General features: G+C 44.0%; 6 protein-coding genes across 18 annotated transcripts; 3 read left to right on the top strand and 3 right to left on the bottom strand.

Annotated features, from left to right (window-relative positions):
- Positions 1 to 13,267: 13,267 nt before the first annotated feature.
- On the top strand, positions 13,268 to 41,755 carry SYNRG (synergin gamma). 9 transcript variants are annotated; one of them, XM_078857631.1, is made up of 26 exons: positions 13,269 to 13,380; positions 16,743 to 16,780; positions 17,484 to 17,641; positions 18,216 to 18,325; positions 19,152 to 19,278; positions 20,047 to 20,149; positions 20,876 to 21,295; positions 21,525 to 21,617; positions 25,746 to 25,942; positions 26,536 to 26,847; positions 27,187 to 27,299; positions 28,348 to 28,481; positions 29,336 to 29,398; positions 31,056 to 31,067; positions 31,666 to 32,088; positions 32,226 to 32,386; positions 32,492 to 32,930; positions 34,198 to 34,340; positions 35,103 to 35,288; positions 35,844 to 36,012; positions 36,644 to 36,810; positions 36,927 to 36,980; positions 37,357 to 37,453; positions 38,663 to 38,811; positions 39,827 to 39,937; positions 40,339 to 41,755. In XM_078857631.1, exons 1-26 carry the CDS (start codon positions 13,313 to 13,315, stop codon positions 40,468 to 40,470), a joined length of 4,179 nt encoding a protein of 1,392 aa, XP_078713757.1. In that variant the 5' UTR covers positions 13,269 to 13,312; the 3' UTR covers positions 40,471 to 41,755. The 9 variants fall into 9 exon arrangements, 8 of the variants coding, with proteins under 8 accessions (XP_078713757.1, XP_078713755.1, XP_078713763.1 ...); XM_078857629.1 differs by having other exon boundaries at positions 38,663 to 38,823; XR_013636980.1 differs by lacking the exon at positions 40,339 to 41,755 and having other exon boundaries at positions 13,268 to 13,380; positions 38,663 to 39,366; positions 39,827 to 39,911.
- Positions 41,756 to 53,631: 11,876 nt separating this feature from the next.
- Positions 53,632 to 70,134, bottom strand: LOC144933100 (dual specificity protein phosphatase 14-like). Its single transcript, XM_078857628.1, has 3 exons — positions 69,710 to 70,134; positions 60,957 to 61,131; positions 53,632 to 57,026 (listed from the first exon to the last, which is right to left on the bottom strand). The coding sequence occupies exons 2-3, from the start codon at positions 61,079 to 61,081 to the stop codon at positions 56,540 to 56,542; spliced, it is 612 nt and encodes a 203-aa protein (XP_078713754.1). The 5' UTR covers positions 61,082 to 61,131; positions 69,710 to 70,134; the 3' UTR covers positions 53,632 to 56,539.
- A 5,457-nt stretch (positions 70,135 to 75,591) lies between these two features.
- Positions 75,592 to 131,576, bottom strand: LOC144933102 (ankyrin repeat domain-containing protein 13B-like). The gene is made up of 15 exons (XM_078857638.1): positions 131,332 to 131,576; positions 116,242 to 116,377; positions 115,226 to 115,350; positions 112,718 to 112,763; positions 107,964 to 108,107; positions 104,584 to 104,773; positions 102,501 to 102,567; positions 99,516 to 99,597; positions 97,383 to 97,450; positions 94,104 to 94,234; positions 89,802 to 89,959; positions 88,122 to 88,280; positions 85,671 to 85,834; positions 80,462 to 80,538; positions 75,592 to 79,737 (listed from the first exon to the last, which is right to left on the bottom strand). Exons 1-15 carry the CDS (start codon positions 131,434 to 131,436, stop codon positions 79,161 to 79,163), a joined length of 2,229 nt encoding a protein of 742 aa, XP_078713764.1. The 5' UTR covers positions 131,437 to 131,576; the 3' UTR covers positions 75,592 to 79,160.
- A 727-nt stretch (positions 131,577 to 132,303) lies between these two features.
- LOC144933099 (ARF GTPase-activating protein GIT2-like) lies at positions 132,304 to 205,269 on the top strand. Of its 5 annotated transcripts, none has more exons than XM_078857624.1 (23): positions 132,304 to 132,551; positions 133,599 to 133,698; positions 149,542 to 149,675; positions 166,517 to 166,629; positions 171,055 to 171,160; positions 171,798 to 171,884; positions 175,250 to 175,380; positions 179,682 to 179,776; positions 180,338 to 180,383; positions 180,862 to 180,873; positions 181,839 to 181,887; positions 181,995 to 182,067; positions 187,443 to 187,540; positions 188,064 to 188,175; positions 188,680 to 188,807; positions 190,946 to 191,098; positions 194,193 to 194,444; positions 195,735 to 195,896; positions 196,773 to 196,855; positions 198,184 to 198,396; positions 199,664 to 199,798; positions 200,306 to 200,369; positions 201,113 to 205,269. In XM_078857624.1, the coding sequence occupies exons 2-23, from the start codon at positions 133,647 to 133,649 to the stop codon at positions 201,329 to 201,331; spliced, it is 2,517 nt and encodes an 838-aa protein (XP_078713750.1). In that variant the 5' UTR covers positions 132,304 to 132,551; positions 133,599 to 133,646; the 3' UTR covers positions 201,332 to 205,269. The 5 variants fall into 5 exon arrangements, with proteins under 5 accessions (XP_078713750.1, XP_078713749.1, XP_078713751.1 ...); XM_078857623.1 differs by having other exon boundaries at positions 198,181 to 198,396; XM_078857625.1 differs by lacking the exon at positions 180,862 to 180,873 and having other exon boundaries at positions 198,181 to 198,396.
- Positions 205,270 to 210,861: 5,592 nt separating this feature from the next.
- Positions 210,862 to 222,673, bottom strand: DGCR2 (DiGeorge syndrome critical region gene 2). The gene is made up of 12 exons (XM_078857621.1): positions 222,423 to 222,673; positions 219,630 to 219,662; positions 219,359 to 219,481; positions 216,985 to 217,098; positions 216,347 to 216,557; positions 216,148 to 216,230; positions 215,741 to 215,781; positions 215,442 to 215,592; positions 214,489 to 214,692; positions 214,067 to 214,219; positions 212,144 to 212,386; positions 210,862 to 211,253 (listed from the first exon to the last, which is right to left on the bottom strand). The coding sequence occupies exons 1-12, from the start codon at positions 222,484 to 222,486 to the stop codon at positions 210,979 to 210,981; spliced, it is 1,695 nt and encodes a 564-aa protein (XP_078713747.1). The 5' UTR covers positions 222,487 to 222,673; the 3' UTR covers positions 210,862 to 210,978.
- Positions 222,674 to 228,603: 5,930 nt separating this feature from the next.
- Positions 228,604 to 285,089, top strand: LOC144933097 (MLX-interacting protein-like). Its single transcript, XM_078857620.1, has 18 exons — positions 228,604 to 229,667; positions 245,718 to 245,827; positions 249,255 to 249,337; positions 250,544 to 250,633; positions 253,175 to 253,210; positions 254,503 to 254,668; positions 259,924 to 260,016; positions 262,273 to 262,484; positions 265,791 to 265,904; positions 267,134 to 268,514; positions 269,656 to 269,753; positions 272,094 to 272,253; positions 272,760 to 272,860; positions 274,296 to 274,412; positions 275,858 to 275,985; positions 277,541 to 277,664; positions 278,017 to 278,146; positions 281,234 to 285,089. The coding sequence occupies exons 1-18, from the start codon at positions 229,177 to 229,179 to the stop codon at positions 281,767 to 281,769; spliced, it is 4,170 nt and encodes a 1,389-aa protein (XP_078713746.1). The 5' UTR covers positions 228,604 to 229,176; the 3' UTR covers positions 281,770 to 285,089.
- The last annotated feature ends 3,269 nt before the right edge of the window (positions 285,090 to 288,358 follow it).

Here is a 288,358-nt window from a genome sequence, read left to right as displayed (position 1 = left end):
ACACCGAGTTTAAACAGTTTATGACACGCCCGTTGAAAAATACGACTGTCACTAAAGAAAGATGTCTCTGCGAGCATGGTGCAGAAACTGTCAATTTAATTTTGTATTTTTTACTGCCAGTACGCTCACTCAGGTTGAGAACCATTGCTACAGTCTACATTATAGACTGCCAGTACGCTCACTCAGTTTAATAACCATTGCTACAGTCCACATTATAGACTGCGAATGCGCTCACCAAGCTTAAAAACCAGGCTACAGTCTACATTATAGAGTGCCAATACGCTCACCCAGCTTAATAACCAGGCTACAGTCTACTCTACATTATAGACTGCCTGTACACTCACCAAGGTTAAGAACCAGGCTACAGTCTACATTATAGACTGCCAGTGCACTCATTTAGCTTAATAACCATTGCTACAGTCTACATTATAGACTGCCAGTACACTCACCAAATTTAATAACCAGGCTACAGTCTACATTATAGACTGCATGTACACTCACCAAGGTTAAGAACCAGGTCTACATTAGTGTTTTTTTGTTTATTATTATTTTATTTTTTATTCACTTTATTTTTATTTATCTACGTGACTTTACCGAAAGAACCAAAGAATATAATGTCAAGTTCAACGAGGATATGACCTTCGCGGCTCCTTCAGAGCTCTCGAGTTTTAATGTGGTCAGAAAGTGAGATTGTGGGTGAGTTTCGCCCTCTGAGAAATGGTGGGAAGGATAGTGGGGTGAGCACAAAAAAGTGAAAGCTAAAGATTTGGCGATATCGATTAGCATTGTTTTTTAGATTCTGTGTAAATATTGTATGCAATATCTCGACAATTTTCCTTGACCCTGCAACGTTCTCATCAAGTTACAGAGAGACGTAATACTTCATTACTTATTCTAAGGTTTTCGGTAAAGTCACGTAGGTAAATTTTTTTAATTAAAATTATTTTATTTTTATTTCACTTTTATAAATTTTCATTTAAATTTTTTACCTACGTGACTTTACCGAAAACCTTAGAATATGAATCATTGTAGTCACGAAAGCTTCAAATCTACGACTTCATTACTTCCCAAGGCCGGTCTGGATGATTGTTATATTTCTGCCCTGCAAGTTCAGTGGTGGTGGCAGTGTGGCACAGCAAGGCCGGTCTGGACGATTGTTATATTTCTGCCCTGCAAGTTCAGTGGTGGTGGCAGTATGGCACAGCAAGGCCGGTCTGGATGATTGTAATATTTCTGCTCTGCAAGTTCAGTGTAGCTGTGCCACAGTGCCACCACGTGGCAGAGACGCTGAACAGGATGTGCTTTAAAAAAAGACTTGTCAGGCCAACAAGGCACCTGATTGCGGTGCACGCAGGGAAGTGGCTCAGATTATTACGACTCTACGGTGTCGCGTACAGTCGTAATCATCTGGAAACGGCTCTGTATATGGATAGCTTATGTTTATATTCTTGGTTCTTTCGGTAAAGTCACGTAGAATGGAAATAATAAAATAATAAAAATAAAACATTATAAAATTATTCTCACGTTTCGGCCACAACGCAAGCAGCCGTCCTCAGGTGAAGAACAGGTCTGTCGAGAAGACAGAGTCAGAGCTGTTCTTCACCTGAGGACGGCTGCTTGCGTTGTGGCCGAAACGTCGTGAGAATTATTTAATTATGTTTTATTTTTATTATTTTATTATTTCCATTCTACGTCTCTTTACCGAAAGACCCAAGAAGATGAATCCCTGCAGTCACGAAAGCTTTAAATCGAAGCTTATGTTTAGTTCGTTGTCCATCCCCCACACCTCCGATTAGTGCGGTTGGCTACGTACGGTGCGGCAAAAAAGTTCAACATGTGTGCATCCAAAAGAGATTTAGCATCATCTCCCATCCAACTGGCATGATGGCACGCACCTCAATAGACAACCAGGAGGTGATGTTGGAGACATGATGAACATAGGAGTCAATATAACCTTGTCAGACAAAGTCCAGACAAGGAGACTGCAGTGGTTCAGACACAGTAGGGGATGATACCGGGTGGGAATCCACACTTTGGCGTGGAAGGAAACAGGAGGTAGGGGATGACAAGAACCCGGGCGAATTGGCGCGGTGGTAAGACACCCAGGAGAGAACAGGTTGAGATTGAGCAAAGCCGCGATAATCGCTGAAGAATTGCACACATTCGTTGCTCCCAATTCGTCGTTAATTAGCTTACGGAAATGACAGACGATGATGATCATGAAACATTCAATAAAAGCATAGGCCGATGCGCGTATGGCAATGCTGCGATGAGTACCCACCGAGCTCATCGAATGAGTTTGCATTGGTCCCTGGCCCACACCACAAAGTGCCTGGGTAAATAAATCTCTTGGCACGGCGACGAACTTGTGGCGATGTTGGCGACTGTTTGCTCAATGCCTTTTGACTGCTGGCCAGTGCCTTCACGTGGCGCAAGCGGCGATGGGGCTTCTGCCAATTCTCGTCGGGCATCAGTGGTTCGGGCACAGGCGGGCGACGGGAGCTTACGCCTTGTGCCTGTCGCTCATACAACGGGCACGCTCGATTGAACGCTTCCAAGTTTGCCCGCTCGGTCCTGTGGCCGTGCCGTCGGCTTGTTTCCGAAGCCCTAAATCTCTTTTTTCGGGGGGGGGTCGGGTCGGGTGGGGTGGGGGCGAAACAAATGAAGCAGAATATTTAATTACGTGGCAAATACAACGACACTTTAACGTCCTAATCTTTGGTTCTTTCGGTAAGGTCACGTAGATATAAAATGTATGGATTCCTGCAGTCACGAAAGCTTCAAATCAAGATTGACACTTCACGTCTTTCTCGCTCCATTTAATCACAACTAGCATCATCAGGCGACAGCGATCTAATTCAAAAAAACCCTCTATTATGGATAATATTGGTCGCGAACGCCTACTACGTGTTAAACATTTTTTTTTTTCACTATGGGAACCTCATTTGCCAGTAAAAAAATGATAATTGTTTTTTACCCTTCTATCTGGCAACAAAACTGACACCTTTTTACAAGGAGTCATGTTTGCATAGACCGCAATACCTGCAGTCATAATACAAACAAAAGAACATAACTCTGATAATGTGCACTGTCCTTGAAGTTGACTAGGCTCTAAGGAAAGCTGTCTCGGGTGTGGACCAATCAACTTCAAGGACAGTGCACATTATCAGAGTTGTGTCTTTTGTTTGTATTATGACTGCAGGTATTGCGGTCTATGCAAACATGACTCCTTGTAAAAAGGTGTCAGTTTTGTTGCCAGATAGAAGGGTAAAAAAAACAATTATCATTTTTTTTTTGTTACCAGGCAAGGTCCACTGAGCTATGTAACTTTCTTTTTTTCAGAAGCGACATGGCCATCAAAAATGATAGCGCAGCAAACGAAGTGTGTGGCGTGTTCACGTGAAAATTAATAGCAGCCAAATAAATACTCGAAACGCATGTTGATTCTAAATGTGGAGAGAAAAATAACAACCAGAGGACCCGGAGAAACATCGACACGACCACGAAGAGAGACACGCAAACTCCAAATATATACAGCAGCAGGCGTGAGGGTCGGGATCGAACCCACGTCATCCTGCGTACCAGGCGAGGTAGTTAACATCTCATAGCCAACGTGATGATGAGAGAGAGAGACACGCAAACTCCAAATATACAGCAGCAGGCGTCAGGGTCGGGATCGAACCCACGCCCCCCTGTGTACCAGGCGAGGTAGTTAACATCTCATAGCCAACGTGATGATGATGAGAGAGAGAGAGACACGCAAACTCCAAATATACAGCAGCAGGCGTCAGGGTCGGGATCGAACCCACGCCCCCCTGTGTACCAGGCGAGGTAGTTAACATCTCATAGCCAACGTGATGATCATGAGAGAGACACGCAAACTCCAAATATACAGCAGCAGGCGTCAGGGTCGGGATCGAACCCACGCCCTCCTGTGTACCAGGCGAGGTAGTTAATATCTCATAGCCAACGTGATGATGATGAGAGAGACACGCAAACTCCAAATATACAGCAGCAGGCGTCAGGATCGGGATCGAACCCACGCCCTCCTGTGTACCAGGCGAGGTAGTTAACATCTCCTAGCCAACGTGATGATCATGAGAGAGAGACACACACAAACTCCAAATGTACAGCAGCAGGCGTCAGGGTCGGGATCGAACCCACGCCCTCCTGTGTACAGGCGAGGTAGTTAACATCTCATAGCCAACGTGATGATGATGAGAGAGAAACACACGCAAACTCCAAATATATAGCAGCAGGCGTCAGGGTCGGGATCGAACCCACGCCCTCCTGTGTACCAGGCGAGGTAGTTAACATCTCCTAGCCAACGTGATGATGATGAGAGAGAAACACACGCAAACTCCAAATATACAGCAGCAGGCGTCAGGGTCGGGATCGAACCGACGCCCTCCTGTGTACCAGGCGAGATAGTTAACATCTCCTAGCCAACGTGATGATGATGAGAGAGAAACACACGCAAACTCCAAATATTCAGCAGCAGGCGTCAGGGTCGGGATCGAACCCACGCCCTCCTGTGTACCAGGCGAGGTAGTTAACATATCATAGCCAACGTGATGATGATGAGAGAGAGAGAGACACGCAAACTCCAAATATACAGCAGCAGGCGTCAGGGTCGGGATCGAACCCACGCCCTCCTGTGTGCCAGGCGAGGTAGTTAACATATCCTAGCCAACGTGATGATGATGAGAGAGAAACACACGCAAACTCCAAATATATAGCAGCAGGCGTCAGGGTCGGGATCGAACCCACGCCCTCCTGTGTATCAGGCGAGGTAGTTAACATCTCCTAGCCAACGTGATGATGATGAGAGAGAAACACACGCAAACTCCAAATATACAGCAGCAGGCGTCAGGGTCGGGATCGAACCGACGCCCTCCTGTGTACCAGGCGAGATAGTTAACATCTCCTAGCCAACGTAATGATGATGAGAGAGAAACACACGCAAACTCCAAATATACAGCAGCAGGCGTCAGGGTCGGGATCGAACCCACGCCCTCCTGTGTACCAGGCGAGGTAGTTAACATATCATAGCCAACGTGATGATGATGAGAGAGAGAGAGACACGCAAACTCCAAATATACAGCAGCAGGCGTCAGGGTCGGGATCGAACCCACGCCCTCCTGTGTGTCAGGCGACGTAGTTAACATCTCCTAGCCAACGTGATCATGATGAGAGAGAAACACACGCAAACTCCAAATATATAGCAGCAGGCGTCAGGGTCGGGATCGAACCCACGCCCTCCTGTGTTCCAGACGAGGTAGTTAACATCTCCTAGCCAACGTGATGATGATGAGAGAGAAACACACGCAAACTTCAAATATACAGCAGCAGGCGTCAGGGTCGGGATCGAACCGACGCCCTCCTGTGTACCAGGCGAGATAGTTAACATCTCCTAGCCAACGTGATGATGATGAGAGAGAAACACACGCAAACTCCAAATATACAGCAGCAGGCGTCAGGGTCGGGATCGAACCCACGCCCTCCTGTGTACCAGGCGAGGTAGTTAACATCTCATAGCCAACGTGATGATGATGAGAGAGAGAGCGACACGCAAACTCCAAATATACAGCAGCAGGCGTCAGGGTCGGGATCGAATTCACGCCCTCCTGTGTACCAGGCGAGGTAGTTAACATCTCAGAGCCCACCGTTGCAGGTTGTACGCTCACCTCCAATGCGCAGGCACCGTGGCCCATGGCGAAGGAGCCTTCGGCGTCTTCAGGAGCCTTCGGCAAGAGCTCCTGCGTCTGCACACCCAACCCAGGGAGGACCTTGGCAGGGACGCCCACTTGAGGGCTGGTGTGTGCCCTCCGGCTGCTCATGCCGATGCTGAGGCATATGAGCGACAGGAGGACCGCCGAAATGAACAACGTGCACATCATGGACGTTGACTTTCGTCAAGGCCGACGGCCGCAGCGTGGTTGCTGTGAAATTTGGGCTGCGGAACATTGGCAGCCTTTTTGTGCAGGAGCCCAAAGAGCCAGGAGCGCTCTTATAGCAGCAGCGCCTTTCCAGGGCGACGATTATAATAGTCGTGAGGAATCATTTTGCGGTCACGCTCGAAACATGTGCACGTTAATTACAGTTTCTTTGGCGGGGTGGTGGGGGGGGGAGTAAATTGCAGATTTGCATGCGAATTTACACTTGTATGGAATCCGTTAAGGCTAGCTTCCTATGATATTTGCTCGCCACGTGCAGACGATATAAGCAAATTATTACAGTAATTTGATATCGTAAATCCCAAACTAAGCTGAAAAACCGTATGGGGTTTTTATTGTTGTTGTCACCTCCATTATCATGAACAGATGCGGTCAAGCCACTGCTGGACAAAGGCCACACCGCTTTGTCGTCATCCTTGACGTGCTGGTAATGCCATGATCCCATCTTGTTCCGGCGCATGCGATGATTTCATCGCTCCACTTTCGCTGTGGTCATCCTCTCTCAGACGTGTTCCCAATCTTTTTCATTGGCCACCATCCCTTCGGACAAAATGTCCTACTCTAAAATTTTGACTTAAAACTTTCGTGACTGCGGGAATTCATATTATTGGTTCTTTCTGTGCGTAGATAAAAAATAAAATTAATGAAGTGCTTTTATTTGTAATTTATTTTATTTTTATTTTCTATCTACGTGACTTTACCGAAAGAACCAATAATGTGTCCTACCCTAGCCCAATTACTTTTACGCACATTCAACATGTCTAAAATTAGCATTTATTCTCTGATAGAGTTACGTGTGTTACTTTCTGTCTCGGTGTAATTTCCAGTGTGTATCTCTCCACGCTTCTTCGAGAGGGAGGAAAGTTTGTGTGAAGAGGAGTAGAGTTAGATCAGAGGAGAGTGTGTGGAGGGGAGTAAAGTGAGAGGAGAATGTGGAGGGGGATAGAGTTAGATCAGAGGAGAATGGGAGGTAGGGGCGGGTCCCAGAAGGATTTTGAAGATGGTGATTGAGGTTATCCAAACTTTAGATTACGTAACATAGCTACGAATATGTAATGCATCGTATGTGGTTCAATGTCTTCTACGTGTATGTACAGTATGTGAATATGTGTGTATAACGTGTTTTGCATTTGAACACTGCGCATAGTGCAAATAAATAAACATTGATTGGCCATTAGCAAACCTATTTCCTCATAGTTTATCATCTTAAAATAGCAATCATAAATTACTTCAGTTTTTTGTTTTGTTGCCGCTTACTAACAATGACACTCTAAAATTGCAAAACTATAATATCAAGCTAAATAAGTCTGAATTAGTTATCTCGTATCATTTTTGCAAATAATATTTCTGGGCTTTGTAATTGAGGCACTAAAAGGGCAAGGTGAGGGCAGATCCGCGTGTAAGTTAACACAATCCACCGCATTGCTGCCCACATAAGCCAGAGCCCTCATGGGCCACGATGAGGTGGTGGGGGAGCTTTCTTGTGGATTTTTCCACCACCCAAGGCCCTCAAAGACCTGACCACACCTCTGAATGCAATTATGGGCAGACGTGACTTCAACAAAATTAGGCAAGGAAAGAAACAAACGGAGGATATTTTGGCTTTTGAGGTTTTAGGAATTCTCTATTCGTGGCCACAAGAATGCAGGTCATGATACGGATGGCTGCGCTTACATGTTCCCTGCTTGGAGGTAGCAATTAAGAATTTTAGTTGCCATTTGTGGTTGTAGACTTTGCGTCCACCCTGCTTTCGCTGTCTGCAAGATAACCCTCTGGCACCAAAGCTGGCACAGTCTCTACGTGGAAACACGTAATTATCCAATGATTTTCCTGCGTCATAGTAATTAGAAGCGCTTTAAGGTAAATTATTTCCTAAAATGCGTGCCTGTACAGCAAGGTCAATGAACTTTTAAAAGCAACCCAATTTAAAAGCAAGGTTTAATTAAACAAATATACATTTCGATTTAAAGCTTTCGTGACTTGCAGAGATTCATCTTCTTGGTTCTTTCGGTAAAGTCACGTAGAAGGGAAGTAATAAAATAATAAAAATAAAACATAATAAAATAATTCTCACGACGTTTCGGCCACAACGCAAACAGCCGTCTTCAGGTGAAGAATGGATATATATATTTGTCTCTCCACATAAAACATTCTGTATATGTTTAGTCCTTCAGCCCACTGACATGTTTAGCTTATTTTATCCAGCAGAATGTTTAAGTGAGCAAACTCTGGACCGGTTTTCACCTTTTGGGTCTTATCAGCAGTAATGTTTGTTCATGAAATACATCTGGGTTTTCAGATGTTATTGGCAAGAGCACCCCTTTTTGAAAACACGGCCCCTGTTCAGCACCAAAAACATAATTTCGTAAGAACTTATTGCACGTTATTGAAGAACAAAATGGGTATATAATTAATTAAACATACTTCCATTCATCTGTCCACGTACACATGTCTTTTGTCGATTGGCTGATTGATCTTACAGACATAGGGCATCCAACAGCATCTTATTGAGCAATTATAGATTTCACTCAATTGTTACAGAAATAGGGTGTACATATTTGATACATTTTTTAAAAATCAGAAAAAATTTTATCTTGCAAATTATAAGGGCTGGCAAATGCACGTATTTATCGGGATAATAATTTAACACTATCACCTGTGAACAAAATTTACCACAATATGGACATCTCTCAATTATGTTATTTAGGTGCAACTTTAAGAACGTTTAGAGTATTTGGCTGCTATAAATCTTCCCATAATACGTTACTTCATTGGGATATCATTTGTGGCCAGGTTGCTTTTGCAAAACTTTCTATAGTATAGCTGAGTGGACCTTACCTGGTGAAATATACATTGTTTAGTTTAAGTACACCTCTTTATTAAATGTGGGTTGAAGTAACAATACTAATATCCTTGGATAGTTATTCATTTCCTGCTGTTTTTTTAAATAGAAAATGTCAGTAAAGACACAACCTTTGGGTAACCCTTATATACGACTCCAACCATCGGCAGCTGCCGATTCACTACAAGAAATCGGGTTTAGTGCATTGTATTCAGGTACACAACAACAAAAAAGTGAGATTCCTTTGCACAGCCGTGAAACGCTCAAAACTGTGTAAAACCAGGGGCAATCGTTGAGACTTGGCATGTATGTTTATATGTATTTGAACTTCCTTTGCACTATGCGTAAGCAACAATGCTAATCGAAGGTTTGCATACTGCCAATGCAGTACTGTATCACCGAATATTTGTTTACTATTGAAATTAGCAGGGCTTATGGAAGAAAGGGCCTGTCACCTCACCAGAAATTGGGGTAGTTTTAGATTATGAATTTATTGGGGTCTTGCCTGGTTAAACAACGCACATTTACACAGATTTACCTATAACCAAATCACTCGCAATGTGTCTGATCTCAGAAGCTAAGCAGGGTTCAAGCTTGGCCATGGTGATTGCACGGGTTAGCACCATGTGAAACAATAAACAGCCTTCTCCATTTCCAAAAAGTTGCAATGACGACTGACACACGCTCTTCGCTTTAGTAAGAGCCTTTATTGGTGGACACGAACACTCTATCTTCTTGGTTCTTTCGGTAAAGTCACGTAGAATGGAAATAATAAAATAATAAAAATAAAACATTATAAAATAATTCTCACGACGTTTCGGCCACAACGCAAGCAGCCGTCCTCAGGTGGAGAGCAGGTCTGTCGAGTAGACAGAGTCGGCTGCTTGCGTTGTGACCGAAACGTCGTGAGAATTATTTTATTATGTTTCATTTTTATTATTTTATTATTTCCATTCTACGTGACTTTACCGAAAGAATCAAGAAGATGAATCCCTGCAGTCACGAAAGCTTTAAAACGAACACTCTTCTTTAATCCCGAACTTCTTCTTCTCTCCAAACGTTCCTTCCCCTTGTGCTATCTCCTTTTACGTCCCTCAAGCCCCCTTTCTCGAAGGTTCGATCACCCTATTTCCCTCAGCCAATCCCCGCCCTCCTTCTTCAACAGTTGTTAACTCTTCCCCCCGTCATTCAACCCTCATTTCTTTCCTTCTACGTTTGTATGTCTCCTCCGATCACTTCAATTTCTGCCTCCAGCCAACCCTCTTTCAGGCCTTCCCGCACCAATCAGAGGCCTCAAGTTGCTTCCTGGCTGTCCGCGTCTGCACGCGCACCATGTCAGGTAAGTTGTTTGTTGTTTTTGGTCTTTACATCACCCCCAACCCCCTTAGAAAAAGAACTGTCCCGGCTAACACCAGGGGAGAGAATGACAATCAAACAAACCACGGGAAGCCGAGCGGAACGCCACCAACATTAAGTGATGACGTCACAATGGCCTCATGTTTCCGTGTTCTCACGTGAGCCCCTTGTGGTTTGGCCCAACAATGTGCTTATGTGTCCAACTATGGAAATATACATTAACATGAACAAACCTGACCTTTTGTCCGTGTATGTGTAAATAAATTATAATGCGATGTGAGTGTATTTTCGGTGCACGGATTATGCACATCCTACAGTCAAACATCAACAACAAGGCTGAGTTTCGATTTAAAGCTTTCGTGACTGCAGGGATTCATCTTCTTGGTTCTTTCGGTAAAGTCACGTAGAAGGGAAATAATAAAATAATAAAAATACTACATAATTAAAAAATTCTCACGACGTTTCGGCCACAACGCAAGCAGCCGTCCTCAGGTGGAGAGCAGGTCTGTCGAGAAGACTCTGCAAAGCCTCACTTAGCCTCCAAGACAATGTTTCAGGAGAGTCCCGTGCGTGGGCTGTTCGACCGTGTTTGACTACTTACCCGAATCTGAATGACGCTGTCTTTCCGACAGACCTGTTCTTCACCTGAGGGCGGCTGCTTGCGTTGTGGCCGAAACGTCGTGAGAATTATTTTATTATGTTTTATTTTTATTTTTTTATTATTTCCATTCTACGTGACTTTAGCGAAAGAACCAAGAAAAAACAAGACTGAGAACAACAAGTTGCAACAACTCCCTGCTCCATCCAGGAGCAGCGTTTAGTGCAACCGCGCACATCTTGCACGGGTCCTCATTGCTGGACCAGCGTATGCATGCACAGGTGACATAGGTGCTCCGGGCGGCTGCTGTGGCTTGTCCGACACCCCAGACTCCAGCAGAACAGGGCATGGAGTGGAGATGAGGTGCATGGATGATGATGATGATGAAGTTAAGATTTGAGGCTCGACGGGTGAACATACCAATGCCAACGTCCCAACTGTAAACGCACACATTGTGGCCGATTCACCTCGATAATATTAAATGGGCCCTGCCACAGCCGATTCAATTTGGGAGAGGTACATGATGGGACCTGCATGCAATTAATTCTAGATTTGAAGCTTTCGTGACTGCAGTGATTCATATTCTTAGGTTTTTTCGGTAAAGTCACGTAAAACATTAAAAAGTAAAATAAAATAAAAATCACGACGTTTCGGAGGCAACACAAGCTTCCGTCTTCAGGTGGTACCGTCACAGCCACGACAGCTGTATCAAGTAAATGAGAGATTGCAGAAGCTACCATTCGCTTTCTGCCCAGGGAAGTGTGTGAACTCATCGCAGTGTATTTCGCTCCTTAGTGGCATGTGCTTTTGCGGTGCTCGCCATTGCCGCCGTCCACGCTTCGAGAAATCGGTCGAGCGTGGCTTGCAAAGACGCGGGCCGATCAGACACACCTGTAGGGGGCTCAACCACTATACAAGGTACAGATATTTTGCTGTGACGGTTTCACCTGAAGACGGAAGCTTGTGTTGCCTCCGAAATGTCATGATTTTCATTGTTTTATTTTTATTAATTTTAATTTCATTTTTGTACCTACGTGACTTCTACCGAAAGAACTAAGAGTATGAATCCTTGCAGTCACGAAAGCTTCAAATCTAGAATCTCTATGGGAGGTTCATGACCGTACATGAAATAAATGGGAGAAAACCCCGTGGAGGCATTTGGCGCCAGTCTATATGGTGCCAAGACCCCCAGGACTTGGAGATCCCAGTTGGTTTGCGTCGTATCCACGAATGGGCAGAGCACAGCTAAACTCCCCCCCCCCCCCTCCCGTGCCTATATAAAGCCACAACAGCAGATCATTTTTTCTCACCTGAAGACGGACGCTTGTGTTGCGACCGAAACGTTGTGTTTTCTTTTATTATTTTTCTTCTATCTACGTGGCTTTACCGAAAGAGCCAGAGAGTATAGTCTGCTAAGGCTACATGGGTGATATTTGTCTTTGAGGCCGTCCATAAATGACGTGACGCACCTAGGGGGGGGGGGGGGGGGTCAGACATTTGTGACGTTGTGTGACGAGGGGGGGGGGGTTTGAGAAATGTGACGTCACATAAAAATGCGCAACTTTAAAGAAATATAGAATTGTTATAACAACACTAATTGTTATAACAACACTCCTACAACATCAGAGTGCAGCGCCACATAAAATACGCACTACAATGACAATAGTTTAAAGCGATTTGAAACATGTTTTATTTGGGGGGGGGGGGGCAGAGCTTTGTGACGTCATATTTGAGGGGGGGTCTGACTTTTTGTGACGCCGTGTGACAAGGGGGGGGGGGTCAAAAATCGTCCAAAATCGCGTGACGTCATTTATGGACGACCCCTTTGTGTCAATTGCCACCCCCGTCAATTGTAAACTTGGCACACAGGGTACTGGACACACATGAAAATACTGGATATCTGTTATAAAAAAGAGCTTTATAGCTCATCGGATTCCTCCAGTATAAATACATATTCTGATGATTGCAAACGTTGATGCGTTCGTTCCATCTCAAGGGAGTGTGTCTTCTAGTGACATTTTTTTTTAGCTAAATAAAAAATTTATGTATTTTATTTATTTTATTTATTTGTCTGCATGTTCACCATAAGTATATGTGGTTAATGCAGACTTGATTCCTTGCAAAAGGTTTTCGTTACGTGTTTTAACATCTTAAAGCCTGTTTTATTGGCAGAAAAATGTTAAAACCTTGGCAAGGGAGGTCCCATGAGGTAGGTCCCACTTCCTGATGACGAAACGTCGTAATTTTTTATTATTATTATTTTCTTTGAACCTATCTACGCGACTTTACCGAAAGACCCAAAGAATAGGTCCCATTATATTTTGTTTCTTTAAAAATAAAATATTCACGCGTGACATGGCATCTTCCCGAAGGGGAAGACCCCCCACCACCCCCCTGCCGCGTGACGTCACTCCCCGCCCCGCCCCTCCCATTATAACTCCCACTACGGATAAGCGCGCGCACACGAGCTGCCCCCCCCTCCACCCACCGCTCCCTGCAACGAAACGGCCGCGCCTATCCGCACTAGGTAATCTGATCGCACGGGGGGCCGGCGAAAACATGGCGTATCAAGGCGGCTCGGGCGGCGTTGGTGGCGGCGGCGGCGCCGGAGGAGGCGGAGGAGGAAAGTAAGAGACGGAGACACACGGAGAGAGAGAGACGGACACGAGAGCGAGTGAACTTGTGAATGGCCGAGGCTAGAAACGTCGTCGTCGTCGTATAAACCCGCCTCGCTGCGTGGCCTTTTCTTCCCCCCCCCTCGCGCCGCCGGTGCCTGCGCGGATTTCCTCCGTCCACGTGAATTATTCATCGAGGGAGGAGGAGGAGGATGATGATGTTTTAGATGTATATAAGATGTCGCAATTGTGGGCCCCGTTGGGCCGTGAGGAGGGGGAGGAGGAGACCCCTCGCCAACTCAAAGCGGCGTTCGCTTCCGCCGATTTGTTGTGCGGAGTGTCAGCGAACGATTTCCGCAATCTCACGCCTCTAGTAGATGAGGTGGTGGTCTCACGCCTCTAGTAGATGAGGTGGTGGTCTCACGCCTCTAGTAGATGAGGTGGTGGTCTCACGCCTCTAGTAGATGAGGTGGTGGTCTCACGCCTCTAGTAGATGAGGTGGTGGTCTCACGCCTCTAGTAGATGAGGTGGTGGTCTCACGCCTCTAGTAGATGAGGTGGTGGTCTCACGCCTCTAGTAGATGAGGTGGTGGTCTCACTCCTCTAGTAGATGAGGTGGTGGTCTCACTCCTCTGGTGTGATGAGGTGGTGGTCTCACTCCTGTAGTAGATGAGGTGGTGGTCTCACTCCTCTAGTAGATGAGGTGGTGGTCTCACACCTCTAGTAGATGAGGTGGTGGTCTCACTCCTCTAGTAGATGAGGTGGTGGTCTCACTCCTCTAGTAGATGAGGTGGTGGTCTCACACCTCTAGTAGATGAGGTGGTGGTCTCACTCCTCTAGTAGATGAGGTGGTGGTCTCACTCCTTTAGTAGATGAGGTGGTGGTCTCACTCCTCTAGTAGATGAGGTGGTGGTCTCACGCCTCTAGTAGATGAGGTGGTGGTCTCACTCCTCTAGTAGATGAGGTGGTGGTCTCACGCCTCTAGTAGAAGAGGTGGTGGTCTCACTCCTCTAGTAGATGAGGTGGTGGTCTCACTCCTCTAGTAGATGAGGTGGTGGTCTCACGCCTCTAGTAGATGAGGTGGTGGTCTCACTCCTCTAGTAGATGAGGTGGTGGTCTCACTCCTCTAGTAGATGAGGTGGTGGTCTCACTCCTCTAGTAGATGAGGTGGTCTCACGCCTCTAGTAGATGAGGTGGTGGTCTCACTCCTCTAGTAGATGAGGTGGTGGTCTCACTCCTGTAGTAGATGAGGTGGTGGTCTCACTCCTGTAGTAGATGAGGTGGTGGTCTCACTCCTCTAGTAGATGAGGTGGTGGTCTCACACCTAGTAGATGAGGTGGTGGTCTCACTCCTCTAGTAGATGAGGTGGTGGTCTCACGCCTCTAGTAGATGAGGTGGTGGTCTCACGCCTCTAGTAGATGAGGTGGTGGTCTCACTCCTCTAGTAGATGAGGTGGTGGTCTCGTGCCTCTAGTAGATGAGGTGGTGGTCTCACTCCTCTAGTAGATGAGGTGGTGGTCTCACACCTTTAGTAGATGAGGTGGTGGTCTCACTCCTCTAGTAGATGAGGTGGTGGTCTCCTCTAGTAGATGTGGTAGTGGTCTCACACCTCTAGTAGATGAGGTGGTGGTCTCACGCCTCTAGTAGATGAGGTGGTGGTCCCACACCTCTAGTAGATGAGGTGGTGGTCTCACACCTCTAGTAGATGAGGTGGCGGTCTCACGCCTCTAGTAGATGAGGTGGTGGTCTCACTCCTCCACTAGGCAGCAGACTCACGCCTCTGGTATGATGAGGTGGTCTCATGCCTGATGCCAGAGGCAATCTCATGCCACCCCTAGACGATCTGATGCTTGACTGAAGAGTCGATGTCACCCCGTAACGAGGCCATTGTAAGTGTGGTAATAAGAGTTGATGCTGTATTTATTAACGCTGGCAGTTCTGAAAATGAGGCAACCTCAGTCAACTATGGCTTTTTCTTGGAATATGTTAATGATTTAACATTTGAAACAGAATGCTCTGTCACGACCGCAGCTTGACCTAAAACAGGAGACCGCCTGAGTGCATCCACAACATGATATTTTATAAATAACAAATAAGCAGACTCTTTCCTTGATATAGCCATCGCCACGTAAACACGGATTGGACGCACGGCCTTGTGGGAGTGCATAATTTCAAAATAATTGAGTCAAGAAAGGCAAACTCTGGACAGATTTTGCTATTCAGTGTCCCATCAGCAGAGTTAGGCTTGCTTGAATGTGTGCTGGTGAACTGCCGATGTTACAGGCAAGGACCGTCTGTTTTTGATACGCGTCCTAATTTGACTTAAAATTACATAATATTTAACATAATCACGAGCGTCATTGTGGAGAAAGGTAAACAAATTATATCCGCAGGCCTAACTGGGTGAAATTCTTAACCAAGTAAGAAGCCACTTCCTAATTTTACTTGTGATTGGCCACATCTTTAAAAGTGTCTGACATGTACTGTACTTCCAAAATCATGGAACTGTGAAATCATGGAACTCAATGTCATGTCGCCACTCGGACATTACCAAACTTAGAGTGAGACGTCTATGTTGCACATGTTTTGCGTCTTGACAATGGTGGCGAGAGAGTTGTTACATTACCCATTAATGGTCATTAAAATAAAAACTCAATACAATTAACGTGAAGTAAGCTTTAATTAATTTAAATGAAAATCATATTAATGGTTCTTGGAATTACATTTTAAGAACATTGTAAAATAGATGTCTTTGGACATTCGCAGATGGGAATGTTAAAGTGCATTTATTTCAGTTTTTACAGCTGCCCATCCCATTGCTGGCCATTTCGTATTAAACTTAATGGGGATTTTGTTTTGTGCATTTTCATTTAATTCCGTATAACATTAGGCTTTTGCTGAATCCCCACTACCTAATCAGCTCGACTTGAAATTTCATCGTTTGTGTTCCTACAATACTTGGAGTCAAATACAATTGCAATTGGGTACTTCGTAATAAATTAAAATCACACTGTAAAATTGTAAATGTAATTTCAGCTACTATTGTAATTATAATTGAGCCATGGTCTGATTCCTACCCCTCCAACCCTAACCTCCCCATACTTGGAAATCCTGCACCTTGTGTGGGTACGTGTCAACTTGGCTGTCGTTTATCCAGGAAATTGTTACATTTCACTCACAAGGTCACTCTCTTTGACTGAGTGAAAAGTTATTGAGATTGATGAGTAACGTGTAGCATGTTATAAAATACGTTTGCAACTAATATTGGGAGTACAGTTCTCTCGAATTATAATAAATGTACATCGACTGCTGTGTTCAGTACATGCTGTATGTGTGTGATAGATTGCTAATGAAAATTTAATGTGTTTTATTTTAGCTTCATGTTTCCTGTTGGAGGAATGGGATCAACACAAGGTATGTTGTTTGATGCTTTAATTGACATGTACCACCTTGAACAATATATACATATATAACATAATAAAGTGTGAAATTTGCTATTTAAGCACCACTGGTAATAAATGCAGAAAAGCAAAAAAATAGGCAATAACTTTAAAACCTAACTCTGACACCTATAAAAATGTAATACAGTGATCCCTCGTTTATCGCGGTTAATGGGGAAGTAGTATTGGCCCCCTAGGAATTTCCGTATATGTGTGTGTGGGTACCAGAATGTTTAAAATATGTATATTTATACTTTATATATATATTTTACTTAAATATATTTAATTATAAAACCTTAATATTATACATTCACTCTCTCTCTCATACGATACGTATTATGGTGTTCTACACTCACCAATGACAGTAGTATCTTGAGACTTGACTCCAGTAATGACGACGACGACGATGACAATGACGATGAAAATGACGACGATGACAGACCTGTGCAGTTCGATGAATGTGATGATGAATGATGATGATGATGGTGTTACTGCACAGGTATAATGAGGCCTTTAAATCAGTTCGAAAAATCCGCGATGCACTGAGGCCGCGAAACTTGAACCGCGAAGTGGCGAGGGATTACTGTATTACTGCTTGCCAGTCATCTCACTCTTATTGTTACTGCTGTGTTGTTCCAATTTAACCCCCTCTCTCACAAACACCCTGCTCATCCAAGCCCCAGGTGTAGGGCCTGGCTTGCAGCCATCACAAGGAGGAGGCTATATGATGCCTCCAGGTGTGCAGATGCAGGCAGGCATGATGGGAGGAATGGGAATGGCCTACGGGGGACAAATGGCTCCGCATATGTCCCCGCAAGGAGCTGTATGCATGCAGGTACCAACGGCTGCACTGTCAGATTAAAGACGGCGAAAATCGTGCTAGCATTCATGTTACGTTGTAATTGAACTGTTATATAAGCATGAATATCAAATCCATTGCAATACATTTTGATTGCGTGTTTATTTAAAATACAGTTAAATTATAATCGTCAGATTGCACTGTGAGTAACAGATTGGTTTGTGAAATGCTTTATACGTTTTGTCTATTCACAGGAGCAATTGTTATTTACGATGGTAAAAATGGGATGTACTGTATTATGTCTCCCGGCCATCTGTCTGCCTGTCATTTCATCTCTACTCTTTCATGCTTCTGATGGTTGAAAGCGCTTGTTAAAATTCTCCAAAACTTTGTGGTTGTAAACGAATTCATTACTTAGCTACTTTTTTACACTAACGAAAATAATTTGTTGTGCTAAGCATGTGACTTTTAATTGTAACCTTTTCGTCTGAAGATATATTTGAAAAGCACAATAGCATGTAAATAAATTAAACAATACTGACTGGAAGAAACTGTTATTTTATTAACTAGTGTCTGTGATGTCATGTCCTTGTGTGCTCTATGGAATCAGGGTGGGATTCCCATGGGCATGGTCCAGTCAGGAGGCATGCAGTTCCTTACCCAGCAGCAACCCTTTTATCAAATCCGGTCGTCTCAGCCCACTTATGCCGTGAGCCAACAGTAAGTGCTGTACGGACACTTAGCCATAAGTTCTAGATTTGAAGCTTTCGTGACTGCAAGGATTCATACTCTTAGTTTTTTCGGTAAAGTCACGTAGGTAAAACAATTAAATTAAAATTAATAAAAATAAAATAATGAAACTCACGACGTTTTGGAGGCAACACAAGTCTCCGTCATCAGGTGGGACCGTCACAGCCAGATTTGCTGTATCAAGTGAGGCAGGGATTCCAGGATGCAAGTTCTTAAATACAAGTTTATCAGAATGTGGTAGCCACATTCTGATAAGTGTGGTAGCCACATTCTGATAAGCTCCCCCCCCCTCCCCCTTAACTTGTATTTAAGAACTTGCATCTTGAAATCTCTGCCTCACTTGATACAGCAAATCTGGCTGTGACGGTCCCACCTGATGACGGAGACTTGTGTTGCCTCCGAAACGTCGTGATTTTTATTATTTTATTTTTATTTATTTTTATTTCATTTTTTTACCTACGTGACTTTACCGAAAAAACTAAGAGTACTTAGCCATAAGCTTTATTTTCTCCAAATACATTCCAATACCATGCTTGAGAAAATATGTAACTTGTTTTTAAAGTTCTTGTAATTCCATTTTGTCAAGGCAAGCCCATCGAACGTGATGAAATCTCTTTGCATGATTTTTTTGTTCTCATTATTGAAATCGGCGTCCTTTTGAAAATTCAACTGGCTTGCCAAAATATCACTGCTTGGCACAAAAATATCACTTCTTGAAAAATAAATTCTGATTGATGTGATGCCGTTAATTTCTTGTGGTTGTTTACAATTTCACGTTTCTTTCACTGGGTGAAAGGAAGCTGGCAGAGGAGCAGCAACGGATGATGAAAGAACAAAGAAAGAGGGAAGAACAGGATAGGAAGAGAAGACAGTTTGAAGAGCAGAAACACAAATTGCGGCTGATGAGCAGCTCCAAGCTCAAGGTATTCAGAGATTTTAGCTTCATGTATCACACATGGCTGGGCCATTCTATGTATCATGGTATAGATAATTATGTCAGTGGAGAATGTTTAATCTTGGAATTTTGTGTCAATTGGTGTCTATTTCAGTTCAGAGTTGTGTTCCATCTTTTATTTTTGTGGTTGCTTTATTTCATGTTATGCTAATTTGTAGGTCAGAGGCCTAAAATAGCTATTTGAATACTCACATGCCAAAGGTAATCGAAGGCACTCGTTGCTGTTGTTGGTATACAATAATACAATTGATCATAATGTCCTCGTGAGTTTCATGAAAATATTGGACAATTGTTTTTATCCTGTTTGGAATCTGCCTCATGACCGAAACATTACCGATGCGTTGCCGGAATAATTTGAGCAAGTTTTCCATGCAGAAGGAATAGATTCTAGATTTGAAGTTTTCGTGACTGCAAGGATTGTTTTTTTCCTTTAAAGTCACATAGGTAAAAAAAAAACTAAATTAAATCACAAATTAAATCAATAAAAAATTTAAAATAAAAATCTTTAGTTCTCATAATTGTATTTATTTAATTAGTGGTTGTATTTAGTTGTTTTCATTTTTATTATTTTTACCTACGTGACTTTCCCGAAAAAAAAAAGAGTTATGAATAGATTCATTTGTCCACACATGGATACACTACTATTGAAGTACTTGTATATGTTGGTTCTCTAAGAGCACCCTTGCTGAATAATTGCACCTTTGTGAAACGTTTTTTGTATTTAATGCAATGATAGGCAGTTGACAAGCGTGATGATGCCTTGGAGGCCATAATGGGCAACATTGCCGGCTTCACGCGGCAGGCAAAAATCCAGCACCCTTCTACTCCTCACAAGACCGGTGTGAACGCATTACCCCTCTCCCTTATTGATGTTTGACTTTTGTACATGTGCACCACCATAAACGGTGACCTTTTTAAAGGTAATTTGATCACTGCAAAAAGCTTAATGTCACTCCAAAACATAATTACAAACCATGTAACGTTAAGAGTTTTCGAAGTCATCTGATAATAGTTTTGTTAGATATTTGAGAACCTTTACAGTATTATGTATGAATAGGATTCTTTGTAAAAAAAAGATAGTTGAGCTATATTGCAGTGGTTTTATATTTTTATTTGGGTCACAAGGTCAGTATTCCAGTCTGTTTGCTGTGGCTCAATGCGCACAAGTTATATTCTGTCATTTATAAATACATACCTAGTTCACCAGAATTGCCAGTGAAATAATACGTAAATAAAAGTGTAGAAATTGCTTACTAAGTTTTACCAACCTTCAGGACATCTTAGTATTTTGTATAAGCAGAATTATACCACGTGTGCGCATTCTGTTGATATGTTGTTACAGTGAAATCTGTTGGCACCTTTATATACCCATATTTCAACTGTATTTTTCATTTTCTATATATTATGAAAATGTCTTGTTAATATGCGTATAAAAAGATGTTGATAAATGTTCAACTTGTGATGATTTCCAGCAGTTATTGCACGCAGGTTTCACTGTCATTTGTTTTTTTTTGTTGCAGTGTGGTTTTCCTTGTTTGTCATTTTGGTATTGTGTTTGCCTCCAGATGTTCCCAAGCAGCCTCAACCCTCACACCCTCCAGCCTCCAGCCCTGGTCGCCCATCCCAGATTCTTATCCCCTCCCAGAACCCTACCCCGTCCTCAGCATTTGGTGGTGGCACTTCTATGCATGGTTCTTTCCCTTCTCACTTTTCCACCTCATTACCGCCTCCTAAGGCAGTTTCTCTGGCACCAGCTGCTACAGGGGATTTCGCAGATTTCTCACCGGGCCCTATCGCTTCCATCCCGACCATCTCTGCCGAGACTTCCATCCATTATCCCAACCACGGTGTCCCTGCGGTCTCTGACGCTTCTTTGCCACCTCCCTCCTCAACCCAATCCTATAGTCTCAGTGCTTCTTCACATTCCTTTAACGATTCCAATCGCCCAATATCAGCACCACCTTCTATACACCCCACTGCCCAAGGTAAATCTTGAGCAGCTTAGATTTCATATTTTTGCATGCCAAATTAACGTACAGGCATACACATCACCCGGCATGTGTTTCAGTATGAAAATGGAGCATGTTTTAAACATTGTCTTTTGCTGGAATGGTGACGCTACAGAATCAACATATTCCGTTTTTATTTTGTCATCGCATTTGTTAAGTGCTGTGAAGGTTATTCATAAGTGTGAGTATCTGTCTTCTATTTTAGCAGTGCCAACATCAGTAGCTCCAAGCTTTTCAACGCAGGACACCCTACAACCTTTGCTACCTGCCTGGCTGTTCAGTGACAGCCTAGTTCCCGGTATGTCTACATTTTGCAATGCATTTTTGTGCCCCGAATGTCGGTATGTAGCAGTCGTAAATGTCAGTGCGGTAAGTCGTCACTTATCGCTTGTTCGTACAATGCGTTTTCACTATTAGGGAACATGTTCGCACAACGCAAAACACACGTCGTTATAACACAGAACGTGCTCCATAATAATGTGGACCGTGTGCCCCGTTATAACGCGGAGCGTGACCTGTTATAACATGGTTTCTGAGCGGTCGACGATGAACTACTTAAGCTGTGCGGCTGAATGGTATTATACAGTACGCGGAAATGGTAGAGTAACCATCTTATTGTGTGTGCGTACATCGTATCTCGCCAAAATGTATCGTTCTATTTATGGGGAAATTGTTTTCGGCCAGCGAGTTTTTTGCTTAATGCGGTACTTTTCAGGAGCGCATCTACCGCGTTAAGAGAGGACTTACTGTAGTGTGAACAACACTCTTTAATCTGTGAAATTTAACAATAAATATTGTACAAAACAACATGTCGGTAACTCCCTGGCTGCTTATATTAGCACACTGCCATTTTCTGCATCGTAATACTTGGCCAGTGTGAAAATACATCGGAACTTCGATATGCTTAAAACATTAGGTAGAATGTTTGTGCTGTATGCTCAAATGTCCATTTTATTATGGCAAATAGCAATATGTTAGGTACACTATCGATATGCACTAGAATATATGACCAAATCACCGGGAATACAACTGATCTGGTTAGTTCTAAGAAGCTCAGTAGAATTTAGCCTGGATAGTGCTTGGATGGTTATTCACCATAAACAACAAATCGTTCAAGTTTCAAGTTTCATTTATTAGGTATAGCCCTGTGAGCCATTCGGTTCTTGAATCGGGTGCAACCGCAACAACAAAAAACAAAAACATGAAATAAAAAACATCTTAAAGTGAATAGGATGCAGGGCTTGTTGTATGTGTCGGGTTATGAAATTTTGATGAAAATAATAAAAATTAATAATTTTCCGAAAAATGCGCAAATCGCATTAATTATGTTAATGTGTGTATTAACATGCATAAATTATGATGGTGTGAGTAATTATATGCATAAATTATGATAATCGCTGAGATAATCGTAGTAATTTATGCGATGATGTTAATGTGAGCAGTTGTGATAATTAGGCTTAGCTTCGTTTATCCAGAGTTATATCAATCAGGATAACACGATTATCATCGATTAGACGTTTACCGATTATCTTAGTGTGTTTATATTATTTTAAGGTCACCAGTGTCAGATCTCATCACAGGCAACAGCTCTTATGAATAAGATAGTTTTGCATGGACTTGGAAAGAAGCACTCGAACAGTTGGTGTTAAGCAATTTTATTCTAACAAGCATGTGACATTCTATCATGCAGGTCAAACATGCGTCAATAATTCATGAATAACCAAACTCATATGCATTTGCGATACTATGCATTCGATTAATATGAATAACTAAAATCCTTATGCAATTACGAGGTTATGCAATTACCTAATATGAATGACTCAACATTTTTATTCATTGGCGAAATTATGCAGTTAACGAAAATGAATGACTAAAACATTTCTTATTCATGTAACTCGACGGCAGCAACTGCTTTGCACGATCAGTTGATATTGAACGCACCACCTCGAAATGGCAACCCTTTCTGAAACGCAATAACAATTTTTCTTATTCGTGTGCGTGCTGTGTGTGCGTTGTCCCCTCGTAATATGAATTGTGTCGTTAGCTTGTGTGGTGTGGGAGGATACGAACAGCGGCCAGAAGTTTCCGCTGGCTTGGGCGTGGCCGCCGCGAGCACCTGCTGCTCCCTCGCTCAGCGTGTCGCTCGGCTTGTGCGCTCTCTCTCTCTCTACCGCTGGATGACGAGTTGGCACGATGCTGTCCTTGAAGATGCTCGGTCGCTCGTGTCGCTCGGTGGCGCTGGGTGTCGCTTGTTGGCGCACAGTGGCGCACGGTGGCGCACGGTGGCGCACGGTGGCGCACGGTGGCGCTCGGTGGCGCAGCTCTGCTGGCGCTGGGTGGCGCTCGGTGGCGCGCGTTCAGCGATCTCCGCCTTTCCTGCGGGTTGTTCGCTGGTCGTCACTCTGACGAGGAGCGATGCTTCGTTCGTGGCAGGGTGGACGTTGGCGTCTTTGTTGGCTTCACTCGCAGCTCGGCGACTCAGGGTAGCGATTCTTCTCAGTTGGTGCAGACCTCGGCTTGTAGCGGCACGTCGCTAACCCGCGAACCTCGTCATTCTGGATGACGAAAAACTTCTTGACGATCTGTGGTGGAGTCGAAGCCCTGGCGACGAGATGGGGCTCAGAGCCCTGGCGATCTGTGGTGGGGCCCGTGGCCCGGATGATCTTTGTTGAAGCCGGAGCCCTTGACGAGGTGGGCTCAGAGCCCCTGGCGATATACTTTGGATGGATTTTCCTTCGGTTTATATTGAGAAAATCCACTCAGTTTCCCGAGTTGTTCAAAGTCTGTCATAAAACCTTCCTGTGGGTGGGACCATCTGCATCCGTGTGTGTGTGTGTGTGCGTGTCCGTCCGTGTGTTTCGCGTGCGTGTTTGTCCGTGTGTTTATTAGCTTTGAAGACACAGCTGTGTGTCGTTCTGGAAGGGGGGGGGTGGGGGCCTCGTGACGGCGCCACCGAAGTTATCCATTAGCCAGACCGATGATTCGCGTCGAGTTATATATATATAAAAGAAATATTCGAATCCATGTTTTTGTTACTGAATAATATTTGTCGCGAAAACCTACGCGTTAAGCGAGCTTAATTATTCCCTCCCTTGCTCGGGATCATATCTTTTGTCTCACACAGCTTAAGTTGTTTTGGTTTGGAAGTTGAAATGCGACTTATTTCCATTATGCCCCAGTTATGCCGAAACCGTGTTCCCGATGTTTCATCGTGACCCGATCTCTCATGGAAATGTTATTTCCTTGCGTGTGCAATTTTTGCTGTCCGTGTTGTTGGAAGACAAAGATGGTTGTTTCCACGGTGGAAGCACCCGGCGCATGCGCTTATTTATTTATTTCCGAGAGCGTGTTAATTTCCTTTGAGCCATTGCCCCCTTTATGGGTGTCATTTCCTCGCTTTTGTGCCTGTGTGTGGAGATCCTCTCGGAAAGACAAAGACGGTCGTGTTGCTCGCTTCCCATGGGTGTTGTGTTTGGTTAATTTTGAGAGCCTTATCCGCCCTTGATTCCTCTTCTTCTTTAATTCCGTACTTATTATTTGACTTCGTGATTATTTAATTTGGTATCCCGTCTAGGAATTTTGTTTTGGGGTGACTCAAGTCATAATTATTCTTTGGTGCTTCGGCCCGGCCGCGTAGAAATTATTTAAGGTAAGTAATGTCCGTATTTAATTAACAATTGATGAATCGCGACTCTGGTGTAGACTGTAGTCTGTTTTCCAATTTGAGTAAGGATGGATACTGTTTGCTTACTCTTCATGGCTAAGTTGGTAATTGTTTATCTAACATGGTTCAAAACCCGTCTGTGTTTTTTTATCGTCAATGTTGTTTCCTTTGTTAAGAATATAATTATATATTCCTCCGTGGTGCCCGGCCCTGCAAGGTTTTTTTTCGAGAGGGTGTCATTCCAACCCCCCGCCTGCCATTCCCCCCTCCCTTGTTCCTTTTGTGTGAAATTCGGGGAGTTTTTATGACCTTGATTGACCTCTTTCATGCCCTCTTTCCTTTGAAATGAGGTATGCGCGCATCTGTGGAAGTGTGGGGGCGTGTTCGTTCCACGTTGCCCCGTGTCTATTAAAAACGATATAATATATCTGTTGGCAGAATAATTCTTAAAAATAATAATATTAAAAAAATTAAAAAGGGGGTACATACACAACAGGCTATATTGTGGGCAGCAGAGTGCAGTGCAGACAATCCATCGTATTATATTTATGCTCCCCACCTTCAAACTGCAATGACCTGCACAGTAAACTTTGGTAAAATAACACCCATGACCCACATGGCAGAGGCAGGCCCTCATCCATCAGTGGATTGACAAAAGAGCCATACATCTACTCTCTAATGTGCTGAATGCTATTCAAGGTTTAAAGATACTCATGAATATTCCCTACATGTTTACTTAGGGAATGTGCCTTTTTGTTACAGACGTGTACAGAAAAGTGCTGGAGAGCAGTATGTGTCCAGCGGGAATCGACACATCGAAGCTGTACCCAATCCTGTTGTCGTCTGGGCTTCCTCGTGAAACGCTGGGTCACATATGGGCCCTGGCCAACCGTACTTTGCCTGGGCAGCTTTCCAAAGAAGAGCTGTACATGGTGCTAGCCCTCGTCGCGATTTCTCAGGTACACAATTTTTTTTCTGGCAATTTATATTCCAGTTGTGCTGTCGGTGACATGAGACAAGTAACTTTCCAATCAGAACTCTGCCTACAAGCTGAGTGCACCACCATGTGACGGAGAATGGGCCCAAACGATGACATCACAGAAGTCACATCTTTTATATTAGATATATTTATTTATTAGCTGAAAAGAGTGTCGCATATCAAACCGAATTTAATGACAAACCAAAATGTTAAATTATTTTTGTGCCATCATTGGTGACTTGGCTGAGACCGTCAACTTGATGTGTGGGAGAAATCAAGTTAACCACTAGTAGTTGAAATCAGAGATTGAACCCAGTCCTCGGTGAAGCAGGCTCGGTAGGAGCTACCTGTCACTTCAGCATGCATGTTGTTTATGTACTTTTTGGTTCTTTCGGTAAAGGCAAGTAGGTATAAAAATATAAAATAAAATATTTTATACCCACGTGACTTTACAGAAAGAGCCAAAGAGTATGGATTTCTGCAGTCACGAAAGCTTCAAATCAAGATTGTTGTTTGTGTTACACAATGCAAATACTTAATGTTCTTGTTTTTGTTTTGTGCATTTGTTGGAAGAGAGGGGCATCTATGGTCAGTTTGGAGAGTCTGGGCCAATTCCCAACACCTCCTGTCCCAACGCTCAACATCCCAGCCTCCACAGGAATGCAGGCCACTCCCAGCCCAGCTCACGCGAGTGTCTCCTCTACACAAGGCTTGACTCCACAGCTGGTCCCCATCACTGGCCGGTCAACGAGTGGAGGGACCGCCTTGCCCCTCTCGGACACACACAGCCCCGCTCACATGTCCGTCGGTGCCAGCGGTCCCCTTCCCAACTCCTCAACAATGTCTTCTGCCCCTTCAGTCATTGGTTCCTTTGCTGGAATGCAGGTACGACTCGGTGAACATACGGTTGATTAATCTCAGCTGTGCATCCTTGAGTTTCTATACCTTTAAACTGTTGAGCGCTCGCAGAGTATGATGCACTTGTGTCATTAAGTCACTTGCATGATAATTGTTAAACTTTTTAGTTTAAATGTTTTCCTGCAACAAAAATGAGAATATAAGATTTCATACTTGAAGAGGCTAATTTCATTACATATTTCCCAGCCGGGCGCATCTTACACAACAGCACTAACATAAATGTCTACTAATATCGCTGGTGCTGGCAACTGACCCAGCCTTGTCATCTTGTTGTTGCAAGAATGAATGAATGCTCTTCCCTTGCAGGTTACTTCCACTGAGATTGATGATTTCCAGGATTTCCAGTCTGCTTCAGCTTCATCCCCTGAAGGATTCGGAGACTTCCAGGCAGCTGGACCCCAGATACCAGCAGATACTCGGTAAGCTTCTCATAATATGATTACCTCTTCTTGGTTCTTTCGGTAAAGTCACGTAGAATGGAAATAATAAAATAATACAAATAAACAATAAAATAATTCTCACGACGTTTCTGCCACAACGCAAGCAGCCGTCCTCAGGTGAAGAACAGGTATGTCAGAAAGACAGCAAGCAGCCATCCTCAGGTGAAGAACAGGTCTGTCAGAAAGACAGCGTCTGATTTCAGACGCTGCCTTTCTGACAGACCTGTTCTTCACCTGAGGACGGCTGCTTGCGTTGTGGCCGAAACGTCGTGAGAATTATTTTATTATGTTTTATTTTTATTATTTTATTATTTCCCTTCTACGTGAATTTACCGAAAGAACTAAGAAGATGAATCCCTGCAGTCACGAAAGCTTTAAATCGAAATATGATTACCATTTGGTAATTTGATTTGCAAATGATAAACACTCATCGTTTTAAACATCAATGATGATACAATGATTATTTACAGCGCTTTGTCAATCCACTGTTGGATGAAGGCTTTCCTCCTCACACAATGTCAGTCATGGCTGTTCTTGGACCATACTTTACCATGCTGATCAGTGCAGGTTGGTGAAGGGGGGAGCCCAGATCCTGTTTAGATATCACTTGCCACTGATGTTAGCCGTGACTGGGAATAAAACTGTGGTCGGTAGGTTCACAAAAAACAGTGTGTCAACCACTACGTCGTCGCTCTACCACCATTTTTGTTTAAATATGGTTTATTTTATTTCAATCCATTTGTATGAAAGACATGACGGTGGTGTACTCTGAATGACTGAGAGAATGTACTCCAAAGTAAACAATGTTTAAACGCTGCTCAGCTTTGGATGAGGAGCCAGACGGTTGACTGTGTCCTTGCAGGGCACCATTTTTGTTTAAATCTGGTTGAATTTATTTCAATCCATTTGTATGAAATACATGATGGTGGTGTACTCTGACTGAGAGAATGTACTCCAAAGTTAAACAATGTTTTAACGCTGCTCAGCTTTGGATGAGGAGCCAAGACGGTTGACTGTGTCCTTGCAGGGCATCCTGGGCCACGCCGATGGTACCCAGCTCAGTGCCTGCGTCAGCAGTCCCCGTGCTGTCAGGCTCTGACAAGTACGCCGTGTTCCGCGAGATAGAAGACAGCCCCAAAGAGGTGCCTGAACCCCCTCCAGGTACCGAGTCAAAGACACCGATCTTCTCATATTCCCTCCAGCCTGCCTATTTCTCCTTTGGGTAGAACTGTGCTACGTTTCCATGACCACTGGTAAATGGGTTCATTGGCCCAGGAATGGTCCAATTGTGTTCCAAGAGAAGAGAAAGCATGGTTGAACCATGGGCAGGGGGAAGCAATAATATTGTTTTCTTCAATTTGAACAAGTGTTAACATATACTTGGGCAAGCTACATCATCTTAAGCTAATATCTGTAAATATTTTGTGTAAAAAATCAAACATATCCTTGACATTTGTGAAAAAGAGCTTCATATCTCATCGGATTCCTCCAGTATAAATAAATATTCTGTGCCTGATTCTAAGTGAGAGACACCAAATCATGGCTCGCATCTCTTATCTGTTGACCCCGGTACTCCACAGCGTTTTCCAAGAGCGTTGTGGCTGAAAGCACGTGACATATTTGGTAAAGCCACTTAACTCAACCCAGTAGGAGAGGACCATGTGGCCATGTTACTGCTCTCTTGGCTGGGTAAGGCTGCACTTGGAATCCGGGCTTGTATGTAGGTACGTTGAACTTCTTTCGCACCGTACGTAGCCAACTGTGCGAATCGGAGGTGTGGGAGAAGGACAACAAACTAAACACAAAAAGCAGTTTTGTGAGCTTGGCCCACTTGCTTATTTCGTGAACAGTGCCGGCCCAATATTAAGTGGTCATGGGAACGCAGCATCAGCGGTTGTGGTAATGCTGCTTTTACGCTTAAAACGTACAGGTAATTGCTGTATTTTAAATTAAATTGCCGCAATGCAGCTGCGCCTGTAAATGCTAAGTGATTTGCCTGCAATTGTGCGTTGCAGACCCGTCAGATAAATACAGCGTTTTCCGCTCCCTGGAGGCTTCAGCAGCTGCAGCGAATGCAAGTGTGTACTGGTGAATCGCTCAAGAGTAGGGGTGTACAAATTTATGGAAGTGCTGTCCAGAACATTCAGTACAGTTTTAATGAGATGCAAACATTGAAAACATAGTTGGAGAAAACAGAAATGTTTTTTTCTTGCAAGGCACGGGAATGAATAAATAGGATTACCAAGTGAACAAAGTTTACCGAAACAAAAAGTAAAGAGAAAAAAAACCAGCACACGCTATAATGAATAAAACAAACTTCGCCGAAAGTATTCGGTGAAGCATTCTCAGTGCTTTGATTTTTCTGGATACAGCCAAGTGTTTGTTCTCCCCTGCTTTTGAGTCGTCTATTTAAAGCTACGACACTTCTGCCTTTGCGTATAAAACCACTGATGTGTCACAACAAGTCAAAAAAAAAACAGTTTGCAGAAATTGAATATTGCCATTAAGCATCTAAGTAGTCCCTTTTGAAAAAAACCCAACGCTTATTGTTTTGAGTTATTTCATAGGCCACTCTTCGGTTTTGTTACAAACAAAACTCTGTTGCTAATGGATGTAGCATGCCTGATAATTCTGAAGTGCTCAACGCAATCCTGCACCACAGCTTATTTAAATAATATTTTGCTAGATGAAGGAATAAACACGCAGGCTGTCCTATACTTCACACGGACTAACATCGTCTTGTTTTGACAATTTCATTGGCTTAATATATCAATTTCAGACTTTTTGTTGTGAATGGCCAATGCATATCACTGCGAATTCGTGTCGGTTATATACTATCATATTTATGTTTAACCCTATAGGTCTGTTATCGTTTGTGTTTTTGTGCTTTGACTTACTGTTTACACTGTTGATTTAATATTAGTTGTCACTAACTTATTCTGTATCAAAATGCATTGTTGAAGTAAATAAACTGATCTTTATCCAATCAAAATCTTGCTGAATGAAATAACAGTCATGCTGATTTATTTTGTTTTATTGTATTTTCATTTCTTTCTGGCTTTGGTGGTTGGGATACTAACGGCATTCCTAACGCATGCGGTGGACATATACACATGAGATGCATTCAAAGGACCTTTTTTGTACTTCATTTTTTAATTATTTACTTTCTAAGTGCCATTTAAGTACAGCTACTGGTAATATTGCTTGTTCGTTTAGTTATCCTCTGTGCTTCTTTGCTTTTGAAGTCTTAATTTATTTACTAAAAGCGTTTCGAGCAATGGTTAATACACAGCACCTGTCCATAGTTTATGAAACCCTGAACATGTACCTTCCAGTCACATTTAAACTGCTCATATACAACACTCTAACTGTGAGAATACAACAACCATTCTTACTAAACATCAAGGGGAGTTGAAAACATCTGATGTGCTTCAGTGATGTGTTTCCATGAAATGTGCTGCAGAGACCAAATTTAGATGCTAGGTATTCCGTAATGCGTAAGCACCAACCAAGTTTTTAAAAGAACTATATCACGAACATTATCTAGACGTGTAAACTCTGAAAGCGCCAACACACGACACAAGGTGCTTGCACACTTTTGGACAATTCAGCAGCAGAGGGCAGCTCAATGCAGGCTTGGGCAGTAACCCGGGAATGCGTCTACACTTCGATTGGATTAACAAACTCTCTGTTTCTGCCGACATAAATGCGAACATAAACTGGCACTGAATGCAGTTGTAGCGTCAGGTCAGTAACAACTTCTAAACTTTTGCATGCCTTTATCTGTTTTCCTTGCACGTGACTTTTGCCGTTCTGCATGGTTTACTCAATGCATTTTGATCATATGATCATTGCAGATGTTTTGATTCAATATATAGTCCAATTCCTGTCTTGTTGATGGACGTTATCTGGAATGATTTATTTTTTGGTGAAAAGTTGTTCCGTTTGTGGAATCGGCATGGCTTATTTCTGAAAAATGTCTTTCAGCAAGCTGGCAATTGAGTCTATAATATTTAAACTTTAATTCATATTATAATTGTCCAGTTTCATGTAATGTTACAATGATATTACTTCATACGGTAATATGTTCCTGCTTTTTCAACTATATACAGGTTAAAGAAAGCCTATTAAATATAAAGGCTCATTTTTATTAATAATGGTAAACATGATTATTGTCGTAACATTTTTCAGAATTAAAATTCTGAAAAAAAAAGTTATTTATCCTGAAAGGTCAATTTCATTATTGTATTGGCATATATTCAATACCTACAATTTGTGCTTGCATATCACTAGCTGGCAGTAATACGTCGTCACCGCAGTGATATTTTGTCATTTTGCTGTGAAGGTGAAGACCCGGTTGTGACAGCAGTGCCCACTGCCAATTCAGAAGACTTTGCCGATTTCCATGGCGTTGTAGATGCCCCTCCTTCATCCATCAATCCTCCACCATCGAGGATAACGCCAGCCGCGGTCTCAGCTGCGAAGGGTGGCAGCCTGACCGCTGACTGCTTCCAAGAGTCACCGCCCACAAGACCAGTGTGGGATGCACCACAAATGTCAGGTTTTTCCACTTTTCCCCCAAGTCAGGTGTCACATTCTGCTAGTGGTGTTGGACATCGTTCGGACACTGCCACGCCCCCTCTTATATCCGAAGTGAAAGACGGTTCCACCAAGGCGTCGAGCGATGGTTTTGCCGACTTCACGTCTTTTTCTGCCTTTCGCGGCAATGAACAAATTCAGGAGGAAAGTTCGTTCGCAGCTTTTAAAGGTAATTATGTAGCTTTTGTCCATTGCACTATCCATTTTTTGCTTTGTATGGCTCATTGCACTATATATATCTTTTCAGTGTTTCTATGATGAGTATATGCTACAAGTCATGTTTGTTTTTATATTACAACAATTAAGATTTCCGGGAGGTGCTTCCCAGGCAGGGTGAAGCTGAAGACAAGTATAGCATTTTCAGGCAGCTCGCCCAGGACACACCTCAATCTGTGGAGGACCCAACTAAAGAGTCACTCGGCATTGCCATGGTGGGCAGTGAAGAATACGAATTTTCAGACATGCAGGCAAGTATTTTCAAGTGCGTCGGCCATCGCAACAACTTTGTTTCGTAGTTTCAATTTGTTCTGTATTTAAAAGCGAAACTGTGTTACAATTACTCACTTGCTTAGGGTCCACTGCCTGATGCCACACAGTCCAGCAAGCCGTTCGGAACTCCGGTGGCATTGCGTTTCAACATGCGGGAGGACACCGGCTCCGTGAAGTCTCTGGAGCTGCCGTCGGTGGGACGTGACGACTCTGACGACGCTTTGTCCGTCTCGTCGGCGGCCGCGGTGCCACCTGCCACGTCCTCTGCCCCCGCGCTGGTTGGAGGCGGCAGCATGGCGCGTCTGTGCCTGCGGGAGGACAGCGGTTCGGTGAAGTCGCTGGAGCTGCCGCCATTGGCGGGTGTCCTGGCCGGGCGCGACGACTCGGATGACGTGGCCTCCCTGTCGTCTTCCGAGCCCCGTGCGTCAGGCTCGCTGGCTGACCTGCGCCACGTGACGTCGGACAGCTCGCTCGACCTGCCAGCCACGGTTAACCCCGGCCAGCAGATGCAGAGCTCAACGGGTAACGGGGGATCACTCTGTGCGCCAAATTATACTGTTGATATGACATCGGAAACTAAAATTAAACCACCGTTCTGTGGCTCATTACAGGTTGTGGCTCATTACAGCCTGCCGAGAGTACATGGACATTTGGTAACAGCTTTTATTTGACCATATTTTTCAGCTTGAATTTCAATTAACAGATTATGGTGTTGGCACATTTTTACTCTATTAGCGTTTAGTTTGTTTGTGCAAGACTTAGGAGGTAAAACTATTTTAATTTGAGCAGCCAGGTGACATTTTTACGTGATTTATTTACATTTGAATGCACTTTGTGTACAGAATGTTGAAAAATAACTTGTGTTTTCAGCATACACCATCAATATATGAACGTAATACAGTACAAATTACTTTCTCCCCAATTTTTTCCAAATTGTGATGTCAGTGTAATGTCAAGAAGTGCAATGCATGTTAGAGAAGTGCCCACAGAACCAGATATTGGATGATTACCTCTGAAATCCCTTAAAGTGACCTGATCTACACAATAGAGGGCAGCACTTCTCCATTCACTTTTGTCATGTGAGAGTAATTTCCATCACAAGACAATCAAACTAATATTTGAATTCTCCAAACTTGGAATTTATCCAGATTAAGTTGCAGAACCAAATTAAATTTGATGTCTTTTTGTCTAATTGATGGCGAGGCAGAGACTATGAACTGACGACACTTCAGTCCAGTTTCATGGGCGGCTCCCTGGATTCGAACCCAGCATCTCAGCGGCGGCGGCTCGGCACTCTGACCTGACCCACCTGGTCAAATCTAATGTCTAGATTTGAAGCTTTCGTGACTGCAAGGATTCATACTCTTAGGTTTTTTCGGTAAAGTCACGTAGGTAAAAAATTAAATTAAAATTAATAAAAGTAAAATAAAAATAACGACGTTTCGGAGGCAACACAAGCTTCTGTCTTCAGGTGGAACAGTCACAGCACGATTGCTGTATCAAGTAATCGTGCTGTGAGTGTTCCACCTGAAGAAGGAAGCTTGTGTTGCCTCCGAAACGTCGTGATTTTTATTTTACTTTTATTAATTTTATTTTTTACCTACGTGACTTTACCGAAAAAAAACTAAGAGTACAAATCTAATGTGTTATGCACTTAGCAGTATAAATATTGTGAGGATTCCTTTGCTAAATATACAATAACAGCAAAGATGTTGCTATTTTTAACCATTATACTGTATCTCTGTAGACTCCGGATCTAAATGATCTGACGTGTGAACATTGTACACAGATCTGGAGGAGATGCGGTTTGATCCGTTTGGGAGCTTTGGCGGTGAATCGTCTGGGACCAGCAGCCTGACTGGCTATGACTGGTCTGAGCACCAGGATGTGACCACACACAGCCGGCACAAGACGCACGCACAAAAAATTGAGGTAGGGTTGGTGGGTGCTCGCGTAAAAAACACTGATCGTCAAGAAACATTTTTATCGATTACTGAAGCGTGTTTTTGTTTTTTAAACGTCAGCAGAAAATGCAATATCACGTGTTGTTTACTCATCACAAATTCCCCAACTTAAAAAAGGCAATCTGTTCTTTGCTATTTCTGGCCTTGCAGCTATCTTTAACCATCCTCCAAATGCCACTCACAGCCCAGTGCCCATTAATAACGATTGATTTCCAACATTTTAACAGCCAAACTATGTGGTTGTAGAATATCATGTCTCTACTCAGGATTTACATCCAGCTGCTGTCACAAGACCTTACACAGACTTTACATCCATTATTATCTGCCCATTTAATTTCATAAAAGGATGGTGCCAATTTTCCATTTGCCAGGGTCAACAGCAATCCACGGATAGTGACTTAAAACAAACCTAAAAGCCTGCTATTTTATAATTTCAACACAAAGGCTCAGAATATTGGCAGTCTTCTTGGTTCTTTCGGTAAAGTCATGTAGAATGGAAATAATCAAATAATCAAATAACAAATAAAATAATATTATATTCTACGTGACTTTACCGAAAGAACCAAGAAGATGAATCCCTGCAGTCACGAAAGCTTTAAATCGAAAACCTTGTCAGTGTTTTATTTTATCTATAGCTATTGGTGACATGTGCACGACATGTTCACATGCATGTTGAACATCTTTCGCACCATACGTAGCCAAACACGCTAATCGTGTTGTTCCTTTTCAGCGACCCGAGGGGCGGAAGGCTCAGCCCCAGTTTTTTATGGGGGCAGAGAAGCCCACGCGCACTGGCGTGGCGCTGCATACCGCCAGCAGCAATGAGAGCCTCCCATCAGCGTGTGGCGCTGGAGAGACGGTGACCGTCACGGAGCCAGTCGGTGCTGAGGACGAGTTTGGGGACTTTGCGAGCACGGTGTGTTTACGCAACGCTCCAAAGCTGTCACTTGCACCGAATAGGCTCACTTATCCCAGGCCCAGTGCTCTGTCTGGAGGTGATCAGCTACATCGGGTCATTCTTTCCTGCATCAGTTTTTTTTTTTTTCAAGAACAATATACCTCACATTGATCAGCAAAGTAAAAAAATACATGACTGATATGCCGTGGGGAGACCTTCAACCATTGGTGGGTTGAGATGGCTGGAATTTATTTTATTTATATATACTTGTTTACACGTGTAAAATATGCTGAAGATGTCCTTACCATTTTGTAGACTCACTAGTATCATGTATTTAGGCCTTTTACCTCTGCTCCCTTATAATCAGCCATACCTCCCAATGTTATAAAATTGTTCTGCCTCAAATAGAAATATTTCCTGAAAGCTATGTTTCTTATCTCTTAGCTTTCGATAACTTTATTAATCATCATTGTTGCCTACTACCATAGTATTCAATTTTACATTTGGTTGCATATCGCTGATGCTTTTGAGGCTCTTAACTGAACATGTTTTTTGCTGATAATGATGAAGCAGGAAGGCAAGAAGGCAGGTGCCCCTACTACTCAGCTGGAGGATGGCGTGAAGGAGGAAGGCCGCCGCGCCAGCAGATTTGACTTCCTGGCTGTTGCCGGTCAGTCCCGCGTGCGGTCAAGCGAGGAGATGATCCGTAGCGAGCTGGAGACCTTCGACCTGGCTGTGCAAGGTAGGCGGTGAAGTTCCCCTACAGCTCAAATGCCTCGCTCTGACTTGCCAGGGTGGCCTCGATGCCCCGTTTTTTTTGTTGTATTTCAGAGATGAGCAAGTGATTAATTGTTATAAACATGTGACTGGTAAAGCCCAAACCATATAACACATCACCGATGAGTGCGACATCCATGCACATCCTGGCGGTATCGCTGCAATCCATACAGCATCCACTGGATTGGTTGAAGGACCTTAACATTTAATCTGTACAAACTGTTGCTTACATGCCAAATGAAAGAAGAAGCCTGTTATAAAGAATAGATGCAAATTTTAGTTTTAAATACATATAGGAATGGTACCATATGCAGACTCATCACTAAAATCGGTTCATTATATAGATGCCACTTTCAAGAGTTTCTGCTGCTGACAATATAATTTTAAAGCTGATGTCTAAGTTTGCCCAACAAGTTATTTCTACCCAGCTATTAAACAAAAATAATTGTGAAAGTTCCTCATGGCTCTCTGTCTGCCAGATATCTTTTTTTTTTAAGCTTCAGCGACTTACTGTTCAGCAGCGTTCAAAGCACCGTTTACGTTTTAGTACCCTCACGTTCTTAATTTTTGTGTCATTTGGCAAAATACTACGACAGCTGGTGCCACACACAAGCGCAGCCTGAGTCTGGATGAGAAGGAAGGGCATATCCCAGCTGCCCCTGAGCCACAGCCGATGCCACGCGAACGCTCCAACACGCTCAGTGAAAAACCAGCGTTTCCCATCATCCGCGACAAATACAAGGACCTCACAGGGGAGGTGGAGGTAAAAGTGACCTCTCTGTCCCTGCACCGCCAACGTATTTGTTCAATGTTCAACAGGAACGTCACTGTTTTTGAAAAGCTGACGCGGTTTTTTTTTGCCGTTGCACCTCTTCGCAGGAGAGTGAACGTTACGCATACGAGTGGCGGCGGTGCCTTAAGAGTGCGAAAGAGGTAGGGCTGCTTTGTGTTTATCATCATCGGCCACGGTTGTCACGATGCTGAATGTGAAGGCTTCGCCAAGCTGGAATCTGCTGACATTGCTGCTTAAAACCTAAATGCTTTAGTATGATTATAGTCATTGAAGAAATTGTCATTTTCAAGCACATTACTTTCTTAAGTGAAACTAAAATATAAACGAAGAATATTACTGTTCAAATTGTCTCAGTCAGATCTTCCTCACTTCAAAAACTCAAAAGAAAATGTCGTTTAATGTGGGCACTTTCAGAAGTCTATTTAAATACGATGTGTTGGCACAAAATGTTCCGAAGTACTGTTTTAAGTTGCAGCTGTTGCATCTTACCCAGCTGCCTTGCTGTGTATTTGGCAGGTGATTAAGAAAGCCAACACTGTGCTGAATGGCATCAGCAGTTCTGCAGTGTGCACGGAAGTCATCCAGTCTGAGCAAGGCATGGAGTATCTGACAGGTCAGCTTCGAGCACCTACAACCGTAGCAGTGGTTCACAATTAACAAACATAAATTCTAGATTTGAAGCTTTCGTGACTACAAGGATTCATACTCTTTAGTTCTTTCGGTAAAGTCACGTAGGTGAAAAATGAAATGAAAATTAATAAAAAAATAAAAACAATAAGGTCGTACCACTTGGGACTTCTCTCCACTTGATACAGATTTTTTGCTGTGACAGTTTCACCTGAAGACGGAAGCTTGTGTTGCCTCCGAAACGTCGTGATTTTATTGTTTTTATTTTTTATTAATTTTAATTTCATTTTTTACCTACGTGACTTTAACGAAAGAACTAAGAGTATCCAAACACATTCATCAATAACGGTGGCCTTAAAAGGAAAACAAAATGGTGACGTTTCAGGCAATGGTATGAAGGGTCATTGTCCAAAATAAAGCCAATTATATTTGTTCCTGACGAATGTAGTGTTATTGACAACCGAGTTTTTTGTTATAGCAAGCACTCGGTGCACTCAGTGCTTGCTATAACAAAACACTGCATTTATTGTTTTGCATCCAGCCAGAAAAGTGCGTATTGTAGCATCTGAGTGCTCGCACACAACTATGATATTGGAAGGATTTATTAACAAGATATGATCTGTCAGTTTGCTTTTAAATGTAATGATTATTAACATTTCTAAATAGAGAGTAAAAACAAGTCAATTCGAATTTTATGCAGTTCAGATTGTGAGAAGTTGGGATGTTTGGAGCATACAGCATTTATCTCAACGCATTTATGCACATTTAGGCACTTTTAATTAAAGAAGTAAAACTAAAACATACGAATATACTTACATTATGAATATTTTTAAAATGTCTTTTCTCTTCCTCGGAGACATTTTTAATGCTCATTTTGAATCCTTCCTGTTCTGAATTTTATACATTTGGTGTGCAATCTCAAACCATCAGCACCAACCATCCCCATCCTCCCTCGCCGTTGCACCACCCCACTCTGGGATGCTGTACGATAACCGCTAGTCCATTTTTACACTTCCCCCTTTCTGGCCATCTGCCATTTCAACCACAGTACGTAGGACACAACAATTTCCTCCCGTGCATTTCTCAATGATTCGGATGATTTTTGTATTGTCTACTTTTTTTCGGAATATTAAACAACTGTAATGAGAGAGCCAGCAGAGTTGAATGTGTTTTGCCGCGCACGTCGCTTTGCCAGGCGTTGTGGAAGTTTACCGCGTCGCCAAGCGGGTCGAGCTCGGCATCAAGGCGGCGGCGGTGTGCAGCGGGGAGCTGCAGGGCCTTCTCAAGGAGATCGAGCTGGTGTGGCACAACCTCATGGCTTTTCTGTCCTTGAGTACCGCCACGGTGAGTCTCCTGGTAAGCCACACAAACCCGCCCCTCATCTGCATGCGGGTATCACGCGCACACTCCTGTCCCGACGCATGCCCTGTGGACACGGTTATGCGTGCAAACAGCGGCCGGCAATTGACTGCTCGGGCGACGGTGACGTAACCACAGGACGTTGTCGCAGGCTAGATGCAAGTTGAGGCCACGTGACGTGTCGAATGCTTGCTGGCAACAGGTCAAGGGTTGACCAATGTGTTATTGGTTAACTGACTTTTGACACGTACACGCACACAAATGGGCAAGGATGAGCGTTACGCATTAGCTATGTTGGCCAGTAGCATCGGTGAGTGTGTGCTCGATCAACATCGCTCAATCTTTAAACATTTTGTAATGTCACTCATTGGGGGCAGAATATTTTTAACGAGCATACTACTCAGTAATGAAAACTCATATCCAGCAATGAATTAGATTTTATCAAGTATATCAATTGCAAACCACGCAACAGTATTATATTGTAGTATATGCTTTGTTTTTCCACTGCACACATGGGATTTGATCGTCAATAAAAAGAAGGTAAGGAATAATTATCTACCCATCGTTTTGGTCGCTCTCTAGTTTCTGCTCCTCACTCAAAGCTCCCTTATTTTCCCGATCTCACCCCACGGCCCCTTAATCTCCTCTCACCACCACCGTTACTGTTCCCTCTTCATATTACCATCATATGGTTATTACTCATTCCCCATTCATTCAATCCATTCATCATATATACTGTAATCAATTTCGTCTTCACCGAATTCACGCATCACAGATTCGCCCTGTTGCTTCCTCTCATCTATTTTCTCCACGTCATCTCCACCATGACATTCATACGTGTACCGTTCTTAATTCTCCGGAATAAAATGTTTGCGAGCCTATTGAGATGCGGCACGCAACGCACATTTGTTTGTCCAAATGAAATCGCTGCCCTGGACTTTGTGTGTGTGTGTGTGTGTCCCCGAAAACGGTGCGTGTTTCATTCTCACTCTCTCAACAGCCAGACGAAAGCGCGTTGGACTTCTCATCCTGCGTTCTGAGGACGGGGACGAGGAATGCCAAGCAACTGGCATGTGGCGTGTGCCTGCTCAATGTAGAGGCTCGCAGCAAGGTCAGTCAGCCTTGTTTTCAATCACTTGTCTTAGGACATTATATCTTGCAGTCAATATTCCCACTGCTTTTAAATGCAGCATGACATCGCTCCTGTCAACTTGACCCCACGTACTTGTCAAGTTTCTGCACATAGCGTGGGCCTGTTTTATTTTCTTGCATTTTCCTTACGAGTGAGAATTTATGGCCGATGAGATGGTTGCATTTATTATATTCCTATCAACGTTTCTGCTGATGGGCCTTCACATTTGTTAGAAAAACGTATGAATTGAGAGTTATTCACGTCCTCATATATTTCTGTATACAATATTGCTATTAATTAAATTAAATAAAAAGTGGTGTTGGTGATAATGCCAGGTGTGCAGATGACGCTCTATCTTGATTTTTGTATTTAACAAACAGGCATTTGATGCCGAGTTGGACAGCTACAAGCTGGTGTACGGGGGCCACCAGTACCACGCCAGCTGCGCCAACTTCTGGATCAACTGCGTGGAGCCCAAACCACCCGGACTGAGCCTTCCCGAGTTGCTGTGACAGCAGCAGCGGTGGCGGCCGCCTTCGGTCAAATCGGCAACTGTGCAGGCGCTGCTGGTGCCCTGCAAGGTCTTGTTACGAAGGTCACTTGTACATCCGTGCGATTGGTGCAATAGCAATAATTGGGAATAGAGCACATAACTGTGTATACGCGCACACACACAGATACTAATCGGTATGAAATGCTGTTTTCACGCATTTTAAACGGCGTAATACAAAACGTAAAAATGTATGATATATAGCAGTGTGCAAGCACACGATAAGTAATCTGCTGTGTTTGCACCCAGCGACGAGTACACAGAAACAAACACAGATGTTCATAAGTCTCGTGTTACCCACTGAAATGCAGGAATTGTTTTTGATCTTTTGCATTTTATTCCCGTCGCTGGCAATCTCTGCTTAAATTGCGATGTATTTGTGTTTGGTTTTTTTGGTCATGGCAAAATTGTTGGTTTTGCTTATTATGGTTATCCCAATCATGAGGTTGTGCTTTTTCTCCAGCCATGTGTGCACTATTGAAGGTACAATGTAAAATATGCCTTCTCTCTGACTGAATATGGAGTGTTACGCGTCATTGTTCTTAATATTTGCCATCAAAGATATTTTTAGACATTTCACAAGAGCATTGTATCGTGTGCTACATCAATGATACTGTCCACATTTTTTTAAGGATCAAACTAGCCTTTACAGACAATCGTTGGCTTTAAGTAGCTACGCTGGATGAATGTTTTGAGAGAAAAAACATTCAGGAAAGCCAAATTAACGATATAAAAAAAATGAATTGCACCCATCTTGGTTCACTGTGCGTATTTGTATATCTGTAAAATTATAATATACTTGCATTATTTTTCTGAGAATTTAGTCCAGTAGTGTGTATTCTGACGTCTGATGTATTGTGTTTCTCGATATTTTAAGCTTTATATTTTGGCCTCTTTAAATATAGACCAAATTTTATCGACACCGCGCACCACACTGCATTATCAGTTGCATCTTTATAAGAGCGACCATATTTATGTAAATATTGGTATGTTATAAATAGTTATGCATTAACATCAGCACATTGCGGCAGTAAGGTTGGTTGATATGTTTATTTGTAAGGTGTGTGCTTACTTGAACGTGTATGTATAGTCCTTGACTGCCGTATATTACGGTTTTCATTTTATGACATTCCGTGAATTGTACTGTGATACGTTTTCATCTCTCTAAAATAATTTGTTTTGGTCCACAGCTGTGAATGTGTTACCTCTGCTTTAGGAATCTTCAAATAAATGGGTGTTTGATGGTATGATTTGTAATAGTATTTTCTTTCCTGCATAAATGCCATGTGCGTTCTTGTACCTCGGTGTAGGCTGCTTTCAAATACTTTTAACATTGACTTGTTTCCTGCAGACAAGGCTGTACTTCTCTCGAGTATTAGTTACTGTAAATTCAACCACGTACCCACGTGGAGTGTGCACTTAATCAAATGCACATCAACACCATGCAAGAACCTTGCTTCCATTCCTGTGTGTTCACGTGCGCTTGAACGTTGAACATTTTAAACACTGGTGTTACCGTGTACTGTATTGTGATAATTTAAAATAGTTTTTCAACTCGTCTAACGTGTGTGCAAATCGGGTTAATCGGGTTATACAATGGCATGCATGTGTCCATCTCTGGGACCTCCGGTTTTCCCCTCCACATTTAGAAACATGCTTTTAAATTTCCACATAACCCACTTCGTAGAGCTATAATTTGTGGCCAGGTCACTTCTGAAAATTAGCTATATAGTTCAATGGGCCTTATCTTGTAAAATAAAAAAAAAACATGTTGAATTGTATAGTTTAAAGTGCTTAAACCACACTTTACCCCACCAAATGCGACCGTCAAATTGACTAAACTGGCGCACCCATTTTTTACTGCTGTGTGGACAGAGGCGAGGGGGGTTTAACAAACTTGCCCATTGTTTCAGCCGGTCACCCTGGTATATCGAATCAAAGACTAGCGACCTCTGGAGTGCAAGTCCAGTTGCACTCACCATGACACCATCCGCACAGGAATGAACACGCTCGCAAGTAAATGATGGCGCACATCCATTAAGGTCGCATATACCGTTGATGAGAACAAATGCAATAAAACATTAATGGGTTGAATGCCTTGATACTAGAATATTATTGCAATGTCACCTTTCACTCGATGGTAATGCATTATTAATCCGTGGGTGTTGGCTTACAAGGCCACCTAATGGCGAATGAATGTGGATACCAAACAAACCTGCTTTGTATTGCGAAACAAGCTTGCATTTAGTCCAATGATGGTATCTGCATTGTTAGGAGATTATGCTGTACCGAGACATGTACACACAAACAAGTAAGCACATGGGCGTAATTACACATTTGTCCACAAACTTAATACTAGTAATTGGTAAGCTGTTGTAAGTTACAAAGGATTTGCTTTGGGGGTTTGGAGTTTCTGTGAACAGCTGTGTTCTGCAAGCGACATACGGATGTAATATATCCCAGGGAGAGCAATAAGCAGGCGACGAGCTTCCTTGATTGAATTGGTCATGAGATATATAGTACTATGCGGAATTGTTTGCTCTTATGTTGAAAGTACCAGTTGTACTAAGGATATACAAGAGGAACTGTCGGCATGCTTTGTTTTCTATTGGCTTCAGTGTCAGTCCAGAGTGGACATCTGTATATATGTTTGTAAATACTTGATACGGTACTTAAAACTATTTAGAATCTTAATTTGTCCAGAGTAAAAAAAAATACATACCGAGGCGCTGTAATTTTTCGTTAAATCAAATGTGTAAATGTGTTTCCTCCAGCCCTTCTCGATCATTAGAGGTTTTATAATTAATTCGATTACAAGTGTTGTATCATAACCAAATGTTGGCACAATGGAAAACCTTTTGAACATGCGTGATGTGAACAATACCCTGCCACACAACACGTGCATGGGTAAGCAAACTATCTTACTGGTAGGAACTACGTGGTTCCACCAGTCAACAGGGGATTATTGTGTCCGTCCGTCGTGCATCCAAAAATGGGAGGGGTGGGGCTGGGTAGGGAGGGGGGGAGGGAGGGGCTGGGTGGGAGGCGTGGGGCTGGCTGGGGAGGGGCTGGTCACCCCGTGGTGCCCTTATAAAACTCAACGTTTAACCTACTCACGCCGGCTTGTGCCCGCTCTCACAGTCGGGCATATTTGCGGAATACACCACGCCGCCGTTGACCCTGGCCATTGACCGAGCAACCCAACGTTCCTACCAGCTCCCTCCGCAGGAATGTGTTTGTCTGCTCCGATTTGTTAATCCTTGTCATGGGCCCACGCAAACGTCAACCCCCCACGCGTTTTGTAAATGAGCAAGCCATCTGTTGAATAGCATCACACTGTCACAGCAGCATTCAACTCATTGCAATATTGACATTCATGTGGCGACAAGCCTTCGCAAGTCACTGTTGCCTATGTGTACAAATCTAATGTTCGGCCGAGAATTTGACATTTGCTACCGAGAAGCTGAATGACTGCACTTTAGAATTGTCTCGACTTACATCCAGTGGGCAGTAATCGGCGCTTAATTTCAGCCGAACCTTTCCGCTGAGTCAGTGATCCGGGAAATAATTATGCACCCGGCACACCACATCCAGTATATATCAATATTGGTCATCATGGATGGAACAAATGGGTATACACTACTCAAAGGTTTTTGGGTTAGATCGCGTAAGTATACATGTGTCGTAACCCTCCACCACCCAACAGCCAATTGGTCAGGGATTTGTCACGTCAACAAAACGCCAGTTAGTGACTACTTCAGCCCACCGGTGTGTTGGAGAGTAAATCCACAACATTTACAATTTGAATAGTACGACGTTTCGCTGGTAATTACATCCAGCATCATCAGGCAATTTGCGAGAATCGTGAAGCAATCCACCTGCTTCTGGTCTTAAATAGAGCAGCAGCAGGACGACGGTCATCACTGAACCCAATCAGGTGCAGAGATCCGTTGGCGGGGGAGGGGTATTGTCATTATATAATCGATTAGTCATCAGTTCATTAGTGTGTATCTCCTCTATACAAAATTGTAAGATGTATTAATAATATAAAGCCCAACTTTATCTGTGATGAACGCTTGAGAGAGAGTGAACGAGGCGATGTGGTTTTGATTCACAGAATCCATTCCCAGAATCGACTTGGCCACCACCGGACACGACTTTACCATTTGTTTTGCGACGACGACAATTTCCCATTATCCCCGCATATGCTACTATCACAATCAACAAGTCGCAGGGACAGACGTTCGATTACGTTGGCATAGATCTGCAGACGACGGTCTTTTCGCACGGCCAGCAGCTCTGTGTCGCCTTATCTCGATCCCGCAATCCCAACCAGGTGAAAGTCCGCATCGAACCGAACCTCCAGCAAGGCCATCTTACTTAACGACGAGAGACAATTCACACGAAATGTCATTTTCAATGAAGTCTTCCAGATGTAAAATGATATAAGCTTTTAATGAAGAAATAACATTCTCGAATTCAAAACATTAAATTCAAAGATGCTTCATTTCAAAACTTCAAAACGGAGCATCGGGTGCTTGCGTGAATGCGTCGTTCATGTGCAAATGTTGTGACTTTCCTGGCCGAAGGCCGTAAATGGGTTTGAGGGGCACCACAGGCACCCCCAAACAACCTAGTTACTTAATACGCTTCCAGGGTATACAGTACGTTTAAATTGCCTACTACAATCTACCAGCAACCCATAATATATTCTGAAAAATGTAGCTCTGGCAGCAACCAACTAATAACAAACCAAATGGCAAATAATCGTTATTAGTGTAATGTAACTAATGGGTTGGTATACGTTTAAACTACGGTACATACATTTTTCCAAATCCAGAAAGCCATGGAAGCTAATGTGAGTTACATGCATACAATTGAACAATGATGTGCCAAGGACATCCAAACGATCACATTGATCAATGCCGGCCGTGAGATTAACGGCCTCACCTTGAACTGCCAGCAAAACATGCTAACTGATGCGAACACTAGTAAATTGGGGTTGAACATTTTCAAAGATGTGTTGCTCTAAAAAAAAAAGAAGAAAAAATCTATATTTTGTTGAGATTTTCAAAGTAAAATATCAATGTGTGGGATGCCACAATTATATGGACCACAGCGAATTATTTCGGGACAAAAGTTGCATTGCAATGTCAAATGCGGCTTAAGAGTCGTGCACGCTTATGAGCTTATACGTTAACGTGGGACGTGGGGTTGACGGATCACGCAGAGATGGAACCAACAACGTGTGTGGCTGCAGAGCAACGAATAGGCCACAGGTGGTGGAGTGGGGTCGGGTGGCTGGCCCTTAACTGTTCATGAGTTTGAATCTCTCCTGCGTCGGTACATGAATGACACGGGTGTTCTTCATCAACAGCCACGCTCAATCCATCGCCAATGCATCGCCATCTCCCACGGTTCTGCCATGCCACAATCTATATACCCGCCACGTGTACACGAGCTGGATTCCATCGCTCCATCTCCGCGATTCACACGTGCTCACGGACGCGTTCATTGTTGACGCATCATCACCATCATCATTGTTATTGTTGTTACTCGTGACAACGCAATCGCGCTCGCCGTCGGGAGGCAAAATGAATTTGCGCGAGCCGTGGCGTGATCTGTGCTGCAGTGCGGCGTGTAGACGTGATTGCCATGTGAATGCGGGCGATGGGAATGCAGGGAACGATGGGTGGATGAAACGCGTCCGAGAAAACGTGCCACCGAGGGAGATAAAGCGATGGAACGAGCTCGTGTCCAGCTGCTTCTCGGTGGATTGTTGCATCGCAAAAACCCGTGACGGGTGGCGACGGCTTGGGGGGGGGGAGGATGATGATGGCTGATAATGATGACTGATGAATGGATGTGGATCCAACCTTGCTGGGCTCAGCGGCAGTCACGCGGCCTCGTGTGCACTCAGCTGTGCGAGTTGTGAGCTCTGTGCAATGGTCAACAAACAGTCAAACACCGTATATTATCGGGAGACAAAGGCAACCGGGCATGGTGCTGGCAAACCCTCGTGTGCCGTGCCGCTAACAGAACGTGCCCCAACAGTCTGTTCAAATTTCACGGGGGACCTTTGTCTTTGTAACTCCGAGATTAAGTGCCCGTGGCTGAGCGGTGCCCCTCGAGACCCCAACATCTCCCCCCTCCCACCCCGGATTGTGCCCCTCTCCTGTGCCCCCCCCCCACCTAGTCACCCCCCCCACGCACCCATTTCTTGACCCCCCCCCATCCTCTAATCGCCCCCCACCCCATCACCCCCCCGCCCACGTTGCTATTTACAACTGTGCATCGTGATCATAATAATCAATATTTATCGATTGATTACTTCATTCATTGTTGTTACTCCCTCCGAATTGGAGTGGCTATACAAGTCTAGCAGCTGGAGTCTGGTATTAAACTAAACTATGTTTTATTTTTATCATACCGAGTAAAGCCCCACTGAGCTGTGTAAGTTTACATTTTTTTCCACAAGGGGAGCTAGACACAACTGATAGCTCAACGAAGTGGCTTATCGCGTGGAAATATAAAACGGCCAAATACTAAATGTGGAGGCAAAAAAAATCCACACGACCACGAGGAGAGAGACACGCGAACTCCAAATAAACAGGCAGCAGGCGTCAGGGTTGGGATCTAACCCACGACCTCCTTCATACCAGGCGAGGGAGGTAACATCTCCTAGCCACCGTGGCGTATTAAATGCGACCACGGCTGGGGTACACCCTTGCTTGATAGTGGGTCAATTAATCCACCCTATTGTCACAATTATATATTTTTTTAAATCGTTACCATTGCCCCCGTAGGCACTCACACCTGTACGTTGAATAACAACGTATTCCGTAAAGTAAGAAGTTAATTAAAAAAATACAAAATCATTTCCTCTGAGTGACAGTAATTAAACCCTGCTACATTTAATTATCCTGTTAATTGATGTATATACGTTCACTTCACTGATGAAGCAGCGGCAACTGGATCACATAATAAGGTAGCCTGCAGGACACGGCAGGTAAATTACATCGCAATGCCGTCTAAAGTGAATCCAATTACTATAATTACGTTTAGTAATCTAATAAGCATACCATAATATTCAGTAATCATACTCGTACGTCCGTCATGTTCAGTAGTACTCAATCCACCGGATTATATAACGCACTCCCCGTATTCTAAAACAAAAGTTGGGTAGGGTGGGGGGGGCTGCGTCTTATAATGCGGTAGTTATGTGTGTGTGTGTGACTGCTGCGATATGAACCTGACGACCCGGGTTCGACTCCCGCTCACAGCCAACGCCAGTGACGATTATCTGAACCGGCCCTGGGCCTCCCCTAGGTCGACTCGGCCTCAAACTGAATACCTGGGGGTGTACATCGTCAGCATTGGGGAGACAAAGGCGGCCGGGCGTGGTTGCTGGCCATCACCCCCTCGTGTACCATGCCGGCCTTCTTAGGTGCTCGCTAGCAGCACTTTACCCACAACAGCCTGTCCAGGCCAGGGCCGGATTAAGAGTTTGTAGGTCCCTGGGCTCCAGGCACTGTGAGGCCCCCAGTAATATTTTCAAAAGGAAAACAAAGTTAAAGAAACATTTAATGTATTTTTACAAGGCTAGCAACAAATAAAATTCAGCGTTCACAAATGAAATAACTTTTCACTTAATCTCTGGAAGCCCTCCAGCTGACAAAGGACCCTGGGCTACAGCTCCTAAAGCCCCCACGCCTTAATCCAGCCCTGGTCCAGACTTCTTACACATAGTACGTAGCCAACCGTGATAACACTGGTCAACAAAAAAAACATTTCTTTCTGGCCTGGACTTTTGCAGCTGTGTTAAACTATTTTCAGTGTGCTGATTCCAAATCTGATCTCAGATTTGCTATCGGCATACCCCATTTTCATTGATTTTACCCGAAATTAACTCTGTCACTTATGATTGCAAGTTGTTGCGAGTCAGTGACTGCTTTAGTGTTAAAATATGGTGCTGTATTTATAGGATAGTGTGTTTATAATATGATTTTATGTAGATATCCACATTTATTTAATATCTTTTCTTCTGCAGTTTTTATTGAAAATGCAATATTTGATATCTCAAAAACCTGATGTGATAGACAAAAACTGATGCCAGATTTGGAATCAGGTGCAAATGCAGCCTTATTTCGAGATCGTGGGTGTACGCGTGGGTCCTGGACGATGAAGGCAGCGCTGATTCATGTTATGTAAATTGTGACAGGTGACTCGATTTTAATCAGTGCTCCCTTGGGCCACTGCACGTGAAACGCGTTTCACAACAATCAGGCGCGGGCAGCGCGTAACGACTTTCCCTAATGTGTATTTAAATCGAAAATTGGTGAACTTGGCGAGACTGGAGTTTGGGAACGCCTGGGCAACGAGTCAGCGAGGAGAAAATGTTAATTTTATTTGTTGTTAGCCTTGTAAAAAATACATTTTATTTTTTATTTAACTTTGTGTTACTTTTGAAAATATTACCGGGGGCCTCACAGTGCCTGGAACCCAGGGACCTACAAACGCTTAATCCGGCCCTGGCCTGAAGAGGCTGTTGTGGGTAAAGTGCTGCTAGCGAGTACCTAAAAAGGCCGGGATGCTACACGAGGGGGATGATGGCCAGCAACCACGCCCGGCCGCCTTTGTCTCCCCAATGCTGACGATGTACACCCCGCGCCAGGTATTCAGTTTGAGGCCGAGTCGCGCTATGGGGAGGAACTGGACTGGTTGAGATAATCGTCACTGGCATTGGCCGTGACCGGGAATCGACATCGCGTGGTTCGTATCGTAAATGCGCGAACCACTGTGCCACCGCTCCCCACGCGCTCAAACCGATGTATTGATACGTCACTATGTAACACGAGTTTTGTTCCTGGGTAGTGTTATTTTCTAATTGCTCATGCCTCAAAAGTATAGAAAATGGCTATGATTCCCCACAAACTTTGTTTTTGTGACCAGGACTTTATGTGAAGGAATGACACAAATGCACACCGCGTTTTCTCATTGAAAATAGGTAAATTTCAAAATATCACTGTCCTGGTCACAAAAGGAAAGTTCGTGGGCAATAATAGGCATTTCTGTACTTTTGAGGCATATGTAATTAGAAAATAACACTTACTACCCAGGGACAATTTTTTTTTAATTACACAGTGTTATTAATGGAGTGCATTATTAACTGTGCTTTTATGTCCTGGTCATAAAAGCAACGTTTGTGGGGAATAATAGCCATTTTCTGTACTTTTGAGGCATATGCAATTATAAAATAACACTTACTACCCAGGAACAAAAAATCTATTTTTTGTTACACAGTGTACTCATCGGCTCTCGTGCATCACGTGGCGTGTTTACCAATAACCGTGACGATAAAGTAGTAGGTTTTTACCCTTTTAAACTGGTACAAAACTGACACCTTTATTCAAGGCATCATGTTTGCAATAACCACAACACAAGTAGTCAAAAAAGCAAACAAAAAAGAAGCAACTCTGATAATGATAATAATATGCACTGTCCTTGAAGTTGATTGGTCCACACCCGAGACGGCTTTCTTTAGAGCCTAGTCCCCATTGGTGTTGGACCAGATGACACCAGAAGGCGTCCAACTCAAACACAGTGCAATATCAGAGTATTGAGAGCTCGGGGTAAGCATTTACACTATGAGATCTCATAGTGTAAACCATGACGATGTTTCGTTTGTTACTTGGGAACGGAGATCTGTTGCTGTGTACTGTACCGTATGTTGAGCTTCTTTCGCACCGTACGTAGCCAACCGTGCTGTTGACTTTGGGAGAACGCGGGCAGTGGAGTTCGTGAAGCCCTCCTGTCGTTTCCCATCGTAATCCCCGGGGGTATGGTGATGGCGATATTGTTGGTGGTGAGTGTTATTATGGTACAATATAGGGCCAGTCATGGTGGAGGGTGGGGGGGGGTGTTTGACAATACTTCACCAAAGTAAGGCATAATCCCATATATATACTAGCAGTAGTACCCGGCGTTGCCTGGGTGAAAAATATATTTCTTAATAACCTTACATATATATACACACCATCACCACTCTCCCTCACCACTCTCCCTCACCACTCTCCCTCACCACTCTCCCTCACCAATCACACCCTCACCAATCACCACTCACCCTCACCACTCACCCTCACCACTCACCCTCACTACTCAACCTCCCCTCACCACTCACTAATCACCACTCACAATCGCCACTCACAACCGCCCTCACCATTATATTTTTGCCCCAGTCAACGCCGGATATTTCCCATTCGTAGCAGTTTATATCAAATCTATAAGCAACTTATATTAAACAGGAAGCGCGATCCTAAAGTAATTTACAACCTTCGATTAGTCCTTTGTGCGATTCAAAGAATCGATTCCTGGCATGTTGGGGGTTTACATTTTGAATGATAGAGTTTCATTTTCATTGTTATTTTATTTTTTTATTTTTTCAGGAGTTTTTAATTAAATTTTTGCCCCGGTCAACGCCGGATATTTCCCGTTCGTAGTAGTTTATATCGACTTTAACCAACTTATAGTAAACGGGAATCGTCCGAATCTAAAGGAATCTACAACCTTCGATTCCTTTGCGCGATTCAGAGAATCGATTCTTGGCGCGTCGGGTTTAAAAATAATTACACAGTTGTTTTTTCATTGGTATGTAATGTTTGAAAGTTTTCATAAGATTTTAAATGTATTTTCCCCCCGGGCAACGCTGGGTATATCGAGTTTATACCACAAAGTCGTCGCTTGACACGGGTGGGGTGTCGAGGCCTAGTACCGTGCAGAGCCTCCGGCCTCGCCTAAATAGCCCACTCGGCTGAGGCTGGGTACGGGTGCCGTTCCCCCCTCCCCCCTGCGCTACAATAATACTGTGTAATCGCTAACAGGACCCTGCGGGGTGGGCTGGTAGGAACGAATAACCAAATAATATAAACATAATGTATTATTACACTTGTTAAGCCAGGAAAGCCCCACTGAGTCAAAAGGTTTTTGTAGGGTCCTGCCAAGTGTTTGCAGTAGGGGTCGATGTTGATGGACGGACGGACGGACGGACGATATAATCTATTGGTGGTCTGGTCCACTTCGTTCCTACCAGTATAATTTTATTATCTACCGACCCTATAATAGTAATTGCACACATTGGGGTGGGAGGGGAGTGAAGAGGACGTGAAACTTTGATGAATTTACCTCAGAGTCGCGTGTTAATGCGTGCGCATATTTTTAACGGGAATTAAAAATGGCGTTCACCCCGCAGCGAATGCGTCACTACCCGTTGCCAGGGGCAACCGCCGTCCAATGAAACTGCGTATGGTCCGGCGACACACAGACACACACACAGACAGACAGACAGATTTGCGATTTTATATATAAAGATGGAACGTTGATTCAACGTTGTTCCAACGAATCCAATCCACATGTCAACGTTGAGCCCAGCATTGCTTGCCTACTGTGATGGAGTTGTCAGTAATTATAACCGCGCTTTGGTGTGATTTAAGGTCAAATGTTAATTCGCTCATTAATTACGTATCATACGGTGCGATTCCAATGTAATCACTGCGCTTCTCATCCCGCACCTCCACGATTGGTGCTGTTGGCCACGTGCGGTGCGAAAGAAGTTCAACAAACGTGGTGCATACGTCAGTTTAACGCGTAGGCTTTCGCGACCAACATCCATAATACAGGTGGTTTTTTTGGGGTTAGATCGCGTAAATATATAAATGTGTCGTTAAACCCGCCACCACCCGACACAGCCAACTAGTAAGGCTTGTCACGTAAACAGAACGTGACAATTCGTCACCAGTACAACACACCAGTGTGTTGGAGAGCCAAGCCACAACATTTACAATCTGAGTATGACGTTTCGCAAGTAATTACAACTAGCTTCATCAGGCGACAGCCATATTTGTGGAGAAATCCTCCTTTCTTCAAAAGAATACAGATTTAATCATTTAACGTTGTATTTGAGATATGGTGGTGGTGGTTGGGGTGGTGATGTACAGAGTGTGGGGAGCGGTAGTGTAGCGGTTAGCGCGCTGCGCTACGCTACGAACCTGGCGACCTGGGTTCGATTCCCGCTCACGGCCAACACCCGGTGACATTTATTTGAACCGGTCCCGGGCCCCCCCTAGGTCGACTCAGCCTCGTGTGCCATGCCGTTCTTCATAGATACTCGCTAATAGCACTTGCCCCTACAGCCTCTATAGGCTATACGGGGCATCTTTGTCTTTGATGTACAGAGTGGTGCAATTGTCTTCTCACCCCCAATTAATTGCCCCTAAAATATTTTTTCCTTTGATAATTAATTTATGTTTCAAATTATCCTTACTTTAAAAAATTATTAAGTTTTACAGCATTAAATGGGAGTCGCAAGACATCTGGACCATCCTGTACAATACAGTACTGTGTAAAATAACTGATTTCTCTTTTAAGGAAGTGATCACTGATATCGTATCAATCTGTATCTTGCCTTTGTCGAGGCGCCTCCTTATCAGGCGCTTTTATTAATACGACCTCGTCTTTTGTAGCCGTCAGCGTCAACATCTTTATACTTCCACCCGTGTCCCAAAAAAGCCCCTTTTTTCAACGGTTTTACTGAACTTGACTCCTCTGTTAGTCTGGGTAAAATCTTGTCATCAAAATCTCGTCCACTTCCCTTTGTCCAATCAATTCCACATTTTGCACACTTACTCAGATCCGGTGACAAATCATGTCTGTATTAAAAAAAATCGGCATCAATTAATCAATTAATTCGCTACTTTAAAGCAATTAACATTTTGTATGGACGCCTTATTATTTATATATATTTGTGTGTAGGTCAAAAACACTCTGGTCCCTAAACTCTCGAATCGCCTCGCCCAAGAAGCAGGCGCCACGTGTCTCAGACGCGCTTGCTCTGTGTGAACGAGTTCCAGGCACCATCCACGTTAAACAAAGTTGTGAATAAAAAGCGTTGTTTAAAAGAAAAAACTTTTTTTAAGGAGTTTATTTCTAACGAGACGTTTTCTCTCAGCCACACTTTGTCCAACCACCACATTTGCAAGACAACCAATCTTGTCTTATTTTTTGGTTCTTTCGGTAGAGTCACGTTGATAGAAAAATAAAATATATAAATAATAATGTAGTCTGGTTCTTAGTCGGAGTGAGTGTACTGGCAGTTTATAATGTAGACTGTAGCCTGAAAAATAAATTATGTTTTTTTTCAGGCACTTTGCATATGAGAATAATGTAATTTTTCAGGCTACAGGCTACATTATAGACTGTCAGTACACTCACCCAGCTTAATAGCCATTGCTACAGTCTACATTATAGACTGCCAGTACACTCATTCCGATTAAGAACCAGGCTACAGTATTTCTTTTATTCACTTTATTTTTTATTATTTTTCTATCTACGTGACTTTACCGAAAGAACCAAAGAATATGAATTCCTGCAGTCACGAAAGTTTTAAGTCACAAGTTTGTTTTCCTTTTTTCCAAGCATCAAGACCGTCCATGGGGGGGGGGGCGGCCGTGCCCAGCGCTGCTCGGCTTTGAAACTTCATCAAATTATCTTCTTGGTTCTTTCGGTAAAGTCACGTAGAATGGAAATAATAAAATAATAAAAAAATTAACTTAATAAAATACGTGACTTTACCGTAAGAACCAAGAAGATGAATCCCTGCAGTCACGAAAGCTTTAAATCGAAATTCATCAAATTAATTATCCATTACCCCCCCCCCCCCCCCCCAAGTTCCTCCCATGCTAAGCTTGCTCTCGGCTCAAGAAACGCGTGTGTAACCGCTATGCCACGATCATTGCACGCTCTCTGTTGCTGACCGCCGCTCTGGTTGGAGGGCTTTGGGGGCCGACGTTTTGAAAACTTTCACGAAAAGCAATTCTGCCGTTTTCCGCCGTAGCCTCGCATCCGTGTGTGATATACGTACAAGAGACGTGTTTGTGGGGGGCGGGGGGTGCTTTATTTATTGCTCATATCGATTGTTCAATGAAGCAGGGATAACCTTAAAATGCGTATTATAAATAAATTCGGCTAATTTGGCTGTGACACCCAAGTACACTACTGCTAAGTGTCCTGTATGCTGATTGTACAATCGGCACCCATGTCATGAGATTGAAGCCACTTGGATCTCGTGCGGAGCAGAGAATGGACCACGAAAGCGGATATCACAAAGTTCCCTCTGAAATCCCTTTCACCCACTGTGCATATGACAGTAATGTTTGTCGCAAGACCGTCGGGATCAATAATCGACATTCTCGACAAGAAGTCGGCCAAATTAAGTGCGAAAATAAAATTCAATACGTTGTGCAAAAAAAGTCATCAGCTCGGCACGCTGACCATCTTCGATGTCTGAGCAACTCCACTGCGTTTTGTTTTTACTCGAATAATAATAATTGCAGCAGCATTCTGTTATGGGTAGTCTCAGGGAAATATGCAACATTGAAGGGGTGTTTTATGTACCTTGGCTGATTTGGGGTTGTGGATCATTGACTAAAAAAAAGAGTAAAATTCATGCCCCCTTAGAGTTTCTGAGATCTTTGAGCATCATGCTTATCAGTTCGTGACTCGGTGTTGATTAAAAATGCTATTTCAAACGTTGAGATCCACTCCACCAATGTTTAAACACTCAACTTATCACAAAGGATTGTTTCAATATATGTACTGTATATTATCTTGGAATAATTTAGCAAAAAAATCAAAGTAACGATACTTCAAATCTAAATATTGTACCTGTACTGTATTGTTGTTTCTAATACTGTTATAATAATTGATAAAGTGTCATTATTTTATTCTTGAATAACACTCAGTAATCCGTATATGCTTTACAATGAAGCATTTATTTGTAGGTTGTAAGTTATTCCGTAAAAGTGTGTCGTTACATTTTATGCAGCTATAAATTGATACACAATATGTTATACATGCCACCTTGGTGGAGTGTGGGGTAGTAAAATAATAAACACACATGGGTCTTTTTCGCGGGCAAGAAAAATAAACTTGCATTTCGTTTCGCCATTTCTACGACGACCTCCCAACGAATGTTTTTCAGCAGGCAAACTCTTGCGTAACAGACCACGGTTCTACGAGTGGGGCTCTGAAAGTCCAAACCTGGTCCAGAGTTTGACTGGTGGAAAACATTCCATCTCGAAAAATATTTAATCCCGAAGACCAATAGGCCGATGAACCAAATGGTGACTGGCGCTAAGTTTTTCGCCGTTGTTGCCGCCTAGCCCCGAGATGCGTGTTCGGGTCGGAACGTGCGCTGTCCGGCGTTACGCACGACGTTTTCGCTCCACGTGCTGCGAGCTTCTTTCACGAACGAGAATTCGTTTTAGAGAGTTCCTTGAAAACAGCGCGCGGTACAACCCAAATATACATCAGAGGACCAAGACGTCGTCATTTTTTTATTATTGACGGGCGACAGAGACCCTTTTCTGTTTATAATTGTATGTACTGTTGACTCTCAAGTGGGCATCGACTTCAGTGGAGAGCCCCCACCCTCTCTCCAGACTCCCAAAAGCAATCGTCTCGCCAGCCATGCAGATCAAACAACGCCTCTGACTTGCAGTTTTACGTGACTTTGTTTTTTAAAAACTGTCAGAATGTATTTCAATTCCGAAATCCTGTTGGAAGGCGTGAGAACTCGGTATATGAGTACACCTACACCTCACCCTGAATCCAAAATTATGATCAGCGGGGTGGGTGGGGGGGGGACATCAGACTCACCGAAACTTATTCTCCATTGTTGGAGGGTAGCATCTCTATTGGGCCCCCACACAGTCTCAGTCTAATCTTGAACACAACCTCTGGAAGGGTCTAGACCCATAAATCAAAAATTAAACCTCGGCCAACACAGGGCCACGTACGGTGCGTGTGCGTGCGCGCACGATCAGTGACGGCACTCACGTCTCTACGCTATATAAGGCTAACCAGCGGCGGAGAGGCTGCGACCTCGCAACCCTCGCAAGCCTCTTCTGCCTGCGCGCCTCCAGCCACGCAACGGCAAACGAACCGCGCGACCCGACCGGCTGAACGCACGGACCGCTTCAGATCTCCTGCAGGCGAATGACTTGCTGGACGCCCCTGCCGCACAGGTCTGCCGCCTCGCAGCCCGCGGGCAGGTGCACGAGCCGCACGCTGCAGCGGCCGAACAGTTCGCGCTCGTAGCGGATGAGCTGCCGCCAGAAGCCCGAGTTGGGGCACACGGCGGGCCGGCGCGCCCGCACCCAGCGGAACGCGTCTCGCAGCACGAGGCCCTCGCCGCGCATCAGGTAGGCGATGCAGAGCGACGCGGAGCGGCTCACGCCGGCCGCGCAGTGCACGAGCGTGCGGCCGCCGCGCCTCGCCTCGCCCGCGATGCGCTCTGCCACCGGGTCGAAGTAGCGGCTGATGGGCGCGTGCGGGCAGTCGGGCACGGGCACGCGCACGTAGCGCACGCCCGGCAGGCGTGCGTCCGCCACCTCGAGCGACGCGTTCACCACGCACGTGATGCCCCGCGCGCGCAGTAGGCTCGCGTTGGACGCGCAGCGCCCACTGATTGTTTAGTTTTGTTTGGGTGGTGGTGGTGGTGGTGGTTGTGGTAGAGAGGAAGCGCATTGTGGCAGGGAATAGGTTGTGGTGGTGGTGGTGCGTGATGGGTGTCAGGCAGTGGTGGTGGTCATGCCAGCCGTGGTGACAGGAAGTGGATGATGGTGGTAAGCAGTGGTTGGTGACGGCACGGTGGTATTAATGTCAGGGAGGAGATGGTGGTGGCCGGGTCATGACGGTGATGGAAGCAGGGAGGAAATGGTGGCGATGGCAGGGAGTGGGTGGTGGTGGTGGTGGTGATGATGGCAGGGAGTGGCGGAGATGATGGCAGGGAGGATCCAGTGTTGAAGTGAGTGATCGTGGGCCATGCGCGCGTGCAAGCAAATGTCGGTGCAACACAGGGATTGGGGAGAGAGGAGGCGATGGAGGGAAACAATTAATTCACAGCAACACTTGTGCCAGACGTTGGCCATAGACAAATAACATGACTGCGATTATGTAAGTGAATTATACAGCACATTTAAGCAATATAAAAAAATCTGAGTGCACACTCATAGCATTAATCAAGGCAATTAATGTGTGTGTCTTATATATAATCCATATGTGCTGCATACACATTTCAACTCAATTTGCATTTCATAAAATGACATAAAAAAAATCAGCACGCTCTACACCAGTGCAAGCACATGCGATATGTATTTAAAGCGCACCGATCTCGTTACCTCGGCAATCGCCACTCCACTCCTCCGCCGCTAATCGTATTCTGAGTGGGAGTTAACACTGATGCGATGTTGTCGTGCAGTTGTAGCCTGAGAGCGTGAACGTTATTTATAGTGAAATGGCAGCATTACCGAGTGCGTAATGAGTAATGACGCCACATTGGACGTGTAGCCTACTCTTGAAAGCTATTTTAATGAGTTTGGTGTTGTCAGTGTAATTGCCTTAACGGCCCCTCTCGTAGGAATACGCTTTATCCAGAACATGCTGTGTTTTTTTTTATTCTCATTTAAAAAAACAAAATCCGGCAACACCCCTATGAAACAATTTTTATTTTCTTAACCCCAAAACAAATCCCCTTCTAAAAAAAAAGAATTCAAATAAGACAGCTCATAAATCACCGGCCATGGAATCTCTGGGATAATGTAAAACAAAAACCATAAAGATTTCATCGAGAGAAATTGACGCAATTATGAAGAGTGCTGCTGCTGCTGTAATTGCGTCTGGGCGATCTGTCACGTGGGGCGGAATGTGTGGATTCGGGCGGTCGATGCCCGGTCGCGTGTTAAGGGAGCGGCCACTCCCTTCGCGAGAGGCCGGCAGGCCGCAGACCGTGGCCCTCGCCGTCCTCTCACTTGCGGCTGCTTTCCAGCAGCAGTGGGAATGTTCCGAAGTGACTCGTGCATCTCCGCGCTCTGCAAACTCCTTTTCCGCAAAACTCCAGGCGCGGGCGTGAGACCGCGGCCGGCCCTAATACAGTACTGCGATGCTCAGCTGCTTAGTTTTATATTTTTTGGCTTTGAGCTGCCTGAACAATGATAATACGCTAACGCAGGGTTCTTCATTGCAAGGCCCTCGGGCCACTGGCAGGGCCCTGGTGGCCTTTAGTGCGGGCCCTGACGTGTGGCTCCCGACAATGCACGAATGTGCAAACCACTCCATCGTGCTGTCAAACTCCAATGGTTTAAAATGTGTAGCGGTCCTCACACTGCTGACGTCTTATCGTCAAAAGTGCCCCCCCCCATCCCATCTGAAAATTAATGAAGAACACTTACATTTATTTTATTTGGCCCATTCTATTTGGCCAGTTCCTTTTTTTAAGGTAAATTTTTTTCTCTTGTTAGAGGACATCAAACTAAAGTATCTGGAAAGAATGAAAGCGAGACATGAGAGTCTGATGAATTATAATTCTTGCTTGCTGTACGGTGCCGCCATCTCGCCATTGCCACGTTTTAGATTTGAAGCTTTCGTGACTGCAATGATTCATATTCTTAGGTTTTTTCGGTAAAGTCACGTAGGTAAAACATTAAAATTAATGAAAGTAAAATAAAACAAAATAAAAATAAAAATCACGACGTTTCGGAGGCAACACAAGTCTCCGTCATCAGGTGAAGGGGAAGGAGGAAGGAGGAGCCATGGAGCTGAGCAAGGGAATGGGGACGAGCATGGAAGGGGGGGGGGGGGTAGAAAGGGCAGGAGAAGACGGCAGAGAACGAGGCGATGAAAGGGAAGATCGAGGCGACGGTGGTGAAGTGAGACGTGCCCTCGTAATGTGGGGGGGGGGGGGGTGGAAATTAATTAACCCACCAGCGGGTTAATTACAGCGGTGGTTCTCAACCTTTTGTTGGCTACTGTACCCCCTTCGTTAAATTTTGTTTCAACCGAGTAAACCTCCTTGCCTGACCCAGCATGGTTCTGAGAAATAAATGTGCAATCGATGATCATCAACATTTTAACCAGTTGTCCATTTTGTGAGGGATCCTGACTTGCTAGTAACTGCAAGCGAATAAAACAACATTCAACGGACGCTGTGCATGCGTGATGTGATGTGTTCACGCTCACTAGTTACTCTACGAAACCAAAATGGTTTACTATCAATTAGTCTGTTAGAGGTATTTTATATTGTGCTAGGTTAACATATGGATTAAAATGTTATCGTAGTCATTTCATGTTGGCAGATTCATCCAGGATTATTCACCGATGACTCTCACGTATCGTATCATTTCACACGTTTAGAAAATCACCTCACGCACCCGCTGGGATTATTGCCACGTTTCTACCAGGGGGTCCGTGTAAACCCCCCCCCCCCCCTGGTTGAAGAACCACTGAGTAAACAGGGGACCAATCTCTCCGTCGACACTGACAACAAGCAAACGTTTTGGGGTTTTCCAAATAAACCTAAAACCCCATCGACGTTCTTCGTCACTTTTTCCCAAAACGCTGAATTGCAGGCCAGTGCCACCACGCCCGGCCCAACCGCCCCCACCGCTCCCCGGCTCGCTGACGGGAAATGCAAAATGTGCACGACGCCAAGCCACGATTGATCGGAGTCCTGATTTAAACGCGGACTTGGCAAGGACATGAAGGCTCTTCCGAGAGCGAGTTGTGAACGCCCGGGGTCCATTCCTCGCGGAATGCGCAAAAAATCCAGCGGATCCACCCAAGTGCCGTCCCCCCCATCCCCCAAATGCGTTAGAGATCGGGATGTACTGATCTCTTCCACACTGACCGCAGTCGGTGATGTTTCCGTCTTTAGATCAAGTAAGCGTACAACCTGGTGATCATGCGTTCGTTAAATCGTCCCCGAAGTCGGCCCCTTCGCTTCGGTGGGGGGGGGGGGTTGAAGCTACCACTCCCCCCCCCAACCCACCCCCCCCCCAACTGCCAAAAGCTCAGCTCCAATGCTAAATTGTGATCGTCGAGTCAATAAATTGTTGGTACAAAATGTTAAAATGTCGAACAATTTAAGCGATGGGCACGCAGCCTTTCAGCAAATACACTGGGGAGATTGGTGGGGGTGAGCTGGGGCAGAATCCACAAGAGTCAAAGGCAGATTTTAGCGTCACCCATTCTGTTCAGCGTTACACGAAGTCTGTTTAACATCGTGTCAAACCCCCTTGAGTGTTTGTACCCCTCCCCCCGCACCCCTTAAACAAGGTCATCTTACAGGGTTGCCCGAGCGGCGTGTGTGGGGAGCGGGAGCGCAACTGTCCTGCCTCCAACCACCCCCTCGGTCAACTCGGTCTCAAACGAGTATCTGGTTGCGATGTGTAAACATCGCCACTGGGAAGACAAAGGCGGCCGGGCGTGGTGCTGGCCCACCCACCCCGTCGCGTGCCGTGCTCGCTAAACAGCACTTGCCCCAACAGTCTGTTAAGCCTATATGGGTTAGGGGGGGTGGGGGGTCTTGGGTCTTTGTGCAACACACCAACAACTTACTTGCTCAGGTAGAGGTTCGGTGTGATCTGTGCAATGCTCGGTAGGCTCGCCATGCTGTGTCGTTGCCGAAGCTTCACTTCTCTTTCCCGATGCGATGCCGAGCCGCCGAGGCGCCAATGTAACATCGGCAGGAGCCGGCTGTTTCACTCCACTCCCCCGCAGAGCATTGTGTGACCTGTCGGCGAATACATATTTATTCATCTACATCTATTCTCATCCGTACGCCATAAAGCGGTCAGCTGTTGTCCAAGCTCCTAGGTGCGCGCGTCAACAACAAAAAAGGGTGCAGGGATGTTTAATGCCTCGCGTGATTTAAACGCGGGTGGGCCACACCATGAGATGGGCTGCCGGATGATATTCGGTCCGCGTGCCCTTGGGAGGCTTGCAATTGAGCTGCGGGGCGCACCGGGTTTCGAGGATCCAGGTCGGCTGAGTGGCTGGACGGCACGGGACCCCCCCCTCCCCCCTCCTCTTTGCAGGAGATTTACGGATGACGCCCCCGGTTTAAAATGCTCCTGTGGATCTGCCGTTTCAATTAAACCAATGGCGTTTGCCATTTTGAGTTACGAGGCATCGCAGCTGTTTCGAGGTCATATTCTCAACAAATGACATCAGAGGCATCACTCGGGAAGGGAGTGTGGGGGTGGACAATTGTCCCCCGCCCCGCCCCTCCCCTCGCATTTTTTAGATGACCATTGTCCGTCATGCACCACTTTTTGAGATGTTCGTATCATATTCTTAGGTTTTTTTTGCGGTAAAGTCGCATACGTGAAGCTTTCGTGACTGCAAGGATTCATATTGTTAGGTTTTTTTTGCGGTAAAGTCACATACGTGAAGCTTTCGTGACTGCAAGGATTCATATTGTTAGGTTTTTTTTTTCCGGTAAAGTCGCATACGTGAAGCTTTCGTGACTGCAAGGATTCATATTCTAAGGTTTTTTTTCGGTAAAGTCACATACGTGAAGCTTTCGTGACTGCAAGGATTCATATTTTTAGGTTTTTTTTTTTTTCGGTAAAGTCGCATACGTGAAGCTTTCGTGACTGCAAGGATTCATATTCTAAGGTTTTTTTGCGGTAAAGTCACATACGTGAAGCTTTCGTGACTGCAAGGATTCATATTCTAAGGTTTTTTTTTTTCGGTAAAGTCACATACGTGAAGCTTTCGTGACTGCATGGATTCATATGCTTAGGTTTTTTTTTTCGGTAAAGTCACATACGTGAAGCTTTCGTGACTGCAAGGATTCATATTCTAAGGTTTTTTTGCGGTAAAGTCACATACGTGAAGCTTTCGTGACTGCAAGGATTCATATTTTTAGGTTTTTTTTTTTTTCGGTAAAGTCGCATACGTGAAGCTTTCGTGACTGCAAGGATTCATATTCTAAGGTTTTTTTGCGGTAAAGTCACATACGTGAAGCTTTCGTGACTGCAAGGATTCATATTCTAAGGTTTTTTTTTTTCGGTAAAGTCACATACGTGAAGCTTTCGTGACTGCATGGATTCATATGCTTAGGTTTTTTTTTTCGGTAAAGTCACATACGTGAAGCTTTCGTGACTGCAAGGATTCATATTCTAAGGTTTTTTTTTGCGGTAAAGTCACATACGTGAAGCTTTCGTGACTGCAAGGATTCATATTCAAAGGTTTTTTTTTTTCGGTAAAGTCACATACGTGAAGCTTTCGTGACTGCAAGGATTCATATTGTTAGGTTTTTTTTCGGTAAAGTCACATACGTGAAGCTTTCGTGACTGCAAGGATTCATATTCTAAGGTTTTTTTTCGGTAGTCACATACGTGAAGCTTTCGTGACTGCAAGGATTCATATTGTTAGGTTTCTTTTTCGGTAAAGTCACATACGTGAAGCTTTCGTGACTGCAAGGATTCATATTCTTAGGTTTCTTTTTCGGTAAAGTCACATACGTGAAGCTTTCGTGACTGCAAGGATTCATATTCTAAGGTTTTTTTTGCGGTAAAGTCACATACGTGAAGCTTTCGTGACTGCAAGGATTCATATTCTTAGGTTTTTTTTTTCGGTAAAGTCACATACGTGAAGCTTTCGTTACTGCAAGGATTCATATTCTAAGGTTTTTTTTTTTTGCGGTAAAGTCACATACGTCAAGCTTTCGTGACTGCAAGGATTCATATTCTAAGGTTTTTTTTTTTTTGCGGTAAAGTCACATACGTGAAGCTTTCGTGACTGCAAGGATTCATATTCTTAGGTTTTTTTTTTCGGTAAAGTCACATACGTGAAGCTTTCGTGACTGCAAGGATTCATATGCTTAGGTTTTTTTTCCGGTAAAGTCACATACGTGAAGCTTTCGTGACTGCAAGGATTCATATTCTAAGGTTTTTTTTGCGGTAAAGTCACATACGTGAAGCTTTCGTGACTGCAAGGATTCATATTCTAAGGTTTTTTTTTCGGTAAAGTCACATACGTGACGTCACATACGTGACTTTACCGAAAAAAAAACCTAAGAATATGAATCCTTGCAGTCACGAAAGCTTCAAATCCAGATTGTTCGTATTACATAGACACACACCTATGAATTATTACTGTTGGGGTATACGTATTTATCTGGGTGTGCCGGTGAATGACGTCACTGGGTGCAGGCTCGCTGTTGAGATGAGGTCATCATCGTAAATATTTGCTTCTCTTCTGTCACGTGGCTGGGTCTGGGTGGAGTGTCACCAGTCGGTGGGAGCGCGCGTCTGGAGGGTTTTAAGCACGTTCATGGCGCCGAAAGGTTCACGCACTTTGCTATGTGAACTCTAAGTTCGATTCCAGGCCAACTTTAGTGGGCGAGTGGTCTCTGAACTGGTACCTGGGCTACGCCTGACCTACAAAACCTAAATTATGTTGATGTATTATAACGTTATTGTATTTTACGTTGTAATATACAACACGATATGTTTATTAAATAATTATTATTGCAGGTGTAGCCAAGCCTCCCTTGCTCCCACTTCTATGCTGCCTGCCTCCACCAACCCACACTGACCAGTGTGGTGAAGTATGGTCAAACAGCCCACATGATTGTGGATTGACTAAGTGACTGTTCCTTATTTTTATAATTCACATTTAGTAAACGCCCAAAGGCCAGCCATGAAAATTGGGAATGATGCAGGCTCGTAAGAGGCAGCCTCATCCGTACATGCTACATTAAACTATTTTTTATTTTATTAATAAGGCCCACTGAGCTATATAGCTATATAGCTATTTTCAGAAGCGATTAGGCCACAAATGATAGCTCGACTAAGTGGCTTATCAGGTGGACATTTTTTCAACCAAATACTCCAAACGCATGTTTTTAAATGTGGAGGGAAAACCCGGGGGACCCGGAGAAAAATCCACGCGACCACGGGGAGAACATGCAAATTTCAAATATACAGACGTCAGGGGTCAGGGGTCGGGATCGAACCCACAACCTCTTGTGTACCAGGCGAGGTAGTTAACATCTCGCCACCGCGGCGCCGCGGCGCCCCCATGCAGTGCTCACGGTCCCAGAAAGTGAGCGTCAGCAAACCGCACTCTAGCACACACCTATAAATAATCGCGAGGCAGCTGCATGCACACCCGGCATGTGTCATGATGCAGAGCTCCGCGTTAAATCGCACCGCAGCAGAACAATATCGATGACCATAGTGAATGCCGTCGGTGGGAGCAACAATGAAAGTCGCTGCCCGTTTTTAGCTGCACGTCGTGTTTTAAATACGTTTCGGCTGTTATCCGATCTCAGTAGACGCACCCGCCATTTCGACGGTGGTGCCAGGATATGATTTTGACAGTCGATTGCGTCAAAAAGTGGGTGGAAGAGTTAGCCAAAATATCCCACACAGGGGGTCCCTCTCGAGCTCCTCGTAGTGGAGGGGCCTACCATCGGCAGTGGCGTCAGCAAGATATTTCAGGGCGGTATACCTTCATATAGCACTAGCATAGGCCGACACGTCCTTGAACGTGACTCGTTTGGCATCGGCAGGCATTGTTTATCAGGACGTCAATGTCAGCTAACACAGAGGATGTGTGTTCTGCACTTCCGTCCGTCTACGTTTGTGTGGCCCCTTGCTTTGTGCGAGAGAACTTGGAAAGCTACTGCACGTCCACAGTCGGTTTGTTTTCGGTTGATCCTGCAGCACTGAATCAACAACGGGCATACTTAACGAATACACACACAAGCTGGCTCATTCTACACATTGTATCCCATGGCTACGATGGGCCATTGAGTTTGACAATTCCATGACCCAACCTCGAAGGTGTGGTTCTACAAAACAAAAAATCAGTTAAAAATGTAAGTAAATGTTTTTATTCATTATTTATATTTTTCTCACATCAGAAGCAAGTACATCGACAATTCCGAACAAAATGCTCTGTTTCTACCCCCCCCCCTCCACTTATGCATGGGAATTATTGATTTAATTACCAAATTTAACATCGATATATTATACAATTGTCATTAATTTAGAGGTTTTGACTTAACTTTCGTGACTGCAGGAATTCATATTCTTGGTTCTTTCGGTAAAGTCACGGAAATAGGAAATTTTAAAAAATGAAAATAATAAATGTATTTTTACTTTATTTTATTAGGTGTTTAAAAACGTAATTTAGTTTTTATGGGAACTGAAATGTGGAGGGGAAAAAAGCTTGCATAGAAATCTGGATCGGAAAATAATAAAATAACTCCTGACAACTCATTATTTCTTGTGGCAATGAAAGCCTTTGAACATCAACGGACCGAGTGCACTGCACTTCAAGGGAATTATGTCGAGATACGTGGGCTGGTTTTTTTTTCTCCCATCAAGGTCAGTCATTGCTTTCTACACCGGGCGTACGGATTGTTCAACCACCCATTGTACAAGGTCCATATGGTTATTTCGGCCAGAGAGACCCAGACACCTCCATCACGCGGTCGCGTGGCATAGCCTCGGAGGCCACAGAGCGGCGGGCTGCAGTTATTAACGTTCCGCTCTAGCGCTCCTCAGCCACGCTGATTTATAATTGGGGCTGCGCGCGAGAGCGCTGGTGCCTATGGCGTCAGCACCTTTGCAACATGTCACGTTTTGTGTGGGCGGAACTGCCACTCTTCACCGCGAGGCTGCAATCGGAGGCAAATTATGTTATTCGTCAATTTCACTCTGCAAGGCGCTAGAGCCGTGCCGGACCACAGGGGAAGGTTTGGTTGAAACTAAGCGTGGTGGCACACTTATTTTTGGATGTGGCCAAACATCCCCAATATAGGACCACACAGTTCGGACAATAGTTGGTGCCGGGTCTTGGCTACCTTTGCCGCTCGTCTGTGATTTATTTTTTTCCACGACTCATTTCTCCCTCTCTCTGAGAGTGATTAGCGCTTTGGAGGCAAGGATTGGTGGATCACCGTTGAAAATCTGGAAACCCTTGCAAGTAAAATATTTTTAGAAATAAAAAGGTCAAGTATAATGTTGAGACTCCCATAACCGTCGAGTTGAAAGGGTGGGTTGCCAACTCCTGAGGTGCAAAAAAATAAGAGACCCAGGGAAATTAATGGGGAGATTGAAAGCTCACGTTACCAGAAGAGGGGAGAACTAAATGTTGATGCGTTGTCATGAGTGGCGCATTATATTATTTCACAACTGACAGAAATCGGGCCTTGTAATGTCGCAGGCACACTTTTGCATATGACCCAGGACATCCGCCTAAAAAGACGATTTATTGAAAATCAAGACCTGTAGCAACCGCACTGAGAGGTGGAAGGGAGATGGCAGCATAGCAAATGGTTTTGTGAATCCGTATGCGTGGGCCTTTGAGTCGTTACTCCCTCGTATGCGTGAGTTTTCATGGCGGATGTTATTTTCCTCCGACATACAAAACGCTCGTTGAGTGGCATTTGCCAAACAACCCAATGCAGGACTCCTGAAAAGAGCCTTGAGACTCTGTGATCATTTTAAGAAGGAAAAACATTCTTTTATTGCAAAAGGGAATACAGTACCAGCAATCCTGGAAGATAAATGACGAAATAAACATTGGTATCAAATAGGCAGGAGCGCTTATCATATTGCGAGCATGGCACGCGCAATGAACGAAATCTCGTATCTAAAAATGTCTCTAATGTTTACAAAAATATAAAATGCACATGCCCTGTATATATGTTATATATTTTTCAGATGTCCCTAAATGAAAGACCTTTGAATGAATAAGTTGGTGTCATCTATGTATATAAATAAATAACTTCATCTGTATGTCTCAAAAACCTCTACGGTACTTCCCGACAATGTAGAAAGCTGAAATTTGGTACATAGGCAGCTTTTAGGACACAAAGAACAGGAATAATCTGAAAATCAGAGATTTTTCATTTGAAGGCCCCCAAATCTCGATTTTAAGTTCCCCATAAACATGTTTGTGCATGTCATTCAGAAACCGTTCAAAATATAATATTGCGGGTTTTGTAGTTTGATAGAGCATTAAACAGCAAATACAATTAAAGCGAGAAACATTGTTCCATCTTTTTTTATATTTAGGATTTAAGCGGATTTTAACAAAAAAAATACACATTTTACCATGTTCAAATCTGAATAATTCGAAAGCGGTAAAATATAGGAGCTTCCCCCCATAGACTATTAAGCTAATTGATGTTTGTTCTTTCTCATAAAAAAAGAATGGAATCTGAGCGGTTTCCGGTGGATACGTCTTTAAATATAACAAGTTGAATCAAGTCGTCAACAATTATTTTTTATGGGAAAAATACACATTAGTGTCCGATCGTCGATAACATTTTAAAAACATCATAGGTTCATTACTATATGCATTGCAAACGTTTGCCTGGCAAAAAGACAGGCTTCATGAACTAGTTTGAAATAAAACCAAAACACAAATAAGCTGGAAACCTGATAACCGCGTACGATCCGTTCACCTTTGTGAATAATTTATGTGTAAAGCTAGAAGGTTTTTAGGGACACGGTGAGCGTCTGGGATGAACACAAAAGCGATTTCAGAGACAGCGATGACACTTGGGAGCGAGTGTCCATCGATGCGGTGGTGGAGTGGTGGTCAGTGTGCTGCGCTACGTACTCGACTACCTGCATTTCTTTCTTGTGTTTCCTAGTCGCGGCTAACATCAGTTGTCAGTGAAATCTGGCTCAGGGTCCACCCCCCGTCACCAACCCCCATCACCAACCCACACAGACCAGTATGGTGAAGTATGGCCAAACACCCCCTCCCCCCACCAAGACCACAAGTTTTTCGGTGGCCAACATTCAGGAGGGTTATTGACAAAGGGGCCCCGTGAAATACTCTTGGTCGCTCCGGTTTCCGATTGCACCGTCCAAGGATTGTTCAGTTGTCGTGCCAGGAAAATTCACGGTGGGTGTCGGGGACGGGCAAATAACTGGGGTGGTGGTCCATCTCCTCGTTTACGTCCCTGAGCTAAGCGGTGTAAATCCCATATTTCTAAGAACCCGGGGGAATATTGTCAGATGGGACACCACTACCGAGATGTAGCTCCCCATGTGTAGGTGCTGGAGCAGCGAGTTGTCTGGACACACACACACACTGTATTATCGACCGCCGGGCCACATCACGGCGTGCGTGTGAGCAAAAGAAGAAACGGCACACGAACAGAAATGGAGCTGATTGCGCCAAACCCGAAACTGTGGAGTCCAGCGTAAAATGCGTAATAACATGCGCGCTTTGTCTCCACGCCAGAATGTATGTATTGTATTACAAGGCACGTTCACACGCCTATCTAGATTTGCATTCCCTGTCCGAAGCTGGACTAATGCTAATACCACGCCTGCATGTATTCATAGGCCTACATTTTGTGTGAGCGTACCCCATGACTTGTTAAGAAATGTACATTTTATTGCAGTTTCTTATACTCAAAAAGGCGTATTGGTAATTTTTTAAAAGTGTATATATACGGTATAAAAAAAAAACCTGTCAATCCACTGTTGGATGAAGGGCCTCGCCAAAGTGCCAGTCATGATGGTTTTTGACCATTCTTCACCACGCTGATTCTAGATTTGAAGCTTTCGTGACTGCAAGGATTCATATTCTTAGGTTTTTTTCGGTAAAGTCACGTAGGTAAAACATTAAAATTAATAAAAGTAAAATAAAATAAAAATCACGACGTTTCGGAGGCAACACAAGCTTCCGTCTTCAGGTGGAACCGTCACAGCCACGACAGCTGTATATGATACATGATACAGATATATGATACAGCTGTCGTGGCTGTGACGGTTCCACCTGAAGACGGAAGCTTGTGTTGCCTCCCAAACGTCGTGATTTTTATTTTATTTTTATTAATTTTAATGTTTTACCTACGTGACTTTACCGAAAAAACCTAAGAATATATTCACCACGCTGATCGGCGTGAGTTGCTGAAGGAGATTATCACGGTTGGCTCCGTACGGTGCGAAAGAAGTTCAACACACACGGGGTGGAGGCCAGGACCGGTTCAGATATCACCTCCCGCTCGTGATGGGCACAGACAGGCACGGCCAATCTCACCGTTCCATTCAACAATAATAATAATAACAACAATAACATTAAATTTCGATTTAAAGCTTTCGTGACTGCAGGGATTCATCTTCTTGGTTCTTTCGGTAAAGTCACGTAGAAGGGAAATAATAAAATAAATAAAATAAAACATAATAAAATAATTCTCACGACGTTTACGGCCACAACGCAAGCAGCCGTCCTCAGGTCTGTCGGAAAGACCCTTCTACGTGACTTTACCGAAAGGAACCAAGAAGAACAATAACCTTGTACACAACGCCGCAAAATCTTCTTACCTGAATCACTGCGCTTGCCCGGGCCACTTGACGGTTACGCAGCCACCACAGTTCGCCTGCAGCCGAGGCTGGGTTGACGAGTGCGGTGGGTGGGTGGATGAATGGGGGGAGGAGGAGAGGCGAACCAAGCGACACGGATGACAATCCCAGCGCGCGGCTCTGTTGACTGCCGTGTCCCTGGTGACGGGCGCACGGACGCACGCGTCTCACGCACGCCGGGCGAATGCGCCGTTCCGCCGGATGGAGAGTGATGGGCGATGGGATATGGAGGATGGAGATGATGGTATTTAGTGGTGGTGGTGGTTTGTGGTGATGTTTGCCCGACGGCGGCTATGCCCTCTAATCGTGGCGCGCGCCCCACCCCGTGTGCCTTGACGCGGTTGTGCGTGCGTGCGTCCGTGCGTCTGTTTTGCGTTCTCAGCGATCGTCCCCTCTCCCTCTCTCTCTCTCGATCTCCCTCCCCCCCCGAGCCCGCCACTTGCACTCCCCCCCCTTGGCAACACACGTCGGCTCATTCACGCCGTCTTCTTAGCAACACACGTACACACGCAAGCTACACGCTGGCCAAATGGAAATTCACTACCAAGTTGCAATTTGCCCACCCACCTGGTTGCCAACCGGTCGAGCGTGTGCCAGTATCAGGGGATAGACACCGACACCCCCCCCCCGATTCCATTTGGCTAAACGTCGGCAATGATAGGTGGGGCGAGTTCAGATATAATAGCACACGGCTCGGTGTGTAGAATACTTAACACGGTTTGTTTGGTCCAGTTAGCTACGAGTGTCTCGGAATGGAAATGTAAGCGAAACCCACTGGTAGCTCTCGGCGGGCTTGCCTCGTCACGGTTTAAGCCGAGGGTCTTAAGTCCCTGGACCACTAAAAAAATATACTTTTACAAAAATTGCTCGTTTGCCTGTCTACACAGAAACAAGGGCTAATGACGTGGTGCAATTATTTATGACTTCCCATGCAGTTGAAGTGATGAGCAAGTTTCTTAAATCCACCGCCACTCCAGCCTGTCCCGTCCAGATGTGTAAATCCACGGGTATGCTAGTTGTTCGATCGACACACGGTTTGGTAATTTATGTTTAACATTTAACAGCCAATTATGTGTGCTGTGCAGTAATTTTGAAAGTGTCTCCTCTATGCTGACTTGTAGTTATGCAATACGATTGTTAGTGCGGTGCTTATTCTTAGGTTTTTTCGGTAAAGTCACGTAGGTAAAAACATTAAAAAGTAAAATAAAATAAAAATAAAAATCACGACGTTTCGGAGGCCACACAAGCTTCCGTCTTCAGGTGGTACCGTCACAGCCACGACAGCTGTTCTTGATACGTCGTGATTTTTATTTTTATTTAATTTTACTTTTTAATGTTTTTACCTACGTGACTTTACTGAAAAAACCTAAGAATATGAATCATTGCAGTCACGAAAGCTTCAAATCTAGAATTAAGTGCAGTGCTTGTTTGAACTTGGTGTATATTTTAGTCAATGTTTAATGTAAACGTTTGTTTATATTTACAGATAGTCTGCCCGTTTTAATAATGGATTCACTTTCTTTCGTATGGGATTTGGAAAAAAACACCAGGCTACAATTGTATGTTGGATGTTGTGAGCCATTCCATTGCATCCGAGGTAGCTGAGCGGAGTCGGCTTGTTCCACCAGAGTACGCGTTGAGTCTTGTGATAGCTGAGTGGAATAGACTGCTCGTTTTATCAGAATATTGTATTTATTAGGAAGCCACTGGAACCTATGAATTGAAAACGAATTTCTTGTGTTTAGTTTGTTGCCATTCCCCCACACCTCCCGGTTACCACGGTAGGCTACGTACGGTGCGAAAGAAGTTCAACATACATGCATACATAGCTCAGTGGAGTCCGCTTGTTACGTCAGAATCAGAACCGGCCCTAGACCTTTGGGGGCCCTTAGCAAAATTTGGTTGGAGGCTTCTTTGGTGTATGATTTTTTTCACCCACTAGCTAGCAGTGACTCTAGGGGGCCCTCTGCTGGCCATGAGGCCCTTTGCAATTGCAAGGGTCGCTTAGTGGCTGGGCCGGCTCTGGTCAGAATACATGCGTTTGTATTAGGGCAGTCATCGGTGATATACGCCTTATGGTTTGTACCTCACAGCATTCGTAGTTTGACGAGTCCCCCCGATCATTCCATCTCTGGAGGGAATATCCACACCGCCTTGCGCGTGGTGGTGTTGTTGTTGTTGTTGGGACGTGGTTGTTGAGAGCGGTCCCCACTGTCGTGGGGGCAGCAGAGGGAACCCGGGGCTGTTCCTTCGTTTGGTCTCCAAACAAGAATCTCACACTGGTGACGGTGATCTGCGGTTCTCTCAAAGTCTTCAATAAAGTTCTTGTTTGGGACACCACGGTTTTCCCCTACCCCCACGGATTGAAGAATCTCTCGTGTGTGTGTGTGTGATGGACCGTAGTGGCCCAAACGTGTGCAGGTTCACACTGGACAGTCACACAATTCAAATTGACAGCAGAGGCCCAGACGGAAACTGAAATCGCATTGCAAAAATGTTTATTTTCCAAAGTGAAACGTGATTATAAACATAGCACTCACACATTTACTTCAAGTGTGCCACACTTTATTGTGAAGTGGTTGGATTTTAAATAAAAAAAAGTATATTCTTTGGTTCGTTCGGTAAAGTCACGTAGATAGAAAAAAATCATAAAAACCACGACGTTGCGATTGCAACACAAGCGGGTCGTCATCAGGAAAAGGGGGTTATAGCCTCTAAAGGCAAACTGTTTATAAAGGTTTAAAATGGGCGTAGCCCAAGTGTGTCAGCAGCATGGTTGGGGCAGCTGATGTTAATGTGAGTAATGGTCAACGACGGCGTTGGTGGTGGGTTTCCACCAATTAAAGGACTGCCAGGTAAACATTTTAACCTGTTAACCTGTTCAATTTCTCACACCAACACAGCCACCTCCGCACGCAGACCTCGACGTGGCGGCGGCTCTGCGATCTCACATTAACATTCTCATCTCTCACATTAACATGCTAATCTCTCACATTAACATGCTAATCTCTCACATTAACATGCTAATCTCTCACATTAACATGCTCATCTCTCACATTAACATGCTCATCTCTCACATTAACATGCTCAACTCTCACATTAACATGCTCATCTCTCACATTAACATGCTCATCTCTCACATTAACATGCTCATCTCTCACATTAACATGCTCATCTCTCACATTAACATGCTCATCTCTCACATTAACATGCTCATCTCTCACATTAACATAGCCACCTCAGCACGCTCGCCGTGGAGGCTGCTCTCCAATCCTACATTAACATGCAAATTTTTACCTGGCAGCCCTTTTTAATTTGTGGAAACCCACCACCAGTGCCGTCGTTGACCATCACTCACATTAACATGAGCTGCCCCCCATGCTGCTGACACTTGAGCTATGCCCATTTTAAACCTTTATAAACAGTTTGCCTTTGGAGGCTATAACCCCCTTTTCCTGATGACGACCGCTTGTGTTGCGATCGAAACGTCGTGGTTTTTATTATTATTTTTTATCTACTTGACTTTACCTAAAGAACCAAAGAATATAAATTCCTGCAGTCACGAACGTTTTAAGTAAAAAATAAATTGGCTTAAGCACTGGCCAATGTTTGAAATGTGTACATCAAAATTCACTTAAGCTAAGATTCGGCTCGGGCAGCTAACAAAATATTTCGCGTGACGGATGAACGCAAAACGGATAGTCATAAAGCCAAATAACAGTCATGTCCCTGGTGCAAGTGTGCTTTAATAACCACAGTGCAAAAAAGTACAAAACCGGTGGTGGCCGCAGAATTATGTCAGAGGGCGTGAAATTGAAGTGAGGCGTTGCTTGTCATGCAATTGTTTTACGCATCGATATTTACTGAAGTGTAAAATTAATTCAGTGTTTTAAAACACTGGCTTTTATCGAAACCGAAACAATTGTATTCGTTATACTTTATGCTGTTTCATTTTTGACATCTACCACTGGTTTTGTTGTCCAACGATCATGTCCAAATTTGTCACTGGAATATCGAAGGCGAAATGGTGGGGACATTGCTTTATGGAAATTGCCACATGTGCTATGAAGAAGGGCCATTGCCTGAAACGTTGCCGAACATATATATTATTTTTAAGGCAGTGTTGTTGACGAGTGCGAGTTATTTTTTTCCACTATATAACAGTTGCTTGTGTTGTTTAGGGTCAGTTTGTGGTATTCATTGTAATACTTTGGCAGTCTTACTACCCTAGATTTTAGGATCTTCTTTGTTACCCCATATACCAAATATTTGTAAGTGTAACTGTTAATGTTACGAAAAAATGTTTGAATATACGTCGAACTCTACAATCATTCATTATTGTGGTGTATTAACTATTCCACGAATAGTACTAATGTAGATTTGCTCATTAAGCGAAATTGATGTTGTGCGGAGAACTTTTTTTTCTCACACAAAACATTGTGTAGAAATGCCATTGCAGGTCGTACATAAATTCTGCCAGACACAATTTATGTCTTTAGTATTTTCGACTGGTTATTATGCAACAGTTACCACCAAATAGCATTCAGCCACGTTTAACGAAAAACAAAACGGTTTACCAAAGCCGCCACATCCAACTCAAAGTTGTGCAATATTTTAGAATCTCGAAACTAATTTGATGCAACAATTTCACTTTTTGACTTAATCTTACAGATCGAGCAGCATTAAAAAGGCATTGTGGGTCAGCTTCGTATGCTCCGAGTAAGAGATTTTACTCCGATATTATTTTCGGCCCTACCAATATTTACATTTATTTATCACCCCACAGTCCTGTAGCATGGATCTTGCCTGGTTATGTGACGGTAACCCAAGAGGCGTGAGTGGGAGAGAAACATTTTAGGATCGGACCATACGGTCTTACCCAAAACGTAAACGCTCTCCAGCTATAAAAACGTGGCAGTGTGCGGGCGCACGTAGTCGAGGTGGAACGATTATGAATCGAATCATCCATATAATATAGATTCCTTGGGCTCACATTATGTGCACTGAATTATCTGTAAGAATCAAAGCTTTTATTTAGTGGAGTTTATTTCACTCCTGCAGCCACTTAGTGGTGCTATTATTCTTAACGTTAAACAAAACTTAGTCTTTTTCTTTAAGAAATAAATTTGGTGTTTTTAATTTCTTTACAATTTGTTCCAAAGTGCTATCGGTACCCTGTGATGAGACGAACAGTCCCATTTGAAACCTCGCACAGTTGTTCTCTCTCGGATCAGAAATCGTGTGCAGAAAATATTTTAGCAGGACACATTCCAAAACAAATCTATTAAGTGTCCTGAAAATTAAGTGATTCTTTAATCGAATCGTGACCATTCACAAATTTGCCAGGGGGATTGAAATATCCGACCTCTTCTATGTGGCACAGCAGATGTCTGTACAGCATAGGGCTGTGTACATGCTATTTGTAAATGTCTCTGTCAATAACTTTGATATAATCATGCCTCTCTCGGACTTAGCTTCAGATGTTTTTTTTGTTGCTTTCTTAATTATATCTCCGTGAAATGCTTTAATTATTCATAATCAACGTTTTTGGGTTTAGATCGCGTTATTTATAAATGTGTCGTAACCCTCCACCACCCGACACGGCCAATCAGTAAAAAAGTGTCACGTTGACAAAAGACAAATAGTTCACTGCTTTAGCCCACCGGTGTGTTGAAGCGTGAAACCACAACATTTACAATTTGCATCCAGCATGCAATTACCAGCGAAACGTCGTGCTACTCAAATTGTAAATGTTGTGGTTTCACGCTTCAACACACCGGTGGGCTAACGCAGTGAACTATTTGTCTTTTGTCAACGTGACACTTTTTTACTGATTGGCCGTGTCAGGTGGTGGAGGGTTACGACACATTTATAAATAACGCGATCTAAACCCAAAAACGTTGATTATGAATAATATTGGTCGCGAAAGCCTACGTGTTAAACTGACTAACCTCTATGGGGAGGATACTTTGCTTTAATTTTTATAACTGCTTTATATTTTTTTTAGGCCTCTGTTTGTGAGAGCTTGGATGACTGCATCTATTTCCACCAAGTCAGATTCCTCTCCATAGTCGGGAAGGACCAGAGCACAAGGCACCTCCTGAGTTTCATTTGAACGTTAACTTGTCAATATTGTGAAATTTGTTATTATATCCAATTAAGTCTTTTGCAGGATCTATTTGATAATGCAACCCTTCATCCGGCAGTAGATATATCATGATGTACACGATGTTCTACGAGACCCACGATGGGGTAGTTAGGTTATAGGCATAGGGTTAAAGAAAAGCAGTGGCTTGTTAATTGGAGCAGTTGATGTGGATCCGATGTTTATGAACAGAATATTCTGATTTAGACATAATTAGAGACGCCCACATATGATCAAACACTGGTAAAGATGGGTGGTTGTTATTATTGTAGGTGATCATAGGCCGTGCTCATGAAGCTGCCATTGAAGGCGTAACAATTCTAATAATTGTCAGGATGACTGCGCACATTGTCATAATTCTGGAGATTCTTGGATGCATTGTGATGAATGTAGCGGCTATGAGTCACTGCAGGGGGCTACATGAACTCATTACATACAACATATACACATGGGGGGGGGGGGGAACATTCTTGTACACGTGATTCGATGGATGTTTTGTCAACTTAAGAAGCTATATAAATTGATGATGCAATGCATCGTCGCATCGCTGTTTGAGAACACGGCAAGTGTTTGTGAAGATCGTTCCATTGTGGCTTTAAAAAAACACACGCAAGTGCATAACCCCAACGGCGTTTAACGAGGCATAAATGTGGTAATGGTAGGAGTAAGTGCACGTAAACTACACATTTAAAACAGACATTTCTTCGTTTTAACCTGAAATAGATTTTTACACGTAAAACAAATCTGGTGACAGCTAAGGACACAACGGAGCTCTGTAAATAATCGGCAGTACCCCTGTCAGTTGGTTTTATGGGACGCTTACCAGGAATTATTGTATGAATGTCTTACAAATTGCTTAATTAGCTCATTAAATTGTAGGCTACTGAAATTGCCGCTGGCTATGGGATGAAGCCAAAATGTCAAGTGAACAAAAAGGAATATTTTATGTGCAATGTTATTGATGTCATAACAAAATACGGAAATTACTTACAAGTGTCAGCCTTATAGGTGCATTGTATAAAGGGTATTACGAGCATGGTAAATATGTACATGTTATAAAGCATCGGGCAGATTCCACAAATTTGACCTCGGTCAAAATAATCCTCGTGTAACACGTGGGGGTGTCACTTTGAAGGTAATTGTAGTTTTAGAAAATATGGCTTATTTGTGGATTTAATTAATGGGTTGACACGTACACAAAAAACGTAATGCACCATCAGTATCATCCCAGCATGGATGAAAGAGTTGGATCGTCTCGGCACGTCCGACACTGCGGTAGTTGGAGCATATCTTTCTTATCGGTAATAGGGTTTATCTGAATTACAATCCCAACTGGTTAAAATACTGTACATCTGAAGTTTGTGGGACTGCCCTGCAAAGTCCCTCGCTGAATCAGCACTGTAAATGTAACGTAACTTTTTCATGGTAACATTACAATAATTCATAACAAAAAATGCTTATAGTCACAACAAATAATACTAATCCACTATGTACTACTACTAACTACGCAATAATGCCTTAAATTGAACGGTTTTTTTACGATTACATAAGTGCAAATCTAATTACGTAATTTCAGCTCAAAAGAGGTGGCTGCCACGTTGCTTAGAGTTCCAGTGTACAGTACTGTATATCGCAAACGCGAGGTGATTTGCAGCGGACTATGTTAGGTGGTTTGAGCAGTGGTCAAAGTCAAGGCATTGATTTTTTGCTCAGCTTCCTGTTAACAGCCTAGAGCCAGTTGTGGAAATTCCTCATTATTATGGCAAGGGCAATTCTGTACATAGAAGAAGCCTACCGTTAACTTCCCCCCCATAAAGTGGTACTCCTTTTATCGATGCCGGAGGGATGATGGGATCGAGTCAACCTCCAACCAGGATCTGAACTATACTCTTTGTTTTTTTCGGTAAATTCACGTAGGTAAAAAAATAAAATAAATGAAAACAACCGCTTAGGTTGTGCATTCGCTACGTTGTCCCCACCTGAAGGAGGACGCTTGTGTTGCGCCCGAAACGTCGTGATTTAATCGTTGTTTTCCTTTAATTTTTTTACCTACGTGACTTTACCGAAAAAAACAGAGTATGAATCCTTGCAGTCACGAAAACTTCAAATCTTGGATCTGAACTCAAACCTTCTGATTGCGAGCCTCACGCTCTGCAGCTGAGGCACCTGGCTGGTTGTGGCCAGTGGTACTGCTGAGGATTCCCTAAGGCTGCAGACACTGAGGTCCAGGACTCGTGGCTAAACAGTCCCAATGCACCACACGGGATTTAACTACAGTGGGTCTAGAACATTTAGACACCGGTGGATTTGAAATTAAGATACAAAATTCCTGGAGATGGGGACTTGAGAATTGAATAGGGTTGTCACCCTCCCGAGGTACAAAACACAGGACGTCGCACGGAGGATGATACATCTCACAATGTCGCATCACAAGAGTGCACAACTGTAATTCTCTGGACTATAGGACGCTCCGGGAAGAAAGCCTCGCCCAAAAAACGTGTGCCCGTTGTCCAAAAAGGTCAGATGAATCTGGTCACACAGATAAGCGCACAAAGACTCAAATACATAGCGCACGCCACCCCGCCCCCCCCCCCCAAATTTTGCTTTTAAATACAAAAGGGGGGGGGGGGGGTAAGTGCATGTTATAATCCAGAGAATCTGGGACATGGGTAGTGTCTTTCTTTTTAGTGGTGTGTGTATGTCATCCTTCTTGTCCGTCGACGATCAGGCAACTGACAATAGCCATGACGACTCTTGATGTCCCGGGTGTGTAGGCTTAAAAGATTTCCCAGGATCCGGTACCTCAAAAAGAGGCACAATCGTGGGAAAGTCAGGAAAAGGTGGCAGCCAATGTGAATGTTTATGACGGTGGTCACTCTACTGGTGGTTACTTACACAGCCACACTGGGGGTGTCAACGCACCTGCATTTCACCTCTATCAAGAATTATTTTAATTTTTTTACACAGCAACGAGTGCAAACTACAACAAACGGTTCGAGAAGTGCTGGCTAAAAGTGCCGTAAGAAACGAAACAGCATTTAAAAAGCCACTTTGTTGTTGTTACATTATTCTGAAAATGTGAACGTGATTGTCAACAACAACAACAACAAAAAAAACCACCGAGACAATAACCAGAGCTGCAGCATAAAACGCAGAGCGCGATATCAGTGAAGGCCAACCACGGGCAGTGTGAGTGAGCACATTTCTTTACACGGTACACCTGGTGGCCACCAGGCCCTCAAATCCCACAACGGCTGCCCCCCTCCTTTACTCCGCGTCAGCTGCCCTCCGCTGCCCGGCGTGCCCCGGGTCCCGTGCGCCGCTGCCGCTGCCACCGCCACCCCGCGGCAGGCTCTCTGCGCCGCTGCCCTCCACGGACACCCTGCGCGAGCTGCCCGCGCTGCCCGGCATGGGCAGCTCTTGAACGCTGCTGCTGCTGTTGCTGCTGCTGCAGCTGCGGGCCTCGATCGATGCTCGACGGGGGCCACCGTCCCTCGTGCCGCCCTCTGCCGACACACGTCGAGGGCTGCTCTGAGCGCTGCCCCCTGCAGTCAGAACGCGGGCGCAGCTGCTGTTGGCCACGATGGATATTTTACGTCCGCCGCTGCCGCCGCCGCTTCGAAAGTGCAGCTTGCAGGGGCTGTAGTTGCTGACCCACGAGGAGATGCGGCAAGGGCTGTTGCTGCCACCTGCAGACAGGATTCGGCTGCGGCTGGTTTTCGGGAGAGGACTGCTGCTGCTTGTACCGCTGCTGATGCTATTGCTGCTGCTGCTCCTGCTCCTGCCGCTGCCATCCGCCGTACAAGCCGCGCTGTTCTTGACCTGCTGAGCCTTTGTTCGGAGCCTGTGCACAGGTGTCGCGGGCACGGTTATGAAGGGTGAATGAAGGTGCAGCCCCTGCGATTCGTCTTGCTCTCACGCCGCTGGATGGAACTCGGAGAGAGAGAGAGGTCAAACATCCCCCCAGAAAGAGTTAATCTCTCTCTGGGGGATGTTTGACCTGGTGGTCTTCCACACTGGAAATAACGTCTCGAAGAGGGGCGAGGACCCACACTCTAGTCCAAATCTGTCGATGGACTCTGTTCGTACAGTACCTTTTGCCTGTATGTTGCTGGGTGGATGGAGGGGGATTTAGGTTGTGTGCCCACCCTTCCTCCTGCTCCACTAACCTGCGCTGAACAGCGCGTGGTGAAGTATGGCCAAACAACCCCCGACGTGGAGAGGCCTTCATCCAGCAGTGGATCCCCCCCCCCCCCTTTATTGTAAACGCAGTTGCTTGCGTGCAGACTTCAAAGGCCCCCAAAAAACCGTCAGGTGGTCAACAACACAACGGCGCTGTCAAATTTGTGATAAGAGAAAAAAAAACACGCTCCTTGACTTGAGCAAAGGTTATAAAGTGCTGGGGGGGGGGGGGGGGACCCGTAGGATGGATTTCAAAAAGCTTTGGGCAATGTGGGGGACGAAGCAGAAAGAAAAGTGTTTTGACCCTCAGTTGTGGTGGTTGAGCACAGGGTGGAAGAGATGAGCGGAGCTGTACAAGGTCAGAGGTCACACAAATGACAAAATACCTTTCATGGTTTCCCTCGTTGCAAGACAGTGGGTGGGTGCCGGGCTTGCTGTTTGTGAGCGCCTCCCAAATGGTAACCTGGAACGACAGAATATTTCTACAGAATGTAATTTCAATGTAGCATCAGGTGATCCTAGTGTCCCGGAGTTCTTTCCCAGCCTTCCACGTCGCACTGCGCTTGCATATCATGTCTTTGTGTGAACTGTGCCAGCTAGCATGGCAACTGTAGAGCAAGCAGATCTCAATTGGACGGTAGCCGATTAAAATCCTGGTTGGAGGTTGACTTGGCCCATCATCCCTCTGGGGTCGATTTGCAATGAATACCACTTCGTTGTGGGGAAATCAACAGTGGTTTTTATTTTATGTAAGGATACTCGACCCCGCCATGGGAAAGTGGAATTTCTACCACGGGTTCAGGGCTGTACATTGGAGATGACCACCATCTTGATAATCATTTGAGCAGGAAAAAAAATCGCTGACTTTGTTCGGTGCCACATTCTTTCCCCACTCTTACGCAATGCACTGCTCTTATGTAACGACGTGATGTCTGCTAGTCCTGAAAGTTTATTTTTAAATTACATAATGCCATCCAACGTGATTACCACCTACACTTGTCAAGCAGAGACTACCTGTGCACTGGCAGCATTCTGATTTAATAACCAGTTCTGAAATTGACAGCCAGTCCTTTGGATTTCAAAAAGTCAGCGATGTAAATTATTTGGTTTACATCAAACTAAAAGTTCTCCACGACATTAACATTTTTGGGGATTCTTCAGAAGAGGTTTAACAAACGCACTGCAAGAAACATGCACTGGAAAAACAAGAGAGAGAGAGAAAAAAAAGATACGATCATTATTTGTTGAAAGGTTACATAATTACACACCCATTATTTTTCATTTCTGACAATTATCGGTCACAGTTGCAGTAATTCTGTTTAGAAGAGAAGCTGAAATTAACGTCGACTGTAATATTGATTTAATTTGGAGACCAGAACAATACACTTTTTAAGGTAGAGCATGACAGAAGATGTTACTTTTGTACTGTTGGATCTAATGGACTCGCATCCAGTTACTGTTTTGTATGCAGATCACTCGCAATTGCAACACATCAGAGATGTGTCTTCAGTGAAGGATACAGGGTGTTGTCCCCTGGGCATGAAGTCTACAGTCTTCCTTTTACCATTGGATATGAAGTCTAAGTTTTCCTTAATTGTATAATGACAGGCGTGATACAAAGGCAAACAAATAATAAAAAAGTGTAGGCACCTTTTTAACAAATTAAAATACTAATTGCATTTCAAATATGTTACAGAGGAATGGAAAAAAAGACTAAGCTGGTGTGATGAGAATAAGAATTAAGACGTGCTGAGACAGAATGGCTACAAGCAGGAAATATTGAAGGATGCAAAGTGGCTTATACGGGACGTATCCTAAGAGGGTCATAGCTGGTGATATCAATAAGATGATTCTGTAAGGGACAATAGAAGGGAAGAGGATGGATATGGACCAGTTAACAGGACAATGTGAGCAGTTGGACAGAACTTTCCCCGAGAGAAATGACAATCACAAAATATGGAAAGAATCTGTCATGGACATCAACCCTCAATTATGAGGATGACGCCAGACAGATAAACTACAACCCTTAGTATCGCATTGCTCAAACATATTTGTCTACTAGTTTAACGATGAGTGTAACGCGGATGGACAGGAGTTCTATAAACGTAAGCTTAGCCAAACACGCTGATGTTGACTCGGAAAGACAACAACGAATAAATCAACAGTATTGCATTGCTCAAAAATATTCAAACACCAAATAGATCACCTTTTTGCAAGGCATCAAGTCTGCATTAGCCACACGTACTTGTGGCAAAACATGCAAACAGACATGCTCTGCTAATTATAATATGCATTGTCTTTGACCGCTCTACCCAGCTATTAATGCTCCAATACTTGCATTGTCTTTGTACTGTTCACTCTGGTCTAACACTGGTAAGACTAGGCCTAGTCTTACCAGTGTTAGACCAGAGACTAGGCCTAGTCTTACCAGTGTTAGACCAGAGTCTAGGCCTAGTCTTACCAGTGTTAGACCAGAGTCTAGGCCTAGTCTTACCAGTGTTAGACCAGAGACTAGGCCTAGTCTTACCAGTGTTAGACCAGAGTCTAGGCCTCGTCTTACCAGTGTTAGACCAGAGTCTAGGCCTCGTCTTACCAGTGTTAGACCAGAGTCTAGGCCTAGTCTTACCAGTGTTAGACCAGAGTCTAGGCCTCGTCTTACCAGTGTTAGACCAGAGTCTAGGCCTAGTCTTACCAGTGTTAGACCAGAGTCTAGGCCTCGTCTTACCAGTGTTAGACCAGAGTCTAGGCCTCGTCTTACCAGTGTTAGACCAGAGTCTAGGCCTAGTCTTACCAGTGTTAGACCAGAGTCTAGGCCTCGTCTTACCAGTGTTAGACCAGAGACTAGGCCTCGTCTTACCAGTGTTAGACCAGAGACTAGGCCTAGTCTTACCAGTGTTAGACCAGAGACTAGGCCTAGTCTTACCAGTGTTAGACCAGAGACTAGGCCTAGTCTTACCAGTGTTAGACCAGAGTCTAGGCCTCGTCTTACCAGTGTTAGACCAGAGTCTAGGCCTCGTCTTACCAGTGTTAGACCAGAGTCTAGGCCTAGTCTTACCAGTGTTAGACCAGAGTCTAGGCCTAGTCTTACCAGTGTTAGACCAGAGTCTAGGCCTAGTCTTACCAGTGTTAGACCAGAGTCTAGGCCTCGTCTTACCAGTGTTAGACCAGAGACTAGGCCTAGTCTTACCAGTGTTAGACCAGAGTCTAGGCCTAGTCTTACCAGTGTTAGACCAGAGTCTAGGCCTCGTCTTACCAGTGTTAGACCAGAGTCTAGGCCTCGTCTTACCAGTGTTAGACCAGAGTCTAGGCCTAGTCTTACCAGTGTTAGACCAGAGTCTAGGCCTAGTCTTACCAGTGTTAGACCAGAGTCTAGGCCTCGTCTTACCAGTGTTAGACCAGAGACTAGGCCTCGTCTTACCAGTGTTAGACCAGAGTCTAGGCCTCGTCTTATCAGTGTTAGACCAGAGTCTAGGCCTCGTCTTACCAGTGTTAGACCAGAGTCTAGGCCTCGTCTTACCAGTGTTAGACCAGAGTCTAGGCCTAGTCTTACCAGTGTTAGACCAGAGACTAGGCCTCGTCTTACCAGTGTTAGACCAGAGTCTAGGCCTCGTCTTACCAGTGTTAGACCAGAGTCTAGGCCTAGTCTTACCAGTGTTAGACCAGAGTCTAGGCTTAGTCTTACCAGTGTTAGACCAGAGACTAGGCCTCGTCTTACCAGTGTTAGACCAGAGACTAGGCCTCGTCTTACCAGTGTTAGACCAGAGTCTAGGCCTCGTCTTACCAGTGTTAGACCAGAGTCTAGGCCTCGTCTTACCAGTGTTAGACCAGAGTCTAGGCCTCGTCTTACCAGTGTTAGACCAGAGTCTAGGCTTAGTCTTACCAGTGTTAGACCAGAGACTAGGCCTCGTCTTACCAGTGTTAGACCAGAGACTAGGCCTCGTCTTACCAGTGTTAGACCAGAGTCTAGGCCTCGTCTTACCAGTGTTAGACCAGAGTCTAGGCCTAGTCTTACCAGTGTTAGACCAGAGTCTAGGCTTAGTCTTACCAGTGTTAGACCAGAGACTAGGCCTCGTCTTACCAGTGTTAGACCAGAGACTAGGCCTCGTCTTACCAGTGTTAGACCAGAGTCTAGGCCTAGTCTTACCAGTGTTAGACCAGAGTCTAGGCTTAGTCTTACCAGTGTTAGACCAGAGACTAGGCCTAGTCTTACCAGTGTTAGACCAGAGTCTAGGCTTAGTCTTACCAGTGTTAGACCAGAGTCTAGGCCTCGTCTTACCAGTGTTAGACCAGAGTCTAGGCCTCGTCTTACCAGTGTTAGACCAGAGTCTAGGCCTAGTCTTACCAGTGTTAGACCAGAGTCTAGGCCTAGTCTTACCAGTGTTAGACCAGAGTCTAGGCCTAGTCTTACCAGTGTTAGACCAGAGTCTAGGCCTAGTCTTACCAGTGTTAGACCAGAGTCTAGGCCTAGTCTTACCAGTGTTAGACCAGAGACTAGGCCTAGTCTTACCAGTGTTAGACCAGAGTCTAGGCTTAGTCTTACCAGTGTTAGACCAGAGTCTAGGCCTCGTCTTACCAGTGTTAGACCAGAGTCTAGGCCTAGTCTTACCAGTGTTAGACCAGAGACTAGGCCTCGTCTTACCAGTGTTAGACCAGAGTCTAGGCCTAGTCTTACCAGTGTTAGACCAGAGACTAGGCCTCGTCTTACCAGTGTTAGACCAGAGTCTAGGCCTAGTCTTACCAGTGTTAGACCAGAGACTAGGCCTCGTCTTACCAGTGTTAGACCAGAGACTAGGCCTCGTCTTACCAGTGTTAGACCAGAGACTAGGCCTCGTCTTACCAGTGTTAGACCAGAGTCTAGGCCTCGTCTTACCAGTGTTAGACCAGAGTCTAGGCCTCGTCTTACCAGTGTTAGACCAGAGACTAGGCCTCGTCTTACCAGTGTTAGACCAGAGTCTAGGCCTCGTCTTACCAGTGTTAGACCAGAGTCTAGGCCTAGTCTTACCAGTGTTAGACCAGAGACTAGGCCTCGTCTTACCAGTGTTAGACCAGAGACTAGGCCTCGTCTTACCAGTGTTAGACCAGAGACTAGGCCTCGTCTTACCAGTGTTAGACCAGAGACTAGGCCTCGTCTTACCAGTGTTAGACCAGAGTCTAGGCCTCGTCTTACCAGTGTTAGACCAGAGTCTAGGCCTCGTCTTACCAGTGTTAGACCAGAGACTAGGCCTAGTCTTACCAGTGTTCTCTGGTCTAACACTGCATATAATTATCAGAGCATGTCTGTTTGCATGTTTTGCCACAAGTACGTGTCGTTAATGCAGACTTGATTCCTTGCAAAAAGTATCTATTTGGTGTATGAACATCTTAATACCTGCTTTATTGCCAGAAAATGGTAAAACCTATTACCATTTTTCATAATTGTTGATACGGGCAAAAAGGTCCCATAGATATTAAAAATATTCGTCCCGCAGTTAGCGATGAGAGTAACTCGGATGGACAGGAGTTCTATAAACGTGTAAACTTAGCCAAGCACGTTGCGGTTGATTCGGGAAAGATAAAAAAAACCATCAACAGCGCGATCCATGGCGAACGGCGTGCCTGGTCAGACTCGGTGCCAGCTTCCAGCAGGCTCTGGCGGATCGCAAACTGAAGCAGCGCGTCGTCCTCGTCACGCATGGGCTGCCTCTTGGCCTGACCGGCCACCGTGTAGCCCTTGGGCACCTCGAACACGGAGTCGTCCATCACCCAAGCCGACACCGGCGCTGCAAATACACCAACAAATGTGAGCAGCGGTGGAGGCTGTGGGCAGAGCAAGTGCGATTTGCGTCCCATTCCCACAGCCGGAGCACTCGCAGATGTTTGTTTTTTTCGTGCCCCGGAGGGATGGCGATAGATCTGGGAGAACGGCAATAATTTTGAACAAGCACCCGATTGCTGACGCCCTCTAAAGAACGTTCAGGATTTAATTTACCGGCAAAACAATGGTCTGCATTAAATCGGATCTACGCATCTCACAGCAGCTAAGCCCACCACCGCTTCCATCGCAAGTGACTATTCATAGAGTGCCCAGAGTGCGATTGTGGAAACGCCGACCAGACCATCGACCACACAGCAACGGACCAATGCGAACTCCATTCATCCGAAGCATTGAAACAATCCATTGCACTTCAACTGAAGCCATTCTCCGGTCAACTAATCTGGACAGACATACGAGCCGCTTTCCATCCAGCCATGAGCAAGACGACTCAGAGATTATCCCCTGCTCCTGTTTGTTGTTGTTTATCCAGCAGGGCAGTTTTGAACATACGAATCCTAACTCGGTCCGCTCTAGTCTCTGGTTATGTATCACAGTTTGTGCACACAAAAATCAAGTGCCTTAAGCTAAAGCATGCACGTGTCAACGTTTCAAATGCAACATTATTGTAAATATTTATAACTTTACATTAAACCCTACATTATTACATCAGTTTAAGGTGCCAAGGAAGTTCTACAGAGGGGCTCTCTTTCCCAATACCATCCGAAATGCACTTCAGAGAGATGGGTGTTTTTGTCTTTCTGGAGCTCCCTCTCGTAGAGGCTCTTCTGCCAGCAGTGGGCTGCACCTTCACCACCTTCGACAGGCGAGTTCTGATGATGAAAGTGGAAAGTATTCTCAGTCTGTGTTCATGCTCAATGCATCCCCCGCTTAAGTATTTTGTTTACCCCAGGAAACCCTCAAGCAGAGTCTCAAGACTGTAATAATCATCGCTTTAAGCCAGTGGTTGTTAACCTGGGGTGCACGCACCCCCTGGGGGTGCAAGACGTGCCAGATTTGTTTTAGAAGTTAATTCATCGAAACAAAAACGAAGCACGGGCGTGTAAGCATAACTACTTTCATTCACCAAACCTATGTTTTTATTCACATTTAATTTTTTTTTACGATTGAGATACCAAAGGGGTGCAAGGATGCAGTAAAGGTCAAGAACCACTGCTTTAATAACAGGACAACAGAACCCAGACTGTCGAGTATTTTTTTTACCCCAGAATTTTTTATATCCCGTTCCTCGGGGGAACCATGGCAGTCGACATGAGTGGCGGAACGATGCACAAGGCAAACTCACAACAAGCTTGGGCCTCCCATGAGGCTCACGTGGCCCCCCAGGTTCAAGAAAAAATAAGAGGGGTATGCCAAAAACCAAGCTCAAATTCGGAGAAATAAACAAAAAGATAATCATCCCGACAACACCATGAAAATAAATGTAGTGAAATATAAGTGGATTATGTCTATTGTAATAAGTCTTATAATAGAGGTCCTATTCCCTAATTTCTCTTCACTCATTACACCTCTCTGCCGTGCATGTCTCTTCTGTAATCTTATGAGGGGTTCATGAATGTGGGGGGCACCCAAATATATTGGTTTTGGTTGGTGGGGGGGTGAGGGGGGGGGTGCAATGTGCTAGCACCACCACTGATACTTCACTCCAGTGGAAGTGCTGTACAGAGTACATAACGTGTCAATCGTATTTAACGTCACTAGACCTGAGCTGGGTGGGTGGCTCGGAGGTCAGTGGCACTGCTGAGATCCTGGGTTGGTTTTAATCCTTCTAGCTGACAGTGATTAAACCAAGTTCTCAAGCGAGTTGCTGGTCTCAGCCAGGTCAACGGTGACTGCACAAAACGCAAGTTAAATTAGTTATTCATTTGGCTAAAGTCCAGCTCAGAAATTAAATATCTCTTTGAATGGCATGCAGTTAACGTGACTGCCATATGCCGAATGAGTAAGAAAGTGAGGCATTATACTCTGTGAACCAGAGTTTACTTGCAGGGATCTCCGATATCCACAGAGAACAACACAACGGGTTGAACTGCTCTGCCAGAGATCAGAATTGACTCTTCAATTCGTGACATGATACCGACAGCATAATCGTGATAAAATTGAGGAGAGAAAAACAATTAAATAAAAAAAAGTTGCTCGGTCTGAGCAAGGCAGAAGGACAGAAGGTGAGAAAGACCTGGCTGGCTTCGACTGCCACGTGTTTGATGCCATGTGGGGCTTGTGCCAACTCTCACTCCCTGAGCTGTTGATGCTGCCCAGGCTGGAATTGTCGCTGCTGGGTGACGACTGGCTGTCGCTGTCGGGGCTGCCGCATGCCGACAGCGCCTCGTCGCCGCTGCCGTTGAGGTTCCCAAAGGTGATGCGGGCGTTCAGAATGTGAAAAAGTGGAATCTCTGCGGGGAGAGCGCAAGCCGCGGCGCTCCGGTTAGGACTCTGCGTAGCTTCGTCCCGGCGTCGGCAGTTCGAGAGAAGCACGTTGTCGCACGCTTGTCACCGAGAGCAAGACCACGATAACCTTTTTGCTGGCAACGCCAATTTAAACGCGTGCACGGTTCATTGTCGCGAAAGGCCATGCCGACACCACGGAGGGATGAGTTTCCACGCGGTGGCAGCAGATTAAAAGATAAAGTTGTTTAAAACAAGAAGAAGAACACGTCTGTAAAGCTGTCCTCTGCTTGTTGCACAATTGTCCTTGTGTGCTTCTCAAATTAAATTCCGTGTTCTTACGAAATATTTAACGTCTGTTAAGTTTTAATTGGTTTTCTAGTCTATATTATTTGTTTGGCACGTAGGCACAATTCTGGCAAAATCGCAGCGATGATGCTGGATGTAATTACCAGCGAAATGTCGTACTCAAAATATAAATATTGCGGATTTACTCTCCAACACACCAGTGGGCTGAAGTAGTAATTAATTGACATGTTTTGTCTACATGATGAACCTTACTAAATGGCTGTGTCGGGTGGTGGGCGGGTTAATGACAAATTTATATTTGTGCGATCTAACCCAAAAAAACTTGATTACGAATAATTTGTGCTCTTTACCGCTACATTTTGCTTGGGGTTAAACCTCGTGAGTGACAAGCAAATTGTGGGTGACAGTGCATGTGAGTGATGCTTTTTAATGTACGTATAATGGGGCTGATAACAGACAGTAATGTGTTTTTTATTGTTTCCTAAATTAATCATGTTACAAGTAAGAAACAGCTAATAATCAGCAGCAAAATAAAAAAGCCATGAATTTAGATGCAATACTTCATACTTCTGTTCCTATTTTCCCGAAGAATTGTTTAACTGCAACCCAGTTAATCCGTCCATGGATAACCAAGACTTTACATAAAAGTAAACATACTGGATATCTTTCGATTTAAAGCTTTCGTGACTGCAGGGATTCATCTTCTTGGTTCTTTCGGCAAAGTCACGTAGAATGGAAATAATAAAATAATAAAAATAAAACATAATAAAATAATTCTCACGACGTTTCGGCCACAATGCGACAGACCTGTTCTCCACCTGAGGACGGCTGCTTGCGTTGTGGCCGAAACATCGTGAGAATTATTTTATGATGTTTTATTTTTATTATTTTATTATTTCCCTTCTACGTGACTTTACCGAAAGAACCAAGAAGATATTGGATATCTACACACTGCAGAGGTTTTCGTCGTTGAGCTTTGTGGTCCTTTCGCTGCGCTCTCTCGGGTTGCCCTGCGTTGTTGTTCGGTACGACATCCAACGTTTCGCTCCACGTGTCGATAGCTTCTTCAAGAACTGGACTACCGAAGCTCCCGGCACGTGGAACGAAACGTCGGATAGCGTGCTGAAACAACGCACGTTGCAACCCAACATCACATCGGAAGAGCTATATACGCGCGTACAATGCGTGTGTGTGTGTATGCGTATATACGAACAGCGCACCAATCTTCACGGGAAAGCCGGAGGGAAGTTTTAAGGTGATGAAATCCCTCAGCTTGGCGAAGTGAGTGTAGCTGATGGCCATTAGGTCGACAATGGGCATCACTTGCTCCACCAAGGACAGCGGGTGGTCCTCGCACAGCCACAGGTTGGCCTTGAACCTGACGAGAGGCACGAGGGGACGCGTCCGCACACACGTGCACGGTTACACAACGGGGAAGGGGGAAAACCGTGCACACGCGTGGATTCCGTGACGCTTCCCTCGGACACATTTACGAGCGGTTCGGAAGCCGACGACGGGTAACCATCAAGGCAAAATGCATTCGTGATTTTACAAGTAGTTCTTCTCGCTCTGGACGTGTTCCAAAACCACACAAGGGGGACGGACGATTACAGAAATAAAGACAAAGATCCCCCTGATAGCCTTTGCACCGTTGCGGCAAGTGCTGTTAGCGAGCGCCTAATGAAGGCTGGCATGGCACACGAGGGGGTGAGTGGCCAGTACCACGCTAGATATATACTGACACACAAATAACCCATGTGTAGCCCTCAGATCGTCGGGACAAGTACTCTTAGCGAAGTGCAATGATGGACAAACATCTTCCAATAAATGAATAGCAGCGTGAGAATGATATGGATCTGCAACCCCGCTCACGCGCGTGTGTACGCGCCGAGTCGGATGCGCACTCTCTACATGGATTCACAATTACACCTTAACGCGAGCAGATGAGCACACGCACCAGGAGGCATGGGCATCAAATGTTGCCATTCATGTGAGCGTCTCAGAATTAATGTCAGCATGCAGATGAATGTCTTGACACACCGAGATGTACATAACAATTATGGGCCTTGACCAGGAAATTTCTTTACAGGTGCCAGAAACTTAAATGTGCAACCACACATCCTTAAATACATATACAGGCAGTCCCCGGGTTACAGAAGATCCGACTTACGGAAACCCGACTTACGGAACTCAAACTTTACGGGAATGCTCCTATAAATCGTGTTTAAAAAAAAATCTATACGAGGAAATGTTTGCTTTAGTTACGTAAGCGCAAATAGTGCAGCGCGGTGAGGTTGCGGATGAATAATGGCGGAGCGAGGTGTAAGGCGGCTGCCCCAAAATGCTGCCTTTAACGAGCCCGAGATTCACGAGGATTTAAAGTAATTCGAATAGTTTCTCACCTTACGTAATTATTTTCCTTTTGTAACATTACGTAATTGTTTGTTTTCTGTACAGTATGTACTATGTGTGTGTCTGTGTCTGTGGGGAGCTGTAGTGTAGCGGTTAGCACGCAGCGACCCGAGTTCGATTCCTGCTGACGGCCAACACCAGTGACGATTATCTGAACCGGTCCTGGGACTCCCCTAGGTCGAATCAGCCTTAAATAAGTACCTGGTGCGGTGTGTAAACATCGCCACTGGGGAGACAAAGGTGGCCGGGCGTGGTGCTGGCCACCCACTCCCTCTTGTGCCGTGCCGACCTTCATAGGTGCTCGCTAACAGCACTTGCCCCAACAGTCCGTACAGGTTATACGGGGGATCTGTCTTTGTTTGAAGTCTAGGCCTAGCCTAATGCACGGAAAACATTGGGAATTGACTGCTTTCTGTTAACAATGAATGTTAAAATCAAACAGTTGGATACAGCGTATGTTCCATTAGTTTAATAATGGGTAGTGTTAGGGTAGATATTCGATTAAATGAAACAATCATGCCAAGTGCAGAGCGATACGATACAGGAAGCGATAGACATCGCAACACAACCAGTTGTATGCTAAGCTTTTAAAAACGTATATATCTGCAGCGTAGTAATTTTAACCGAGACTCGAGAATTGCCCTACAGACTGCGGTCTCGATCAGGAGATCCCAATGAAGCGGTAACATTCGATTCCAACTACCAACTCTGAATTTCAACATCACCGTAAACCGGTGGCCACCTTGAAAGGGCTGCAGTTCCTGAAAAAGATCTTAGCACGTGGAGCGAAACGTCGGACATCGTGGCAAACAGCACTCGGTACTACCGAAAAATACAGAGGAGAGCTGTACAACAGTGACTGTAAAAAAGTACAAAGTAGTCACTTGGAAGTGATTTTGGGCGAAGATTAACGTCAGACAGAAGGCCTGCTCTGAATGAGGATCTATTGCCTGCCCTGCAGGAGGTTTATGTGTGATGCTTCTGATCTGTCCACCATTGGATTAATTGGTCTCAAGACCAGCACCAGATTTTCACACTTTGCGCCCCCCTCATGCACTATTGCACCGGCACATGTCCCACCGCAGCACAGAGTCTTTTCGTTTTCTGTCCTGGGTCCTTGGCGCAAGGGTCTATGAACTGCCGACTGCCAGAAGACCATCCGGCATCGTTATCATTACTGGAAGGCACCAGGCCGACCTTGGGGGAAACATGTGTGACAAAACGCCACCGAGAGGATTCTGCCTTGGTGTGCACTGGACTTGCATTCCAGAGATCGTCTGTTCGATCCCTCAATGCGGAAGCTTAAAGTTTTCAAGTTTCATTTATTAGGTAGAACCCTGTGAGCCATGCGGCTCTTAAGTCGGGTGCAACCGCAACAAACAAAATATGAACACAGAACATCTTAAAGCGACGACGCGTAACAGAAACATCCTGGAATAAACCAGCAAATATTCCCAAAAAAAAATATTAAAACGCTGTGCAAAAATCTCAATGTGGTGCAAGTCAACAATGGCACAAGATTCTTAAACCCCCCCCCCCCCTCTGTCCACCAAAGCAGACGATCAATCGGCAAGTCACATGCGGTAGCTTGTAAATTGCGGGTGTTCCAAACTCTTCCAAGGCGTCTGACCAGCATGGAAGAGTAGGCCAAAAATACCCTCCAGAGGGACTTTTAAGTTCCCTCTAGTGAAGGCCCTTCTGCCAGGAGTGGTGTGAGCAGGCAATTGCAGGGCTGCACCTTTACCTTTTTACCATCCATTACTGCCAGCTACAACCGTGAGTTTTGCTGAATCTAAATTGTGACGAAACACGAGCCTGGTACCATGTGCCGATGGACATTAGAGGTTGGGAACAGAAAATCCACGCGAATTCCAATTTGGCACGTAGGTCCCTCAGCCCCAGCCAACTGGGGGTCCCCGCGTGGGGGGGGGGGGTGAAGATTTATATGAGGGGGGAAGAGTCGGGGGAGGGGAGAGAAATAACTAACATTAAGTCGTGCGGTAACGTCACGAGTGCAGTTTCATAATTTTTGTTGTAAAACAGATGTCGACATCCTGGTAAATGTTTGGCTGGAATGCGTTACACGATTCGCATCGCTTATCTAGAATTTGTTTAATTTACGATCCTGTACGCACATACGAGATGTTAGACATAGAATCATAAACTTTAATAACATCCTACACACAAGATTGGCACCACATGTTAGCACATTGACAACTTGTAAATGCGTGCAAATGTACTGCGTGTCATACTACACATCTGCCAGTGCACTTAAATGATAATTTCCAGAAAATTGGAAAAATCTATTCGAACAGCATTGGAAAACTTCGTGGAAAAAAAAAAGAAAACTTAAATAAAGTGAGATGCAGTGGAAAGAGGAGCAACGCTTTTACTGCAATCCCATTCAATGATTAATGGGTGAAACATGGTAGGTGCCATGCGATATATGAACCCGAGTTTGATTCCCTGCCATGGCTAACATCGGTGGTGAATATCTAAACTGGTCCTCAGGCTCCTCTTCACAAAAATAACCTGCATTCGCCACCAAGTGGCGGTGATGTCACCACAGCAAATGAGCCAGGCTAGGGACACCATGCTGGCGAGATGTTAACTACCTCGCCTGGTATACAGGAGGTTGTGGGTTCGATGCCGACCCTGACTGACGCCTGCTGTAGATTAGGAGTTTGCACGTTCTCCGCGTGGTTGCGTGGATTTTTCTCCGGGCCCGCCGGGTTTTCCCTCCACATTTAAAAACAATGCGTTTAGATGATTTGGCTGCTATTAATTTCCACACGATAAGCCACTTTGTTGAGCCATGATTTGTGGCCAGGTCACTTCTAAAAAAGAGCTACATCGCTCAGTAAGCCTTACCTGGCAAAATAAAAATAGATAGACCATGAACCCACGTGAAGTTTTGAAATGTCGCTGGCAGGTCACGGGACAGGCCCAGATGCTACGGGTTCAGGAAAGCATCCTGACCAGCACGGCGAGGTGATGGTCAAAACTATCCCATTTACTCACACACAGCAGTGGATTGATGGAGTGCTGAACATTATCATCATCATTAATAATACATAATAACAACATGAATGATATCGTGCCAGGCTCACCGCTGCGTCTTCACGGTGAGCTCCACTGGGCGTCCGATGTCGCGTCCCCCGAGCGCGAAGCGGGGGTTGAAGTACTCGGTGGCCGTGATCGCCGTGGGATTGGTGGGGCTCGCCATCTGCGTGATCTGTGCCTGGGTGGTGGAGGTGGAGAGAGAAGGCCACGGATCGCAGCGCTATAACGATGGGCTGCCGATGTTGTTGCGGGTTTCATCTCCCAACACAAGCGGTGGTGCTGAAGTAGTAACTAATCAGTGCGCGTTGTTGACGTGACAAACCTTACTGATTGGCTGTGTCGGGTGTTGGTGTGTTAACCACACATATTATGATCTTGATTTGAAGCTTTCGTGACTGCAGGAACCCATACTCTTTGGTTCTTTCGGTAAAGTCACGTAGGTAGAAAAATAAAACCAAATCGCCTTGGCCTTGGCTCAAAATAATTATTTTTATTTTTTTTATTTTTATACCTCCGTGACTTTACCGAAAGAACCAAAGAGTATGGACACATTTTATGTTTACGCGGTTTAACCCACAGACCTTGATTATGAATATTGGTCGTGAAAGCCTACGTTGTTGCGTTCGATTCAAAACTGCTTCTCGTTCTCTCTCTGTCTGCTTCTTCCTAAGCGCCGCTCCACTTGGGGCAACTCTCCCCGCCGTCTCATTTCCGAAGTTCTTAGAATCCCCTTGGCTCAATTAATAAGTTCTTACAACCGCCTTGGCTAAATTGAGGACGTTCTTACAAGCGCCTTGGCTCAATTAAGATGTGATAACTGCAATTGGGCCGCCGCCTTTGTGCCCGTGCTCAGCAACCGTTATTAAAGTATATTTCTCAGTGGAGTCGATAGCAAACCATGGGAAGTTAGGCAAGTCTTAGTCTGCAGACTTCGTTAAGTTGTCTTAGCCTCTGGCCTAGTTGACTAATTTCGTCTACTATTAGTTATTAAATGTAGCTGAAATGTACAATATCAACCCCTCCCCCCACCACCACCGTTTTACACAAATGTAAAATGTGTTAGTAAATCATCTCGGTTTGTGCCATCATTCAGAATATTATCTTTTCATCTCGTCAGTCACAGTCGTGCTTATGTTGGTGGACAGCCAGTCGTCGCTGTGACCCTATGGTTTTATTCAACTCGCAGTCATTTTCCGACTAAATCACGCAAACCACTTTGCTGACGAATATATTTTCATCGGTAATTTTCCTAAACAAAATCAACGGTGGAGGTGCGCAAACAACACCGCTTCTAAAATGATCTCCGCGCCGCAGATATCGCCACTTTCCTTCCCGAGAGGGTCAGAACGTTGAGTCACCGTGCCACAGACGCCCGTGTTTTGTTTACAGTCTAGTAGATTTACTGACCTTTTCCTTAATACCGTCATGTTTGCCATCAGTTTATAACAAAAAGGGCTTAATCCTGAAAGGACAGTTGTAATCGCTTTAGTTCCACTGGATACACATCATCGAGACCAATTATTTGGTTTAAAGCAATTGCCTTGCACCCCCGTTGCTGATAATTGGAAAAGCATTCCTGCAACAATCTTTCACGGTTTGGGAATAATTCTTCACTCTCGAGCCATTTGCAAAATCCCAGTTCCCTAACCTTGAGCGACAATCTGTAAAAGCAATAAATGTGGCCCGTCTCATGTTACGGCGTGATGTTTAAAACGAACCTCGGACTGCGAAATGCACTTGTGTTTAAAGCAAAGCTGCTATTAATCAGGAAACGAAATGTTTTTAATTGCAATACATTTTGTACAACACTTTGGTGGCCAATAGGTTGTAAATTATTTTTAGAGCTGCAGTAAAGCTACTTCAGCCGTGGAGTATTGAACACAAACATGTAATTCCTCACCCTAAATTGCGGGTGCTTTTGCCTATGACCATATAACCCTGAATGCACCCAGTCTGATCAGACTTAGGAAGCTTATGCAGAGTTGAGCCTGGTCAGTGCTTGCATGGTGAACTGTTTTAGACTAAACTATTTTAAACTATAAACTATTTTTTTTATTTCATCAGGTAAGGCCCATTGAGCTATATAGCTCTTTTTCAGAAGTGACCTGGCCACCAACGATAGCTCAACGAAGTGGATTATCACGTGGAAATGTATCACAGGCAAATACTCGAAACGCGTCTTTCTAAATGTCGGGTGAAAAACCGAAGGCGTCAGAGAACCACACGACCACGGCGCGAGAGAGAGAGACACTCAAACTCCAAATATGAAGGCGTCAGTGTCGGGATAGTACCCACGACCTCATGTATACCAGGCGAGGTAGTTAACATCTCGTCACCGTGGCGTAGCTATCCGTGGTTGTGCCGTATTGCTCTTTTGTTGTGCGTGTGTTGGGAGCTCCTCCGGGAATTGAAACCGCCTCTTTGACCTCCAATGTACCTGTTACTAAGCTTGACACTTTCAGTGACAAAACGACTCTCAGCTAATCCAAAACTCCACAAGAATAAAGACGATGGCGCTCAGTGCAGGAGTCAATGACAGTAATACATTACATGTGTAGAGCGCCTTTCTGCAAGGCACTCCAGGCGCTGTACATCAAAAGTAATGAATACATGAATGCAATGTTGGCCAAAGGGAGTGAAAACTACATTTACAGAAAATAATTACCTGCTAAACATTTTTCACAAGCGTGCTCAACAGCCGAATAAATTTGATTTATTTCTTGGCCGTGATGACGTTTCTACCAAATCCAACACTAATTTTCACTTAGCAGTAACCTTTATGCGATTGAGAAATGCTCAAAATAAGCCTTTATAAACCGAGTCTCACTCCTCAAAGTAGCGCCAATGTGTTGTTTTCCCCCTGAACGCCAGTCATTATGCCATATACAGCTCATTGACCAGCTGTAATCAGACATACAAACTGCAACGCCTTCTTGGTTCTTTCGGTAAAGTCACGTAGAAGGGAAGTAATAAAATAATAAAAATAAAACATAATAAAATAATTCTCACGTTTCGGCCACAACGCAAGGCCGAAACATTGTGAGAATTATTTTATTATGTTTTATTTTTATAATTTTATTACTTCCCTTCTACGTGACTTTACCGAAAGAACCAAGAAGATGAATCCCTGCAGTCACGAAAGCTTTAAATCGAAATTTAAACTGCAACGCGTTTCACCCTGTCAATTTGACAGACTTGGCTTCAAACATTCCGCAACTGTCATTGTGAGCGGACCGCGCGTACGTGAGTTTGTGTGCGACGTTTAAAAAAAATTGCATTTTTGAAGCGAATGAAAGAGGTGAATGAAAGCGCACACACACACACACCACATTGTTCGAGCCGACATGCTGCTCGGCGATCCCGAGGAACGACTGCAGGGGGGTGGTTTTCACTCCTGCAGGTAAACAAACAAAATATCTCGTTTTAATGATTACACTCGCTGACAAGGTGCTACGCAGCAGCGTTTCTCAAAACTTCAGTCCTCGCAAATCTCGCCTATGTTCGTCGCATGCACCTGATAAATCCATCGATCTTCATATCGTGTCGCTGGATCTAAGATACCTGGCAGGGACATGATTCTTGGGAAATTCAGAGAGGTACAGCAGGACTGGTGCCCTTTGCAGCCCTGTTTGTAAGGCAAGGATTTAAAAAACATAACCTCGACTGGTAGCCAATGGAGATCCCTGGGCAGTGGAAGAGAGATGTGTTCTCGATCAGGCCTCGCTGTGTTGGTAATTGTCATTGCTTCACCCTGGAGGGTGTGGCGGGGTGGTCATGCCTGGAGCTCAATGAGACACTCGTATACAGTACCACGTGCCATAAATATCACGGCGTGGTGAATAGATGATGAGGTGTGTAAATTATTGAGTACATTTACAGCCAATTTTTGTCAGTCCACTGCTGGATGAAGGCCTCTCCACTCTTTGCAAGTCATGGTGGTTGTTTTAAATCACGCTTCAAGGTTGGTGAAGGCAAGGAGCATAAATGCGGGGGGCATAGAAGTAGAGTACAACAATGGATTTTAGTGAACTGCCCACAACGTAGCCCCGCATATAGACAGTACATTAAATCAAGAAGAGCACAGATTGAACGCATTCACACGCACGGTATGTTGAACTTCTTTCACGACGTACGAAACCACCCGTGCTAATCGGAGGTGCAGAAATAGACACATAGCTTATTGCTGTGTATATATTTAGGGAATTATGAAATTGAAGGAAAAGTACAAATCACATTGCTGTTTTTTTTTAAAGACCCTCACAAATTACGTTTTTAGCCAAGGGAAAATCATATTGCACAATGTGGTAACCAATATTAAATGCTAACAGAAAACTGCTTTTGTGGTTAGCTTTGAAAATGTAGAAAGTAAGAATTACTTAATATATTTACAAAAAGATGTTCACTTCAACTGGGAAGTTGGCAGATTAATTCCGCACCATCTACACGAATATTTATTGACAGACAGAAAACTAATTTGGAGACTTTTATTGCAGATAATCTTACAAAAAAAGAGTGAAAAAACTTCTTGATATGATGTATTCTTCCTCAATTTTCCTAAATGTTACGTCTATTTTTTTAAGTCCTCCAAAACTCCCCGCTGACAACGTTAGTCAGTGTTCCAGGTTTTAACGTTTCGTGGATGTGACATTCAATTTGGCTTGTCCTCCAAAAAACATTATTGACGTTTCCATAATTTTAGGAGCACATCAGGCAATGTGATCTATTAAATGCAATCATCGTCATAATTAGCCATGATCACTTCACTGCTGGATGAAGGCTACCCTAAGCCTCCATCACCTCTCATGATCCACCCAAAATAACTGATTTCATAGCCCCACCTCCTTGGAGGACATCCTTTCAGTTGCGTTCCATTTTTCCCTGTCACTCCGTTTTTGTTCTTGACCGTTGGCCATCATCCCCTCTCGCCCTGACCGTGACCTGCTCTACCCAGGCCTACTTGCTTATCTCACCCGTTTGAACGATGTCGTGAACCCCAGTGTATATACTCGCATATCACCAACATCTTCCTCTTACTGTCTCTCGGTGTACATTTTAGCCTACACATCACTCTATTAAAAAGGAAGTCGAGGCTTAGACAAGAGCAACTGCATCTGCCCACGTTGTTCCGTTAAACTTTGAAGAGGGCCAGAGTCAAAAATGAAACGATCAATTTGTTAAAATAAAGTCTGATCGCGCACCAATGCACACCACATTCACACAAAGCAGCTGCGGAGTAGCACAATTTCATTGTTTACACTAATGCTCTCAAATGTGCATGGGCAGTCCATAAACCGCTTAAGTGCAGCTACGTTAAATAATACAGCAAGGGCATAAATCGAAAGTAAAAAAAAATGCACGCAACACACACACACACACGCAGGGCCTGCATTTGCATTTTTAGTTACTGGCGTCGTAATTGACAAGCTGAAGTGTGTGTATTTTGGAGACGGAGGAGCAACCTTTGGTTTTGTTTTTATCCTGGTCAGAGAGGTGCTCCGTCCGAGTGCACGTCACCAGCTCCACATGGGAGGCGCTGTACACCTGCAACACAACGATCAGCCGCGCCGTGCGCGGATCGTTATTCTTAAACAAAACATTTCTCACCTCCCCCCCCGCCCCACCATAGTCCCACACTTACACTGGCGGAGCCAGTGGTGGGTGGGGTGGCACGTACCCCTCCAATGGTCCGATCGAAATCCCTAATTTCGATCGGACATTTTGCGACCCCCACTGCCACTGTGTCGCATATTATTATGTGCCAGGGACTCTATGAGATGATAGAACAATAGTCTGAGTCCATAATTGGCACTCAGAATTGTGCACAGTTGCATATACAGTACACGACTTCCCAAAAGGCATTCACCTTCAGCGAGCGCGATGCCGATCACACAACGCGGTTCGAATTCGACCCTTGATCGATGGCTGTGCCATCGCCGCACACGCGTCGAATAAAAAGCAAGGGACAAGTCCTTACTTACTAACAACTCCTCTATCATTTTTCATTGCTGGAGGGGTTTCCCCCCCTACCTGAAAATCCTGGCTCCGCCACTGCACACTGTCCAGTCAGCTTAATATACCATGAGACCAAGTGTCTCGTTCTGAACGCTCGCCGGGCTATGCATCACCCCGTGTGAGAGAACGGCTCGCGGAAGCGGACTTCACAGAACTACTTCTGAGAAACCTCAAGTGCTCTGCTTTTCCCATACACCTCGCTACAGGGAAAAAAATGTTGTGACATGCCAATAAAACTGAAATGGATTTCGCAGAGTTAAAATGTTGCAATCTGAAGTGCAAATCCAAATAGAATCAACAACAACAACATATTGCCACACTTGAAAACCTGGTTTAATAATGAGCGGTTGAAGTCCAGATTTAAACTCGGCGATGCTGGATCATGAGCCACCCCCATGCCGTGATAGTTGATGCTGAGGCTGGGTGCCATTACTAGGATAAATATTAACCCAGCATGAAGGTGTTAAGGCATTCTATAATGTACTGGATAATAATATCTGATATACACATCTTCAGCCGTTCTGTGGATATTGCGATCATCTTTTTCACCTGCAGTAATATCCGTACTGTAACTTATAAGAATATATGTTTCAATTGGTAATTCAATGCAAGCAAGCCTTGGGGATGATTTATGGTGGGGCACTTTTTTTAAACTAAAGCCATGCCTCTGTTTTTACGGTTAATCTAATTGGAGAGAGTTTTACATTTCTACTGGGAAGGGTTGCCAGTGCTGCATTGTCAGCGTCTGAGGTCACCACTGCTGAACAACAAGTTATTGGTGCAAAATTAGCAACATCCTTTGCATATGCCGCCCAAGGAAAACAGGCAAGATGTGTGCGAATCTATTTCCGTCGAGGCAAAGACATCGTTGTTGATATTTTTCAAATATATATATAGCTGCACACACATGCAAATGTTGAAGTGCTACCTTTGTGGCAGCTACTCTAATGGAATTGTGCTGACAGCAAGACGTTGGTTGCTTAGTTTCACCCGAAGTTTGTCATCCTGTGACCATGGGACTGGAGCAGAGGTCGCAAACGGGTTTTGGTTCCTTACCCGTACCCGGCCGCACCAGGGTCGCAAACGGGTACCTGTTCCCTACCCGTACCCGTACCCTACCCGAAATGAGTGACAAACGGTGACTCGCCAGTGACTCACGGCCTACCCGTACCCGGCCGCACCAGGGTCGCAAACGGGTACCCGTACCTGGCTGGGTTACGGGTAGCCGGGTATCGGGTAGGGTACGGGTATCGGGTACCCGGTTGCGACCTCTGGACTGGAGCGGTGGTCCTCAAGAGTGCGGTCCCCGGTACCACCAGGAGGGCCGTGACGGCCCTCCAGGTGCTTCGTGGGGCCGCGATGCAAATGCGGGTTGAACCGTAAATCATGACAACGTTTCTACCTTTTGTTTCGTATGTTCATATGTTATTGTAGATTTGAAGCTTTTGTGACTGCAAGGATTCATACTCTTAGTTTTTTCGGTAAAGTCACGTAGGTAAAAAATGAAATTAAAATTAATAAAAAATAAAATAATAAAAATCACGACGTTTCGGAGGCAACACAAGTCTCCGTCATCAGGTGAGACCGTCACAGCCAGATTTGCTGTATCAAGTGAGGCCCTCACTTGATACAGCAATTAATTTTAATGAAATTAATTTTAATTTAATTGACTTTACCGAAAAAACTAAGAGTATGTTAATATTTTACTTAGGATATTTGATAAAAAATTTAGTTCGGTAAAACTACCCTGATTAAACTACCCGAACCGCTAAGATCTAAATGCCCCCCCCCCCGCCCTCAAAAACAAATATTTCAGTTCCTGTATTGTGAATAATTTAGCATTACTGGTATTTAGAGAGAAAAGTGAATGCATTTTGTCACCAGGGGTGGGCGGGCTGGGTGGCCCTTGGAAATATTTGCATTGGCCAGGTGGTCCGCAAGCCAAAAAGAAACACTGAAGGTACATAAACAAACTCTTTGGTTCTTTCGGTGAAGTCACGTAGGTATAAAATAAAATAAACATGTTCACGTAGCCTCGATTTCCCTACTTCAGGTTCACCGCTTAGGGCAGTGGGGAAGCATTATTGATGTTTTATTCCGTCAAGGGAAATGTTTTACTTGATGTCGTATTTGTCTAATTTCACACACAATTTCACAGGCTGTGCACTCAAATCTTATTTCTGCGGCGATAATGGTGTATTGACTTTCATAGCAACATCTTGCCACCTTGCAAGGAATTGACGCGTTAATCATTTCCTTGGTGCGAATCTAAAAATGAGGAGCCTTCGGGAGAGCGATAATTATTTTAAAGATTCGTACGCTTAACAAGCTCTTGCAATGTGTGAAATCGACGTGTATAATGTAACAAAGCGAGTCACGGAGCTGGTGGGGGCCGGTAATGGAGGAAATTAAAATGCGCTGTGTCGTCTCACCTTCGTTTCATAACCGTTAATTGTTTCACTTTTTTCGCTTCTCCACCCCCAGATTCCGGACTTGTTCCTGGGGAATCAAATACAACTTTAGCAGCACATACAGTAGCAGCAGCAATCTCATTCCGCACCTTCACTTCTCTTGCCTTAAGGGTGTAGGTCCCTGGCTCAGGTTTACTCCATCTAATCCCCACTTGCTCCCTCTCGCCCTCCCCTTCCCTCACTCAAACACTGCACCTCCACAAGAAGTTTCTTGAGCCACGATTCGTGGAGGCAGGGTTACGGTAGTTTCCTGTTGCCTTCTGCATGCTGTTACACCTTTTGGGCATCAGGGTGGCGGAGTGGTAACACTTGTTGCCTCACAGGAAGAAGGGCCTGGGTTCGATTCCCGACTTTCTGATTGGAGTTTGTATGCTCTCTAGCGTTTCTACATGTATCAGCTGACATTCGTTAAACATCCGAATACTAAAAACATTACTCAATTGAGTTTATACATGTAAAAAATCATCCCTTGCTGCGAAACTTGCCGGGACTCTCCTGAATAAGAGAATTGAGACTCAGTGAGGCTTCACTGGGTAAACTAACATAATAATTAATCTAACCTTGTATTAAGACACACATTTGATTCATCATCATCAGCCTTGATCTATCTACTGCTGTATGGAGGCCTCCCCAAGCCATCACCCTCCCTCAGACATCGTTATCCCTCATGGCATTGTGATGCAAAAGTCCATCTAGCTTCTGCACATGAGCTCATTTCATCGCTTTGCCTATGCTGTGAATGTCCTCTGGGACATGTTCTACCCTCTGCTTACCGGACACAATTGTGACTTCTTAATTGACGCAATCAAACGGCATGGAGCGAACGAGAGCCATCTGGCTCGGTGGGCCTGCAGTGTGGCAAGGTTGCCACCCTGGGATTTGCTTCACGAGATAAACTGACCTACACGATTTCCTAATAACTTATTAACGCACGTTTAAGAGGCGCTTAAACTTGAAACGCAGAGAGGACAAGTTGTGCAAAATGCACTTAACAAGAGAGAACCCCATCCCGACCCAGCAGCACCATTAGGGCTTTGCTGGCTATTATGAGGCCTCACCAAACTCAGGTTAGTAAAATAATATGCATCTACACACAGGGTGTGTGTACCACTATGCAGGCGTGGTAGCTCCCCTGCGCTCATTGCGAATTGCACCCAGAAGGATACAGTTCCTGTGTGCAGTTTTTGGTCCGGCTACTGCTGGATGGGGCACCCTCCCCCCATGCCATGCGGATTTGACCATACTTCACTACACCAGTCAGTGTGGACTGGCGAAGGCGGGGAGTACAGAGATGTGCAGTATAGAGCACAGTTCAACAATGGATTTAGCTGCACTGCCCTCTGGTGCCATCCACCACGTAGGCTCGCAGCAGCCTATAATAAACCTGCTGTGCACGGTGGTCACCCATCCAAGAACTATCCAGACTCGGCGCTGCTTAGCTTCCGAGATCTGACAACATTTGGCACATTCTGATTGATGTGGTCACAAGCGCCAACGGCGATACGGTGTGCGGGCGGTCTGAAGAGGAGCAGTGGAACTCCGACCGCTTCAACTCGAAGGTTATGACCGTGCGCTCCCACATCCCGTTATCATCGACAGCCATGATCAGTCCACTGCTGGATGATGGCCTCCCCCACCACGTCCACCCCCATCACCGTCCCCCTCCACCAGAGGTCGCAAACGGGTTTTGATTCCTTACCCATACCCGGCCACACCAGGGTCGCAAATGGGTACCCGTACCCTACCCGAAATGAGTGACAAACGGTGACTCACCAGTGACTCACGGCCTACCCGTACCCGGCCGCACCAGGGTCGCAAACGGGTATCCGGCCGGGTACGGGTAGCCGGGTATCGGGTAGGGTACGGGTATCGGGTACCCGGTTGCGACCTCTGCCGTGCGCTCCCACATCCCGTTATCATCGACAGCCATGATCAGTCCACTGCTGGATGATGGCCTCCCCCCACCACGTCCACCCCCATCACCGTCCCCCTCCACCAAGTCGCAAACCTGTTGAGTCCAAATCTCGCGCGCGGGGCCCCGCACCTCTCAAACTGGATGTTCTTGGTGTTGACGTGCGTGGACACGACGGGCGACGAGAGGCGCAGCAGGATCTGGGCCTCGGAGGGGCGCACGGCCTGCAGCAGCGCGTCCGTCTCGGGGGCGGCCAGAGACAGTGTCTCCACGTACACCAGGCAGCGGTCGTGGTCCACCTCCAGCACCACCGCCCCGTTGTCTTGAAAGAGTTTGGCGCGGTGCGCATGTTACGCGCCGTCCCGTAAAGGGTGACTTGCAGGCAGAGGTCGCAACCAGGTACCCGATACCCGTACCCTGGTGCGGCCGGGTACGGGTACGGGTAGGCCGTGAGTACACTGGTGAGTCACCGTTTGTCACTCATTTCGGGTAGGGTACGGGAATCAAAACCCGTTTGCGACCTCTGCTTGCAGGACGAAGCAAAACCATTCCGTTTTTGTGGAGTTTGTTTTTATAAATTATTATCGTCATCATCATACGTTTACTTTATGTGCTACATTTTGGCATACGGAGGATATATGGCATTTTCTGTGCACGAAATAGTGCCTCTGGAACGAGGCCAGTTTGGCTCGTGATGTTGTTTGGCTTGGTAAGAAATGGGTCTCATCTTGGCAAGACTCTCGTGTTGTTGCCCACAGCTCTGGGAACTCCCATGCAGCCTCCCCTCTTCCTGTACGCGTTTACCAGACTCCACCCCTGATTAGCCTCCAGTTCAAACACGACCGCAGCCTCGTTCAAGACAACGGACCATGCGGCATCACAGTCGACTCCCGCACCTTGACACTGTGTCTGCATATACAGATAGCCAGCCGTGTTAATCTACTTGCTACCCATTTCCAGATTGTGGCATTTTATTTAACGAGAGTGTCTGTTTGCAGAGTGGGGCTTTTAAGATATTCTGGCCATGCATTGCATATTCACCCAAATGTAACGCTTATATAATGGAACCCCCCAACGATGATTACAAATATTTTTTCCGCACCCTGGAAACACAACATTGTGCAATATCATATAAAGATGGGCAGCTGTTCCCCACGTCAACTTCACCAAATTTAACTTTCCAGTGTGGTGAAGTATGGTCAAACACGCACCCCCCCCCCCCCCTCCGTTATGACTGAAATGACATGGAGAGACCTTCATCCAGCCGTTGATTGAAAAAAAATGGCAGTACGTTATGTTTTACAAATTATATCTGTCGATGGCTCTCTCTGATGTGTTTTCAGGATGTGCCGCGTTCTTGTCCGGACGTGACGTTCGACGTTTCGCTCCACGTTCTGGGACCTTCTTTGTCACAATTGCAAAAAACCCGACGTTAACTGTTAGACAGTCCTGTTTTTTCTGCAATATTTTGCTGTCTTTTCTTGGATTTTCTGTTTGCACATAGTAAGTTTAAGATGTTTTCTTGTTCATGTTTTTTTTGTTTGTTGCGGTTGCACCCGATTCAAGAGCCGAATGGCTCACAGGGCTATACCTAATAAATGAAACTTGAAACTTGAAAAACTTGAAACTTGAGGCACAGTCAATCAAATATACATGTAAATACCGCAGAGCAAACATAACATCAATAAAGGCGTTTCGGGGTGCTTTGCATAAAATAAAAGTTCACATGACTGTCCAACACTTAGCATGTATAAAATACAAGACGTTTAGTTTAACATTTTTAAGCAATGTATACCCAAGGCAATACAATTTAATACCATTAAACACTTGCATCACGAGGAATAACACGGTTGCTGCTGGAAGTGGCGGTATTGTAAAGGGCCGTTGTGTTTCCATCGGTGTCCCTTTCTTGAGTGGAGGAATGCCTCTCATTTAGGGGCAGGCTCGAGCACATACTCTCAACAGGGGACGGGGACGCACACCACCCTTTGGGAATGGCATGCAGGCCGCATTCTGCAACAAGCAAGAAGCATCCGATCTTCCGAGAGCGGGCTAGTGGCCACGTGACCAGTTGCAGTAAATGGCAGGGCCATGCACACGACAAGACTCGCTCGCTCGCTCGTGGTGGACGCGAGGTGCGAGGGGACATTTGGAGGTCTGTTACGTTGCCTTACTGGCTGGGCTATCTTCTTGTATCACAAGGGAAATTCTAAATCGACCTTCATCTCCGCATTCATTGCAACGTGAGCTCTTTTAAAATCCTTTATATTAAGTTCACTTGCTTGCTTGCGCGCTTACGACCGTGCAAATCTTTCGGTCGTTATTTAACCCACTTCCCGTGATCCAATCGAGCTGACATTTTGCACACAGACTCGTTGTGCGTGACAATTTATTTTCGTGAAATTTTTTTAGGGATTTTTTTTTTATATTTATTTACCAATTGCTTAATGGTGGCAGGCAATCATCTGACCCATAGGTGGCAGCCATCTCAAGCCAGAGGACGAGAGGACTCTAGCCGCCACGCATATAAAGGATTTATAGTGAAAAACTTTGTTTGTACGGGTTAATTTTTAGTGTTTTACATCATATTGCGTAGGATACATTGCTTTGACGTTTTTAAATTAAACGTCTTGTATTTTTTTATATATATGTTATGTGTGTTTATTTTCTGTGTGGGGGGTAATCATATGCTCGTATTTGAGAAGATGTCGGTAATTATCATCGAGTGGAGAAAATGAGCGGGATGAAAAGAAAGAGTAATCGGGGGGAGTTCTCTGATGTGTGTTCAGTTGTATCGCCTGTTGTTTTGGAATGATGTCCAACGTTTCACTCTCAGCACGTGGAGTGCCAAACAACGCGCCGTACAAAACTGAGCACACTTCAGAATCACAATTAGAACCTCCATTTATCCTGGAGGAATCCGATGAGCTACGAAGCACAGGTGTCCAGTAGGGGTGGGTCAGAAAGTTACAGCAACAAACAATACAAAAACACGATAGGAGTGCAAAGTATAGGAAAGGTAAGCAAAATGACAGCTATGCGGTACAACCGTGAACATCTACATGCAGCAGTAGCAATGAGCAAGGTCTAGGGCAGGCCCGGGAGGGAGAGGAGTCCGTTTGGAATAATCCCAGGAAAGGAAAAATAAGTGGATCGGGCACGTGCTCCAAGGAGGAGGCAGCTTGATGAAAAAAGAAGTTCTTGAGGGGCGGATGTCAGAAAAGAGGCCAAGAGGCCGAAAAATAAAAATGCTGCTCGATGCCTGAAGGAGGGAGGCTGTGTGTGTGTCGGAGAAGGTGGAAAGAAAGGACTCGACCCCTTACCTGTCTCCGCGTGTTGGTGAGGAGAGCATTTCGCAGTGAATTGAAGAAAACAGGATGGGAGAGAGTTTTTACGGTGAACTTCTTTCACACCCTACGTAGCCAACCTTGCTAATCAGAGGTGTGGGGGGAAGGACAACAAACTAAGGACAACTTTTTGGCATAGGACTACGTTTCTGTGAACACGCTCACCTTGCCCTTTGAATATGAAGCTTCGTTTCCCTCGCTGCCAGGTCATGTGATCGAAGCCCAGGAGGGTGGTGTCGACACGGAGGTTTGAGCCGCACTTCCACACCTTGTAGACGTCGCTTGGACACACGCGGGACACCAAAGGCACTGGGCGGCACACACGCACAGGCAGGAACGCCGGTGAGCGCCAGCGCTGCAACCATCAAAATGTTCATCATATAATATGATGGAATGCTTTCACAATGTGACGGTTATCACGTTATCAGTTTCTTATTGCAGTGTAGCACGGTTGAGTACGTACGGTGCGAAAGAATTTCAACAAACACGTCAGAATCACAATCCGAACCTCTATTTATCTTGGAGGAATCCAATGAGCTATGAAGCACCTGTGTCCAGTAGGGGTGGGTCAGAAAGTTACAGCAACAAACAATACAAAAACACACTAGGAGTGCAAAGTATAGGAAAGGTAAGCAAAAAGAGAGCTAGGCGGTACAACCGCGAACACTACACGCAGCAGTAGCAATGTACATGTATGTATATATATGTATATATATTTAATTTATTTTGCACCGTATGGCTACGTACGGTGCATAGCCAACCATGGTTCATCGGAGGTGCGACGAAAAGACAACAAACTAAACACATCATGGGACCTTCCTTTGCCAGTACTAAAATAAATAAGAAAACTGTCTCTGGTGTGGACCAATCAGTTTCAAATTATTCCTTGTAAAAGGTTTCAGTTTGGTGTTTTAACAAATTAACACCTGTTTTGTTGCCAAATAAAAGGGGAAAAACGTATTCTCAAATTAAACACAAATAGCAGTTTTAAAAATATGAGTTTTCAGTCTATATTTAAAAGTGCAAAGCTCCAGTGGCTTCCTAATATCGGTAATGTCTAATTGTATTTAACATTGGTATTGTATTGATTGTGAGTCTTTTCTGTACTTCCAGTACAAATGAAGATGACTTAAAAGTTCATCAATAGCAGTTCACTCACCACAAGCCTGCTACGAGTCTTCTAATCGTTAAGATCTCTCTCGCTTATAACGCACATGCGGTCAGTCACACAAAACGTAATTAAACAACAAACTACCTACGAAAATGATGACATCGTATAATCGTCATGCCTTCAATTTATCCGGACCACATTTAGCAAAGCACTCATTTAATGGATAGTAGCTAACCGTTTACAACTTCATTATTGGGTTCGTCGCTTGATAAATATTTGATCAGGGAATAAAATACTTTAGAAAAATCTATTGAGCAATGATACTTATGATACAATTATTTAATGCAAAACGGATGGTAAGTGTATGATGTATCATTGTATTGCTAGATCTTGGCTACCCTGATGAGCAGAAAGAATAAAGAGGAACTCTGTCCTGTTTAAACGTAGGGTTTTATACTGGTAGGAACCACCTGGTTCCACCAGCCCACAGGGGATTATTGTGTCTGTCCGTCCGTCGTGCATCCAAAAATGGGAGGGGTGGGGCTGTGTGGAGAGGGGAGGGTGGGAAGGGGCTGGGTTGCGAGGGTGGGGAGGGGCTGGGTGGGGAGGGGCTGGGTGGGGAGGGGAGGGTGGGGCTGGTCACCCCGTGGTGCCCTTATAAAACTCAACGTTTAACCTACTCACACCGGCTTGTGCCCGCCCTCACAGTCGGCCATATTTGCGGAATACACCACGCCGCAGGTGACCCTGGCCATTGACCGAGTAACCTAACGTTCCTACCAGCTCCCTCCGCAGGAATGTGTTAACCGATATTTTTTTTATAATCTGAATGGAAAATGTAACTTGCGTACCACACCGATAGACGGTGCTCAAGTACAGTACCTCACTTAAACTGCGACTTATTTCCTCTCGAATTTCAGTTGGTTCTGTCAGTGTTTTCAACAAAATTAATTGATTAAAATGTCAAGTTAATTTTTTTTGTTTCAATTCTTCTTCATTGCATATTTATCATTTGATTTAAAAATTGTGCGTCCTTAAATATATGTAATTGTTGTTATCGCGATAAGCCACGACATATCTTAAGTCTGGTCTCTCCGGTTGCCTGGGTGAAAAGCGGGCCTGTTAATGCCCTTTGCCCAATCCAATAAACCCGTATGGACACACCGCCACGTGCACAAGCTGCATAGTGACCTTGCCGTGCTTCACCGTGCAACCATTCACATCTTGCAGGATTATAACCAAGAGCTTCACGCACACCGAGGATTCGCGATATCTCTCGCGGGGTTGGGAGGGTTTGAGAGGTAGCATGCCAGCCAGACCTGGGTGACGAGCACCTAAACGTGCCGCTTCGTGGAGACGATTACGATAAATCACTGTCGAGACATCTCCCCTTTCATCCACATTTATTACACAACGATTAATGGTAACTGACTAAGTGCAAAAAAACTAAAAAACGATATATATATAAAGGCTTGGAAGTTCTTATGACCTATGTAGCCTTAAAATATATTAGTGTGAGCCACAACGTTAAAACGTAATAATATTACAAGGTGCGTATTGAGGAAGATGATAAAAAGTTTGCTTTTGAAAATGAGATCGCGTTTGGAAGCGTTATAAATCTACCTTGTTATTTTAGTGCACATTTCCCCGTACGAAATAAAACATTGCAGGTCAGTGACGACTTCCGCCGTTCTTTTAAATGCTGACGAGCCATAATAACCACGACGAGGCCCCCTTGTCCTCAGGGATCTCATTAATCGGGAGGTACTCCGAACACGACCGCCGCAAAAGGACGACCCTGCAAAGAGCACCTAATGGATTTGGGTTGCCAAGAAGAGACCGGTACAGCAAACAAACCCGAGGGCAACGCACGCAATGCAATCTGCATGGATTGGATGGCAAGACTCTTTTTTGATAGGGCTTCAGATGATATTTGTTATAAAAAAAAACCCAATGCAGACTCTGGAAGATGCTTCATGTGACTAAGAATGACATAAGAATAAGATTAGAATTTTACTTCTCATTCACTTCAAATGGATTATTTATTTGCTGACCAGAATAGATAACCTTTGCCTGCATTGTAAATGCATGTATTGTGTTACATATTTAAGGGCATTTTCATCTTGTTTTTTGGAAAGATGTGTTTTTTTTATCTCCTGTCAATTTTTCAATTCTATAACCTTGCTTTTGAGTAGCACGAAACAAAGGGCTGTAACATGGCTCAGACCCAGTGCTCGCGCATGCACCACTTGTTGTAGAGTTTCACGGTTCGAACCCAGCGGCTGCCCTTGTTAATACTACAGTGTGTATCAAGCGTAAAAATACCGGCCGTATGCTTGACAATGGGGGGGGGGGGGGACGTTAAAGAACCCGTGACATCATTCGCAAAGAGTAGAGCATTGTGTGCTGGCGTGGTCCAACTTTGAAAACTACCTGCAAATTATTCAATGGGAGTATACATCAGAAAAAATTTCCCCCCCGAGTAGTGTGAAATCTTGGCAGGACTCTCCTGAAAACAAGTCATGAGACTCAGTGAGGGTTCAACGGGTAAACAAGTGTAGTAGTAGTAATAATACACGAGCATGAATGTGACACGCACTAGTCATATTGCTGCACAGGAGCAGGGGATGTTTGGTGTAGCATTTGCGGTTAGCAACTCTGTGTTTACTACCTTGAAGCTCGAAAAGAAATATGGGGCAAACATACAGTGTGGTGCGCAGACTCGATCACAACTGAATTTTTAATCGCGATAAAGCTCATTTTGAATGCATCCGTAAAAATTACTCAAATCAAGCATCGCCACACTCTTACAACATTGCTATGTCTGGTTTCAATAATTGTACAAATGCATGCATTTTCTCGCTTTCATACGTGTGCATCCATACAATTACTCCAATAAGACATCACACACATAGTGAGCGCATTTTATAAACTGCTCTGACACATTTGTGTCAATTATTTGAGTATGCTGCATTGGCCAGTGTTGCACAAGCACAATAAACAAAGCAATAAACAAAACAACTCACACTTAACTGTCTTGAAAGAAAAAAAAATGTAAAATTGGTGATGTTTCTTCACGTCACATGTCGAGTGTGTTGAGTTTTTTTGACACGTTGTGTTCTCAATGCCATTTTTTACGCTGAAAGTTTAAAGTTAAACGATCGAAAACGCAGCGTGGTGAAGTATGGTCAAATAACCCCCACAACCCACATGGCATGGCGAGGCCCTAATCCAGCAGCGGATCGTGTACAGTAGATGACCAATGTTAATATGGCCAAAAAGTATTGCTTTTTCGCATATTGTTGAGTTGTGTAGCATTAACTGTACCCTTGCTCTATGGCGAATTGCTCTGTTGTTGGGGTGCCCCAGTGGCGGGATGTCTGCTCCCTCGCCTGGTATGCAGGAGGTCGTGGATTTGATCCCGACCCTAACACCTGTATATTTGGCATTTGCATGTTCTCCCTGTATTCGCATGTATTTTTCTCCGGGTCCTCCAATTTTTCCCTCCACATTTAGAATCAACACGCGTTTCGAGTATTTGGCTGCTATAAATTACCACGTGACAAGCTACTTTGTTGAGCTATCATTTGTGGCCAGGTTGCTTCTGAAAAATAGCTATATAGGTCAGTGGGCCTTACTTGGTAAAATAAATAAAAACACTGAATACACATGGTATGAGAGAGATTGCCACTTTGAAGTAAAACTACTTTTGAGCTACAAATGAGTGTGGGAATTGAGGCAAAACTGTTTGATTCCGGTATATACTGGCATGTGTATAGTTGTGTAAATAGATTATGTCCATACTCACCCCAGCTTGTAAATTCCCATTTCATCTCCACGTAGAAATCTGTTGCCTGGTTGCAAAGAAGGGAAAATTAGTCAGAAGTGAGCTATTATTGTCTTGAATCAAATTTATCCCTGCAGCTATTCATCACAGATTTGTGCACTGCTGTTTATTGAACACACATATCCGAATAATTACAGATACGCTTTTGAAATCACATTTCAGAGGGAAAGTTAATAACATTGCTTAAAGCTTCCTCCAATTATTTTATAATTTTTGCCAATGACAGAGATTGGCAAACAAACTGATTACCCTCAACCTATTTTCTTGATTCCTCAATATTGCAAAACTTCTCCCCTTTTGCTTGCTTACAGGTCGGTGCATGGATACCGTGCAGGAAACAAAAAATCCACTGTGCGTGGGAAACATCAGCACCACTTCGCCGCGACAAAACTTACTCGTACACAACGCGAAATGAACGCATTACTGAGACAGCGTTGACTGAACAGCAGCCGTCGGTTTCAACAACTCACGCAAATAGAGATTTTTAAGTGCCGTGAGTGGGGCAGGGAAGAGGAGAGGGGGCCCCGAGAGACCAGTGGCCTTCATTGGGGTGGGGTGGGGGAGGCGCCATACCAAAGAGGTTGAGAACAACCACCCCCAGTGCACGGTTAGTAATGTGAAGCCACAAGATCATATTTGTCTTAAAACTATTCTCTGCGTTTCCAAATTGGCCGTGTAGAATGTGCTCTTTGATACCACTCCGATTGCATCAAGGTAAGCCTGGCGGAACCATAGCGGGCTTCAGATATACTTTAAATATACTTACAAATCGTTAAATTGGTTGAAATATCGCAGTGCTCGTTTGTGCTTTGGTATGTAATAAACTGTAAAAAAAGTTAACTTTTGATAAGGTAAGAAACACATTCATTTTATACGACAATCAAATTGCCTTATTCGTGGAATTACAGTTTTTACGAAGGTGCATATTTAAAGCAGACATTGACATTAACACTAAAATTATGTTATGAAGGCAAATTTCTTTAATGCACAAGAAGGAAGAGTAGTTTAACCACAGCTTAATGGCTCGTGTAGTTAATTACGTTTTTTTTTAACACACTCTATATATAAAGACACCGAGCTAACTTATAGAAAGATCATCACATATCGCTTAAGAAATCTGATTAGGTCATCGAGTTCATGTTGGTGATTTAACTTCAAACTTGGCAACAGTATGGGTCTCACTTAAAAATAATGATAATTTTAAAGTGTATATAAGCAGAATGAACCACATTGTCTCCACATATAAATTCAAATATAATGTTTAAGTCCATCGGCCTTGTGGCTTTGTAGACTAATATTTACCAGCAACATTTGTTAAAAACAAGCACATTCTCGACCGATTTTTACCTCATGTGCATAACCAGCAGGTTCAGGCTAGCTAAACAAATACTGCTGTATCATCACATGTTATTGGCACGATCACCTCCATCTGAACGATTTGGCCCTGTTCAATGCCAAAACTGTCGTCATGTCATCTCGAACAAGGATCCGCCAGCGCACGGTCTATTGCCTGTAAATCAGGTGGCCCATTACGACGTCTTGGTCATTCAACGAGACTTTGCTCCCTTTACACAGCCTTTTACACGATCCAGCGACTGACAAGACTGCATTTGTTTCCCTCATAATTCATCAGTGTGGCCACTCGCTCCCTGCTGAGCGGACAGAAAACGACCCCGAGTCACTTCCTGTTCATCACAATAAAGCAGGAAAGGATATTGTTTTCATATCATGGGTCAAATGTGCACTTATAAGACACCGCTGAAAGAGAACATTATATATAAAAAAAGGAGATTATTTTCTCAAAGTCGGTCATCTCAAGGTTAGGGTTGGGCATATTGGACTAAAATCAACGGTAAATTACGTGAGCATAATACAGACGTGTATACGGGTGCTGAAGCAGCAATTTTGAGGGGCAGGGTGACAAATTAATGTTGCTGGTTAGTGCTTGAAGAGGGCTTATACTTGGTTTGCTGCTCATTTCCTAAACTCAAGCTTTGCAGCCCACCGCTACCCACCACAGCCGGGTGAAGCTTGGAGCTGTTTGCTGTGTGGCCATGTAATGATGCAGAATCAAACATTTTAATGATTCAAATGTTGAGGATAAATACATAAAATTTTGCACATGAGAAATAGATGTTTTTACGATTTCACCAAACTACGATGTTACAGTTAATAAAATGGACCGAACAAAAATTTATAAAAAAAAAAAAGACATAAAGAACAAGAAATATAAAAAAGACAGTACATTTTTTTCATGAAAAAATGGAATCTCCAATGAAATCACGACCCAATTCGTGACAATTTACAGACTTTCTGGGAAAGACGTGGCTACGGTGAGGGTGAGATTGTGTAACGTTCAACACCCAATTATTACTGTGTGCATCAGCATTTCTTTCCCCGGTGATATAAAAGAGTTCAAGGGTCTTCTCCTCCATCATCTCAAGTGCCCTCCCTCCCTCCCTCGCCCACCTTGCGGAGCTTGGCCATGAGTTCGGGGATGCCGGCGAGGCGGCGCGTCACCCTACGGTAGTCGCGGTGCTGGAGGATCAGCTGCACCATGTCAGGGTCACCCGTGCTCACGGCCTCTTGCAGCACTGAGCCCCGCAGACAGAGGTGGGGGGGGGGCACACACCACCACATGAGCAACTGCACCCACCACGGCCTGAAACTACCACCGCCACCGCCCCGCTTCCAGCGAGGGCCTTCAACTATTCTCATTGTGTGTGTCTCGGGCAAAGCTGTCGCAAAATGCGAACGCTAGCAGAAGCTGAGTTTTGCAAGCCCTCGAATGAGAAGTGACGAATTCAGTTTTTGCTGGTTTGCTCTCCATATAGGTTCCCTGGCTCTTACTCTTGCCTTAAAATCAAACTGTAATATGGAGTGTGCCACAGGATGTGTTGCACACCATTGTGAGTGCAAAACATGCCGCTGCACTGCTGGGGGAGGTACGTGGCCTGAACTGGCAAAACACCGCAGTGAATGGATGAGCAACCGAGGATTTCTATTGATCATTTTCCTCAGCTGTCCCTGTGGTCAAAAACTCCCAGCCATCCGTACTATCCACTCCCTGATCAAATCCAGGTTACAGCACCTTTATTTTTTCCTCTTCCTACGACTGTATTTCTCACTAAAACAAGGCCACTGTTTCTGTACATCACCGTGAGATGAGGGGTTGCATTGAGCTTGATATATAAATCCAATTTGTATTTGTACTGTGATGTTGAGAAGACGCTCGTACAGACGCGTTCACTCGCTCAACACAAGTGAACCCCTTCACTTTTGTGAGCTCGGAGGCATGGAAAAATATCTGAAACCACACTCCAACCGCGTCAACCAGCAAACACAAATATCCTTCAAGACACACCCACCGGTTCCAAAAATGGAGCGGCAACAGCAACCTTTGGCCGGGAGGGGGGGGGGGTGCCAGTGGGGGTTAGCTAATTACCAGCGAGGTGCTGCCAGGGTAACGACTCGGGGAGCCTTACCGGACCATCCTTGCCGGTTTTCCACGGCCACATTGGCCCCGTGTTTGAGCAGAAGGCGTGCGCACCCGATGTGCCCGAGGGTGACGGCCAGGTGCAGAGGCGTGCGCCCGCGAGGGTCCACCTCCTCCACGTCATGCTGCGGGAGGCACGAAGACAAAGATCTCCTCCCCCTGTAGCCTGAACTGACTGTTGGGGCAAACGCTGTTCGCGAGTAGCACCTGTGATGGTCGGCACGGCACACGAGGGGGTGGGTGTCCAACACCAAGCCCGGCTGCCTTTCTCTCCAGTGGCGATGTTTAACTACACACCACCACCAGGTACTCATTTGAGGCTGAGTCGACCTAGGGAAGACCCAGAACTGATTCAGATCGCTAATTGGAGGTGCGGGAAAAGGGGCAACAAACTTAAACACAAAAAGCAGTTCGAAAGAAATTAGTTTTGATTCTTGATCTGAAAGCGCATAGCTCCATTGGTTTCATAATGTCGGGAGGAAGAGCGTTCCAGACGGTCGCAGAAGCGCATCTGAAAGCGCGCGACGGTGGCCATGATCGGGAATCGCTCCCCACTGCGGGAGACGCGCACACACGCAAGCGCACACACGTACACGCGCACCCACACACGCGCACCCACACACGCGCACACACGTACACGCGCACACACACACGCACACACGCGCACCCACACACGCGCACACACGTACACGCGCACACACACACGTGCACACACACACGCGCACCCACACACGCGTGCACACGCGCACCCACACACGCGCACACACACAAGCGCAAACACGCGCACCCACACAAGCGCACACACGCGCACCCACACAAGCGCACACACGTACACGCACACCCACACTTGAGTGCCCACGAGGACAGGCGAGCTCCGAGCGCGCAAGGGAATTCACTGTCAGTCTGCAAAATCACGGGAGCTCACGCGTATTTCTCAGTGCCATGAATCATCCTCACCGAGGGGCTTCTGTGAGGCTACCAAGTAGGATTGCCACTATTATTGTTCACGATATAAGCTGTTATACTGGTAGGAACCACCTGGTTCCACCAGCCCACAGGGGATTATTGTGTCCGTCCGTCCGTCGTGCATCCAAAAATGGGAGGGGTGGGGCTGGGTGGAGAAGGGAGGGTGGGAAGGGGCTGGGTGGGGAGGGGCTGGGTGGGTGGGGAGGGGCTGGGTGGGGAGGGTGGGGAGGGGAGGGTGGGGAGGGGCTGGGTGGGGAGGGTGGGGCTGAGTGGGGAGGGGAGGGTGGGGAGGGGCTGGTCACCCCGTGGTGCCCTTATAAAACTCAACGTTTAACCTACTCACGCCAACTTGTGCCCGCCCTCACAGTCGGGCATATTTGCGGAATACACCACGCCGCCGTTGACCCTGGCCATTGACCGAGCAACCCAACGTTCCTACCAGCTCCCTCCGCAGGAGGAATGTGTTATTTCACAATACGTTGATGATCGTGATGTTGTTTTCCCTTAACTTTCACATTTTTACGATATGATTATTGTGCGTTGATGTACAAGTATGCATATAAATGACTTATCATGTATTCAAACTGCAGTTTACGGAGTAAAACCTGCTCAAAGTATTGTGATCATTGCACATTTAAAAACTCTTCATGCTTATCATGCACATGTTGTCATTAAATTACGAAGATGATGTTATATAATAACCACCACGCGGCCAATTTTTCCAGGAAATGCATTAGAAAGGACTTATTTAATGAGTAATAAATATTTATTTGCAACTCTAATTATTCTTGTGAACTTTCATTGTTATTTTATGCATTGTTCGTCAGGAAATAAAATCTATACGTAAAAAGCGAATGGAACGAACAACAATCACGATACGTAACGATGCTCTGCAAGAATGATCGTTGATCTTGTTACCCCTACGCTACTACATCGCATTTCCGTCGCTGTATTGCGGCAACGCTGGTATTCCCGCTGGCCAAAGGAGCCCCACTCGTATTCCTCAGGTGCGATATGAGTCACTCTCTCCGTGGGCCCTCCGTACGAATGCCGTGAACACCCTTGCCAACGCACCCAAATGCGCAGTGGTCGTACAGCAGCGAAGGGCGCGGATGATTCATGGTGGCAGCGAGACACGCGCGCGCGCGCGTGTGTTGTGTTGTGTGGGCGCGCACATGCAAAGCGGCTCCCCGTGTGCGTTTTCACAATCATTTGGGATGTTTGTAATTCACACACACACACGAAAGAATAAAAATAACACACTGTAGATGTTTATTCAAACACACAATGCGCATTGTCCTGCGTGGGTCCTGCGTGGGACCCCCAAGTCATAAAACACCATTGTGTCAAGGGCAAAAACGATGTGACTACACTTTTTAGTGGACGCTGCCAAAAATGTGATTTTGGACAAGCTAAATTCGATGGGCAGTTGCTGTTCTCCCAAATCGACGCATTTCGAAATCGCCTTGGGTTTGCAATGATTTATGGCTCGATGAATTATTAATCAATCCTTATAAAACATGCATCCAGTGTAAACCGCAGTGGGTCCTGATTAAAGTAATGACGCTTATGGAAATGTCTGCTTTGGAAAAATTAATTGGGATGGCAAAAAATTTAATTTCTGATTTGATTATCCAAGGGATTTTATTTTAAACAAAATGCCAATGTCATTGTCTCTGGTATCCTATTGGAAAAATTATTGAATTAACAGGATTTCACACATTTATCTTTCTCAAACGTGACCTAAAGCAGTTGTATCTGACGTGTAGTGATTATGATAATAATGGAGTCGTTGGTAATTAAGACATTATCTCTGAATGATTATGCAAGAATGTAACTTTAACAGCCACACAATATTGCAGCCACCTCATCCAAGCAGTAAAATATACGGTTGTAAACATTTCTGGATCTAGGACATACGCACAATCGCTAGCCTTTGCACGCATATGCAAATTAACTGGCTTTTTTCTATTTCTCTGGACGTTTATTATAATTTCGGGCCAGCTAAGGAACCCCACATTCTAAAAGCATCGTGCATTACTTTCACGATACAGTGATCGCAGGTTCAAGGTAATGCTGCGTGGAAACGGATGCGGTTGATAACTGTTTTTTTGGGTTAGATCGCGTAAATATAAATGTGTCATTAAACCCGCCACCACCCGACACAGCCAACTAGTAAGGTTTGTCACGTAAACAGAATATGCCAATTCGTTACTAGTACAGCACACTGGTGTGTTGGAGAATAAATCCACAACTTTATAATCTGAGTACGACGTTTCGCCAGTAATTACAACTAGCATCAGGCAACAATCAGATTTGTGGAAAATATATTTACCCGATCTAACCCAAAAAAACCTGTATTATGGATAATATTGGTCGCGAAAGCCTGTGTTAATGGATGCGGTTGACTAAACTATGATACAGTGTGCTCACATTACACTGTATTTATAAAGTGTATTTATTCCATTGTAATTGTGCTGTGTCGTGCAGCGACGGCAAAAAGGTACAAGGTTGAAGCAGTATGAGTGAAAAGGTAATTTATTCTCAAATATATATTAATCTTCTTGCATATAAATGGATAATCACTGCATATATGATGAAGAAAAGGCACATTCCATTTCGCTATTTTGGAAATATGATAAGGAGACAAACATTAAATCCAAATGAGTTTTATTTCTACTAAATGCAGTGTTATTGATTAACATGTAGAATCTTTACTAAATATATAGTTTGACAATGTATCTACGTATATGAACAACCCTATAGGTTTGTATACTTCGGGATAAAAATATATATTTAAACTTATGTTGATAGTATTCTTGACAGTATTAAACACCCACCACAAACGCTGGTAGGCCGTTCAAGATGTGCGGACAGTTTAATCTTCATAAAAAGGATGAAAGGAAAAATGATGCATTACAAATTTTAAGAAATAATTTCTTTGTAAATCCAGTTTGGGTTCATATGGCTGTACTGTATTGTATTTTTTAATTATAGCCAAACACATTTGATCCAATTTGATATGGGGAGTGCTATGGGTTGATCGTTTTATCGACATTTATCCTTTTATCCAAGTGACAAAGCGTAAATAAACGTGGATTTTTTTGGTGCCACTTCTGGGTTCCTTGCTGTTATCCGCACAATGTCTTGGAAATAGAAGAAGAATGTATCTCACAAATAGGAAAGACCTTGTGAGTGCAAAGGCTAAGTGGATAGACGAGTTTTACTGTAAATGTTAAACATGCCCGTGTGGGTAAATGTTACCGACATTGGCACGATCATGGCTAATTTCCAGCCTGCTTTCAAGGACCCTTTTTTCTGACATTAACGTAACCAAGATGTCGATAGCACTTCTAAAGCGTCGCGTCGAGGGTTCTAAGTGGCTGAGCATTAATTACAAAGGAGGAAACCCATTAACAACAGCACTTACAGTGCATTAGAATTTGGATTTATGTCGCTTCTAAATGCGGCGGCGTCTCAAGACGCTGCACATAAGTGGGACACGGGCATCTGGGGAAACCGCCAGACGTATACGTCCACTGGACGCGTTTATATTATAGTGATCAGTCATGGGCGGAAGCGAACAGTCTTCAATTGTAACCCTTAGATTTATTGTGCAAAAGGAATAACTGGCCAGTGTATGCCTGAAAAATTGAAAGACTCTGTGACATACTCTTTGGTTCTTTCCAGGGGCGGTTTCTTCATTAGGGCGATACACCACCAATGTCATTCAACCACAGAGTCACGCTAGCCGTCACTGTGCCTCTGGATATAGTCCAATCAGCGTCATGTCACGTTCTGTGGAGTACCGCCTCTTTTTGGGCGATTTCACTCCGGCTGAGAATCGCCCCGAGTGGTCCCATAGACTTACATTCAAAGATGTTTTTTTTCGAACGGGGGGCGCTGCAATGCATTCTCTATGGCTTCCGGGAGGGCTCGCACTAACGTGCTTACGTCATCATACGTAAGCACGTTTCATCCAACAATATAATTTGTCGCCACCTAGTGGAATCTTTAATAAAAGAAACTTGAGTGGATTGTATTAATAGTGAGTATAGAAACAAACAAGATGTATTGTAAGAGTCACTTTATTTTTCATTAATATTAAAGAAGTGAAGTTGCCTTTACATGCTTAAGCTGTTAATTTATCCTTTGCATGGGTGGACCTTATCCTTATCAATCATCCAGACATTTGCCCCCCCTGAGAGATTTTGCAGGAGCCGCCACTGGTTCTTTCGTAAAGTCACGTATAAAGATAAAATAATAAATTAAATACTGTCAAATGTTCTACTACTGTGAAATGCCCTACGAGGATGAGGCTGATAGGGGAAGAGATGCAATGCAGGCGAGAGTCTCTCAACTCCAGTCCTTGCTACTCCTCACGGTGCGGAGTTCTGCAATTACCGTGATGATTACCAACCATCCGGTGCATGCAGTGTGTGTGGTGGCTTTAAATATTCACGTGCATTTTTTTTTATATTAGTGACGGTGAATTAGCAGGTCACATGCGGTGGGGTAAATGTGGGTTACCACCGCCTCTTCCAAGACACCTAGTGTGGAAGAGGAAGCCAGATACCCTCTAGAAGGGCTCTCCATTCATTCAGCTTGTGCATAATCGCCAAGCCGCGCTCTCTAGACCGTCCTCTGGTGGAGGTCCTTCCACCAAGTGGCATGAGCAATCCCTGCAGTCACGAAAGCTTTAAATCGAAATTTAACCGCCACTACGGGGTGGGATTCCACAAAACTTTAAGATCCTTCAACAAACTCCGGGATAAGAAGGCTCAGCTAATCGAGTCTCTCACCTTTCTGAAGAGATGCCGCGACTCTCCTCTTGATATGCAAATTCCTTTGTCAAGGCGCTCTTCCCCCTCCAACCCAGCTTAAATATACGCTGCCAAGCATGGTGGTGCTCATTCAGACGCTGTCTTTCCGACAGACCTGTTCTTCACCTGAGGACGGCTGCTTGCGTTCTGGCCGAAACGTCGTGAGAATTATTTTATTATGTTTTATTTTTATTATTTTATTATTTCCCTTCTACGTGACTTTACCGAAAGAACCAAGAAGATGAATCCCTGCAGTCACGAAAGCTTTAAATCGAAATTTTGGCATGAGCAAGTAATTGCAGGGCTGCACCTTTATCTACAAAAGACTGGTACCGTAATCACGAAGAGGTGGGCCGTGGGGGATGGCTCGCAAGGTCTGGAGTTGAAAGACACTACTCTAGACCACGCTGAATGTATTCCGGTGCACGCGATGATTCCTGAATGGCTCTCTCATCTTGCAATCACTATCACTGGTTACCACCAATGCCGAGAATGCGTCTGTCCTGCCTATTGGCATTATTGCTTTTTTTTGTCCGTATAGGTAATCGTTACGGTTGCCACCTCCGGAGGTAAAACAAAAATAGGATATACTCTTTGGTTCTTTCGGTAAGTCACGTAGGTAGAAATAAAACAAAAATAAATCACGACGTTTCGATAGCAACACAAGCCATCGTCTTCAGGTGAAAATCGCGACAGCCGCGATGTCTGCTGCGAGCAGCACGATGTAGGATATGTCATTGGTAGAATAATATATGACAATAGCAGGTCAGGGGAGAACTCCATGTAAATGCATTGTCTTGAATGGTAGATTATAATGAAACTGACAAAACCAGGACCTTTAATATTCCGGGATAACTTACAGATTTCCCAGGACAGTGAGCTCAAAAACACGGCACAATCCGGGGAAAGCCAGGACAGGTGGCAACTAGAGCAATGGTTAATGAAAAGATAGATTAATCTTTGGGATGGTTTCCTGAGTCATTGCGTGCGATCTGTTGTGCATGATGGTCACCAATACACTATTAAGGCTCAACTCTGTTTCGCATCGGAAATCTGGTGATATTGGGTGCATGCTGGGTGATTTGTCATATACTGCACATATATTAATACGGTACAGTATGGTATAAAATACCCAGCCTTAACCACTCCCACCTGTCCTCCGAACTGTCGCCATAATTACACCACCACTTTTAATAACCCCACTCTTTATTTAAAGCACTATTATTTCATCTACAATTTGTTTTATTGTTGTAAAGTGCCTTGGCTTAAGCCGCTATATAAATCTAGAAATATAAGACCCAACCGACCATTACACATTACTTCCATACATTTGCCTTTACTTAAACAAAAACAAATTAAAGGCATAATTTTACAATGTTTGTTTAAAAATCTCAGATTACACAAAATGACCACATAGTACAGTGCAATGAAAACTGATAACTCCTTTTTAGAAAGAAAAAAAAGAATCCATAGCAACACAGGTCCATCCGAAAAGGGAGACGCATCATCACAATAATGATGACGACAGAAAATCGGTAAATCACACACACCGCACACAGTGAAAATGGAGACCTAATGAAAACAGACAGGGCATTTGCTTGTCCTGTACATTCATATTATGACAACAGTGCCTCTATACGAGCATCGCTTATGACCAAATCGTCCTTAAATAAACCACGCCACGGCAGATATCAAAACGCTGTTCGGGAGTTGAGCCCGGTTGCTTACTCAGTCGGGTTGACTTGCCAGGGATTGCAGACGAGCGAGCCGTTCAAATGTGAGAGAAGACCGTGCTTGAGGAGTGCCACCCACGCCTTGCGCGTGGGGTTGCTGCCTCTGGGCTGGTCCTGGTTTCCACGCAAATTAAGCCAAACGCTCATTTGAAATGGGACCGGCAAGGAAAAAAACCCACTGGTTTCCACGCAAATTAAGCCAAACGCTCATTTGAAATGGGACCGGCAAGGAAAAAAACCCACTGGTTTCCATGCAAATTAAGCCAAACGCTCATTTGAAAATGGGACCGGCAAGGAAAAAAACCCACTGGTTTCCACGCAAATTAAGCCAAACGCTCATTTGAAATGGGACCGGCAAGGAAAAATACCCACTGGTTTCCACGAAAATTAAGCCAAACTCTCATTTGAAATGGGACCGGCAAGGAAAGAAAACCCACTGGTTTCCACGCAAATTAAGCCAAACGCTCGTTTGAAATGGGACCTGCAAGAGGCCCTCCAAGAAAAAAAAAAACATGCCTGGGACTCGATGAGGCTTTCCCGGGCAATTGGAAAAAAATCATTTTCATTACGGTACGAAATTAATTACTGATGCAATACTCGGATTTATATGAAAAATTTGCATCAGTTGTAATACATTCACACTTCTTAATGCACAAAAGGGTGTAAATATAAACTACAGAATAAGGATGATATTGTACATACTGTTTCAAGAATTATATTCTAAATAATAAAATATACTTCACTTCCCATCGTACGTTGTTCAAAGAATGGCCCGAGCTGTATTTGCACCGTCTCGATTTTATTGCTTTCTAATGTAGTGACCAATTTAGCCTCGCTGTATTATGACACTGCACTTCTCTCCTATCAGACAATGTGGCCGGAGTGCTGGTAACAGCTGCTTCACCATGCCTTCAATCTGACAGGACAGCAGTATTGAGTACACGGTGGCTCGGGACAAGATCGCACAGCTGTGCTGCTGTCTGAAGATTGCACGCACTCAGCGTAAGACTTACGTCCTTTAATTTTACTTTCAACGAGGAGTGAGGTATTATCCAGCTTCTGTGTGCGAGAGACACAGTATAATTATCACTCCCGCTCGAATTCCTGCCCTGCCCTGTATTTATACACATGCATATTCGTGGATTGTTAAGCCCATTCTGTGAGAGTAAATTCAGAACGTTAGTTATGCATGGGGCATCCATAAAGCTACTGTCCGTTATGAAAGAATGATCACTTGGCAGCACTTTAAAATAGGTCGTTACAATAATATACAAAGATCCAAACAAAGATCCCCCATATAGCCTTAACAGACTGTAGGGGCAAGTGCTGTTAGCGAGCACCTATTAAGGCCGGAACGGTACACGAGGGGGTGGGTGGCCAGCACCACGCCCGACCGCCTTTGTCTCCCTAGTGGCTATGTTTACACACCGCACCAGGTACTCATTTGAGGCTGAGTCGACCTAGGGGAGGCCCGGGACCGGTTCAGATAATCGTCACTGATGTTGGCCGTGAGCGGGAATCGAACCCGGATCGCCGGGTTCATAGCGCAGCGCGCTAACCGCTACACTACCACTCCCCACACAATATACACACACACGAGCACACACACGAGCACACACTTGGTCGTGAGAAAGTTAACATGCATCGTATGACTCTCATCCTTATAATCCTCCACATCGTATCGAGGTTTATGCGCCCTAGGTGTTCGCCAACACCTTGCGTGTCATTCTTTAGAATGCTTCTGTTATGTGCTTGATAAAATCGCACAAGCATCATGCAAGTATAATACTATGAAAAAATAATCGATGCCTCGGGTTTCCTGGCTGGCTGCTGACTGACCTCCTCTCCATCCCATAATAACTCTGTTGTCAGTAGGTGCAGGAAGTTGCCACCCAAACTAGCTGGGTAACTGGCTAAACGGAATTTGCCGTGCAATAAATTAACATTCAATCGCATTGAAACGGCAGAAGCAGAAGTTCATAAGACGTAAATAGACAGTGACACCGAAGAGGTGGGGGTAACGAATACAGACGGCTCTCACACGGTCCATTTGAAATTGCCAAAATATTCTTTAAATCCTCGAGAACATAAAAAACCTCAGTATGTAAAAACAATTTACATTTTAAGGTGCTAATTATTACATTGGCATTTTGATACGTAAAAAGCAGGCTACTTTTAGTGCTCCGAATGCAGCTCATGAGAAGAGTATGAAAATGACAGCTGTCTCTTATTTTTCATTGCAGAGCAAACAGGTTCTCTGCTAGTATTACATTTTTTAAAAACAAGTTTCCTCGATGGATTCCTGGCTGGCTGGCTGGCTCTGCGTGATGACGTCACCGGCATTCCAGTGCTCGTGTTTTCAGTCGTACAAGAAAGAAAACACCCAAGTATGTATGCAAGGAATGCATTGCCAACATTTCAACCACGGTGAAAAGCATCTTCCAATTACGAAGATTTAACGATGGATGGTACTTTTGCGGATACCTTGTACCGTATACTAACATGTTCAAATGCTTTAATAAAAATGGTATGGAACGCTGGAAACACAAACATACAAATTAATTATTCAGGTGGAGAAATGAATATGGTTAATGTTCATAAATTGCTGCAGAAATGTGTATATATATAACCTGGGGGTAAGGTCTAACAGAAAAAGTTACTATTAAAAACGCATTGCGCCTAAATTGGATTCACGAATTGGTCTTACATGCAAGTGAGGCTTGCACAATAAATCTGAAAAACAATCAAGCTATCGAGTGAACTAATTTGGCAGCAGACGGGGCGCGCTTAGAATGTTATGCCCATTGGGGCCGGCTGACAACACAAGAGTTATAAGTTGTTGGGACATATTTCTACCAATGAGTGTTTTTTATTACTGCCCCAGTGGAAACACCGCATGTGAGATAGGGAAGGTGAGAATGACTTGCATGAGGCAGGCAGGCAGGCACACTTGGATCCCGTTTTCAAAAGGCAATAATACTGTATGGTGTAGCGACATTCTACACATACTCATTCGTCTTATCTTGTACTTTAATTCCACCAAGGCCCAACACACAGGAGCGTTGTATTCGACATTTTAATATCTCTCCACATCGCCACCCCCTGTGATGTCGAAAATGCCAATTGTTTGAAATGTTGTGATTTTTTTTAAAAGCTTCCCCTGATTCTCACATTCTTAGGTGCTGTGTGTAGGTGGAGATAAGCAACACTTCATAGTATATGGAAGATTTTATAGACTAAAACAAAACGACACATTTGTATATTTACACGATCTAACCCCCAAAAAAGATGTATTATTTAAAATACTTATTTGCATCTTTATCTTCCAAATCTACGATGGAAAATGCAAAATTTGACCTTTAAAATAAATGGCATGCTCTCATAAAAACTCAACAAATGCCAATATTTCGATGCTACTCACACTAAAGTGATTACTTTCTTATCCCTCATGCCACAGGGGTTGAGATATTAACTACCTCGCCTTGTATACAGGAGGGCTTGGTTTTGATCCCGACCCTGATTCCTGTATATTTGGAGATGGCGTGTTCTTCCCGTGGTCGTGTAGATTTTTCTCTGGGTTCCTCCGGTTTTTTCCTCCACATTTAGAAACATTACGTTTAGAGTATTTGGCTATGATAAATTTCCACATGATAAGCCACTTCGTTGAGCGATCATTTGTGGCCAGGTCACTTCGGAAAAAATATCTATGTAGCTCAGTGGGCTTTGCCTGTTAATATAAAAATTGTAAAAAAATAATTGTTTCGACATTTCAATTGTTATAATTATCAGATTTGCTTTATATGTAATTATTATGGTACTTTAACCAGGGAAATTTAGATATTGCATTACCTTTTACTAGGAAGTGTAACGATTGGCGAAATGCTACATGGATTTTGAGAGATGGTGCCTTCAGGAAGGCCTTCATTCAACAGTAGATTGATCCTGGCTGCTGCTGATGATGATGATAAAACGAATTACCTCTACTGTCACAGAAATTCAATGCATTGTGATTCATCGTTGTGATTCAATTAAAAAAGAGATTCTGTTTTCTTTGTATCGTTTGTGCCATGTAATTTGTATTGTCTCTCATTTATATTGTCTCTCATGTGCATGTGATACATACCCTGTCTTTCCAGGAGAAGGCAGTACCAGCAAGTGGACTAATCACCATCTATTTGCACCTGCATGGAGATTTAGTGTTGTCCACTCACGTGCATGGGGTTTCTCTAGGTGCTCTGGTTTCCTCCCACTTATTATTATACACGCTCATTAATTGTGGATAAGTAAATTATTATTACCACAAATATACACAGCATTTCTGTAATTACATACTATATTTTCAAGGACAATGCATAACACTGTGTTGTGGTATGATGGATGTTATCACATGTTTTCCCAGTGATTCACGGATAGTATCATAAAACAGTTACAGGGCATTTTAAAAGCGCTGATCACTGAAAGATTAATGCTGGTGCTTGGAAATCATTTATGTATTGTATCTCAAAATTAACAGAAGCGTCCCTAAAATCATGGCTGATGATGAGGAAATTACTCCATCAACAAACTGTGATCTATCTGCCGCTGAATGAAAGCCTCTCCAAGCTGTTGCCATCCCTCCCTGTCAAACGATGCCACAATCAATCTCGCTCCTGAACACGAGCCGATTTCATCTTCAGTGTTTTGCCGCCAGTGGTTGCCATTCCATCGGTAGCCTCAACCTATTATCCATATGTATCTTATTTAGAATTAAATTTAATATTTATTATGGTTTATTTAATAAGTTCATAACGTTAAGTGGTGTATGTAAACACTGTCTTTATTTTAATACATATTTATATTTTACCATGGTTCTGTTTTAAATTACAGGACATCATTTGAACAATTTTTAATATTATTTGAGCTTTTTTTTATTTCAAATTAAACAATGAGATACATTATTAACCAAGCCAAAGGCTATTTTATTTAATAAGATAATTGCTACAAAAACGCCATAGCACACTCTGTACTGCCGAATGGCTTAATATAAACTAAGCGTGTATTTCCACCCCACAATCGTCACTGAAAGTACAGTACTTTCGACCAAACGAGAAAGACAAGCCACATTATAACTTGCAATTTGCATAAAGGTCTTAGAGGGTGTGGATAAGCTAACAATTCAATCGCTCGCAGTAGTAAATCCATCAAATGTGCTGAGTTCTGAGTTATAGTGCACATACACATATCCGATTGCTTTAGTTCATGGTATCTTTTTCACCAAATTAGATATGAAGTGAGCAATCTCATTGCCATTCAAATCTGTAAATGACACGAAAAACCCAACATAAAATGCAAATTGCCATTTACAGATTTCGATATTTTTGGCACGAGTCAAGTTAATGGGCCTCATGCTACCGAAGTGGGAACTCCACATATCTGGCTCCCAATGGGAGACAGAATAATTCAGTGCTTGACATCTCTACTGTACCGACAAGTCCTAACAAGGACGGAACCTATCTAAAGGTGTATATCTCTGTATATCTTTGATGGTGACCTAAGGCAGGAGAAAACAACGCAATTCTTCAAAAACTTCTGAAAGCGTATTTGCATAATGCAAAAGTACTGAGTGCTTTTTATACGTGTTTGTGTGTTGTGTGAAATCTCACAGCGATCAGCACCTGGCTTGTACAGACCTTCAGTAGGTTCCCTGTCCTTTATACACTGGGATGGTACATCATGCATCTGCCCGCTCACAAGGCCAGTCCACTTTGTTCACAAGTGGAACTGCCACATTCTTTCAGGATATTTCAGGCTGACCTGGCATGCTCCATGTTGGATTCCATCATCAAAACAAGGTTTTTCTTTCGCCTTTTAATTCCACCCCTCAAATGTATCCCGATTGTGCCGAATTCAGATCTCACGCACAGCAGCAGAGTTAGAGAACGGCCCACAGTAGCAGATATTACAGAGTTACTTCTGAGATCCATTCAAGTGACCTCTGGTGTACACAATAGAAATGAGCACTTTCCCACTCATTCTGCATTTTGAAGTAATGTTAATTGCATGACGACCAATTAAAACCAATATTTGTAATTATCAGAGCTGGAATTTAGCTAGATAAAGTGCAGAGCAAGATTTTATTTATTTATTTTACACTAGAACACAATCTCATACTTGTCCAAAACTAGATTTGTAGATGCACGTTTAACTCAGTAAACCAAAACTATGTGTCAAATGCTGCATGATGTCACTTAAAACTGGGTGTTCAATATAGTTAAATTCAAGAAACTATAACTCAAAAGTATAGGTCCCACCCCGACCTGTATATGCAATTCTGAACATTATGCATCATCTAGTGCTCTGGAAAAATAGTTCATCTTCAAAAGGTGAGGAAAGGAGTGAGAATAATGTTTCATTTATAGTTTACCCATGATGTTAACACCAGCCATCTGTACTTGCAACCCACGCTTACGTTACATTGACCATATGGGTGCTATTCTCTTAGATGAGATGGAGCAGGAGGCACAATGGTTAGCGCACGGCGCTATTAACTGTAACCCGAGTTCAATTCCCGTTCACGGCCAACATCAGTGGCAAGTGATATCTGCTAAACCGGTCCTGCCGGCTCATCATTACACTCTACTTCAACAACCCGCATTGACCAGCGTGGTGAAGTATGATCAAACAGGACAGAGACAGCACGGCGAGGTCTTGATCCAGCAGTGGATGGACAAAGGAGTGTAATTTTTCTTTGAAATATATATTAGATATACAGTACTGCAGACATACATCGCTTTACAGTAACAAAGAGGAAAACGGAATGCATACCGATGTGACAGCTTCATACACACCCAGAGGATCGTAATGAACAGAATGTGAAGGGCGAAATTTCAACAAAACAATTGAAACTGCAGTGTAGTAATGCGTAGCGAATTGATCATGTTAACGTTTTATTAAGTATTTAATTCTAGAACCGCAGAGCGTGTTTAACACGATTGGCTGATCACGCACTGAAGACAAATTCTGCTTGCTCCATTTCAGAAACCCAACACCCTGGGAAATCACACACCTTTTAAATGTATTTACTACTGGTGCAATATGCATTACAGCATGCAATAAAGGGTAATGCAATACCAATCCACGTTCCAATGATATTATTTACAGAAATATGTTATGCTTTAATCGGCGTTTATTTGTTTTTATCACCAATGTAAATTAAACTAATAATACGCTCGTTATATATCAAAGTTCGCCATTGTACAAAACATTCAATTAGCTCAACCCCCACAGCGTGTTAAATCAGAATGAGTAACTGTGTGTGTTATTACACATTTGCTTCGCAAGCACAAACACGCGTGCCGACAATTCACCCTCGTAAAACTGAACTCCAAAAGTACTGTCGCCCTGACGTTAATCGAACCCCATTATCACCATCATTCCCAATCAAGCCCAATGATTGAGTTGCTCAGCTGGATAAGGGGACCATGTGAGAGAGAGGGGCAGCGTGCGGGGTGATGGCAGTGCAACCGAACGGCACCACCAGAGCGCGGCGGCTGTCACCAAAGAATCCGTCTGGATTACCCGACTGCTGTTCAGCTCCTTCTCCAGGGCGGACGTCCTGTCGTCCCACACCAAGCGATGCAGCCGGCAGCTTTCGGCGGCAGACGCTCGGAGCGGTGATGACATCCTCCTGCACGGGCTCTCATAGCCCCCGAGCGAGCACCACCTCCGCGGAGAGCCGCCGCGTTCCAATATGCATGGCCAAGGCAGTGTCTGTCAAACCCACAGCCCTATGTATGGAGAGGTGAGTTTTATTGTTTATTTTATTGTCTTTTTTTACCACCCCCCCCCCACCACCCCCGCCATGCGAGTACCCACCCCTCGGGGCCGGTCGCCCCTCCCTGTGTAACGCGTGTCAAAGGTAGGGCGCTATCCCAGGCGTAGCCCGAGGAGGGAGCCTCCACGCCGCTTGTCCGCCACCTGTCACCACCACCATTACCATCGTCGTCGCACGTGGGCGGCACGCACGGCGTGGTCGCTTTCCCGCGACGGGCGCGACCAACGGCACGCAGATCGGGGGGGTGGGAGGCGGCAACGCGCCCAGGATTTTGCTCTCGTCACTGGGGATCAGTAACTTTAACCACTCCCCCCCCCCCCCCGTCGATATCAACCAGCTTGGTAGCGTCCAAGATACGTAGGGCGTGGCCCTGCCGGCCGGCGATTTGATTGACAGGAACACACCCCACCCCTCCACAACAATTGCCACCGCCCCGTATCCACATTACGTACAGCGCTTAAGTGCCAAGCTTCCACCGCGTCATTGCATAGACGAGGCGGGGCTCGGAGTTGCCGCGAGCCAATCACACCCCCCCTCTCCCCGCCGCCCCACCCACCCGTTGTCCAGCGACCAATGGGAAGGCTCGAGCGATGCGTATGCGTGGTGGGAAATGCAAATGTAGGGCGGGGACATGCCCTTATTTGGAGTGTCGGCCACGCCCCCCCCCCACTGTGGGTTTGGCTGCACTCGGCTCAGCTGCTACGGCTGCTACTCACTGCCCGAGCTGCCGCTGCTGTTGCTGCTTAACGTGGTGGGGGGGAGTAGGAGGAGGAGGGTCTACAACTCCGAACAACTTAATCTCTCGCTTGCTTAAACTACGTAGCAGTAACTTTGTAAGAGCGACAGCGGGCCAATGAGTTGGGTGGACGAGCTACAGCACCTGCAGTGATTTTTTATTATTTCGTTTGTGCGTACAGCGGGCGTCGTCTTTGCGTTCGCGATTTAACTGCGGTTGTTATAAGTGGTAGGTGAAGCGTCGTGAGTGTGCTGCTGCTGTTGTTGTTGTGTGAGTATGCGTGGTTGTAGTTGGTGCTGTTTAGTGTGTGTTGTGGTCGTGTGTTGTGAGGGTTCATTATTGAGGGTGCTGTTGGTGAGTTTTGAGTATCGGCCGTAATGAAAGTGCGAGTTTGTATGCTGATTGTGCGTTGTGAGTAGTGTGTTTGTAGTGGCTGTGTGTGTGTAGTGTGTTGTGAATGGTTATATTATATTGTCATAGTCTGTCAAGTGTAACGTGAGCGTGTGGTGAGTGCATTGTAAATGAGTGTATTGTAAGAGAGTGTATTTAGAGTGTTGTGAGTGTATTTGAACTGTGAATGAGTGCAGAGTGAGTATTGTGAATGTTTATTTTTAGTGCGTTGTCATTATTAGGAATGTGCATATTGTGATTGTCTGGTGAGTTTGTTGTTAACGTGCGTTATGTGTAGAGCCTTTATTATACATGTGTGTGTTGGTGTCATGTGTGTGTGGTGGATTTATTGTGAATGTGTGCGCTGTGAGTGTAGTGTTTGTATTGTGAATGTGCAATGCATCGTGATGTGTATTGTGAATGTGTGCATTGTGAGTGGGTGTGTAGTGAACGTAGTGTGAGTGTATGGTGAGTGTATGGTGTGTTAGTGTGTGGTGAGTGAGTGTGTGTATGGTGTGCGAGTGTGTGGTGAGTGAGTGTATGGTGCGTGAGTGTGGGGAGTATGGTGAGTGTATTGTGTGGTGAACGTAGTGTGAGTGTATGGCGAGTTTGTGGTGAGTGTAGTGTGTGTGGGTGTATGGTGAGTGAGTGTAGTGTGTGAGTGTATTGGGTGAGTGGGTGTATGGTGTGTGGGTGTATGGTAAGTGTGTGGTGAGTGTATGGTGAGTGAGTGGTGAGTAAGTGTATTGTGTGTGCGGTGTGTAGTGAACGTAGTGTGTGAATGCATGTATCGTAGTCCACTTGTGAGTGAGTGAGTGCTTTGTAAATGTGTGTATTGTGAGTGAGTGCATTGTGAATGCGTGTCTTCTCTGTGTGTGTGTGCAGTGCTGGTGTGTGTCTGTGCCCTTTGGACCACGACACCCGAAGCTTTCAATGTCGCGAAAGTTGCGGGCTCCTGACGTGTGCGCAGACTGCAGCACAAGCGGTAAGAACCACACAACCTCGTTCTGTCTCTCTCCCTGTGTGTGTGTGCTTGTGGCCACATTGCTCTGGTCTCTCAGTGGCCAGGCACACACGCACACAGCACCATAGCAGGATACATCCGTCAGAAGTTGCGCTGTCAAACGCGTGCGAACCTGTGTTAGTTTCCACTCCTTCCTCCCAATGCCGCAGTTTTTGTGCGGGTGTCATCACGACGCTGGGGTCAACTTCGGCCTCAAACTAGTGGCTGGCCTAAACACCGCCACTTAGAGAGACAAAGGCGGCCGGGCGTGGTGCTGGCCACCCACCTCGTGTGCCGTGCCGGCCTGAATGGGTCCTCGCTCACGGCACTTGACCCAAAATTCTACACAGCTGTCAACCCATACGGTTTACCCCGTATTCTTGTACAGGGAAATTGAGTTTTCAAGGTCCATGCGGGCGTACAGCCGTTTCATAAAGGGCAATAAAATGGTCTATTTGTTTGTGTTTCTCCATTGTGATGGGACTTTTGTAGGATTAACGGTGAGATTTATAAAGGGGCACGGGATGACCAATAAGGTCTGAATTGGTCTGTAATAAGGTAGGGGCACTGATAAGGGGTTGGCAGGAGTCTGTGAAGGCTACACGGGGGGTATTTGTTCATGGAAGTGGCTTCTTCCCAGTGAGTGGTGGTCGTAAGTTCACGGTGAGACCATGAATTCTTCTGCTGCTCTGTGACATTGTCCCGTTTCCAAAAAAAACACGCAACAACTTCGCATCGTTTTGAACTATCTTCGCACAACTGTACCTTGTAGATATATAATAACGTACTGTATATATGTGCACTGAAGGCTTTTGTCGTGAACGGATGTAGTGGAAAGGAAAATGTGTTTTTAAAATTTACAATCTAAATGTAAATACAATGCGTGTACATTATATCATACAGGAGAACTATTGCATGTGTCAAATTATGTATTTTTCTGGTGTACATATTGATAAATATCATAAACATCCGACATCAGCATTGTATGACGGTGTGTCTTGTATTTAAAACCCAAAAAACGATGATACACAGATCCTTAATTAAGATGTCGAATGTCAGTTTGGTTAATGATGGTAATCCGTATGGGCGAACCACTGTGCATAACAGGTGCTATATGCTGTGGGGTAGTGGAGCAAAATCAATTTTGACACCGCACTTGAATGCTCCTAGTATTGAACTAAACCCGAACGAACCAACGGGGTGAAGTATGGTCAGAATTACCAGTACTGCATGTGGAGGGAGTTTCCATCATCCAGCAGTGGATTGATAAAGTGGATCGTGTCTAAAGTAGAAAGTGTTTTAATTCGGTGCGACCTGCCTGCTATATGCCATGGTTCAGAGAAACACGGTCGTAAAGAACAACAACAACATATTGAGAAAAACAAATCTGGAAAGTGCTCAATAAAGCATGGAGCGATCTGTGCGTGGAATCACCCTGAAACACAAAGAGGAACACATGTCGATTTAAAGCTTTCGTGACTGCAGGGATTCATATTCTTGGTTCTTTCGGTAAAGTCACGTAGAAGGGAAACAAAAAATATATATAAAACAATTTTTTTTTATTGTTTCCCTTCTACGTGACTTTACCGAAAGAACCAAGAATAGGAACACATGTATTAGATAACGTACGCAGGTCAATGGCAGTATGTTAAACTACTGTACAGTTGAAGGAAAAGTGCGTATGGGAAAGATTAGCACGGTTAGCTACGTACGGTGGGAAAGAAGTTCAACATACATACAGGACACATTGCTTGAAGGAGGATGATGGCCCAATATTCAAAAATAGTGACGCAATAGCAGCCAAGGAATGGAGGAACCCGTCCCAGACAACAGTATATGTATGTTCAACTTCTTTCGCACCGTACGTAGCCAATCGTGCTAATCGGAGGTGTGGATACACGTGTACCGAGGAGATGGAACGATTAAATCGGCGTGTGTGCATGAGCTAACATGGATCGATGGTTAAAAAAGTTGGATGGATCATGGCTTTTGTTGATACTTTTTTCATAGCATGTTGCATGCGTACCATGTGTACTGTACTGTGCGTCTTTTGTATTGGTGAATATGCCCACAATGCAGATTATCCAACAAAGGACAATTTCCTTTGTTGAGAAAATCCTCACCGTCTCCAGAGTTTGCATAGGGTTTGTGCGGCCAATTCCCAAGCGAGTATTTTCCATGCGGGAGGAAACCGGAGTATCCGGGAACAATCTATATGTACAAGGGGATATCGCCACAGCTCCACACAGATGAATTCAATAATCCAGTGCTGTACCGCCAAATCCTGGTCAGCTCACAGCTTTTTCTCCCATAAAGAAACTAACCAGGCTCCACCCAGCAAAGCCATTGAGACTTCATCAGCTCAAGTGCATTCAGAAGTTTTTTTCCCCATAGGGATATTAGGTCGCCTACAAAACCCAGAGAAAACACACGTGGTGATGACGTTAAATATCCGCACACAAAGGTCAGAGTCATTTTCTGTACGGTAGTCTCTCAGTTAACGTTTTAATCCGTTACACGAAAACTACTGTCAACCAAAATAACTGTTAATCGAATATAGGAATTACAAGTTAAACGCATTAATCAGTTCCAAGGCGATTGGAACTTGACATTTTTCAGCCCAAATACGAGCGCTCGGATTGGCCGAAACTGGCGCCCGCGTACATGATGTACACATACCGTTAATCAAAATGTAAACATTTGAAACCATGGGGTCCTATGGAAGGCGAAACGTTAACCGAAAAACCGTTAATCGATGTCACTGTTAACCGAGGGACTACTGTACAGTCCTCCCATGGCCACCAGGTTTTGGGTATCACATGTGAATGTCTGTGTGATCCACAAACTCTGCATGCAAAGCTGTGGATCACAGGCAGTGGCCAACTTGCCATGAACACATGTAATCCGGTCAAACTTAAGCTGAGGTCTTTCATCTGTATTTTACTTCCTCTTATCTGTGTAACTGTGGACACGAAATACATTTACAGCGACATAAATGTCCCTTTGAACCCAGAAACCTGACATTGGTTCCCAACCATGGCCCTCTCCAACCAGCACTGACCAGCATGCTCAAGTACGGTCAGACAGCTCTCCCATGACCGGCTCAGCAATGGGAAGGCCTTCATCTATGTAGCGGATGGACATGGATATATATTATCTTATTAAATGCCCCTATTTACATTTCCTTGGGTAGAAATCTGGATTTTCCTTTTTACATCACTATTTTGTAGTAACAAAAAAAAGATTAAGCCATACAATGGCATTTAATTGCTTAGTTTTTTGGGAAGTCTATGTAAAATGTCACCGGGGCAGAGGTCGTGCACGTAAAGACAGTCAAGTTCATTGTCTTTTTTATTATGCTTTGTTAAATGACCCTCTGCATTATCTTGCTTCCATTGCCTTTGTTAATGGTGTGGGCAAATGCCACTCGCTGCAGTAAATTGACAATCATTGTTGTGGAATGAGAACTCGTTTGCTGTAATGCAATAATGTCTAGCATTGTTGTGTAAATCTCGCTGTGGCAGGGTTGTAACCTTTTCTCGTTATTAATGGTGTATAAAGAAGCATGCTGTGGGTATTTGTGTTGCACAGTTAAAATTGGCTCCATAAATGCAATATAGGATGTGGCAGCAGCCTGCGTCTCATTTGTGATGCACGAAAATGTCCCGTATAAATATCTCCCTTATTGTTAACAATGGTGGATAATGATCAGGTTTAGATAATTGTCAGCGGCGTCACTATCGTTTGCTTGAATACACGCTTATTCATTTCTGCAGGCTTGTGCCAGCGAATGCGAAGTCTACGTGGAGTTGAATGGAAAATTACTGCAGGACTTGAAAATTTAAATAACAATGTACGGTAATTGAAACGCTGAGTTTACAACAATGACGAGAAATAGTGCAGCGTACTGGAATAGAAACTTTATCGGCAGGTCATGTGTAGCGGGGTTAAGTGTGGGTACTCCCCGCCTCTTCCAAGGCGTCTGGCCAATGGAAAAGGGGAGCCCAAAATACCTTCCAGAGGGGCTCTTTAGAGCTCAGTCCAGTGGAGGCCCTTCTGCCAGAAGTGGCATGAGCAATTGCAGAACTGCATCTTTACCTATGGGAATGTAAATGTAATTGTGCAAGTTGATTAACCATTTTCTGAAACGCGGTTGTTTCCTTTAATGGCTACCACTGGTGCTGTGTGATAGAAATGTATGCATTGCTTTAGAGTGTGTTCCTCATCGTCACTGTATTTTGATGCTATATTATCATTTGTAGCATCTAATACGTTTATAATAATACAAAGGATGTAAACAAGTACGTTTTTTGGAAAAAGTTATTCGATGATACAAATACATTTATTTTATCAGGTAAGGGGCCGTCCATAAATGACGTCACGCGATTTTGGACGATTTTTGACCCCGCACCCCCTCTAGTCACACGGCATCACAAAAAGTCAGACCCCCCTCAAATATGACGTCACAAAGCTCTGCCCCCCCAAAAAATATTAAAACATGCTTAAAATCGCTTTAAAGTATTGTCATTCTAGTGCGTATTTAATGTGCCGCTGCACTCTGATGTTGTAGGAGAAAACATGTATTACAAAGTCTATTTAATTAAGTAGAACGTATTGTCTATATTTAAAGTTGCGCATTTTGATGTGACGTCACATTTCTCAAACCCCCCCCCCCTCGTCACACATGGTCTTAAATGGTTGACCCCCCCCCCCCAGGTGCGTGACGTCATTTATCGACGGCCCCTAAGGCCCACTGACCTATGTAGCTCTTTTTCCGAAGTGGCCTAGGCCACAACTGTTAGCTCAACGAAGTGGCTTATCACGTGGCAATGTAGAGCAGTCAAATACTCTCAATGCATGTTTCTTAATGTGGAAGGAAAAACCTGAGGACCTGGATAAAAATCCATGTGACCATGGGGAGAATATACAAACTCCAAATATACAGGCGTCAGGGCCGGGATCAAAACCTACGACCTCCTGTATACTGTGTAGTTATTTATTTATTATAAATTAGGTACCAGATTTTAAACAGGTGTATCGGCTGGGTTGCCATTCCTGGGCCCAGGCATGGCATTTAGGCTTGAGAGGACAGGGTCCAACACTAGGTTTCCAAAGTGCCCAGTTATTCATACTTGCAACAGTCATGATGAGGATGCTAACATTACTGTATTGTCAATGTTGGTTTAATACATAGTATAATACACAATGAATCTGGGCATCTGGAAAAAAGAGCTTTATAGCTCAAAGGGTTCCTCCAGAATAAATCAATATTCTGATTCTAAATATATAAGGGGTAGCCATATACACCAGTTGGTGTGAAAGGCCATGATACCAGTCTCATATCCCAAATTCATAAACACATAAAACAGCCGCACATTAATTTATTTAACTTTCTGTACGTAAATATTGGTTCCCAAGTGTAATAATGTGTGACTTTACATGAGGTTAAATAAGTGAAATCGATTTGAATGGCATTCCAAACTGTAATTTTCCTATCCGACAATGTCTTCCTAATCACTGCCTGGGCCATTCAATGGTGATCTCTATCCCTGGCATAAGTCACGAATAACCATATTTCATCAAGTTGTTTGGTCAACGATGCACATGAGTTTTTGGATGATTATAATTAGCAAACGCATGGCGTTGCACCACAGTGATTAGGGTGGAAATATCCATTGTATTTCCCTGCCTTGCCGTTAGATATAAGTGCAGCTGCATTGGGCGTGACGACGTGCCTGCTGATTTGATTGTCTTTTTCGCCCAAGGCTTGGCACAGTTTCTTTTTTAAACCTAACAGTCAAGGTTTTATTTAGCACAAAGGAAGTCCCGGGGTTTTTGTACTGAGTATTGTGCCCATCTAGCCACTTCTCGCTCTAGCACTGAGTCCTGAGTCCGTGCGTTTCCCTTTCATTGCTCTGAGTTGCCCAAATCCATATATAAAATGTAACCAGCCACTTCTTCTGTAAACTTTATACCGAGCGAACACGAACATCGCCGTATATTTTCTGTGTTTTTTTTGTTTCTTTCATCCGTCGCAGATAAGCTTTAGCGATAAAGCGTGCAAGCGTTGTATGTGTTTTCATACTTGTGTTCATCTGTGACCCGATTACTGCCACAGCGCCGAGTGCGGGCAGCGCGTGCAAAGCCCGTGTCAAGATGCGTGTGAGATTGGAGAGGAGAGGGGAAACGTCTCTCATGCGTGCACGCGGTTGTCATGAGGTTTTTCCTTTTACTGCTGGGGATTACTTATCGCAAACAGAGATGTTGTCTTTCTGTGTACCTATGTGTGTGTCTCTCTCTCTGCTTGTGTCTGTCTGTGTGTCTCCATGTCTATGTTACGTCTCTCTCAAATTTAGCAATCTTTGGAAGAACGTAATCAACCAGGTGGGGTGTTGACTTGATATGAAGCTTTCATTGACTGCAGGAATCCATACTCTTTCGTTCTTTCGGTAAAGTTACGTAGGTAGAAAATAAAATAGAATAAATCACGACGTTTCGGGTGCAACACAAGCGTCCGTCATCAGGTGGGAAAGCATGGTCTGCTGCTGATGCAGTCTGCCCATCTAGCTAATGTCGTGATTTATTTTATTTTATACCTATGTGACTTTACTGAAAGAACCAAAGAGAATGGGGTGTTGACTGTTTTGTTGGCCGACTGTGTTGTATTGCATTATATTTCCAAGTTTACTATGTTGTTTTCTCATTCATTTGTACCTGATGATGGTTGCTTGCATTGCAATCGAAATGTCGTATTCTATTATTTTATTTTATTTCTTTCTACGTGACTTACTGACTTTACCGAAAGAACCAAAGAGTAATTCCTGCAGTCACGAAAGCTTCGAATCTAGTTTAAGAGTTTAGATGTTTGATAAAAAAAATTATACATAATTTTTTTCTAAACTTTGGTAGTCCATTTCTGAATGAAGGCCCCCACCGTGCCATGCCAGTCATGGGGGTTGTTTGACTTCACGCTGGTCAGGGTTGAGGTTTGACGGTGGGGTGGGGGAAAGGGTGGAGGGGTGGGGGGGCTGCCAGGACCGGTTCAGATATCACTCACCGCTGATGTTGAATGTTGTCTGTGGCCAGCAAATCAAACACAGGTCGCCGAGTTCCTAGTGCACTGGGCCAACCACTGGGCTAACCACTGGGCTAACCCACTGGGCTAACCACTGGGCTAACCACTGGGCCACCCCCCACCCTACCCCCCACCCCATTATTTTTTTTATTGTTACAGTATTTTAATTGTCATCGATTAAGACACGCACTCACAATGGCTGTGTCTGCGTTGATACATTTGGCATGAGTGCTTTCCTGTTTGCTGGCGTGATTTAAAATGGAACCGCTAACCCAGTTCTGTGCAATCTCCAGGCTGGACAAGTTGCAGAGAACACTCCCTTGAGAATAGAGACCCTGACAATGAGAACAATCAGACATTGATTGATAACTCAGTTGGTGGCCTTGGGCAGCTTTTGGTCTAAAAAGATAAAATCGTATACGTCAGTCTATAAAGCTGACTGCGTTTAAATATTGGTTTAACATTACACATACAGTATTAAACAATGGTAATTATTTGTACTGTCTTAATTACAATGTCTAAAAGAGAAAAAAACCGTGTGCCCTCTGTTTACAGTTTACCTTGAACCCAAATTCGATATTTTTTGTGCTAGTCTGCCCTTACCAAACTGAATCTGAATGTTATATTTCCACACACGATTCATAACGTGATGTATAGCATTGGGTGTACCATATTTGACATGCATACCATATTTATGGCTCTCTGACTGTGTGTGTGTGACATTAGACGAGCCGGCTGTAAAGTAATATTCCCCATTGACATCGTTATTGAATTCGTAATTCATCTTTGGGCAAAATGTCGGTGTCCTTTATAGACCTGTGGTAGATTGAGAAATTGGTCAACGATCAATGGAAGGTCCAGATTTAAATTTATTACACCCCTATAAGTTTGTAATCCGAAGGTATGCACTTTTCCGGAATGCTTTCGATAAATCAGGCTAACGGTATTGTGCAACTTATTTATAGCGTGGCTCTTTAAAGAGCAAGAATCTATACAGTTTTTTTCGGGGCAGATGGTCGTGTAGTGGCACACAGGGCCCTTCTGCAGACATAAGCTTTATTTGAATGAGACGAGCACCCGTTATTGATACCGTATTACACCTATTTCAATGGAGATCTGGGACGGAAAGGCAAATTACAAGCGGGGGGAGAAAAGCTAATTGTACAAGAAATTCAAGTTTTTAAAACGCCTACCATTAAAGACATGTCAAAACTATTAACACAGGCCAACATATTTTTTTGCACAAATTAAAAGTTCAAGCAAAGGTGTAACAGCAATTTAAAAAATTTCACTCACATTTTCCAAGTGCCGTCATCAATCCAATATTCAGTTGAAAAAAAGTACAAGGTGATGATAAAATGGTTTGCCTCACGTAAATTTTATTTCCTGGAATGTCAGTCAACTGCTGGATGAGGGCCTCCACCATGCGGGTTGGAGAGGGTTGGTGAAGGTGGGAGCATAGAAGTAAATTACAACAATGGACTGTCCTCGGCTGCACACAACATATCCCTGCAGAAGGCTATAATGCCTGTTATGCATGGTGATCGCCCATCCATGCACTGCTCAGGCTCAACTCCACATGTTGCATTTCAGGTGATTGTCAGAGGCACGTTATCTACGTTTTATCCAAAATATTAAACGTTTATTGAGTGGATACTGAAACATTAATTGAATTTAAAATAAAATAAATCACGATGTTTCGATTGCAACACAAGCGAAAGGTCTGTCAGAAAGATCTGTCAGAAAGACAGCGTTTCAGACACTGTCTTTCTGACAGACTGGTTCTTCACCTGAGGACGGCTGCTTACGTTGTGGCCGAAACGTCGTGAGAATTATTTTATTATGTTTTTATTTTTATTATTTTATTATTTCCATTCTACGTGACTTTACCGAAAAAACCAAGAAGACATAGTTCTTACTGTTAAGACAATTCAGCTTAGACAGGAGACCTTGCTTGAAGGGGTTGTGGCCACTGGTGGGCAAATAGTGACAGTGGGAGCCAAGGACTAGAAAGCATCCAAGAGCTTGCCTTCGGAGGAGATGGATCAGTGAAATAATCTCGTGTGCAGGTTCTATCGAGGTGGATTGTTATATCACAGAATCCTGAGAGATGGCAGCAGCTTTGGGGGGGGGGGGGGGAGGCCTTCTTCCATCAGTGGTTGAATCATAGCCGATGGTAATGAGTGGATTTCAGGAGCTTGTGTCCTAACCCTGCCCATGCGAATGAAAGTGTTCTCACTTGGCATCTCTTGAACCTGTTATGTGCCCCCCCCCCCCCCCATAGCGCACAGCCCCCTGTGGTGTCTGCGTGGCATGCACTGTAGTCGAGTCCAGAGTACTTGTGGCATTGCTGCTTTTATGAAGAACACCCCTTTGAACACACACATTTGGCTTTCACAACTCTGCTGTCAAGTATTTTTTGTATCTTTACAACTTGCCATTCCACACTTACCCACCCCTCGGCATTGGATAGTTGCTATTATTCGCGCATTGCAGTTGAGTACGGGGGTGGGGGGGGGGTGCGAATGGAACTGCCTCTGTGCCCACAGTTCAAAGTTCAGCTCCACTCCAGAAATACACTGCGGCACATTCAAGCCAAAGTGTTAACTGAATAGCAGTGGTGACGAGCTGGCCACGCCAAGTCTGTCTTTTATGTTTATTTGTCTACGCAATAAAAACATATATACCCCTAGCTTAGAGACTTGCCTCCGTTCTCTCAGTTTTTTTTTACGAAACGGATGTTAGAATGAGTACCGGCTAAGCCAACAAATGATAGCATGAGAGAGGAAGCCGAGTGGAAAGACAATATCCCACACTTATCACCGTCCATCGGTCCGTGTACCAAACTACACCTGTCGTTTCCACGTACAAAAAAGACAGTACGGACAGAGGCCTTCCCTGCCGATTATCATCGATGTTTTCCTGCAGGCAGCCATTGCAAGATAGCGTTTGTGGACTGTTATAACATGGGACCTTTTTTTGCCAGTATCATAGTATGAAAAAATCATAGGTTTTACCCTTTATGGCAATAAAACTGGAGGTGTTAAGATGTTGAAACACCAAATAGAAACCTTTTGCAAGGAATCATATCTGCATTAACCACACGTATTCTTTGGTTTTTTTCGGTTAAGTCACGTCTAAAAATAAAATAATAAATTAAAATAAAATAACATTACGACGTTTCGATTGCAACACAAGCAATCATCATCAGGCATAAAAGAAATAGCAACAAAAATCTAACTAGAAAAAACTATAGACAGACATACAAGCAGACAGACATCACAACGGCACACAGAGAGAGGAGCAAGCTGACAACGCGGCACGGGCACGCAAGCCTGAAAATTAGGAGGCAGGCACACGAAAATTAAATAACCTAGCTTGTATGTCTGTCTATAGTTTTTTCTAGTTAGATTTTTGTTGCTATTTCTTTTATGCCTGATGATGATTGCTTGTGTTGCAATCGAAACGTCGTAATGTTATTTTATTTTAATTTATTATTTTATTTTTAGACGTGACTTAACCGAAAAGAACCAAAGAATAATTCCTGCAGTCACGAAAGCTCCTAAATTAAGATTGAACCACACGTATGTTCACCACTAGTACATGTGATTAATGCAGAAAGGGTAAAACCTTATTTTTTTCGTACTGTTATATTTTTGCGTTTAATTTTTTTTAGGCAGTGGTCATGTTTTGAATACTTTTTCTGGACAGGTTTTTTTTTTACCCAATCCACGTAATTTAGTAACATGTGTGAACTACATCACAGTGTAGTGAATGGTAAAGGAGCAGCAGCCGTGCTGTTACTCGCTCACGTCACACGTTGCAGAAGGACCTCCACCTAGAGGGAGGATCTGTCAAGCCCTCTAGAGGGTATTTTGGCTTAATCTTTGATGGCGGCCAGGGCTGTCTTGGTTAAGATGGGGGAGTAACCCACCTGCCGATTGACTAATTGCGGTGTACTCCTTCATTCTGCTGGATGGACAGAGGCAGTAAAGGGAATCAGTAAACGTGCCCATTGCTTCACGACACCACAGTAACATAGTACTGTAATTATGTTAATGATATGAGCAAACTAAATTCCTAACCACAGTATGGTCAGGTATATTGGCCATATATGGTCCTTTTTGGGATGAGGGCCTTCCCACGCCCTTGAATAATCGGGGGTTATTTGACCATACTTCACCACGGTGGTCCATGGGACTTGGTAAAGGAAGGGCTCGGACCGGTTCAGATATCACTTGCCACTGATGCTAGCCGTGGCTGGGAATCGAACTCTGTTTGTAGAGTCTAATTCTACTCCTTAAGCGTATGTAACGTGTAATAATGAGGGATGTAGCCAATTCACTTCTCTGGCGATTCAATGAATTGTCAAGATTCAGGTTTGTGAATTTATGAGAGCCGATTTTTTTTTACTTCCTAGTGAATTAGTGGCCTCTAGTGGCTGCAGCGATCACGTGATATCCATGACTTAAAACGTACGAATATAAACACATCGATTGATACCCACGTGATTCAATGCACATATCGTGAGAAGATTATGCATCAAAATTAACCGATGATTAATCCGTGCGTTCTGATACTGCTAGAAATAAATGGCAGTACAGTAAAACCTTGTGGGTTTCATATATCACAATGGAACCTGAAAACAACTCTTGCAGTCATTTCCCTGAACAAGGGAGGGACAAAATAACCCTATCGCTTTGTTTGACCGTGAATATCGTAAAATTGCCTCATTCAACAAAACCTTCAAAGTGTATCATCATTCTTGCGCCCATGCTTGAGAGCACAAAGTGCATCTTGCTGCTGGAGCTATCCCCGTAACCTCCACCCACCCTCTCCTCGCCCGTGGTTTTGCCTCCCCCAAACATGGCCATCCCACAGCACACAGCTAACTGCTGTAATTTGAGCTCCTTTCTTTAAACCTGTTCGCAAGACAGCTGTACGGACCACATTGCCCCAAACAATTTTTTAGCCCTTGTTCTGTGTATCGGTTCTGCGCACAGTTCATGCGTTGGTAGCGGGAGCCGTTGTTCGCAGCTAATACACACTCGGATGCGTTATTTTTCGTGGAGTTAGAGGCAGCAGGCTCTGCGCAGCATCGCCAATGACCACACGGCATCTTTTCAGTCTCGTCGGATCACAGAAGCGAAGCAGGTTTGAGCCTGGATAGGGTATGGACAGATGACCGCCATGCAAAAACAGGTTGTCATAGGGCTTTCGAGGTTACATGATGCAGCAAAATTTGTTGTACTGTAATTCTATGACCCCCACGTCTATTCCTTCACAAGCTCACCCTGACCAGCATGGTGAAATGATCCCCACGACCCCCAGTGTGTGTAGGCCCTCATCCAGCAGTGGATTTACAAGAGGACTGTACACGCACTTAAGCGCAGGGAGAAATATGGATCGAACAATTTTATCTTCTTTATAATTTACGTTCAGTGTGGCCTTAAAGTGCGCACTTAGCAAGCGACAGATTAAACTCCATTTTGATGAGCAAAATGAGCCAGCTCAGCCCATTGTCGTTCACAATTTGACTGATTGACGATTTTCTGAGCTCTTCGCTTTTTTGTCATTGGTAATGCCTCGCGCGATTTACTCCGGATATCGTTTACAGCTTTCTATTTAACACGCAAGTTGTCGCAGCCGCTTGTAAGCCACATGCTCAACATGGCCCAACCAGTACAGTACTTGGATTATATTAATTCCATGCTCGACTAGTAATAACGTATATATTTTTTTAAATTAAATATTCCACAACTTGACGTTGTACGATTTCTACAGAGTTAAATTGAAATGTGGAATACACGTTTAAGCCATATTGAGTGTACCATTAAAGCGTTTGTGGTAATAAAAAAAAAAACTTGTACCAATTCACTACAACTTAAAATTAAAATATCTTTTTTTCCTTCCCCGCAATCGAATTGCAGAGGGTGCTTCACTTCACATTCAGATGCCGCTATTTTACGTGGCAAAAATCCTCGCGCTCACGCGTTATGTCACACATTCTCAGGGCAAGTGCTACCGCTGCGCATTAATTCATAGTGATGTGCCTTTAAGAATGTCAAGCCATGCAGCATGGCCCATATGCCGCTTGGCACAAGGGGGTGTGGGGGGGCTTTGCTTGATTGGCAGAATTTTGGCCTGAAACCAAACACGATGGAAAATCCTTTTTTTCCCCTCCCCTTTCATTATGCGCTTAGAGCTTGTTTTATGTTTTTACTTTGTAGGACTGTAGAGTTGTGCGAGTAATAGGAATTTGTTTGCTTTAAAATCATCGAGTGTCCCGTGAAGTGTTGATTTTATTAATTTCCCCGAGTCAAAGCTTGTTCCTGAAAGCATTGTGTAGAGCCATGCGTGTGTCGAGTTGAATTTACCGTCTTGGTTTTAGCACACATGGTGCCAACTTTCCTGCTGAGAGACGGACTAAGGTTACAAATCCTAAAATTACCCATCGGGCAAGACATCGAAGGCCCAGCAAAAACAACTGTGGCACAGTCACTTTCAGATGAAGCTTCAAGATTTAAATGCGTAACATATTGATGTGATGTGCCCCTTTTGTGGAAAAATAACCATGTGGGATTTGTGGAAAGACCATTAAAATTACATTGCTGCTTTGACCACCGGTGCCTTGTTGCTACAGCACAATTTTGTTTGGTAGAGATATTCTGAAGATCGTTTCCGCTTTAGACAACTGGTTTGTAAATTCGTATTCTGTGGCAGGATATACCACTCTTGATTTTGAAGCTTTCGTGACTGCAGGAATCCATACTCTTTGGTTCTTTCGGTAAAGTCACGTAGGTAGAAAAATACAAAAATCAATCGCGACGTTTCGGGCGCAACACAAGCGCCCGTCATCATGTGGGAAAGCATGGCCTGCTGCTGATGCAGACTGTTTTAAAGGTTTGAAATGGGTGTAGCCCAAGGGTTATAAAGGAGTGGCTGGGTCTAGTGATGTTAATGTGAGAAATTATCATGTAACTGGGTATGGAAGTTGCTATGTTAATGTGAGAGATTAGCATGACGTTAAAGTGAGAAATTAGCATGTAACTAGGATATACTATATTCTCCAGTTGTGTAAAGCATAATTTTGGTGTTCATGTTATAATCTGGGGAACGCATAATCTTTTTTCAAAAGACGTTATTTTAATGTAGTTAAGAATAATCTTCCGTGAGATAATTCTCTATACAAATACTTTCCTCACCCAGAGGACGAAAAAACCACAACCAGCCATTCAGAATAACCTTCCGGAGGACATCTCTCTTCCCATTTAAAGCAGTGCATTCATATTCATCATCCGTAAGATGGCTTTCCACAGAACTGTCGTACCGTATTCTCACGATCATAAAATCTTGGTGATATCTGTCTGCTAATATGTCTGTCTATAGTTTTCTGGTTAGATTTTATGTCGCTATTTCATTATACCTGATGATGATTGCTTGTGTTGCAATCGAAACGTCGTATTCTATTATTTAATTTAATTTATTATTTTATCTTTAGACGTGACTTAACCGAAAGAACCAAATGATCATAAAATACACTTTTTTTTCAGTGGGGCCCAAAATGTTGGGGTGCGTCTTACTTTTTGGAGCGTCTGGAGAATACGGTATATGACCAATAGCTTTCGCAAACAAAAGTACAGTACTCCATAATGAAGGTCACCGGCTATTGTAAAGTCTTTGCACATACCTGTGCGGGGTCAACACGCTTGCTCCATGTGACTGCAGCAAACTCTTGTCTTCTTTCATATGGCATGGGGGCGGGGGTTGGGGGAAGCAACAAGTTGTATAGATGATGTCATAGTTGAATGTTAAGTTCATTCAACCAATCCAAGGCAGCAGCAGACGCTGTATGGATTGCAGCGATACCGCCAGGGTGTGTGTGGATGTGAACTGGATTAAATGCCCTACGCATTTGGATGCCCGTGGCCAAATCATCCGGAATGCCTCCAATCCAGCTAAGCAGGGATGAGCCTGGATAGCACTTGGATGGGCAACCCTCATGCACACCGATTGGCTAAGTGTGGCACGATAACCCTCATTGCCTGAAACGGCGTGGGGATGCCCTCGTCAGTAGTGCCCTGGCAAATTATTGTATAGCTACATTCGAACACACTTCACTGCGCTCTTAGGTTTTTTTTCGGTAAAGTCACGTAGGTAAAAAATAATAGAAATAAAATAATAATAAATGAAAATAAATCAATTAAATCGCGACGTTTCGGAGGCAACACAAGTCTCCGTCTTCAGGTGGGACCGTCACAGCTAAATTTACTGTATCAAGTGAGGAAAAATCCAAGAGACAAGCTCTTAAATACAAGTCAAGGGGAGGGGGGAGGGGCTTATCTGAATGTGGTAGTCAGGGAATGGAGCGAGGGGGGGGGGCTAGAAGAGAAGGTACAGTTGGTGCACCTTGCCTGGTGTCACGGCCGATGTTGGCTGCCAAATCCATCTTCTTGGTTCTTTCGGTAAAGTCACGTAGAAGGGAAGTAATAAAATAATAAAAATAAAACATAATAAAATAATTCTCACGACGTTTCGGCCACAACACAAGTAGCCGTCCTCAGGTGAAGACAGGTCTGTCGAAGCGACAGCGTCTTAAATGCCAAATCCACTTCACTCTGACCTCTTTTACAGACAAGAGCAGTGCCACGTGATGGCATTGTGACGCGCGCGGACAGGAGCGTGCATGCAGGTGGGAATGAATGGCGGCTCTCGTTGATTCGTTGTGTCATCTGCTCGTTTGAACGCAGACCCCGGCTGGGCATCGATAAACCGCGGCGTGCTCGTCTGCGATGAGTGCTGCAGCGTGCACCGCTCCTTGGGACGTCACATCTCCCAGGTCAAGCACCTGCGGCACAGCAACTGGCCGCCCTCCCTCCTTCAGGTGAGTGCCTTCCTCGAAGTCTGGCTTGATATGTTTAACCAGCTGGGAACACAAAGAAACCAGTATTAGTGTTAATTTTTCTACGAGTGAGAAATGTATCAAACCAAGTCCTGGGTGTGGGGGAATCTTATCCCTTTCTTGCCACCTCCGATATACGCTGCATCGGAGGTTTAGTCTAATTAATTAGTGATGTTGAGGGTGGGTTTCAAATAAATAGTCCTTTTTTGGTAAATTCTCAATGCATTGATGAAGGCTTCCACGCCATGTCACTAATGGGAGTTATTTTTTTTTTACCATACTTCACCACGCTGGTCAGTGGGTTGATAAAGAGGCGGTGAGGGTATGAACCAATTCTGATATTCGCCTCCATGGCCGGGAATCGAATTTGGGTCACCGGCTTTACACTGCAGCACGCTAACCACTGTACCACCGCTCCACCCGAAGGTCGATTTAGGACTTTTCACGTACTTTTGATGCACCACGCATTTCCCAGGAACGCTCATCCTTTACTGTACTTAACGCGATGCCAGCTGCTTTCCCCTCAGCAACACGGCGGTGTCGGGGGTCACAGTTCCGAAGCAGGCGTGCGGCTAAGATGCTCGCAGCGATAGGTCTCAAGTGGTTGCGGTCCGCGCAAAATTAAGTTGTGGGCCCACGGTCCCGTAAGCGTTTCCCAACCTGAGTCCGCTGCCTTGCTAGGTTACTTGTGGCTACCAGCGTCGTTGTAAAAGGGCTGCGTTTAAAATTTTGCCTTCCATTCCTTGTGCACTCTTTATATTGCGGTGCGTTGCATGCAACTGTACTCCGGTGCTTCATCACCAATTGAATTACGTGTTTAAAAAGTACGTTGTGTATCGATTTCGAAGACATTGCTGGAACTGTGCGGCCAAGTGTTACCGTATTCTCTACAAAAGGCGCGCTCTTACCTCTATGTTAAAGCAAAGGATGGGGGGGAGGGTTGAATGCTTTTATTCATTCGGTAGATTTGTATGTGTGCGCGTGTATGACCAGATTTGTATAACTTTATTGACACATGGGCGCACGTGTGGGGTTGGGCTTACTTTCCCGTGCGTCTTATAATCCATAGAATGCAGTCGTTTTCTCATGCCGTCCTAGAGTTGTTCTGTGCCTTTTTTTTGTGGCGTGCCAAGTGTTGTATCGTGTTGCAGTGTGCAAAGAAAATAAAGTCGTGGCTTTTAAAAAGGAAAAAAAACATAACGTACGTTAGAATCAACCACGAACTATAACATGTTTCTTTTGCTTTGCAATGCAATTGCTGGCAGGTAGGCACAGGAAAGTGATGTTGTGCGTTTTTAGTCCACATTGTGCGTGTGTGCTGGCATTTAGTTCTCCCTCCCCACTCCACCCCTTTGAATAAGTGATGAGCTGTGTTTAAACGTAATGCCTTTGCAGTGTGACAAGCACTTAATTGAGAGCTGAAACTGGAGCAGAATGATTAATAATGTAGGACTCTATACCTGGGAATTTAGTTTATTGTTCTCATTAAGGTTCTCCGCGAATGGACACTTGTCGACACAAGCACTCGGGGGGCGCTGCTCACCTCGGTCTAAACAACTCAAGAAAATTGCCCTGCAGGTTTCCAGTTGTCTCTCACTAGCAGCAGTCACTGGGGAGAGAAGAACAGTTAGGAGGAGGAGGAGGAGGCTTTGCATCATCTGGAGAGATATGTAGATAATGCAATAAAGTATGAAAGCTCACATTGAAGAGGGTAATTTGTTTGAGCAGATGCACTCATTTATTTTCAGTTGGGGCATTTCATAGGCTATAGTTAACGCGGCATTGCTACAAATAAACGCTTATGAAATGCAATACTGTGCTGCGCATGCAACTTTAGCACCACTGCAAATATTTCCCATTTAAGATGCCTTTGAGAATATTGGTAAAAGGGTTGAGATGTTTAATTCCCAAGCAGACAAAACAAAGTCTGCACGTCTATTTATGCAGGGATTTGTGCATTAAGAGTTGCGTATGTTGAAGGTCAAGTAAAACACATTTTAATTCAACCCCCGTAATGAGGGGTGGAGCTGCGATGCAGGTGGTTTGTGCACTGCGCTATAAACCCTGGAACCGGAGTTCGATTGCCGGCCAAGGCTACCATCATTGGGCACTCCCCTCTACCAAACCCGCATGGTGAAATATGGTCAAACAACCCTCACAACCAACATCCAAGTGCTGTATTGTGACAAGGTGCTGTAAGTTAAGAATGACTTCGTGTCAAGTGGATCCGAAATGCACTGGAGTTTTTATTTTTATTTTCCAATACCCCTTAGCAGGTGTAGTCGGTGGAGATTTTCAAGTGAGCATGTGTATACCAAATATAATCAATCATTCTCAAGGTTACATGCAGTGATTTAACCTGTTTTTTTTACCAAAAGTCAAATCCCTGATGGCCAAAACATTCCAACCTTACAAATGAACTCGTATGTAACTAACGGCCAGCACTGGATTTGTTTGCTTTGGAGACAATTGGGAAAAAAGCCATCTTGGCATATTTTCAAACCCAGCTGCTATTGTAAAGTACTGATTCTATCCAAAGAGCAAGCAGAGCCCCTGAGCGGAGCACGTGATTTCTCTGTCGCGTCGCTCCATCACTTGCTCATAAATCTGGGCAACACAGGCGTTGGTTTTGAATAGAATCCGTCTCCCAGATCAACTGCCAGGCAGCGGTAAAAAAAAAAATTCTCCCCTAGAAATGCCGTTGCCTTCGTCGATAGAATGTCTGACATTTAATCCAAATGATCCTTTGGATTAAACAGTGCATGTTGTTGAAGCTTACGATTTATGCTGCATCAAAACTGCCGACGGTTTCCCAAGCAATAACGATAAATCAGAACTTAAAAGCGTAATGTATAGACTTTCAAGATGTACCTTTTTTTAGTCGAATTTCCTCCAGTTTTATTCAACATCGTGTTATGACAACCGTATAGAGTAGTGTTAATTTTCGAGGACATTTTTATTAGATTTTTTCCAAAGCGAAAACAGCCTTTGTGCCATATGTTCACTTTATTTTTGAGGCGTAATTTTAATTAATACATTGATCCTTGTATCAGTGACATTGAATGTAATATCCAATTAATTTTTTTTGTATTTTTAAATAATAGCAGGTATCACAAACCTATTTTGACAAATTCAGAGTGGTTAGGTTTTTTTCTTTACAAAATGTTAATTCCACATCCTCCCTCACATCATACATTGCAACATCCTGACGTTCTGGATGACATTACCAGGGGCATCTTCAGTATCTCAGGCACACCGGACTCAGAGCAGGCGGGGGGCAGAGTGGTTAGGTTTAAAACTGCCTCGGTCAATAAACTATTAATTGTAATCGCATGACTACATCTCTTGCATAAATTGAGCACTACTGTGCAACGCTTTGTCCTGAGTGGCATTGTCTTTGTTCAGAGTGGTTCTAACTGCCTGCAATCTTCTGGAAAAGTAACCACGAAGACATGTGGAGTTCAAATCTCATAACATCCACGTGGCCTTACTGCTATATGAATATATAAATTTACTTGTTCAAAAAGGTTAAAGGTGCAAATGTGAAATTGCTTGCTCACACCACTGTCAATGGAAGGGCCTCCATGAGAGGGAAACCCTGGTGGACATTTGGTCTATTCTTCCACACCGACTTGACTTGTATGAGGAGGGGGGGGGGGGGTATCCACATTTGCACCATCACTCACACACCATCTTTTAATCGACTAACTGCGCGATGGAACAATCACGGTCGATTAATTGCGGTGTAAATTAACGTTCATACTGCCGGGTGGATTTCATCCAGCAGTGGAACCACGGCGGTGTCGTGGACGAGCGGCAGCGCGTTTTCGCCGCATGGTGCAGAGCTTCGAACCCAGACTGCTGCGGTCATCTTATCTTAATCTTAGCGGAATGTATATAGCTCCTTAAGCAAGGCGCTTTGCAAAGAATTATCAACGGTGCAATGCGCGTGTGTGAATGTAATGGTGGAGATGAGGTGAATGAAATAGATGAGGAAGCAATGGGCAATGGATGCGTGAATTCGGTGAAAGCTAAATTGATGACAGGTAAATGATGAATGGATTGAATGAATGAATAGGGAATGAATGATAACCATTTCATGAGAATATGAAGAGGGAACAGTAACGGTGGTGGTTATGAGGGGGGGGGGGATTAAGGGTTTGTCGGGTGAGCTGGGAAAAAATACCTAAGTTTTGAGCGAGGAGCGGAAACGAGTGAGGGAAGGCGACTTTAATGTGGAGGGAAATTTTGTTCCAGTGAAGGAGGGGGGGGGGCAAGAAGAGACAAAGAGCGACAGTGGATTGAGTTCAAGGAGGAGGATTGAGAACGTGGAGCGCGAGAAGGCACACAGCAAGATACAAGTGGCAAGATATTGCGAGGTCCGTATTTGCCAAATTAGAAAAAAATAGCCGAAAACTAATCATTTTGGGATGATCCATAGCAACATAGCCCCCCCCCCCGCCGACTTGTCAAACTGCTGCAGACTGTCAGTGAAACCGGGTGCCCTTGTGATCGCCTTGCACGATAAGAATGGCACGAATACCAAATGTACTAAATTATGATTGATTATTGAAAATCCAATGTGCTAACCTTTACACCACAGCAGCTGGTATTATCACGTTATTATTTTTCATTACGACAATGTACAACACAAAAACATGTTGTCTGAGTACACGATGCGTTTGTTGTATTACGAGCCCATTTTCGTCAGTTCATTGCTGGATCTGCGCCTCCCGCACCATGCAGATCGTGGGGGTTATTTGCCCATACTTCACCATACTTGTCAGTCTGGAATAGTTAATGTAAGGCACATCGAGGTTGGAGCGTTAGAACAGTACAATAGATTTGCTGCACCTCTCTCTGCTAAGAACATATCTGCGTAGCAGCCTATAGCACCTGGTTGTGCTTGGTGCTTAGCCATTCAAGTCCTGTCCAGGCTCTGATCAGGTGTGGTTAATTCCAGGTGATGTATTTGCAGTTAATGTTCAGTGTAGGTGGTCCAGCTATGGACACGCTGTGTGTGGTTTAAGCAATTGTGGTACATTGACATCTGTGCACCTCCATCCACCAGGAGTTTGAGCAAATTAAAATGGAACTCTGATAATGCTACAATTAATGAAAATATATTTACACTGTTGTGCTTAAAAGTTTTGCGTGTGCTTCGCTGTTAAAAGGATTGATGATCTGAAAACCAGTTGTGACCTTTCGCATTGTGCTGCGGTTTAGTAACTGCAAAGTGCACCGACTTTGGTTGAGAATTTGAATCCAGTGTCTTCTAATGCCACGCTTTGAAGTTAATGATCCCTTGACACTTTTTACAAATGTGGGCTCCTTTGTGCCATTATTGTGATCACGTTTGTATTATCCACAATAAGTCTCGAGTATGTAAGGCCACTTAGAGTATCATTTGATTTTTCACATTGCTACATTACTCTCCATATTTTAGATGGATCCTGAAACACTTGACCAATAAAAGCACTGTGGACCCAGAAAGTTGTGTTTGAGAGTAGAAGTAAAATGTGTGATGCAAGTGCATTCTTAAGGTCATTGTGTGGCCTTCTGTGGATTGTCACTCATGTCAATGATACCGGAACTGGTTGTGTAATAGTTAAAACAATATACATATATGATGTATCATGTTCTAGGACACCGTGCATTTTGACAATGTATTGTGTGGAAGTTAAAATATAAATTCTGATGCAAGCGTTTTCACCACGTAAAAATAGCACCAGCCATTATCCATCCACTGCTGGATAATGGTCGCCCCTTTTCATCGCCATCCCTCGGTATCTTGCTGCCAGCGTTGATCTCACTCCTGCACAAGGCACTGGTCGCCATCGTTCCATCTCCGCAGTGGTGGTACTCTTCCGGTGGTCTTTCTACTTTGGCTAAACATTTCATCACCAGTCTCGGGCACTGTCCAGCCCAGAGCCCATTTACTTTTCTTACTTGTCAACATGATGCGTTTGATTCGTGTTTGCTCCCCAATCCATGCATTCCATTTTATGTCTCGGTGTAATTCCAAAGCGTGCATCTCTCCTCTGCGTCTTTGTGCACAATGCAGCTTTTGTCCCATTGTCTTTATTGGTGGTCGTGGCTCTAATCCATGTCAAAACTGTCAGTGAAAAGTGAAATCTACCAATTCTTACAAATGCTCCCTCTTGCTCATTACATCGTGAAAATCTGTCCCAAGCTCTCCACTACATTCTATGCTTCTGCATCGACTCCTATCAGCCAAAGAATCACTGGTAATCCATCACTGAGATCTTCTCCGTGTTTACCTTCTGGCTGTTGTCGGGTTCATGGATTTAGTGTTTTGCTTTTTATTTTTTTGACGCCCCTAGGAAGCGGGTACTTCTCTCGCTGTGAAGCTGTGGTTGACACTCGAGCTTTGGCGCCTGCAAACATGCCCCGGACTAATTAAGCACATCACTGTAATTTGATTTATAGATTGGGGCGGCTAATAAGAGATCGTTTTTCCAGCACTTAATAAGTTTTTGCCGTTACGAAACGTTGGGACGATGTGCTGGCGCACAGACGCTTCAATTTGTGTTCGACTTGATTAAAACCAGAATGTGAAAATGAACACCAAGGGTAAAAAAAAATTAGTCGCTGGCTTATGCCAAATGAGAAGTTATTCATCTTTTAGGAATTTAGTTTATGCATCTATGGTGTCGAAATGGGGCCTCCTTGTAGGGTATTGTCACAGCGGTTACCACTGCGAATATGGATCACTCACTTGTGTGGATGGCACCCACATCAACACAGCAGCTGCCACAGCGATAGGATGAGTGAGGCAAGCGGGTAACCACGTGACTAAGATGCAACCGAAAGTCGGCAGCCATCGATCACTGGCAGCCAGCATCAATACATTTAAACAGCAGCCGAAGACAGTGTGATGAACGAGAGGCCACTGCTTGTGTGAACACCGAATACATTTCGGCACGCGAAATCCATCGTGTTGTTGTTGCTGCTGCTGCTCTCCACTGTTCCTGTCCAGTCAAACATGTGGGACCAAAGCTTAAGATCAGAATGTTTGTTTTGGGTGATTTTTCCATCGCATTTCGTCACTCAGTGCCATCAGCCATTGGGTTCTGATGTACTATATATTTTTGCAAACATGGCAAGTTATTTTTTTCTGAACGCAGAAAATTTCTACAAATATAACACACTTGGGCAGTGGTCTTATGTTGCACATGGCACTGCTGTGGTGAGATGTTAACCATCTCGCCTGGTATGGAGGAGGTTCCGGGTTCAACCCGACCCTGGCACTTGTATTTTTGTAGTTTGCACGTTGTCCCTGTGGTCGCATGGATTTTTCTCCAGGTGCTATGGTTTTTCCCTCCACATGTACTTAGATTGTTTGGCTGCTATTTAATGTCCACAAGCCATTTCGTTGGGCTTTCATTTGTGGCCAGGTTGCTTCTGAAGAGCTATATATGTTTTATTTTTATTATTTCCCTTCTACGTGACTTTACCGAAAGATCCAAGAATAAGAGCTATATAGTTGTGTATTTTTATTTTACTAGGAAAAGCAAACTGAATAGTTCGTTAAAAATGTACCTACCACCTACAATTCTAGAACTTATTTGAATTGAGCATTAGACCAAATTGTGAGGTGGCCATATGGGATCCTGGGTTCGAATCCAGACTGCTACCCATGAGGAATCCATTGAGTTGGTCTAACTTTAACCACCGCTGGCTGCATACACATCATATGAATTGTTTAAATTGCCATTTTGTAGCTCAGACATAAATAAGTTTGACGGACCTGCCAAAATTAACGCCTTATCCAGAGATTATTAAATAGGTGGACCCGAGTGTGAATAGAGGTCTATTAAGCGGATTTCATAAGTAGCTACATGACATTTCAGAGATGTTCTGACAGTGATGAGCCATTAGAAAAAAGTCAGAAACACTAAATGGCATGTGTTTTTTTGCACTTGTAAAAGCTACGCTTAGTTTACACATTACTTTACCCTTATTTTCAAAAGCCATGTCACGTCACCCCATAGCGATGATGCATACCCTGCTACAGTTGTACAAAAGGTATCATTCCAAAATGTGTGCGTGATCCTGGAAACAAATGCCAAACCATGAGCTCATTTTTTCCAAAGCGCTTCGGAGGTCACGGGCAAGCCAGAACGTAGGTGCGCGGTCAGAGGCGTCGGGAACGCTTTGCGACGACGATCGCCAGCTTTGTTAACGCCTGTGAATCCAGCGCGGGAATTACCCCACGTTGCGATTTGGGAGCCGGCTCCGGCTGTTGCGGGTGCCGCATTGCACCGTTGCTAGGATTAGGCGAAGGGCTGGCCCCGGGGAAGTCATGCGTCCCGCGTGTGTGTGACCTTGGCTGTTTGAGAGCGCATTTGTTGGCGCCCCCGTGGCCCCAGCTCTATGGCATTCCTGACTGCGCAGTCATCTCCCTCGGAACAAAAACGCGAGCAGCCATCCCTACAATGAAGGCCATTATGCGGTTTAAACATACACGACCTGCCATCGTAAAAGTTACTTTATTTATTTATGTTCAGCTTACATTTGTTTTAGGCTTTGTTCTTACGTAACGTTGCCAACATATTTTCTGAAGTGTGGAATATTGCCTGCTTGATTTTGTCTTGTGCCTCTATCTGCTGTGTTCATTGTAAGGTTTTTGGGTTAGATCGCGCAAGTGTAAATGTGTCGTAACCCTCCACTACCCGACATAGCAAGTTTAGGTTTGTCACAAACAACGCACCAATTAATTTCTACTTCAGCCCACCGGTATGTTGGTTTAAATCCACTAAATTTACAATTTGAGTACGATGGTTTGCCGGTAATTACATCCAGAATCGGACGATTTCCCAACACACCGGTGGGGCTGAAGTAGTAACTAATTAGCACGTTGTTTACCTTACAGACCTTATTGGCTGTGTCAGGTGGTGGAGGGTTACGACATTTTTACTTACGCCATCTAACCCATAAACCTTTGAATAATATTGGTCACGAAAGCCTACATGTTAAACTGTGTGCCGGTTTTGTAGTTTAACTATCATATGCCCTAATTTTTTATGAAATGGACAGGTGCATTTGTTAAAACAACACTCTGCATTTGCTAAACTTAGAGAGAAAAAACCTAAGAATATGAATACTTGCAGTCACGAAAGCTTCAAATCTAGAAACTTAGAGAAGTCTTGTGCCTGCTTCTACCATTGTGCAAAATAATACATTTGGCGTCTACCGGCATTGTTAACATGTGAATCTTTGTTTATAACGCGACCCTTTTAGATGCCACAAAAGGGTATTGTGCACACTTATGCAGACAGCGAATGAGACAACACTAAATACCAGAAACGTTCGACAAAACAAACTGGACAAATGTGAAACTAAGAGGGATGATTAAGCAGTATACCAACAACAGTGGGCTTAAATGTGGAATTTGGTAAGAGGTAATGAAAATAACTTCACATACCATTTTTTATGAAAAATGTTGTAGTATACTCTTATATAAGCGCAAAACTTTATCTATCTGTGATGAACGCTGCACTTTCCGTCGTTTTCATGCAGGGGGCGCTGCTAACCTACGCGCCCCCTGCATGAACGACGGAGGCGCAGGGACAGAAGTTCGATTACGTTGGAATCGATCTGCAGACGGCGGTCTTCTCGCACGGCCAGCTCTGTCGCCTTATCTCGATCCCGCACTCCCAAACAGGTGAAAGCCCGTATCAAACCGAACCCCCAGCAAGGCCATCTACTTAACGACGAGAGAAAATTCACACGAAATGTCGTTTTCAATTAAGTCTTCCAGATGTAAAATGATAAGCTTTTAATGACGAAATAACATTATCTAATTCAAAACATAATACAATTCAAAGATGTTTCATTTTAAAACTTCAAAACGGATCATCGGGTCGTTGCGTGAATGCGTCGTTCGTGTGCAATTTGTTTGTGAACCCCTAGTTTAACATATTTGATTAGGTCAGTAGGCATGTAACTATTACCCTCTATCAACCTCCCAGTGATTGGATAAAATATCCCAATTCAAAGTCATGCTTAATTTAAAGGCAGTAGTTCTTAACCTGGGGTGCTAAATGCTCTTTCTGGGGGTACAAGACATGCCAGATTGTTTTTGAAGGTAAATCACCGAAACACAAATTGGGCGCCGGCAAATAAGTACAACTACTTCTTTCATCAAACCTATTTGCGTATTAAACTTTAACGTTTGAGAACCAAAGGGGTGCAATGCTGCAGTAAAGGTTAAGAACCACTGATTTTTAGAATACCTTCTTTGTAGCATTATTTACAATGTCATGTGTATGTCTCATTTGTACAACATTCCCCACTTTATTGGCCAACAAATTATTTGAAGTAATCATCAATGTTAGAGTATTTCAATCAGTAACCTGATGCATTGTTGCATGCCTAGTGCCCATCTCATTAATATAACCACACAGGTATGAGGATGATGGGATGCTGCTGTGGTGTATGAGTGAGCACACTAGACTTGCAAGTTAGAGGTCACTTTCCGTCAGCTGGCTTGGCAGTTGAAACAATGGTACAAGTTTCCCTATCCCCCACTTCTGTCCACCCAGCAATATAAATGGGTACTGCAAAGTCAGTTGATGGCAGGCCATGTTTGGTGGAGTAAAGTGAAAATACTTCCAAATCTTCCAGGATGTCTGGCCAGAATGGAAGAGTAGGCCAAATACCTTCTATAGCTTTCTTTAGTGGAGGCCCTTCAATCACCAGCCACGTGTACATGAGCACTCAAAGGGCTGCTTCTTTACCGTCTACCGCGAACTATGTATTCATGTTGATATATTTCTTTCGCATCGTATGAAGCCAACCGTGATAATTAATCGGTTTGAGTATGGAACCTGCTGGAGCACTCGTTGGCAAAGGGCACTTCGTTTCAAAAGCCTTGAGGCAAATGTTCCAGCAACTTGTCTAACCATGTTGACTCCACTCTACCGTGATCTTTCAAATTTTCTATGCATTTTCTTTTCCCCGATATTCCTTTTTGGCTTGCCCCTTCTCTCACGATTTTAAACCATCTTTCAGACTTTTTCTAGCTTCAGCCGTGGCACCTGTTTACACAGCAGTGTGTCACAACAATGTGGACCCATTCTTTTGCCAGCAGCTCCCTCCCGCATAACTAACGGCATGATGGTGGGAGAGTACACAGTGCATTGGGGCAGATGTCTTCTTGCAATTTTTGTTCCCACCCATTGCTCCTCCACCCACTGAGAACAGCACTGAGATGTGGTAAATTTTAACGGATCTGTGCCCCCCTCCCCCCAAATATGCCAAATAATACCAGCTAAGCTTGTGAAATATGTAACCAGGTGGGAGAAGGCTTCATGAAAACACTCGTAACAGTGTTGACATTCACATGGCTTATTCGCAGGAGCCATGTGTTGATCTGTTCCATACAGTTCTGCGTTTTGGTGTGGAGGTTTACTTGGGGGGGGGGGGGGGAGGAGGTTCCCGAGATGCTTGCCCAAAGCCGTTTGTTGTAATGTTCGATGTGAAGTTTCCCCATAAAAGCTGACAGATGGGGAACTCGGGCGATGGGCGAACGTGTAGATGAGCGAGACGTGGGTATCGGCGTGTGAAATGTCAAGCACATTTAAGACCAGATTGAATCTCCTCTCCAGAGCCACATTTGTTTGTGTGGGTCTCAAGCTGCCATGCCCCCATGAGTTATACATTCAGAGGTGGCCTTAGCAGTTTTGGGGCCTTAATTGGAACCACTGATGGGGGCAGGATAAGCCGATCCCAAGCACTGCATCGCACCGAATTCTCCAGGTCTTAAGATACTTTTTCGCCTGTGTTTTAAAGCAACACTGCATTAAATACAGGTGGCTTATTTGATTATTGAAAATATTATTTAGCAACACCCACGATGCGAAATTAAATTTTCACAGGTGTCCTGGAGCCATTAAATAACCTGGTTATTGCCTAATCTGTGCATTACCATTACTTTGAGGTCCCCCATGAGGAACTTGATGATTTACAGCTGCATGTTGTACCAATATTGGATGGCAACAGCATTACGAATAGCACTACCTCATATCCACTGCTGTATAATTAGAAAGTTGGTTATAGCTTATGATACTCATTGGGTACACAATAAACGGAGAATAATGCTCGAGTGTTAACACAAGGATAATGGCCGTGGTGTACCGGTTAGCACACAGGACTTGTAATCCAGAGGCCCGTGTCAAATCTCCCCCCCGTGTGGCAATTGAAGCAATGGGCACATTTCTTAAATCCCAGCCACTTGTCCATCCAGTAGTACAATGGGTCGATCAGTTCGTCAATCGATCCACGGGGTCACGTTGAGTGGGAAAAGAGTTGATTCTTGCCATCCCGTTCAACAGGTCTGACCAGTGTGGCCAAAGACTAGGCCCATATACCATCTGGTGAAGGCCCTTCTACTAGCAGTGGCATGCGTAAGAAATTGCCAGGCTACATTACACCTTTACACGACATCAGTAAAACATTTGTTTTGCATACGCTGCCATTAACGTTGTCAGTTTAAGCAGAGTAACAGCATACACTGTGCAATGCTTGTGAAGGACTGAACTTCGCTATGCAAACGTTGCGTTTGCTATGAAGATAAAGTAAACACTTGCAATTTGAATTATGGATTCCAATATCAAGCATGACCTTTGCACATAGCATAGCCACTGCAGTGTGCGATTAGGCAACAAAGAGATGCTTGTAGTGAGTTTAAGTTAATGCGCTGCTGCAATGCGTCCTCTAGTATAAAAGTGCTGTTTTCTACGTAGTAAATGCATGCGGCTACTAGAAGCAGTGTGTTGACTTTGCAAAGCAGGTTTTTAAAACATTAAATGACGTACTTTTTTTTATCCAGGAAAACTTCAGTATCAACTCATTTTCAAGAGGGTCCTGCCAAGTTCAGTCGGGGAGGAGGGGGCAATGCTGCTATGTAATATGCCAATTGAGTAATTTGCAGATCAATTTTCAGCATTGAGATGTTTGACCAACACCAATGAGTGTGATTTTTAGCTATGGGACAAAACCAGTCAACCAACGAAACCCATGCAGAACATGGGTGAGAACATACAAACTCGACACAGCACCGGAGTCAGGAATTAAACCCACGTATTTCTTGCAGCGAGGCACAAGTATTACCGCTGTGCATTTCTACCACAGGTAAAAAAAAATATTTATGGCACTGCCATCTATTTTCCCCAAATATGACAATCAGTTCTTCTTGTGGGTACCGGTAGTTATGGCCAAGAACATAAACTATTCCTCTATATCCATACGAGCTTTTTTGCGCGTCCAAGGACGGGGTGTATCGTGCAGTAAATCTGAAATATTCAATAGAAAATTGTTCAGCTCATGATTATTAATGAGGGGGATTGCCCCATTTGGAGTGACGTCACCCGCTAATGGTTATTGGGGAGGGGTGCGGCACGTGGAGTGCGCGACCTTGTGCGTTCGTGTAAATTTCCACGCGCGCATGAATATTAATGAGGGGGGGGGCTCTTTTGCAGTGACGTCACGTACGGATGTAGCAGTGTGCTGCGTAGATTTATTTTTACCGTCACTTCCTGAAAATAAACGTAATATTTGAAGTGACTTTGAGTAATAAATTATTTAATTCTGCTCGACCTTTCACTGCGTTCGTGTAAAAATCCACCCACTCATGAATATTAATGGCGGGGTGGGCCTAATGGGGAGTGACGTCACGCGCGGGACACATTCTTGGCTTATTATAGCCGCAATGTTTTATCGCCCATATAATATTCCAGTACCGCACTCGTGTTGTCCATTACATGGATGGCCCACGATGTAGAGATGGCACATGTCAATAATCTGATAAACGAACAGCATGGGTCTTAAGACAAATCTGCTCTAGAGTTGTGCACTTTGAAAAATCCTGCTGGTTAGCGTGTCTCAAATCATAAAATACATTTTAGCATTCATGTGGAGAGGGGGAACCGTATTAATTTGTAATGTAGAGCCCTTTGTCAAGTAACAGAACCATGAAGGCCCCCCTCTATAGCCGCGTTGGTTATGGGGGTTGTCACACCATACTTCACCATGCTGGTCAATATGGGGGGGTCACGGGGCCCAGATTTAGTTCCAATATTATTTGCGCAGATGATTTCCATGGCTGAGAATCGAGCGCAGGTCATTCGGTTCATCGTGCACTGCAATAACCACCAGTCAATTCTGTACCAACCCATTAGTTTCATAACACCAAAGTTTAAGTGCGAATTAAATAGTTTGCACCCAAATATACGTCTGTATACTCCAATCTGTTTTTATTAATAAATTGCCAAATATGATCCAAGACATGCAAGAATCGGGTCCATCTTATTCTCCCCACAGTATAATTAAGAGGTACCGACCTAGTTTTGTGGCTTACACCTCCAAATACAATGCAAGACGATTTAGCCAGATTGCTTTTAAGGTGAAAAGCATCGATGGTACACGTGATTTGAAACCCATTGACAGAGCCATTAAATACAAACTTGAAGAGCAATTTGTATGTCAGTGGCCTCGATTTTTTTTAAGTTCAAAATCTTTCTTGGTGGCAGGTATTGACAAGTCTGAGTGCTTTAAAAATGGCACTTTTCTGCTGGTAGTGCCAAAGGAGCTTTTTCCTTAATTTCAGCAGTGGGACGCCAATCCCTGTGCATGCATACGCACGAGTAGGCGCTTACTAGCAGCAAGTGCCTAAAATATACTCTTAGTTCTTTCGGTAAAGTCACGTAGGTAAAAAATTAAATAAAAATTAATAAAAATAAAACAATAAAAATCACGACGTTTCGGAGGCAACACACGCTTCCGTCTTCAGGTGAAACCGTCACAGCAAAATATCTGTACCTGCCTAAAATATGCAGGATCCTCAAAAAAAAAGTCCTGAAACTCGTGGCTTTCATAGATGTCAATTATTACACTGGTCAACAAAAAAAAATATTTCTGGCCTGGACTTTTGCAGCTGTTTTAGACTAATTTCAGGGTGCTGGTTCCAAATCTGATCTCAGATTTGCTCCATCACATCTCATTTTTATGCTATCGGCATACCTCATTTTCATTGATTTTACCCAAAATTAACTTTGTTACTTATGATTGCAAGTTGTTGCGAGTCAGTGACTGCTTTAGTGTTAAAATATGGTGCTGTATTTTTAGGATAGTGTGTTTATAATATCATTTTATGTATATATCCACATTTATTAAATATTTTTCTTCTGCAGTTTTTATTGAAAATGCAATATTTGATATCTCAAAAACCTGATGTGATAGACAAAAACTGATGCCAGATTTGGAATCAGCACCCCAAAATTATCTTAAAACCATTGGAATACATTATGCCAGAAAAAGTGTGTTGACCAGTGTTATCAACAGGCACTCACACCCACCTCCACAATCCACCAGATAACACCTCATGCCACCTCAGCAATCGGCTTGAGACAACGCCTCCACACCATCCAGCAGTTGTCCAATCTTTGAGCCCCAGCCACAAAGGGTTCCGTTCCACAAGTTTTGGTAGCGTATGCAATTAAACTTCCTGTTGTTCAGGCCAAGGCACAGTCGTCGGGCAGTGGGGAGCAGACCTGACGACATTTGTCATGGCGCTTTCGCACGTAGCAGGAAACTCACAAGCAGGTTTGCCATGTTCTCCTCCCACTTTGCCACCTTGGGTTGGTTGGAAATGCTTCATTTTAACTCTTAAGTTTAAAATTAGTTTTTCCATCCTGCCATGGGAAAATAAGTTACTCCTTGGCATAGGGTGTTGCAAGCGATAGACAGCCCTTTGCTTCCACCATGCGCCTACGATGCCCTGGACTTGATCTTGGCCATACGCCAGTATTCACTCGGGTCCCGACGGCCACAGGGGTGTCCCGATTACTCCCAAGGACCATTGTGTACAGCTTATTATATTAGTATAGATTTCACTCGCAGCATAATCCCTTGCAGTCCCCGGCAGGCTGTTGAGTTGACTTTGCTCGCCTTCATTCCCTATTCCTGCTGTTGTGACGACTGCCGGTAGTGCCGCCTGTCGATTGGCTTAGCGGTGGTGATGTCATCCGCCTCCTGTGTCTGCTTTTATACACAGCCCCGAGCCAATGGGAGAGCAGCTCCACTCTAAGCCGATGCACCTGGCTGTCGACAATTTCTCCCCATCAGAACTTTGCACGCGTTTTATTCAGCCAATCAGCTGCTTGAATTTGAAAAGCATTCAAAATCAACCAATGGTTAGCAAGCGTTCAATCACCTGCTGGGGAGATGAGTCAATTCTCTCTCCACACTTTCAAAATCCCACTATCAAGGTGGTAATTCTGCAGGCTGTACAGGTGACTTGCCACTTCCCCAAACGTGCAAGTTAAGCCAATCAGAGCTCAATAACATCTAATTGACTGCGCATTCATCGTTAGCCAGTGGGCTTTCCGACCACGAGACAATGCTCAATAATGGCAGTGACCCCATTGAGAGCATGGTCGAAAACCTGCCCGCCCTCCTGAGAAGTTACTGCACCACTGCACAGTGTTTGCTGTGCATTTCCACTCTGCCCTATAAACAGCCAGCAACCGGAATTAAATTCCCAGCCACAGCCATCTTCAGTGGCTCTTGATATCTGAACCAGAGTGTGGGGCCTCCCTCAGGTGAACTCCACTTTAAATGAGTATCTGGTGTGTGTTTAATCAACATCAGCAATGGGGCGGCTGGGCGTGGTCCTGTCCATACCACCTCCTCGCTTGTGTGCCACGCCATCCTTAATAGGTGCTCACGAACAGCACTTGCCAGAACCGTCTGTATTTGAAAGGCTTCATGGAAGGATCATTGTCTCCCTGTGTGTGCAGACAGTGCAGGCCCTTGTGACCAGTGGCGCCAACTCCATCTGGGAGCACTCCCTGCTGGACCCCGTGCAGATACAGAGTGGCCGACGCAAGCCCAACCCTCAGGATAAGATCCAGTGAGTGCCAGCGATGTCATTGCCGTCCGTCAAATCTCACACTGACCGCCATCAACAGGCGTGCTCACTGCCATCGCTCACCTGAATCACCCTGGGTCATGAATTTTCATTTATTGCTGTAAACATTATCATCGTGAATGTATGACCATGATCGTTCGGTGTTTTTATCACTATTAGACACAAACTTTCTGCCCTGATAGTTAATGCGGTACTCAGTATTCACTGTTAATTTTGGTTTATTCCGATATTGATTCCCATCACTATTGAAGTAATTGCAGCATTAAATTGCATTAATGAATGCCTATCGAGTATGCCAATTTAATGTTCCGTGTCTTCATTGCCGCCGTTAAGGTGGTTAAGGTGTTATCATGCGGTTGTCATTGCACAGTACACTGGCAGATGCTTGATTATACGGCTGACAAAGTCACGCTTATTGGAAAATGTCGGGAGTGGAGAAGGGAGGTAGGCCGTTTGCTTACGTTTTTTTTGCTTGGCTTTTTTTCCACCAGTGGGTCACCTTGAAAGCCACAAGCAATTATTTCTATGTTGGTTGAATAAGAAGCGTCAAATTGTATGTCAACCATCACTGTGATTTATTAGTCTAAGCAGCCGTGGATGCAACCCGTGCAGCCCGTGTTATTGGACTGCAACCAAAGCAATTATGGCAAAGACACACACATACACATACCCATTGCCGTGAATCCTTCGCCATCCGTACAAATTAGTGTTGCGAGATTGTAAATGTTAATGATTTCATAGAGTAGCTTCTTCTTTAAGTAAACCTTCGTTCGCTCGAGTCAAGATATTTATCGAGTGCCCACAATATTTGGCGTGTAAATAATTCACTCATTCCCGCCCAGCGATTCGATGACGATTCAGGGTCGAGGCTCTGTTCAAGAATCGGGGTTTTTTTGCGATAATTTTTACAAACTCATTTGCTGTTTTCTTCATACTCTTTGTTTTTTTTCGGTAAAGTCAAGTAGGTAAAAAATTAAATAAAATCAATGAAAACAACTCAAATAAATCACGACGTTTCGGGCGCAACACAAGCATCCTTCTTCAGGTGGGGACAACGTAGCGAAAGCACAACCGCTTAAGTGTGTCTTCATTTGGGTAAATGTAACATTCTCACATGGGGTCGTTTGATCCTACTTTATTATAATGTTTAGTGCGGGTTGGTCATCCTACATAGAGAGAGGAAACGGGCAGAATTAATACTGTACTCGCACCATGGATGTTCTTGGAAACAATTCATTTTTAAACAAGGCTGGTACGAGCTTTGTGTGTATATTGAACTTCGTTGGCAATGTCCGCCAAAAATGAAGTGGTGTTGTTAATGTCCTTCAGGCTGAAGTATCTTCCTCTTCCACGTGTCTGTCCCACTCGTGTGGGGGTCCGCTGTCCTTGCCAACCTTCCTCTGGCTGAAGTATGGCTCTGACAGAAGTTACGTGCTCATCGTAAATATTACCATTATGTGTAGGTCGTGCGGCTGCACCAATGAGAATTGCCTCGTGTCAGATACATTGGGCACAATGTAATTTGTTGTGACAATGCACGTTTCATTTGACAGACCCCATTGAAGTGTTTCATTTAGTTTTTCTCTTCCATCCGAGGTTCTGAAATAATGCTCCGTTATGGGCTTTACTTGTTGATCTGGTGCAGAAATAGATTTACTTGTGGTTTAATTTTTCCTCGGTTTAAGAATGTGAGTGCATTATTTGTTAGTCTTATGTTTGAAGAGCAAACCTCTACGTCGGTTTTTCAGTTCTGCTTAATGGCTCTCCCCGATATGTTTTACGGCTTGAATCGTGTGTTATTCGGTGTGGTGTCCAATGTCTTGGCCCAAGTGCTGGGAGCTTGTTCAGGAAATAGATTAAGCAGCTAATTTCTTTAGAACTGCTTTTTGTGTTTAGTTTATTGTCCTTCCCCCGCACCTCCAATTAGCACGGTTGGCTACGTATGGTGCGAAAGAAGTTCAACATACATACATACGTTGCCTGCCGCTGCTGGCATCACTAGTTCTTGAATGTTGGTTGAGCCTCAGCTCTCCCCAGCACATGGGGCGAAACGTTGGGCATCTTGCCGAAAACTCATCAGAGAGCTATAGCAACGAATGAAAAAACATATTATGTAAGCATCAGTTATCAATGGTGGGTGAATGTTGGCTTTGGTGGACTTTGTGCTGGGTTATTGCAAGATAAGATATTTATGCTCGTTTTTTTATTGCAGGTGAGGTTTGTATGTTTTCATATTCAAGTGTGGTGGCGCATGCTTGTAGTTCAGACAATTCGGAGGTGTGGTTTGTTGATCATCCACAAACTGAGACTGAATATCTGTGAGACGGCACCTGCTGTGCAACTTTTTTACGAGGAAGCACAGCAAATACGTTTATGATTAGGTGGACTGAGATGAAATGCTTCTTTCTGATATTTGGCGATGCATTATTTTAGTGCATCGCCAAATATCAGTGGTAATCAATGTGCTTTTGAATGTCCAGAACCGTGTGTTCTTATTTTCCCAGCTGAGAATGCATTTGTGTTACTCTTCATGCATTCTGTTATTTGACAGCCGAATGCATTTGAAAAGTGTCGTCTTGCTGGTTTTGTAACGTTTTATTCCACAGCAGTTTGTGATGATCTGAAACCATAAAACCCGGCTTGCTGGACCTTCGAGTTATTGGCTCAATTTCAGAATGCCATAACCCAACCACATGCAACATAGAGCAGTTTTATTAAATGATAATTTAAGCGTAGACCACCCAGCTCTATTACTATAATATATCTGCATCGGCTTTCAGAATGTCATAAAATAAAGGTCGAGGCAACGGTGTTTTAAAAGCGCATAGCAAGGAGCCCTGCCAAGCTGGCTGTAATTGAAAAATGTCACCACAAAAAAAGTCCACTTTTGCTTCAGTTAAAGATTACGAACTCATTTCCCCAGCACATTGGCAAGAGGAGGATGATCAGGGTGATAGATGACACCTCCATGCAGCACGTTAAATCGTGTGTGCTCTTGATACGTTCTTGTCAGACGAGCCTTGCCCTAGGGATGGATGAATTGTCGGCTTTCTAGACCGACACTTTTTGGAGTAAATTATAAATTTAGAGATATGCACCCAATTTCCTCCCATCCTCTCCGACCTCCCGCCCGACACATTTTTTCCCCCCACAGTCTCGCCAGAGACAGGTATTTGATACTAAGGAGATGCCGCCAGCGATTACACACTCGGGCGCAGCTGCCCAGCTGGAAGTTTCATACGGATGTGCTGTGTCGCCATAAATCAGCTGTTTTTAATATTGCATTTTTATTTAGCATCCCACATGTTGAACGCCAGCCCGCAGCGTTTGTGGCATGGAGGAGCAGCGATACATTTATTGTGCGCACGGATTTATGAGCTACATCTTGTGTAGCCTTCTAGCAAAATTTTAAATTGTACAATTACATTACAGGTCAAAACAATAGCAGTTGAGTTATGTTCCATACATATTTAAGTCACATTTAAAGTTATAACTAGGGTTATGAAGTTGAGTAGAATCAACTTCGTAAGGCTCGCAGGATAGTTTTCCATGTGGCCCACGTGCTTTGGAATGCGCATACAAATTTGGAATTGTGAAAATCAGCAATTATTAGTACTCTATCATTGGCTAAATGTTATCCATTATTGTGGCTATATTTCACAGGTAGGTGACAGATATAATTTTTTTGCCAGATATTAGGTAGAACTTCTATTCAAACATTTGTTTTCTGCGACGGCATTGCCGCACAAATAGTTACGACTTCCTTTATATACAAATTTTAATTTCCTGTTATATTTGCTAACTATCTGAATTATATTTGTAGAAAGTAATGTGCTTTGTGATAATAGACGCCAGATTCAAAGTGCCATAGCAATTGCGAACATTCTTGTACATTTATTCTAAGCATATTCTGGATGTCTGCTGCATTGGTAAAGTATGCTCTTTATAATTTATATCGCGTACACCAACAGGAGGTAGAAGTCATATTCATTGTCTTTCATCATTTCAAGATGCATTGAGTTTCTGTGGATTCTGGTTCAGCTTCTGAGCAGCTAATTTCTTAAATGCACAACATACGTTTGAAATTGTGCATCTAAGAATTGATTACTTATCATTCTTGCAGTTATGTTCAAAATATATGCTATGCGTGTTATCTGTAGCATAATGGCATAAACGAAACGGAACAAATTGGACAAACGGTAGAAACAGGATTGGCCACACAAACGAGACAGACTTGGAAAATTAGACAAAACATAATGCCTTCCTGAGTTGAACCGAGACCCTGAACCATAACAATGAATTGCATCTCCGTGCAATTGAATTACTTTCGTCGCGTGCCTAGTTCTGGACTGCAGAATTAGCAACGGGGTGGTGGGGAGTCTGACAAAGTCCGTGTCTGCCCTGCAGCCCCACCAAGGCTGAGTACATCCGGGCCAAATACCAGCTGCTGGCATTCGTGCACCGCTTCTCATCTCGAGATGACGAGAGTGTTACTGCCGAGGACATCAGCAAGGTATAACAAAGGCCTGAGGGTGTCGTGAAATGCGCAGTGTTATCCATGCCACAATGTTTAAGCTATGTGAAATTTCCTACATCTCGTTTATATTTAAACGCTTGGAAGGCACCGTGATCACTTATGTGTCCTATCCAGTTTTCTGTGCTGCAATATTGTCATCTGTTATGGCCAAAGTGTTTTTTCCTTGTAATTATTTTAAGAATATGGAGGGTGTTTGAAATATATTAAAGAGTTGCTTAAATACACTGGATATTAAGTGACTTGGTTTTGAGATGTACCGATAACCAAATCATTGCCCAGAATGTGCTGGATCGCATGGGATCTTGGAAACAAAGCAGTTGAGCCTGGAAAGCACTTTGATGGATGACCAGCATGCACGCCAGGTTATCATAGGTGGCCACATTCCTTTTGCAGGGTTCAGTCAATCCGTCTGCAGGAAAGCCACGCCGCTCTTGTATTCATTTAAATCGTCGTCATTGTTATTGTTATCAAATTGAGAATCCTGCAGAGGAAGTTTAAAAAAGTTGCACGGATGTTATGGCTGCACAGCGGCGCCCTCTCCCCGCCCTTCTACAGGGAGCATGCGTCTGCGTCCGCGGCGAGCACACCTTGTTGTGTTTGTCCCCGTTTGCAGCAACTGCACTCGAGTGTGCGAACTGGAAACCTGGAGACCAGCCTGCGGCTGCTGTCCCTGGGGGCCTATGCAAACTTCTTCCATACGGTGAGAATGCCACATCGCCGTGGCGAGCTGGAATACATTCGGCATCTGTTTCATTCGGCTCGAGGAGCAGCCACGGAGAGTAATGGCTAGCACACTGGACCAGCAATCCAAATGTCGCCGATTCGATTCCATCTACCGGCATTGTCAGTTGAAACAATGTACAAATTTCTCTAATCCCACCCAGCAGTATAAATGGTTATACCGCAGTTAAACTACCAACAGGTTGCGTGTAGTGGGGTAAAGTGCGGGTATATCCACCTATTGCAAGATGCCTGGCCAGCATGGAAGAGTAGGCAAAATACCTTCGACTAGAGGGCTCTCTAGAGCTTCCGCTTGTGGAGGCCCTTCCGCCAGCAATAGCGTGAGCGAGCAATTGCAGGGCTCTGCACCTTTACCGTTACCCCTTGCCTGAAACTGAAGGCCCTGACCCAGCTGATGCTGCCCGACTATTGTGTGAGCATCGTGGCCAGATGCCCATGGGAGACTTGCAGTGCGTGACTTGGGCCTGTACATTCCCAGTGGCTGCCAATGTGGATGATGAGTGATTTGTGTGAATTGTGCATTATTTAGGAATGCCTAATTTCAATAGTTATTGGGGGGGGGGGGGCGTTTGTTACCGTTTTTTGTTGTAATTTTATTCTCTTTTTAAATGCACAGCGCTTTGGGACATTAAATTTTGTAAAAGGTGCGATATTAAATGAATGTTGATGATGATGGCAATGAGCGCACTACTGCGTAGGATTTTAGAGTTGTGCCGCACAGTTCTCCGATGTGTTTGCGGGTTGTGCCGCGTATTGTTTGGCGTCATTTGTGACTTGCTGGAAATTCAGCTCCTGCAGAAGTTCCCAGCACACAGACATGCCAAAACAACACGTGGTACAACCCGAAAACACATCGGAAAGCGTTGATGATGAGCTTTGGAAATCTGTGGTGGTTTGCAGGATGTTATTTACTTGTGCGTTAACTCCTGACCCAAATTATTGTTTTATGTTTGTAATTGATGATTCCAATGAAATACTTTGGTACACTCACGGAAAATACATTTTTGCATGCTCATTTGCTTTGGGTAATGAATTGCACACGACTTCTATCTATTTGTGTAATTTGCTTAATGTATCTTTGTACCTGATGCTATAAGCAACATATGTAGACAAAACAATTCATCTTTATAGCTATCCAGCTTGGGGATTTATTCATCCGTACATTGTAGATCATTATTTCTAAATCTGCTCGATGAAGGTATCTGTTTTTAAAATGTCATTAATCTAGTTTTGTTCCAATTCCATTTCATTTCCCGTGCCCAGCAAATTACCTATATAGCAGCTGGTGCATTTCTTAAATTCGAGCAGGGGCGGTTTCTTCATTAGGGCGATTGGGCGACGCACCACCAATGTCATTCAACCACAGAGTCACGCTAGCCGTCACTGTCAGCCTCTGGATATAGTCCAATCAGCGTCATGTCACGTTCTGTGGAGTACCGCCTCTTTTTGGGCGATTTCACTACGGCTGAGAATCGCCCCGAGTGGCGCCATAGACTTACATTCAAAGACGGGGGCGCTGCAATGCATTCTCTATGGCTTCCGGGAGGGCATGCACTAACGTGCTTACGTCATCATACGTGCTAACGTCACCATACGTAAGCACGTTTCATCCAACAATATAATTTATCGCCACCTAGTGGAATCTTTAATAAAATAAACTTGAGTGGTTTGTTTTAATAGTGAGTATATAAACAAACAAGATGTATTGTAAGAGTCACTTTATTTTTCATTAATATTAAAGAAGTGAAGTTGCCTTTACATGCTTAAGCTGTTAATTTATTCATTGCATGGGTGGACCTTATCAATCATCCAGACATTTGCCCCCCCTTGAGAGATTTTGCAGGAGCCGCCACTGAATTCGAGCCCATATGTTTATCGTGTGATTGGATCCTGTACTTATGTTCTGCATGCCCATCAAGTGTGCAGAAGAAAGCACGAAACTTTGTCATTATTTTAAACGTTTAACTGTTAGACCGTGTTGGACAGTGTTCCACTCCTGCCACTTTAATTGCAGCAGCCTCGTATATGCGTTTGGAGGATGACATTAGAGAGTTTGGTGAATAATACCTGAGCTGCTCATGCATGAATTACCTTTGGAGTAAATCGTCTGCCATTCTGGCAGCTTTACTGTAACACTACATTGATGCAGTGAGAGAAATGCCATTGTCATGTTTTTCTGATGTACAGCCTCGGGAATCAATGCAGGGGCATTATTTTGACATTGTAGGTTAACATGGATTATGTCTGTGGGTGCTTTGACTGTGAGTGAAAGCACATAAAGGGCACATTTCTGCTGATGCTGCAAAAATTGCATATGCCAACCTGTTTCATGATGTTAGAGAAGCTTGGTGAGTTAAATGTACTTAGTCATTTAATTAATTATTTCAGGATATTGCCATGGGCAGATGAGGAGATTATGGTTCCACACAAGTGGTTACACATGCTACCCTGTGAAATTATAGGAATGGGACTAACTGAGTTGCCTGACTATAAATAATCCAGTGACCAGCTCTCCGATGTGTTTTTTGGGTTTAAGCAGCGAGTGGGCTCGACTCCTTGAATAGCACGTGATCACCATATCCGACGTTTGGTTGCCGATTTTTTTTAATCGAAGAAGATCCCAGGACATGGGGCATAACATCAGAAGTCATGCTGAGCGACACGCGCCAACAACCCAGAGGACTCACCGGAGCCGCACGGCACAATCCCAGTAACCTCGCCGACAACAAACAAAAAAACTTGACCGGCTGATGCGCTGCGTCTGCTGCAGGAGCTAAATAGATAGTTACATCGTATGAACCGTAGAAGATGTTGAAAGCTTGGGAAGGGGGTCTTCGTCCAGCAGTGGGTAGATTACGACTGGTGAGGATGATGATGATTTGTAATGATGGCAGTTGACGTATCGTCACATGCCTCGTCGTGCTGTGCTCATCTCACGTTGTTCTAAGGCCACAAGGACTGGCATGCGTTTGGCCACGTACCAAAGTGCCGTACGGTGAATTTATGCCTCTGGGCTGTGATAGGAAGTGGAAGATAAAATGTAAGTGGGCCACTAGTGTGGGCAGACATCTGCTCAGAATGGAAACGTCATTAAACAGTAATATAGTATGTATACCATATTTAACACTTATTTATCAGGTTTTTCATATCATTGTGGAAACTGTTTTATTTTTGTAAAAAAAAAACTACAATATCATCGTGTGCACTGTTTGTATTTGTTCTGTTACCTTGTGTGAAATGTGGCTTGCATCTGTATGAAAGTTACGTCTGTGGCCCGCCCTCTCAATGCTGCTGCTGCTGCTTTCTCGCGATGTGTTGAGCCAGGATAAGGGCTCCACTCCTCTCCACGTGGCAGCTAAGGCTGGGCAGACGCTTCAGGCAGAGCTGCTGGTGGGATACGGCGCAGACCCTGGGGCTCTGGACATCAATGGAAAAACCCCCGTGGTATACGCACGGTATGTATGTATGTTGAACTTCTTTTGCACCGTACGTAGCCAACCGTGCTAATCGGAGGTACGGGGGAAGGACAACAAACTAAACACAAAAAGCAGTTCTAAAGAAATAAGTTTTCAATATAGATGTAAAAGGGCATAGCTCTCCAGTGGCTTCCTAATATCGGATGGAAGAGCATTCCAGACGGCCACAGAAGCGCATCTGAAAGCGTGCAATGCAGTGACCGTCTTTATTCGGTAGTTAGTCAAAAGCTACTGTGAGGATAACTGGAGTTCGCATGATGGTTTATGCTCCTTGAGATCAGCAAGGTATTGTGGTTCATTTGTCGCAAGCACTTTTCTGTATAAGGAGTGTGACATGTTTTCGCTCAGCAACCGGAAGCCAATGCAGCTCAATAAATAATATGGTATATCGTTGCTGCTTCAGTTGAACGTGTACATTAAGCAATGGGTACATTAAAATAGTGTGTATATTCCTGTCACTGAGAAGATAGGAAGGTCTTGATACTTTGGCTGGCTGGCTTTATTCAGGAAATATTAAGGTTTACAGAGAAAGTCTTAAAGTCACTGGGGAGGGTAGGAACGTAATCCATCATGGGAAGACCCTCGTCCAGCAGTGGATCAACGGTGGCTGCTGATTATGATGAAGGCTGTTGTTAGCTTTGCCATTTGCACCTTTGTTAATCTCACTCCGCAGCAGAGTCTATGCATACAGCTGAGGATAGGGCAAAGGGTATTCACAGTGAACACCTTGCATGCAATTTTAATACCAATGAATTGTGTCCTGCCCAAGCTCACATACTTTGCTTACAATACAATGATGTTTCTGATATGAATTTGTTACCCGTGTAGTACACTAACATAATTTTAGAGCTGGACATAATTGTTACTGCACAAAAACTAACAAAAATGTTGCAGGATCCGTCAAGTTTAGCATAATGCATTTAATCTGTTTTATTACGATTAGTCTTACTGGTCTGCTGGGATATTCAGCAGCTTCAAAAAACACGAGCAATGAAAAGGCTGCCAACCCAATCAATGTAATGTGGAAGCAGAAAGAAAATTGAAATGGATGCTTTATTGAAAAACAATGAATCCCACGGGGCAAATTAAGGGATGTAATTTGTAAGCCTTCTTTATGTTCTGTGGGAGCTGAAGAAAATCAATAAGGCACCATTCTCCACACAATCTCGCCGGCGGTCTGATTGTACACCTAAATCAAATGCGAAGTCCCTGCGCGAGGCATAATGTTAACTTATCGGTTGTTTTGAGCACAATTTATACGCGAAAATTTAGCCTTTGGTGGAGTTTTACTTTGCAGTGACACACAGATTGACGTTGAAGCCAGCTCTGGTCACAGTTATCATAGACTGCTTTATTTTTCTGTTGGCAAAGAGTCGGCATGCCTCTAACAGTGTATTTTTAAGGCCTCTTTATAACTAAATTGATTTGAGCAGACTAGTTCAACAGCATTTTGACGAGCGTGAATATGACTGCCGTTTAATTTGTGATAGTCACGTATTCTTCCATATCACATTTGAAAGCTCAACGCACGAATGTAAGGGCTCAAAATAGATAGATTTTTTTGGGGTCATGTCGGGTAAATAAAGCACGTCATAAACCCCCTCTTTCATCCGACACAGACGGTGAATTAAGTTTTCCCGTGAACGAAAGTGTCAATTACCGCTGTAGCACATCGGTGTGTTAGGGAGAGAAATCGTGCAGCATTTAAATGGGTGCGATGTTTCACTTATAGTTACAACCAACACTGTTCGACAGGAGCCTGAATTGTGAAAATATCCTCCGGTCCTTGGGGCCTTAAATAGGGGACGTGACATCATCAATGTACGTCTACAAAGGAGCAGAGAAGTGGTAGGAAATGATACATAGAGGTTAATGTTTTCGCATAGGTCGTTATTTAAACAATACTTATTACTTGACATAATTGAGTCATTAGAATGCTTAAAATAACATAATTTATGCAACTACATTAACCTTTAAGTGTCACTTCCTGCCACTCCGTGGCTTCTTCACACATGCTAAAAACTCCCATCAAGGAAACATCCCATTGGGGGGGAAAGCCACCCTGTAATGTGGAATTAATGAAGGAAATTAGTAACTTAACCTTGAATAGTTTATGCCGGTATAATTCATGTGCACTAAAATGCATGATGAATTCACGATGAAAACATGATGAAAACAATGAGAACAACCAAAAAACTAGGTCAACTATGAGGTCAACTGAGAACACTTCTCCCATGAATTCCTACTTGGTCTACTTCGTAGACTCTTGGGACGCTGCCATGGAAACTTAAGAATCTTCATTGTCAACACCCCATTTCCAGAAAACTCATTGATATTCACGATACGGCACATGCCGTTGTGCACGCACACATGATGACATCGATGCACACTGTGGGCGATCGCTTTGTGACTAGTGTCACCGTCTCACGCCTGCCCCCTAGGCGTGTGTAGAGTGGCAGGGGTACGCTCACGAATGGGTTAGCGAGCGGAGCCCAGCGGTTATCGTTCAGCAATGTGGCACTGCCCGTACGCCGTCCCCTAGTCTGAGTCCACGGGTGGATGGTAGCTCCAGGAGTGAATTATTGATGTGCTCTATCGGAGACTGCCCTTTTCAAGGAGCCATGAGTTATAAATACCTCGTGGAAAGTCACAGCTTTCCTTGTGAAAATGCTGTGAAAGTTATTAACAATCGCTCCTCTTCATCTTGAGAACAAGTTTGCTGTAGCAGGCCTCCGACCTGGAAAACCTCTCTGCGTGCAGTACAACGTCGCATCTCCAATCGTCACATATCCATATTTATGCAATGGTATAACTGTAATTTCCAATATAGATGTTCACAAATATGACATTTTCAAATACAGTCATGTAATCTTAATTGTGCATACATTCACTTCCAAGCACACTGAATTTTCCTGTATTCAAAGTAATTTAGACTTTCTTTTTTTCCAGTATCTTATTTGTGCACAGTAGTGCTATCCCTTTCTCTCCATGTTCACATATTTGACATTTTCACATAAGTTTATTTTGATTTGTTATATGGATGATCCCGTTTAGCCAGTTTCCTGGCAAATTTCACAAAGCAGATTCGTGGTGCTGCATGAGCATAGATCCATGGTGCGTGATAACACACATCTGCCTCAATCCCCAGTGAGTTGGATTTACGACGTTGTACCATAAAGAGAAATACATACATACCTGTGACAGATTTTAGTGGCATTTCACTACAGTACAAGCTTATTAGCACAGTTGGCTACAGTGCGAAAGAAGTTCAACATACATACACACAAAAGCAAAGGCAGCTTTACTTGCACACAAGTGCAGTATTGCATCGTGTCCTGAACAGTGTCTTCCGATGTGTGGTTCTAACACCGTACGGTGTCAGAAGTCGCCAGATTCATCCGATAGATCGCGAAACAATATCAAGCTTGGCAAAGTGACAGATGTGGGCGTTGGTGGCGCATGCCTGTAATCCAGCACTGTGGAGGCAGCAAGGGTTGGAAGATCACACACACACATGTTGTGAAACTCCATTCCCATGGATGCCGAGGAGGAGCCAGGAGATTTTAGTACGCCAAAAATGTGGACTCCACCTCTTCTGCCTGTGTGGGATAGAAAGTTTTTTTAAAATCCTTTATATTAAGTTCACTTGCTTGCGTGCTTGCGTGCTTGCTTGCTTGCTTACGACCGTGCAAATCTTTCGGTCGTTTTTTAACCCACTTCCCGTGATCCAATCGAGCTGACATTTTGCTACACAGACTCGTTGTGCGTGACAATTAATTTTCGTGAAAAAAAAATTCCAAAATGTTACACTGTTAAGGGGAAATTTTTTTTAATATTTAATTACCAATTGCTTAATGGTGGCAGACAATCATCTGACCCATAGGTGGCAGCCATCTCAAGCCAGAGGACGAGAGGACTCTAGCCGCCACGCATATAAAGGATTTATAGTGAAAAACTTTGTTTTTACGGGTTAATTTTTTACCTCCTCGTAAGTATGGGTTTTCTCCGGGTGCACCGGTTTCCTCATACATTTTCTGATAACACCCTAATATATGTAGAGGACCGCAGAGCTTGGCCAATTGTTGGCACCGGCTCACCGCGTGACTTCCTTCCCGCTTGTCTGCGGTTCTTCGTGCCTCTTGAGTCGTTCTCTCTTCGAGAGCGAGCGGACACTGTATGCGTTACAAAGTCAAATTACTATGATTATTATCAAACGAAATCTAGCTCTATATTCACGATTTCATAATGCGGCGCAAACGTTGCTCCGTCACTCCCGACAGGCTCGCAGGGTATCACGAGCTGGCTGAGAGGCTGTTGGAGTGTCAGTATGAGCTGACGGATCGCCTGGCCTTCTACCTTTGTGGAAGGCGTCCCGGTGAGTTGGTAACAGCACTGACAGACGTACATTTTACTGGGGGAAGGCAATTTTGAGGAGACCTCCATCGAGCAGTGGATTGACCATTTCTGATGATGATGATGATTATATAATCATCAAAAGGACAACATCCCTTTGTTTGGAGTTCTAAAAATAATTCTTTTGAAGTGCATATTTTGACTTGAAGTATATTTTCATCTTATTTATTTTTAATTCATGCTCCAAAAGGAAGTTATGACTGCGATCGGTTTGACACAATGGAGGCGATGCGACCTTCACATTTGCATTCATGCTGTGCAGTGAATGTTGATTATACATCATCGTTGTGCCGATTGGTTCAAATGCGGAACGCATTATGAGCATACATTATTATTGTCAATTCCTTTGCAGTACTTGAGCCTCTGCATGGATTTTAATAGCTGCGACAGTGTTGAAAGGCACCTGCAAAGCATATGCCTCCCTAGCTTTATGAAAGTTGTAATAGTTTGTCTGAAAATGCATGTGGCTTGTACGACAGGTGACTTTGACTCTTGCGGGTGCTTGTTAATGTGTTTGTAACAGACCACAGGAGTGGCCAGCACTTCATCATCCCACAGATGGCTGACAGGTAAGGGACTGCAATCTATTAAACACCTCTTAATGCACTTCGGTTTTTCATGACAGCCACTCAGAGCACCTCGCGTGCATTTGTTCCGAAATTCCTGCAGTGTCGTGTACCAACGCTGGGAAACAATTTGCACTTGTTGCCAAAAAAAGATCTAAGTGTTGTTAACCTTTTGAAGCCACATAGCAAAGTAACCAGGTGGCATTTTTTCGAAGGAAATCCACGCGTCGAAACTGGTGTTGCATCCGTCCTCCGCTATGCTTGAACATTATTGAGTAGACTATAATTATCAAGGTGCGAAGGATGTGCCTTACATTGAATTGTAAATTAATCTTATACTCATAGGTGTAAGCCTCCCTCTATAATTCGAAATAGTGTGCAACTTAGACCATTGTTAAAGGCAATTGTGTGTGTAGAATTCACTGTTGGAATTTTGCTGCGGTCGTGTTTAAAATAAATATATTACAATCTTTTGCAACAGAAGGACACCAAAGTAAGTATCTTTTAAATTTAAAAGCCATCTCACTGTGATCAAATGTTCAGTATGATCATGTCTTACAGGTATCTAGACAAGAATGAAAGACTTGATTGACATACACAATTTTATTATAGCATAGCGACTGAAAATATTGTGTTGCCGTAAACACATTTATCGTGTATATTCTATCTGATTTAAAATACTTTATATTATAATGCATGACCCTTGCAATGCCAATATGTTGCTTGCTTTTGGATAACATATTAAAACTAAAGGATATTTATCATTGGCATTTAATGTTCAGCTGCTGATGATACAGGAAATTATCTGAGATGTTTAAAATCCTCGTTTTTAGAAATACGTTTAACTTACAATGTCAGTGATTGACTTTGCTTTGTGCTTCATGAAACTCCAGTAATTTATGGGTGACGGGATGGCTGAAGGGTCAGATCACTGAGCCAGCACTGCTGAGATTTCTTGTTCGATTCTGGCCCAGGTCCCTCAAGTATCATCCAAGTCACCAAAGACTGTGCAATAAAAAAAAATAACATTACATTTGGTTTTCATTCAACTTGCCGAGATATTGGTTATAAAGATAAAAAAAAATATTGGTTTTGACTGACACATAATGAGCTCTGCTCATTAATCGGGCACATGGGAATGTGCATTGCCCTCTAGTGCGGATAAACGAGCTCTTACTTGAAGGGAGCTCAGCTGTTTCGCATTATCTCCTTCTTTCTGCAGACCATTATGTGATCTGCAAGAGGTCTAAACGGTCACAACTTTACTTCACAACGTGCAGCACATTTGAAATTAAATAAGGGAAATGACAGAGCAGGAACAATTTGCCATAAAAACCCAACAAGTCATAAACATGTCTCTCAGCATTGACAGGACTATTTGCACATTAAAGTTTGCAGTGTATCGTGATGGTTTTGGCTGGTCTGTGATTTGACTTTGTTCTGTTTGTTTACGCTCAGCCTGGATCTCTCCGAGTTGGCGAAAGCTGCAAAGAAAAAGCTTCAGGCTGTAAGTGTTCTCTGAAGCCCTCCGCAGTAAACTCATGATCGCTGCAAGAGAATGTTTTTGCGCACGGTTGCGTGCACTTTATGCTTTTCATGTGTTTTTTCCAACAGCTGAATAATCACCTTTTTGAGGAGCTGGCAATGGATGTGTACGATGAGGTGGATCGAAGGGAAACAGACGCAGGTTTGTGTTGCCTACTCGCAGGGGCGGTTTCTTCATTAGGGCGATTGGGCGACGCACCACCAATGTCATTCAACCACAGAGTCACGCTAGCCGTCACTGTGCCTCTGGATATAGTCCAATCAGCGTCATGTCACGTTCTGTGGAGTACCGCCTCTTTTTGGGCGATTTCACTCCGGCTGAGAATCGCCCCGAGTGGCCCCATAGACTTACATTCAAAGATGTTTTTTTTCGAACGGGGGCGCTGCAATGCATTCTCTATGGCTTCCGGGAGGGCTCGCACTAACGTGCTTACGTCATCATACGTAAGCACGTTTCATCCAACAATATAATTTGTCGCCACCTAGTGGAATCTTTAATAAAAGAAACTTGAGTGGATTGTATATTAATAGTGAGTATAGAAACAAACAAGATGTATTGTAAGAGTCACTTTATTTTTCATTAATATTAAAGAAGTGAAGTTGCCTTTACATGCTTAAGCTGTTAATTTATCCTTTGCATGGGTGGACCTTATCCGTATCAATCATCCAGACATTTGCCCCCCCTGAGAGATTTTGCAGGAGCCGCCACTGCCTACTCGGACGATGACGTTTCTCATTGTAATAAGTTCACGCATTTATAATTGTGTTTCACAGTGAATGCGCACACACGTTTCTTCACTGCAAAATAGGAGTGGATGCTTGAAAATTAACACTCGCATTGTTATGGTTTCTCAGCATGCCTCCCTCAAGTTTCCTGAAAGCTACATTAGTAGATTTTTCTCGGTTTTTCTGCAGCGCAAATGTTAAATCAAGGCATTTTTATTCTCGATTTGAAGCTTTCGTGACTGCAGGAATCCACACTCTTTGGTTCTTTCGGTGAAGTCACGTAGGTAGAAAAATAATAGATCACGACGTTTTGATTGCAAAGCAAGCAATCGTCATCAGGTGGAACAAAAACAGCAAGAGCCTACTTCAGCAGTTCTTTCTTGCTGCGGTTGTCCCACCTGATGACGATTGCTTGCGTTGCGATCAAAACGTCGTGATCTATTCTTATAGGGCTATAAATGTATGGAACAAATCTTTCTGGATTATAAATTGCTCTTAGGTTTTTATTACCCTGAGAAGTGTGCTTATGTTGCGAGTTTGGCTATGAGGGAGCTCGTGTTATTTTTTTTTATTAAATAAAAACAATTATTGCTATTTGAACTTCAGAGTGAAAAGTTAATTCAATTTATTAATACTGTAATAATATGAGACTCAGCTTTGGCAAATTACAGAATTTGAAAAACATCATGTGAGAGCTTAATAGCATCTCTTGAAATGCAAGGGTTTTATGGTACAGTTAATAAACCAGACAGACGTAGTTGTGACTTGTTAGTAAACGCATAAAAGACACTCAGACCAGCAGTAGGTAGCCAGTCTTATTATAGAGAGCCTGGATGGAGTGTTTAACTTTTAAAACAAATAAAAAAGCCGATTGTAAAACCAGATCCAGGCTATATTTGAGGCTTTAATTTGAATGTATTTATTTATTTACCACGTTATAATCATTGCCAAAAAAACTTGGTCTAATAAGTTGCAGGGTGGGTCCTGAACGCACAAGTGGTTAGTATTAATTTTATTTAACGAGACAGTGCAGCTGTTTTTAAAGACATTGTACTAACCGCAGATAACCATAGCGACACGACTGCACTCTATGATAGCTGGCGCCAAACTGTGCCACACTCCTTCCCGTATGGCATTGTGAGAGCCTCGGTACCAATAAACTTATTTGATTGGATTCCGTTTTCCATCGGAACAAGAATATCTATGAAATTACCCTTATTTTGACATTTTTTAATGTATATGTTTTAATATTTAATTGAGAATCAAGCCATATATCTAGAAATTTGTCATAGGCGATATTTTCGATGGTGGAACTGTTTACACAAGGGGTCCAGTTTTAAAACAGATGTGGGCTCCCAAAGGACAAAACGTCACCGTGCCTATGTTTATAAGATCCGTTGAATATTGTTGAGATCAAGCTGCGATTTTATTCCTACTTCATTGACAGATGAAGCAGGAATATGAAGTATCATATCATTTGCAAAGATGACTTGATAGTCTTGATTTGAAGCTTTCGTGACTGCAGGAATCCACACTCTTTGGTTCTTTCGTTAAAGTCACGTGGGTAGAAAAATAAAATAAATCAATAAATAATCAATCACGACGTTTTGATCGCAACATATAAGCGGCCGTCCTCAGGCGGAAAAATAACACTGGTCAACACACTTTTTCTGGCATAAGGTATTCCAACGGTTTTAAGGTATTTTTGGGGTGCTGATTCCAAATCTGGCATCAGTTTTTGTCTATCACATCAGGTTTTTGAGATATCAAATATTGCATTTTCTATAAAAACTGCAGAAGAAAAATATTAAATAAATGTGGATATTTACATAAAATGATATTATAAACACACTATCCTAAAATACAGCACCATATTTTGACACTAGATCAGTCACTGACTCGCAACAACTTGCAATCATAAGTGACAGAGTTAATTTCTGGTAAAATCAATGAAAATGGGGTATGCCGATAGCATAAAAATGAGATGTGATAGAGCAAAATCTGAGATCAGATTTGGAATCGGCACCCTGAAATTAGTCTAAAACAGCTGCAAAAGTCCAGGCCAGAAAATAATGTTGTTTTTTTGTTGACCAGTGTAAATCCAGCAGTGGAACTGCTAACGTGCTGCTCATGGAGCTCCTAGACTCGTGTGCGGAAGCTGCTGTGGTGTAATGATTATCACACAGGTCTTGTGATCCTAAGGTCACCAGATCGATCTCCCGGTGCAGCAGTTTAAACATTGAGACATTTTTTTAAAAATCCCCACTACCTCTGTTCACCCAACAGTATAAATGGGCAGGACTACAGGTCGCCAATTGGCAGGTCCACATGTGGTGGGGAAAAGTTCGAGTACCCCCACTTCCAAGACTTCTTGCCAGCTTGGAAGAGTAGGCCAAACTATCATGAGGCCTCCTTTGCCAGTAGCAAAATATAATAATAGGTTTTTACCCTTTTTTCTGGCAACAAAACTGACACCTTTTTTCAAGTAATCATGTTTGCATTAACCACAATACCTGTGGTCAAAATGCAAAAAAATGCTTACCCCGAACCGTCATACTCTGATAGTGTGTTGTCTTTGAATTGTACGCCTTTTGGCGTCATCTGATCCAACACCATGTGAGACTGGGCTCTAAGAAAAGCTGTCTGGTGTGGACCAATCAATTTCAAGGACAATGCATACATTATCAGAGTTGTGGTTTTTTTGCATTCTGACCGCATGTATTGTGGTTAATTGAAACATGATTCCTTCAAAAAAGGTGTCAGTTTTGTTACCAGAAAAAAGGGTAAAAAACCTATTATTATTAGACCAAACTACCCTTTTGCGTGGCTCTCACTAGCTGTCTGCAGTGGAGGTCCGTATGCCAACAGTGGCATGAGCAAGGAATTACAGGGCCGCACTTTAACATTTTACTCATGAGGAATTATTCTGCAGTCCAAAAAATGGGGAGACTTTGAGTCCTGCCTCTAATCTTGGCTGCCCTTAGTCTCACTTTCACTGTACACCCACCTCGCAGCAGCCATTTCAGGTTAAGCCAATCTAGATAAAAACCCTGTTGCGTCTCGTTATTGAGTTGAGTCAGTCTGATGGATTGCCCCCCACGGAACGCTCATTATGGGCAAGGTTGGCATGGAAAATGCCCCCAACCCCCATGCACAGAGCCCATTTGAAACAGTTATTTAATTTAGTCCGTGAAGCTGAACGTACTCTCAGCTGACCTGGACGTGCCAGCCGCGGGAGAGTGCAAGAGCTTAGATTTATGTTCACGTGATGTAGGCACGGCTTTAGTTGTATGGCTACGGCCGTGCTTTATACGACAGTGACACTTCTCAAACGGCCCTTTGCATATTCGTGTGCGAGCGCACATGCACGCGTGTCTGATCTGACCCGATTTCTCTAACTGTATATGATGAATAATAAATCCTTCACAGTACAATTTGGTGTCAATAATGTATGTATGTTGAGCTTCTTTTGCACAGTATGTGGCCAATCGTGCTAATCAGAGGTGTGTAAAGATAAATGTGGTGCTAAACATGCCACCACCCGACACAGCCAATTAGTAAGGTTTGTCACATGAGCAAAATGTGCCAATTAGTGTATTGGAGAGTTAACCCACAACATTTACAATTCCAGTACGATGTTTTTCTGATGATTACAACCAGCTTCATTGGCTAATTGCCTGCTTAGCTGATGTGTTAAACCAAAATATGGCATTTTCAAAGCTTAAACCAAAAAAATAACAGAAAAATGTCAGATGTGAAAATTTTGGGCTGTGGACCTTATTCACATTGGCTTAGAAAAAAGGAAAAACACAGCCATGCTTGCATTTTGCCGACTCCACTAAATTAGGAGCAAGTACAAAAATGTGTGCGTTATTTTATAATTGATAATTTCGAATCAAAGTCTTGGAATGGTTTAGGAAGCTGTTCTTTGAAGTGGACCCACCCTGTAATTTTCAGGGCATTGTGATTGTCATGAAATCTCTCCCTCTTCAACACCCGCACATGTTGTGGCCCTTCCCCTACGCCCCTGGTTGTGCCAGTACAATCTTTTATTTTCATGTCAAACCAATTTTTCTCCAAATGTAAATTTTAAAGAAACCTGTGCACTTTGTAAAGAATGTTTGTTAGAGCTTCCTCTATTTACCATCATCATAAGATGGCAGTTTGAGCTAGGTCAGTAAAGTTATCTGTACACACATACATGCTTGATAGCATGAAGATTTGATCATATTAGTTTAATTCCTATAATCTTCCACATATTCGTCATGATGTTGATGACCCATAATACAGGTTTTTTTGGGTTAGATTGCGTAAATATATAAATGTGTCGTTAAACCCGCCACCACCCGACACAGCCAATTAGTAAGGTTTGTTACGTAAACAGAACGTGCCAATTCGTCACGAGTACAGCACACCGGTGTGTTGGAGAGCCAAGCCACAACATTTACAATCTGAGTACGACGTTTCGCCAGTAAATCCGGCGCCAGCCGGATGTTGATGACGCACATCGTATCGAGATGTTGACGGTTGTTGAAACAATCTGAAAGTTTATTAACTCCCCCCCTACCCCCACTATGGGGGTAAAGTGTGGGAAACTCACACCTCTTTCAGCATGTCTAACCAGCATGAGTGAGTAGGCCAAAATACCCTCGAGAGGGGGGGCCACTCCAGGAGGAGGCCCCTCAGCCAGCGGTGGCACGAGCCAATAATTGCAGGGCCGCCCTCTTTACCCCTTTTTTCGCGGTCACCCGAGCTCATAGGACGTGTGTGTGCACGCGCGGTGCCTTGCAGTGTGGCTTGCAACGCAGAACCACAGCATGCTGCTGAGCGAGCGCACCGTGGTGCCGTTCCTGCCCGTCAACTCGGAGTACTCGTCAACGCGAAACCAGGCAAGCCGTGCTTTACGGGGCAAGGGTGTCGGCCGGAGGAAAATACACGGCGGAGTAATGACAATTAAAAAAGCTTGTAGGCCGATGGCCAAATCACCCGGAAAGCGCCCGATCTCGTCAGGCCCTCGGAGTCTACGGGAGGGACGACTCTGGATAGCGCTTAGATGGGCGACCACTATGTGTATAACAGGTGTTATAGGCTGCTACGGGGCTCCGTTGTGGCCAGCAATGAGCAGTGCAGCAAAATCCATTCTAGTGTACTATCCCGCCACGTTCATGCCTCACCGTCTTGACCAACCCGCACTGACCAGCCTGGTGAAGTATGGCCAACACACCCCACGTCGAGATGGAGACAGGTGCCTCTGCTCTGGAGGCACGGGCTGCTGCTGATGGCGCTGGCTGCTGCTGCTGACCAATCGGGCTTGTAGGGGCGCTACAACTGTTTGCCGGTCAAACGCAGCGGTAGTCGTAGCGTTTTTCTCACTCTGCTCTCGCACGGCACCTCTTGATCCTTGTTCTCCAGGGCCGGCAGAAGCTGGCGCGCTTCAACGCTCGCGAGTTTGCGACGCTCATCATCGACATCCTGAGCGATGCCAAGAGAAGGCAACAAGCCGTGACTGCTCTAGGGCCCAAAGGTATCCAGCCAACTCCCCCCCCCCCCTCTGTGTGTACACACAGATTGGCAAGAACACCTTTAATATGCTCCCAAGCGCAGCGGCGTATGGGGAGCCAGGCAAAGCAGTGTGCTGTGGCTCTTTGGTACAGTGAATAGTAATTAACAATGCAGACACTGTGTTAAAGAACTTCAGCACCATTGGTCACTGGATCCGGTCAAGTGACTAACTTATCCACAATCATAATGTTGTGGGTTCAAATCTGTATAGGTTATTAACAAAACCATTTTAAGGTCAATAACATGAGTACCGCTTTGTGGAAAGTCCGCGGTGGCTTGCTTGAGGAGAAACTGGCTGCTACAAGAGGTGTTTGTAGTTTCCACCACGGGGTCAGGATGGACATTATCAAATAAGAGAGTCCGGGCTGCAGTGGTCGTCACGTCGAGCTCTTGAGGTCAACTTATTGCGGAAGCGGCCCATATTTCTTTTTCGGGTTGACCTTGACCCCGCTCCCCATGCCGGCAGACGTTCACCTGACGAACCGGAACGAGAACGCTCGTCCCGCGGACGACCAGCCCGACTACGACAGCGTCGCCTCGGACGAGGAGCCCGACTCGGAGCAGGGCCCCCACGGCAGGGGCGGCCGCAGCAAGGTGGTGCACCGCTCGTCCGCCACCGCCGCTCACAGACGGCTTCCGTGGCCACGCTCCTGCCCACAACCGCGGGCAGCTGGAGTCGTCTGCTTGGCAGTGTGCTCCGGTGCATGGGAATCAAATGGCATTTTTTTTTTTTTATAAATTTTAATTTAATTTTTTACCTACGTGACTTTACCGAAAGAACTAAGAGTATGAATCCTTGCAGTCACGAAAGCTTCAAATCTAGAATCAAATGGCAGTCTCCTGTTTCCAACTTCCCCCACCTCGTGGTCAGCTGCTTTGTCCTCCTCCGACCGGCGCGCGCTCCAGTGCAATAGCGCCGCCTGCACGCTTGATGGCTGCACCGCTGCCTCGGCTAGCCGGCGTGCCGTGCCAATGCCCGTGCGACTCGTACCAAAGCAGATCGAGGCGCAAAGGGGCCTTGTTTGTAAATATGTTGTTCTGTGTCCTTGCCTGAACCGGGCAGACTGGAGCGTGTTTGAATCAATCTCTGGTAAATATTTCATCGGTGCTGTGATCCAGGACATCAAAATTGTGTATGTGTGTGTGTGCGCTCAATGTCGAGGGTTTGTCAGGTGACCTTCGTGTCTTTTTGGACTGTAAATGAACACGTGATTTGTTTACTTTGGTAGTTTTCAGAGCTCAGTTGTTTTCCGTTGATGTAAAGGTCAACTTAAAACTACCCTTTACCCATCGTCGCACAGACAGCAGTTTCACAGACACGTCTACATGTAAATACTGAATTAGATTCGTTTATTTAGAGCTGTCTTTTTTATGCATTAAGAAGCTTGCGTTTTAACACTCATTCATAATAATTGACAATATGTACAGCAATGGCAGTAATTAATATTCAATTGCTCGACCAACAGACACATTTACATTCATTTATTTACTTATTGAGCCCACCTACTTAAGGACAAAGTAATGACATATTTAAATGATGACATATACACTTTCGCAGCCGATATTTTGGCTCTTAATTTATTTTTGGATTAGGTCACATGATCTGGCCAATGACGATACAGAAAAAAAGCCGTGCTTACTGACATTTTCAAACAATGAAAAACAAGACGTAAAATTAATGTCACTTTCTGACTATAAAAGGGCACCGTATGCTGGATTGACGAGGCAATTGCAATTTTCTTGATATAAATAACTCGGTTGATCATTGGACCGTACATTACTTTCCCATGTAATATTACAGTAGAATATATGTTGGTCCTGCGGTGGTGTAGTGGTTTAGCACAGTGCACTTTAAACCCAGCTACCCGAGTTCGATACCTGGCCGTGACTCACAGCTGCGACAGTCCTGCCAACCTTCCCCCTCCCCCCTTCACCAACCTGCTGTGACTAGCATGGCGAAGTATGGTAAAGAGAAACGTTGACTTACATTGTGTTCGTGAGTACATCAATTTGCCAATTGGAAATTCCTGGAATTTCATCTTTATTTGTAAGTACTCGTCTAACCTAGATACTGTAGATGTTTGACACTTTTTGTCGTATGAATTTGTGACAATATAAAGCATGGAATGTAACGATTATCTTATTAAGATTTATATATATATAGTGCCCTAGTCCAAGGCGCTTAACTCTACTCTCGCTTTAACTCTCCAACTTTATTCACACAAGCTTTTAAAGTTATTCACAGTGGCAATGTAATGTAAATGTCACAGTCACATTTGTTTGTGAAGTAACATTTAAAATTCGTAACCTTAGCTGAATGCAATCTAAGTGATTATTAACAAGGTTGTCTAATGTCTTATCCCTCGCAATGAGCATGACAGAAATGTCGCAGTCACCTAAAGCAAAGAATTTTCAAACCCTGCGTCTACATCACCGCCAAAGTAGCTGTTGAAATTACATTTGACCCTTGAAATACATGTTCAGGCAAGCATTGTGGTGAGCACTTTGATTGTTTGCGATAGGGCAAAGATTAACCTTTTTAGCACGCGATTGTATTGCATTGTGCTGAGCTTTTAACACATTAGTCGGACTCAACAGCAACACTATTGTGGCGTTTCCATGGCTTATCGATAATCTGAGTGGCTCCGGCTGTGCGAATGCCACACCCCGACCATTCCTACTCCTCTGTCCTTACCCCCACCCCACCCTTCCTCTCTCGCATCCCCAAGCAGAATGCCGCATTTCCGAACGACACGGATGGCCCCGTCGCCATCCGGGAATTTCTGGATGTCAAGAATGCCCTGGCAGCGTCTGAGGCCAAGGTGCAACAGCTGCTGAAGGTCAACAGCTTCCTCAACGAGGAGCTGCAGCACCTGCAGCATGAGGTGCGGCACGGCACGCACGGGGACCCATGCTCTGCTGCCGTTACTGCTGACAGGCAACATGGGTGACACACCGGAGCCGGGCTATTTGATTAGATTTTTTGTCACGTCACAAGACGAAGTATACTTTCGTATCTCTTGCAGAGCACTGCAACCTTTCGTGTTAGAAAATGGCCCACGGAAGTGGTTGTCACAGAGCTACCTCTGAGATCCCATCAAGAGAACTCTAGTTCACACACAGCAGAAGGCAGCACTTCTCGCACGCTCTTCGTGACGCTCAAACCGATGTACAGTAATCCCTCGCCACTTCGCGGTTCAAGTTTGGCGGCCTCGGTGCATCGCGGATTTTTCAAAAATATTCATCAAAAAATAAAAATTCAAAAATACCGCCATATCGGCAGCCGTATTGCGGAAAGCAGCGTTGTTTCATCGTGATGCGCGAGAGAAACGGTTTCCCAGGATGCCAGACAAAGAGAGAAACTCTCTCAGAGGCGTTGTACATACTGTACCCACGGGCACTCAGACAAGGCACGTGATTGGTTCCCGGCGCGAGATCGACGAATGAGAGCACGAGTGGATGTACAGTATCCCGTGAGCTGATTGGCTGCGCATCATCGCATCCTCTCCCATACGTATCATATGAGAGAGAGAGAGAGAGTGAATGTATAATATTAAGGTTTTATAATTAAATAGATTTAAGTAAAATATATGTGAGTGAGTGAATGTATAATATTAAGGTTTTATAATTAAATAGATTTAAGTAAAATATATATATATATAAAGTATAAATATACATATTTTAAACATTCTGGTACCCACACACACATATACGGAAATTCCTAGGGGGGCCAATCCTACTTCGCGGATTTTCACCTATCACGAGGGGTTCCGGTCCCCATTAACCGCGATAAACGAGGGATCACTGTATTAATTCCCAAAGATGGAATTTAGCCAAATTAAATGCAGAACCAAATTTAACGTGCAGTCATTGGTGACTGGGTTTGTTGTCTGATTATTTAAGTATGATGGGTTGTGGCACTGCAAAACCATGAGGATTGGTGGCAACATGGAAGAGGCCTTCATCCAGTAGAGGCAATACATTTGCATATTACGGAGATGGTAATATTTGGTATTTCATACCAAATGGTATTTCATACCAAATGCATGTAATGACTCAAGGTGTTTGTTTGGCTGCATCTTTGCAGTGAGCCACATGTCACCATTCGCTTGTGCAGTGCAGCAAGTACAGACTCATGAGTGACAGTGTCATGCAAAAAATAAAATCTTGTTATTTTGCATTGCAATTTTTTGTCGTCAGCCTTTTGGTGTTTACATCCCATCACAATAGATGATTCGCAAAGCCACGCCATGTTGGCGTAAATACATTAATTGCACTCGCATCTTTCAAGAAAATCAACGTTTTGATGAATAGTAAAAGATATGTAGACGTTGATCATTTGAGTGCACGGCTCGCTAGAAAGGGCTGGTGTGTGTGCGCGTGTGAACAGTGCAGATGCACATGGCAGCACATTGATCTCCCTTATTGCGTCTGGTGTTCCTGTGACCCACTGCTGTATGTGCTGGCCAACTAGCACAAGCCTGTGCCAAATGTTGTAAACTGCTCCACCATGCATTATTATTGCCTGTCCTTCACAGAGCTGGCATGCAACACGGGTATTGATCATTGTTAATAAAAATTGCAAGCCCTGCAGCAACCCAGGTGGCCGCCTTTCTCAGTTTAAGATGCTTTAAGATTGCGTGCTTGGCCCAATTGTTCTACTTTATTGCAAAAAAGTTTTGCTGTCTGGCTGCAAGTGCTGACGTCACCGCGCACACCTGCGTGATGACGTCACCCGTGCTGACGTCACACTCCCCTTACACAGCGGCTGTGTATCCCACGCGGCAGTGCGAGTTGATACTCAAATTATTGTTGATTGAGCAATAAGGTGAATTGGTATTGTCTGGGAAAACGACGACTCATTTGATTTCACTGATGGCAAAGCTTGGTGATAACTCGTGTGACGATAATGAAATACATCACCATTTATTTATCTGAGAGAGTGTCGGTGACAATTGAGCCTCAAGACTGAGGAGGTTTCCTACATTGGGATGTTTGACCAATTTCCTAATAAGGAGTGCTTTTCTCGTGGGAGGAGAGTGCCTATTGATACTCTTTGTTTTTTTCGGTAAAGTCACGTGGGTAAAAAATTAAAATTAAATAATCACGACGTTTCGGGCGCAACACAAGCGTCCTTCTTCAGGTGGGGACAACTTAGCGAAAGCACACCGCTTAAATCTAGAATTAGTGGCTATTGAAGCAACACCACTTAGGCAAGGGGTAACACTCAAATACCTATCCAGATGGGTTCACGAATCCACTTGCTGTACTGCAATCTTGGTGACCACCTCGTAGCCTTGTCAATTTGGGAGCATTACAGACCCATGTGTTCAACCAACACCTGCCTCCACAGCGCTGGCTTACAGGTGTGCGCTACCACAACATATGCCCTGTACCTAAAGCTTTCGTGACTGCAGCAATTCATATTCTTTGGGTCTTTCGGTAAAGTCACGTAGATAGGTTCAAAAAAAATAACAACAAAAAACTACAGATTTTTTGCTATTTTCATTGAACCTATCTACGTGACTTTACCGAAAGACCCAAGGAATATATGCCCTGAACCTGGTGATCATTCCTCATTGCAACCCTGTATCATGGTCTTCCTTCATGGAGGGCATACAAACATTCAGGGGATGGGGGGTGGGGGAGTTACAACACAATAAATGTAAAAAAATTAATTGACAAATGTTAAATATTAAGCAGAATGAGTCACGATACGAATCTGCTTTTGTGGATCACGCATTCTGCTCTAGCTCTCACTCCCTGTGTACATGTGGAAAGGCTGTACAAACATTTCTTCACTTTTTTTTCACAATTTACCATTGGGGCAAACCCTTTAGAAGAAGTGGGGGGGGGGGGGGAGTGGCTTTATTACCCCCCACCCCCCAATGCTACGGGGCTGATCTACTTGCGAGTGCTTTCGATGATGTCGGCAATGACGACGTTGAGTTGCGCTGATATTTCCTTTTTTGCCGTCAGGTCAGGAAACTGCACAGCGAGAACGCGGCGCTTCGGCAGCAGTACAACACCAGCGTCTACCAGAACCACAGCGCCCCACCCGCGGCTCCTCCGCTCGCTCCGCCGGTCGATCGCAACGATGTTGGGCCGCGGAAGGTGTGCCGGCCGTTCTCCATGTACGAGACGGGACACCGCGCCTACCACCCCGCCGGGGACGCCGCGGCTCCAGGGGAGGTGCCCGCATTCCAGAGCAGCCAGCCCTTCCAAAACAGCGTGAGTTACGTCGCCAGCGAAGGGACACCGAGCCAGCCAAAGGTCCCCAGGCGAGGCCAGCTAATTTGCTGTCTAAACTAAAACTCAACTTTCGATTTAAAGCTTTCGTGACCGCAGGGATTCATCTTCTTGGTTCTTTCGGTAAAGTCACGTAGAATGGAAATAATAAAATAATACAAATAAAACATAATGAAATTATTTATTCTATAATAAAAAAAATAAAACATAATAAAATAATTTATTATATAATAAAGTATTTTATTGTGTTTGACTTTTATTATTTTATTATTTCCATTCTACGTGACTTTACCGAAAGAACCAAGAAGATAAAACTCAACTATTATTTAATTTCACCAGGTAAGGCCCATTGAGCTGTATGGCTCTTTTTTCAGAAGCGACCTGGCTCACGAATGATAGCTCAACGAAGTGGCTTATCGCGTGGGAATTTGATAGTAGCTGAATAATCTGAACGCGTGTTGATTGACTCTAAATGTGGAGGGAAAAACCGGAGGACCCGGAGACAATTCCATGCAACCACGGTGAGAACACAAACTCCAAATATACAGCAGGCGTCAGGGTCGGGATCGAACCCACGACCTCCTCTGTACCAGAACCACCGTGCTTTGTCATCGTGATGACATCTTGATGATTGCTCTATCAATCACCCACAGGGCATCACTAATGAGTAGACCCATGCAATTCGCCGGCAATGAAGCTTTGCAACTCATCCGACATAATGCAACTAAACTATTGCATGTGTCTAATGGTGTTATAATGACAGCTAGGGGGCTGTAATATTCTTGCCATTGATATTCAAAAGACTCCCTTGCAATTCAATATAATTTTGGTACCCGGCAATAATATAGGATGATCCATTTATAGATACACGATGACATCTAATTACCCTCTTACTATCTTCTCAACAATCTCGTAAGCAAATTAGACTGGCTATGTTGGAAAACATGTAGCAGAAAAAATTGTAATAAGTGTATAGAGATTAGTGGAAGATGTAGAGAGGCTTTGATTAAAAGCGTTGTTCTCTCTATGTCTCGATATTACTTGAAATTGAATAGAGTATCTCAGACTCAAGACTGTATTCCAGCTGGTAAGGGCCATTGAGCTTAGTAGCTCTTTTACAAAGACGATCAGCCCAAGACTGTTGGCAGTGGTGTCAGTTACAGGACACTGCAGGGTAGGAATATGCAAAGTAACAAGAACAAATTGTATCTGTGTGAATCTATACCGTCGCCTGTGGGATATGCTTTTTTGTTTGCTGTGTCTCTGGGGTAGTTCTCACCACCACGCTACGTAGGGGCGGTGCCAGGCTGCATGGCTCCAGCTGGAAGAGGGCCTCTCGCAAACGCCGTGTCCTTTCCGTCGTCGCCAAACCTCGTGTCCTGGGGCCAAGAGACTCCGCACCTGGTGGTCACCTACCAGCACACCTGGACACAGGTGAACGAGTTGTTGCTGTGCCGGCCAGCACCACGGGAATAGAGGTAGTCTCCGAGTTACGATGGTCCGACTTACGATATTTTCGACTTACGATGGGGTCGTCGTAACGCATCTCCATCGTAAGTAGAGGACTACCTGTACCTGCTTCGACAACATGATGCAGCTTGTCCGAAGATAGCTCTATGCACGAGTCAATGAAAATGTTATTTTGAATGTCATTCATATTTTCAAGAGCAACGGCCAGTGCAGAGAAACACAACAAACTGGCATACTCATCTACCGGGTGACCGAGCACAAAAGAGCATATTCGTAGTGATCCCCAGCTGTGATCTGGGATGCGATAGAGAGACGAGAGAGGCAGATGAAGGATAGAAGAGAATAGAAGGACAGAAAAAATGCCAGTAAATGTTTAAGTGGCTGTATAAATCAGAAAATGCACAGAGCAGCAAATGAAAGTCTTGCCTGGTGAACTGCAAGTTATTTTTGGCTGGTCATTTGCATTTTGTTGGCCTGTCTTCACAGTTAATGGGCATTTTTGTATAAACTTACATTTTCTTTTCACGGCTCCATTAAACTGGAAATGTCCTGGTGCAGCATTTTCTCGTTACATGTGAAACAGCTGGTGAACAATAATAAAACAGTTAATGCCTCGAATAATTCGAACATCTGCAACATGCTGGTTAGACGCTTTGGCAGTAGACGGAAATATTGCTGCTACGTTGCCGTGAATGTAAATGTGAGTGAAAGTGTTTTTTTTCCGATGGAATCACTGATCTCGGTTATCTGAGTTTTTGCTGTTACTATTGTTTTGCTTCTTTAAGTGAATGGCTTGCTTTTGCTGTTTTTGTATTGAATGAACGCACTTTTCTTCTTTAGGCGTCAAAACTGGACAAGAGACTTAGTGCTGCTGGAAGTGACTATGACAACACTCAAAATGAAGAGGAGCAAAATAACACGGGGTATGGAAGTCGGCCTTTCCTTAACCATACCGACCAATGAACCTTCACGTAGCACATGCGCCGTTATTTTCTCGAGTCATTTATTATTGTCCTTAGAAGTCGGGGGGGATTTGTAAATGTAACATACATCGCACACCAGGGGAAAACCCAACGCACCATTATCAGAATGTGTTTCCGATGCATTCAAAATAGAAGCTTACCTTGTCACGATGAGACTCCCGGAGGAATCTCGCCGAAACAACGTTATGGATTTTCCTTTTTGTGAAATTGGTCGCAAGGTCACGTTGCAAAAATGTATCTGCTGCCGCGGTGGAAAGGTTTCGCGCTGTCCGGACTTGCGAGTCCAGCGGTCGCCCCATTCGATCTCTCGGCACGGCAGTTTGAGACGATGGACAAGTTTCTTAAACCCACCCACCCCCCCCTGCCCCTGCAATTCAGAAGTATCAATGGGTATACCAGTCAGAATCAGAATATTTATTTATCCTGGAGGAATCGGATGAGCTATAAAGCTGATGTCCAGTAGAGGCGGGTAAGAACATTACAACAACAAACAATACAAAAAACATGATAGCAGTGCAAAGTACAAGAAAGGTAAACAAATCATCCAAACACCTTCGTATACAACTAAACTATACCCATCCTACCAAGCAAAGCCGACTGAGGTATTAACTTTTTTTCAGAAGAACCTGGACACAAATGATGGCTCAACAAAGTGGCCCATTATTTGGACATTTATAGCACCAACATAATCTAAAGAATTCAATACATGTTTCTAAATGTGGAGGGGAAAACCAGAGAACGCATCGGCAGTTCACGTGCGGAAAAGTTGGTCAAAAAGAGAGAGGTTCTTCTCGAGCTCAACTCGAGTAGAGGCCCTTCTGCCGCGGTGGCTTGAACAAGAAATTTCAGGGCTGCACTTTTATCCTTACCACATTGCAAAGGAAGCGTACAATAAATGCATTGGTGGTAGTGGGTCACTGCACCTCAAACATAATTTTGCAATAAGCGAGAGTGTGTTCCTTAAGCCTTTACATTCAGAGATGTCTGCAAGTTGCAGGGTGGTACCATTCACCGCTGAGGCGTAGTGCCGTTGTTTTTAAAGACACTGCACTCCCCGCAGAGTTCTGTAGCGACACGATGATAGCTGGCGCCAAACTGTGCCACACGCCCTCCCGCATGGCCTTGTGGGAGCCTCGGTACCGATAAAGTTATTTTAAGTACACGTACGTCATCGGAATGGGAAAGGGTTAAGTGCAGCCTTCCCACACCGCTGCGTATGCCCCCCCCCCCACTCTCCCCCGCGTGTAATTGGTGATTGTGGGCAGCAGCGGGACCAGCATTGACACGAAGCGGGTGAGGTGCGACGGGCAGGCCGGGGCCTCCCCGCTCGGGGATGGCGCCGGTGTGGCGCAGTGTCAGGAGTTGAGCGGAGACGTGGACCCTTCGCTTCCCAGCCCCGAGGACGTGATCCACAAGACGGAGCACATCACCAAGAACATCCAGGAGCTGCTGCGGGCGGCGCAGGAGAGCAAGCACGAGAGGTGCGCGTGCCTCTGCATTCTCTTCGCGTGAGCCGCGGTCCCGGCGGGTTTTATGCTCGCCGCCTTTTCAATGAAGTTCGCTCGCGTGGTACGGGGAAAGTAAACGCGTCGTAAACACGCGGTGGGAGAGCACATATCCTCCGCGCTGAAGAGGAAGAGGCCACGTTGTGCACATGCATGCATCTCAAGACGTTTAGTTTCCGTTGATTGTAAGTGCAAGTTACTTTTGGCACGAAAAATAATTAATTGATCATTTCCAGGAGTTGCTTTAATGCATGCCAGCCAGCGAGTATCCACTTGAAACAAAATGTGACCCACAAGGATCTGGTGAGCATTCTGAACAATGGGCGTCTGGATGAGTTGTGCGCTTGCGGCTTGTGTGTTTTATGTCCATCGGCCATATGCTATGCAGAGTGTTTTGCTTTGCATCCTTATGCCGAACTTTTTTTCAGTGAAAGAAAAATCACAGTTTTTTCACTGAGTGGCAATGGAAATGCAGGCATAGGAATGAGCAGAACACGGTCCCTGTATCAAAGATAAAATGCATAGCTCGTGAAGAGAGCACACTGCCAGATACCCTGAATTTTTGGTACCATCAGAGGACCACTTTAGACATCTGCTTTTTAATTGATTGGATCCTGCTGATGCCAACCAGTGCTGTCGAGCAGGTGTTATGGTGATGCTCCTTTCAAGTGGCATCCTTTGGTCTGTGGTAGTGGAGAGATATGATGATTTTTCGACAATGTAAATCAATTGCAGAGAGCTTCAAAATGTAAATTTTGAGATGCCTGTCATAAGGTTTCCGAAGATTACCGTGACACTACTGAGAAAGTAAACTGAAGCTTTTAGTTGATGTTCCTGCTTTCACGTGATGCAGGTGACGCATCGGCATGGCTCTCCTGGCCACGCGCTGAGCTTCACTGCGTTCTCTCCCTGCCTCCCCTCCTTTCAATTCCCTCCCATACGCCCCCCCCCCCTCGTCTTTGTACATCGTCACTAGTCGCGATATCTTCTTGTCCTCTCCCTTAGTTCTACACCGCAACCTTTCCACTCTCCCCATTCCTTTTTTCCATCAACTGTAACCTCCATTACAACGGTCAAATGTCCAAACTAACCTCCTCTTCTCTGCAGCCATCAATCTCTTCCCCATCTCTTGCCCCGGCCCCTTGCCTCGTCCTGTTTTACTTTGTCCCTGTCCCCCCGCCCCGCACACCTCGCACGCGTCTGTCCTTCCACCCGTCCCCCCCGCCCTCTCTCGGACTCGCAGCAAGCAGCTCGAGAGGGACAATCTACGGCGCTTCAGGCACAGCCTGGGGTGCTTCAGCAGCCTGGTGCTGTGGGGTGATCGCCCCATGCCCCACCAGCCCACTCTGCAGCCACACAGGCCTAGCTCTCTCGACTGGTACCTCGGACCACACCTGGGTCATACCTCTCTGTTTGGCTTTTTTTTCCGCTTTGCTTTGTTTTTCCTTTTCGCCGCTGTCTTTTAACAGACGAGGAATTTGCAAGCCGAGCCCTTTTCTTGTTTTCTTGTTCTCGTTTGCTTACAAATTCGCTTAACATAGTGAAAGCTATGGCGTGCGATTTGTGTGTTGACGGATGGGCCACTTTGTCTGCAGATAAGTCACGCGTGTAATAAACCGGGATGTCTAAATGCCCTGTCCGTCAGCATGTAAATTGCGCCCTGTGTGTTTGGGTGTTGTTGTTTTCACTTTTAACATGAAATTGCTAGTGTTGGATGCGTGCGTACGTAAACTTTGCTTGTTTTTTTGTTTCAGTTGGAGATTAAAAGCATGAGATATCCGAGAGCACAACTTCACATGTCCTAATTCAAAACCGTTGCTCCAGCAACACGTTGCCTCAAACATTGTCATTTTTTTTCTGTCTCAAAAATCTCTTTTCTCCCCAGCTTTGTGCCGTGTTCAGAAAAAATATCTGCAGCAGTATACGAGATGGCAGCTCTATTCCCTAAGGTAATGACAGCTTTTCATTTATATTAGCAGCTTTCACATTCCACGAGTGTACACATATGGGTAGATTAGGATGTTGTTGTTGTTGTGTTATCATTTTCGTTTTTCCAATTTTATTCCAATTGTGCTGATTTGTGTCACTTACCATCTGCGCATGAGACTAAGAAATGTCCACGAAGAACTAGCTAGACAGGACAGTGCATCACCTCATGCTAGAACAGAAGATGATAACACAACTACTGGGATGCCTGCAAGTTACCTTTTATTATACCAAGGATTCAGAACCACAAGTTCTGGTTTAGAGATGTTCATATTACAACAGTCAAATTCAATCTTTTTCGATTTAAAGCTTTCGTGACTGCAGGGATTCATCTTCTTGGTTCTTTCGGTAAAGTCACGTAGAATGGAAATAATAAAATAATAAAAGTAAAACATAATAAAATAATTCTCACGACGTTTCGGCCAGACTCTGTCTTCTCGAGAATTATTTTATTATGTAAATGAGAGATTACAGGAGATACCACAGCTGTCGGGCTGTGACGGTTCCACCTGAAGACGGAAGCTTGTGTTGCCTCCGAAACGTCGTGATTTTCATTTTATTTTACTTTTATTAATTTTAATTTTTTACCTACGTGACTTTACCGAAAAAACCTAAGAATATGAATCCTTGCAGTCACGAAAGCTTCAAATCTAGAATTTGTTTGTGAGTGTTCGCAAGCGCCGAATCTGCACCCTTGGACCCACAGAGGCCGGCGCTGGAGGCCGTGCGCTCCTCGCTGCGGCTGCTCACGAGCAGCGCCGCCCGCCTCGCCGCCGAGTGCCGCAAGACGGCCGCACCGTCGGGCCCCGGCCTGCCTCCTGTGGACCTGCAGCTGCTCACGCAGCAGGTGATCCAGTGCGCCTACGACATCGCCAAGGCCGCCCGCCAGCTCGTCGCCATCACCACCAACGAGGGCGGCCAGTGACCACCGTGTCCGACCCCGAGGCCCACCTCCGTGCGGGTTGGGCTCACGGGGAAATGCTGAAGGGCGGGTGGCTGAATTTGAGGCCTCTTGTACCTCTTTTCCAACTGTACAACCGAACCGCACCAAGGCCGTGTCGAGCCAGTCCGGCACGGCTCTGGAGGTGCCCACGGTGGTTATTCCACTGCGGAAGCCGGGTCGTGCCATTGCCGTCAAACGCGGTGAACGTATTGAAATGCGTGTATTTGATTTGCCGACGCTATGTCCTCACAGTGTAGTGACTGACATCACACACAATGAATGGATCATTAGACACACCCTTGGTCCTGCTTGATTCAAAATGTCATGCGAGGCCCCCACCAATACCATGGTTTGGTTCCAGCTCGGCATGTCAGGTAGGCATGTCAGGTAGGCAGTGGAAAAACCCACCTTGTACCGTGAAGGGCCCGGGCTGGCGTGGCTCGGATGTGCAAGTGGAACGTGGGTATTAGATACCTGGGCTTAATCGCCTGGGTATAAAGAGCAATACATGCGAGAGCAAACATTGTATTATTGATCTCAGGCTCTGTGTGGTCACTGGCGACCGCACAGATGTGGCCCAACATGACAGTTTGTTTTGACTCGGTGGTTACTCATCTCTGGGAGTATAAAGCAGTGACAAATGTGAAATGGTTAATGTCCGCAGCAGTTGCTGCGTGCTCTGGCCAGTGTGGTTTATGCTATGACGAGCAGTCTTGTGATGTCTTGGGTCGGAAGCTTTCCTAATCGAGTATGTGAGCATTTGTTTTTTTGGTGGACATTGAAAGTATGGAAATGGTAAATGCTGTGATATATTTCGCAATATCGCCAAATATATATATTTTTAATGATAAAAAAATAACATGCATACGTGGCATTAACTTCCTAAATTTTCTATTCTAGAGTTGCAATTCTTTGGGAGGTAAGGGGGGGGACATGGGTTATTTTGGTAATCTTCAACTTTGTACTTTTTTATGCCATGGGATATCCTTTAACTCAAAAGGCAAATCATGTTAGTGACTATTTGAGCCCTGCTCATTATGCCTGCTTGTTTAGCGCTCTTTGTCTGTAGATGACTCGGCTTCATCGTGCTGCTTTGCCTGTGTGCTTGTACTTGAATTGCTGACTTTTACTGTTATTTGACTCGGACGTTGATGTTTCATCATAGACTATGACAGTGGTTGAAATGGCCACTCTCAATAGACAGCGACCACAGCAGTATCTTATGATGAGTTTTACTCGGTGAATTTAGGAATAATACTGGAATTGTTCCTTTTTTAGAAGGCAATTTTATTAAATGTGTGTTTTAATAAAATTAAAATACTCTGTGCCATGCTGCTGAATATAGCAAATGTGGTTTCATTATACGGGGCCTGATTATGGCCCCCCTTTTTAAAAATCAATCTCTCCAAAAACATCCCTTGATTTATGACCTTGGTTTCTGACCAGAACACTAATTATCCTAGCCCTGGTTGATTCGTGGTATAAGTGATGCTAACCTGCATTTTTTGTAGAGTTGAAGCTGAAATGTTGCCAAGAAAGTCACCTGACTAAAGGGCTCATGACGACGGCTTATGCAAGTCTGATCTCAGATCTCGGAAGCTGCACAGGACAGAGCCTAGTTAGTACTTGTGTTGCGGCGCAATGTACGACTCCGAGGCAGGTTCCGTTAGAGGCTCACGCCAAGTTTATTAAGGGTTTTACGCCGAACCCCGCCCCCCCAACCTATAACTCCCCAGGGTACAGGGGACTGTGATCCCTACAACCCCGACTAACCCGGCTCTCCTCCCTGCCCCGGGCGGGGACTACCCCCAACCTCGGCCGGTCGGGCAGAGTAGCCTCCCCTAGCCTCGTGTGAGGATCAACTAGCACGAGTCCCCACTCCTACCCCCGACGAACCCCGGTTACCTCCCGGGTCCCCCTTTAAATACCCCCCCCCCCCCCCGGGGGCATGACGTCACCGTCCCCCAAGGGCCGCCTGACGTCACGTTCCACTCCGAGGGCGAGCGTGACGTGACGTCACCCACTACTCCCCTACATTGGGATGGGTAACTATCAGGACTTGCCAGGTGTTGTCGCCACGAGGCTGTGTGGTGGCCAGGAAATTACTGCAATCCTACAAACCCACGGAGTGTTGCAATCTTGCATGCATAGGTGTTCTCCGAGTACTCCGGTTTCTTCCTGCAAGCCAATAAAATAATTATAGGAATTGGCAAAACATCCAAATTCAGGACCCTCTTGACAAAAGGAGTGTTGCGACTTTCCTGAGTAAGTAATTGCCGTTCTTTAATTGTAAGAAGCATTATTTTCCCATAATTTAGATTAAAATGTCTCAATATTAAATCAATCTCTTTATATATGTATGTATAACTAGTTGTTTTATTTCCCTAATAGGTGCAAAAATGTCGCTAAGTTTGCTTAAGTTGGGTCCAGTTCTATTAACGACCACATTGAGAGTGAAGCTCTGACGTGGGTCTTGTTAACATTACGGCAGTGCCTTCACAATCGCAATAAAAGTGCCATATTTTGGCGTATAGGAATAAAAAAAACCCTGTTCTAAATCTGGAATTTCGTTTTACATTTCGTGTGTGATTTCCGAATAACAATTTATGCCAGTTCCACAGTGTAACATAAACATTGTTGAACAAAAAAAAGCCTGATAAGAATATGAACCCTTTTCGCATTCTTCCAGAAGGGGGTTTCCTGTCAACCAATTGACCGACTTGAGAACTTAAAGGGCACAAAATGAGAGCCGATAACAATGTGGGGAAATATTTTTCGGACATGCGGAATCTGACGGTGGGATGGGCAAGTCCGTGTGTGTGGTGTGACAGTGTGGATACTCGTGCCTCTTCCAAGCGTGGCCAGCATGGAAGAGTAGGCCAAACGCCCTCTAGGAGGGGTTGCTTTTAGTGCCCCCCTCCAGTGGAGGTGCCTCCGTCAGCAGTGGTGTGAGTAAGCAATTGCTGCACGTTTATCTCCGAGCAGTCTTAGAAAAAAAACACAGTCGTGTATTAACCATTGCACACAGGGACAGATCATGTCCATGAGATGCAAGGTTTGTCCACCTGTACAAAAAGTAGTTATTTTGTTCTTGTAGCCACCTTGTTGCCCGATCACACCCTGTTTTGTTTACTTGAGCGCCACAGCAGCACGTTCAATATCAACCAACAACAAAGCTGTCAAGCAATTTAACGTCTGACAGAGTACATGTGTTTTTGTTGGGTCACACTGACTTTAAGGATAAGCTGACACAGCATTAAGCGCCACACTGTGTTTCCTTTGGGAATATATGTTTACAAGTTAGTCGCATTTCACTGGCAAGAGACATTAACTCATGTTCAGAAACCCTTTCTAGAGGCCCGGCACTTAGGAACCATACATGTTGTAGCACTAAACGAAAGCCTGTTGATTGGCTTTGGCACATACTACCATTTAAAAACAAATAGTTAGATTTCTAACACTTGACTTGCTACTACTGACAAGCGTAAAATATTGGCATGTTGGTGCATTAATAATGTTTAGAAATACTACTGAATTATATTTCTCTTTTATATAAATATACACGTGTGGTGTTGGAACTGGAATTGTTTTAGATAGAATGAAACTAAGTATATAAGCATCTTAACCTGAATAGCTGTACCATGTTGAGCGAGTGTACTATTTCCGCTTCTATTTAAAACACACGCTGACTCGAGAAATGCGCGTTTAACACGGTGGAACTCAAATGCTCTTCACTATTCAAATCTCGTTTTGACCAATAATGCTACGAGAGAAGCATATCATCTATGTTACACTTCAATGGCTGGAGAACTGAGATATGGGTGTTTGAGAACTACTGTTTTAAACTACGACAACATACTGTCGCTTCTGTTTTATGTTAAACAGTTGGAATGTAAGTGAACAAATCTTGTATGGATATGGACTGGAAAAATAAACAAATTTAATGTTGTGTTCATTGTTTTTTATTGATTCATTGCAATTTTTTTTTTATCCTGGTTCAATATATAATCCAACCGGCATGGATGCCACAAGGTTAAGTATATGTAGATGTGAGCAATGTGATGGTGCTTTCCAAAAGTTGGTGCCTTCCAAAAGTTGATGCCTGTTAACTTATCACATTGAGATGAGGGTGTAGTGGCACAAAGTTGCAGTGCCTCCAGTTTGCTGTTCTGGAGTGATTGTGAATTTCCCAATGATGAAACGGACCCAAGCAGGTGGTCAATTAAGAGTCACGTGATTGTGACACGTGCCCCTATGAAGAAAGGGATCCGAACAGGTGGACAATTAAGAGTCACGTGATTGTGGCACGTGCCCCTATGAAGAAAGGGATCCGAACAGGTGGCCAATTAAGAGTCAAGTGATTGTGACACGTGCCACTATGAGGAAATGGATTCTAACAGGTGGATATTTCAAAGTCACATGATTGCGACACGTGCACAGATGAGGAATTTGATGGCAAACACGTGGATAATTAAGAGTCCGTGAATGTGACACGTGCCCCAATGAAGAGACGGACCTAGACAGCTGGCCAATTAAGAGTCACATGATCAGGAAAAGGGAGATTATAAATAAAACACGGAGGAGCAAGGCCCGGTAGAAGAAACAAGATGACAACGCCAGCAGAAGAACCAGAATCCAGCTGAGGTGAAAGGGGGAAAGGCAGAGCTCTCTAAGCTGGATTATTTTTGCAATTGAGTGCATTGTTTCGTACTGCGTGTTGGTTGGTTGTCTAAAATCATATTTTAGCTATAAAAATCCTGTAATCATGAGGTATTGAATGTTAAAATATCAATGCCCATTGTCTCTAATCCGTTGTTCATCCCACTGCCCAGCCGTGTTCCCACGTTTTGAGGTAGAGCTGCCACTGCCAGACATGCGATTTAACCGAGTCCAGTCTCCCAGTTGTGATGTTTTGCACCCAGTTCTCATGTACACCTCGGCTGTGTATCATAACCGTGTCTGTGGCCAAGGCTCGTGATAACAGGCCAGGGCTTTTGGGCTGTTCGTATTTTGGAATCCCTGACTCGCTGCTCACAATAATTAAGGGCCTCCATGATGGTGGGCAGGCCCGGGTAAAGCAATGTGGCAAGGAGTCTGAGACATTCTCAGTTCACCTTTGGTTGCGACGGGATAGTCTCCGACTCCTAGATTGTTTAACATCACTTTTGCCACGTAGTTCGATAAGTTTTCCTGGGTTGTACTGCAGGAATTTTCATCTGGTACGGATACAATGGGACTGCTGATCGATGCCCGGGTGTGGTTGAGTGATGGCTCCCTTTTGATCAACCATGTTTGCCGATGATGGCTGCTTGGAGGAGTTGGAGGTGCTGCTGTTGAACATGGAGTGTGCCACTAAGAAGTGGTCTTGCCATCAGTCCCACCAAAACTAAGCACCTGCCTGGGTTTTGTGCCATCAAACACTCCACCCTCAACACCCCCCCCCCATTGGTGATGGAGTTGTTCAAGTGAGTAGAGTACTTATAACTTGCTCCAGTTTGACAGCAGGTCTCCCTTCGCATCAGTCGGGCAGTATATATTTTCATCTGCTGCGTAATTGTCGAAGCTACCTGGTCTGTTGCTCCACACGAAGCTTTGGGGCTTCTCAGCTGTTGATGCCCTCCGTGCACTACGCTTGTGAAACGTGGACCCCTCGAATAGAGCATGTGCTGGTTAAAAACATTCAGGCTGGCCTGCTTACGATCCATCCTGGGTTTAACCAGGCTAGATTGTGAAGAGCTCACAAATTCTTGAAAGATATGGACACATTCCCAGGAGTGAGCTGAAATGTGTACAGGTCTCAGATGATCACCAGTCCCTTGGTAACTATTAGCTGTGGTTGCACTCAAACAGATTGTGGCATTTGGAAAATGCAGTTGAAGTCCTCTTTGGGATGGAGGTTCATGGCTGCATCTTAACGTGAAATGCCAGTTACCACTACAAAAAAAATTGAATACACCCAAGGGCCAATTTTGATGTGCTCCAATGGTTGGTTTGCAAAAGCAAACGTGTTCTCTTTAAACAAATGTAATTAATCTATGATCATGGATGTGAAGTGTTGATAGTGTCATTCAGTCCAGGATGGTGGAGTGCAATGTCAAACCACAAAGTGGCGATGCCTTGTGTTGCAAGAAGAAAATACCGCACAATTATTTACCAATATTTCTATAAATCTTCATAAAAATAAGAACTGTATACACAGGTTGATACGTTTCTAGTTTTATTTCATGTTTGGTGATCATTGGTGACTGTTGATGCTGTAACTCATTACATAGCAATGACCTTCATATATACTGTATATACAACTTACAATTGGATCTGCATTTACATGTATGCCTTCAGTATCACAAGTCTGCCACACACCCTTCTTCCACTGAACCCTCAAGTATACATAGAGTACTGCTTATCAAGTTTATGGGACAGCAATGTGTAGCCCAACAAAAGCCTCTATACAATGATTAATCTTGTCACTTATAAAATCATATGTTAATTAAATAGTGCTAAGTGACTAAATTTAATCAATTACATTTTAAAACGGGTGCATTCTAATTCACTAACCTTACAGCAGCTGTAGAGATTCTAAAATACACAAATGGGCTCTGAACTGCAAGTCTTCTGGGTTGTAGCAGCACATGCCTTGGTACTCAAGCTCAACAGTAACTGCATTGAAGTGATTTATTAATACTACACCAAAGTTGTACTGGGTGGCAATATTCGGTTAAATAAATTGACTTCAACACAGGACAATGCAATAAAAATGTGCCACATGCTGCAAGATGCAAAAAAAAAAACATTGTAAGATTGGTACAATCTGAACAGCTACACAATGGATTCAAATGTACATTTCAATTTGTTTACTTAAAAAAAATGGTGTTTACATGAAACGGTGCACAACTAGCCAATGCAATGACCGAGGCCATAATGCAGCCAAGCTCTTGATGCACCAAAATGTGCTAGAAACACAAACTGCAACGTAGAGTTTCTTAATGCTCGCAGCACAAAAGCAAAGCTTGTGGATTAGTTTATATAAACGTTTAACTGCCATCCTGCTGCATGCCACAACTGATTTACAAATCCCTACCTTGACTCTTAAAGCTACAACATCGCAATCATAAGCAGCTTTCAATAAACGCCACACAATACGTATGCCTAGCTCGGTGCCAAGCCATTTAACATTCCTATGCAGAAAAGCAGTACACGATTGCTACTTCTGGTACTGGAAGGGTAGTGATAATTATATATACACTATAGCATCAATGGCACATTATAAAGTTAAACCTACAGCAACAAACACCTCGTAAATTAAAATCTGCAAGTCATCTGCAATGTTCATGGGCGTAGATGTACCTCGCTACCCTGATCGTCCCTGAACTGTACATTTCCTTTAAGCAACTTCAGAATTCGGAACATTGTTCCACCAGAGCACTATTTATACACTCATGAAAAGGAACTATTACAGATGACCCATCTTTATCCAGTGTAACTACCAATGTCATTATTATTGAATGGCATGACTTATACAATTGTGGTCAGAAGACATTTGACGAGGGAAAGTGCATTGAGAGAAATTTATCACTGAACTTTTATCATGTAAAACGGTGCCACATTTGGGACAAAATACCAACACCAAATTTGTACTGCAAGTTCCTATGTCCACATGACAATATAGGCATGGAAAAAAACTTCACCAATCACCACAGCAAATACAACCAAAAAGTGTTTGTCAAAAATGATAATTTTGCAACACATTTGCTTAACTCTTGTTTACAAGTCTCCTTGCTTGGGGGAAAACAAATGGTTTTTGATCAACTCTCAACTTTTTCAAAATGACAACTCATGGGAATAATCCTAAACCACCACCTGCTTAATTAGCACTGCCCCCCTTAGAGGTGCTTTGCCTCGTGTACCTTGGAATGCAAGCGTAATCTTTGCGAATGTTCGAAGTGAGTGAAAGTGCCACACCCGGTCGCCCCCATGCCAACCAAGGTATGTGTGGAGGGAAACCAAGCAAGCTCGTGACGTTGGCAAGTATTATTTTAGCTGGGGCCAATGCCTGGTGATATTGGAACACCCAAGTAACTTTAGTAATGAATGATCTCCATCACTCGATTTTAGCTTTTTGTTGGGGAATGTGTCGTTTAGTAAAAAAAGTGTGCTAACCAAATAATTAGTGTTAAGAGTATGTTAAAAGGAAATTGAATATGGTGAAAGCAAAAAGTTAACAAAGAGTTGGGATATTAATGTCACTACTACGAAGGTGGTAACAAATTTAAACATGCCACAAATACATTGCAGTTTTAAAACAAACCTGATAAAACATGTTTAGTACCAAGGTCAAGTTTAGAATTAAAATTATTCCTATGGAATACCATTGATATTTACACTTTGTTATGTACCAAGTGAAATCCGTCTGGCAGAGGTAGGGTAATGTTAAAATAATGAAATTCTAAGGAATTTAAATGTCCTTTCACTTTATGATTAGAGACTATAAAATGTTTCTCTCAGACTATGAATATGCTCAAATTAGATTTTGCTGGTTGCCACATTAATTATCGATGGTGATGCACATGACTCCCGAGTTCCCGTAAACACTGAAACTACCTGGGATACTTTCTGGCAAATCATGATTACATTGTTGCACGAGCATGCTGCATTGGAAGTCTATAGAATAAGAAACATTGATTTATCTGACGTAAAAATATGGAAATTTCTAACTTATAGCTGTTTTTATTACGTTATGATGGGGAATGGCATGATAACCATGCATGTCATACCTCCTTATAAGCCAGTGTCACAATGTGATGGCAGCACTACAGAATGGGTTAGCCTACATAAGTATTAAAGTTTAAGTATTTTTACACAATTTCTTGGCCATTAAGGATAGTTTGTTTACAAGGCTCTCAACAGCAGTAAAATAAGTTGTACAGCAGAATGAAACCGGCAAAGGAGAATATTCTTTAATTTGCACATGAAACTAAATTTTGACCTCATGGAGCAGAAAACACAGCTCCCATATTGTCATAGCTGCCAAATTACCATGCTCATGACATATATGCCCATAGGCATTAAAACACTGCCACATGACCACCACAACTTCGACAGCCTTTCTGAAAATGCTTCAACTGCGCACACACTCTGACAACCCCACTCTGCAGCCCAGGAGACTGCAACCGAACACTTTCATAGTTGAAGAACATAACAGTAATGATAATGTTTTAAAATACTTTTGGGGAGATGACAGAAAAATGGAAAGAAAAACACATTCCTGCAGAGGGAGTTAGTAAGAACGTTGGGTTGCTCTGTCAATGGCCAGGGTCAACGGCGGCGTGGTGTATTCCGCAAATATGGCCGACCGAGGGCGGGCACAAGCCGGCGTGAGTAGGTTAAACGTTGACTTTTATAAGGGCACCACGGGGTGACCAGCCCCTCCCCACCCAGCCCCACCCCTCCCAGCCCCTCCCCACCCAGCCCCACCCCACCCAGCCCTTCCCCACCCTCCCCTCTCTACCCAGCCCCACCCCTCCCATTTTTGGATGCACGACAGACAGACACAATAATCCCCTGTGGGCTAGTGGAACCGGGTGGTTCCTACCAGTATAAGTGAGGAAACTAAGAGGTGGTGGTGATGATGATCACACCGCTGTGCTGACAGATGCAGCACTCTGGCTACTCTTGCTGCGTGTGAGGCGTCCCTCCCCAGCGCAGGCCGCTTCGACCATCGCAGCATCTTCGCCACCATCACTGTTGGGCTGAGACATGAGCAGCGCCATCGCGCTGCCATCGGCGCACGGGGACACCATGGCGACGGCTGTGCTGCCCGCCTCGGGGTGCACCGGCCCCTCGGGACCACAGCCCAGTGCCATCCCTGCGTCATCCGCTACGAGGCGGTGGTAGCGTTCCCCATCGCCTAAAAAGAACACAAGGGCATGTGCACACACCTTTGAGCAGTGGTTCTTAACCTGGGGTGCGCACACCCCCTGGGGCTGTGAGATGCCCTTTATAGATGTGTGAGACATGAAACAAATTAAGCACGAGCACGTAAATACAACTATTGTTTCATCAAACCGATGTATTTATAAACACTTTTTTTAACGGTTGAAAACCCAAAGAGGTGCAAAGCTGTAGTAAAGATTAAGAACCACTGCCTTAAGAGAGTACCTTTTGGCAAATGGATGTGGAGGTGCAGAATGCCTAATTCATATTTTTTGACCGTGTTATTTTTTTTATTCCCTGGTCATTAAAATGAACACTGTCTCATACAGTTCATAAAGATGTCTTACCAAGACTGAGAACATCTGCAATATAGGTCTATATAAATATCTCAAGAGATGCTGGAGTGTAGAGTACATTAATACCTTCAAGGAGGGCTTCAAACTCACAAGCCATGATATTAACATTTTCATATTGGACACCAATAGTGTGACACCAGTATGCGATCACACCAGGGGCTGTCAAGCTTTACCAACTCACATTCCACTGCTGGGACCCATGCCCAGTGAGACTGTGTGAAAGTAACAGCTGGTGACTTCTAAGTCAGGAGGTACAAACCCTTGCCAAGAAACAGGGTGTCTTAAACATTTCAAAAGTCACGCTGGCGAAGATGTGCATTGGAGTAGGCGTTACATTTGGTATGAAGGTGTGTTGGTGTGGCTTGGCCAGCTCACAGGGTGATGGTATTAAGTAGCAGGCGCGAGGGCAGGCAGGTGCCTTTTAGTTGCCGACTCCACTTTCCTACCCTCTACTTATCTCTACCAACCCCCCTCACTTCTCCATGGTTGGTGCTGCGCAACCACACACCAGTATCAGCAGCCGGTGTCGGAGCAGTGCTGACTGCCAGTTCATAGGCTGGTGGAGGGTCCTCAGGAGGTGGGGGTGAGTCGGGAGACTTGTAAGCCGTGTAGGGCGGGGGCGGTTCGCTGAAATGGAAGGCTCCACCCTCGCCGTCATCGGAGAGGTGCAGTGGCGTGAAGCCTGTGCCCAGTGACTCGGGGCCCAACTCAAAACCATGCATGCGGCCTCGACCCAAACCTAGGTGGTGCACTGCACAAAAAGACAAACGTCGCTGTTGTAGCATTACGGACTGCTGGAACAAGAAATAATAATAAAAATCCTGGCCAATTTTGTCTCCCCAATATGGATGTTTACTCAGCGCATCAGGTATTTCAGGCAGAGTCAACCTTGGAGGCTGAGTACCAATTCAGATAATCACGAGTGATGTTAACTGTTATGAATTAAACTCGGTCCTCTAGGTTTGCAGAACAAAGTTCACACACTATGAATTTGTATCAAGGGCAATTACCTACTATAATCGCCCAGAAATGTCTGTCAGTCCTGCGTGTGACGTCACTCCACATGAGGCCCACCTGATTAATATTCATGAGTGGGTGGATTTTTACACTAAGGCAGAGGAAGGTCGATCTGAATTAAATAATTATGCAAAGTCGCTTCCAATGACGTTTCTTTACAGAAAGTGACCCTAAAAAATATATAAGCAACAGGGCTACATCCGTGCGTGACGTCACTGCAAAAGAGGCCCCCCCCCCCTTCATTAATATTCATGCCCGTGTGAAATTTACACTAAAGCACAAGGTCGCACACTCAACATGCTGCTCCCCTCCCCAATAACCATTAGCGGGTGACATCACTCCACATAGGGCAACCCCCCCCCCCTCATTAATAATCATGAGCTGAACAATTTTTCTATTGAACATTTCAGATTTACTGCAATATACACCTGTCCTTGGACGGGCAAAAAAGCTAGTGATACCAGATTTAGCCTGCTAACACACGCCTACATCTACACAAAGGACCCATAAACCCTCAATGCTGAGTATTCCTAAAGCATGAATTGTTAATATTTGAAAATAAACACTCAAGCAATGTCTTCATCCTGTAAACAAATGTGCATTTTTTTATACAACTACCTAAAGTTACTATACCACTTAGATGTACAGGAGGATGTTGCAACAAATTTAAAACCATTAATGCTGTAAGAATTATTTATCCTACCCCTTGATAAACTGTAAATTTAGGGTTTATTGCATTCATTTATTTACATTGTGGCAAATTTCGCTAATGACAATGCGCATTGAAATGTTGATTCTCATTTGCAATGAAGGGCTACACCCGAAAATAAATCGGTGAACTTGGAATATGCTAAACGTAATGTGGCATTAAAGTAAGACTAAAAAGAAAGAGGCTATGGCTCAATACATTTGAAGTGGCCAAAAAAATTAAGCAATTAGAATAATACTGGGTGAATAGTAAATGACTGTGATTGTTATGTAATGCCCTTTGGATGTGATGGTAGAATTCTGTTAAGTCATTTAGTGTTTCGATTTAAAGCTTTCGTGACTGCAGGGATTCATCTTCTTGGTTCTTTCGGTAAAGTCACGTAGAATGGAAATAATAAAAATAAAACAATAAAATAAATTCTCACAACGTTTCGGCCACAACGCAAGCAGCCGTCCTCAGGTGGAGAACAGGTCTGTCGAGAAGACAGTCATTCAGACTCTGTCATTCAGACTCTGTCTTCTCGACAGACCTGTTCTCCACCTGAGGACGGCTGCTTGCGTTGTGGCCGAAACGTCGTGAGAATTTATTTTATTATGTTTTATTTTTATTATTTCCATTCTACGTGACTTTACCGAAAGAACCAAGAAGATCATTTAGTGTTATTATTGAGTGTCAATTGTGGTTGGGGTATGCAAAGTAACTCACAGTTGGCGCCTATGAGCGACTCAATATGCTCGCGTCTCCGCTGGCGCAGACGGTGCACCAGGAAGAGGAGGAGAGATAGGATGAGGAAGGAGGAGATGCAGCTCACGATGAGACGCATTCCACTTGCCATCCCATCCAGGAAGCTACCACCAGCTGCACACAAATGCCACCAAAACCAGAGGGACATGAGAAAAACACAAACCTTCCAGCAATAATGGAAGCTCACAATTATTTCATATCAACGTTGGTTTCACAAGTCCATTCATTGGATCATCTCCTATGGATGGTAAAGAACACCCATTGAAAACAATTCTCAACAGCTGCCCTTTATAGCAACATCAGGTTTGTACTTTGAATCGGCCACATTTCTGGCGTTCAGTAATTTGTAGTGTGTTGCTGATGAAAAGCTGTGTGTAAGCCACCTGGGTCAAGGCAGGTAAACTTGCAGCATTCACGAGGATCCATCTGGAAACGCTGGCAGGCCTGGGGACGCTCGCACAAGGCAGCGATGCACGTCTCGGCCTCGCCCTTGTGACACTTGCACATGAGGCACGGGTCACTGCCTCGCGGCGTGAAGTCTTGGCCCTCCACCACCACGTTCTCTCGGATGTCAATGCACGTCTTTTCTGCAATTGCACCCATAACATGGGGGGGGGGGGAGATTAATCGATGCTCGTGAAAACCGATGAACGATTTTATTTGTTCAACAGGTATACACCATATTGTATATATGTTTAAGTAAATTCTAGGTATTAAGCATGCTACCGATGTTGCCCATTCTATTTGACTTTACAATTTCCCTACTGTGCGAAATCGGTGAAAATGTGCACATTTATTACCCATTCCCGACATATCCCAATTGTGATATGGGCATCATGTTCGTGTTATATAACAGCCCACCGCCGAGGATAAAACTACCTCTTGAGATCCCTTCAAGTGACCTTTGTTTCAGACAGTCAAAACAGCACTTTCCCACCTGCTATGACAGTAAATTTAATTGCATGAGTGACAGATATTTTTTAAATTCTCAGCTAAAATAATTCTTCCCTGGAATTTTGCCCAAGTGCACAGCCAAATTTAATGTGTCAATTTTGTCACGCAGTAATTGGCGAGTGGGCTGAGATTACCCACTCTTTACTTGTTTCTCAAGTTTAATCATAGGTGGCTTCCTGGATATGAACACAGGATGCTCAGTGATGCCAGCTGTGTGTTCTGAGCCAACTGGCCACTACGTGAAAATTGTTAAATAAGTGGCAACACATTACAAACTACCGCTGGAAATTATGAACTTACCAGCAACATCCCAAAGGAAAGTAAATGACACGCTTTAATCTCGGAATATGTTAAGAAATACAAATAGCAGCCAGCGACTTGCCTTGCTTGCACAGGAAGGGAGCTTTCTGGTTGCAGTTCTCAGCATACCAACTGTGCAGCCCACGGTGACGCAAGCTTGGGTAGTGGAAGCACTGCAGCTGGCCACACAGTACCTCTGCCTGCTCTGAGATGGCTGCCCCAAAAGTGGGCACCTTAAAGGGGGGGGAAAAAAGTCAAAACAGCCAGTGGTTATGAAATTGTTTTGGGTCAGAATGATTAATTATTCACTCCTGATCATGGTGTTTAAAATAGGCCAGTGACACTTGGTACGAGGAAAAATATCAATTTTTTTTTAACAACCTTGTCTGGGGGAAGAACCACCTCTTGATGAGAGCCCACTCCTTTAAACAAAAATAAACGAATGGAATTAAATGACAGAGCAAAGCGTGATATCAATTAAATTGTCTGTAGTTGCTTTGATTCATGTGTTTAACAGTTCTTACATGTGTATGAAAGTTCAATACAAACATTGTTGTAATAAAAACATGCAAACATGCATTGAATATAAAACATTTTTTTTATCAGGAATAATAATAAGCAACTGAATTTTAAATCACATTCAGCTATGTAACATCACTAAATGCAACCGCATCGCAAGACAATGCTGCATGACCATTAATTAGCTTGAAACTTTTACAATTACATTTAAATCGTTTAACAAAAATATATAAAATGTAATGCAAGCCAACAATTGGTGGCATACTTACCCCATGCGTGAACCTCTTGCCAGTGGCCCTCCAGTGAATTTTTACTACGGTTTGTGACAATGTATTGGTACCCTACCCAAAACCTGCACACACAAAGGAAAGTTAACACAGCTCGTCTTCATTAAAAGAAATGCACACGTTTACCCCATACTCTAAAAGAAAATATTACATTTTCTCAGCCTCATACTCGGCAACTGACCTGCCATGCTCACGTGGTAGACCATCTCGCTCTTCCAGTCCCCAGTCCTGGCTCAGAATGAACTGCAACTCCAAGTCACTTGTGAGAGTAGCCAGGTAGCCTCCGGCCTGCCCGCAAAGCTGGGCAGCCTCCCAGTAGCTGTCAGCAGTCGCATATGCCCGATAGCAGCTGGCTGTGCCCTCGTAATAACGCCAGCCCGAGGGGCACTTCTCTGTGAATCGTGCACACATGTCAGCAGCTATATTGCTTTCTGATAAATAAAGTAAACTTTAATTAGAATTTCAAAGCAGAGTAGTTATATCGAACGTGAACAGCTCATTGGAATCAGATTTAAACACAACCCATTGGGTTGACCAAAAAAGGGGCCCATCAACTTATTAGTCATGATTAGATATGAGCAACCTTGGTATGAATCACTCATCTCTAGTATAAATAAAGCAGCATCAAAAGTCACCGATTTCTCAATTGTATTCAACTACTTTCTTTCATTAAATATACAATGTTTGCAATTTTCTTCCAAAAATACCTAAGTTTGGTAGTTAACTTATGATGCACACTTGTTCATTTGACAAATCGGTCAAATGTTGTTGAGTAACGAGCATTCAAAACGTGTGTTTTGACAAAAATGTCACCCTTACTTTGAGAGTCTGAGGAGAGGCCAAACATGGTCTGGACGCGGGAGTTGTCCCCCGATGGGCCTTTGTTTTCTGGCCGGTCTCTACTCTGGTAGATCCACACCTCTTCCGTTGGTCCTTCAGGGGAGAGAACAAAGCCATTATTTTATTTAATATGGGTCAGGGAATTTTCGATTTAAAGCTTTCGTGACTGCAGGGATTCAACTTCTTGGTTCTTTCGGTAAAGTCACGTAGAAGGGAAATAATAAAAATAAAACATAATAAAATAATTCTCACGACGTTTTGGCCACAACGCAAGCAGCCGTCCTCAGGTGAAGAACAGGTCTGTCGAGAAGACATTCAGACTCTGTCTTCTCGACAGACCTGTTCTTCACCTGAGGACGGCTGCTTGCATTGTGGCCAAAACGTCGTGAGAATTATTTTATTATGTTTTATTATTTTATTATTTCCCTTCTACGTGACTTTACCGAAAGAACCAAGAAGAAAAAAGGGTCAGGGAATGTTAACTATTGTAATGTTGAATAACCAGAAGCGTAAACATAACTCTAATTTACAAGTGATATGAATATGCCGTGTGGATCACTGAGCCGAACGAATTTGGATCATTCACGATGTGAGAAACAAAGCATTTATAAACCACCTATTACAATTTAACATCAATTGGAAACATGCCAAATGCTATTAATGTAACATCAAATATAAGCCCATGACTCATGGATACAGAAACAATACCCCTGTTCATTTCACATGACGTTTTCAATCATGAGAATGAGTTCCTTAAAGGAATGTGATTATTACAAATGCCACCTGTATTTGGTTTAAAATAAAAATTCACTGGTACGTATTCAAGAAAAGTGTATCTTCTGCATAACAAAAAAAAGAAAATTTATATATTTTTTCTACTCTAAATCTGCCTATAATGTGTGCACTGTGCTTAATTTCTGGAGCAAACATTTTACTGCAGCTAAAGTATATCTAGAAAAGAAGTTGATTAAACAATTTCAGCCTTGCTATGTCTGTTGTTTTGACGAGAAAATGCTCGTGCACAAAAATAAATCTTCTATGACGGTTAAACGAGTAGTTCTTTTTGCAAGTCATAAATAAGGAAATGGCATGCATTAAAATGCATTGCAACCAAATATTTATGGTACTATGATACAAATTAAAAACACGTAAAAAAATATCAACGTATATTCCATATCGATTATGCATTATGTGTGTCATATTAAGAAAATCTAAAAATGTATGTTCACTATAAACATATATCAAATTCGAAAATAGCGTTGGTGTATTTTATGAAGATAGTCAAGCTTTAGTGAGACCCAAGGATAATGTTGAAGAAATTAAGTTAAACATTTCTGTACAATTCAGCCTGCAAAACAAATTAAATGAGTAGTTGTGCCATGTAAGTGAACATCAGCTCCTACTGTAAGGAAATAAGTGGTTCAACACTGCTACTTGCATCTTCCAGCACAGTAGAAAGGGGAAATCGCCCTGAAGAAATATATACAGGCATTTGAATAATTGGGAACATTCTCACCATGTGCCACTAAAAGACTACAGACAAAACAACCAAATTTTGCATGGATATACAGCACTTTAAAAACAAATAACAAAAGGCCTCACGGTTTTGCAAGTGGGGAAACTACCCTATATGTAAAGCGCAACTTCAACTGTCAACATAGATTAATTACAAAACGCAAACCCATCTTGGCCATCAAGAAAACAATAATCTTGTGTTTCTTTTAAAATAAAGCACTACCAATGAAGGCTGTGAAAGGCTCCGTAAACTAAAACCCATAATCCCCTCGAGTAGTGTGCCCAGCACCACACATCTTTTGTTCAATTTGAACGACAAGATAAATGAATGGAACTTTCCTCACTACAGAAATCAAAGGATGCCATTTACAGGGAATTTGACCATCTTCACATAGATGACAGCACATACTATACAATTATTCTAAAAAGCTGGAACTTAAAATGCAATGGACTTATTCACTTTATTTTCATTTTTATTGTTATTATTTTTTCTATCAACGTGACTTTACCGAAAGAACCATAGAATATGCAACGGCATAATTAACTAATTGAGGCATACTGTGAAGACTAGAAAACGCTGAGTTGTCTAAACCATTAGCGATATCCAATTCGAAGGCTAAATTAAAAATAAGTCTTAAGTAACACTGGTAGGCTTTTGGACACGTTGGTAAACACATGCAATGTAGAAGGGACTCGTCTTTTTATCAAAAGCTTCAACCAAAGCACAGTAACGTAACTTAGACCCCATTACACCAACTAGATGGTGTCCTTGACGTTTAAGACAAATATACATATGATGAAGCAAACACTGGAAGGAAAAACCCACTGACAACTTTACCGGGGCAGTTGGCTTCATCGCTGTTGTCTTCGCAGGAGGCCCAGCCATCGCACTGCCAGCTGAGTGGAATGCACTTTATCTTGCCGCTCCAACATGCGAACTGGTCTGAAGAGCACCGAGAGTCTGCACAAACCAACCACGCGCAAATGGGCACTGCTCAAAAGCGGGCCGTTACATTATTTTGGGTTCAACAATCCCAAAAAATAAAAAATAAATTACTACGTTAGAGTAATTTGCTTGTACCAGAAAATTAGCAAAGCTCATTGCGTACCTGCTGGTGCCCTGGCCAGTGCCTCTCCTGGAGCTGGGAAAGAGGCAAAAGCACAGTGGTATGTTCGTTATAGTTATGGTACTTCATTTTTTTACAAAGATCACGTTTTCATGTCATACACCATGTTAACAGTTACGTAGAAGGGAAACAATACAATAATAAAAATACAAAGCAATAAAATAAAAATTTCTTACTGTGTTTTTCACACCTGATGATGATTGCTTGTGTTGCAGTCGAAACGTCGTGAGAATTTTATTGTTTTATATTTTTACTATTGTATTGTTTCCCTTCTACGTAACTTTACCGAAAGAACCAAGAATATGAATCCCTGCAGTCACGAAAGCTTTAAATTAAAAATGTTAACAGTTACGCAGTGACAAGGATTAATCTCACACAAAAAACCTAAATGGAATTTCTACGAAAAATTAAGTCCGTGTGGCATGCTATCCATAGGTTAAAAGTTCCCATTAATCCCACATATCATTGAGATTCGGTGAAAATATCCAAAGGTCATAAAACGTGTTTGCTAACATATCACCGAAACATGTTGCTGTTCTCTTTACAGTAAAACACATGGCACAGAACGAAAACCTGCAAGTGTGCTCTTAAAAGTTATATTTTTGCAAGTAGGTGGGTGGAACTGGAAGTGTACCCCAGGTGTAGCATTTTGTTTCAATTGCCGATAGGTGCACTGGATTGCACAACAACCAAAAAAACACCGCAGTTAATGGAATAGCTTAAGGTCTCTCTGAATATTGTTCTACGTGCATAGCTATTCATTACCCTGCACGTAGCCGACTCAAAACTAAACGCTCCAAAACGAAAACGCTCACAACTGTAAACGTTCACAAAACACTTATCCTGTTTCCCGTGATAAAATTGCAACGCATATGGCCCACGTAGTCACCGGACAGCAAGTGCCGTACTACAGCACTGCACTACTTTAGGCAATGCGGTGGTGCATTCAATATGCGCGTGCAGCAAGTTTTAATTAGGGTACTTTGTGTGCACTTTACGGGACTACACCAGGAGCACCGAGGAAGGCTGTACGGGGTCGCCTACTCCCCTTCCTTGCCAATAAATCAAACCGTATGAATAATTGAAGGAACATTTGTTTTGAGCGGACAGTGAACTCGCGGCCTGGGCCCTGCGTGGCATATGCCATTGGCCGTAAAGCCTTTAGCAAGCGCGTCAAGTACAGCACAGTAAAAAAGATGAATGGTAAAAAAATATATATATAATGGTAACCGGGTGCAGCTCTGCCATTACTGCTCACGCCACTGCGGATAAAGGTACAAGAAGGGATTAAGCACACAAACCACTGCATTGACTGGATGAGGAACCCAGGCTTTCTGAAGAATCCCTCGATCAACCTTTTTGTTCGGCGGGAGGGGTCGGTCATTTACCTCTCCTGCCCCCGTGGTCTGGAACTCCAAGCCACCGTGCAAGTCCAGGCTACAGGAGCTTTACTTGTTTCCCCCCCTCTGCCTACGACTATTTTTAAAAAAAAACAAGGCCCACCGCTTCTGTATACAGCGTCTTAGTATGCGGCCACCTCTAGGCGTTATGTAAATCCACATTGTAGTGTTTTGGAAGTGATGCAGGCGTACTGATATACACAACAGCGCGTGTATTGATATTACAGCACTTTCATTCGCTGCCAATTGTATTGTTGTTTTTTGCTGTGCACGCGTACATGTGACGCACATCCGTGCAGTCGTCTTGGAAATATATAAAAAGGCTATGGTCTAAAACATAGTGGTCAAACGTAGGTGGATTTGGTCCATTATTAAGTTCATTCTACGTCCGATCCAATTATTAAAACTATCCCATTTACATCAAGCCAACGTGATGACGAGGGTGGCATTTTATGAAGTACACACGTGGGTTATCACCGCCAATCACTGTATCTGTACGCATCAATAAATAATCAAGCGGAGAAAGTGGCACCATCAGTGAAACTACTGCGAGATTGAAGGCATTCGTCATTCACGACCATCGCATCAGACCCAGAAGGACACCCACCCATGTGGTCGGTGCAGAGGAATTAACAACACAAAAATCCCCCTTAAAGCCTGGAACAGACTGTAGGGGCAAGCGCTGTTAGCGAGCACCTATGAAGGCCGACACGGCACACGAGGGGGTGGGTGTGGCCTGCACCACCTGACCGCCTTTGTCTCCCCAGTGGCGATGTTTCCACACCAGGTACTTCATTTGAGGCTGAGTCGACCTAGGGGATAGGCCCAGGGACCGGTTCAGATCGGTGTTTGGCCGTGAGTGTGAATCGAACTCGGGTCGCCGGGTTGCTAAACGCTACACCACCACCGCTCCCCACAATTAAATATTCGCACACGGCGAGAGGATGGGGGGGGGGCGGTGTTGAGTGTACAACAACGTGCGCAACATCGGCGTTGTTGTTGTTTTTGTGACGAAAATCGCGCACCCCCCCCCCCCTCCCAAAAAAACCAAGACTTATTAGCAAGGATGAATAAGAAGCGTAAAATCATGCGAAACACGGCGTCGTCCCACGACCACACTCACGCAAAGCGCGCACGCGTTTCACAAAACACCGAGACCCGAGGCCAAGATTATCTCTCAATCCGCCACGGAGAGCTTCCAACATTCCCCACACCGCAATCAGAACCCTCGCTCGCCATTGGCCAGCGTTGGGCCGGTCAAAGCGAACGCTCAATCCCCATTGGTCCTCGTCGTGCATAATTATGTTAATGAGGGGCGGGAGGGGAGGGGGGCCCGCGAACCAATCGCGGTGGGGAAATCCGAAGCGAAACTCACCCGCGCGCTCCGCCACCGCCAGCACCAGGCCGAGCAAAAGCGGCTGCATGGAGAGGCGCAACATTTAACCGCGATGCCGCATGCTTGTCTCCTCTCGTGAGAAATTCTCCCCACTCCACCCGAGCGGGATCCGCCCGACTACGAGCGTCGTTTTCTCGCACGTCGATCCCCGCCAGACGCCGACGCCGCCGCAGCCGCCGCTGCAGCTCTCAGAGAAGCGACAACAAAAATGGCGGCCGTAGAGACGTCCCACGCCCCTCCCACTCACCCCCGCCCCTCCCACTCACCCCCGCCCCTCCCACTCACCCCCGCCCCTCCCACTCACCCCCACCCCTCCCACTCACCCCGCCCCTCCCACTCACCCCGCCCCTCCCACTCACCCCCGCCCCTCCCACTCACCCCCGCCCCTCCCACTCACCCCCGCCCCTCCCACTCACCCCCGCCCCTCCCACTCACCCCCGCCCCTCCCACTCACCCCCGCCCCTCCCACTCACACCCGCCCCTCCCACTCACACCCGCCCCTCCCACTCACCCCCACCCCTCCCACTCACCCCGCCCCTCCCACTCACCCCCGCCCCTCCCACTCACCCCCACCCCTCCCACTCACCCCGCCCCTCCCACTCACCCCGCCCCTCCCACTCACCCCCGCCCCTCCCACTCACCCCCGCCCCTCCCACTCACCCCCGCCCCTCCCACTCACCCCCGCCCCTCCCACTCACCCCCGCCCCTCCCACTCACACCCGCCCCTCCCACTCACACCCGCCCCTCCCACTCACCCCCACCCCTCCCACTCACCCCGCCCCTCCCACTCACCCCCGCCCCTCCCACTCACCCCCGCCCCTCCCACTCAACCTCCACCCCTACCACTCAAGCCCCGCCCCTCACACCCCACCCCGGCCCCTCCCACTCACCCCCACCCCTCCCACTCACCCTCGCCCCTCCCACTCAACCTCCACCCCTCCCACTTAAGCCCCGCCCCTCACACCCCACCACTCATCCCGGCCCCTCCCACTCACCCCCACCCCTCCCACTCATCGCCACCCCTCCCACTCACCCGCCCCTCCCACTCACCCCCACACCCGCCTCCTCTTTGTATTTCCCAGCTCGGACGCGCGCGGTCGTCGGGCGAAGAAACGCCGCTATTGGCCGAGGCAGCGCGTGACCCGCAACGCCTTGACCAATCGAGTTGGTGGAAATCGGCTGCGCTCGTTTATGCAGACTGGGAAAAATAAACAATGGGGGGGAGGGGTTTGGGAGGGGGGGGGTTGATGAGGAGAGGACCCCGCGCGTTAGGTGGCCACTGCGCACGCATTGGCGGTGCCTGCGCGGGATAATTCATAGTACAATCTTAATTTTAGAACTTTCGTGACTGCAGGAATTATTATTCGGTTCTTTCGGTTAAGTCACGTCTAAAGATAAAATAATAAATTAAATTAAATAATAGAATACGACGTTTCGATTGCAACACAAGCAATCATCAGGTATAATGAAATAGCGACATAAAATCTAACCAGAAAACTATAGACAGACATATTAGCAGACAGATATTACCAAGATACATAGAGAGAGCAACACAGGTAACAGAGAGGGGTGATCGTCTCTGTGTGGTGGCCTTAAATAGACAGAGGGGGCGGAGGCAGAGAGAGGGAGGGGGGTTAGAGAAAAAATTAGCATATCAATTGGTGCTGCAAGAACGATTACACGGCAAGCAAGCCTGAAAATCAGGAGAAAGACACACTTTTCTCTAACCCCCCTCCCTCTCTCTGCCTCCGCCCCCCCCTCTGTCTATTTAAGGCCACCACACAGAGACGATCACCCCTCTCTGTTACCTGTGTTGCTCTCGCTATGTATCTTGGTAATATCTGTCTGCTAATATGTCTGTCTATAGTTTTCTGGTTAGATTGTATGTCGCTATTTCATTATACCTGATGATGATTGCTTGTGTTGCAATCGAAACGTCGTATTCTATTATTTAATTTAATTTATTATTTTATCTTTAGACGTGACTTAACCGAAAGAACCGAATAATAATTCATAGTACAATGTTTTAACATTCACCTTTCATGCTAATGTTGCCGTTTTTATGACAATTGGTTCACTTCAGATTATCCATTAGACGGGGTTTACAATATGCCGTTATTTCAACAAAACGCATTGTGCTATCAAATATTAAAATGTGAAATTGTATTTTATTTACAGATGAAAACCCGTGCAGAAATTAATCTTTTCAACGAAAAACATGAGCACATTGACACGAACACAATACAGTAATAGTCACAAATTATCACTTTTCAAATGTACTCAGTATGGTAATATATACAATTTATATTGTTACAAAAATACCCTACCCCATACTCATTAAATGGTTAAATTAGGCATTGAAAATAAAAAATGTCCAATTGTTAAAAATAAAACGTGTCAAAAATGCCATCATAACATCACAATGTTTCACCTGCTAAGTAGTGTTATTTACGTCAAATTGACTGTGAATAATTATTTCTTATCTTGGAGATATGTTGGTGTGTCAATTGATGTCTCACAAAGCATAACAAATGTGAATATATGCATTAGACCATTGGCAGCTTATTTGTTATATTTATTGTTTACCAACTTATCAACAAATCAGGTGTCTGCAGTTAATCAAGTACTGTAATTTAAAACACTCCACGGTCCAAAAGAGGAGTGTCTCATGACCAAAGGTTATAATGGGTGTCAACGACTGCCCTACTGCCAGATGGCATTCTAGTTATAGTACTTTGGGAGTTTCACAGCTGGCACATCTTGTCACATACCAGGAATGTTGCTGCCACGAACAGACACATTCCTAGGTGCCACTGCAATATATGGCGATAGATTTTAAATTTCTGCTGGCTCAGTTATGTTTGATTGACCGACACTTGCATTGGCCTATAATACATGTATAACTAAAAACACATGTTGGAGGCAGGCATTAGAGACAAAAGTCAAATGTATATCACATGCAAGCAAAACAGCCCACAAGGGATAATAGGATTCCAAAGTCAATCACACACTGCAGCCTTGTGAGGTGTGTTTTAACAGCTGGTGAATATGGCTATATATTTTCAGCAACAAGATAACTCACGAGTGCAGCTCATAAGAATCTTAAACTCGCCTCGGATAAAATATTCTGTTCACCCTGGGGGATGTTTACCCTGAATGTTCAGTGATTTATTTTGTGGGGTTATTTATTCCCCAGCCAGTAAAGGAAAATGGTTTTGACACTCTTGCCCAAACATGTTTTCAGAAAAGCCGTGATATGGACCTCAAATGGTGACCTGTGAAAGTGTAGATATGTGTACTTTATTTGCTGGCTAGCATTCGTCAGTCCCCATCAGTCAAAGGTACATCAGGACACTGGTATTCGAGTACAGTACTTTGTTTTTTTCACGTTCACACACATAGCAATGAGACTATTCAGATCACACGGGCCAGTGTTATATCCGTAACGCTGCACCACATGTTCTCTTAATAAACTAACATGGGTAGTGACATGGCCCAACGATAGTACGTTCACCGCTTGCTGCAGAGGTTCACAGTTCCAAACAGAGCGGTCGAATGACGTTCACATTGTGTGCCAGCGTCATAGTCCAAATGGACTAAATTAGAAAAAAAAATACCAGTAAATTACTCATTTAGAATTACTATATGCATGGCAACCATCGCCCTCTGCTGCAAAAAAACTTGGCAGGACCCTCCTGGGAAAAAAGTCACGAGACGCAGTGAAGTAAACAATGATACTACAAAAGTAATCATATTTACACCGCTGGCAAATTCACAGCTGGATGAGGCCTCTCTCTACATACCGTGTCGGTTTAATGGGATTTTTTTTTACCGTAGCTGACCACGCTGGTCATAATAAGTTATCAATGAATTCAAATATCACTTGGAAGTTCGGCTGCTGCGAAGCAAACCTCACGAACTCGAGCTATCTCGGCCAGGCACAAGAACACGAACAACGTCTCCTGTGAAGAGCAGTAGACGATTGGATGATGCTCCCACTCATCTGTAGTCTGTGAGAGGATCCGTGCACAGCTGATGAATTTAGCACCATTACTGACTGACCTTTGTGCGCGCCTGTGCCCACATACAGTGGTGGCCAGTGGTTTAAAGTGGTGTGATGAACACGAAATTAATTAATCATTTATACAGTATTACCACCGTGTCATCCGCCCAATTCCATGTACTGCATATTCGCAATATGTCCTCTGTCAGGAAACGTTGGTTGCAAGCTGCTGGTGAAGGCGTCATTTGGCTTTGATGCATCCATAATCCATCAAAACATAACAACAAACTGACCGACAGAGGGTGCCACAACGTATAGAGTACAGGGATGCAGATATGATACACAACAATACATTCTAACGCTGTTTCCTGTGTGCATTTGAGATGTTGTGGGTGCCGAGTGACGGTGCGAGGGGGACGATTGGTGGCTTGGATTAAAATGTTAATCGTTACTGGACTCGATGTCCTTGGTTTGTATCGTTTCTCTGGGTTTTTAATGTTCTGTTTGTCGTGGTTCCTTTGGCCGATGTCCTAAATTGGTGAATGTTTGTTGTTCCTCTCCAGATGTTCCCCTTTCACCTCGGCGTTATATTTCTCGTTTGCGTTGCACATACATTTTGAGATTCTGCGTCAGTATTTAAACAATCAATGGATATAGTCACGCGTATCCCATGACTAATTATACATCTGCCAGTTTTGCAATATTCATTTAGTGAAATAACACAACCGCTTTGTTCCATGCGGTTTGATGCGCGTGATAAACGCGACCCGTCTATTTTGTTACTATACTGGGTAGAAGTGTTATATTTGGGATACGTGTATCATATACCGTGTCCGTGGTCATTGTGCTTAATTTAGGCGATGTAACACCGTGTTTTTGTTTTTGCGATTTCATTCGCTGTGAAAGCGCCCGCTGCTATATTGCGTGTTCCCGCTGGTGCATAATGTGCGTGTTTTATGACATGCGAATGGACAAGTTGTGGCATATTTTTGTCCATAGCCTCAAGGTTACTTAACAAGGACAATTTCGGTTGTTTGTGGACGTGAAACCGTGGCCGCTTCTGGACGCGTACACTTCAGGAACCTAATGCCAATTCTAAAATAAATGTAAAAAAACTGTTACGTCTCCTGTCTTAAATCAACGGTCAGCTTCGAGTTACGTTTCTTCAGGATAGACATGCTGGTTGGTGGTCACCAAGATATTGTGAGCTGTTTTCAGGACTGTGGAACATTATTAGGGGGGTAGGAGGTCTTATGGGGTCAGGTTATCTTCACCAACTCGCATTGACCAACGTGCTGAGTGAGCTACGGTCGCACGCTATCTTCTTCCCCCTTAATTGACGATTGAGGCCTGCATCCAGTATTGGATTGGCCGTGGCTGATAATCAGATGGTCTGAGATGCCTTACAAAAATCAAATTCATCTCGAGATTTTAGATGGATTTTTGTTTTTACTTGGGTGAACAGTTGTGCTTGAACCGCATGATCATGCCGCATTAAATTCAGGCATTCCGAACAATCACAAACTATTATTGTACACGAATATACCAGCAGCGATAGTGCTGGTCCATTCGAAGCCCTGAGCAAGGAAAAGAGATACCGCGAGATGAGAGAAAATAAGTGGAGCTGCAGTGACAGAGATGAAGTGAAATTAAACAAACGTAGACAAGAAAAACAAATGGTGTGCGATGAAAGATACAGACAAGATAGCTGTGAGATAGTGATTAATTCGTTTGTAGTTTAAAATTATTCAAACATAAGTATTGCATTAGTATTTCGTTCACACACATATATTTTTAATGAATCCAGGCCCTCTTAACCTACTTGGAACCCGGAGCGTCAGCTTTTAATTTGCGTTCCTGTATATCGGGAGATGTAAGCAGGATGGGCATTGGCGATGGCCATGAGGTTACTTTATTTTGGGGAATTGCAGGGTTGCTCGCACGTAATCACGCTTAACAGCGTGCTATTATTGCATTATTTGGATACAATTGCGGCACAATGACACGGCGCAGAGCGGGCAAAATCGATGCGAGGTTTTGTTGAACGTGCCTTTTCGCTTCTCTCCGCCCCCTCCAAGCCCTGTAATGGAGCGACATAGGTCAGCTTCCCACCTCTTATATATTAATAGCTTCTGCATGCGCTCTTCCAAAGTCTGTTCAACCAGCGCGTGGTGCAACTGCGCTCGGCTGTTTATAAATGTGATCGCCACGGTGTGGTCAATGCGTGCGTGGAGAGTCTCGGGTTAATGGTTAAACCGGGCCTACAGTGTTGTCAAACAAGGAGAATGCATGGTTGGCCTTCGGGCTGTGGTGCAGGCAGGTAATCATCTCTTTAGTCAATCAGTAATCCCTCTGGCGGCGTCAAACCTGCGGGGAGGACACGAGTTCCATTTAAAGAACGTGCTGTCCTGATGGAAAATTCAGAGTTAAGAGTCGTGTCGCCGTTCGGTTTTAGCATCTGTCATCCCTCGGTCTTCTGAAGAGAAAATCGTTTTGTTGGTGGTGGGGTGGTAGGGATATACAATTAATTCGGACGTTATTTGTAATCAGCTGGACGTTTCAAAATAAGATTTTTTGGGGGGGGGGGGGGAATTATTCACGCTTTGCTAAAATCTATCTACCATCACCTGGTCGTTTCGATGGAAGAGAACTTCGACGTGTGCATCTAAACAATCAAACGCACTTTGTATACAGTGCATAATATATGGGCTGTTAGGGGGAACATTCACGATGACTGCCAAGGCGCTCTCGGATCTGCTGGCTCGCGGCACGGGCCGTGAAGCCGCCGTGGAGGTGCAGGAACCCAGTGCCGACGAGTCCGAGTCGGACCTGGACGAGGCGGTGACCTCGTCTCCCTGCGTCGACGAAGACGACGACGACGACGACGATCAGCTGTTCGCCGGCATCACCATCACCACCACCAACATCATCACCGCCAACAGCAGCAGCGGCGGCGGCGGCGGTGGGGTCGGTATGCGACCCACGCCGGGGTCCGGCACGAAAGAACCCCGCGCGGAGAGGACCTCGCAGATCATCCACAGCGGCCACTTCATGGTGTCGGCGCCGCACCGCGACGCGTCCACGCGCCGCCGCTACGACTTCGACACGGTCGACCGCCAGACGTGCCGCACCTACCGCTTCGGACCGCGCAGCGCGTCCCACTACCTGGCCATCGACGCGTCGCTCACGCGCCTCTTCGAGTGCATGACCCTCGCCTACAGGTGAGCGCGTGTGCGTGCGCGTGTGAGTGCGCGTGAGTGCACGTGTGTGCACCTGCGTGCGTGAGTGCGCGTGCGTGAGCGTGTGTGCACGTGCGTGCACGTGCGTGAGTGCGCGTGCGTGAGCGTGTGTGCACGAGCGTGCGCGTGAGTGCGCGTGCGTGAGCGTGTGTGCATGTGCGTGCGTGCGCGTGCGTGCGTGGGCGTGTGTGCACGTGCGTGCGCGTGTGAGTGCGCGTACGTGAGCGTGTGTGCATGTGCGTGCGTGTGTGCGCGTGCGTGCGTGGGCGTGTGTGCACGTGCGTGCGTGAGTGCACGTGCGTGAGTGTGTGTGCGCGTGCGTGAGCGTGCGTGCGCGTTCGTGCGTGAGTGCACGTGCGTGTAACCCCATTCATCGGTAGTGCAGCGGTTAACCAACCGAGTTTGGCGACCCGAGTTCGATTCCCGTTTGCTCACGGGCCAACACCGGTGAGGATTATATTATCTGAACCGTTCCCAGACACTCCCCTAGGTCGATTCATCCTCAAAGGAGAATATGGCGCGGTGTGTAAACATTGCCACTGGGGAGACAAAGGCGGTCGGGTGTGGTTCTGGGAACCCATCCACTTCATGTGCCGTCCGGACTTCACAGCACTTGCTCCAACAGTGTGTTAAGGCTATACGGGGGATCTTTGTCTCCTTGTCTCCCTGAGTGCAAGACCCTCGACTACAGGTGTTAGTGGTTGTGTGCACGTACAGGTGTGCCAACTATTGGCTGTATGGCTGTCACCTAAGGGTGCGTGTTAGCGATTGAATTTGGTTAATGCCTCTGCATGGCACGTGTGTGGTATTACACATTTGATTAATTTTCTCATCTTTGAAGCTCTGACTTGCAATAACTTGTTGTATGTATGTAGAACTTCTTTCGCACCGTACGTAGCCAACCGTGCAAAGCGGGGGTGCGTGGGAAGGACAACAAACTAAACACAAAAATCAATTCTAAAGAAATGGGTCTCTGTGTGAGTCGATGGGTCTCTGTGTCAGTCTATGTACCGTATGTTGAACTTCTTTCGCACCGTACGTAGCCAACCGTGCTAATCGGAGGTGCAAGGTAACCGTTATTAATGTAATCGTTATCTTACCTATAAGGTCCAGTACGGTATTGGCCCAAGAAACTTGTCCTGATGTCCTCCACTGTTCACCTGCGTATCTAAAAGTGAACTCTGCATGCTTCTGGAGTGCGTTAACACAGCAAGCCAATTCCAGAGCACTGACCATCTCATTGGCATGTATGGGACACTGAATTACAATGTAGCGTGTATGTTAATATCATTCCATTAAAACATCAAGTATAAAAAAACACGAGTACATTAATCACAATTATACGTAACACTACGCTACAGAGTGGGAACAAATATATGACGGGCAATGTTTTGAGCAGTTGTCTTTCTTGACATCTTTCCTCTTTGATCTCTCTGCAATAAAGAAGGGTCAATGTCCAAAAGGTCGCTCACCTCTTATAGTATAAATGCTTCTCTCCTTAGGGTACTTTTATTGACAACAGTTTCGAGTGTTTTTCCGATTAATGGAATTAAGTGTGCTTTTTGTCATTTTTTTGGTGCAATTATATTTACTCTAATTGCGCACATATTTTATAAACATTATTTTATAACACGGCAACAATGAGATGCAGACAAGCTCCTGAAAGCAGAGTTTAATTTCGAATCTACAGGTCACTTCGTGGTAGACAAGGTAGCTTGGGGAAATACCGCTACAGTGACAAGACACCTTACAGTCAATGCCAGCTCATCATGTGTGTTTATTACACGTTTTCTTTTAACTCACTCTGTCTGTTGTTGTCGTTGTTGTATCCTCAAATCTTGTAACTAAATTTTAACCCACTTTCCAATGTGGTATCGACTGCAAACTTGGTATACTTATGTCATACTGATGACAATACTATATTATATCATAAAAAAAATCTATATTTTTAAACATTCTTTTTTATATGTTATATTTCGGCTTGGGTCTAATTGGCCACGGTCAACTGACGTTGGCTGTAATTGGCCACGGTCCCTGATGTTATAGCAAGCTTCGGGGCCACTTCCTGAGTCGTGGAGTTCTGCCATTACTAGTACATTTAATAAAAGCGTGTTTAAAAAAAAGTTATTTTTAATATTACTTATTTATTTATTGTGCTGTTGCACCACTGCCAACGCAGTAACACAAACAAATGTAATAATAACAATGCCTTTTTATACAGTACAAAACAATACCAGATGTGGGCACACACACATATTCACGTGATTCGTAGCAAAATCATTGTATTGTCTTTTCAGAGCAAAGCTGACGTCAAATGTTAAATGCAAAGGACAGACTTAAAGACGTACACAGGATATGATGAGATATATCAAGTGGGAATGAAAACATCCAGCCACTTCTCTATCCACCAATATATCAATGCCTCCCTATGCATTGGAAGTCTTATGTTTTTTATATATCATACTTCACCACGCTAGTCAGTGCGGGTTAGTGAAGTGAGGGATGGCTGGACCGGTTCTGATATCACATGCCATTAATTTAATCATAGCCGTGGTCAGGAGGTGAACTCGGTTTGCTGGGTTCGTAGCACAGCATGCTAACTACACAACACAGTGATTGAATCGCTGCTCCAACGCACATATGCAGTATATGATACGGTATACACTATACATTTTCAGTCAGCTCCAATTCCCGCCAGTGCTCACAGAGTTTTCGCTGTTCTCAAAGTGCAGTGTACTGAAATTGGAGCTGGTGAGATCTGCTTGTTTTTCAATATGAACCAATATTTTCTCAATTATGCCATTTAGGCTTGCAACACTCGAATGCGTTTCACCGCCGTTGGTATTTTTGTTGTAAAAAAAATTAGCAACCATGTGTTTCCAGATAGGCGTGTGACGGGAGAAACATTAATATTTTAGTGTTAGTGTGTCGCTTTGCTGCGAGTGAATGATAGGGAAAGACAGAGAGAGTGCAATACACAGAAGAACTATTGGTCAAACGATTTGTCCAATAACATTTGGTCACCGCATCATGCATACCACTGTTTTGCATTTATACATAATACTTTTAGATGTGTTTAACATTTAAAATCTATACTTTGAAGATCAGTTTTTATTTTTTGGATTTTCAAGAACAAAAACAAACAACAGGCTGGTGGGATACAGCTGTATGAGTAGGCAATTACAAACGAGACGTGCAATATTCATCTGTAGTCCCTGAAAACGTGAAATATAATTACGATGTGAAAAATATAGGCGACTATCGTAATTATTACGCGAATATTTCAAGAATCCAGCAAGACTAATTGGGCGTTGTTGTCATAAACATGCCATATTCATAGCGGTGATGTTTTCATTAAACTTTCCCTTTGTAAAGTGCACTGAGGACATGTTGGGAAAAGGGCTATTGACTAAATGCCCACATTCATTCACGTCTACTCCTTCACACATCTGATCTTGGTTTGGCCATGAGGGCCACGTTGCCTCTCAGATGTCTTTAGAATCAATCACAGCACCCACCAACTGCTAGACAGCTATGGATATTAATATAGCCTTCATGGATCTGCTGTCTCATTTTAGAGTTGCAATTTTTTAAAAGTTGTTCTGATAATTATGATAATATAATATACTGTAAAGGAATGTGGTCACATTCCTCCTCTTCTGAACACATTATAATGTAAAGAAACGCTCTTTATAAACGATATTCCAATGTTGCACAATGTCTACATGTGTATTGTAGCGCAATAAAGAAAGTTACTGTCACCAAATGTTTAGTTGGTTCAAGAAAACCACACTAATTCTCAAGGAGTCCTTTTCAGGAGTATCCAGGATTGCAATATAACATTAATTAGATGAACATTAATTAGATGAGAATATTTCATGTGGGAATAAACATGAGTCCCTGGGGAAAACCCATATGTTATGCAAAAGAGCATGAAACTCAAATACTGCACAACAATAAACTAATTAGGCAACCAGCAACCTACTTGCCACACTGCCATCTGTGGGTGCCACCTCTTAACATTGGCATTCTCATGCACACGGCAGTCATCAGATCATAAAACATTTGAAAAACCCTCTACATGTATTACATTTGTTTATTTTTGTGTTTAGTTTGTTGTCCTTCCCCGCACATCCGATTAGCACGGTTGGCTACGTACGGTGCGAAAGAAATTCAACATATATACCCTTTAACTTTCTGTCTCGAGGTTAATACGGTCATTGGTATAATAATAACAATCATAAATGATAATTTCAACTTGTAACACGCAGCACAAATATTTGCTCGCTCTCGAAGAGAGAGAACGATTCAGAGGTGCGAGTTACCACAGACCAGCGGAATTTACGGGAGGCTTGAACTGATTTAGATGGACATATATAGATATTTAGATGATATCCTCGTAAAAGTGCTTGCATTCACACGATCGGCGCATCTCTCTTGTGCTCTACAGAGTTTCGCAATCCATGCAGCAAGCACGAGTACAAATTCACCAACAGAGCAGATCCCATTGGAGTCTGAGTAATATATAAATATCCGTTACACAACAAGGATGCATTGCTTATCAAAATCTGAATATTTATTTATACTGAAGGAATCCGATGAGATATAAAGCTCTTTTTCACAGGTGTCCAGTAACCATATACCCCATAGCGAGTCAACTTAGGATACTTTTGAAAATACACTCCTACTAACAGAATTATTTTAAAATTCCAGTACATTATATACAGTAAACTATACATCTACATTATTAATGTTTAGTGCTGTATTCAATCAGAATAACTTATGGTTCAGGCAACGCACATTTCCTCTTGTCAAAATGCAATATCGTATATTGTAATACAATACATTAACCGAGCAGTTAGCTTTTTCACCAACGTTCAGTACCAAATCTTCCTACACAACATAGTCATGGACATGCATCTTCTCAGCTCACAGAAACAAAACACCTTGGCGCTCATTTAAACAAACGGAAAGCTGTTGCCCTGAAGAATCAAAGCATTACAGAATTAATCATGTGAAGCCCTTTGTTAACCCACAGTTGTATGAAGGTCTCCCCACGACATGTTGGCCATGGGGGTTGTTTGACCTCTTCCAACACGCTGGTCAGCAAGTGGCTTTTGAAGGCGTTTACCGAAGTATCAGTTCAGAAATCACCATCCACCGTTGTTAAACCACGACCGGGAATCGAACGCAGGGATGTCGGGTTCATAGTTTAGTGCGCTAACCACTGCGCTTACTCTTTACCTCTCTCCCTCAGGGACATTACTGGAGTGCTTTGATAGGTTTCATTTGGGCGCTTGCAACAGATAAGGCATTCGTTAGAGAGTGTATAAATCATTGAACAAATGGCGGATTTTGTTTAGTCATTCACGGCAGAGGGCTGGAAGTTAAGAGGGAGGGGATCAAACATGGTAATTCATTCGATTCTAGGCTGCACATCTTTATAATCCTTTGACTACAAACTTGTTACGCGACAGATACCCAGCACAATAATTGACAGCCTCTTTATCGAACGCTGGATGAACGCCATGTAGGTCAAGGGGTCGTTTGACCATACTTCACGATGTTGGTCAGTGCGGGTGTGTGAAGGGTGCTGCCCTGTCTACACTAAAGTTAGCCGTAGGCAGGGATCGAGCTCAGACGGCTGAGTTCATAGGTCAGTGCTCCAACCACTGTGCCACCGCTCCCCTGTTGCAACGCAGATATGCGTGCTATGCAGGACTATAGATGTCATCGGTGGTTCGGCTCAATATGGTATCTAGTTGAGCATATCTCCTCGCCTAGCTCCCCTTATGATATGTACTTTGTGCCTAGCCTCATACAACCTCAGTGTAGCTGTCCCATAAATGGCCTGATTGTTTCTGTGTTCAATTTACACCTACAGAAATATTACAAAGTAATATATTTTTTATACGATTAAATTGTAATGTTATCATTTGGGGGGCAGGGGGCAGTTGTTATCGCTCTTCACTGTGAAATTGGCAACTTCAGTTTTATCCTTCTTGATTTGAAGCTTTCGTGACTGCAGGAATCCATACTCTTTGGTTCTTTCGGTAAAGTCACGTAGGTAGAAAAATAAAATCAAGTTAAAAATAATTTTCGATTTAAAGCTTTCGTGACTGCAGGGATTCATCTTCTTGGTTCTTTCGGTAAAGTCACGTAGAATGAGCAGGTCTGTCGAGTAGACAGAGTCTGAATGTCTGTCTACTCGACAGACCTGCTCTCCACCTGAGGACGGCTGCTTGCGTTGCGGCCGAAACGTCGTGAGAATTGTTTTATTACGTTTTATTTTTATTATTTTATTATTTCCATTCTATGTGACTTTACCAAAAGAACCAAGAAGAAAAAATAATGTATCCTTGGCCACCACCTTTCACAAATCCAGACTGACCGGCGTTGAAGTATGGTGAAACAAGCTGCCAGGACTGACGCGGAGTGGAGTAGGCCCTCTTCCAGCAGTGGCATGAATTGCCAAACACTCCACAAGTGTCTTCTTGGTTCTGTCGGTAAAGTCACGTAGAATGGAAATAATAAAAATAAAACGTTATTAAATAATATTATAATATAATATAAAATTAATTTTTCTTATTTTATTATTTCCATTCTACGTGACTTTACGGAAAGAACCAAGAAGATGGTTCTTTTGGTAAAGTCACGTAGAATGGAAATAATAAAGTAATAAAAATAAAACATAATAAAATAATATAATAATATAAGATAAAATTAGATAAATATAATTTTATTATTTTATTATTTCCATTCTACGTGACTTTACCGAAAGAACCAAGAAGATGAATCCCTGCAGTCACGAAAGCTTCAAATTGAAAACTCCACAAGTGGTTAAATTTAGTTTTAAAGCTTTCGTGTCTGCAGGGATTCATATTCTTGGTTCTTTCGGTAAAGTCACGTAGAAGGGAAACAATAAAATAGAAAAAATAGAAAATAAAAAAAATTCTCAAGCAAGAAAATGTTCTTGCTGTGGATTTCACACCTGATGACGATTGCGTGTGTTGCAGTCGAAACGTCGTGATAATTTGTATTGTTTTATATTTGTATTATTTTATTATTTCCCTTCTACGTGACTTTACCGGAAGAACCAAGAATATGACTCCACAAGTGTCTAATTTTTACTCTGTAACACACGTCAGGAATTCGAAATAGTTTACGTAACCCGTGTTATGCAGTACTTTTACCTTAAGCTTAGCTGTCTATTGACAGCATGTTGGTAACAAATATGGAGCAGTTTTATTACTTCTTTTAGCTTTGCTAACAGATGTACAATTTGTCCCCAGTGCTGTGTAGCTAAAGTCAATGTAAAAAAAAACGACGAGGCGGTTTCTAAGTGATTATTTGCAGGAGTTGGAGCTCATATAGCCTCATGCACGACCACAATGCATTACAAATCTAACTTACAACTCTTTGTCAATCTACCACTGGATGAAGGTCTCCCCACACCCTGCCATTCACGGGGATGGATCCGATCACACTTCACCACACTGGTCGGCACTGGTTGTTAAAAGGCGGGGACGCCTCAACCGGCAGAGATGTGACGTCACCATTGACGTTAGCCATGGGCAGGAATTGAACTCGGGTCGCTGGGTTCATAGTGCAATGGTTAACCACCGAAGCACCAATCCACCCCTAACCGTGTACTATATATAAGTACGTAAATACATTTCGATTTAAAGCTTTCGTGACTGCAGGGATACATCTTCTTGGTTCTTTCGGTAAAGTCACGTACAATGGAAATAATAAAATAATAATAAAACATAATACAATTTCGATTTAAAGCTTTCGTGACTGCAGGGATTCATCTTCTTGGTTCTTTCGGTAAAGTCACGTACAATGGAAATAATAAAATAATAATAATAATACAATTTCGATTTAAAGCTTTCGTGACTGCAGGGATTCATCTTCTTGGTTCTTTCGGTAAAGTCACGTACAATGGAAATAATAAAATAATAATAATAAAACATAATAAAATTTCGATTTAAAGCTTTCGTGACTGCAGGGATTCATCTTCTTGGTTCTTTCGGTAAAGTCACGTAGAATGGAAATAATAAAATAATAATAATAATAATAAAACATAATAAAATAATTCTCACGACGTTTCGGCCACAACGCAAGCAGCCGTCCTCAGGTGGAGAACCTGTAAAATAATTCTCACGACGTTTCAGCCACAACGCAAGCAGCCGTCCTCAGGTGGAGAACCTGTTCTCCACCTGAAAAATTATTTTTATAATGTTTTATTTTTATTTTATTATTTCCATTCTACGTGACTTTACGTAAATACAGTATATAGCAAACCGTTGTGTGCAGGCCAGAGTTTTACTTTGGTTCGTTTAAGTTACAAGGCTCACCCTCGTGAACGTTTGTAAAGAATATTCCTTGAAGCATCTTTCTAGAGAGCAGAGTGGATGATTATGCATTCTAGTCAAAATATTGCTTGCAGCATGTCTAGACAGAAAAGTGCAAAATAATGTGTTTTAGTCAAAATACTTTTTCATGAAAATTATTCTGAGATGCCCCTTTCTGTGTGTATGTTGAATTTCTTTCGCATCGGGCATAGCCAACCGTGCTAATCGGAGGTATAAAGAAGAATCGATTTCATGCATGAGGGCTTGTGAGCCAAGGCAGCAAGATTTGTTGGAATATTCTAGTAAAGCATTTGCATGTCATCACGATCGCTGGCAGACTGGCGAAAATCACGTTGCATTCACCACGGCTCCTCGTACAGCTGCCCCAGATATGAAATCCAATAACCTCACACTTGTGATTTTCCATTTCGAAGTCAAGTCTATACACTGCAAATATGAATGAGCAATAAGTTAAAACGATAGCAGTTTTTTTTGTTACATTATATCACGAGAATATATTGCTTATACTCTTAATAAACATCTTTTCTGACTTATGGTTTTGTATGATTCAAATGGTGACCAATCACAGCACAAGGGTAATCAAATGTCCTCACATTCGATTGTCGATGACTTAGTAATATTTTCGCATTCGTTTTAAATTGTGTGAAACCCAGCTGATGCACATGAAAGATATGTTTAGCGGTTTGTCATCCAGATTTGAAGCCTGGTCAGCATGACCCCGCTTTGGGTTAAAATTACCACTTGAAATGGTATTCCAGTGTGTATTCTTACGGAGATAATTGAAGAATCATTGCCACAAGGCCTTGTAAGTTCCGTGAAAATAAAAACACCACTACAAAATATTCTAAACAGATGTGTGGTGGCGAATGCTTGCGATCCAAAAATGTGAAACGAGGATTGTGGGATCACACAAATGTTGGTTAAACCCACTGGGTTTCAAAGTAGCTAGATGATGGCAGTACAACAATTCTAGATTTGAAGCTTTCGTGACTGCAAGGATTCATACTCTTAGTTCTTTCGGTAAAGTCACGTAGGTAAAAAATGAAATTAATTAAAATAAAACAATAAAAATCACGACGTTTCGGAGGCAACACAAGTCTCCGTCATCAGGTGGGACCGTCACAGCCAGATTTGCTGCATCAAGTCAGCTGCATCAAGTCAGCAAATCTGGCTGTGACAGTCCCACCTGATGACGGAGACTTGTGTTGCCTCCGAAACGTCGTGATTTTTATTGTTTTATTTTAATTAATTTCATTTTTTACCTACGTGACTTTACCGAAAGAACTAAGAGTATGCAGTACACCAAGTCGGTTCGTGAACGTCTCTTAGCGGACATTTCAGTGTTATTGTTTTCACGTATTCACAAGAAAGTTTTTTTGGGGATAGATCGCGTGAGTACGAATGTGTCGTTAACCCACCACCGCCCAAAACAGCCAATTAGTAAGGTTTGTCACGTAAACAAAACGTGCCAATTTAACACATAGGCTTTCGCGACCGATATCATCCATAATACAGGTTTATTGGGTTAGGTCGCGTAAATAAAAATGTGTCGTTAAACCGTCTACCACCCAAAACAGCCAATTAGTAAGCTTTATTACGTAAACAGAACATGCCAATTCCGTTACTCCTACAGCACACCGGTGTGTTGGAGAGAAAATCCACAACAATTTACATTCTGAGTACGACGTTTCGCCAGTAACTACAACCGGCATCATCTTGTTGACAAACCTTACTAATTGGCTGTGTCGGATGGTAGCCGGTTTAACGATACATTTATATTTAGCTATCTAACCCAACAAAAAAACCTGTACTGTATTATAAAACGTGCCAATTAGTCACTATTGCAGCCCAACAGTGTGGGTTGGAGAGTAAATGCAAAACATTTACATTCTGAGTACGACGTCCTGCTAGTACAGTAATTACATGTACCAGCATCATCGGGCGATTTTATCAGAATTTTGGCAAAATCGTCCGATGATGCTCGATGGTGTTCTGAAGTAGTAACTAATTAGTTTTGTGCACGTGATAAACATTATTAATTGGCTGTGTCGGGTGGTGGCGGTTTAACGACAGATTTATACTGACGCAATCTAACCCAAAAAACCTTTATTACGAATAAAATTGGCTGCAAAAGCCAACTACGTGTTTTCATATACAGTAGGTGGGTTTCTCCAGGTACTCTGGTTTCCTTCAACATACAAAATATTCCTTAAATGGAACTGTTCAAACACCCCAATAAAAATTAGCCTTGAAACGCTATGATGCTTTCCTGGGTATATAAATGACATTTTATTGCTCGTAAGTAAATAATGTGGTCGTTAAATGTTCATGAAACTCTTGAAGCATTTATCCTCAACGAATACATACAACTGAAGATCAACAACCACACATTTTAAGACCCAACTTTCCATTTTATAAGAAGGGCCCCAATACATTCGGTGATTTCTGTATGCTGAATTGAAAAGATAAAATATGTTGGTATGCAATACAGTTCTGCATGAGTACGTGCAGAAGACAACATGTATGTCTCACGATAAAAATATGTTTAATGTCCATGGCCCATTGTGTTCAGGAGAGTGTCACACATTTGTTCCCTGGATGTGTCATGGACCTGGGTCAGATCGAGACGAGTACAATGCCGATGTGTGTTGTACGTCCCTCGTCCACCGGACACAGCCATATATATACAGGGTGCTCTAAATAAATGTGAACACTTTTGAGAATTGCAACAATACCACAAAAAATGTGCCTCCGAGCTCTGGAGACCACCTGGAGAAGATTCCAGGCACCTGTTGACAATGATGGCGAACAAGTGGAGACTCTTTAACTTTTTGAAGCTATTAACATACACTTGTTATCATGTTACATTATATGATCCGTTCTTTTTCCATTAAAAACGATAGTCCCGTATAAGTTCTAGATTTGAAGCTTTCGTGACTGCAATGATTCATATTCTTAGGTTTTTTCGGTAAAGTCACGTAGGTATAAGTGTTAACATTTTTTGAAGCGCACTGTATATGTGTAGTGACTTGGTCGGAGACGCGAAGACTTGGAGGCACTTATTAAGATTTAACGAGCACCCTCGGCACAATACACACCCTATGCTGGTACACGCTCTTCTGTCGCTCGCTTATACACAACTCTACGTGGGTTTCAAGCCTATACACAATGCTAGCTGTCTAACACTGACGGCGCTGAACCGAGACAGCCAACTACCGTCTAGCAGCGCAATATCGAGTGAAGATGACAGCGACGATGGCGATGAGACGACAGCGACGATGGCGACGATCTTCAACAGCACGACGGGGATCCCACGCCAAACGACAGCCCCGAGCTCTCACTCAGGGCCCCCTTTTATGCCCCCAGCGTGGCCTCGCTCCGCCCCGGCCACTCCCCCTCTCTAGAACCTACCAGCGGGTTCCCGGGCTTCCCCCACGTGTCCCTTCTGTAACCACTTCCCCAGATATCCCCTCTGGTGTATCACGTGGCCTGCTGACGTCAGGGCTGCTGTAAGCAGCAGGTCCCCTTCCCCGCCAGCAGCCAGCGCTATGCTGCTACATGGATAATTCTATGTCACTACATCTGTATATAAAGTAATGACGTGAATAAATACGGCCATTTTTATTACATCACCACACACGATGTTTGGGAGAGCTATCCAGGTGCAACACCTGCTTAGCTTAACAACAAGACACCCAAGTGTTAAGTTGTGTAGCCCCTACAATCACTGTAAGTACATCATTGTTCAGTGTTGTGAGTTGCTCTCCAGCGTACGGTGTGCTCAAGCAATAACATCAGGCCTGTTTGTTCACTTGCCAAACTTTATTTATTTGTACCGTGTCAGGTGGCGGAGGGTGTACGACACACGTCGGAATTTTACTCACGTGGCGATCTGACCGGGCAAAAATATCTGTTACGATTCAGGTTGCGGTGAATTTGTCTGGACATGACAGGTAGTAACATTCTCCTATGTTCATATTTGTTCATGTATATGACAATAGGTAAAACATGCCAATGTTGTTTTTATCTAAGTAGTGGAATGTAACTCATATTTGTCGGATTTTATTCACGGAGGTTTAAAGAACCCACCCAAAATGGCACCTTAACTGAGTAACACTATCACCAGGCAATTTTATGAAAAGTCTATCAAATGTTTGCAATGTACGTAAAGTAAAATAACTTTGTTTAGCTTATCTCGAATACATTCCTGAATTGAACCACAGTTCCGGATTATAAAACACCCCTAAAAATGAGACACGCACCCAAAATTTGTGCCCCGTGTCACTGCAGTTATACAAATCTGGTCTCACACACACAGCTACCGGCTAATAAGATGCACCCCCATACATTGGCTTTCAAAGAGAGAAAAGTGCGTCGCATGAAAGGCGGAGCGAAAGGTACATTCTAAAATGCATAAAAGAATCAGAGCACTGTACGTGAGTTTGCTTTTAGCAAAGTTTGTCTTGTTTATACAGATCAAGGGGGCTCTTGTCATTCTCGTCATAGCGCTGTTAATTTGTAGCTTCTGTTCTAATGACAGCGTGCCATCCCAATCTTTGTGATCATTCTCAAACTGCATACACTCGTAGGCGCTCGCTAAGAGCGCTTGCCTCAAGAGTCTGTTAAGGCAATAGGTTGTGGGCTGGGGAGGTCTTTGTCATGAGTACAATGGGAAGGACTGAAGTGCATTGCATTAAGTGAATATAAACGTCAGGAGTTACGACAGCATGGCTCGTACGTTCGTGGCAACATGGGCTGTGTGTCCCGTGGGCATGGCCCGAGTGATGACATGACAACACAGCATTTCATCACGTTTCAAGCGCGCCTATTTGTGGCATGGCGTGGTGTAGGCAATGGATCCATTAAGAATCCTTCACGAATCCGCGAAGCAATTCCAGTTACAGCCCAGTGGCTTGTTCAAGAGATGTGGCCCCCACCCCTCCACACACACTGTGCATCTTTCACTGAGGGCACAACGACCATTCGTAAACCACACAAGTTCAGAAGACTCATTTCTCATTCACTGTTCCTTTAGTAAGCCATTGCCCCCCGCCCCCCTCATTCACGTTGCAAATACTCGACGGGGGGGGGGGGACAAAAATCAGCCAGCCAGTGTCCCCGATCTGGGAAGTTTCGCAGTGCCCTGGATAACGTAAAATTTCTGAAGATGAGCTGGGAATGGGCCTGAATAGGGGATCGTGCTTGGATGCAAAAACCACGAGGTTACAGGATGAGTGTGGGGTAATTTAACGGGCAGCAGAGGGACAATGCACAAACACCCATTGCTCTGCTCCTACATTCTACGTTTGCCGCGTTCACAAACTCGCACTGACCGAGGGTGGTCAAAGTCTGGCCCAACAACCCCCATTACCCAACACAGCTCGGGGGTGAGACCATCACTCAGCACTGGATCGACAGATGGGTTTGGCAGGTGAGTTGTGCGTGTATATTGTTGGCAGGACTTTCATGAGGGTGGTGGAGTGGCCCCAACATTGTATTTTATAGTCATTCTGATAACGATTCCCTCCGTGGCTGGTTAAATTAATCATAACCTCTTACTACACGTAAAATGAGTGGGTTTTTTACATTAAATCCCGAGATGATTACAGCCAACTATTAAGTGAAAATTAAATGACGTATTAAAGTAAGGTGCTGTTTTTTTTAAAGATAACGGTGTCACAAAGCTACGTTTAGGCTCTTATTCATGCGTACGTGTAATTGCACTCTTGTGCATCTAAATGAAGGCAGTATAGTACAGCAAATAGTGGACTCCACCTGCTCCATCTGTATGGAATAGAGTGTTTCCCCCTCGCATAAATAGGTTTTCTCATGGTGTTCCAGTGTCCTCCCACATGTGAACAACCATTAATTGGCCAATAATTGGCCAATAACACCGTCATATACGGAGGACCGCAGACCTTGGGCAATTGCTGGTGCCCGCTCACCACGTGACTGCCTTCCTGCTTGTCTGTAGTCCCTCATGCCTCCAATACTGTGGGCGTTACAAGTTGAAATGTATCATTATATTGATGGACAGAACGTCGTGAACCACGTTACAAACCTCGATGCATGTGCCCTCCTCATGGGTAACATCTGCCGCTCTCTTATCTCCCCTCAAGTGTTTGTTTTAGAACAGCACCAGAAAGCCTTCGTTACTCATTAACCGCTGCGCCGCTCCACTTGCGAGCCGCTGGGAGAACAGTTTTGTTGTTACCCAACTCAAACGCTTTATCTGGCTCAAGAGACAATTCAAAGGCAAGAATCAAACGCGAATGCAAATGCTCAAATGTGTCTTCGGTAGCACGAAACTTAACACGAATCCCAGAGTGCTTTGCACGACAATGTTGTGTTCATCTGTTGAAGCCAAGTTTTCACATAGATAGCATATTTTTTTAATTTATGGATGCACAAACATACACGAGTGATGTTGACACTCGTAACTCGGGTTGCCAACTCTGAGGTGCAAAAAAACGGGGAGATGTAATTGGACGAACATCTGTCAATTCCAGAAGAGCGGAGAACCACAGGTAAACTTTTTTTGTTAACTAGATAAGGCCCACTGAGTTGTAGAACTCTTTTTCAGAAGCAACCTGGCCACAAATTAAGGAGCAGCGAAGTGGCTTATCGTGTGGAAATGGATAGCATCCAAATACTGTAAACGCATTGTCCTGAATGTGAAGGACCCGGAGAAAAATCCACGCAACCACGGGGAGGACATGCAAACTGCAAATATACAACAGGCGTCAGGGTCGTTATCGAACCCACGACCTCCTGTACCAGGCGAGGTAGATACCATCTTGCCACCCTGACACCTTGAATGTTTTGTCTCTTGTGGTGCATTATTGCCCCAACCGAAAATAATCATTGAATTTGTATAATTTAGGACAGCATCCTTGAAGTCAGGAGTATGAGAAAATCAGGACTGGAGGAAAACTTAGACGTAGCTAAATTAAAAACTCAACTTCTTTAGAACTGATTTTTGTATTCAGTTTGTTGTCCACCTTCGATTAGCACGGTTGGCTACATACGGTGCGAAAGAAGTTCAACATCCATCCATACATACGTAACAGAGACAGATTGCTGTCACAACATATTACATGCATACTGGATATGCATTTTTTTGATCGTTCCTGTTTTTTTTTATGTAAATAGCATTTACAATCCACAGAGTAAGTATATATACTGTGCATGTATTGTTTTTATTTACATATGATATAAAGTATAGCATTTTTACTCAATCGCTGACTCTATCATCGTAAATGCGGCCTACTTGTATATCCATCAAACCCATAAAGGCCAACATCCATTTGAATCAAGTTTTACGTACAGAGTTGTGTTTATTTAAAAAAAAAAGCAGATGCATCATGGAGCTTGTAAGCAAAAGACAAAAGCAATGGGCAAAGGTGCAGGCCCTGCAATTGCCTGCTGATACCACTGCTGAGAGAAGGCTCTCCACTAGACGGGGAATGAGTTTGCAACAAAGTTCGCTAAACAGTTGCAGAAGACGCTAACCTCACACAACTTTGGTGAAAAGACAATCTTCGACACTGTTGTTGGTCATGGGGGCATTATCGCAGATGAATAAACATGATTTAAGACTAGAACGTGCTTATTACAGTACTAACTTGGGGTTTCGTACGTTCGCATTTCGTAGCAGTGCGCGGCTCGTCTCACCGAAGTGGAAGAATTTCAAGGGTCTAAAGCTGCTGTGGAGAGACAAGATCCGACTGAACAATGCCATCTGGCGAGCCTGGCACATACAGTGTAAGTCTCTGCCTTGACAGGTGCGTTGAAGGCACCTGGAGGGTGGTTTGCAAATGTGCACAAAAGCTTGCAACCTTCATTGACAAAGTCTCAACACATTTTTCCCAGAGACCGATAGATGAAGAGGAGAGGCGGGGTGTTAATTAGGGCAACCTTGCCATCTCGAAAATGTATGTGTTATTGATATATACCTAAAATTGGTTCTAGCTAAAGGCTTGAATTTCGCAGTCACCCCTAAACACATCCCAGTGGATGATATCATTGCCCAGGTCGACGGAGCCCTGAAGGGCTTGGGACACATCACTGCAGACGTGGCAAGAGCGGAAATCGCTGCAATCCTCAAAAACATCGTCATCCTCTCAGCTGACAAGGGCAATGCCACAGTCATCATGGACAAAACCACATGCAATAACAAAATTCTGGACCTACTTAATGATGGTAGCTATACAACAATTGAAAGAGATCCTAGCAACAGCCTCGTTACGAAAACCAACAATATCATCACCGAATCGACATCTTTAATCGAACCATCCAAGCGGTTTTCCTTAAAACCCTCTGCTGCTAGACCACCCAGATTGTATGGCGTACCAAACATCCATAAAGAGGGTACGCCCCTTCGTCCTATCGTCTCCACCATTGACTCGCCCACCTACAAACTGGCCCGATTTCTGTCTGAGACATTACAATCATTCACTGGTAAGACCACCTCAGCTGTACTTAACTCAGCTCACTTGGTAACGTTAATTAAGGACATCTCACTATATCCAGGTGATTTGCTCGTTAGTTTCGAAGTAGTCGCTTTGTATACCAAAGTTTCAAAAATTTATCCCACAGAGCTAACATATGGAGGAGTACTTATAGAAATTAAGGAAAATCCGTATATCCTGTTACTTTCAGTCACTTACATGAGCAATGTGTAGGAAATAATTTTCGCAATCAATAGTGGCAGGTGTAATGTTTGCGGAGTGCAGTGGGTGGAGAGATTTGATGTCATTCCCTGACGTGGTGCTGGAGAGCGTCAATTGCTTGCAAGGTTGTTCGCTTGTTGTGATTGCCTGGTGGCTCAGTGAACTTTGGCCAAAAGAGGCCCCCCACCCCTCCCACCGCTGCTTTTAGCGCAGAGTTCAATTACGCGCACACTCGCCAGTTTCCCCACTCACTCGCAGCAAACACACAGTGCAGTTGGCTGCACGTGGTTGGATCGCTTTAAGTATCTCCGAGGCTAATGTTACCGGCGAGGCAGGCGTGAGGCCAATTATGGGGCAGACGTCGTTGTCAGTTCCATGTGCCCTCGTTCACGCCCAGGAGGTAAAAACAACAGCAGTTTACTATGAGTATTGCACAGGTAAGTACAGATGCAGCCCGTTTGTCAGTCCAATGGCGAACGTGCAGACAGTGATGGTTATTTGACCATAATTCTAGATTTGAAGCTTTCGTGACTGCAAGGATTCATACTCTTAGTTCTTTCGGTAAAGTCACGTAGGTAAAAAATGAAATTAAAATTAATAAAAATAAAACAATAAAAATCACGACGTTTCGGAGGCAACACAAGCTTCCGTCTTCAGGTGAAACCGTCACAGCAAAATATCTGTACCTTATATAGTGGTTAAGGGGGGAGGAGCCAGGAAGGGCAGCGGGGGAAGAGGAGTTGTGAAGTGGTCAATTACTGCTTTTGACCATACTTCACCACGCTGGTCAGTGCAGGTTGGTGAAGGTTGGAAGGAGGACATAACGCCAGTGGATGTTGTTGCACTGCCCACTACTGACAACCACGCCTTACTGCACCGGTCTAATGTGCATGGTGGTGGTGACCAATCCAAGCACTATCCAGGCTCAACCCTGCTCAGTTTCTGAGGTCTGATGGAATCGGGGTGCATTCTGGGTAATTACATTGTGTAATGTGTTGCTTTAATTATCCACATCTCGAATGAAAAATCAATATACCACAGAATGGACTGCATTATCTATTTATCAACACACATTACCGTTCTCAAATTGGCAAAGCCTCCTTAGCCCGTCAAATCTCACACTTCCAGCCCAGCTTGCTCACGTCTCTCCATAACAGAGACGTATCTCGTACTCGCAAGCAAAATAATTAGCATTCCTAAAAATGTAAAAAAATAAAATCCACATTGCAATACTATGGAGTGGGCTTATCCACATTGCAGTACTGAGATTCTGACTTTGCATCTGGGATTCAGCCACACATTAACACATTCCTGAGGAGGGAGCTGGTAGGAACGTTGGGTTGCTCGGTCAATGGCCAGGGTCAACGGCGGCGTGGTGTATTCCGCAAATATGCCCGACTGTGAGGGCGGGCACAAGCCGGCGTGAGTAGGTTAAACGTTGAGTTTTATAAGGGCACCACGAGGTGACCAGCCCCTCTCCACCCAGCCCCAACCCTCCCACCCCCCACCTAGCCCCACCCTCCCCACCCAGCCCCTCCTCACCCTCCCCTCCCCACCCAGCCCCACCCTCCCCACCCAGCCCCTCCTCACCCTCCCCTCCCCACCCAGTCCCTCCCTGCACGACGGACACAATAATCCCCTGTGGGCTGGTGTAACCAGGAGGTTCCTACCAGTATTAACCTGGATTCTCAAGTATAGAGAGTTAATGGTCTCATAACCAATGACTGCACGCAATAAATAAAAAAAAAACCCTATCGTATTGACTTCGGTTTGCCACTTGATTTGGCAAATTTTCACCTCTGAGAATTACACATTTTTACATTGACAGACATCTCGTGCAGGTCTCCTTATGGCAGGGAGTGCAGGAAAGTAAGAGGACTCCTGGTGGCGATAGGCGGTCACTTGAAGGGCTGTCAAAATTAACCTCTGCAATAATTCCTTCTCCCCTCGAGGTGATGGAACCCTTTGCAAGAGTTCCAAATGGACATTTCATCTCACGGTGATGCCGAGAGCACATTTGGGAATGCGTTGTAAAGAAGACGAATAAGTATCGCAGCAGTTTCGCTGAATTTGCTTTTTTTTCGCGTGGAACTATTTGGTAATAGCCTACGAAGAGCGCACAACTTAAATAAACACCCCCAGGCAAGCAGGCCTAGCACAAATACAATCTGAGAAAACGTGTTTAAATCACTGTTAACGACTAAACGTGATACACAGTGCATTAGTGTTCGTAGAAAAACGAAGTGCTTGGCATTAAAGGGCTGGGGTCGTTAAGTATGAAAGTGCTTACGTGATAAAGCAATAAAAACATTTAGTTGCAGTGCAGGAAAAAATAAGTGGAGTCGTGTTAATCAGCCAAAGCGATAACGGCCCACCACCGATACTCGTGTCAGTTTATCGACCCTCTCTCTCTCTCTCAATGGGATGTCATAAAACACATGGACCGCACACACGCTAAGAAATGTCAAAAACTCACCGCTGTTCTTTGTTTTACGTCTCGTTTTATTGCCACGACGCAGATGTGGAGCGACGGGATAACCCCGTGTGCCACTTTGTCACGCCGCTCGATGGACACGATGCCCTCGTGCATCTTAAGCCAGAGGTAATTTACGCCGCTGTTCGTGTTATTTTTTGGAACGATAAGCCTGATTATTTCGTGTGCTATCATCGTCATTATTATTCAAATGCACTCATAATGTACCAGCTACATTAGCACGGTTGGCTACGTACGGTGCGAAAGAAGTTCAACATATGTGCGTACATTGGTGATGGTGAGAAGGGGTTCACGAATTGTAATGCAACATTTGGCGAATTTAAATGTTAAATGTTTTGTTAAAATTGTCAATCCTGTCACACTGTACGAAATATAATGTAATTGTTAAAAAAACACATGACCGAGTTTAGATTTGTTGACGATGATTTCATATTTTTGCTTATATTTTTTATCAAAGCAGAGTACTATGCTGTTTAAATCAAAATGGGCCTTTCTTTTATTCATGAATGAATGAAGTAACTTCATGTTTTTCAGAAGAGAGAAGATTATCTTGAATGGCCATTTCTGGTATTGTGTGCTGTGATTAATGCATTATTTCCCAATGGTGTCCTGCTCATAATGGTCTGTAGTTGAGTGGAATCCACCCCATATAACTTATTTCAGCTAAAACCCTATACACTACGTGTCTAAATACGTGTATTTGAGGAATAATAAAGGACGCTTACATTTGTATCCTATTCGAAAGTGGGATATGTTATTTTGGAAGGTCATACGCATTTTTTATCCATCGTATTAATTTTCAAAATAACTTTTATTGGAAGTACAGAACTTATTCGAATAGAAAAGTTAATTGGAAACCTGCTAAACGACGTGTTACGCGATAAGATGCTTTGCACGTTGAGCTCAAATAAGAAGCCTCCTCTAAGATTGGCCCAAGCAGTTTCTAAATGTTCTAATAAGTAGCATCTTACCCCCTCCTCGCCCTCACGCTGAGCAACAGCAGCTGACAATGCTGTTCTTACACTCAGCGCTTTCCATTATGATCTCCTAATAGTAGCCTGGGGAGAGAGCAGTGTGCCCTAATGACTAGCGCACTGCGCCATGCACCAGGTGACCTGAGTATGTTTCTCTCAATGGCAAACATCAGTGGCGAGTGATATCTGAATCAGCCCTTGGGCTTTAGCCCCTTTCGATCAACTTTTACTGACCAGGCTGGTGATGTATGGTCCAACAACCCCCCAATAAGCCAAACGTTCATCAGCCGTGGATTGGCTGGAAATGAAACAAACGGTAACCTTGGGTGTGCTGTGGCAGGCAAATATACTTGAAGGAAAGTACTGGAAGAGGCGGATTGAAATAGTCATCAAGGAATACCACAACTGGAGGATCTACTTCAAAAAACGGGTGAGCAAATGCGTGTGAGCCTCCACTGTGTGTACATTCAGCGAGACCTCCCACACAACGGCAGGTGGCGTGAAGAGATATCACAGAAGTGGGAAAAGTCGATGTGGAACGAAGGGCCTGCCTGGCTCGAGCGCCGTTCAGGGCTCTAGTTTTGGAATTGAGTCAGGAGACATCTCATACGAGCGGCAACCGAACTCGGCCTGCAGTGCGGTTCATTTTTTTCTATGAGTGGAAAAAATCTACGGCGTCATTACTTTACAAAGGGAATAATGCCCCTCTTAGGATTGTTGTAGAATATTGTTTTTGTTGTCAATTAGATGTGGCCACAATGTTACTGAACAGAACATCTATAAATATTCGTTACTGCGAGTACTTTGTGTACAGTGTCATAACATGTATATACTGTATATAGCTCTGTAGCCTTTGACCAAATGGGTCTCGATGGTGCTCTGATAGATGAACACAGGTTGAGTTACAAACCGTACCTCTCCATAACAAAGGCTCACCCTCTTAAGCCTCACCTTACCATATGAATGAAAAGTGTGCTGTACTTGGCCCTTCCCCCCTCTCCAACCATTATATAAACGGAGTGGTAGCTCCTGCAATCTCTCATTTACTTGATACAGCTGTCGTGGCTGTGACGGTTCCACCTGAAGACGGAAGCTTGTGTTGCCTCCGAAACGTCGTGATGTTTATTTTATTTTACTTTTATTAATTTTAATGTTTTACCTACGTGACTTTACCGAAAAAACCTAAGAATATAGATGAACATCATTCACAACGGGTGTTCTAGGCTGTAGGGCTGTATGGTGGGCAGCAGAGGGTAGTGCATACAACCCATCGTCCTGTACTACAGTACTATGCTCTCACAGCGATGGTCTCTGCCTTGACCAAATGGCATTGACCAGCACGGTGAAGTATGACCAAATAAACACTATGACCTGCATCGTGTGGGGAGGCCCTCATCCAGCAGTGGATTGACAGTGGCTTTTTTCGATTTAAAGCTTTCGTGACTGCAGGGATTCATCTTCTTGGTTCTTTCGGTAAAGTCACGTAGAATGGAAATAATAAAATAAAAAATATACAACATAATTAAATAATATAATAGAAAAAAATAAAATAGTATGATAATAATATTTTATAATGTTTTTTTAAATTTTATTTGATTATTTCCATTCTACGTGACTTTACCGAAAGAACCAAGAAGATGACAGTGGCTTTTACACGTCTATGCCTTCTTTGATTAACCCTAACCCTGGCATTCAATGAATGACTAAATTATAACCAGTGTTTAAACTCATAATAATTCACTACTATAATGAGCCAAGAATGTCTGTGTGTCCCACACGTGACGTCACTCCACATCGACCAGCCCCCCTCATTAATAATCATGAACAGGTTACGTCCTCTACATGGACCGCCCCCCCCCTCATTAATAATCATGAGCAGGTGACGTCACTCCACATCGAACAGCCCCCCTCATTAATAATCACGAACAGGTGACGTCCTCAAATGGACACCCCCCCCCCTTCATTAATAATAATTAGCGGGTGACGTCACTCCACATTGGGGGGGGGGGGCGAGGCGCCTCCTCCCCCCTCCTCGGCGTCAACTCACAACCCTCACGACAAAGGCAGAACCCTCACGTCACGTGATCTCCGTCACGCTGTTGAGACATCGAAGTAAAAGGACGTCACGATGAACAAGGGATTATAACCTTAAAATGAAATAGGTCTGCGTCACCGCGCCCTTATAAATTGCACACGAATTGATGCAATGAATATCACGTCGCGGTCTGCTTTGCGCTTGCAAGTTTCAGATTTACTGCAATACACCCGTCCTTGGACGGGCAAAAGGCGAGTAATAATAATAACAACAGTATTATAATATTTTAGTTTACGTAATTATCCACAAAGACCACACTGAATCATAGGACTCTTTTCAGGAGGCTCCTGCGTTGGGTGTTTTTTTTTTTATCATAAGATGCTTTCAGCCAATTAATAATGAGAATTTATACTCATAAGTGGGAGAAAAACAGAGCACCCAGAGAAAACCCACATGTTCGAGGAGGGCAACACTCTCTCACCGTACAGACCGAAACAGATGGCGATTTGTCCCACTTGCTGCGAGCCAGGCTATGGCACCTCGACGCCCAAGGGAATGGCGTTTCGCAACATTTGTGCGAACCGCCAACCCATCTCGCTGCCTCCAGAGTGCCGTATTACAGGCGGGCGACGCCACCAACACGGGAACGTTGTCAGAGTTTTTTTCCACTCCTGAGGCTGAAGGCTCAGCCCATCGGGGCTCCTGAACACCGGCTGGGTTTTAGGACTTGAGTTATGTTCGCTATTTCTGTTTAGTGGCTCGGTTTAGCACGCGTACAGAAAAAAGGCACGTGCTGCCTTTCATCGGCCTATAACGTAATTTCAATTGTAGCCAATTATGTTAATGAATGTTCTCAATAAAAAAAAAATTGCGCCTGACAATTTAAGTAACTTTATTACGGTGCCTCACGCTATTTAAACTTTGATGCATTTGCAGAGAGTCAAGGATGATGAGCTGGCAAGTCTCGCCAAGGTTGGTAATTGCACGTGTAAATCATTTTTTGAACCGTGTGCCTCAGCAGCATGCCAGTCAACTCCATTTGTCAGTGGCAGTAATAAGGGAATGTTTTTGTTTCAACGATAAAAAAAAACTGCTGTGAAAATATTAAAAATGCGGGGCAGCTATACGACTATTTTACAAGGAAAAATCATATTTTCGATACTGCAAGTTTGTCTCGGGGATAAATGATACTCGTAAACACCGACTGTTGCTGGCCCAACTGATGCATGTTCACATCAGCTTCTTGAGTAGGGCTGCAACAAAATAATTTTTCACGATTCAATCTGATGTCGATTATCATGATATGTTATTGCGATATCAGTTTCCTGTAGCGTTGTAATTGTGTTTCACATTTGTTTACGTGCTTTGCAGTACTCTTAGTACGAATGGCTAATGCGTGAAGTTCTTCACTCTCTATCAGCCTGCCATGAGTCTTCTAATCATTTTATGTATCGTATACAAATTCTAATGCTTATTATGCATATTCTATCAATTACATAATAGCTAAATAATTTATATATATATAACGTCAATTACTCCATTACAAAACACTCATCTAATGGATGATAGCTAATTTATTGAGAACTTTAATTATGTTTATTGTTTCATTAATATTTGGTCAGGAAATAAAATACTGAAATAAAATACGTACTGTAATCATCGTACAACAATATGTTGCCCAACAAATTATAAGATTATCATGGACCTTACCTCATACGAGTGAATCGATCACCCGGTCGTTCGTGGTGGGGTAAAATGTGGGCATTTTGCAATTAAAATTTTTTTATATGTGGGTATTCACATATTTTAGAGTTGTCAAAAATATTCTGTAAAGGCTCTCTCTAGGGCTTCCTTTAGAGGAGATCCTTCTGCTCGCAGTAGTGTGAGCAAGCCAGTAAAAAAAAAAGCAAGCAAGTTCAGGGTTGCAACTTGACCTCTACCGTACTATACAGTAAAACCTTAGATTGCGAGTAACTTGGTCTGCGAGTGTTTTGCAAGAAGAGCAAATTTTTTAAATAAATATTAATTTGATAAACGAGCGAGGTCTTGCAATACGAGTAGCACGTGTATACGCTTTGTCTGCCGAGCGTCACGTGATCACAACTGATATACGAGTGCTTTGATAAACGAGTGCTTTGGATTACAAACACGTTTCCGGAACGAATTATGCTCACAATCCAAGGTTTTACTGTATATCGTAACATCGCCATACCATGGCAATCCTGTCCCCTCACTCTTCTTTACCCCGCGCTTGTCGCGCCCAGGATGACGTGGCACTGGGACATTCGACACAGCAGGCGCAGTCGTCCGACCAGCAGGACGAGTCGGCGTGGACGCTGCACTTGGACACCATGATCATGGACTTCAGTGACACGCTCTTCTCAAGCCTGGCGCAGCACAGCTTCGCGTGGCCAAACCCACGTGAAATTGGTACATTGCTGCTGCTGCACTGGGAGTGCATTTAGCAACAGACTGAGTGTCAGGGATGTAAAGAGATAGGATGGGGCCGATTGGGGCAGTTTGCCATTTGCCTCAGATCTGAGGGGGGGCAGGGGGGGGGCTAAAAATAATCCAAGGAGGCCTCAGAGTGGGCCTCATTTATTAATATTTCCCCAGGCCTCTTAAAAGCTACAGTCGGCCCCTGTCACGTGTACATTTGACTATTCGATAACATTAATTTTCAGAAAATTAATAGCAACTGCTTTGGCTATAAAACACTATATCTAACATTGTACATGTCAAATATATAATGTATAACGATGTTACGAATACCAATATGTTAAATCATAGGAATTAATGGTATTAAAGCATAAAATACAGTAATCCATTCAATAATCCGCAAATCCCTGTAAATTGACGGATTATTGGCAGTTCGTGAATGCCTCAATATCCATGGCAAACTGCGTCGGATTAAAAACACTTCACGGACCGGACACCACAATCCATAGAAGTGGGGGGCACGGCACAGCTGCAGGAGCAGAACTACAGGGAAGACACGGAGGTAGGATTTAAAAATATATATTTTGCTATTTAAATGTTTTGTTTTGCATTAGCATAGACAGATTACATACACCTATATGGCAGATTTGTGCCATTTGGGTTTGAAAAAAATTCGTAGCCTCATAATCCACAAATTTATCGCAGATTAATGTGGCCACTAGTCCTGTGCCATGCTTATCCTACAATCCACAATATTTTCACAGATTAACGGAACCACGCAGCTCTTTCCTCCCATAATTCACAGCACACAGCATCGCCGGATTATTTGGTGTAACCCTCCGCGATACACCATGGATTACTGGATCCGCGACATCGTCCTTCCCATATCAACACTGATTATTGAGCTTCTGCTGTATTACCAAGTGGCACTGCAGTTACAATACATAACTCAAAATCATGAGGTTGTGAGCTAAATTTTCAGTCTGAGGGAAACTTGACCTATCATCTTTAGAGGTTGATAAAATTTAAGTACTTTTGTATGGGAAGAGAATAGTCCCTGGCTTGGTGATGTAGAATTTATACCGCTTGAATATACAATTCAGTAAATTAGCAATGCTTTTATTTTAAAAAATTATTATCTACAGAGTTGAAACAGAAGCTATGTAGGTGCTTGTTGTGGGTTTAGATTTGTGAGGGTGAAATTGGTTCTCTGTAAACGGTACATTATCTACCATCGCATTTTTCAGAAGTTCACTCAATAGCATAACTTCCTAATTAACCGCAGCCATGGGTGCGTTGACATTCTCCACAAACGAGCTCAGATGTCAGCAATGATTTGTAAAACTACGGCTTACAGAGCGATCAATGTCCACTTGTAGTGCAATGTGTAGCCCTTCCATTGCTTTGCTCGCGTCACTGCTGATGGATGGGCCTCCGCTCGAGGGATATCTTGGGAGCCCCCTCGAAAGGATACTCGGTCTACTCTTCCACGATGGTCAGAGGTCTTGGAAGGGGTTAGAGCACCCACCCTCTCACCCCACCACACCGCGGCCTGCCGATCGACTGCCTGTGGTGCAGTTGCAGTGATGAAAGCAAATATGTGAAACGAAAAAGTGTCTGGCTGTTGGATGTGCAATGTTGTGCTTTCACGATGTTTGTGGTCCGTGTGAGGTTTGTCCCGTTTTGTAGAATGGAAATCAACATGCAATAGGGGTGTCACAAATGGCTTCCCTGGCGATACGATAAATTGTTGCGATTTTGGGGAGTCATCGTGATTCAAGAATATATAATTTGTTTAACATTGTGGTGAATGTAGGATTTTCTATTGGCTGTGTGAACCATGTTATCCAAATGTATATACAACTTGTACAAAATGGGAAAAATGTATTCTTGCACACGCAGTGGGATGCATTCATTGCAAGCTTTAAATAATAACTCTATTCATAGATGAATCGATATTAATCGATGAATCGACATGAATCATTACAAACCCCATGTGCACAGTGTAAATACCTGCGAGTGTTTTGATGTTCTAAGTGTCCTCGCAATCCCCGTGTGACGAACGTGAAGGTCGAAGCAAGAGTATTTTTGGGATCACGTTGACTGATGGCATTCAACACGTCCGGAGATGAAGTTGGGTTTTTACAGCTCGGTTTTATAGCGAGGCGATAATCACCGCGCAAACTAAACAACATCCATCCGCAGCTATCGGTCAACGTGTTTTATTCATGAACAAATTCCTTTGTGAGAATAAATGATTTTACATTCACAGGTTCATGAGATATGGCGACTGCTTGGGGAGGCCTTCATCCAGCAGTGGATTGACCGTTGCTGATGATGATGATGATTATTATAAGAACATTGTTTTTTTGTTGTTGTCTCAGGAAAGCCTCACGGAGACTTAATCATCTCGCTTAGGAAGGTCCTTAATTGGGCTGTTTGGCCAATTCTATGAACTTTGTGTTTGATGCGTGAGAGGAAACTGGAGTAGCTGGAGAAACTTCACACAGATGGGATCCAAGAATCTATTGCTACGCTGCCATCTCTTGGTCATTCTTTCATATGTTTTATTAGCACTGCCCTTTTTGCCAATCACTATTCCGGCTCACTGGTTGTAGGTTAAGGCTGTTGGTACCACCGGTTGGTTACAGTTGACATCCGGATTGCCACGTTTTCCACTGTAGACTAAGATTCTAGGTGTATCAAAACTGCGCAGTGGCACTTTGATAAAGTTCAACACAATGTAACCAGATCTCGGTAAAACAAAATCAATTCCTGCCACTTGAACACAGAAGCCAATTGCTGGACTGAACCAGGTCAAACCAGAACAAGTGACAAGCCTAATTGACACCCACGCCTGTGCGAGAATGCTCCACCGTCACCACCATATGCTGGATGCTATTGTGACACACTGTGTATTAAAAGAAAACCATGATGAAAAAAAAACCACACCCTTTTAGTCACGGTTGACTTCTCATGCCTGGCTTTCCAAAACACGCGGCATTTCTAGAATAATAAAGGAGGTCCTTTCCAGATGCCACGCAATTATCGAAAATGTTTTCAGTAACAAAAATAGATGATAACACTTTGACGTTTGGCGAACTGCTCGGGGGAGCACACACCGCAAATTGTTTGCATGCAGTGATGTTTCACTGCCTCCTGCTACCAATTACTGGCACGGCAGTAATGCACAGTTTTCATCAGTAACAAATAGAAAATTAAAGACAAGCCATAAGTGCGACTGTGGCCATGAGACCCACACTATGGATCAAATAGTAAACCACTGTCCAGTAGTCTGCGCTCCTTTAACGGAGGAAGAAGAGAAAAACGACACAAACTCTGTCATGTATGTATGTGTATATGTGAAACTTGTTTACGCCTTCCGCAGCCAACCGTGATAATCAGAGGTGTGAAAGCCCTCTCGTGGCTAGCAGACCTTGACATTGGCATTTAGGTCCTGAACATATTGCCATTCTAAAGAATAAAATAGAATGCCAGCCACTGCAATTTAATCATGAATTATTTAGCTTTGAAAGGGTCTAAAGGAGAGGTAGGGTCTTTATATTAGTATTATCTTTGAATGAACACTGTAACACTATGCTTGGCAAAGTATTTCTGAGTAACACATTTGCATGGCTCAGTTCTTGAAAAAGCATCGTGTGTTTGTCAACATTATACAAAGTTTCTTGCATTCTTATTTCAGTTTTCCAAAGTGTGTTTATGATAGCAAAACATTTTGTTGCTAAGTTTGTTAGGTGAATGTAATTCTTCTTCTTGTAATTGGAAGTTTGCAAACCAAGTATGAAATAGTTACATTTTCTCTCATTATTTTAGTTTATACACAGTAGTTCCTTATTTAATATGAAACTAAATTATCAAGTTAATCATATTTTTTTTTTTAATGCCGGTTAGCTAGTTTGCATGTTGCAGTGCATAACATCGTTGCATATCTGGCTTTCACATATCAGTCCTGACCATACTCTTTGGTTCATTCGGTAAAGTCACGTAGTTAGAAATAAAATAAAACTACCTACGTGACTTTACCGAAAGAACCATAGAGTATGGATTCCTGCAGTCACGGAAACTTCAAATCAAGATTAGTCCTGACCACCATTGGAACCTCATTTGGCAGTAAAAAATATAATTGGTTTTTTACCCTTCTATCTGGCCACAAAACTAACACCTTTTTTTACAAGGAGTCATGTTTGCATAGACCACAATACCTGCGGTCATCTGGTCCAACCCATGTGAGACTAGGCTCTAAGGAAAGCTGTCTCGGGTGTGGACCAATCAACTTCAAGGACAATGTGTACATTATCAGAGTTATGTTTTTTGTTTGCATTATGGCTGCAGGTATTGTGGTCTATGCAAACATGACTCCTTGTAAAAAAGGTGTCAGTTTTGTTGCCAGATAGAAGGGTAAAAAACCAATTATCATAGTCCTGACCAATTAACCGCCCACACCCAAATGCAGTATTTGTGCATGGTGTAACTGCCATTTTCTTTAGCTGCAGACATTCCGCCATTCTGGGGGCATTGGAGCACTGGCTAAAACATATCCTTGAGGCCAGAGCACAGACTCCTATCCCAGACCTTGTCCTTGGCCTCAGGGGTGTGTGGCCTCGGTCAGAGGGCTCAGCTTAGGGGCACCGGCCTTGACACTGAACTGAGCCGAGAGGACCCGGCCTTGACTAGCCTTGACACTGGCCTTCACCTCATAGACGCCTGGCCCTTGGCCCCAGCTTGTCTTTGTGGCTGTTGACTTCGAACTAAGCTTTGGTCGTGTGCATCCCGTATATAAAGCAAGACTGATGTGAACTACTAAATCTTTGTGCTGTTCCTGTCACCCGAGAGTTTTGATGAGTTAGTTGTACTTGGTTGTCGAGAAATTGTTAGCGGCCCCAGTTGGTTCGCCGTCCTTGTGCATTAGTGTGTCGATAGCGCATCAAGAATCAGGGCATAGTTAATACATTCCAAATATTGTTAAGATTCATTGTATTCTGGATCGAGTTATTGCCCTATTTGCGGTCGTCTTAAAGCCCAATAAAAAAATATATCCGCATCGGTGCCCTATGAAAAATATTGAAGGAAATGCATGGGAGAAAAAATGGATCCCAACTCCGCACTCTCCCATATTAAAAATGAGCAACCTTCACAATCTTCCTTTGAGTAATTTGTGTACCACGTGCCTTGGTATGCTGAGGGTATCTTATTTATCCCACTGTGTGTCTGCCCGATCTGCATAGCTCACGCCAGCAATGCAGACGTCATCCAGCCAGGCCTCATTCAGCTGCAGCCCAGCCTGGAGGATTACATGGACACGATGGATTCCTTGCAGGGTATGTGTCTGTGAAGGAAGCACTGGCACGCACACACAATCAGCGTGCCAATTAATTGGGTTTTAACACTGTTAATTGGACACTTCTCGATGCACGGCCTGTTTCAGAATTATTACTTTATTTTCGTTACTGTTTTCTCTTGAGTGTGCTGGAGTGGTGGCACAATCGTCAGCACGTTATACCATTGATTTGGGTATAACCACGTTTGATTCCCAGCCATGGCAAACGCCGGAGGTGAGTGATATCTCAACCGGTCCTGTCAGCAATTCTTGCTTGCGAGCGCGTGGAAGTACAATCAACTCCCCACCTCCCCGTGACCGAAATGTGTGGGAGGACTTTATCCAGCAGTTGATTAACATGAGCTGAACAATGTATTATTTAAATACGTCTTGAGAAACCTTACTAAAGTACCGTATATCATGTTGAACATTGAAATAAAGTGTGGTAATCATATTTATAATGGTTTTCGGATTCATTATATTTCGTTACTGTCGATATTCTTTGATTTTCATTCGCGTAACAACAAGAAATAAGACTTTTAAAACTTAAGACTCACAATCTTAAGGCTTCCTCATTTTTTCTACAATGTTACTGAGAAATGTTCTCGCCTGTTCGTCGCTAATTAGAGAAGCGGACAAGAGTGCGCGGTTTCATGCTTGGGCTACCAACGTTGGAAAATGTACCCTACAGCGGGCGTGGGCCTCCCTTCCAGGTCAAAAGTTCAATGCAAGAGTCACGTGGCCACACAGCGGCATCCATGCATGGATGGCCGTATTATTTCTAAGCCAGTGTTATGTACCGACGCGGTGTCCGTTGAGTCAAATCATCTGCTGGTATAGGAGCTGCAATGCATGGTCGCTTCACCCTGCAGTTCTGTACAAATGGCTCCGCCAAGTCTTGCAGATATAACGGTAGGGGCTGAATTGTTTGGGAAATGGCAAAACTTTAATTGTTTCCGTTCAGTCCAGTGAAGTCGCGATTAGTTTGTCTGGTTCAATTGCGTGTTGCCGTGAGTTTGCGAATGAGTGATAAACCAAGCTTTTAATGATTGACATTAAGATAGTATATTTACTGTAATAATGCACAACTTTATGTACGTTTACATATTTTTGCGTTATGATTCACTCATAGCTATTTATGTTGCTATTATTTGTCACATTATTGCCCTGTAAATGTTTCTATGCAAGCGTACAATACCTGCCAATACCCATGTAAACTGATATTAATAACGAGATATATGTATTGAAGTGCAGTGTTATCAGTATTAGGACATGTGCTGTGCTGAATTGCTTTTAGAATATAACTTTCAACCATTGTAAAAAGCTAACAAAATCCCATGTGCTAGTATTTCACAAACTTCTCTTATAATGTCACCCACAATAGAAATATATGTATATAACTATTGAGCTATGAAGGGCCATTGCCCGAAACGTCACCGATTATATGTAAAAAAAACAATTATTTTCAGGCAGCATTATTGATTCACGTGTTTTATCAATGTGTATTCCAGTCATAAGATGCGTACATTGTGCATTTACCCACTTTCATGTGATTTACCCATTTTCATGCGATTTAAGAAGTTGTGCGCACATGTAAAGCAGAACTCTGAGAGTCCCAAGGTCCGTAATTTAAAAAAATGTTGAACCAACATTTTTTATACCGTATATGTACTTACAGTACTATATAAATGCATGCAATTGTGGGATTTCCTCACTATAAATAACAAAATTTCCATATTTTGGTAATACTAGTGAAGGGAGCTCAATGTTAATAATTACACATTAGACATCAATGATCCCCTCCTTTATGTATGTACGATCGGAGGTGCGGGAGAAAGACAACCAACTAAACATAAATAGCAGTCTGGGTAGAAAAAAAATACATTAAACTAATGAAAAAATCAAAGTGCCTAAAAACAGCTGCCTAAACATTCCAAATACAGACATTAAACAAACTGGCTGAAACAATGCACAACAGTATAAAATATATAAATAGCATTTTTAGAATTCAAAGGGATTTTTAAAATAAATCTTGATTTACTGCGTTGCATATATGAGCTGTTTGATTAGTAATCAGCAGCAGGCTAAAATTTCGATTTAAAGCTTTCGTGACTGCAGGGATTCATCTTCTTGGTTCTTTCGGTAAAGTCACGTAGAATGGAATGAATAAAATAATAAAAATAAAACAATAAGAAAGAACCAAGAAGATGAAGCGCAGCAGGCTAATTGAAATCTACTTTGCCATATGTGATAACAGACCTGCTGCCAATGGGACGCCCAGCTTTCCTGCAGCAGCAGCAGCAGCAGCAGGAGCAGCAGCAGCAGCAGCAGGAGCAGCAGCAGCAGCAGCCTGCAGAGGCGGCGTTTGCCGTGCAGACTGGAGAGCTCCAGCTCGGGCCGTTCTCCTCGTCCCACACGAGCAGCGCAGACTTCTTCACTTCAGGACCCGAAGCTTCCAGTCACTCCCAGGTAAGAGAGCTCCAGTGGAACTAAACTATGAAACTAAACTTTTTTTTTTTACCAGGTAAGGCCCATTGAGCTATATAGCTCTTTTTCAGAAGTGACCTGGCCACAAATGATAGCTCAACAAAGTGGCTTGTCATGTGGAAATTGATAGCAGCCAAACGCTCGAAACGCGTGTTTGTAAATGTGGAGGGAAAAAGAGGGGGACCTGGAGAAAACTCCACGGAACCACGGTGAGAACACGCGAACTCCAAATATACAGCAGACGTCAGGGTCGAGATCGAACACACGACATCCTGTATACCAGGCGAGGTAGTTAACATCTCAGCTAGCGTGATGATGATGAGAGAGAGACACGCGAACTCAAATATACAGCAGGTGTCAGGGTCGGGATCGAACACACGACATCCTGTATACCAGGCGAGGTAGTTAACATCTCACCACCGTGCAGTATTTCAGTCTTTACTTGACAAAAAAAAACATACGTTGGTAGATTATATTATAGTATTCCCTCGTTATTCCGAACCTAATGGCGATTTTGGCTATTCGCGAATCACATCTGGAACTCTACACGACTTCATCGAGAGAGGGAGAGAGAAAGAAAGAAAAAAGGTGATTTGATAAAGTTGCGAAAGAGAATTTGATGCGAGAAAGTGATGAGATAACGTGATGAGATAACGTTATTTATAAACTAGTATGTAATATTCTACTTTAAAAATAATACTCTTAGGTTTTTTCGGTAAAGTCACGTAGGTAAAAAATGTAAAATTAATAAAAGTAAAATAAAACAAATTAAAAAATTCACGACGTTTCGGAAGCAACACAAGCCTCCGTCTCAAGGTGGAACCGTCACAGCCACGACAGCTGTATCAAGTAAATGAGAGATCACAAGAAATACTACCCCGTATATATAATGGTTGAGGGGGGAAGGGCCAGGAACGGCACACTTTTTTTATTAATATGGTAAGGTGAGGCTTAAGACCAAGAGTAGACTGTATAACAAAGGACTGAGCCTTTGTTATGGAGAGGTGCGGTTTGTAACTAACACATGGCAAACATGACAAAAGTGTGAAAAAAGAAAAGCAAGTAAAAAAACTAAAACTGGTAAAACAACAAGCTGGTTGTCTATCAATGACCTGTAATAGTTGTCTGTCAAATAAGATGGTCCAAATAAGTGTAGTTACATCTTTTTTGCATGGTTAATCACATCTTTCCAATGATTACTCAGTTTGTAACCCTCATCACGGTTGAAATTATGCCTGTGTTTGTATATTTGTATGGCTTCGTGTACAAACCTTTGATGGTAGCCAGTAGGTTTGCAGAGCACCTTGGTCTCGGAAAAGACAATTTCATGAGAGCCCACAGAGTTGTAGCAATGATCGGCAACAGCCGAAGAATCAGTTCTGCCGTGTTTCAGATCTGACTGGTGCTCGCGGACACGATCAGAAACATGACGTTTCGTTTCTCCAATGTAGCAATCACTACAAATGCAACTCAATTTGTAGACTCCAGGATACTGTAAGTCAGAAACGACATCCTTCACAGATGGAATCAGATCACGGATTTTATGCACTGTACTGAATCGGACTTGGATCTTATGTTTGTTTAGAATTTTGGAGATCTTTTTGGTCACGCCTGCTATGTATGGTAACGTGATAGTTTTGGTCGGAGTTTCATGTGGCTGTTTCTGTATGGTGGGAGAAACAGCTTGGCGTATGGTGCGGTCAGAGTATCCGTTCATCCTGAGGGCCCGATGTACATGTCTCAATTCACCGGCCAGGTGGTGTTGGTCAGAAATGCCATGGGCTCTGTGGTATAGCGTTTTGATGAGAGAATTCTTTTGAGATGGGTGGTGGTGGGAATCCGGTTTCAAGTAGGAATCTGTGTGGGTGGCTTTCCTGTACACAGAATGTTCCAAGGACGTTTCGGAAGCAACACAAGCCTCCGGGGTGGGGGGAGGGGCATAACATTTTGAAGAAATAAAATGAAAATCACACTCCTGGACGAAGCAACGTGGCCTTGCTGCATCTCCACCCAGTACAGACATGTCCGGTTCGTCTAGGCCAGGGACCGCAAACCAAAACAACAACAACAAGAGCCATTTTTGTCGAATTCGGTAAAACGCTCAATATTTAAATGATGAGAATACGAGGCGGTGGTCCATAATAAAATAAAAAGTCACAAAGGAGTCTTTAAAGAACCGCACGCTGCTGCAGAGCTGCAGGTTGCCAACTCCTGTTCATGGTAAACTGAACTTCCGTGGTGAACTGGACTTCCATGGTGAACTGGACTTCCATGGTAAACTGGACTTCCGTGGTAAACTGGACTTCCGTGGTGAACTGGACTTCCATGGTAAACTGGACTTCCATGGTGAACTGGACTTCCATGGTAAACTGGACTTCCGTGGTAAACTGGACTTCCGTGGTGAACTGGACTTCCATGGTAAACTGGACTTCCATGGTAAACTGGACTTCCATGGTGAACTGGACTTCCATGGGGAACTGGACTTCCATGGTAAACTGGACTTCCATGGTAAACTGGACTCCCATGGTAAACTCGACTTCCATGGTAAACTGGACTTCCATGGTGAACTGGACTTCCATGGTGAACAGCACAAACTGGAACTTCCATGGTAAACTGGACTTCCATGGTGAACTGGACTTCCATGGTGAACTGGACTTCCACGGTAAACTGGACTTCCATGGTGACCGGCACAAACTAGAACTCGAAACGAGATGGCGAAAATCAAGACACAAATAATACGTTCTCGAATTGAACCGTGTCCCTGAAATGTACCGATTGATCAAATCACTGTTTGTGTGGATCGCTGCTTTGCCTACTTTGTATCCAGCCACCGTTCTCTTCTTGAAAGGATCTGTGGGGATTTTTGGCTGTTCCGCGCGAGGATGGTGACGGGGAGGTTGCGATGTTGTTGCGCTGCCCACGGACGGGCAGCGTGGCTCATTATGTAACCGGCAGAATTTTGTCTTCTTTGCTATTTCCGTTAAATGGGAATTTTTGTAAAAACCCAAAATATTTTTTTCTAAGAAAAAATTACACGCAGGGGCAATTATAAATGACTGCACTAAGAGACAGTAGCCTCCTGACAATGTGTGAATGTTGAAGATATATATATAGATTACCAACTGAATATAGAATTATCTCCCTGGGAGACAAGCTGACAACTGATAAGATATTCAAATCACTGTTCGTCTACAGGACATTAATATCGATTTTATAGCATTTGTTCGTGTAGGGGAAACGTTATGCCGTCGTCTGAGCTTTTGCGCACTCTCTGAATGTTTTCCGCAGAAACTGAGCGCGTTTCAATCTTTTGACCCTGATGGAGTCTTCCCTGAAGCCTCCCAGGCTGTGACACAATTCCTTGGACCACCTGCTTGCCAGGAGACGCAGCACCCATACCAAGTAGGACGACACTCTCACCGTTCGCGTTACTGACCTTGGTGTCCATCGTGTGGCATTTGCTTTGTTCCGAAAAACATTGTCAATTTTGTCTTCTTGGTTCTTTCGGTAAAGTCACGTAGAATGGAAATAATAAAATAATAAAAATAAAACATAATAAAATAATTCTCACGACGTTTCGGCCACAACACAAGCAGCCGTCCTCAGGCTGCTTGTGTTGTGGCCGAAACGTCGTGAGAATAATTTTATTATGTTTGATTTGTATTATTTTAATTTTTCCATTCTACGTGACTTTACCGAAAGAACCAAGAAGATGAATCCCTGCAGTCACGAAAGCTTTAAATCGAAAAAATTGTCAATTTGTTTTTTAACTGCGGCATGACCATTGACTAAAACCGTTGCACCGCTCTATTTTATGGGTCATGAATGTAGATTATAACATTTATTTCAAACGTGGTAATGTGTGTTCTGGGTGCTTTCATTTAACTGCACACAAATTTGGACAGTTGTATATTTATTTAAATTCCGTTTGCTAAGCATGTGCCAATTTAACCTCACTCTAACAACTTGATTTCTGCTCATGAATTTATGATTCAAGAGTCAATTATTTTTTCTCATATATGTATATTTTTTACATCTTATTTCTATTATAATAGTTTTTTTCGTCTTATTTATGCATTTCATGTGATACAGTGCTGCTGTGTCATTGGCTCAAAGAGACACAATCTTGCCAAGAGCGACTTGGAATTGATACTGTATTTATAAAACAATGAATTGGTTAATTCAATATGACAAGGTTTTTTTACTGCTACCGAAAAGAAAGTCAGATATTGACGATCTCAAAATTGTGGCCAACCCTGCTTTATCAGGAAATTATTACAGTATTTGTTCTTTCTGAACATTTCTGAGACGGCCAGAAATTTGTAGATATCCCTTTCCACATAGAATATTTAAAAAAATTCAATGAACCTGTTATTTTATATATCTGTATTGTCCAATGCAAAGATGAAGTACATTATCCTGCATTTGGATGAGGCATGCAATGGCATGCCTGAAACAGCAGGTCCTGATGTCACCATGTTACATGAGATTGGGTGCCGTACATTTACACGATTGCTAACAAAATAACTGAATGGTAACATTACGTAATTTGGTGGGTTTTTATTTACTGATTCTTTCTCTTTTATGCATTCATTATGCAATGACTGTATTGTTTCTTACTTGTCGCCTAGTGTGGATTTGATCAGAGCAACAGTGGATTGGGAGAGATGGTGAATTTAAACTCCAATATCCGTTGCGGCGTTCCGCCAAAGGCTCCTATAAATAACACCTACCAGGACAACCACGGTTTCTCATTATCTGCAATCAATCAGCAATTCGGGCTGTGCCAAGACTCTGCCAACAAACACCAGGCAACACAGAAGCTCTGCTACCAACCAATACCTCCCTCTGGAGACGATGTAACCAAGGCGGCGATGGAGTCGGCATATCCACCCCAATTTCCTCATTCTGCTGCGTTCAACGTGCCCGGCAACAACCTGCATCACCTTCAGTCACTGCCCAGAAACACTCAAAAGGCGTCTCTCTCACCATTCCCCATCTACTTTGCAAACAGAGATCAGTGTCAAGAGAGCGTGGCTTGCATCGCCTCTGTCGGTCATGTCACTCCTTCTGGCTTGGAGAAGCCTGGATGCTTTAGTCAACATCAGTATCCACAACAGCAGCACCATCAGCAGCAGCAGCATCAGCATCAGCAGCATCAGCAGCAGCAGCATCAGCAGAAGCTGACAGTGTCCCAAGAGACTCGCAAGCGCTCATTTCCAATGCTTCCCGAGATCGATGCTGTTGGAAGTCTGCAGACTCCACAGGCCAACCTACCACTGCCAACTCAAGTTCCACCCACGAGTCTGCCGCTGCAACCCCCAGCTCCTCAGGAGAACAGAAAGCGGTCTCTGCCCAGCAGCTCCATCCCCGAGCTGTTCTGCGATTACGGCCAGAAAGGCGCGTCCGTCGACGTGGGGCAGCACGCGTCGAGCAAGCGGTCTCTGCCGAGCAGCCCGACCCGCGACGTGCCCTACGACTACGTTTTAACGGGGCTCTCCTGCAGCCAGAACAGCGGCGCGGGGGGCTGCAATCCCTTCCAGTCTTCGCTCGCCACCCAGCCGGCCCCGAGCCTGGCGGACAAGCAGCAGGAGCAGCCGCCACAGCCGCAGCCGCACGCCTTCGCCTACGCCCCCAGCGCGACGGCTTTTGCTCGGCAGCAGCCGGAGGTCCGCAAATGCTCCGTCCCCGGCAGCCCCGACGGGCACGAGTTTCCCCGTCGCGAGTTCTCAGCGGCGACGGCAGCGGCGATCGCGGTGGCGGTCGGCGGCGCGCAGCGGCTCGTCGCGCCGGTCGTGACGCTCAGCGGTCCCCCGCAGCAATGCCGCTCAGCCCATGGGCAGTCGTCCTTTGAAGAGTTCTTGATGCCCATGCCTAAGCTGGCCCCCAAGCAGAAGCCGAAGATCGCCGTGGGGCCCCTGTCCACGCAACCGCAGCAGTCTCAGCCGTTGCAGTTGGAGACGAACAGCACCGGCAGCAGCAGCTCGTTCCTCGCGAAACTGCTGTCCTCAGGTACCGTTTTTTAAATGCAGAGGTACGTGTTGTTGTTCTTCTTGGTTCTTTCGGTAAAGTCACGTAGAAGGGAAATAATAAAATAATAATAAAACATTATAAAATAATATATATTTTTATTATTTTATTATTTCCCTTCTACGTGACTTTACCGAAAGAACCAAGAAGATTAATCCCTGCAGTCACGAAAGCTTTAAATCGAAATTTGTACGTGTTGTTGCGATGTGTGGGCTGAACAGAATAATCACATCCAGTCACATTTGTGGGCCAGGCGAAGTGGCGGTGCAGTGGTTCGCACAATTAGACTGATGCCCTTCATCTAAGTTGTCTTGTGGTTGTTGTTGTTGTTTGACTTGCATCCCACTAGGATTTTTGCACACAGCGTTGGTGAACGGTGTTTTTTCTGCAATATTTTGCTGTCTTTTCTTGGATTTTCTGTTTGCACTTAGTCACATATTCACTTTAAGATGTTTTTTGTTCATGTTATTTGTTTTTGTTGCGGTCGCACCCGATTCAAGAGCCGAATGGCTCACAGGGCTATACCTAATAAATGAACTTGAACTTGAACCTGAATTTGATTCCCAGGCAGAGCTAGACTGGCAGTGGGCTCTTCCCTTCCGATCCAGCATGGATCGGCATTGTGAAGTGCAATGGAATAACTCCCATGACCGAATGAGGTGGGGAGACCTTCATCCAGCAGTGGATTGACAAATGGCTGAATTTTAGTTGAATGTAATCTATGTGACAATATTCAAATATGCATTCCAGTGAACGTACGTCTCATTATCGTTAATCAATGCAAATATAGGAAATAAAAATGAAAGCATCTGCCGATAAAAAGAACCAGATTTGTAAACAACGAGCCTTTATCAGGCATTGTAACTAACGGATGAATCCTGATAAGATACCTCTAATCCTAAACATGACATTCTTTTTGTTTCTTCCCAGGGCATGCTAGCTACATATTTTTGCGTTTCTAATCGCTTGCGAACTTCCTTGCATTGACGTCGCTCAGATAATCCTTTCTGAGAAACATAACATTTACAGGACCGGTGTACGTACGGGCTCGGCTCTGTGTATTTGTTCCTTCTTGAAGATGAACTTGGCTTAATTTTCTCTGTTATCACCACAACACACGCAGGTTTGCTGCCAAGCCAGTCTTCCATTGGGAGTGCTCCATCATCCTCCGTCAAACAAGAGGACATACTTCCCACTCTGCTGTCGATTCCTGCTGCCTCGGTCAGATATTTGTCTTGCGAGGATATTTCTCACGTGTCAAAGACGGTGGGATGGATTTCTTAAGTACACGTACATTTGTTTTACGTGTTACAACATACTGAAGGTTAAGAAGAGGTTTTAGAATAAAGCAAACACGTGAAGAGTTATTTGGTGGACTTTGTGAGAGAGAGAAAAAAATGGGTAACTGATTTCGACTCACCGGCTAAATCATTGTCCCTCTCCATCCTATCGGGGCCATTGGGTCCATGGCTTGTTGGGAATAGCTCTCCAATCCCATCGGTCATAAATGTGCTGCTGACTAGATGACCAATGATCCTCTTCTTTCCAATTCCTCTGCCACTCAGATATTCGACTCATAATTTTAAAGGCCTTCCCCATCCTCAATTTTCCTATATCATAGTGGCCAATGCTCTTTCTGGAACTCTTTAATCATGCACTGCTAAATAAGTCACCTTAAAGCTACCGGCCGAAGTTTTCATTTTTACGTAAAAGCTCGCTCATAGCATGAGTTGCAAATTGCAGATGTCAGTAGATATTAACGATATAGAACAATTAATTGTATATACATACTCGGGACCAACATTGGTGAATACTTTCACAATTTACCTTTATGCCTTTGTTTCTCAAATGCAAACTTCAGTAAAAGTATGAACCACCTGAGATGTCGTGATGACGTAGCTATTATAAAAACTAATGGTCATGATACAGTATATAGGAAATGACTAAAGAAATCTGAAAAGAAGTAATCAAAATTTGAGCAAAACAAAGGTCATGTACAATAAGTGTATGCGTAGATGCAGCAGTCAATGATGGCAGATCTTAGATTATTAACACCTCCGATTTAGCACGGTTGGCTACGTACGGTGTGAAATAATTAAAAAATTCATGCACACATACAGACGAGGAGCACGAGGATGAACAGAGAAGCAAGTGAGAGCAGGTTGGAGTTCTTTTCGAAAATCAACTTTAATCATGAAAAGCAAAAAAAACAATGTGGCTATAGAAGATAGATTTTCGTTCTTATTTCCTGTCATGATATATGGATCGAAATCACGGACTGAAGAGTACCCAAATAATTATGGACAGATTCATGCTGGGAATTACACTGCGATTCAGAAGGAAGAACATGCTTGGGTCAGTAAACAAATACAAATCGTATTGGCTGTCAAGAAAAGTGAGATTTGGTATTAAATATTGTAAGCTAACCTATGTTATAATAATTGTGCATTTATAAATGTACTTACTTGCACCTGGCTCTAGCTTCATTCCTCCAAAGGCAAATTACTGGTTCGTTGACAATGGTGACAACAATATAAATATATTTGAGTGTTTAGGATAAGGCTTAAAGCAATTTTGAACTTTATACTGACCCTGCCCTAATTTTTGTTACGACCCAAATTTGGTATTTTTGTTTTTACAAGCAATGACGCAGCTACACAGGATGAGGCTTTATTAACTTTGTACAAAGTCTTCTCTTGTAAAATTACCAGAGCTTTGCGACGCAGGTGACCTTTTCCCCACCCTGTTATCACTCCGAAGTTCAGCTTCATAAGCCCTTGGAGAACGTCATTTAAAATTGACATCACTTACCCATTTGCGATCATCTTTACGTCATAGGAGTTGGCCTGTGTTGTGTCGGCACCTGGAGTGTCGCTGGACCCCGGCAGGTGCACAGATTTCCCAGATCACCGCCACAACCACGTGTTAAGTGCATTGTTTACTGATAATTGTTTTTTTACCCTTCTATCTGACAACAAAACTGACACCTTTTTTTACAAGGAGTCATGTTTGCATAGACCACAATACCTGCAGCCATAATGCAAACAAAAAACATAACTCTGATAATATATGCACTGTCCTTGAAGATGATTGGTCCACACCCGAGACAGCTTTCCTTAGAGCCTAGTCTCACATGGTGTTGGACCAGATGACGCCAAAAGGCGCACAACTCAAAGACAATGCACCATCAGAGTATGAGAGCTCGGGGTAAGCATTACACCATTGGTACCTCATTTGCCAGTAAAAAATATGATAATTGTTTTTTTATCCTTCTATCTGGCAACAAAACTGACACCTTTTTTTACAAGGAGTCATGTTTGCATAGACCACAATACCTGCAGCCATAATGCAAACAAAAAACATAACTCTGATAATATATGCACTGTCCTTGAAGATGATTGGTCCACACCCGTGCATTGTTTACTGTTCCACAAACAAGTTGCACTCCCATTCGTATTTAGTCTGGCCCCTACAGCTGTCCCCGTAATTGCAATTTGACTGGGTGCGACAGGCCGGGTCTGAATCTCAGATCTAATGAGGGCGGTCGTGCATCATTTCCAGGGCTCTGGATCACTGCTGGAGCCGCTACAGAATTCTGTGAAGGTGGGAGGACATGGCTCCCAGCCCACTCTACTGCAACCACTCACGTCTCCCACCCAGCTCATCCCGAAGGCAGAACGAGGCACCGCTAACTCCCATTCATCCTCCATCTCACCAACAAGTGAGTGTTTGTTTTTTTACGTTTTAATCCATATTTTCTTCTTAATTGTTTTGCGGTTTAGCCGAATCCTCCTCCCCCCCCACTCCGCCCCCCCACCCCGCCCCCCCACCGTTTGTTGTTCTTCCCCCGCACCTCTGATTAGCATGGTCGACTACGTACGGTGAGAAAGAATTTAAATATTCATGCAATACAATTTTCTCGAAGAGCAATATCCCGATACACTGAATTTTTGCTTTATTTTTTATTCCGAGATACAGAAAGTAAGCCCATCGTATTGTTTTGGTTGAATTTATTATCACTGATAGTTATTTTTTTACACCTTTGTGCCAGAAAGCAAACTCAACAAAAGCATACGTTATATCAGACTGCAGCCCCTTGAGTTTCTTTGGGATCACATATGTACATACACCGAGCCAAACGACCACTTCTCACCATCGTTGAATGAGGACGTAATAAAACGTCCCGATTGCCACCTTGCATGGCTCGCGTTACGTCTGCATCTGTAGGGAAACATCACCACAACTCGGGACGGGCATCGCCCGGGACGCCGGAGAGCAGGTCCCGTCCACAGTCGCCCTTCGACTCCTCCGGCATTGTCGTCTTCAAGGCAAGCCACACACCAGAGCCAAGTTTGAGGGGGGCCCTCAAGTTTGTGGACCCCCTCTTTGTCCCTTCAAATCCTCCGCTTTACTGTTTTACCACCACTGCCACCACCACCATCACCACCGCCCATGCCCAATGCCAAACACTTCATTGCTATTCACCTTGGTTATTTCAGTTGTAGTGTTTTTAAAATGTCATATATATGTATCGTAAAGCGAATTTCAATCGAACAAGAGTTTTTATTTTGATACGTAACTTGTAGTAATACACATCGTGTTGCTATGGTTTGAGTTGCCAAATTACTGAAAGGAACTACAATAATGCCACAGTATTGTGTTTCAACCATTAGAAGCAGTACTTTTTTTAAAGGTTTGAAGTGCTGAAAATCTGGCTTGAATACAGCCTTGGCGATCGCACAGTTGAGGTGGCACTAACCCCTACGGATCATTGAAACATTGGCTCATTAAGGCTTGCAAGCACCACACAGGATGGTAAATGGTACCAATGATTTTGTTAATTAATTGTATCTCTAGATCACAAATATATACGATAGCAAGATCACTGTGGTAGCTGCTATTGAAGACAACGTTATTGGAGAAAGGTGCCATGGCATGTTTAGACGCGAGAATATCGTCTTTGAATGAAAACGAAAGTGATGAGATGCACCTACGGAGCGCGCAAATGAATAGCGAATCTACAAAACGGGCGGTGGGTACGCAAAGATTACCGCCCGCGGTGGATACTGGTCACGGTTGATACGAGTAGCATTTGCCACCCAACTTGGGCGCCGATCAACACCCTCTTGGTTCGTGGGCTGCGTTGACGCAAGCTTTGACTTTGCTCGTCCCGCAGATGGCCACTACGCCACCAGAGGTCGTAGTGGGCACGCTTTGAGGCCAGTGGGTGCACCTTACATTTGTTTTGGGATAAACTGTCTCTGAAAAAGTTGACGCGATTTTTTTGGTGGTAGGTAGGGGGGGGGGGGTTTAAATTCCAGACAAAATTTTTCTGAGTTTTGTTTTCTAATCCTATATATTTTTGTTTCTCGTTATTTAATTGGCGTTCAACATTTTTAATGCGGTCCGTTCACGGTGCGAGGTAAATGAATGCATGTGAGGAATTGATTGGCCGATGCCGCAGCTTCTTCGACAAGTGTGCCCCCTTGTTACCAAGTACGGCCACATCCGTTTTATTGTAAACGTTGCAATCGACGGCCGAACAAAACATTTGTGTCGGAAATTATTGCGACAATTCCTCCTTTCCCCTTCAACTTTAATAGAGTGTGCTTTTGCTCGTTGGAAAAAAATATGAATATTGCTCCCTTTTTATAGAGAGGTGTAATATAAGCAGCATCCTTTCAGTGTCAGCCGCAAAGCACACCACACGACAATGGCTGAATACACAATACGTAAACATTTGCATGGCCTGTGTGTTTCCAGGACAGCCGGCGTGTGACGCACATCTCCGCTGAGCAGAAGCGACGTTTTAACATTAAGATTGGCTTCGACACATTGTATAACCTGGTGTCGCCTCTCAATCTGCAGCCAAACAGCAAGGTGAGAAAAACGTCGATTCTCTGAAGAGTTTAAAACCTTTGTAAATGTGTCACAACCAGATAGCCATCACACACACACACCTGTAACAGACTGTAGGGGCAAGTGTTGTTAGCGAGCATCTATGAAGTCCGGCACGGCACACGAGGGGTTGGGTGGCCAGCAACCACGCACACACACAGTGACATACTCCCGCTGGTTACAATCACATCGCAATTACTATTTACCGACAAAAAATATCCTGCAATAATATGATACGACTTGGACAGAGGACGGTTTTCAAATTAAGATTAGCCTTGCAAAATTGGATATTGCCAGTATTCCAGGCTGACCACAAAGACACACGTGGTTTAGTTAAGGTATTTTCAGAGCAATTAAGTGAGAGCAAGCACTGCTTACTAAATGACTGGGATGTCAGCTCATGTAGATGACAGAGGTCGCAAACGGGTTTTGATTCCTTACCCGTACCCGTACCCGGCCGCACCAGGGTCGCAAACGGGTACCCGTACCCTACCCGATACCCGGCTACCCGTACCCGGCCAGGTATCGGGTAGGATACGGGTACGGGTACCCGATTGCGACCTCTGGGATGAAGCCATGTTGCAGGCGCGGGTGGCTTGATTCTAGGAACTTGAATTGTGAGAAGAGACAAGACGTTGGGAAATGAGTGACAAACGGTGACTCACCAGTGACTCACGGCCTACCCGTACCCGTACTCGGCCGCACCAGGGTCGCAACCGGGTACGGGTAGCCGGGTATCGGGTACCCGGTTGCGACCTCTGGTAGATGACCAGAGCCTCCTCCTGTAACTTCTGCTTCCATTTGACACGGCCTGTGGCCCCATAGAGTTTAAAGTAAACTGGAAGTGCTGCTGCACGTAAATTTCACGACCAATTAAGCAATTATATAAATCTGCCATTTGCCAAGTCACCTGATCTGGGAACACCAAAAATAGCGATGGTGACAATGGCGACGCTTGTCCCTTGTTGCAGAGGTTCGCGGCTCAAGCCCAGCGACCACCCTGGTTAGTGCTGTGGCTGAATTCATTATAAATATGTGCAGTCTGCTTCACAGTCAGTGGGCCATGAAGGAGCCCATGATGTTGTTGAAAACCTAAAAAGGGGAGGCCATGTTTGTCAGCGTCATGGTCCAATTTGGCCAAATTTGGTAAATTACTTGCAAATTATTGAATTGGAAAAAACACATCGCAACATTGCCCGCTACTGGTAGATGAATGCCCATTTTTCAGGCCAGATCTTCATCCACTTTGTGCTGCACAGGGACAGCTGCCACTGGGGATGGGGGGGGGGGTTCATCTTGGCTAAACTGCAGCAGGACATCGGAATGCTTGACATGAGATGTGATGTAGAGAGGCATTTCAGCACCTTTTATATACAAAGTGCTATCGTTATCCTTCTGGCGGCAATGACATTGTGCGTGTGGCTCAGGTCAGCAAGGCCGCCACGCTGCAGAAGACAGTGGAGTACATCACCAAGCTGCAGCAGGAACGGCAGCAGATGTTGGACGAGGCACAGAAGCTGCGCGATGAGATTGAAGAACTCAACGCTGAAATCAAGTGACTGCTTTAATCATTATTTTACAAATATATGTTCAGTACATACGGCAATACATTAGGCAGCAGCAGCAGTGGCAGTGGCAGAGTGGTTAGCGCATTGTGCGATTAGCTCAGCAACATGAGTTGTATTCCTTGCCGTGGCTAACCGAGTAATGAGTGTCTTCACCAATCTGCTCTGACCAGGAGAGTGTTGAATACGGTCAAACAATCTGAATGAGTAAAACGGTGTGTGGGGAGGCCTTTATCCAGTAGTGAATTAATAAAGGGCTGTAATAATTGTATTTGTATGTATAAGGCCATCTTCACCATATATTTTATCACGCGCATGTCAATTCGCTCCACTCTATGCTTTCTCAGGCTTACGTGTCAACAGTACCTGTGGATATGTATCTGGAGTGGGGGAAATGTATGAGGATAAGGTTCACCGAGTTGCACCAATGTCATGCTGGGCTTCATTGAAACTTAGCATGTTTGCCTGCCAATGATAGCGTCAATGCATCAGGCTAGAAGTGGCTCGTGTAATAGAATTCCTAATGTGTTAGTCTCGAAGCTGAGTGCAAAACAGGAACAGGTGGAACTTGACCGCGTCGTCTATGAAAGAAGAAAGAAAGAAAGCAACCAGATGAGAGTCAACATTGTGTTAGTCTGTTGACCACGGTTTCCTAAATGGCATTCCTTTGTTTTTTCTCCAAATTGACACTTTGTATTGTACCTCCAATCAATACAAAGTGTCATTACATGCTACACGTGCCTGATGATGACTAAACACACTTCCACCTGACATATTGAGCTCCAATTAATATGAATCTGCGAGCACGTGGGAGGCAAGCACCCTCATTCACGCACACGCCAGATCTGTTTCGCAATTTCATTCAGCACTCCCTCTGTGTCACTTTGGAAGAGATTAACAATTGTCAGGCATGCGCTGCTGCTGCTGCTGCTGCTTTATGTAACGACTTTATCTACATTTTAAGGGAGGTATTTTGTTAAACTGAGAAACGTCAGCGTGATTGGGTAAGAGGACTATAGATTGGGAATCCACATTGCACACATTTGCTCTTCAGTAACTCTCTCCAAATTGTTGGCTACTTCTCAGTTAGACCACGTCCTCGATAAATACTGAACTAAGTTTCATTTAGGGCACTTCCACAATTGTGAGTGTACATTTCGGTTACTTGAAAATACATGATTCATCATTGTCATACTCACAACGTGGTTTACTTCGAATTGGCATAGAATGTCATCCTCCTCAACTCCGATTAGCACGGCTGGCTACGTACGTTGCGAAAGCAGTTCAAGACACATATCAACCAATTGTGACTAATCCGAATGAAAATAAATTGTCCGCCCGTCTTGAGAAAGGGTAAACGCTTGCGAAATAACCAAAGCGTGGTTGCCCAATGTGAGACACTTTCCTCAGCTTATGTCGTTAATGAAAGTAGCTTTTTAGTTGTTTGTGAATCGGCGCTTTCCATGTAATTCGTGCTCTGTGCTTCTGTGTTTTTGTTGTTGTTGTGGTCGTGTGCCGTGGTGCGACGCTGCGTGCCCCACGCAGTGTCTGCCAGCAGCAACTGCCGGCCACTGGGGTGCCCATCACGAAGCAGCGCTTCAACCAGATGCGCCAGATGTTCGACTCCTACGTCCGCGCGCGCACGCAGTGCAACTGGAAGTTCTGGATCGTATCCTTGGAAACCCATCAATACAATGCCGTCCTTTCAGAGTTTTACAAATAGGACTTCCCTCAAAAGCGTGTACCTGGATCGTCATCATAATCTCCAGATTATAAAAATGCTCTGTAAGCAAAGATATGCACTTCAAACTGGTGCCTGGTCTCGATAAAGTTATAAGAATCCGATCACGCATATCGTAAGACGCACATATTAACTTTTGCTTTAAAGTACTGAAAGAAAGCACGCGTCTTATAATTCGAAGATCACGGTACACCATCGCATCGCGAGAGATGGCAGTAGCACGGGGAGGATTTTGGAAGATTGTGTGTGCTTCCTTGACAGCTGTGTTGCGTGCGTGCAGTTCAGCATTCTCATGCGTCCTCTTTTCGAGTCCTACAATGGGATGGTGTCTACGGCCAGCATGGAGGAGTTGTGCCGGACCGTCATGTGCTGGCTTGACCAGCACTGCGCTCTGCCCAGCCTCCGGCCCAGTAAGCCCACTCAGCGACCCACTCGGAGCTCACTCAGGGCCCCATTAATGTAATAAAGGTCGTTGAAGCGACTTCTGGAATCCGGTCTTTATTAGTCTTTCATTACAACACTCCTTCACGCTGCTGACAGACAGCGTGAGAGAGACAGCGTGAGAGAGACAGCATGAGAGAGACAGCGTGAGAGAGACAGCGTGAGAGGGATAGAAAGAGAAAGACGCGCGCAGCCACGTGGCAGCCTGGACCCCCGCTCTCGCGTGGCCTCTCCCCTTCGTTCGTTCCAGTTCTGACCACGTGTTGTTCGTCTCCACCCCTATTTAATACCCGGGTCACGTGGTACATTTCCACCAATCCTGGTTAGCCTCTATGGAATCTTCCAGACTCCACCGTAGGCTCCTGGGACCACGCCCTCTGACTCGTCTCCCCATTGGCTGTGGCTAAAGCCAGCAGAACCAATCCTCTACTTACAGCTGTCACCTTTCCATTACGTTAGGGCCACGCCCCTAGGCTTCCCCCCCATTGGCTATGGACCAGGACTGGCAGAGCCAATCATCGTGACGAGTTGTGATCCGTCAACGACCCAGATATATCCTCACATTACATTAAGGTCATCCTGGGGGTGGCTCCGGTTGCCCCTTGCACAGTGGGCAAGGAGCCATCAGTAGCGGTTCGTGGTGGTTCGTTTGCTCCAGATTGAGGAGGCAACAACGTCCGCCTCGGCTTTTCCAGTCTGTATGAAGGCACGGGGAGGCCTTCATACAGCAGTGGATCGACAAGGGGATGTATATTATTTGAATGTTAGATTATGTTATATCATTATTTGTATGTTATTTTTGGTTCTTTCGGTAAAGTCACGTAGAAGGGAAATATTAAGGTGAAGAAACACCTGAGGACGGCTGCTTGCGTTGTGGCCGAAACGTCGTGAAAATTTTATTTTGATTGTTTTTTTATTTCCCCTCTACGTGACTTTACCGAAAGAACCAAGAATATGAATCCCTGCAGTCACGAAAGCTTTTAATCGAAATTTATTTGTATGTTCTAGCTTTGCATGTTATGGGGGGGGAAATCAATTATTGAACTGAATCACAATCCTGAATTGTGACAAGTCATAGATTTCCAAGTATTGCGAATTGTTACCGACCTACCAAACTAACTCAAATACTTGGGACTCCTATTTTAATATTTTTAGACCTATACATTTTTCAAAGATTTTTTTTGCATATTTGTTCAACAATATAATATTTTAGAGATGTCTTTCACCTTTCCGTGTTTACCTTTCTACTCTTTTGAAATATATATGAAGTTATTATACACCACGTGTGTGGCTGATGATTAATAAATAATGTTTGACATACAACATGCAAGATCACTACATTTTGTAGGACGTGTTTACCAATCATCAGGCACGTGCAGTGTGTAACGACTTAGTTTGTATTCGAATGGACAAGACTGGTAAACGTGGGAAGGCAACCACGCTACTGTAGGTACACTCTGGAGTTTTGGAAACCCTGGCATGAAATAAGTAAACACAAAAGATCAAATTACTGCCTTAGCAACTTCACAAATGTTCACTTTTACAGGGCCAAACTGTGATTAACCTTTAAAAAAAAAAATCCGTAAATGTTCACCCCCTTGGAATTCAGCCTATGCGGTCTTGATATGTTCATACAATGCAGAAACTTCACCTGACAACTTAATTGCAGCAGGGTGTGCTGTGATGCATTGAATTTGAGTAACATGCTACTCTGCAGCCGATGGAACCTGATTAGTTTGTATGGCTTAATAATGTCTTTTGAAAAATAAAACATAACTGAAATTGAATCCCACGGCTGAAAAAGCCACTCGTGGCTGTAGCTGTCGGGCAGTAAGTTGTTTTGCATGCTCGGTTCTACGCCATCGGCCTCATGTGAATTCAACATATTTTTTGTTTATAATTGACTATTTGTGCAGTTGTTTTGGGGCAGATATTCATTTTAAGTCAGCTTAAAATTAGGCCAATTGAAACCTGTTGTACTTTAAAAGTAAAAATTGCAAAAACGCTTTAAATTAATGTTTGTGTGATATTCGATGTGCTATTAAGGACCATTGTTAAAAATATTATCGATTATCCACGTTTCCTTTTACGGCAGCATTATTGACAAATGTATTGCACTTTTTCAATTACAGTAATAGCATAATTTCTATCCTGATTTAAATCAAAGCTCAACGTGGTATAATTTAGAGTATGGTGAATTAATCAAAGTTTGTATGATTAATTATAATAATTATGTGCAGCTCTTTGTCCATCCACTGCCTCTTCAATCAATGTAAATCATGAGGTTTGTTTGACCATATTTCACCATAGGGATTAGCGTTGGTCAGCCCCTTAGTGCTGCGAAGGGAGCGCAATGGTTGGAGCCCCCCACCTCCCCCTTCTGAATGATTATACAGTAGTCAAGTAAAAAAAAACTGGTACTATATACAGTATATATATAAAAATACAAGTGTCAGTTTCTCTTCAACGTCTGCCAATTCGAAAAAAAACGGTGAGAAGTCTGAGCAGATTGTATGATAGCCAAATGCAAATCATACCATTAGCATTTCGCAATTGTTTGAGGTTTCACGCTGTCGTTTCCCCTTCTGTACGACCTCCTTTAAACAAGGTCATGCTCCAGAAGCTAAGTGTGGGTGTGAAGAGGAGTTAGAGACTGGGACCGGTTCAGATATAATTCGCCACTGATGATAGTCACAGCCAGGAAAGGAATTCAGATCGCCTAGTTCGTGGCATAGTAACGATAACCACCTTGCCACCTCGGCCATATTTTTACTGCAACCTTGAATGACATTACTTTACAAAGAGTATTATTCTTGAGCTCGAATCTGCCAGTTTATTAGTGCACGCTTGGCCTGATTACTGTTCACCTTCTGTTTTATCTGCTCAAAGAATATTGACTTGTGCATGTACGTATAAAGGTCCGCTATAAAATTCATTCCACGTGACCAAAAGGAAATCTTTAGCTCGAGTACGAAACATATTAGAGAAGTTGCAAAACATACACAAATGCGATTTCCTAATTACGCCACTGTCTTGGTTTTGCCCTTTTTTTTCAGTCGTGCTCACTGCCCTGCGCCATCTCAGCACAAGCACCTCCATCTTATCGGACCCGTCTCTTGTTCCCGAGCAAGTGGCACAGGCCGCGAAGCCCCAACAAGGCCAGACCCACGCAGGCCATGCCAACCCAACCCCTGCGTCCATGAGCCATACTCACTCTAATCTTTCCTACAGTGGCCATCAAGGCCAGAATCATGCTGGTCATGCCAATCCAACTCCTGCCTCCCACTCTGGCCATGGCCATAGCGGCCATCAACTCCGGACTCGCACCTGCCACGCCAACCAAACCCCTGCTTCCGTGACCCACGGCCACTCTAATCTTGCCCGCAGTGGTCATCAAGGCCAGACTCACACCGGCCACGCCAACCCAACTCCTGCACCAATGAGCCATGCTCACACTGGCCATGTTTCTGTCAGTCATGACCATTCCACCCAAACTCACCGTGGCCGAACACCCGCCGACCACGTTTACCCCGGCCATGCTCCGGCTGGTCATGCCCCAGCCGCCCATGCCCCTACCGGCCAGGCGAGCTGACCAAGCACTGTGACATTGTCCCCTGTTATTTTTTTGTAAACATGTTCTTTTGTTTAATTTAAATACATAGTCGTTGTGTATGTATGATGCGTTAAATCAAGCTGGCCAGATCACTGTTATGAATACTTTTAATTCAAACTGTAATGTAACTATTGCCGTATACGTTATCCCCATCCGGAATAGACACTGCTGACATTGTTACCAGTGCAAAGTATTTGCTGTCACTGGGCTGGTACACCAATGAGCATTTCAATATTCACGCACATGCCAACCCTACCAATGTAATCAATAGGCTGCCGATTTTAAACCATTTTACTGCAATCTTAAATATATATTATGTGTCCATGAATATACATGTATCCATGAATATATGTATTTGTATGCACAAGTGTTCCTTTGCATATGCGGTAAAATGGTTGACCTATTGGCAGCCTATTGCCTTAATTGGTAGGGCTTTTAAGGTATTTATTGCTCTTTTGATTTGCAAACATACATCACAAAGGCCCATATCAGCATTGGGCAACACCTAAACCCCAGTAACAATGGGTTTATTCTACTGCCTGTGTGAGTTGTGAGAGTTATTTGACCCTACTTCACCACAATGACCGGTGAATGTGAGTGGTGCTCAGGACTGCTTCAGATATCAAGCGCCAATGATGTTAAGCCATGGGCAAGATTCGAACGTGACTGACCGCGCTTACAGTGCATTGCAAGGACGACAGTGCCAACGCTCCCTCCCAATAGTCTTAAACGTTATGAAATACTTAAATAATGAAATAATAGAATGCATAATACATGGCAGCAAAAAACCTATCCGTAAATGACACTGCCCCTTGTCGTTCAAATGCTATCACATAGATGCTTCCCCCACCGCGTTTCGCCGAAGCGAATGCACACGTGAATATTGTCAAACGTCGCGTTGTAATTCCACTAATGGCACGGGGCACAAGCCTGTGTGTGTGTTCTTTTGACAAAGTCTTATAACATCGGCACAAATATCTTGGATGGGTGCGCGCGGACCCGTGGCCACGTGACCACTTACTTTATAACACGCGATTGTCGCTCTTGTGTACACAGCAAAAGCTGCCCTTTTCTAAACTCTTACAAATAACAACGCTGCCGTTTTTAGTTGACAGCTGTTGCGTGTACTGTTCCCGAAGGGTGTTGCACACAGTCGCTGCGTCCAGCGCAGGTCGATTGAATGATTCGTGGTTTTTCACGCAGTTCACATCGCAGTACATCATCTATGGCCCCCGTACCTGCTTCGTAGCGTGTGTACCTGGGATGAATTATAGCCAATTTCACTCGGGGGACTGGACTCGGCTTTAGAGATGGGTTTCAAAAATTACGGTAACCTGCAATGACGCGGGCAAACAAGACAGAAGTGATTTCTGCAACAGGGCTGTCTGCAAAATGAAGCACTATCACAAACACAACTTGAGACCAAATATTTTTTAATATATAAAAGCAGAACTCCGTTTTGTGTCCCCACATTTATTGTAAATAAAAATTGGTTTTAGTCCTTCCACCTATTGTCTTTCCAGGCCATTATCCAGCAGCCTTTGATTAAGCTAGGAAACTCGGGGCAAAGTTAGGCGTATTAAACAAATGCTGCTGGGTTCTTGGATGTTATTGGCAAGAGCACTCCATCTCAATCACGGGGCCCTGTTCAACACAACAGCAGTATTTTATACCAACATATGCATATACCCGTAATCCTCCACAGCATTTCGTTTTTGTTCCACAAATTACTCGCCAATAGCATATGGAATACACTTGTGCCATAAAAAAAACATGTGCCCAATGCAGCTGTATATGCTTGAAAGCACATGTTAAACAAACTAGTGTTACTTCCCCATCACAAGACGTGTGCATATTACCAACGACTAAATGAGCAGGTGTACAAGGGATATAATGATCGGAACATACAAAATATGATGCCCGTGCCGCAAACAATGTGACTGAAACGTCAGCAGTGTTTTGGTTACTGTGGACCCTGTTTTCTTTTTGAACTGTAATTGGTAGAGAATGAATTGTTTACTTTGTTGTGTCTTGCTTTACAGACAGCATTTTAAAACGGGGGGGATATGCACACACGGGGGAAGCTTTTAAAGATGTTATAGTGTATATACAGGTAACCACTCTTGTTCACTTTGTCTGACAGCTTTTCAACTGGTCACACAGGTCGGAAATTGACAATGACAACTGTCTCTGGGTGGTAGCTCGGAAGGGTAACTCAGTGTTCATTGCCATGTAAGTTAAAACAAACAAAGACTGTGCACAATCGATGTTTTTTAGTTCGATCGCGTAAATACAAATGCGTCGTTAAACCCGTCACCAGCACTGCCCACCGGTGTGTTGGAGTGTAAACCCAGAACATTTATGAATTGCATTTGGTGAATAGAGTAAGACAATTATAGTAATATACAGTGTGTCGTTGACGTAACATGAGTGGACATGCCTTGTTCTGCACAGAAGAAGACCCTTAAAGGGTAGAAAAATAGAAGAAAAATTAAAATCGTACTTCTGAAACTCAAAAACATTGAACAGCGTGCAAAAGCAATACTGACCTGGTGCTGGCTGGGCCTTCAAAGTGCAGCAACGTCACGTGCCAGGCAGTCACAGTTTAGGACAATGTCCATTACTGTGCAATAACGACTATAGGGGTGGGATTATGCCTTCCAGAATTGGGTTTTTATATATATATTTTTTATATACATTTCACAAACAACGGATAAATAAATAACATTACGAGCTGTAAATGGGCTGAATGTGGTAGTTTTGGACATCATGGAAGTAATAGGTTGGTGGGGGGGGGCATAGGGATCTATGAAAACGGATATACCAGGGCACCCAATCCCAGAGATTAGTCTGGCACGTCGATTCCCAACTCGGGTGGAGTTTGGATGTTTCCCACCCCCCCACCCCCCCCCCCGTTCTGCGTGGGTTTCCTCCGGGATCTCCGGTTTCCTACCGTAGCTGAAATAAAACGCGAACATGTATCTCATATTGTTTGGCCAAACATCCAATTCTGAAAAGTGACCTGCGAATTACTCAATTGGGATTATCACACAGCAACGATGCCCCCCCCCTCTACTGTGAAAACACTTGGCCCGGACCCTCCTGAAAAGAAGTCTTGAGACTCAGTGAGGCTCTCTTGGCTAAATGAGGTCACTGCAAGACAAATACTTCTCACATATACGGTAAATGTAAACGCATTTTTCATACAATAACGTGTGTTCTTTTAGGCGTTATAGTGATTTAAATGTACTTCTGTGACATGTGGAATGTAATGATTATGGAACGTGAAAAGTAAAGTGGAATTGTCTCGTTCAGGAGTGAGTTTGTACTCTTTTTAAAACACTGCAACCACCGTTAATTCAAGTAAAATACCGATATTGGTCATATCTGTAAATTACGAGAAACACCTATCAAAGCATAATCATGGTGCGAGACAGAAAACCATGCGTGCCAAACAACACACAAATTGGTGAAGAAAGCATACGGCCATTTGTACATATGGAAGAAAAATAAATCAGCATTCCCTGAAGAAGTGCATTGTGGTCAGATTGCGTTAAATCACCATCTAAATAGAGTTGAGAAAATGTGAGCAACTGAAAACAACAGTGAGGTAGTGACGGACAACTGTGGACTGGTTTCATCAGAAATTAGGACTCATCAGCATTGCAGCTACCAATGCTCACTGCTGCAAAGTCTGCCTCTGGAAACCATATACAGTATGTAGATTCTCAGCATAGAGTTACATTTTACCAAAATGTGACCGATATATATCGACATTTCCTGTGCTGTCTAGCATAACAGCAAGTGGCTTGATAAAGGGCTGTGAACTATTTTCCATTTTTCCAATTCCCCCGTGATTATGTTTATGTTATATCTGAATATAAAAAAAAATTGTCATAATTATATAAAATATATTATATTTTAATCAAAGTATATCATTTAATGGTCCTATTTGTCGCTGGCGGCTTCAGCGTTTTGGGCCTAACGTGAGTTGAACTTTTGTACACGGTGTGGAGAGGTCTTCATCACAGAGCAGCCTGCACGCTATCCTTGCAATTCATATGTGGCGGCTGATGCGAGCCCCTTCCTCATCCAGCAGCGGATTGACCTGGCTGATGATGACCCCCAGGAATTGCTGCATGTTCTGGTAGCCGCAGCTACTCGACGTGGATGAATATTGACAGCAAGGAGCCGCCATCCGGCTCTTGCATGAAATGCAATAATCATCATCATCATCATATTCTTGGTTCTTTCGGTAAAGTCACGTAGATAGAAAATAAAAAATTATAAATTGTGTTTTTGCTTTTATCATCTTCAATTTATCATTAAATTTTTTTTCCATCTACGTGACTTTACCGAAAGAACCAGGAAAATGAATTCCTGCGGTCACGAAATTTTTAAGTCATCATCATCTCAGACGAACACAAATCTCGCGTACTCAGCCACACGGTCACTTGCAATAACAACATTTGACACGGCTTCTTGCGCCCTGCCTGCAGCCCGTCGCTTATCAACACGAGTCAGCGTCGCGATTTCATTCAGGAATCACAACTTGTTTGTTGTTGTTGCCTCGCCTTCACTATACCCCATTTGTATTCCTTATCGTTTCTCACTTATTTTTAAATCCTTTATATTAAGTTCACTTGCTTGCTTACGACCGTGCAAATCTTTCGGTCGTTTTTTAACCCACTTCCCGTGATCCAATCGAGCTGACATTTTGCACACGGACTAGTTGTGCGTGACAATTAATGTTTGTGAAATTTTTTCCCCAAAATTTTACACTTTTTAGGACAAAAATATATTTAATTACCAATTGCTTAATGCTGCCATGCAATCATCTGACCCATAGGTGGCAGCCATCTCAAGCCAGAGGACGAGAGGACTCTAGCCGCCACGCATATAAAGGATTTATAGTGAAAAACTTTGTTTTTACGGGTTATACTTGTTTTTATTCCCGTCTCGCTTTCCACCACTGTGGTTCGCTCTGCCAACCCCGCGCCTAACACAGTCATATATCGCTTGCACGCGATTTGCCTAAATCGCAAGCGCTGTCATCGAGAGCGCGATTTCAACGGACGGAGCATCCACACCGATTGCGCGCATGTCCACGCACGTGCGGGGGGGGGGGGACATGTGTGCGGGTGTTGCGCATTGTAAGGGGCCATCCATTGAGTAGGTACGCAAGAATCTGTCAAAACTTGACACCTGCCCCCCCCCCTCCCCGTACGCACGCGTACTTTTTACACCCCCCCCCCCCCACCTGCGTACGTACGCTTGACGCACCCTCCCTCCCCCCGAATCCTATAGAACGGCCGATATTTAAACCACGCAGAAACAATCAAGGATTAATAATATTAACGTGTTCTTGGTTCTTTCGGTAGAGTCACGTAGATTTCACACCTGATGATGATTGCTCGTGTTGCAGTCGAAACGTCGTTAGAATTTTAATTGTTTTATAATTGTATTATTTTATTATTTCCCTTCTACGTGACTTTCCGGAAAGAACCAAGAATATGAATCCCTGCAGTCACGAAAGCTTTAAATAAAAAAATATTAACGTGGTTAAGCAAACAGATAGTCCACCGCCGGCTGCATTAAAGAATTAAGTTGCGTACCTTGGCCACTAATTTTGCTGAGCTGCGTGATAGCTGCAGTCAGGGGTGGCACACACGTGAGTAACACCTTTCCCACAGTGCCACTTCTCCCGGTAGTGCTTGTTGTCTGACAGCTGAAGAAACTGAACTGTCGCTCATTTGAAGGCCAATGTAGACAAATTATTCTCGAGGCTTCAACCCCCCCCCCCCCTCCGTTTCCTATGCGTACGTACATTGTCAGTAGACGCCCCATACGCAAGCGTACGCCTTTGGGTCCCCTCCCTGTGCGTATGTACTAAATGGATGGCCCCTAAACCATCCACGTTGCCTCCACGCACACGCACCCACATGCGCGCGTCTGCGCGGACCACGCGTGGACTCCTGAGGCTGAATGAGGAGGAGGCTTCAACGTGCCCTGTCTTCTGGCACCGATCTCCTGGTCCAAACACACACAAACACACACAAAAACACACACACACCACACACAAAAACACACACACACCACACACAAACACACAAACACACACAAACACACACACACACACACACCACACAAACATACAAACACACAAACACACACAAAACACACACACACCACACACAAACACACACAAACACACACACACAAACACACACAACCACACACACACGCGCGCATTTTGACACAAACCGGAATTCGACCGGAGTAGAGAGATGAGTCTATCATGCGTCGTATCCCCCTGACGTCTGTATATTTGAAGTTTGTGCGTCTCTCTCCTCCTCGTGGTCGCATGGATTTTTCTGCGGGTCCTCCGGGGTTTTCCCCTTCAACGTTTAGAAACACGCGTTTAGAGTATTTGGCTGCGATCAATTTCCACGTGATAAGCCACTTCGTTGAGATATCATTTGTAGCTCAGTGGGCTTTACCTGGTCCAATAAAACAATTTTTTTTTAAAAATATTACGAGCAACATATACTTACTAAGGTACCTCCCA

This window comes from Lampetra fluviatilis, chromosome 6 (genome assembly GCF_964198595.1).
Source record: "Lampetra fluviatilis chromosome 6, kcLamFluv1.1, whole genome shotgun sequence".
NCBI classification, from domain to species: Eukaryota; Metazoa; Chordata; class Hyperoartia; order Petromyzontiformes; family Petromyzontidae; genus Lampetra; species Lampetra fluviatilis.
This window is presented reverse-complemented; position numbering and strand designations above follow the sequence as displayed.

Bases quoted from the DNA above. Each gene is read 5' to 3' on its own strand.
- SYNRG (XM_078857629.1), top strand. From the start codon at position 13,313: ATGGCGTATCAAGGCGGCTCGGGCGGCGTTGGTGGCGGCGGCGGCGCC. The intron at 32,089-32,225 runs GTAATTATGTAG...ACAACAATTAAG, and splicing joins TTCGTTCGCAGCTTTTAAAG to ATTTCCGGGAGGTGCTTCCC. The intron at 36,013-36,643 runs GTAGGCGGTGAA...ATACTACGACAG, and splicing joins CTTCGACCTGGCTGTGCAAG to CTGGTGCCACACACAAGCGC.
- LOC144933100 (XM_078857628.1), bottom strand. From the start codon at position 61,081: ATGTTACATTGGCGCCTCGGCGGCTCGGCATCGCATCGGGAAAGAGAA. The intron at 57,027-60,956 runs GTAAGTTGTTGG...CTAAACAATCAG, and splicing joins CCGAACCTCTACCTGAGCAA to TGGGCGCTGCGCGTCCAACG.
- LOC144933102 (XM_078857638.1), bottom strand. From the start codon at position 131,436: ATGTCATCACCGCTCCGAGCGTCTGCCGCCGAAAGCTGCCGGCTGCAT. The intron at 99,598-102,500 runs GTGAGACGACAC...GTTGTGTTGCAG, and splicing joins TTAACGGTTATGAAACGAAG to GTGTACAGCGCCTCCCATGT. The intron at 79,738-80,461 runs GTATTTTGTCAT...ACCTGTGCACAG, and splicing joins AACGAGGGAAACCATGAAAG to GCTCCGAACAAAGGCTCAGC.
- LOC144933099 (XM_078857623.1), top strand. From the start codon at position 133,647: ATGTCGCGAAAGTTGCGGGCTCCTGACGTGTGCGCAGACTGCAGCACA. The intron at 182,068-187,442 runs GTTTGTGTTGCC...GGTGCCTTGCAG, and splicing joins TCGAAGGGAAACAGACGCAG to TGTGGCTTGCAACGCAGAAC. The intron at 195,897-196,772 runs GTGAACGAGTTG...TTTCTTCTTTAG, and splicing joins ACCAGCACACCTGGACACAG to GCGTCAAAACTGGACAAGAG.
- DGCR2 (XM_078857621.1), bottom strand. From the start codon at position 222,486: ATGTTGCGCCTCTCCATGCAGCCGCTTTTGCTCGGCCTGGTGCTGGCG. The intron at 219,663-222,422 runs GTGAGTTTCGCT...CCTCTTTCCCAG, and splicing joins GGCGGTGGCGGAGCGCGCGG to CTCCAGGAGAGGCACTGGCC. The intron at 215,782-216,147 runs GTAAGTATGCCA...TTTTGTTTAAAG, and splicing joins GCAAGAGGTTCACGCATGGG to GAGTGGGCTCTCATCAAGAG.
- LOC144933097 (XM_078857620.1), top strand. From the start codon at position 229,177: ATGACTGCCAAGGCGCTCTCGGATCTGCTGGCTCGCGGCACGGGCCGT. The intron at 229,668-245,717 runs GTGAGCGCGTGT...CGCATTTCGTAG, and splicing joins TGCATGACCCTCGCCTACAG to CAGTGCGCGGCTCGTCTCAC. The intron at 245,828-249,254 runs GTAAGTCTCTGC...GCCACGACGCAG, and splicing joins GCGAGCCTGGCACATACAGT to ATGTGGAGCGACGGGATAAC.